Source organism: Numenius arquata, chromosome W (genome assembly GCF_964106895.1).
Source record: "Numenius arquata chromosome W, bNumArq3.hap1.1, whole genome shotgun sequence".
NCBI classification, from domain to species: Eukaryota; Metazoa; Chordata; class Aves; order Charadriiformes; family Scolopacidae; genus Numenius; species Numenius arquata.
Window position 1 is genome coordinate 30,685,493 of NC_133615.1, and position 288,358 is coordinate 30,973,850.

The window sequence follows — 288,358 nt, forward strand, 5'->3', positions numbered from 1 at the left end:
TTTGAGGAGGAAAATGGGGGTAATCTTCCAACGATACAGCTGGCCTGTAGGAGATTCGTCCCCCCCTTGTCCAGGACGCTGTACAGGGTAACTTCCCAGGGATTGAGCGACCTTACCTGAGAGAAAGGGTAAGTGATAAAGAAACATACGTATGGTATATGGCATGCTATTAAGATCGTGATTTGTGCACTCTTTTAAGGTATTAATATCTAGCGCGCTTGTGGTTTGTGTTGTTACTTTTCGGGATCACTTGTAGGTTGCAATAGTGTATTCCGTGAATTGATTTTAAATTGCAATAGTGTAATCGCCATTGTACACATAGAACTCGCAATAGTGACGTATTGGACCTGTGAGTGAAGTCCAAATAAATTGTTAATTTGAACCTCTCAGTGAAGTCCCTTTTCCCGTTTCGTCACAATCTCCATACAGGTATAATGTCCTTAGCCTGTGGGCCATCACTCGAAAATGTCCGTTGAGTTCATTTAATCCATGCCTTTGGGCTCCATCTGTTAGAACAGTCTCTCAGGGCATGCAAGATGGTGTGTGTGGGGCTGGACTGTCGCATGCTGTATTTCTGGGGCTTGCAGCTGATGCATCTGGTGCAGCTCATGTCCATGGTCCATGGGTTGAAGATGTCGATCTCAATTAAGTTGCTGGACGCCAGCTGCTGAGGTCAGTTCTGGTCCCTTCACTGCTGCACTTTACTTGGTTTTTCATCAGAGTCCATCTGTCATTAGTTTGGGTGATTCTTACTATAGTACAACCAATAGCAGTTACAGAAATGAGATGTACAGTGGCAGGGTCATTTAGCAATTAACATCATACAGTTTCATTCACTGGCTATTCTCGCCCAAAATCAGGTCCCCGTGTGGTACACATCGAACTTCCCCATCCTTCCGCATCACCCACCAAGTGCACCCAGGTCCTTGAGCAAAGGCAATCCCACGGATGGGTTTGCCTTTGCCTGAGGCAGGACTAACCCAGACGGTCTTCCCTAACATATTCTTCATGTGCACTACGGGGACTTTATCTCCCTCCACAGTACGTGGAGGTTTTGATTGGGCAGGGCCAGCTTGGTTGGTAGATCCCCTGGTGTTAACTAGCCAGGTAGCCTTTGCTAAATATGTATCCCAATGTTTTAAAGTGCCACCACCCATTGCTCCCAGTGCAGTTTTTAACAGTCCATTGCACCGTTCTGTCTTCCCAGAGGCTGGGAATGTGATAGACACATTCAGTGCCGTGCTCTTTGGCCCAAGTGTCAATGAGGCTGTTTCAGAAATGAGTCCTGTTGTCTGACTCAATTCTCTCTGGGGTGCCATGTCACCACAGGACTTGCTTTTCAAGGCCCAGGATGGTGTTCTGGGTGGTGGCATGGGGCACAGGGTATGTTTCCAGCCATCCGGTGGTTGCTTCCACCATTGTGAGCACATGGCGCTTGCCTTGACGGGTTTGTGGGAGTGTGATATAATCGATCTGCCAGGCCTCCCCATATTTGTATTTCAGCCATCGTCCTCCATACCAAAGAGGCTTTAATCGCTTGGCTTGCTTGATTGCAGCGCATATCTCACATTCATGGATGACCTGTGCAACAGTGTCCATGGTCAAATCCACCCCTCGGTCACGAGCCCGTCTGTATGTGGCGTCTCTTCCTTGATGGCCTGAGGAGTCATGGGCCCATCGAGCTATGAATAATTCACCCTTATGTTGCCAGTCCAAATCCACCTCGGCCACCTCAATCTTAGCAGCCCGATCCACCTGCTGGTTGTTCTGATGTTCCTCAGTGGCCCGGCTCTTGGGTACATGGGCATCTACATGACGTACTTTCACAACCAGATTCTCTACCCGGGCAGCGATATCTTGCCACAATTCAGCAGCCCAGATAGGTTTGCCTCTGTGCTGCCAATTGCTCTGCTTCCACTGCCGTAACCCCCCCCACAAGGCATTTGCCACCATCCATGAATCAGTGTAGAGATAAAGTACCGGCCATTTTTCCCACTCGGCAATGTCCAAAGCCAGCTGAATTGCTTTCACCTTTGCAAACTGGCTTGATTCACCTTGTCCTTCAGTGGCTTCTGCAACTTGTCTTGTAGGACTCCAAACGGCAGCCTTCCACTTTCTATGCTTTCCCACAATCCGGCAGGACCCATCAGTGAACAGGGCATATCTCTTCTCATTTTCTGGTAGTTCATTATACGGTGGAGCCTCTTCTGCACGCATCACCTCCTTCTCTGGTGACATTCCAAAATCCTTGCCTTCTGGCCAGTCCATAATCACCTGCAATCCACTTACTTCATGTAGCATCCGTTGCATGATGTGTGGCAGGGACCCTTTCTTTGAACATCCAACCCAGCACCAGCAGCCGAGGTGCCAAGAGGAGCTGTGCTTCTGTACCAACCACTTCCAAAGCAGCTCGAACCCCTTCATATGCTGCCAGTATCTCCTTTTCTGTTGGAGTATAGCGGGCTTCAGATCCTCTGTATCCCATACTCCAAAACCCTAGGGGTCGACCGCGTGTCTCCCCTGGTGCTTTCTGCCAGAGGCTCCAGGTAGGGTCGTTCGCTCCAGGTAGGGTCGTTCTCTCCATCTGCGGTGTAGAGCACATTTTGAACATCTTGTCCTGCCCGGACTGGCCCCAGAGCTACTGCATGGACTATTTCCTGTTTAATTTGTTCAAAAGCTTGTCGCTGCTCAGGACCCCATTTAAAATCGTTCTTCTTCCGGGTTACTTGATACAGAGGGCTCACAATCAGACTGTAATCTGGGATATGCATCCTCCAAAAACCCACAATGCCCAGGAAAGCTTGTGCTTCCTTTTTACTAGTTGGTGGAGACATAGCTGCGATTTTATTGATCACGTCCATTGGGATCTGACGGCGTCCATCTTGCCATTTTACTCCTAAAAACTGGATCTCCTGTGCAGGTCCCTTGACCTTACTTCGTCTTATGGCAAAACCGGCTTTCAGAAGGATTCGAATTATTTTATTCCCCTTCTCAAAAACTTCTTCTGCTGTGTTGCCCCATACGATGATGTCGTCAATGTACTGCAGATGTTCCGGAGCTTCACCCTGTTCCAGTGCAGTCTGGATCAGTCCATGGCAAATGGTGGGGCTGTGTTTCCACCCCTGGGGCAGTCGTTTCCAGGTGTACTGGACACCTCTCCAAGTGAAAGCAAACTGTGACCTGCACTCTGCTGCCAGAGGGATTGAGAAGAATGCATTAGCGATATCCATTGTGGCATACCACTTGGCTGCCTTGGACTCCAGTTCGTATTGAAGTTCTAGCATGTCTGGCACGGCAGCACTCAGTGGTGGTGTGACTTCATTCAGGCCACGATAGTCTACTGTTAGACGCCAGTCACCATCAGACTTGCGCACTGGCCATATTGGGCTGTTAAAGGGTGAGCGAGTCTTGAATCTCTAGTTGATGAATCAGCTTATGGATAGCGATCAGAGTCTCGGTTAGTTCCATATTGCTGCCGATGCACCGCTGTGGTAGCGATTGGCACCTGTTGTTCTTCGACCCTCAACAACCCCACAACAGAAGGGTCCTCTGAGAGACCAGGCAAGGTAGACAACTGTTTGACTTCTTCCGCCTCCAAGGCAGCTATGCCAAAAGCCCATTGGGACCCTTTTGGGTCCTTGAAATACCCTCTCCTGAGATAACCTATACCAAGGATGCATGGAGCCTCTGGGCCAGTCACAATGGGATGCTTTTGCCACTCATTCCCTGTTAGGGTCACTTCAGCTTCCAGTACAGTCAACTCTTGGGATCCCCCTGTCACTCCAGAAATACAAATGGGTTCTGTCCCTCTATAGCTTGATGGTATTAGGGTACACTGTGCACCTGTGTCCACTAGAGCTTTTTACTACTGTGGCTCTGATGTGCCAGGCCATCGAATCCACACTGTCCAATAAACCCGGTTGTCCCTTTCCCCCACCTGGCTGGAGGCAGGGCCCCTCTAATACTGGTCATAGTATCCGTTACTCACTTCTTGCAGAAATGATTTGGAAGTAAGATCAGGCCTTCTGCTCTGTCTGGGGAACTGCGCACTGGAAAGTGGGGTGGCACTTTTCCTGGAGAGATCCCCTTTTGTGGTTGTTCTTCCTTGCAACTCCTGTACCCATGTCCGTATGATTGAAGTAGGCTGTCCATCCCACTTCCTCATGTCCTCTCCGTAGTCACGCAGGCAGAACCACTGGGTGCTTCATGGGGTGTACCCCCTGTATTCTCTATCTTGAGAAACGTCTGCTCCTAACAGCTGAGATACTGGCTCATACAGGTGGGGAGGACATATTTTCTTCAAGTTGCTGGACCTTCCGGGACAGTTTCTCCACAGCTGAGACGAGGGGAGAAGAGAGATTTTATTCATATTGCCAAAGTCGGGCAGCCACCTCATCCACCGTTGGTCCCTCTTCGCCTTTCCATTCCATCACTGCTAATGAGTTGGCATATGATGATGGGGCGCTCCGTACAAACTTCCACCAACACATGGACCTTGTGCATTGGATCTCATCAGGATCTGTGGGAAACTGTGCATTGTCCAGGTCATGATAAATCATGTCCCGCACGGCTAATTCTCTCAGGTACTGAATACCTCTCTCCATGGTGGTCCACTTGCTCGGATGACATACAACATCTTCACTGAAGGGGTACCTTTCCCTCACGCCTGACAGGAGTCGCCTCCAGAGGCTGAGAGCTTGTGTCTTTCTCCCAATTGCCTTGTCAGTGCCCCCTTCTCTAGACAGAGATCCCAGCTGCCTGGCTTCCCTACCCTCCAATTCCAAGCTACTGGCTCTGTTATCCCAGCATCAGAGCAGCCAGGTGACAAGGTGCTCACCTGGAAGTCGGCTGAAATCTTTTCGCATGTCCCGCAGCTCACTCAGGGGCAGGGATCGAGTGATTATCTCTGGTTCTGCCTCTTCCTCTTGTTCTCGTGACGACCCTGGATCATCGTCATCCTTCACTGAGCGAACTGATTTCTTGGTGTATTTCTTCTTCTGGATAGGGGCAACTGATACAGGCACAGGTTGTTTTTCTGGTTCATTTGCAGTGCCCGCCACTGGGGTTGGAGTAGCCACAGCGCCTGCTGCAGGGGTTGGAGTAGCCGCAGTGTCTGTCGCAGGGGTGGCAGTAGCCACACTGCCTGTCGGCCTGGTTTCCATCTCTTCCTCCTGAGGATGCTGCACAATATTGAGCAATGCTTGGTAGATTCTGGCCAGGGCCCAGCACAATGCGGTGAGTTGTGCCTCTCTGGAATAGCCACAGCATTTTCCTTTCAAATATTCTGTCACTTTATCAGGGTCCTGTAATTGTTCGGTGGTGAGATCCTGTCGCGACGGAGGGAAGACAGGGTCACTCAATATGAGTGATCAGCAAGCTTCGTTTATTGAATAGTACAGCCGTCTTTTATGCTTCGTTATAATTAGCTAATACATATTCTGCAATACATCTTTCTGATTGGCCTGTCCTCCAAACTTCAACCCCGCCCTTAGTTCCTTCTTTACAGTTACTTTCATCCTCTTTTCCCATGCCTGAGCAGTTGCAATCTCCCTGTTATCATACAACAGTTACAGTCAAGGACAGGGTGTCCTTGCCAGCTCAGCAGTTACGGGGGCTGAATCCGATGTTTCTCAAGTTCTTGCTCGGCCAGCTGGATCATGTCTACGCGACCCTTCTCAGCTAGCCAGTCTCCCACAATTCCCCCGTTTTTATTTTGGGCAAGTAATACCTTTTCGGTGACTTGTTCAACTTTCTTAACTACACATCCCAGTATTGCACGTACTGCTATCAAAATCAGTATAATGATACCAACCCAACAAAGACCTTCCTTAATTCCATAATTATTTGTGTGGTTACATTAGATTGCTTAACTGCCCAACAAGCAAGCTTCTTTATGTTAGCTAAAGCATGTGCGGTCCCAACAGCGGGGATGATAGAGGCGACTACGTTAGTTGCTGTCCCCCACAACTCCACATTGTCATTACAATCAGAACCTAGGGTAGAAAGAGATCGTCTATTTCTAGTATGATATCTGAGGGTATGTATATCTGGAGCAAACAGTGTTAGTTGGACCAGATAGCAGGGGCCTCCAAAATCGTCTTCAGGTGTTGTCGCCAGTGCGCTCAACAGCAGGTCTCACCCATCGGCTAGGAACCCAGATGGTACCTGTAGCAGTAGAAACACAGACATAACCACGTCCTACGTAAACCACCTCTGCAGGACCCACCCATTGTCCTGTTAGTCCATCGCAAAAGGGGTGACTTGCGAGCAAGAGTCAATCCCCCTACTCCCGCAACTGTGGCATTGGTCAGGTATGTTGGCCATTGAGCCGGCCATTTCCGTGTACTGATTATAGAAACATCGGCACCAGTATCCAAAAGTGCGACATGTGAGATGGTTTGGTCGCCGTACTGCACCATAACCGATCGTCGTGGCCGTTGGCGCAGGCCGATAGTTAGCAAGGCCATTTGTCCCGTAGATCCAAAACCACCTTGCCCTCGAGGTTGCTCCTGCAGCGGTTGAAGGGCCCCCGCAAGATGTGGCAGGGGAATCAACTGTGCCACCTTAGTGCCTTTAGCTACGAAAAGTGGTGGGAAACAGCGTCTGAGCCATAATTTGAATCTCTCCGTAAAAGTCCTTATCAATCAGTCCCACCAAAACATTAAGTCCCAGCATAGTAGCAGATGAACGCCCTATAAGTAGCGCTCCGACCGCTTGTCCATTAATACAGATTGGTCCCTGTGTGCCGGTAGCAATTCTGACAGGTTTCGAGTCCAGTAGGGTGCAATCTACTGCTGTTGCCAGGTCCAGTCCGAGGCTTCCGCTTGTGGCTGGCCGGAGAGGAAGGGGTTGTGCGCTGCTGGGTAGGCAGTCGCTTTTTGTGTCGGCGCGGGGCGGCTTTTCCCGCTGGGTCGTCCGTTTCTGATCCAGCTCGACGACAGGCAGCTTCGTTGTGAGTGCCTGGTCGACAGTTCTTGCACCACACGGAGTTGGCATTGCAGTCCCGCCTCATGTGTCCGGCGACGCCGCAACGGAAGCACCGCAAACGAGGTGGGCTGCGGGCATTTGACCGCCCAGCGGAGGTTTGCAAAGGAGCAAGGGCTGCTAAAACCTGACTCTGCATAGCCTGCGCGTGTTCCTTTAAACTATTCCCTAGCTCCTTTACTGCCTCAACTAACATTGCCTGTGGCCCCACCGGTACCTGTGCCATTCTTTCTAGTCCTTCCTCGATGGTCCATGTCCCTGGCAATGTAGCCAAGATGTTACACATGGCCGGATTACTATTTTGTATAGCACACTGCTTTAATATAGTGCCTTTGAGATAATCGGGCACCCCGGCCGCCTGTATGGCGTTTGCTACTCGATCGATAAACAAACCAAATGGCTCCTCTCTTCCTTGCTTAATACCCATATATGAAGGGATTCCTTTTTTTTTTTTTCTTTTTTTTTTTTTGAGTGAACAGCCTTTTTTTTTTTTTTTTTTTTTTTTTTTTCAGCTCGGTGTTGCAACAGGGCGTTAGCGACTGCCCGCCACAGCTTTATCAACTTTTTGGCTGTTTTATTATCGCATATAACTTCATCAAACAATTTATCCCCATATTTACACCATTCCTCGTGTTCAAAAACCGTATCTGGATTATCAAAGCAACCTCTCGCTACTCCATACGCTGATAACCCAGGCAACTCCCTTTTACAATCTATACCCTGAACGCTCCACTTTTCTAAAAAGCATTTGAGCAAATCGTACGCCGCTTGTCTATTCATACCTTCGTTATCTATACACTGAATGCTCCGCTTTTCTAAAAAGCATTTGAGCAAATCATACGCCGCTTGTCTATTCATACCTTCGTCAGCGCTGTTGCAGCCTTTGCAAGACCTCGGTGGTGCGTGGCCGGCGGGACCCTCTATAGGTGCTCCCGGGCGCGGGGATTAATCCCTTAATCCCTTTCGCCTCCTGTGCTGCTTTCAGGACCGGTACCCAGGCTCCGTCGACTCGTGGCTCGCAGGTTCAGCCCTCTCTAGGGTCCCTGTTTCGGGCGCCATTTGTCGCGATGGAGGGAAGACAGGGTCACTCAATACGAGTGATCAGGAAGCTTCGTTTATTGAATAGTACAGCCGTCTTTTATGCTTTGTTATAATTAGCTAATACATATTCTGCAATACATCTTTCTGATTGGCCTGTCCTCCAAACTTCAACCCCGCCCTTAGTTCCTTCTTTACAGTTACTTTCATCCTCTTTTCCCATGCCTGAGCAGCTGCAATCTCCCTGTTATCATACAACAATTACAGTCAAGGACAGGGTGTCCTTGCCAGCTCAGTAGTTACGGGGGCTGAATCCAATGTTTCTCAAGTTCTTGCTCGGCCAGCTGGATCATGTCTACGCGACCCTTCTCAGCTAGCCAGTCTCCCACAAGATCCCAGACCACTGGAGGTGAAAACTCTCTAGATAGCTGCCCATGTTCTCCCACATGCCATGCCACCCATGACTCTCCAGCCTTGGGGCAGATCTCGGGGTGGTAGTCTTAAATAGTTGCTTAACCCTAAACAAAAACTGAAACACATTCAGGAGACCTAGCAATAGGACCAAGCTGTTTTGCATGTCCCAAGAGTATTCAAAATTCTCAAAAACTGGCGTACTCAGCACGAAAGAGAAAAGGGAGGTGAAAGAGATGGGGAAAGTATCCCCCCTGCTTCCCCCGTAGACTCAGTGTGTTTATTAGTAAATTCCCCAAGATATGGGCAGGAAAACAGTGCCGAATAAATGCCCCAACATAACCATCTGAACAGCGATGCTATCATATCATAAGTTGATATCACACAGGACAGCAAAATTATAATCCTGATCCCTCTCCCAGAAGTGATAAACATCATCACGGAGAGTACATAGAACACGTAAGAGTTTACATAACACAGCCATGAAAACAAACGAAGCAACATTGTGCCCAGCAACTAATACAATAAATACTGATAACAAATTTGTTTTAACACGCTCTGGTCAGATCTGTTGTTATCTCAACCCTCCGAGTGCCCCATGTTGGGCACCAAAAAAGGACTGTCATGGTTTGGCCTCAGACAGCAACAAAGAACCACGCGGAGCCGCTCGCACAGATCGGGCCCCCACCGCCACCGTGGCCGTGAGGGGAGAATCGGAAGAAAAAGCCAAAAAACTCGTGGGTTGAGACAAAGGCAATTTAACAGAACAGCAAAGGGAACAAGAAACAACAATAACAATAACACTGAAAGAGGAATATACAACCATACAACCACGAGTATGATACCACCACTTGCCTACCGTGCCCCGGGATGCCCCCCCCCCCGACTTCCTGCCCTGGCTATCCCCTGGGCATGGCTCACATGGGATGGAATACCTGTGTCCCTGCTAGGTCCTGGGGAGAATTAACCCTATCCCCACCAGACCCAGGACAGTTGCCTTCCCTGGGAAGACAGTTTAGATTCCTGCTCTAGTTTTTATTTGTTTAGGGAAAGGAGAACATGTCGGCAGTGTACCTCGCTTCAGGAGATATGGTATGTCTTGGGGGTTATGAATTTTCCTGAGAGGCAGGAGATTCTGGGCTCAGCTCACATGGATTTTCCTAGGCATTGGTGAGAGCTCTAGGTATTGAGCTGTTTTGCAAAAGGAGGATGCGCATAACGTGACCTCTAATGACTTCTCATGTTGCTCTGTTATGAATTTGAACTTTGTTTTTCCTTTGCTTTTCTAAAAAGTGTCTGAAATATATTTTAATCCTTTTTCATCAAAGTGTAAGTAAAAATGAAGAAAACGATCATTTTTATTTGATCTGAACACCAGTTCCTCAGTTTAGAATAGAATAGAATAGAATAGAATAGAATAGTTCAGTTGGAACAGACTACAATGATCATGGGAGGTGGTTGAGGCACCATCCCTGGAGGTATTTAAAAGACGGGTTGATATAGTGCTTAGAGACATGGTTTAGTGATGTGGGTGTGTTTTGGTTTTTTTGTTGGTGGGGGTTTTTTTGGGGTTTTTTTTTTTTTTCAGAGTCAGGTTGATGGTTGGACTAGATGATCTTAAAGGTCCTTTCCAACCTAGACAATTCTATGATTCTATCTAGTCCAACTGTCTGACCATGTTATTAAGGGCATTGTCCAAATGCCTCTTAAACACTGACAGGCTTGGGGCATCAACCACCTCTCTAGGTGTCAAAGGGAATAATAATTTGATATATTTATGCTATCTTGATTACTTGCTCTTGCATTAGAAACTTGTACATCTGTGTAGATATGAGGTGTATAAATATTCAGTCATGTATATTTGTTTTCACTCATGATGTAGGAGTACAAAGTCTGCATATATAATCCATAAACTTGTTTCATACCTATCTATAGTTCTTTCACACTTTTTCACATCTGTTTTTTCCCTTCACAAATTTGAATACTACCTCTTTTTTTAGTTAAAACATAGTGCCCAATCTTGCCTGCAATGAACTTTTTCAAGAAATTATATACTATATTCTGGTAAATGAAAATTCGTGTTTGAAGTTGGTTGTCCGATCGCACTGTATCTTTTTACAGTTATACACACAAAGCCTGTTTTTACCTCTCATTATCAGAATGAAATTGTTAGTAGTAGTATGTATGTCAAATACCAGAAATCTTGGTGTCTTATGTGAACTAAGTTGATGGTTCACATAAGAAACATCATAGTCTTGCGTGACTTTTTATTGTCAGAGGTATTCACCTCAAAAAACTATTTGTCACAACTCATTTCACCAAATGACCAAATGAGTTGTAAGGAGACACAGGCCAGTCTCCGCACCAATCCCTATGACTAAGATGTATCAGCTACTGAACAATGTCTTCCCCATAACATCTTCCCCTGCTCCTTCTCTGAAGTAAAGAAAATGGACTTTTCCCCATCAGCAGAGACTTTAAAGATGTCCTGGTTCGGGGTGGAGCAGAGCCAACTTTCTGTTCAGTGAAAGAGGCTCTTGCTTATACTTGTTGCCGTGGCAACTAGCGTCAGCTGACTTGGTTGTTTACCCCTTGGAGGGGTTGCACCTGTGGGGAGGAGTGGACAGGTCAGCTGACCCAAACTGACCAATAGGGTATTTCATCCCATCTGCCATGCTTAGTATAAAAGTTGAGGGATGAAAAGGGTCATATTGGTTCTTCTTCAATGGTTGTTTCTTCAATGGCTTGTTTTCTCTGATGCCTGAGGAAGACCCTGTCAGTCTGTCTACCTTTGATCTCAATCAGAGTGTTCTGGAATTCAGTTCCCATTTGTCACTGAGTCCAGTCTGGAACTTTCCCAGTGCCTGCTGGTGATATCTCCCTGGGAGCTTGATATGGTTTTGTGTATCTTTGTGATTATTGTATCTATTTCATTATATTTCTTTATTATTTTATTATTAATATTACATTGAAGTAGTTTAATTTTTTCTAAACTCAAAAAAAATCTCTTTATCTCTCTCCTTCCTCACCTTGGAGTAAGAAGTGATGTTGTGGTTTTGGCCAGATTGACCAATCAGAATGACAGATGGCCCCTCCCTCCCCTCTTTAGAAAAAAGAGAGGAAGAGATAAAGAGATTTATGAGTTTAGAAAAAAAAACTGAGCTACTTTAATGGAAATATTAATAAATAATGAAATAATAATAATTAGAACTTTAAAAAAAGTATACAGTATGTATAAAACCATATCAAGATCCTAGGATGAGGATTACATCACCAGCAGGCACAGGGAGAAGTCCCAGACTGGACTCAGCAACGGACAGGAGCCTGCTGGTGACATGAATAGCAATGTCAATTGTAACATCCCACTTGGCTGCCTTTGACTCCAGTTCATATTGCAGTTCTAGCATGTCTGGCACAGCAGCACTCAGTGGTGGTGTGACTTCATTCAGGCCACGGTAGTCTACTGTTAGCTGCCAGTCTCCATCAGATTTTCGTAGTGGCCATATCAGGCTGTTAAAGGGTGAGCGAGTCTTGCTGATACCTGCTTGGGTCTTCAGCTTGCTTGATCACGCAGCAAGCTCAGATAGGAAACCCATATCATCCAGGAATTGTAGAAGTGATCACAAACTGGCCCGAAGGCAAAGACTCTGGAATTCCACCAGAGGAAGTGGTGACTCCTGCTGAGAAAGCCCCACCATATAATGAACTCTCAAATAACGGTAAACAGTATGCTCTGTTCACTGATGGATCTTCTTGTATTGTAGGAAAGCATCAAAGGTGGAAAGCTGCTGTGTGGGGTCCTACACGATGAATTGCAGAAGCTGCTGAAGGAGAAGGTGAATCAAGTCAGATGTACCTTTTGCAGAGGTAAAAGCCATTCAGCTGGCCTTAGACATTGTTGAGTGAGAAAAGTGGCCAATACTCTATCTCTATACTGACTCATGGATGGTGGCAAATGCTCTGTGGGGATGGTTAAAACAACGGAAGCAGAGCAACTGGCAGCGCAAGGGTAATCCCATCTGGGCTGCTGAATTGTGGCAAGATATTGCTGACTGGCTAGGGAAACTAGTCGTAAAGGTATGCCATGTAGATGCTCATGTACCCATGAGTCAGGCCACTGAGGAACACTAAAACAATCAGCAAGTGGATCAGGACGCTAAGGTTTTCCAGACAGATTTGGACTGGGAGCATAAAGGTGAGCTACTTTTAGCTTGGTGGGCCCATGACACTTCAGGTCATCAAGGAAGGGATGCAACATACAAATGGGCCTGTGACCGAGGGGTGGATTTAACCATGGACGCTATTGCGCAGGTTATCTACGACTGTGAAACATGCGCCGAAATCAAGCAAGCAAAATGGTTTAAACCTTTAGTATGGGGGATGACGGTTGAAATATAAGTATGGGGAGGCTTGGCAAATCGACTACATCACACTCCCTCAAACCCGCCAGGGTAAGCGTTATGTGCTTAAAATGGTGGAAGGAAGCACCGGATGGTTGGAAACCTATGCCGTGCCCCATGCCACTGCCCAGAATACCATCCTGGGTCTTAAAAGGCAAGTCTTGTGGCGACATGGTCAGACAATGGAACTCATTTCAAAAACAATCTTATAAGAACTGGGCAAAAGAATATGGCATTGAGTGGGTATATCATATCCCCTATCGTGCACCAGCTTCTGGGAAAATTGAGCCATATAATGGATTGTTAAAAACTACCCTGAAAGCAATGGGTTGTGGAAACTTTAAAAACTGGGACAAGCATTTAGCGCAAGCTACCTGACCTGGTTAATTAACACCAGGGGATCCATCAATCAAGGTGGTCCTGCTCAATCAGACCTTTTACATATTGTAGAAGGGGATAAAGTCCCTGTGGTGCATGAAAGGAATATGTTGGGGAAAACTGTTTGGGTTTTTCCTACTTCAGGCAAAAGCAAACCCTTTTGTGGGACTGTTTTTGCTCAAGGACCTGGATGTACTTAGTAGGTGATGGTAGAGAATGGAGAAATTCAATGTATACTTCAAGGAATTGTAACCCTTGGTGAGAATACTCAATCCTGACTCTGCTATAATAGATTAGACACTGCAATTATGAACTAAACGGACTTAACAAACTCTCATGTATAAAGATAAATCATAAATGACTGATCTGTGTATATATATGTAAAGACATACATGTATGTATTTGATGGATAAGAAGTATTAGTGATCTGAGTATGATGCAAATGGTATGGAATAAGGGGTGGAATGTCCTGGTTTGGGGTGGAGCAGAGTCAACTTTCTGTTCAGTGAGAGAGGCTCTTGCTTATACTTGTTGCTGTGGCAACGAGGGTCAGCTGACTTGGTTGTTTACCCTGTGGGAAGGAGTGGACAGGACAGGTGACCGAAACTGACCAATAGGGTATTCCATCCCATCTGCCATGCTCAGTATAAAAGCTGAGGGATCAAAAGGGTCAGGTTGGCTCCTTTTTGATGGTTTTGTTTCTTTGATGACTGATGCCTGAGGAAAATCCTGTCAGTCTGTCTACCTTTGATCCCAATCAGAATGTTCTAGAATCCAGTTCCCCTTTGTCACTGAGTCCAGTCTGGAACTTTCCCAGTGCCTGCTGGTGACATCTCCCTGGGAGCTCTATACAGTTTTGTATATATTGTATCTATTTAATTATTTTCTTTTTTGTATTATTAATTTTTCGTTAGTTTAGTTTTTTCTAAACTCATAACTCTATCCCTCATCTTCTTCTTGGAGCGAGAGGCAGGGGAGGGCATCTGTCGTCATCATTGGCCAACCTGGCCCAAACCACAACAGATTACACTGATAATTGGGAGAATTGGTTAAAAATATCTGTTAAAGAACATTAGCCTTTTTTGGGTTTTCGAGGAAGTGGGGGTTAAATCACATGATGCTTTTTTGAGAAGAAATACAGAAGGCTTCTCCAAATTTAGCCTCTCAGTTTTTACTTAGTATAGAGGCATCCTAAATGTCATGTTTCTAAATCGCACTCTTAAAATTAGTCACTGCAAAATTCTTAATTAATGCAAGTGTTCCGATATGAGATTATTTTGCAGCTGAAATATTTTTGGATCTGTCTCCTTCAAATTTTTTCTCATGCCTGTAAAGTGGTCATTTCGAATTTGAGAATGTGAATGCTTATTTTACAGTTATCTACTGCAGAAATTTGCTAACACTTAAAGAGTATGTGGCAATTTGTGATTGGTTTAAGGGTTGGTAATACTAAATTGAAACAATCTGTTGGAGTACCTACACAAAATGTTGCCTGATAGCGAGAGACTATGGTGTAACAGTTTGAACAGAGGGAGTAAATTTGAGGAAGATATGTTACTCGTGCTGTGAGGCATGTTGATGCAGAAGCACTCTTGATGATCTCAGTACAGGTCATCATAGACAGGTTCAACCTTTTCCCGGAGAAAACTCATTTGTGTGTCCTGACTCTTCATCAGCACTTTTTCCTACCTGGTAGCTATCTGGACAGGAGCACTAGCCTGGGTTTTTTTGTTTGGTGGGGGTTTTTTGTTTGTTTTTTTTTTCCTCTCTGAGGAATGGGGCTGAAGAATGGAATGTATTGAACTCTTCCTGGGGGTGGATGAAGAGAGAGTTGAGAGCTTGTGGGTGAGGATTAAGGGGCAAGCTAATATGAGAGACACTGTTGTGGGTGGTGATGAACAGGAAAAAGAATTCACTAAGAGGTTCAAATTAACAATTTATTTGGACTTCACTCACAGGTCCAATACGCCACTATTGCAGGTTCTATGGGTACAATGGCGATTACACTATTGCAATTTAAAAGCAATTCGCGGAATACACTATTGCAACCTACAAGTAATCCCGAAAAGTAACAACACAAACCACAAGCACGCTAGATATTAATACCTTAAAAGAGTGCACAAATCATGATCTTAATAGCATGCCATATACCATACGTATGTTTCTTTATCGCTTACCCTCTCTCTCAGGTAAGGTCGCTCAATCCCTGGGAAGTTACCCTGTACAGCATCCTGGACAAGGAGGGGACGAATCTCCTACAGGCCAGCTGTATCGTTGGAAGATTCCCCATTTTTCTCCCTGAACTTTACAGTTTATATTTCCTGATTCTGTGGGGGCGCAGGATTATGCCTGAGTGGATTACACTATCTGGGATATTTACCTCTGGTGGTGTGATGGCTCCTAAGTCTCTGTTGCCAATTTTGTGATGTCTAGCACTCAAAGTCATGGGACTAGTGGTGGGATGGGACTCAGGGCATTTTATTTGTTAAGGGAGTTAAGGCTCCATTGGGTTTCGGTTCTTATTGTGATGCAATCTTGAGACAACCCCAGGCTGAGCCGTTTTTGCAGCTCCCCCCAAGTTCTCTCTGCATAGACAAGGCAAGGCGGAGATGAAGCTGAGTCGGATGACAACTCCCTGCATCTCACCTATTGTGCTCTGAAACCGGTTTGGCTGGGTACTCCCATACATTCCACCCCGTGACCTGAGTCACAGATCCACCAAGGATATGTCATCATCACCCAATGTATCTGTATAATTTTCATCTGAGTGTTTAAGTAGATCCAGGTTTTCCCCAGTTTCCAGGTGGACTCTTACCTGAGTACCCATATCCATGGGGAGAGCTGTTATGGGGAGCCCCTGAGTGGGGGTATGTGGTAGAGGCAGACAGGTAGTCACATGAGAAAAATTAAGCATGCAGGCAAAACCTTGTATCATCTTATAGATCACATTATCTGGTTCAGTGTGATTTATAATTGGGGATCCATCAACATGTTGTGCAAAAGCCTGAGGCTGTCTATTCCATATTCTAGATTGCCTACTTATACCAATGATTATTATAGAGCTAATGACTATTATTACAAAAGGCCTTACAAACACAGCCATGATATAGCACCTACAATTAAAACAACCAAAAAATTATTCTTATCAAAACAAATATACAAAGCTCAGAAAAAAAAAAAAAAACAACAACCCAAAAAACAGCCAAGAACTTCTGGTCCACTTTCAAGTTCTGCACAGTTTGTCCATTCCATGCATGCACAGTTCATACTTCAGGTCGACGCATCTTAGGTCTCCACCCTGTCGTACTCCTCATCCCTCCTTTTGTTGGCGCACATCTGCAAGTAAATGGAAAAGTGCTGCTCGACCGTATATATGATCGACAATGAGTCAGTTAAAAATCTGGTATGATCCACCTACTACTTATTCGACATATGCGGTCAGAGTTATCTTTTGCTTCCCATGCATATGATCCCCTTGGATTGGTCAATGTCAGGGGTATAACTCCAGTTTGAGGTAATTTGACCGTTACTGGTTGACCATGATGCAATGGTACAGGGATTTTGTCCATTTTATGTGGTGCCTTGGAGATCATTTCTTTAGTAAGACAAAATGCTTTAATTTTTGCATTTCCATTTTCACCCCATGTTATTAACAGTATATACTGCTTCAGATAGTCTCAGGTTCCAATTTGATTCATGGACCTTTGCAAATCTTTTAATTAATCCATTGATCCGTTCTACCATTCCATTTGCCTGGGGGTAATAAGGGGTATGGAATACCCAGTGAATACCTTCCCCTTTTGCCCATTCCTGGACGATGGCTGCTGTGAAGTCTGAACAATTATCACTTTGGATGGCAGAAGGCATGGGTAAAGTACTAAACCGTTCATTTAGCACTCGAACAGTCCATTCTCCAGACGCTGTTGTGGTTGCGGTGGCTTGGGTCAATCCTGACACCACCTCTACACCTACTAGGATATAGAAATTAATAGGAAGAGGCAACAGGCCAACTCGTGGCTCTGGGACTGGTGTTATCAGCAGGGCTTTGGGTTCTTTGAGCATAGGCAGCTATACGAGACACCTGGCCTGCTGGTGGCAGGTGGGATGCACCTGTCCCAGAGGGGGAAAAGAATTTTGGGGCAGGAGTTAGCAGGGCTCATTGGTAGGGCTTTAAACTAGATATGAGGGGGGAAGGGGAGCTAATTGGGCCTGTCAGGATTAAACCCAAGGGAAGCATGCGAGGGCTTGAAGGATGATGGATTAGTGAGGACTCTCGCTCTGTCATTTCATTTGAGAAAAGGGATAGATGTTTAGAAATTTCTGCTTGCGAACAATGGGAAAACCCTATCCTGAAAGGGGAAAAGGGTACTAGGCCAGGAGTTAACAAAGTTCATGGACAGAGCTTTAAACTAGAGGTGGAGGGGGAAGGGGATAAAACCAGGCCCACTGGTAATGAGCCTGGGGGTAAAGGGCCAAGGATGGGGGTGAAATCGGGAGCCCAGCTCAAGTGCATCTATGCTAATGCACGTAGCATGGGCAACAAACAGGATGAGCTGGAAGCCATTGTGCAGCAGGACAGCTATGACGTAGTCGCCATCACGGAAACGTGGTGGGATGACAGTCACGACTGGAATGCTGCGATGAATGGCTATAAGCTCCTCAGAAGGAACAGGCAAGGAAGGAGAGGTGGGGGTGTGGCTCTGTACATTCGGGAGTGTTTTGACTGTATAGAGCTAGATTCCAGTGACGATGAAGTTGAGTGTTTATGGGTAAGGATGAAGGGGAAGGCTAACAAGGGGGATTTTGTGCTGGGAGTCTGCTATAGACCACCCAACCAGGATGAGCAGGTTGATGAAGTATTCTATAAGCGGCTGGCTGAAGTCTCGCAATCAGCAGCCCTTGTTCTGGTTGAGGACGTCAACCTACCAGACATCTGCTGGAAATATAACACAGCAGAGAGCAGGCAGTCTAGGAGGTTCCTTGAGTGTATGGAAGATAATTTCCTGACACAACTAGTAGGAGAGCCTACCAGGGGAGGCGCCTCGCTAGACCTACTTTTCACAAACAAAGAAGGACTAGTGGGAGATGTGGAGGTCGGAGGCCGTCTTGGTCTTAGCGATCATGAAATGGTCAAGTTTTCAATTCTTAGTGAGGTAAGGAAGGGGGTTAGCAAAACCTCCACCTTGGACTTCCGGTGGGCGGACTTTAGCCTGTTCAGAGCCCTGGTTGGGAGGGTCCCTTGGGAGATAATCCTGCAGGGCAAAGGGGTCCAGGAAGGCTGGACGCTCTTCAAGAAGGAAATCTTAAAGGCCCAGGAGCAGGCTTTCCCTATGAGGCGCAAAATTAAAGGGAGGGGAAAATGGCCAACCTGGATGAACAAAGAGCTTTTGATGGGATTTAGGGGAAAAAAGGAAGGTTTACCACCTTTGGATGAAGGGACAGGCAACTCAGGAGGAGTACAGAGATCTTGTTAGGTTATACAGAGAAAAAATTAGGAAGGCAAAAACCCAGCTGGAACTGAACCTGGCCATTAATATAAGGGACAACAAAAAGAGTTTTTATAAATACGTCAACAAAAAGAGAGTCAGGGAGAATCTCCATCCCTTACTGGATGCAGGGGGAAACATTGCGACCAAGGATGAGGAGAAGGCTGAGATACTTAATGCCTTCTTTGCCTCTGTCTTCAATAGTCGGACCAGCTACCCCCAGGGTGTACAGCCTCCTGGGCTGGAAGATAAGGATGGGGAGCAGAACAACCCCCCCGTAACCCAGGAGGAAGTAGTTAATGATTTGCTTATGCACCTGGACACGCATAAATCTATGGGGCCAGATGGGATTCACCCAAGAGTACTCAGGGAGCTGGCGGGAGAGCTCCCCAAGCCTCTCTCCATCATCTATCAACAATCCTGGTCAACAGGAGAGGTACCAGATGACTGGAGGGTGGCCAATGTGACGCCCATCTACAAGAAGGGCCGGAAGGAGGATCCGGGAAACTATAGGCCTGTCAGTCTGACCTCGGTACCGGGAAAGATCATGGAGAGGATCATCTTGAGTGAGCTCTCACGGCAAGTGCAGGGCAGCCGAGGGATCAGGGCCAGCCAGCATGGGTTTATGAAAGGGAGGTCGTGCTTAACCAACTTGATCTCTTTCTATGACCATGTGACCCACCGCCTGGATGTGGGGAAGGCTGTGGATGTTGTCTACCTGGACTTTGGTAAGGCCTTTGACACCGTCCCCCACAGCGTTCTCCTGGAGAAGCTGGCGAATCATGGCATAGACAAGTGTACTCTTCACTGGGTAAAAAACTGGCTGGATGGCCGTGCCCAGAGAGTTGTGATTAATGGGGTGAAATCCAGTTGGCGGCCGGTCACCAGTGGTGTCCCTCAGGGCTCAGTTTTGGGGCCAGTCTTGTTTAATATCTTTATTGATGATCTGGATAAGGGGATTGAGTGCACCCTCAGTAAGTTTGCAGATGACACCAAGCTAGGTGGGAGTGTTGATCTGCTTGAGGGTCAGAAGGCTCTACAGAGGGACCTGGACAGGTTGGATCGATGGGCCAAGGCCAATGAGTTGAGGTTTAATAAGGCCAAGTGCCGGGTCCTGCATTTTGGTCACAACAACCCCAAGCAACGCTACAGGCTTGGGGAAGAGTGGCTGGAAAGCTGCCCAGCAGAAAAGGACCTGGGGGTGTTGGTGGACAGCCGGCTTAACATGAACCAGCAGTGTGCCCAGGTGGCCAAGAAGGCCAAGGGCATCCTGGCTTGTATCAGGAATAGTGTGGCCAGCAGGAGTAGGGAAGTGATCGTGCCTCTGTACTCGGCACTGGTGAGGCCTCACCTTGAGTACTGTGTTCAGTTCTGGGCCCCTCACTACAGGAAGGACATTGAAGTGCTGGAGTGTGTCCAGAGGAGAGCCACCAAGCTGGTGAGGGGTCTAGAGAACCAGTCATATGAGGAGAGGCTGAGGGAACTGGGCATGTTTAGTTTGGAGAAGAGGAGGCTGAGGGGGGACCTCATTGCCCTCTACAACTACCTGAAAGGAGGTTGTAGAGAGGTGGGTGTTGGCCTCTTCTCCCAAGGGAATAATGACAGGACCAGAGGAAACGGTCTGAAGTTGCGGCAGGGGAGGTTTAGATTAGATATTAGGAAGAATTCCTTTACTGAGAGAGTGGTCAGGCACTGGAGCTGCCTGCCCAGGGAGGTGGTGGAGTCGCCATCCCTGGAGGTATTTAAGAAACGTGTAGACATGGCACTTCAGGGCATGCGCTAGTGCCCGAGATTGTTGGTTTGTGTCTGTTTGTGTGTGGGTGTGGTGTGTGGTTGTGGGTGTTTGTTTTGTGTGGGGGTTTTTTTGTTGTTTTGGTTTTCATTTTGGTGTTGGCTTTTTTTTTTTTTTTTGTGGTTGGACTCGATGATCTCAAAGGTCCCTTCCAACCAAGAGGATTCTGTGATTCTGTGATCTATAATGATTAGACGCTTTAAGTGGCCCAATATAATCAATTTGCCAAGTTTGCCAGAGTGTTTTCCCTGCCCTAATATGTAAAGGTGGGGCCTGATTTGGATGATTCATTTTTAATCATAGGCAACACTGTGGACAGTGTGTTATTGTCCTTTCACAGTCTGCCAGTGTAGCAGGCCACCCTCTGGCTTGACATTCCTTATACAGATCAGCTTTCCCAGTGTGGCCACGCCTTTCATGTAACCATTCCCTTAACCTTACCCACTCCTGTGCATCTGTACTCTCATCCGCTTCTAATGTATGTATGCGGGTGAGATAGTCAACTCTATTGTTCCAGTGGGCAACCTCAGTTATAGCTTTATCATGTGCCTTTACCCAGCCTATTCGCAGTGCCTTTTCCTTTCCCACTTCTAATAGCTGCTTCCAGTCCTCTATTCTCCACACAGGCACTCGATTGACTTGCCAATCATTAGTTTCCCAATGCCCGATCCATTCGGTTGCCCCTTTGAACACTGCATAGGAGTCGGTATATATAGTTTGAGCTCCATGTTTCACAGCTAACAACACAGCCCGTAGCTCCCCTACTTGGGCACTACCCTCTCCTTTCTCAATCTCAGTTTTTCCTGTTTTTATCTCTAGAGCTACCGCTGTGTATTGCCAAATCCGGGTTTTGCGAACTGCAGAAGCATCTGTAAACCATACTCCTGATTGATCTGATTCAGCTGTGAAAGGGGGTGCTTCTAAAATAGGTGATGGTTTGTTAGGTTTGACTAACATAGAAAGGTCTGCGTTAACATCCTTCTGTAATTTAGATATTTTTATCGGCCCTTCAGTAATGGTAACTAACTGACAAATACCTTCCAAATAGGAGTACCATTTCTGGACAGTGGGTTTTTGGGCAATTCCCTCAGGGGGAGGAGTCCCTTTCCTAACTGATTCCAGGAGAAGGAAAGGACCCCAGGGAGTTGCGAGTATTCAGGTCAATTGCCTGTGCAATCTTTTCCTTTAGGTTTTGCACATACATTTTCACAGAATCAGGGAGACCTCTAATCAGTGGTTTAAGGTGGACTGGATCTACCGGAGCGGCAAGGGGAATGCCCTGCTCACCACGCTCATACATGGCTTGTATACAGGCAGCCTTTTGTACGGATTCAGCTAGCGCAGACAGCCCAGCAGTTTTAATAGCTAGTGGCTCGCCCTGCTCTCTAGAATCCATTCCCCCTGCCCAGTGGGCAACTCTAAGTGTTAAGGGTTGATCCCCCACTGGACCCCTATCCAGAAATACGCCAGAACCCCAATAACCTCTAGCTTCCTCCTCACTCAGCAAGATACGATCGCCTCCTTTTAGCGAAACATTCCATAAATATTCAGTTGCACTTTCCCCTGGCTTGCGTGAAAATTGTTCTTGCATTTGGGCAAGCTCGGGTCCGGACCATGGGGTGATACGTGTTGTAGTATATCTCCAATTATTTCTATCATTTGACTGCACCTCCGTTTTAATGAGGGGTCGAACTTCAATATTACTTGTCCCCTCAGGCTCCTCATCTGGGTCACCCCAGATGTCCCCATCCCAAGTATCAGGATCAGCACACATAATTAAGTTCCTGACTTGGGTGGGAGAGGGGGTCGGAGCACTCGACAACAAAAGATCTAATTGCAATTCACAGAGCTTTTTACTACAATTAGTCAGCGGTCTGCTTCTGAGTTAGCTACACCCATTTTCCTAACAGCCTCAGATTTCCGTGCCGCCTCCTGTTCACAGACTAAACATGCTCCAAAAACAGTACACAGAACACCTTTACCTTTTCCGTCCTTTTTCTTTTGTTCCTTCTTACACTGCTCTACCCATTCCACCACTTTCTCCTTACTTTTCCACAACCTCTTAGCCTTCTCCCTGTCTGCGGGAGAGGGTTTACAACCATGTTTCTGCAATAGTTCATCCATTATACACCCTGCTCGCTGCGCCAGGGTGTTTATTACAGGCTACCTGATCAAGATGGGGAAGCTGATGAGACCTTCTACAGACAGCTGAAAGTAGCCTCGCAATCACAGGCCTTGGTTCTCATGGGGGACTTCAATCACCCTGATATCTGCTGGGAAGGCTACACAGCCAGGCATGTACAGTCCAGGAGGTTCCTCCAGTGTATTGATGATAACTTCTTGACTCAGGTGGTGGAGGAGACAACAAGGAGAAGTGTACTACTGGACCTATTACTGATAAACGAAGAGGGACTGGTGGAGGACATTAAGGTTGGGGGCAGCCTTGGCTGCAGTGATCATGAAAAGACACAGTTTAGGATCATGGGTAGTATGCGCAAAAGAACCAGTAGGATTGCAACCTTGGACTTCAGGAGGGCTAACTTCAACCCCTTCAAGAAACTGCTTGGAGAAATCCCATGGGATAGGGCTCTGGAAGGTAGGGGGGCTCAAGAGAGATGGACGATATTCAAATATTGCTCAGGACTGGTGTATCCCTAAGAGCAAGAAATCAGGCAAGGGAAACAGGAGACCTGCGTGGTTGAGCAGGGAGCTTCTGAAAAAGCTCAAGTGGAAGAAGGAAGTTTACAGTGTGTGGAAGAAGGGACTGACTGCTTGGGAAGATTACAAGAATGCCGTCAGATTATGCAGGGATGAAACGAGGAAAGCCAAGGCCTCCTTGGAATTAAACCTGGCAAGGGACATCAAGGTCAACAGGAAGGGTTTTTTCAAGTATATTGGAGGCAAAAGGGAAACTAGAGAAAATGTGGGCCTGCTGTTGAATGAGATGGGTGCCATGGTGACAGAGGATGCAGAGAAGGCGGAGTTGCTGAATGCCGCCTTTGCTTCAGTCTTTACTGCTCAGGCCAGCCCTCAGGAGTCCCACACTTTGGAGGTAACAGAGAAAGCCTGGATAAAGGAAGACTTCCCCTTGGTGGAGGAAGGTCAAGTTAGAGAACAGTTAATTAAACTGGATATCCACAAGTCCTTATGGGATGCACCTGTGAGTGCTGAGGGAGCTAACATAAGTTATTGCTGGGCTGCACTCCATGATCTTTGAAAGGTCTTGGAGAACAGGCAAGGTGCCTGAGGACTGGAGGAAAGGCATTGTCACTCCAGTCTTCAAAATGGCAAGAAGGAAGACCCAGGAAAATACAGGCCGGTCAGCCTCACCTCCATTCCTGGAAAGGTGATGGAATGGCTCATTCTCAAAGCACGTGGAGGAAAAGAAAGCTATCATAGAATCATAGAATGGTCTAGGTTGGAAGGGACCTTTAAGATCATCTAGTTCAACCATCAACCTAACTAAAACCATCACTAAACCATGTCACTAAGCACTATGTCAACCCATCTTTTAAATATCTCCAGGGATGGTGCCTCAACCACTTCCCTGGGCAGTCCATTCCAATGCTTAATAACCCTTTCAGTGTAAAAGGTTTTCCTAATATCCAATCTGAACCTCCCCTGGCACAACTTGAGGCCATTTCCTCTTGTCCTATTGCCTGTGACTTGGGAGAAGAGACTGAGCCCTGCCTCTCTACAACCTCCTTTCAGGTAGTTGTAGAGAGCGATAAAGTCTCCCCTCAGCCTCCTTTTCTCTAGGCTGAACAATCCCAGCTCCCTCAGCCTCTCCTCATAAGACTTGTTCTCCAGACCCCTCACCAGCTTCATTGCCCTTCTCTGGACCTGCCCCAGCACCTCAATGTCTTTTTTGTGGTAAGGGGCCCAAAACTGGACACAGTACTCAAGGTGGGGCCTCACCAGTGCCAAGTACAGGGGGACGATCACCTCTCGAGTCCTACTCACCACACTGTTCCTGATACAGGCCAGGATGCTGTTGGCCTTCTTGGCCACCTGAGCACACTGCTGGCTCATGTTCAGCTGACAGTCGACCAACATCCCCAGGTCCTTTTCTGCCAGGCAGCTCTCCAGCCACTCTGCCCCAAGCTTGTATCACTGCATGGGGCTGTTGTGACCCAAGTGCAGGACCCGGCACTTGGCCTTGTTGAACATCATCCCATTGGCCTCGGCCTATCGATCCAGCCTGTCCAGATCTCTCTGCAAAACCTTTCTACCCACAAGCAGGTCGACACTCCCACCTAACTTGGTGTCATCTGCAAACTTACTGAGGGTGCACTCAATCCCCTCGTCCAGATCATTGATAAAAAATATTAAAGAGAACCAGCCCCAATACCGAGCCCTAGGGGACACCACTTGTGACTGGCCGCCAACTGGATTTAACTCCATTCACCACCACTCTCTGGGCCCGGCTCTCCAGCCAGTTTTTAACCCTGCGGAGAGTACTCCCATCCAAACCATGGGCAGCCAGTTTCTCCAGGAGGATACTGTGGGAGACTGTATCAAAGGCTTTACTAAAGTCCAGGTAAACAACATCCACAGCCTTTCCCTCATCCACCAAGCAGGTCACTGTCATAGCAGGAGATCAGGTTTCTCAAGCAGGATCTGCCTGTCATGAACCCGTGCTGGCTGGGCCTGATCAACTGGGCATCCTTCATGCGCCACATAATGGCACTCTGGATGATCTGTTCCATGACCTTCCCAGGCACCGAGGTCAGACTGACAGGCCTGTAGTTCCCTGGATCATCCTTCCGGCCCTTCTTGTGGATGGGTGTCACATTTACTAGACGGCAGTCAGCTGGGACCTCCCCAGTTTGCCAGGACTGCTGGTAAATGATGGAAAGTGGCTCTGCAAGCACTTCCACCAGCTCCCTCAGTACCCTCAGGTGGATTCCATCTGGCCCCATAGACTTGTCTATATCCAGGTGTTGGAGCAGGTCCCTCACCACCTCCCTTTGGATTATGGGGGCTTCAGTCTGTTCCCTGCCCCTATCTGCTAGCTCAGAAGTAGTAGTAGCTATCAGAAGTAGTCAATATGGATTCACCAAGGGAAAATCATGTCTGACTAATCTGATAGCCTTCTATGATGGCATGACTGGATAGATAGACAAGGGGAGGGAGGGCAGTGGATATCGTCTACTTTGACTTCAGCAAGGCTTTCGACACCATCTCCCACAGCATCCTCATAGGTAAGCTTAGGAAGTGTGGATTAGAAGAATGGACAGTGGGGTGGATTGAAAACTGGCTGAAAGACAGAGCTCAGAGGGTCGTGATTAGTGGTACAGAATCTAGTTGGAGGTCTGTATCAAGTGGTGTTCCCCAGGGGTCAGTACTGGGTCCAGTCCTCTTCAACATATTCATCAATGACCTGGATGAAGGGATAGAGTGTACCTTCAGCAAGTTTGCTGATGAAACAAAACTGGGAGGGGTGGCTGACACACCAGAAGGCTGTGCCGCCATACAGCGAGACCTGGACAGGCTGGAGAGTTGGGCAGAGAGGAACCTAATGAAGTTCAACAAGGGCAAGTGTAGGGTGCTGCACCTGGGGAGGAATAACCCCCTGCACCAGTACAGGTTGGGGGCTGACCTGCTGGAGGGTAGCTCTGAGGAAAAAGGCCTGTGAGTCCTGGTGGACAACAGGATGACCATGACCCAGCAATGTGCTCTTGTGGCCAAGAAGGCCAGTGGCATCCTGGGGTGCATCAGGAAGAACATGGCAAGCAGGTCGAGGGAGGTTATCCTCCCCCTGTACTCTGCCCTGGTGAGGCCCCATCTGGAGTACTGTGTCCAGTTCTGGGCCCCCCAGTTCAAGAAGGACAGGGAACTGCTGGAGAGGGTACAGCAAAGGGCTACAAAGATGATTAGAACATCTGTCTTATGAGGAAAGGCTGAGGGACTTGGGTCTTTTTAGTCTGGAGAAGAGAAGACTGAAGGGGGATCTGATCAATGCTTATAAATACTTAAAGGGTGGGTGTCAGGAGGATGGGGCCGGTCTTTTTTCAGTGATGCCCAGGGATAGGACAAGAGGTTACAGGCACAAACTTGAACATAGGAAGTTCCATCTAAACAGGAGGAGGAACTTCTTTATTTTGAAGGTGACAGAGCACTGGAACATGCTGCTCGGAGAGGTGGTGGAGTCTCCGTCTCTGGAGACATTCAAAACCCACCTGGATGCGTTCCTGTGCAACCTGCTCTAGGTGGACGTGCTTTGGCAGGGGGGTTGGACTAGATGATCTCCAGAGGTCCCTTCCAACCCTTATCATTCTGTGATTCTGTGGCTTCCGACAGACATGGTGGTATTGCCTGCTCCTTTGCTTTTAAAAGGTGGTTCTTAAAAACTGACCAGCACTCATTGACCCCTAAGGCCTCAAAAGCAGATTCCCAGGGTACTTTACTAAATAGCTCCCTCAATAGCTTAAAAGTTTGCTCTTCAGGAATCCAGGGTAGCAACTCTGCTGACCTTTTTTTCCTCATTACACTGAAAATTTTAAACTCAACCATTTCACAATCACTGTGGTCAAGACAGCCACAATCCACCAAGTCTAGGAGGGCATCTTTCCTAGTTGGGTCACTGAGTACTTGTGACAAGAAATTATCTTCCACAAACTTCAGGAATTTCCCAGACTTGCTCCTCACAGCAGTATGGTATTTCCAGTTGATGTCTGGGAAGTTGAAGTCTCCCATAAGGACAAGGACTATTGATCCAGAGATTTCTCTTAATTGCCTATAGAATAACTCATCAGTGCTATCATCCTGGCTGCGTGATTAATAGTAGACACCCACTACGACATCTGCTTTGTTTTCTGTCCCCTAATCCTCACCCAGAGGCTCTCAACCAGATCATCGCTAACTGTAAGGCCTGTGCAGTCAAACCTCTCCCTTACCTTCAGTGAAATTCCTTCATCTCGCCTGCCCTGCCTATCCGTCCTGAACAGCCTGTAGTCCTCCCTCCCAGTACTCCAGTCATGGGACTCCTTCTACCAAGTCTCACTAATGCTAATGACATCGTATCTCTGGGAACAGACCAAGGCTTCCAGTTCATCCTGTTTTTTTCTCAGTACTGCGTGTGTTGGTGTACAAGCTTTTCAGATGTGCTCCTAAGGACTCAGTGCTCCCTGGAGCAGCACAAATGCTGCCATTAGCATTGACATCCTCAGGGGACACCATGCCAACTCTTGGTTTACCTTCGACTCTCCTGATGGTATCCCCTTCTCTCACCAGTTCTAGTTTAAATCCCTCTCACTCAGTCCTGCCAGCTTATGAGTAAAGATGCATTTCCCCCATCAGGACAGGTGGATTGTGGAGGAAGAAGCAGCTGTGGACGCAGACCTGGGGAACAGCACTGATGACATCCTCGCACTGATGGGCAGAAAACCATGGGAAGAGTAAACGGAGCAGCCAGTACACAGCTCCTGAGAGGGACAAGCAGGCGACATCCGCGTGCTGTCTTTGTGTATACCATATATGGAACATGTTGTGAAAACTATGATAAGGTAGTAGGACTGGGAAAGTACCGATGTGTTTGTGAGACTAGGGAATGGAATAATACTAGCTGTGTGTTGAAAGATACATAAAGAGCTTTGTGATGCTAATAAACGTCTTCGCTTTACCCTCCGGCGGAGTCCGTGTCGTCGATTGCCACAGTGGATGCCATCAGGTCCCAGCATACCTTGTGTTTCAAAGACTCTTCAGTGGTTATAAAAACCCAAAGTTCTGGCAGAGACACCAGTCCTGGACCCAGGTATTGATGTCTTTGGGCATGCCTGTTTCTTCCGAAGTCTCTCTCCATTACTAGGAGGATTGAGGAAAACACTACCTGTGCTCTTGCATCTTTTAGCACCCTTCCCAGGGCCCTGAAATCCCTTTGATTGACCTTGGACTAGTTGTTGCAACATCATTAGTACCCACATGAAAGAGCAGGAGTGGGTAAGGCTTTAGTAAGCTTGTCAGTCATCTGGTGACATCCCTGATTTGGGCCCCAGGGAGGCAGCAAACTTCCCCGAAAAGAAGGTCCGGTCTGCAAATGGATCCTCTGTTCTGCTAAGCAGGGAGTCACCTATGACCATAACTCACTGCTGTTTCTTTTCAGCGCTGGTCTTAATGCAGGTCTTGTTGCGAGGTGTTGGTTGGTCTGACCTTGGTGAGAGTACTTGCATAGGTTCCTCCTCTTCTATCTCATCCTGTCCTTTGTCTACTATACCCAGAGCCTCATACCTGTTCTGTAAAGTTATCTGAGAGGGTAAGGAGGGGTTTCTCTTACAGCTCTGTGCAGTAACTTGCTTCAACCCCTCCCTATCCCTTGTAACGCTGCTTTACTCCTGGCACAAAACAGATCCTGGACTGTCCCGGTTTGAGGGACATGGACCTACCTCAGTAGTGGCCATGCTGCATTGGCTTGTGTGTTAACAGAGATGGCAGAGCACAGCTCCATTAGTTATCTCCTTCTCAGATGCTCCTTAGTCCATCCACCTCCTCCTGCAGCTCAGACACCAGCCAGTTCATCCACCTGGTCACACCACCTACAGACTTGCTTACTTGCTATCATCCTCCATCTCCAGGAATATCCCTGCACATATCCCATAGCCAGAAACCTGGGTGGTCACATGCTTTAACAGGAGCTCTGTCTGCATTGATTCTACTAAGTACTAGAAGCTCAGAAGCAGAGAAAACCATTTTTTTTGCTGTGTACCTCCCCACTGGGAAATATATATTCTCATCAGTTGCAATTAGCTGGGCTGATTGTTTTAGCCTGTTTAAATCACCTGTGCTGCTGGTTACAGGCTCCACCTCTTGCTGACTTTTCCAATCATTTGGTCTGGACTCAGTCACTTGGGGAATGCCTCTTGTTCAACTGTAGTCTCTCCTTATCCATGTGTATCCCTTGTGTGTCCCTCTCTGCTGTTTGCCACCACCGCTGGTGCTCCTCACGCTGCTCTGGCGTCCATGTAGTTCTTGCAGTGTCTCCATTAGTAAATAAGGTATTGGTGTTTTTTATGGGGTTGTTCTGGAAACACAGGGGTATTGATACCTTGCATGGAAATGTATTCAAGTCATAGAATCACATACCAGTTGACAGCACGAGGAACCTATGGGAGGTCATCTAGTCTAACCACTTGCACAATGTAGGACTATCGAGTTAGATCAGTTCTCAAGCAGAATAAGAGGTTATGCTTTGGGTTCTGGCTTTCTCAGGTTCAGATTCAGTTTCATTTCTCTTCTTGAACAAGAATAACTTTCTTTGACAATTTAATGTTTAGGATTTATCATAATTTTCTTAAAAACTGTTGGGTATTTATTACCATCCCCTGGAAAGCTTCTATCAGGGTGGATGGATGTTCTATTTTCTATGTAATAGGTAGGTTTATGTACTGTTTCTATAGTAGATACTAAAGTTATGAGTCTGACCTCTACCATCTATATCAAGCATTGTTAGCAGCATTCAGAGGGGAGCCTTTAGATACTTCTGGAATAAAGTAGTGAAATGCAGTATCCGTTTTATACTATGGAAGTTGCAACTGTTATTGTCCAGACTTCTTAGCTAGCTCTGAAAGAAGAAGACTAACAGCTTGTAAAACTGCATGAAAGTTCAATTCAGATTGTAAAAGTGGATGAAGGTTTTGATCTTATCTAATTTTTTTTTTCTATTTTTTGTTTTAGTTCTTTTTTTTTCTCTTCCTATAACTTTATTCCAGCACTGTAATGGTATGAGTATATTTACAAAGAGGTACTTACACTTAATATGTTATCTGTTAGATATTTGGGTTTCCATTTGGACAGAAGCCTTAAAAAAAATCACATTGCTAAAGCACTTGTGATTGGCACCAGACATAGTTTTAGTTATATAAAAACACTAATAGGTTTTGACAGGAGTCTGGAGAAGTCTACCAAGTGCCACATATGCACACCTTTCAGATATGCCATGAAGTGATAAGCCATGGTACTGTCTTTATCCTAGATACATATTCTTGAGAAGGAAAGCACATAATGAAATGTATTAATTACTTTGTCTTCTATACTGACTGTGAATAAATCGAATGAGTTAAAACAATGAGATTTTACTTCGCATTAACAAAATGTTTAAGCATCCTCATATATGTTTTATCTTTATACAAAAGTATAGTATAATTACTAATCTCATTTGGGCAAAACTGACACCGAGTTTTAGTACTGTAATTTTGTTTTGTTTGTATAGAACCAAAAATGTACTTGAGGTGAAGAAACGGCATGATAGAGATCACATTACATCAAATGTTCTGTTTCTTCCTTTTTTTAGGTTTTACTGGGACTTAATCATGCTCATAATGATGGTTGGAAACCTTGTCATTATATCAGTTGGAATCACATTCTTCACAGAACAAACACCACCACCATGGGTTATTTTCAATGTGGCATCAGACACTGTTTTTCTGTTGGACTTGATCATGAATTTTAGAACTGGGACTGTAAATGAAGACAGCTCTGAAATAATACTGGACCCTAAAATCATTAAGATGAATTACTTAAAAAGCTGGTTTGTGGTTGACGTCATCTCATCAATACCAGTGGATTATATCTTTCTCATTGTAGAAAAAGGAATGAATTCAGAGGTTTACAAGACAGCAAGAGCACTTCGTATTGTGAGATTTACAAAAATTCTCAGCCTGTTACGTTTACTACGCCTTTCAAGACTGATTAGATACATACACCAGTGGGAAGAGGTAAGGTATATATGGTTATAACATCATTTGCTAAGATCTTATTCCTACAAAAACCTATTCAGGTCTCTGAATAGCTTCACACAAACCAGAATGGAATAAAGAGTTTTTACTCCCCAGTTAGTGTAATTGCATATAGGTGCTAGTAGAAAAGCCTTGTTGGAAAAAAGCACAAAGGAGTAACCATCTTCTGTCTGCTAACCACAGAGACCAAAAATATGTTTGGGACCATCAGCGCAATGAGCATAGATGGGCTCCTTCTGAGAATATTAGAAATTTTAGCAACCACCTAAACCTGCATTTGAGTTTGGTGACTAGCACTTAGACTTATGAAGTTAATACTCTTGTAATCACAGAGAACTTAAAATACATGTTCATATTTTTCTATTTCAGGAGAAATTGAAGCCATTTATAATTGAGTAGATTCCCTGGAACACTCATTGTTTGAAGGCTGTATGTAGGCTGAATATATTGAATGCTGACTTTCCTCATAAAAATTGGGTAGTTCAAATTTTGAGTCATTTCCTTCTAAACTATCAACTCCACTATTTCCAGACGTGACCTTATGCTGCCTGCCAATTTGGCATGGTGATGTTTCCAGGAAATTATGGCATTCCCTAATTTGTCATACTCATGGCGAGGAAGTGTTTAATGCTTTGGTACATAGCACCATGATTCAATCATTTCATTTCTTGCCTGTCCCCATTTCTGTAGTTCTAAATATCGTAATATGTTTTAAAAGGAAGTGCTAAAAACATAGGAAAAATGACTGCTGTTTTCTAAACTTTTCTTGCAACAAGCGTAATGAGAAATATTTTGTAAAGCATTTTCACAGAAACACTGTTAAAATAGATTTGCATAAATTCATTTACCTATTTTAATAAAGATTTATTTAATTAAATGAATACCAAAGGATTATTTGGTACCATTTATGGTGCTTTTTCTGCTGGTTATCTCCCTTTTAAGGTATTATGTTCACATTCCAGTTTAATAGAAACCTAAATGCAAAGCCATCTCACAAATAACACCAGATTATATTTAAAAATGGCATGATGCTGGATGATACAAAGTACCAAAGTTAATAAATTTAGAGTTGTTTCTCAAAACCCTCCTGAAAGATCCTTATTTTTATTACTGTATTTTGTAAATTCTACTTCTTTTTGCCTCCCTGTAATGCAGTGTAACTAATTTTTGACACAGAAATAGAACACTGCAGTTTTGTACTCAATTTTACTAAGGCAAATGATTAAGCATATCTTGCAATTTTACCATAAAGCTGTGCTTGTTTTTTACAGAGAGGCAACCTTCTGAAATGCGTTCAATTACATTATTTTCTGGCAACTTGAGTTAATAGCTTGCCACTATAAAGCTCTACTAAGCAGAGAAAATAATACTTTTTTTCCCCCTCCTGTCTGTTGTCAAAAATAAATTAGATATTCTAAATGAAAAGTAGTTGAATCGAGCACTAAGTGGGACTAGAAGTGACCAGAAGATGTGATACAAACCAGCAATAGCTGGTGTTTGGCTCATGTAATCTATAGCTAATGGCTGCTGGTGTCTCCAGGTTAAAAGTTCCCTTTTGATTCCACTGGTAAAACTTGCGAAATATTTATTGTATGATACTTTATTTGGCAAGTATTAAAAAATAAGTAGACTCTATCTTTTTGTGTTTGATAACACATTATGGAGCTCCCTGGATGTTCTCAGGAAGGTGAAAGAGGATCTGAAATATTTTTTTTTGGTTTTGAGCCTGCAATAAAGTAGCAAGAAGCTTGTTGGGTGCTTTTAAAAGAGAGTTCTGATGACTGTGAGAACATGTGGGAACAGTGATGAATATGTAAACTGAAACAAATTTTGATAAATCCCAAAATGAAATGCGTGCAAAAAAAATTTTAATCTTTTCTTTAGCATCTTATAGAGATAAGAAATGAAGGTGGTGATGGATTTTCATATTTGGCTTTTGTTATCACAGTAGTTGATTATGATTTTGAATGTAGAGTGTGAAACTTCTGCATGGTGATTCATTACCACTTTGGAGAAATTGTATGTTATAACATTGTAATGTTTTAAAACAACAAAACTGGCTAGGGATGAACTTTGCCGAATTAGGAAACAATAGTTGGATGATCTCATAGGGGTAGTCAGTGAGACCTTTGCTGCTGATATTAATCTTTTCTGTATTGTGTGTGTTTGCACATGCACAACAGGGAGCAATTGTTAACTAATTTTTATGACACAGAATTAGCATCTGTTTGTGTGTGGTTAAAAGGATTTAATACTTTTTGTATATGGGCTGACATGTTGTTTTAAACGTGGTGCAGATAAATCTGAAATACTGTGTATTTGGATCCAGAATAATGACCATTATGTCAAAAATATTGAGAGGACAGTCAGCAAACTCATTCTTCATAAACTGCCAGAGGATACTTCTTGGAAAACTGATTAATGAACAAACCAGGATGTATAATAAGGTTTTTATCCTACTGAGGTATTTATACGTCCTCAAACAGAAAAGACAGGTTGAAATTGTTTGAGCTTTTCCTTTTTTAGTATCCCATACCTGGACTTCAGTTGGTTAGTATCCTGAACTTTAAGATGAGTAGGGAAAAATTTAAAAAGATTTTTATGTGATAGTAATGAAACCTGGTTCATTTTCTTTATTTATTTTCACATCACTTAAATCTATTAAATCAGGATCAAGCTGCTAATAGCCACGTAGAGCAATATCGAGGTAAATAATATATGCATTGTAGAAGCTTTCTCCTTAACTGTTATGAGGGAACAGAGCTATAGCCTGTGGTGCGATATATATGAAATCTGACTGATATATTAATATGTCTGATGTTAATAGTTTATCCAAATGAATGACTCAGTGGAAATGAGAAGAAACATTTTAATAAGGAGACAGGAGATACGTTGGCAGGAATTAATTTACTGAATTTGAAAATTCACATTGTCCTAAAACTGGTTTTAGCTACAATATTTAAAATATGCCAGTCTTTCACAACCCAAATGTTGACAAATAGATCATATACTTATTTAAATAAAATTATATAATATAACATGCAAGGAAAAATTTGTTATTTAAATGGATGATTGCAGAAATTATACTTTTACAATATTTTCTTACAGTGGGTTTGTTTTGGATTTTTTTTTTTTTAGCATGGGTTTCTAAAAATACCAAACAAGAAGAACTGGATCTAATTCTTATTTACTTTAACTTTATTAAATTCAGAGAATACAGTATGGCAGAACCAATAACATATTCCTGACATGATCAGGAAGTGGATATGCAGAGAACTAGACAGTAGTTAACTTCAAACCAAAGCCATAGAAGAAAATATGTTTGCTTGAAATAAAATGATTATAGAATGTTGAATGATCAAATTCATAATTATTTTTTGTAAAATACTTCTAAAAGAGAGTGAGAATGCTTAAGCTGCTGACCCCTGAACATTTTACATAGGTTTGCATGCAACTAGTAAGTTATTCTTAGTTACCAATGCTCATAGTTAACTGAACAATTAGAAATAAAAGATATGAACAATTAGGAATAAATACACTGTTACAATCAACTAATTTACATTCTTAAATATGATTTGTTCTTTGTTTTTTCAGTTAAGAGATGTCAAATGATATGCCACTTTTTTACATTTTCCTATGTATAAATTTACTGATTCTTTCAAATAACAGTTTTTTCCAAAAGCTGCTTAAGAAACAGACTTTAATAGCTTTTCTTAAAGCTATTCTGATCACAGGACAAGATCTAGTAGATGTATGAATAAATAAAAGTTGTACTTTAAAACTGTACCCTGTCTTTCTCATTCTGAGATATCTGATTACTTAGAATTAGAACAAATTTTAAAGTGACTGAGTGGCTTTAAAGTGGCTTTTTTAAAGTGGCTTATTGCAAGATGTGCAAAAAAGGTTATGCTTTGCAAAAAATCATCTAACAAAATATGTAATAATTGTAAATTGCAGCCATGTCTTATTTTGGTTTGACTTGTACTGAAATCTGGTTTTCAATTTGCCAAATTTTTTGCTTTCGTGTTACCAACCCTAATTATCACAGATCACCACTAGGTGTCCTCTCCTTGTTCTGCTCATTGCTAGAAGTACAAAAATACATATTATGTGTATATGATGTTGAGTCATTATTTTTGCCTAAATAAAAATATTATAAAAGAACACTTGAGTTATGTGGACAACAGAAGATGACTCTTACTTCAGTAGTCTGCTGTCCCCTATACAAAATTAAACTACTCTTTCTTTCCCTTGTAGCCTGGTGAGAAGTCAAGGTTTTGTGTCTTTCCTTTTGATTACTGACTGGGGAATTGTGTGGGAAGGGAGAGATTATGAGTTAGGTGGGTACTTGGTAGTGTTGGATAAAAGCACATATTGTTACTGATTATTTTATTTTAACAGGACTGTATCTCTACAAGACATATTTTTTTCCTGTCAATAATGGTGTTATACAGTTTTACTTATTTTTTTAATTAATGGTGCCATGGAAATGGGAGGTGACATAATATTTTTTCTTTCTTTTCATTCAGTTTTAATTCCTGTCCTTCAAGAAGATAGTTTAAAATATATTTTATAGGCCCTATAAAGTTGTGTCAGTTAGTGGAGTACTGCAAATAGAGATACCAGTACAGGTTGAGTGCATTTAAAAAATAAATTAAAGTAGGACACACTTTTTTATTGTCTGTTACAGCTGCATCAATCAAATATGGGTTGTCTAGTTCATAGGGAGTGAGGGGGGGAAATTTGATTAAATAACTGGGGGAAAGAAGACATTGGAGACCCCACCTTCTCTTACTGGCACAAAGTCTGTCAATTCTGCAATAAAGTTTCTGTATTGGTGACTTCTGCCTTCCTACCATTGAGAAGTTTGAAGTAGGAGAAAATTCCTATTTTCTGCCAGTTTCTACAGGAAGGAAACAGAAAATCAAGTTTTATGTTCTTTTGGAAAGTTGTGCTTGGAAATTGCCTCATGTATAATTTGGTGATTTTGTGTCCTCCCACATATAGTCTATGGCTTGGGGCAGGTTATGTGGATTGATGAGGAATATCAAAACCCTGAGCTATTTGGCACTTCCCCCCCCCAAGAAGTGTTCCCTAGCAGGACTAAGTAAATATGCAAACCATAGTGAGTTATTCATGTTGTTTAGTGTGCAGGTACTTGCTTGCATATGTATGTCTTACACAGTTGACTTTCATTTCATGCTGGGCTGTATCTCAGACACCTGCAAGGTTTGCTTGGGACTTTCTCCTTGTTCTGCAGTCTTCCCTACCAGATGAAGCTGTTGTCACATGTGCTTGACATGTACTGACCAGCTCCACCTCTCATGTAATCTAGAGAGAAAAAAAAACCATGCTGTTTGCTTGCAATTTGAATTACAAAATCTAAGAGTACTCCTTGATCAACATAGCTATGGTAGAAGATGAACTGTCTAGCTTCATCATAGCAGGAGGCCCATCCCTATCACGACTGCTGCTTTTATACATTTGGGGTTACGTGGTCTGATATAGAGGTCCCAAATTTTAAAAAGGAAAACATTTGAGAGGCTGGTTTTCAACCCAAGGCTCTACCGTTCTGAAGTATGTACTTTTCCTATAATGTGACAGCAGCAAGTGTTTTAACCTGTTTGTTTCTTTTTTTCTTTTCCAAGCCATGGGAATAATTTGCTGATATTTTACAAAATCAGTACAATCTGTCATATGTAGAGGGAAAACACTCAAAATAACTGATAAATTACTTTAGTTTCTTCGTGTTGGAGGAATTTTCTTATTTTGGATGTAGCTGTTTTATGCATGCTCAAAACCCACGTTTCACCCTGCATTTGATTTGTACATTTCAGTCTTATCTGTGTGGATGTGAACTAGTGCATAGTACTCCATCAGGACTGAGCTATTACAGTGTTCCTACTTCAAGCCATACAAACTGATCATTTGGAAATGTCAAATCACACACAGCAGAAGGTTGCTCAGCCTAGTTCCCCAGAAAGAACATGTTCTTTTTGTGCTTGTGAATTGTGCTGGCTGTCATTTTGTTACTGGGTAGGATTCTCAGTGCTGGTATTCCTCCCTAATTCAATTGGGACACTGGCTAATGGATAGTCTATCTCTATGAAAGCAGTTGAGAGCAAGGTATTTTATCTGCAAACTCTGATCCTATAGAGCCAAAACCCTGAATACTAGCCCTTTTCTTTTTCCACTTAAAATTAGAGAGGCAGTTTCTTTGATACTGTTGAGGCTATTGATACTATGCTTTGATAGTGTAGTTCTAGTTTATTAAATATAATTTGCCTATATGTGTAGAACTGAAATGTTAGAAAAGACACATAAACAATACATAAATTCCAAAATAAAGCATTATAAAATGTGAAAGAACATGTGAATCAAAACATTTTCATAAGAGCAAAAATCAGTCTCATAATATTGATATGCAAGCCTCAGTGCTGTTAAATAAGATTTTTTCTTTGTCATGTAACTTACAAGCCTATTCTCTGTGTTTTTCTAAATAGAATGCCTAATACAGTCTTTACTAAATTGGTAGTGTTCCAAATGGGAAATTATAATGGATCTCATTTTGTGCAAACCTTTTTGTTTATATGGAACTATCCATATTTTAACATTAGATGGGTAAATTGTACTCAGTTGTGCCAGTGCTTTTTCCTTTATTTCAATGAAAGCTATTTATTTGAGAAAAGTATATATCATTGCAGCTAAAGCATACATCCATGAAATATCACTGATGTAGATGATGGAGCATACTCTCGAGTTTTTATTTTTCACTCTTTTAAATTCTGTACAACGGTAGGAACATACACGTAACTGATAGAGACAATAGAAGGCATTATGATCCATGGTCTCCTAATAATAGAATACTAACTGCCAAAAAAGAACAGCACATTTGTAGAGCAGGCAGTTACTGAAATGCAAGCAAGACATAGAGTATTCTGTTTTTTAATTTCCTACTTTCTGATCTATAAGCATAATCACTTTCATGGGAGGAATATTCCATCTCCCTAAAGAGTAAATAGGAAGTGTTATGGGTGTAAAGTTTCTCACCTAATGTTTTTACCCCCCTTTTGAGACTGTGCAAACTGAGCTGCCTTTCCTATGTGCATATGCCAAGAGAGTAATTGTGTGGTGATGATGTTTTCCCTAGGAGATAAACCATGTAGAACATAGCCTGAGATAAATTTCCCTGAACTCAAATGCTGGAAGATAATGTTTTCTTTTTATATGAATGTTTTTCTGGCTTCTATAGTAATGGGCCTGTTGCTGGGAATCTTAGCTGTAGACCCAGTCAATCAGTTTTGAAAATGATCAGAACTGCATCAGCCTGTCTTTGACGCTGAAATGTAACATAGCTTTTTTTGGAAGAATTTTTAAAAGTCTAATTTGTTGTTCATTATTTTTTAAGCTGTTCTGGAGATAATTCCTTGTTTTGCACCTGATAGAGCTTGCACGCATTGCTCCTGCTTGAAGATTTGAAAAAATGCCTCTTCTTCCATCCTAAGCTTTTAACATAAGCAAAAAGTCCCCTTGGCTTTCACAGGGTAATGGCCTGATGGATACATCCCACATCAGGCAGGAGGGGAGGTAGGGGATGTTCAGTTCTCTTGCGAGACAGAGCTGATGGCCACTCACCAAGTTGTCCCACTCCTTCCCTGGAGCTGAAGAGCCATCAGAGAAGGTGATGACGGCCAAAGAGCTGTTTGGGCAGGCCCCAATCTGGATAGTGATTCACCATTCGGACACTGTGATATTGCGGAGTCCTTCCTGTGGTGAGCACACGTTACAAGCTCCCTTTGGTTCTCTGCAGTGATGAGACAGAAGGGAAACTTGTGAATTGGATTTTTCCATTTTTTTTCCACTGTATTTTAACAATAATGACAATTTTAGGTTTTTTCTTTGTAGGCTAAACACAGCCCAGATTTTAATTTGTCTTGGTATTCTCTTTATGTAGCTGCTAGGTCAAGTCATCTTTAGAGATTGTTAGGGATACAATGTGGCCATTTTATGCTGTCTTAAATAGGCTTACTTTTAAAATAAAGTTTTAGAAGACAAATTTGAAGTTGGGTTGCTGGTCTACATAGTAAAATATGCCATGATGGGAGCATAATGGGAGATTTGTAATCCACTGTAATAATATCTAATATTTGTGGGTTTTTTAAAGAAAAAAAAACAAGATGCCTTTACAGGCATTGCTATTTGAAAGTTGAGGGAAAAAATTATAGGAAAAACAAATTATAAAAGTGTACGGGTAGAAGCTGAGTATAAACAACTTTAACTTTTTCCTAACATTTGGCTACAAAGAAGCATTTAATTTCTTAAATTAAGTAGTCATGTATTAAAGGGTGAAAAGATAATTCATTAGATTTCAAGTTGATATAATTCTAAGTTCTACTTTAAGGAGAAAGTTGTCAGTTGCTGTGAACAGCTTTTTAAATAAAAAAACCCACCGATGTATTCTCTCATTCTCTTCTGCAGAGAACAGTGTGCTGGTGGAACTGCAGGTTTTAATTAAGAAATGTGGATTTTGTAGTAGAGCATTGCCTCAGTTATCTCAGAAAGGTTTTAGAGGTAGAAAAAGGAGATATCTGGAGAAGTGCTGCTGGGCTGTGCTGGACAGAGTGTCCGTGTACTGTTGCCTTTATTTATTCTCCCAGTCTGTCATGTTCCTTAGTTCATCTGGGCATTTTACCAAATAAGACCAGGACTGAAATGATACAGAATTCACCACATGTCAATGGGCTGAGGATCATGTTCTGATTTTGATCAAATTTGACTACCTTCTAATACAATAGAATGAGAGAATCATAGAATAGTTTGGGCTGGAAGGGGCCTTTAAAGGTCATCTAGTCCAACCTCCCCTGCAATGAGCAGGGACATCTTCAACAAGGTCAGGTTGCTCAGAGCCCCATCCAACCTGACTTTGAATGTTTCCAGGGATGGGGCATCTACCACCTCTCTGGGCAACCTCTTCCAGTGTTTCACCACCCTCATTGTAAAAAATTTCTTCTTTATATCTAGTCTAAATCTTCCCTCTTTTAGTTTAAAGCCATTAGCCCTTGTCCTGTTGCAATAGGCCCTGATAAAATGTTTGCTCCCATCTTTCCTGTAGGTTGCAATAAGGCCTCCTCAGAGCGTTCTCTTCTCGAGGCTGAACAACCCCAACTCTCTCAGCCTGTCCTCATAGGAGAGGTGTTCCATCCCTCTGATCATTTTTGTGGCCCTCCTCTGGACCCATTCCAAGAGGTCCAAGTCTTTCCTTTCCCCAGAGCTGGGCCCTCCAGGTGGGGTCTCACCAGAGCAGAGTAGAGGGGCAGAATCACCTTCCTCGCCTTGCTGGCCATGCTTCTTTTGATGCAGCTCAGGATACAGTCGGCTTTCTGGGCTGCGAGTGCACATTGTCAGCTCATGTCCAGCTTTTCTTCCACCAACACCTCCAAGTCCTTCTTGACAGGGCTACTCTCATCCCTTCATAGAATCACCTAGGTTGGAAGGGACCTTTAAGATCGAGTCCAACCGTAAAGCTAACACTGTCAAGTTCACCACTAAACCATGTCCCTAAGTACCACATTTACACGTCTTTTAAATACCTCCAGGGATGGTGACTCAACCACTTCCCTGGGCAGGCTGTTCCAATGTTTGATAACCCTTTCTGTGAAGAATTTTTTCCTAATACCCAATCTAAACCTCCCCTGGTGCAACTTGAGGCCTTTTCCTCTTGTCTCATCACTTGTTACTTGAGAGAAGAGAATGACACCCACCTCGCTACAACCTCCTTTCAGGTAGTTGTAGAAAGCAATACGGTCTCCTCTCAGCCTCCTTTTCTCTAGGCTAAACAACTCCAGCTCCCTCAGCTGCTCCTCATGAGACTTGTGCTCTAGACCCCTCACAAGCTTTTTTGCCCTTCTCTGGACACGCTCCAGAATCTCAATGTCTTTCTTGTCAATACTTGGTCCAGTCCTGTTCAACATATTCATCAGCGACCTGGACGAGGGGACCGAGTGTATCCTCAGCAAGTTTGCTGATGATACCAAACTGGGAGGGGTGGCTGACACCCCGGAGGGCCGTGCTGCCATCCAGCGAGACCTGGACAGGCTGGAGAGCTGGGCAAGGAAGAACCTCATGAGGTTCAACAGGCAAAAGTGTAGGGTCCTGCACCTGGGGAACAAGAATGTCAGGCACCAATGCAGGTTAGGCGTGGACCCGCTGGAGCCAAGTTCCGAAGAGAAAGATCTGGGGGTCCTGGTAGACAGCAAAATGACAATGAGCAAGCAGTGTGCTCTTGTGGCCAGGAAGGCCAATGGAATCCTGGGCTGCATAGGGAAGAGTGTGGCTAGTAGGTCGAGGGAAGTCATTCTCCCCCTCTACTCTGCACTGGTGAGGCCACAACTGGAATACTGCATCCAGTTCTGGGCTCCCCAATTCAAGAGGGATAGGGAACTACTGGAAAGAGTCCAGCGAAGGGCAACGAGGATGATTCAAGGATTGGAGCATCTCCCTTATGAAGAAAGGCTGAGAGAGCTGGGACTCTTTAGCCTGGAGAAGAGAAGGCTGAGGGGAGACCTTATCAATGCTTATAAGTATCTAAAGGGTGGGTTGAAGGAGGAGGGAGCCAGACTCTTTTCAGTGGTTGCCAGTGAGAGGACGAGGGGCAACGGGCACAAGCTGGAACATAGGAGGTTCCACTCAAATATGAGAAAAAACTTCTTCACAGTGAGGGTGCCAGAGCCCTGGAACAGGCTGCCCAGGGAGGTTGTGGAGTCCCCTTCTCTGGAGATTTTCAAGACCCGCCTGGATGCAGTCCTGAGTAACATGCTCTGACATGCTCTGGGCAATCCTGCTTCGGCAGGGGAGTTGGACTAGATGATCTTTATGGTCCCTTCCAATTCTAAAAAATCAGTGAAATTCAGTAATCAGCCCTGTAAGTTTTTTATTAAAAGCAAATCCATGAAGAGATAGCTTATTTTTTAAATTATTATTAAATAAATTCTGATAGAACTTTACATGCTTTATTCCTTTTCATTTAACCTTCTCATTGTTATTCCCATGGAAACTAGTGAAAATAAAATTAATGAACACTAAGATTTTTACATATACTATTTTTCTGTTTATTAGCATAATTGATTGACTCACTAGTTCTTGTCAGCTCTTGTTTCTCTCCTCATTTAAAGTTTTGAAACTTATAGTCCCAAATGAGTCATGACCATGGTGCTATGGATTTCCTTCCAGCTTCTCTAAAAGTTTTCTTCTGATGTCAAATGAAATATATCATGGTGGTCTTTAGAAGTTGTGATTATGTAATTCAGAATTGGAAATTTTAGCCCAGTAGTAGATTGTCATCCAAGCAGTGCAAAATAATTCCTCACCAATATAAAACTATAACTTTTTGATAACTCATGAAAGAGCTTGAATTTCAGGATTATTATACGTTTGAGTAGTCTCATTTTCCTTTAGTTCTCCTTTTTTGATCTTTTGACAGTAAGCTTTTTCAAGCAGCAATGCATCTCTAGCTATATGTTCCAGTGCTAAATATACTCAAAAAATGTAATAATATATTAATCATTATGTGTGCTAAATCTAGGGGAGCAGAGAGAAGGTGGGGAAAAAAAGAAAATCTAGCAAGAGAAGGGGCAAGTAAATGCCCACAAATGGATTTTTTTTCTCTGTAACTGTTGCTTCTTGTTAGCTACTGCTGTCTAGAAAACCAATATCAAAAATCTCAGCTGTGATATTTTCCTTGAGTATCAGCTTTTAGTTTAAGCTATGTGAAAATTATACAAGTGATATGGCTGGCAGTAACATAGACCTTTTGAATCGTGTCCACTACCCTGATGTCCAGTTTGTGGCTGGAAGCTGAGAACTCTATTCATTTCTCCCCTGACTGTGTTCTTGTCATTGCAAATACTCAGCAGAATCAGTCTGATGAAAAAGCAGCGTGACTGGTGACGCTCACAAGAAAATGTCTCTCTGAATTCCTAAGAGAGAAAGTATATTCAATGTAACAACTTCTTAATCTGCTATTTATTAATAGCAGATAAATAATAAAATAGCAGATAAATAATCTGCTTTTATTAATTTTATGTGCAAATATTTTTATTTTACTATATTTTAATAATTGTTATTATGGAAAGAATGGCTCATCTTCATGGAAATTATGACTACATTAGGACTATGTCTGGCAGTTTAGGACACTGAGGGAATTTATAATGGAAATCATAATGTCTGATACTTTCTCTCAAGATGGCTTGAAGACTTACTAGCCTTCAGCTAGCCTTAGCTTAGCTTTTTCTCCATTTTCCTTAGCAGCCACCATCTTTTAATCTGTGTTTATGTTTTGGGACTCCAGTTTGACTGGCATCTCAAGGTTTACAGTAATTTTATCATATAATAATTGAATTAATTAGTAAATTACAAAGGAATATTCTTGCTGATCATCGTGCCAGTTCAGTTGTCTTCTTGTAATTCTTGGATGTCCATCAAACTTTGGTGGTCTGGGCTGCTTAGGGCAGTTTGGGACAAGTGTAGAAGCAGATTTCTAGCTACCTAGAGGACTTCAGTAGGGTCAGGCACATGCAGACCCCATCAGGAGTAGGCAGCAGCTGAGCTGGACTGTTGTGAACACTATACTTGGGACTGAAGTGCCTCAGATTCACCCATGTTCTGCTTCCATGGCTCTAGTCCTGTGTTCACTGCAGTATTTGAACCATTTCTCCTCTCCATTTGCATGTATGTAACATTTTGTGTGTGCAGTATTCCAGTTGGTTAGTAGCTACCATTTTGGGGCCTGGCATTGTTCTTTTCACTGGATTTATGCTTGAAAACCTGATATAGGAATACAGAGATACAAATCTGTTAAATATTTTTTTAGCATTTTCACATTTCTTATGTTTTACATGGATAAAGTTTATCAAACTATAGTTTATTTTTAAATTGAGCTACAAATGCACTTGAGTGACCTCCAGCTGTTTTTCACACTAAGAAATATACCCCCAGGCATTTATTTTGCAACATCTTTTCAGTTCCCCACATCTTCCTTTATGTCATGGAAGTGTCTTGGGAAGACAGAAAGCCTGTGCTCTACGCTCGCAGGCAGTGGCTGAGGAGGGTCACAGTCTGTTACTGAGTCATAGCTCTGTTTCCATAGTTGAAGATTCAAAACATGAGAGGTTTTAGTGACAGTTTTTACTTAGGCTAGTACAAATAAGCATATCAAGAAGATATATGTTTCAGTTTCTTTTTTTTTACAGTTTGAAACAGAAGAGAGAAATCCAGTTTTCTAAACTTGTAATATTTGCTGAGTTAAACACAATGCCATCCCAGACAAAAGTTAAAGAATGTAGAGTTGTTACAATCATCAAATTTATTCCCTATTAAACATTTTCCCCAATAGTAGCACTGCATTATTTTACAAAGAGAAACAAACCCAAGAAAGTCCACCATATTGTGCACTAATGACTTGAAGAAAGGAAGGGGAAGACCAGGAATCCCTTCCCTCCCTGGTCTGAAGGGCTTTGGATAGGGTAGGCAGTGGGAGAAGGTTTGCACTGGCACACTGCCCTACCTGTCCCTATGCAATTCCTTTTGCCAGTCTGAGCGCTAATGGAGAGCGTGACTCTGCCCTAATGAAAGGAGCACTCATACTGAAGGAGAGGCAGCATGGGTATACGTGGGTTTTGTGGAATGACTGTTTCATGACACATACAGAAAGGACAATGCCTCAACCATGACATTTCCCATCGACTAGCTGTCAGCAGAGCTATGCTCTCTGTTATGACTCTAAGCAGCACCATCTGAAGTATCCATTTCTCTCCAAAAATTGGGCAAGGAGCCCAGATATCCATTAAGCACTGGAGATAACTGGAGAAACACTTCAAAATATGCTACCTAGGTGCCATAGATTTAGCTACGAGAGATACTCTCAAGCTCCTAACCAGTGACAGTATCAAGAATTTACTTGTATACAGAAGAAATAAGGTGTATGACGTGGAGAGAATGAAAAGATGAAGCTCATTTAGCTTTGCCTTATAACATTTTTTATTCAGTGATCCAGTCTGTTCACCTCAACTGAATTCAGTGGGGCTGCACTGGTGAAAATTAGAGGAGAATTTTCCATGTTACCGATGGAAACTCTGGAGTCTCCTCAAGATTTACCTTGCTGACCTGTTTCATTCATTTGCAAGAGGAAAAATAGATATGTCTGCTGAAAAGTGCTTTTAAATGTGGAACAGAATAACAAATCTAACCTTACTGAACTTTTCTTTTTAAGTTGCTCTTATGTTTAAGTGTATAGCAGGTAACTGGCATAGTTTGTTCCAGTTCTGAGACTGTGACAGAGATTTGCAGTGACACTGCTAGCTTTCAGTTATCTTAGAAGACAGTATCACAGAATCATAGAATCATTTAGGTTGGAAAAGACCCTTAAGATCATCAAGCCCAACCGTAAACCTGACACTGCCAAGTCCACCACTAAACCACGTCCCTAAGTGCCACATCTACGTCTTTTAAATACCTCCAGGGATGGTGACTCAAGTGTGGGAGACTGGCTAGCTGAGAAGGGTCGCGTAGACATGATCCAGCTGGCCGAGCAAGAACTTGAGAAACATCGGATTCAGGCCCCGTAACTGCTGAGCTGGCAAGGACACCCTGTCCTTGACTGTAATTGTTGTATGATAACAGGGAGATTGCAACTGCTCAGGCATGGGAAAAGAGGATGAAAGTAACTGTAAAGAAGGAACTAAGGGCGGGGTTGAAGTTTGGAGGACAGGCCAATCAGAAAGATGTATTGCAGAATATGTATTAGCTAATTATAACGAAGCATAAAAGACGGCTGTACTATTCAATAAACGAAGCTTGCTGATCACTCATATTGAGTGGCCCTGTCTTCCCTCCATCGCGACAAATGGCGCCCGAACAGGGACCCTAGAGAGGGCTGAACCTGCGAGCCACGAGTCGACGGAGCCTGGGTACCGGTCCTGAAAGCAGCACAGGAGGCGAAAGGGATTAAGGGATTGATCCCTGCGCCCGGGAGCACCTATAGAGGGTCCCGCCGGCCACGCGCCGCCGAGGTCTTGCAAAGGCTGCAACAGCGCTGACGAAGGTATGAATAGACAAGCGGCGTACGATTTGCTCAAATGCTTTTTAGAAAAGCGGAGCGTTCAGGGTATAGATTGTAAAAGGGAGTTGCCTGGGTTATTAGCGTATGGAGTAGCGAGAGGTTGCTTTGATAATCCAGATACGGTTTTTGAACACGAGGAATGGCGTAAATATGAGGATAAATTGTTTGACGAAGTTATATGCGATAATAAAACAGCCAAAAAGTTGATAAAGCCGTGGCGGGCAGTCGCTAACGCCCTGTTGCAACACCGAGCTGAGCAAAAAAAAAAAAAAAAAAAAAAAAAAGCAAAAAAAAAAGAGCCGTTCACTCAGAAAAAAAAAAAAAAAAGGAATCCCTTCATATATGGGTATTAAGCAAGGAAGAGAGGAGCCATTTGGTTTGTTTATCGATCGAGTAGCAAACGCCATACAGGCAGCCGGGGTGCCCAATTATCTCAAAGGCACTATACTAAAGCAGTGTGCTATACAAAATAGTAATCCGGCCACGCGTAACATCTTGGCTACATTGCCAGGGACATGGACCATCGAGGAAGGATTAGGAAGAATGGCACAGGTACCGGTGGGGCCACAGGCAATGTTAGTTGAGGCAATAAAGGAGCTAGGGAATAGTTTAAAGGAACACGCGCAGGCTACGCAGAGTCAGGTTTTAGCAGCCCTTGCTCCTTTGCAAACCTCCGCTGGGCGGTCAAATGCCCGCGGCACACCTCGTTTGCGGTGCTTCCGTTGCGGCGTCGCCGGACACGTGAGGCGGGACTGCAATGCCAACTCCGTGTGGTGCAAGAACTGTCGATCAGACACTCACAACGAAGCTGCCTGTCGTCGAGCTGGATCGGGAAACGGACGACCCAGCGGGAAAAGCCGCCCTGCGCCAACACAAAAAGCGGCTGCCTACCCAGCAGCGCACAACCCCTTCCTCTCCAGCCAGCCACAAGCGGAAGCCTCGGAACGGATCCTGCAACGCCAGTGCAGCTTACTGAGCAACAAAGACAAACGCTGCAACAAATAGCTTCTATGGTAACTACGCGTTCCACGCATCGGCGTGTTGAAGGTCTGCCCATTGACTTGACTGTTTTATGTGGTGAGCAGTATCTTATGGCAGCCTTAACTCAGCAAAAAAATAAAAACAGGGGAGAAGCAGGGGTCCACCACTATCGTATTGGAATGGATAGCCCCTCCGCTACAACCACGGCGGACAATACAGGAAAAAATTGCCACGCTAGCAGATCTGATCAGGAAGGGTCGCTGCCGAATCCTACAGGTGGATGGCACCCCGCCAAGCACAATATGGGTGCCAATAAAGCAAATTGACCTGGAATGGTACTTGCAGAATTCCAAGGAGCACGATTGTATGAAAGCGAGGAGCAAAAGACCATAGCAAGGGTGCGCTGGAAGATCACCAGGGAGGTTAACAGAATCCTTGGGCAACAACAATCACAAATCTTGACCAGAGTGTGCGGGGATGGCATTAAGGTCCCCCGCCTGTGGATGGTCAGTCCCCTGGATTGGGGGGAGTTCTGTCGTCGTTTTGCTACTATGCCTCCTCGCCAACGGACCCCACGGCAACGCGGGCGGCGTCGCTGCCGTCAGCCTCCACGAAGTTCAACCAACTAAAAACATGTGGGTCACGTGGGCCAACCAAACAGGGCAGACCTCCTTTTGTCTGTCCCTCGCCTCGGCTACTGATCCCTTTCGAACCTGTTTGTTTGGCGCGCCTATAGGAGACCCTGAGCATCTAGCCACTGTAATGAAAGGGTTCTTTACAGGCAACTGTACTAACCAAGGCAAGGTGTCTGAAACTGCATCATGCAGAATTAATAGCCTTAATGTTACGCTAGGCCCCTGCTATCTGGGCCAACTAACACTGTTTGCTCCAGATATACATACCCTCAGATATCATACTAGAAATAGACGATCTCTTTCTACCCTAGGTTCTGATTGTAATGACAATGTGGAGTTGTGGGGGACAGCAACTAACGTAGTCGCCTCTATCATCCCCGCTGTTGGGACCGCACATGCTTTAGCTAACATAAAGAAGCTTGCTTGTTGGGCAGTTAAGCAATCCAATGTAACCACGCAAATAATTATGGAATTAAGGAAGGTCTTCGTTGGGTTGGTATCATTATACTGATTTTGATAGCAGTACATGCAATACTGGGATGTGTAGTTAAGAAAGTTGAACAAGTCACTGAAAAGGTATTACTTGCCCAAAATAAAAACGGGGGAATTGTGGGAGACTGGCTAGCTGAGAAGGGTCGCATAGACATGATCCAGCTGGCCGAGCAAGAACTTGAGAAACATCGGATTCAGGCCCCGTAACTGCTGAGCTGGCAAGGACACCCTGTCCTTGACTGTAACTGTTGTATGATAACAGGGAGATTGCAACTGCTCAGGCATGGGAAAAGAGGATGAAAGTAACTGTAAAGAAGGAACTAAGGGCGGGGTTGAAGTTTGGAGGACAGGCCAATCAGAAAGATGTATTGCAGAATATGTATTAGCTAATTATAACGAAGCATAAAAGACGGCTGTACTATTCAATAAACGAAGCTTGCTGATCACTCATATTGAGTGTCCCTGTCTTCCCTCCGTCGCGACAGTCAAGCACTTCCCCAGGCAGCCTGTTCCAGTGCTTGATAACCCTTGATGAAGAAATTTTTCCTAATATACAATCTAAACCTCCTCTGGCACAACTTGAGGCCGTTTCCTTGCGTCCTATCAACTGTTACTTGGGAAAAGAGATAGACCCCTACTACGAGGTGCTGGGTACAGGGGGACAATCACTTCCTAGTCCTGCTGCCCACGCTATTTCTGATATAAGCCGGGATGCTATTGGCCTTTTTGGCCACCTGGGCACACTGCTGGCTCATGTTCAGCCGACAGTCGACCAACATGCTGTTGTGGTTTGGCCTCAGATGGCAACAAAGAACCACATGGCAGCCGCTCGCTCAGACCGGACCCCCCACCGCCACTACGGCCATGAGGGGAGAATGGGAAGAAAAAGGTAAAACTCGTGGGTTGAGACAAAGGCAATTTAACAGAACAACAAAGGGAACAAGAAACAACAACAACAATAACACTGAGAGAGGAATATACAACCACGATTACGATACCACCACTTGCCGACTGGACCCGGGATGCCCCAGCCCGCTCGGCTCCCCAGTGGTGACTTCCTCTCCCCCCTCTTCCCCAGCCAGCTCCTGGCTACCCCCTGGGCATGGCTCACATGGGATGGAATACCTGTGTCCCTGCTAGATCCTGGGGAGAATTAACCCTATCCCCGCCAGACCCAGGACACATGCCCAGGTCCTTTTCTGCTGGGCAGCTTTCCAGCCACTCTTCCCCAAACCTATAGCGTTGCATGGGGTTGTTGTGACCCAAGTGCAGGACCTGGCGCTTAGTCTTGTTCATTTTCATGCAGTTGACCATAGTCCATTGATCTAGCCTGTCCAGATTACTCTGTAGATCCATCCTACCCTCCAGCAGATCAACACTCCCGTTCAACTTGGTGTCATCTGCAAACTTCCTGAGGGTGCACTCGATCCCCTCATCCAGACAACTGATAAAGATATTAAAAAGAACTGGCCCCAATACTGAGCCCTGGGGAACACCACTTCTGACTGGATGCCAGCTGGATTTAACTACATTCACCACAACTCTTTGGGCTCAGCCATCGAGGTAGTTTTTTATCTAGCGCAGAGTATGCAGCCAGTACTATAAGTAGCGATTTTAGTAAAGACCCTTTCAACTCTTCTGGGTCGCAATGGGCTGTGGCCAGTAACTTGCCTGAGTTGGGACACTGCTCAGGCTGACCCCTCGAGGTCACGGCAGGAGAAGACCCTTCTCAAGCCTCAAGTATTGCCTGTTGAGAAACACCGATGCATCGTGAGTATTCACCCTAAATCTAAGAAAGGGAAATTTTAACTATAGGTTAGTCTCTCTCTCTCATCCACCTGTCCACCTATATGTTGTGAGATACACATTAGCTTTACAGATGTGGATGCTCTTCTGTCCATCCGTGCACGTGTAGGACCTAAAAGCGGTACCTTTCAGCTCGCTAGCATTGCCCACTATTAAGAAATTCCCAATTGGAGACCTGTATGTATGTGTGTGCATGGGTGCTTATATGCTTTGCTTAGATATATACATATATAAGCATTAATCTGTGATTTGTACCTTTACTCATACGTATATGTATTGATTTGGAATATCTTCTAGTAAGTTAGTGTGAATCTTGCCATCTTTGAATCTGCCATTCAATTATTTTGTTTATTCACCTTGTAAACCCCTAAACTGGTTAATGATTAAGTGCTGCTAAAATTCAACCTCTTAATCTGCCTTATATCATGAATAAATTTTGAATAGCTGCTAAATCATCACCGTGTCAAATATTTTCATCCATGACAGCACTTCCGTGAACTCCCTCAGCACCCTTGGGTAGATCCCATTGGGCCCCATAGACTTGTGTATGTCTAAATGGTGTAGAAGGTTGCTAACCATTTTCCCTTGGATTATGGGAGCTTCATTCTGCTCCCTGTCTCTGTCTTCCAGCTCAGGGGTCACAGAATCACAGAATATTTTTGGTTGGAAGGGACCTTTGAGATCATCGAGTCCAACCAACAAAAAAAAAAAACCAACCAAAAAAAACCCAAACACCAAGCACCAAAACCAAACCAAAACAAACACCCACAACCGCACACCACACCCACACACAATCTCGGGCACTAGCGCATGCCCTGAAGTGCCATGTCTACACGTTTCTTAAATACCTCCAGGGATGGCGACTCCACCACCTCCCTGGGCAGGCTGTTCCAGTGCCTGACCACTCTCTCAGTAAAGTAATTCTTCCTAATATCTAATCTAAACCTCCCCTGCCGCAACTTCAGACCATTTCCTCTGGTCCTGTCATTATTCACTTGGGAGAAGAGGCCAACACCCACCTCTCTACAACCTCCTTTCAGGTAGTTGTAGAGGGCAATGAGGTCCCCCCTCAGCCTCCTCCAAACTAAACATGCCCAGTTCCCTCAGCCTCTCCTCATAGGACTTGTTCTCCAGACCCCTCACCAGCTTGGTGGCTCTCCTCTGGACACACTCCAGCACTTCAATGTCCTTCCTGTAGTGAGGGGACAAGAACTAAACACAGTAGTCGAGGTGAGGCCGCACCAGGGCTGAGTACAGAGGCACGATCACTTCCCTACTCCTGCTGGCCATGCTATTCCTGATACAGGCCAGGATGCCCTTGGCCTTCTTGGCCACCTGGGCACACTGCTGGCTCATGTTAAGCCAGCTGTCCACCAACACCCCCAGGTCCTTTTCTGCTGGGCAGCTTTCCGGCCACTCTTCCCCGAGCCTGTAGCGTTGCCTGGGGTTGTTGTGACCGAGAACAATTGGTACCCGGAGAACAATTGGTCCTACTACTAAAGACTGAGGCAAAGAAGGCATCAAGTACCTCATTCTTTTCCTCATCCTTTTCCTCATCCTTTGTCACAATGTTTCCCCCCACATCCAATAAAGGATGGAGATTCTCCTTAGTCCACCTTTTGTTGTTAATGTGTTTAGAGAAACATGTTTAATGGACTTTTACTGAAGTAGCCAGAATAAGTTCTACTTGGGCTTTGGCCCTTCTAATTTTCTCCCTGTATAACCTCACAACATCTTTGTAGTCCTCCTGAGTTGCCTGCCCCTTCTTCCAAAGGCCATAAACTCTCCTTTTTTTTCCTGAGTTCCAGCCAAAGCTCTCTGTTCAGCCAGGCCAGTCTTCTTCCCTGCCGGTTCTTCTTTCGGCACATAGGAATGGCATGCTCCTGTGCCTTTAAGGCTTCCTTCTTGAAGAATGTCCAGCCTTCCTGGACTCCTTTGCCCTTTAGGACTGCCTCCCAAGGGACTCTGTCAACCAGGCCCCTAAACAGGCCAAAGTCTGCTCTCGGGAAGTCCAAGGTAGCGGTTCTGCTAACCCTCCTCTTTACTTCTCTATCAATTGAAAACTCTATCATTTCGTGATTTCTGTGCCCAAGACAGCCTCCAACCACCACATCATCCACCAGTCCTCTGTTCACAAAGAACAGGTCCAGTGGGGCGCCTTCCCTAGTCGGCTCCCTCACCAGCTGTGTCAGGAAGTTATATCTTCCACGCACTCCAGGAACCTCCTAGACTGTTTCCTCTCCACTGTATTGTATTTCCAGCAGACATCTGGTAAGTTGAAGTCCCCCATGAGAATAAGGGCTAGGGATCGTGAGATTTCTCCCAGATGCTTATAGAATATTTCATCTGCCTCTTCATCCTGGTTGGGTGCTCTATAACAGAATCCCACCATGATATCTGCCTTGTTGGCCTTTTCCCTGATTCTTACACATAAACACTCGACCCTTTCATCACCATCGTGAAGCTCTAGAGAGTCCAAACGCTCCCTAACATAGAGAGCCACCTCACCACCTCTCCTTCCTTGCCTATCCCTTCTGAAGAGCTTATAGCCATCCATTGCAGCACTCCAGTTGCGTGAGTCATCCCACTATGTTTCTGTGACTGCAACTATACCATAGTTTTCCAGCTGCAGAATGGCTTCAGGCTCCTCCTGTTTGTTGCCCATGCTGTGTGCGTTAGTGTAGAAGCACTTCAGTTGGTCCTGCCACCTTTTTGCTGGGAGAAGTCCTAATTCTTACTTGGCCATTCACAGGTGCTTCTGTGGTTTCTAGCACCCTTGTGTGTTTGCTGCTGCATTTTGATGTTTTCAGAATATTTCTAAAGTAGCAGATGAAGAATGATTAAGTAGTATTCTACTTCTTCACAATGTTTTCCATGGCAGATGAAGTATTTGTACTTGAAAAACAGTTATATATTCTGCGTTATTTGCTTTGAAAGAATTACCATAGATTTTTGGATATGAGGAGAAGAGTTCATTAGCTCACTAGTGTTGGCTGATGAACACTACTATGTAGGTACAAAAAAATCAGTTATAACAACTGTTAAATGTATAGAAACATATCAAAATCATCAGCTGATTTGGCCCATTACTAGACTTTTAATCTTCTACTAGCTGGGTCAAGTTTAGAAAAAATATTTCTACCAATGAATGAGGCACATTTTAACAAGCCTTTCTCCTGGTTTGGGGTGGAGCAGAGACAACTTTCTGTTCAGTGAGAGAGGTTCTTGTTTGTACTTGTTGCTGTGGATACCAGGCTCAGCTGACTTGGCTGTTTACCTCATGGAGGGGTTGCACCTGTGGGGAGGAGTGGAAAGGTCACGTGACCCAAAACTGTCCAACAAGTTATTCCATCCCATCTGCCATGCTCAGTATAAAATCTAAGGGATCAAAGGGTCTGGGTGGGGATGTGGGCAGTGGGATTGAGTATACTCTTAACAAGTTTGCCAATGACACCAAGCTGTGTGGTGCAGTTGACATGCTGGAGGGAAGGGATGCCATCCAGAGGGACCTGGACAGGCTTGAGAAGTGGGCCCGTGCAAACCTCAAGAAGTTCAATCAGGACAAGTGCAGGGTCCTGCACCTGGGACATGGCAATCCCAGGCACAAATACAGGTTGGGCGGAGAATGGCTGGAAAGCGGCCCTGAGGAGAGGGACTTTGGGGGTGTTGGTGGATGAGAAGCTCAACATGAGCCGGCAATGTGTATTGGCAGCCCAGAAAGCCAACCGCATCCTGGGCTGCATCAAGAGAAGTGTGGCCAGCAGGTCGCGGGAGGTGATTCTCCCCCTCTACTCTGCACTCGTGAGACCCCACCTGGAATACTGTGTCCAGCTTTGGAGTCCTCAACATAGGAAGGACATGGACCTGTTGGAACGGGTCCAGCGGAGGGCCATGAAGATGATCAGAGGGCTGTAGCACCTCTCCTATGAGGACAGGCTGAGAGAGCTGGGGTTGTTCAGCCTGGAGAAGAGAAGGCTCTGGGGAGACCTTCAAAACCATGTCTTTCCAATTTAGAGACAAGTATGTCATGCGGGACAGTGTCAAATGCTTTGCACAAGTCCAAGTAGATGACATCTGTTGCTCTCCCCTTATCTACCAATGCTGTAGCGCCATCATAGAAGGCCACCATATTTGTCAAGCATGACTTGCCCTTGGTGAAGCCATGTTGGCTGTCACCAATCACCTCCTTATTTTCTATGTGCCTTAGCAGAGTTTCCAGGAGGATGTGCTCCATGATCTTGCCGGGCACAGATCTGAGACTGACCGGCCTGTAGTTCCCTGGGTCTTTCTTTTTTTCTTTTTTGAAAACGGGGGTTACGTTTCCCCTTTTCCAGTCAGCAGGAACTTCACCAGACTGCCACAACTTTTCAAATATAATAGAAAGCGGCTTAGCAGCTTCATCCATCAGCTCCCTCAGGACCCACAGATCGATTTCATCAGGCCCCATGGACTTGTGTACCTTCAAGTTCCTTAGATGGTCTCATACTTGATCTTCTCCTACAGTGGGCAGTGCTTCATTCTCATAGCCCCTGTTTTACCTTCTGCAACTTGGGCGGCGTGGTTAGAGCCCTTGCCAGTGAAGACAGAGGTGAAAAAGTCATTGACTACCTCAGCCTTCTCCATATCCAGGGTGACCAGGTCTCCTGGTTCCTTCTGGAGAGGGCCCACATCTTCCCTAGTCTTGCCTTTATCTCTGACATACTTATAGAAGTTTTTCTTGTTGTCCTTGATGTCCCTTGCCAGATTTATTCTGTCTGGGCTTTAGCTTGCCTAATCTGGTTCCTGGCCACTCGGACAGTGTCTCTGTAATCTTCCCAGTCTACCTGTCCTTGCTTCCACCCTCTGTAGACCTCCTTTTTGCTTTTGACCTTGTCCAGGAGCTACTTGTTCATCCATGCAGGCCTCCTGGATTTTTTGCATGACTTCTTTGTTGGGATGTACCGCTCCTGAGCTTGGAGGTGATCCTTGAAACTAACCAGCCTCCTTGGGCCCCTCTCCCCTCCAGTACTTTTTCTTTACTCTGCCAAGCATATCCCTCAAGAGGCCAAAGTCTGCTCTCCTGAAGTCCAGGGTAGTGAGCTTGCTGCGTACTGTCCTCTCTGCCCTAAGGATCTTGACTTCTACCATCTTGTGATCACCGCAGCCAAGGCTACCCTTGTGTTTGACATTCCCCACCAGCCCCTCCTTGTTGGTAAGGACAATGTCCAGCATGGCTCCTCTCCTTGTTGGCTCCTCTACCACTTGGAGAAGAAAGTTGTCATCGACACATTCCAAGAACTTCCTGGATTTCTTGTACCCTGCTGTGTTTTCCTTCTAACAGATATCAGGGTGGTTGAAGTCCCCCATGAGGACCAGGGTCTGTTAATGCGATGCTGCTCCAATCTTTCTGTAGAGGGCCTCGTCCGCTCCATCATCCCGGTCGGGTGGCCTATAGCAGACCTCTACTGTAACATCACCTGCCCTTGTGTTCCCTTTAATCTTGACCCATAAGCTCTCTGTTGGGTCTTCATCCATCCCCAGGTGGAGCTCCATGCACTCCAGCTGGTCATTGACATAGAGGGCAACATCCCCTCCTCATCTCCCCAGCCTGTCCTTCCTGAAGAGACTGTATCTCTCCATTCCAACACTCCAATCATAAGAGCCATCCCACCATGTCTCTGTGATGCCAATAAGATCATAGCCCTGGAGGTGTGCGCATGTCTCTAACTCCTCTTGCTTGTTTCCCATGCTACATGCATTTGCGTAAAGGCATTTCAGCTGGGTGCCCAGTGGAGCTGACTTACCGGCTGGAGTGGCTGCATTTCCTTCATGCTGCTCTTCAGGTGGCCTTCCTTTGAGGTGTTTTATCTGTGACTCCCCAGTTCCTATTGCCTCAGGAGCCCCCGGCTCATCCCCATAAGACTTCGAGTATGCTGTAGCATACCCAGCACATCTCAGGGCAACAGGTTGAGGGCCTTCGCGAGCGACCCATCCCTCAGACCTTGGAGCATCATCCCTTGGCTTGTCATGAGCAAGCCAGATGATATCCCCTTCCCCCAACAAGCCTAGTTTAAAGCTCGGTCAATGAGCCCTGCTAGCTCATGAGCAAACACCCTCTTCCCCCTTTCAGAAAGATGAATCCCATCCGATGCCAGCAAGCCTGGTGCCGTGTAGGCCACCCCATTGTCAAAAAAACCAAAATTGTGGCAGTGACACCAGCCATGGAGCCATGTATTGACAGACTGTACACATCTGCTTCTTTCAGAGTCACTGCCTATAGCTGGGAGAACAGAAAAAAAGATAACCTGCACCCCAGATTCCCTTATTAACTGTGCCAAGGCCCCAAAGTGTCTTGATTACTCTTGGGCTATGTGTTGCCACCTCATCACCATCCACGTGAAAGAGCAACAGCAGGTAGTAGTCCGAGGGCCGAATCAGGATAGGAAGTTTCCTAGTGATGTCCCTGACCTGGGCCCCAGGGAGGCAGCATACTTCCCTAAGAAGAGGGTCTGCCCGGCATATTGGACCCTCTGTTCCCCTCAGGAGGGAGTCACCTACAACTACAACCCGCCTCTTCTTCCTCATGGAGGTGGTATTTAAACAGGGGGTAGGCCTTGCCAGTCCCAGCAACTCTTCTGGTATAGTCAAACCATCTTCCATATCATCCATGGGCTGGCCTACCTCCTTGAGAGCCTCATACCTATTATACAGAAGCACCTGGTTAGGGGAGGTGGGCAAGGAGGGGGTTCGCTTGCCACCCCTAGCACAGACTTGCCTCCATTCACAGCTCTCCTTTTGGCCACTGCCTTCAGTCTGGCAGGGGGAGGGTACCAGATCTCCTTTAGCTCAGGGCTTTTTGGTGGCTCTTCTGGTTTTTCTCTCAGGGAGGTCAGAACCCGATTCTACCAATCTATTTCTCACGCTCCCTGATGCTCCGCAGCCTTTCTACTTCCTCTTTTAGTTCTGCTACTAGGCTGAGTAGGTCATCTACCTGGTCACACCTCACACAGCTGTCATCCCTTCTACTATCCATTAGCCATGAGAGGTTAAAGCACCCCCTGCAGCCAGAGACCTGGATGGCCGCATGTTTCCATAGGAGCTCTGTCTGTATGGCTATGTCTGCTCTGGCAAGTGCAGAAGATGCAGATTTCTGTGTCTTTCAGGTAGAGACCATGGCTGAACTCCCCTCTTGAGCTTTCCACGCAAACTGCCACACCACACCCTGGTCACCATGCTCCCTAGGGCCGCCTTTTAAGGGGGCGGGGCTGGCCGCTGCTGCTGCAGGCTCTGCCCCTGCTTCGTCAGCTGCCGCTGAGCTGCCGCTGCCATGGCCTTTCCCCGCCTCAGAAAAGCTCGGGAAAAGGCCCTTTTCGCCGCGATAGCCTGGCTCTGCTGCAGACGTGCCTTCACTGGAGCTGTTTATCTTGGCGAGTGATGAGACAATATAATATACTACTTAAATATATAATAGTTATAATATAGTTATGTATAATATATTATATAATGATAAATATATATTATATACAATATATTTATTTTATGTAATTTATATTTATATATTATAACCATATATTCTAATAACATTGTATAATAATAAATATATCTAATTTTATAATAGTTATATATGTAATATAATAGCTCAGTGCTCATCATTTTGGATATGAAGTTAAGGTTGTGTTTGTTTTTTTTAACCTTGTGTGTCACTTTACACTTAAATTGAAATTCTTCTGTCATTTTATTGCTCATTTTTATAATGTCTTTCTGCAGTTCTTCTCAACCAGTCCTTGCCCTTATTACCCTAACTAATTATTAGCAGAAAACGTCATTCCCCCCTTTCCAGGCTGTTCATGAATATGAGGACCAGCAGAGTCCCAGCAGAGGCAGTGGCTCCTCTCCATTGTGAGAACTGAGATTTCTCACAAGAAAGGGCTGGTTTGGTGGGTTAAAGTTAAGCAAATGAAGTATTCAAGGCACTGAAGCAAAAGCTAGGCATGAATGTTAAGCATTGGGTTACTTAGATGTTAAGTTTAGGCTTGATCCTACAAAAACTTGTGGTTTTTTTTTAAATAAAACTGTATAGCACTTTGCAGAACAGAGCCAAATGTTAAAAGCATGGTGTAAATTGCCACCTTGTTTTTCAAACCATTAATCTTTTTTCCTGTTTAAAGAAGTTAGTCATGAAAACTGCAGAAATAAGATGCAGTAGAATTTAGCAAGTACATATTGCTTTGCTTAAGCAGATCCTCAGTGTTGCTTAATTTTGATCTTATCTGTTTAGTGCACATTTAGATTTATCTAATTACAGTTAGAATTAAGTTGTCATTTATCTTCTTTCAACATTGCCTCAGGGTTTATGAAGAACATAATACTGTAATTACACATCTTAATGAGAAGACAAGCTATTAATGGCATACTTATGAAATTTGCTGTGGTTTAAAATGCACTATCTTTACAGGACAATTAAAGAGATTTATTTAATCTGCCCTGTTTTTAAAGTGATATTGCCATGTGCCATAGCGTATTACTGTTGGAGAACTAGATAAACACAGTACAGTAATTAACCTTCCTGGAAAGAGGGAGCTTTTGAAACTTAAACATACTGTTCTAAAAAATAGTCACTGTTGAATTATCAACATCTGCTAGATAAAGACTAATGATCTCATTATAATTTCTTTTAAGAATATTTGACTGATTTCATTTGGAGGCAAGTGAATTGAACTCAAATGAAATCCTTTTTATACTAGGACTGAATTTGGAATGTTTTTTTCCCTCCTATACTTTTTATTTGCTCCATTACAAAGCAATAAGCTGCAAACAACTGAGTGTCAGAATTCAGTCTCAGACCTCTTAGCAAAAGGAGAACATTGAGCAATTGTTTAACATGTGATGTTTCGAGTATGACATTTCTGCTTTTTGATTTAATATAATAATATACCTCTTTATAGCTTTTCTGACTCAAGAGTAGCTTGACATTTTCAAATGACTTCCTGGTCAAAATTTTTATGGCGTCATCATACCACCAGACTAGCTGAAGTCTTAACCATGTTTTACTGTTTTGACATACGATTGCAAAGTATTTAAAATCAATTGCTTTTCTCTGCCCCTTAACTCTATCCCTTCATTCATTTCCCCTTTTTCTAAGACTGAAAATACTTAAACTCTCTTGCTGCCTTTATTATTGTTCTAGTATCACCTATCCCCAAACCGTTTGATTCGAAGCAGCGTTGTTCTTGATGACCATCAAAAGAATAAATATTGTTCTGCATACATATGAGTGTATTTTATTTGGAATGTGACACTGTAACAAGTATTTCAATAATTAGACTGAAGCATAATCTCTCAGTGATTCCTGCTTTTTCTTCTGATCTTTTGAGCGCACTATATTTTACCAGAGAGGTACCAGTCAAACAGAGTTTAAAGTATTCTCTCTCAGCACAGTCTCCGGTTCCTTAGAAAGCTGCTCAGCAGCTGCAGAGACTTTCCAGCTGTAGTATCTCATTAATATAGATCTCCATCAAGGCTAAGTGAAAGTCTGATGAAAACTGAACTTGAAACTTGCTAATGTGACCACACTACTGCTTATCTGGGCGTGAGTGCCACTGTTCTGTTAAAACTGTGCCTGTAAAAACTAGCTGAGTGGGAAGGAACCCTCCAGTGAAAGAAGAGCTCAATATGAGGCATATGATGGACTGATATGATTTTTTTAAAAATTAATATATTACATTTGTGTTTATTAATTCACTTTCAGAGGGTTGTTTGATATTTTTTTACGATGAAGACTAATACCATGACATTATTTTAAGCTTAAGGAGCTGCTCTAGTTTTCACAGAGATGAAATGGAGATTAATAACTTTGTGGACTATTGATAAGCCAGAATGACCTTTTTTGAGCTGTCAGCATAGCAGAACAGCTACATACTTTTTGAAATGCATGAATATTAATTGCTAAAATTGCTAATATTTAATGGAGATATCCTGTGTTTTTTGGTCTTGGAAACACCTGATAAATTGTGTCATCATAAACTTGAAAGTTACCCAGCGTATACACAAACACTCTCTTTCCTTACCCTACATTTAAGTGGAAAATAAAGACTAAAAGGAGTCAATAAATTAAAAAGTGGTAAGTCTTCCATCCCAAATCATATGGCTAAAGACTTTGTTCATATTTTATTTTACATATGCAAATATATTCAAATAGATGAATGAACATTTTAATCATCCTTCATACGCTGCCAAGATTTCTTTCTCAGTTGGGGTATAGTTGGCCTTGGAGACTTTATAGCCTCGACTCCAGAATCCCAGGGGTCGACCTCGAGTCTCCCCTGGTGCTTTCTGCCATAGGCTCCAGGTAGGGCCATTGTCTCTAGCTGCAGTGTACAGCATATTTTTAGTGTCCTGTCCTGTTCGGACTGGTCCAAGTGCTACTGCACGCACAATCTCTTGTTTAATTTGCTCAAAGGCTTGTCGTTGCTCAGGACCCCACGTCCCTTGACCTTACCTCTCTTTACAGCAAAACCTGCTTTCAGAAGAATCTCGATTACTTTCTTACCTTTCTTGAAAACTTCTTTTGCTGTATTACCCCACACAGTGATGTCATCAATGTACTGCAGGTGTTCTGGAGCTCCGCCCTTCTCCAGTGCAGTCTGGATCAGTCCATGGCAAATAGTAGGGCTGTGTTTCCACCCCTGGGGCAGTCGATTCCAGGTATACTGGACACCCCCTCCAGGTGAAAGCAAACTGTGGCCTGCACTCTGCTGCTAAAGGAATAGAGGAAAAGGCATTAGCAATGTCAATTGTAGCATACCACTTGGCTGCCTTCGACTCTAGTTCATATTGCAGTTCTAGCATGTCTGGCACAGCTGCACTCAGTGGTGGTGTGACTTCATTCAGGCCACGATAGTCTACTGTTCATCTCCAGCCTCCATCAGACTTGCGCACTGGCCATATTGGGCTGTTAAAGGGTGTCCCGGTTTGAAGTAAAACCGAACCAATTTTCTGTTCTGTAACTTTACATCCTAGCTAGGCCTCCTCTAACTCTCTGAAATTAACGGCATATTGTGGAGAAAACTGCTCGTTCTCAGAATGATAAGCCCAATGTTTGTGCTCCATGCCAAGGAATGGTATGCAGGGAGGCCCTTGCTTATACTTATTGCTATAACAACCAAGGTCAGGCAATTTCGTTATTTGCCCCCTTAGAGGGTCGGAAACGGAAAAAACGTAGAGGGGTCACATCGGTGGGGAGGAGTGGACAGGACAGGTGACCCAAACCTGACCAACTGGGGTATTCCATCCCATCTGCCCCATGCTCAGTATAAAGGCTGAGGGATCAAAGGGTCAGCCCCCTTCCTGCGATGGCCGACGTCCAGAGAGGACTCTGTCTGTTCATCTGTCTTTGATCCCGATCCGTGTGTTCCTGACTCCAGAGCTGGAATCCAGTTCCCATTCGTCACTGAGTCCAGTCTGGGACTTCCCCAGTGCCTGCCGGTGATGTGACTGTCATCCTGGGAGCTTGATACGGTTTTGTATATATTGTATCTATTTCATTATTTTCTTCTTTATTTTCATTTTTAATATTAATTCTTCATTAAAGTAGTTTAGTTCATTCTAAACTTCTGAATCTCCTTATCTCTTTCTCCTCCTCTCTCCTCTTTTAGGGGGGAGAAGAGGGGGGAAGGGCCATCTGCCGGTCCGGTTTTGGTAAATTCAGCCGAAACCACGACAAAGGGTGAGCGAGTCTTGCTGATCACTCCTTGGGTCTCCAGCCGACGAATCAGGTTCTGAATGGGAATCAGAGAGTCTCGGTTAGTGCGATACTGTCGTCGATGCACCGTGGAAGTAGCAATTGGCACCTGCTGTTCTTTAACCTTCAGCTATCCTACCACAGAAGGGTCATCTGAAAGGCCAGGTAAGGTAGACAGCTGTGTAATACCCTCAGTCTCTACAGCTGCTATACCAAAAGCCCACCGATACCCTTTCGGGTATTTGAAATACCCTCTCTTGAGGTAGTCTATGCCAAGGATGCACGGAGCATCTGGGCCAGTCACAATAGGATGCTTCTCCCACTTATTCCCATTGAGGCTCACTTCGGCCTCCAGTACAGTCAGTTCCTGAGATCCTCCTGTCACTCCTGCAATAGTGACTGATTCTGTCCCTCTATGATTCCATGGCATTAGGGTACACTGTGCACCAGTGTCCACCAGGGCTCTATACTTTCGTGGCCCTAATGTGCCAGGCCATCGAATCCACACAGTCCAATAAACTCGGTTATCCCTCTCCTCCTCCTGGCTGGAGGCAGGGCAACCGTAATGCTGAGGACAGCATCTCCAATTGCAAGGTGAATTCCTGTCTGGACAGGGGCAGTGCATACTCTGAACTGGAGCAGCCATATTCATGTAACCATCCTTTCTTCTGTCCGCTTTACCTTGCAACTCAAGCACTCGTGCCTGTAGGGCTGGGGTAGGTTTTTTATCCCATCTCCTCATGTTCTCTCCGTTATTGCAGAGGCAAAGCCACAGGAAACTTCGGAGTGAGTCCTGTTTCCCTTTGGTTGGTCTCATAGGAGGGCGTTTTTTCTTAATGGCTGCGACTTTGGTCTGAGCTGCAACTTGGGTTTGAGTAGGAATTTGGGTCTGAGCTGGGGAAGAGTAGGATTCATTCCCAATCTCAGAGAGTTTTTCAAGCAGTTTGTGAAAAATTGTCTTGTTTTGCTCAACTATTGCCTTGGTCATTTTCTCCATTGTCTCAGTCATTGTCTGTGGCAATGTTTGATCAGGACAGAATTGTATGCAATAAGCAGAAGCAGAAGCAGCAGCAGAAGCAGAAGCAGCAGCAAAAGCAGAAGCACAAGCACAAGGTCCACACTTTATTCACATACACAGAGCTCTATATATAGAGCTAGTTTCTGAGCTGTTTTCCAAACAGGGTGAGCACTCTCATTCTCATGGAATGTGACTGTTTTCAGCCACATCATTCTACACATACTCCTCCAGGCGGTTTTCCAGCCTGACCTTCACAGACACACACAATGTTTTTTTCTTCTGTCTGGCCAGCTTGAAACAATCTTATTCTTAAAGCAATATAGTCTTATTTCTGATCAAGTTTTGCTTGATCTGCGACATGCTCAGAAGGTTTCCAAAATCAGTCTTAATCGATCTTCCAGATGTTCTACATGGCCCCAACAATGCATGGAGTCCCAGGGGCACCAGTGGGTCTCTGCCCAGGTGGGGACAGGCTGGGCTGTCTCTGGGGCTGGTTTGTCACTCTCCTCCTCCTGGCCAGGTCATGTGGCCCCAACAATTGTCTTAGTTTGATCTTGCTTATGTTCTCTGTTGTCTCAGTCTGTGTCTTATTTTGTTCAGCCATCTTCTCAGTTTGCTCAGCCACTTTCTTAGTCAGGTTTTCTATTGCTGCAACACCGATGGGACGAGAGAGACTATCTTCATACTGTCGTACCCTGTCAGCAACCTCATTTACAGTTGGTGTATCAGTGTCAGATGCTCCCCAGACCATTGTTGACAAAGTGTGGGAATACACTGATGGTGCACTCTGCACAAACTTTCTCAACAAAGGTCGTTGACATGGCATTTCATCAGGATCTATAGTCACTTGCCAATTGCTATAAATCACCTCTCGAACAGCCAGTTCTCTCAGGTACTTAATACCTTTCTCCATGCCGGTCCATTTGCTTGGACGGCATTGGATATCATCCTTAAAGGGATATCTGCTCTTTACGGCTGATAGCAGTCGCCTCCAGAGACTGAGAACGTCTGCCTTATTCCCAATTGCTTTATCAATACCTCCTTCTTTGGCCGGGTTTCCCAGCTGCTTGGCCTCTCTACCATCTAAGTCTAGCTCCATTGTCCCAGCATTGGAGCAACCAAGAGAGAAGTGGCTCCCCATCATGACGAGTAAAATCCTTCCTCATATTTTGCAAATCCTTTATAGAGAAAGATTTAGTAATTACATCTACATCTGAGGCATCATCCTGTATCGAGGCTGGCTGAGAAGGACCCTCTCCCCTATCTACCTGAGAAGGAGCTGCCCAATCTGTTGACTGTGTTGTAAGAGGGTGCTTTCCTTTATCTACACTAGAAGGACCCTGTCCTAGATCTTCATCAGAGGAACCCTCTCCCATGCTCTCTGGCTGGGGCAGGTCGTTGTCGTAAGGGGCAGGGGAAGGAGCTGACTTTCTTTTCTGCTTCCTGGTCACCGGGGCAACTTGTGCCGGTTCTGCTGGCGTTGGAGTACCAGCAGTGCTCGTTCTGGGAGCTGGAGCAGTGACAGTGCTCGCTGTCGGGGCTGGAGCAGCCGGTGCCGCTATGGGCGGGGGAGGGGCTGGTGGTAGAGGTGGGGGGGGTGTAGGCGGCGGAGTCACTTTTACGGCCGGCTGCTGAGTGACCGGTGCCGGGATGGACCGGGCCGGGGCTGGAGCCGGTGTTGTGGCTTTCGCCAGTGTTGGTGGAGGTGCGCGTCTGACCGGTGCCGCAGCCGGTGGGGGGCGGGGCAACCAATCCCATTGGGACCGGTGTCGGCGTGGCCAGGGGCGTGGCTTTCACCGGGGCCGGAGACTTGGCTCGTGCCGGTGTCTGTGGGGGAGCAGCCGATGCCGTTGGCACCGGTGTCGGCGTGATCTTGGCCGGTGCCGCTGGCTTGGCTTGCGCCGGGGGCGGGGCTTGGGCTGGAGCCAGAGCTGGAGCTGGGGCTGGTTTTGTTTGTGTCTGCACTGAGACTCTCGATGGGGCTGGGGGTCAGCTGTTTGTGTCTCTGCTGTGGCTTTCGCTGGGGCCGTTGTCCGAGTTTCTGCTATCTCTGATTCCACCCGTGTCCGAGTAGCAATACTGCAAGTCACATAATGCTCACTCTGATCCTCCTCATATCTAATGATAATTATCCCCTGCAGCACATTCAGTAACATCGACAACAAAATCATGATCACATGACAGAGACAATCATCACAATCATTCTCTAGACAGCCCAAAGGTTTTTCATCCTCTAATTTCCGTTGGTATCACTTTGAAATAATCACTAAAAGGCAAAGTAAACTTTCCCCAGGTAAAACCAAAAGTGTAATTAGTAACAGGATCCATCACATGATGCCCGAAATATGCAGGTAACCTAATAATCATATTTCTCATATTATACATCTGAGCGCTAGTCCACACCAACAAAGCATGCCTGGGCCACCACATCCAAACACAAAACAAAAATGAACTGATCTCAAAACAAGGAATCAATATACTCGACCACTTAAACACCACTGCATCGATTGACTTCATACAAAGCTCTCTAAAAATACCATATAAAATATTGTGTAGGAACGACATGATGTGAGCTGTCTGTTCTCCCTGAGCAAGCTGGAATTCAAACTATTCAGGCAAACTACCAGAGCTCGGGTTGTGCCACAGTCAAGCCCCCCGTTGGGCGCCAATTAAATCTGTCATGGTTTCGGCCAAATTTACCAAAACCAGACTGACAGATGGCCCTTCCCCTCCCCCTGCCCCCCTGCAAAAGAGAGGAGAAAAAGAGATAAAGAGATTTAGAAGTTTAGAATGAACTAAACTACTTTAATGAAGAAATTTAATATTAAAATCAAAAAGAAGAAAATAATGAAATAGATACAATATATACAAAACCTTATCAAGCTCCCAGGATGACGTCACCGGCAGGCACTGGGGAAGTCCCAGACCGGACTCAGCAACGGATGGGAACTAGGTTCCAGATCTGGAGTCAGGAACACACGGATCGGGATCAAAGGCAGATGAACAGACAGAGTCCTCTCTGGACGTCGGCCATCGCAGGAAGGGAGTTGACCTTTTGATCCCTCAGCCTTTATACTGAGCATGGGGCAGATGGGATGGAATACCCCAGTTGGTCAGGTTTGGGTCACCTGTCCTGTCCACTCCTCCCCACAGGTGTGACCTCTTTACGTTTTTTCCGTTTCCGACCCTCTAAGGGGGCAAATAATGAAATTGGCTGACCTTGGTTGCTGTAGCAGTAAGTATAAGCAGGAGCCTCTCTGCATACCATTCCTTGGCATGTAGCACAAACATTGGTCTTATCACTCTGAGAACGAGCAGTTTTCTCCACAATATGCCGTTAATTTCAGAGAGTCAGAAGAGGCCTAGCTAAAATGTAAAATTACTAAACAGAAAGTTGGTTCTGTTTTACTTCAAACCGGGACACTCTGAATCTGTCAAATGAGTGACACCTTAAAATGCAAAATTAATTCAAGAATTTAATTGAAATTATTTCAGTTTTGGCTACATGACTTACATATACAGTAATAATGAGCATGAGGAAGATCCTAACTATGAGCTCGTACGTTTTTCAGCAGATGTCACAGATGTCACAGTTAGACTTAAAGCACAGTCCAGATGGTGATTACAGCTAATTCTTTTTGGCAATGTATTATATATTAGAATGAATATAATGAATATAATATTTGTAGCGTATGAAGGCACGGACCCCAGTCGGAGGTGCAACCAGAATCGTTTATTACAACAAACACGCAGCTTATATAGTACTAAGTATCTTCTTTCCCAGACAACACACCCCTGCAACCCCCAACTGCCAGATGGGCGGAATTCCCCTCAATCAGTAGGGTCGTTAGGCACTGTTTGTGGGTCCTCCCCTGCCAGTGTTCCTGCTGCTTCTATTCCTTCCTCTGGCCTTGCTTCTTCCACAATCCTGTTCACCCACAAATATTAGACTCAGGCTTGACAGGAAAGTATTTAAGGCTTTTGACCTAACATGTAGTACACTCTGTTCTGTCTCTGTTGCCATAGAGAAAATAAACACAAAAAGTAAACATCACTTCAGGCATACTTGGAAGTAGTTTTGTCATTCTTTGCTCAAAAAATATATCCAGAACTTTTTATCTGAGTAAAGGGAGAATGTGGTGTGAGTTTTTCTTGAATATGGGCTCTCTACAACTACCTGAATGGAGGTTGTAGAGAGGCGGGGCTCGGTCTCTTCTCCCAAGTCACAGGCGATAGGACAAGAGGAAATGGCCTCAAGTTGTGCCAGGGGAGGTTCAGATTGGATATTAGGAAAAACTTTTACACTGAAAGGGTTATTAAGCATTGGAATGGACTGCCCAGGGAAGTGGTTGAGTCACCATCACTGGCGGTATTGAAAAGATAGGTAGACATAGTGATAAGGGGAAATAACACTCAAGGGTTAATAGCAGGGCCATTGCTTGGCTTAAACTGTGTATCTATAGCCTAAAGCCATTGCTAAGGTGTTTAGGCAAAGAAAGGATGTGTTGAAACCATAAAGTGGTCACATCAGCCTCGATGGGAGATAAGGGAACAATTGGTATACAGAGCGATCATCTGGTTTCCCAACCCCATGGGTGGAGCAACACATTAACATTAAAAGCGAGAGGTACACAGCAAGGAAGACATGGCCTTCATCCCCGAGACCCCGGCCCCTGACCACCAGGAGACACTGCGCATGTGCGGCTGGGAGGAGTTAAAGGCGGAGACTATGGAAATGATTTCTCGTAACTCATTGTAATAAAGACTGCCTTTTCGGGGAAAGGTTATGGATATGTATAGGCGCTCCTTGAATATGTAAGATCTGATTGTATAAATCCTAAGCTAACTGCCGCGGTGGGTGCGCACGATTTTGGTGGGGCGACCCCCCGTGCTTCCCGGCGCCGAATAAACATGCCTACTTTACAACCCCACAGGTTGTGGAGTCTGCTTTCCACACGTCAGTAGTGCTTGGAGATACGGTTTAGTGATGGCTTTTGTCAGTGTTAGGTTGATTGTTGGACTAGATGATCCGAAAGGTCACTTCCAACCAAGGCAATTCTATGATTCCATGAAAAATGCTTTTCCAAGACCACGTGGAGAGCGACAGTGGCAGCGGTGAGTGCTGCGGCTTTAAATTTGATCTAGATCGAGATGGAGAGGGGGCTTCCCGGAGAGAGCGGAAAGACCCGAAACGAGTCAGGAATCTCGCGAGGGAGCCGAGAGGCTGACGTGGCTGGGGGCGGGCCGGGCGAGCCGCAGCAAATTTAAAAGCGGATAGCCAGACATACTTTCAGCATGAGTGAGGGGGTGGAGTGGGGGCTTGTGCGCAGGACAAAGAGGGAGAGTCTGAGGGCGAATGCTCCGTTCAGGCTCAAGAGAGGAAATGGCAACGAAACGCCCCAAAGCCCCTGTGAAGAAGAATGTGGGAACTCAGACCGAGCTCCCACGCAAAGACGCGGCCGTGCAGGGCCCTGGCTGCACCGAATGCCTGAGCCTGGCTGTGGTACCACAGGGACCCAGAGACACCCATTGTGTGCGATGTGAGCAGATAAACGACCTGCTCAGGCAGGTGGTGGAACTGAGAGAAGAGGTGGAAAGGTTAAGAAGCATTAGAGAATGTGAAAGTGAAATAGATTGGTGGAGCCGTACCCTGAGGCAAAGGCAGCAAGGAGAAGCTCTAATAAAAGTAGATGATCCCCTCCCACCCTGTCACCAGGCAGAGAGAGGGGACTTAATAGAAAGGGGGGAATGGAGGCTGGTCCTTCCTCGGAGAGGCAAGCGGAACCCCCAACAGCCTCCCTCACCTTCCCAGTTACATATGCATAATAGGTTCGGAGTTCTGGATTTTGGGGACGAGGTAAATGGAGAGGACGATCTACCCAGTGAGGCACCCAGGACTAGTCACCCACCCCCATGCCTCAGGACCTCATCAACTAAGAAAAAAAGAAAGGTGATTGTAATAGGTGACTCCCTTCTGAGTGGAACAGAGGGCCCAATCTGTAGACCAGACCCGTCCCACAGGGAAGTCACCTGCCTCCCTGGGGCCAGGATTAAGGATATACAGAGGGAAATTCACTCCCTGGTTCAGCCCTCAGATTATTACCCACTACTGATATTTCAAGTGGGCAATGATGAGGTAGCCACCAGAAGCCTAAAGGCAATGAAAAGGGACTTCAGAGTGCTGGGACGACTGGTCAAGGGATCAGGAGCACAAGTGGTGTTCTCTTCTATCCCACCAGTCACAGGGATGGATGAAGGGATAAATAGGAAGAATCAACAGATCAACTCATGGCTGAAAGACTGGTGTAAATGGCAGGACATTGGATTCTTTGATCACGGGCTGATCTACAGCTCACCAGGCATACTGGCAGCAGGTGGGGGAAGCCTAACCCAAAGGGGAAAAAGGATACTGGGACAAGAATTAGCAGGGCTCATTGAGAGAGCTTTAAACTAGATTTGAAGGGGGACGGGGTTGGAACCAGGGTTACTAAAGTGGTGCCCAGGAGCAGTGTGCTAGTGTGTATAGGTGCCAGTAAGGCCTTGCAGCCTGTTGCAGCAGTTGATGTGGGAGAGAAAGATGTATGTGGCAGTGAAGACATAAGGAGTAGTGATAAGATGGTAACTGCAGAAATGTCTGCACATGGACAGGTGGGAATTAGTGCCTGCCCTCCCAGAAAAATAGTGGGACGATTAGCCCAGCTGAAGTGCATCTACATGAATGCACGCAGCATGGGCAACAAACAGGAGGAGCTGGAGGCCATCGTACAGCAAGAAAACTATGATCTGGTTGCCATCACAGAAACGTGGTGGGAGGACTCGCATAACTGGAGTGCTGTGATTGATGGCTACCAACTTTTCAGAAGGGACAGGCAAGGAAAGAGAGGTGGTGGGGTGGCCCTTTATGTTAAGAGCAGTATTGTATGCCTCGAACTTAGCAATACGCACGATGACAGCGTTGAGTGTCTATGGATAAGAATCAAGGGGAAGACCAATAAGGCAGACATCGTGGTGGGAGTTTGTTACAGACCCCCAAACCAGGATATAAAGGCAGATGAAATATTCTATAAGCAGCTGGCAGAGGCCTCACGATCACTCCCCCTTGTACTCATGGGGGACTTCAACTTCCCAGATATCTGCTGGAAATATAACACAGCAGAGAGGCAACAGTCCTGGAGATTCTTGGAGTGCATGGAAGACAACTTCCTAACGCAGCTGGTGAGGGAACCGACTAGGGAAAGTGCCCTACTGGACCTGCTGATAGTTAACTCAGAAGGTCTTGTGGGGGATGTAAACGTTGGAGGTCGTCTTGGACAGAGTGATCACGAAATTATACAATTTTCAATTCTTGCTGAAGCAAGGCGGGGGGCCAGCAAAACTGCCACCTTGGACTTCCGAAGGGCAGACTTTGGCCTCTTCAGGAGCATGGTTGAAAGTGTCCCTTGGGAGACAGTCCTGAAGGGCAAAGGTGCCCAGGAAGGCTGGTCGTACTTCAAGGAGGCACTCTTAAAAGCCCAGGAAAGAGCCATACCCAAGTCCCAAAAAACAAGCAGGAAGGGAAGAAGACCAGCCTGGCTAAATAGAGAGCTTTGGCTGGAGCTCAGGAACAAAAAGAAGGTTTATGATCTTTGGAAAAGGGGCCTGGCAGGCAAGGAGAAATACCAGGAAGCGGTGAAGATATGCAGGGGGAAAATTAGAAGGGCCAAGGCTCAAGCTGAGCTCATCTCCCTGAAAGATTTCAGGGCTTTGGGACAGCTAGTCAAGGATTCAGGAGCACAAGTTGTGATCTCCTCTGTCCCTCCATTTTTGGGGACCGATGACTGGATAAACAAAAAGATCAGGCAGATCAATGCCTGGCTCTGTAACTGGTGCTACCAGCAGGGCTTTGGGTTCACAGACCATAGCTTGATTTATAGGACACCGGGTCTGCTCGAGCACAATGGTAAAACCCTATCCCGAAAGGGGAAAAGGGTATTAGGCCAAGAGCAAGCAAAGCTCATGGACAGGGCTTTAAACTAGAATCGAAGGGGGAAGGGGACAATACCAGGCCCACTGGTAATGAGCCTGGGGGTAAAGGACCAAGGATGGGGGTGAAATCAGGAGCCCAGCTCAAGTGCATCTACACTAATGCACATAGCATGGGCAACAAACAGGAGGAGCTGGAAGCCATTGTGCAGCATGGCAGCTATGATGTAATCGCCATCACAGAAACATGGTGGGATGATAGTCATAACTGGAATGCTGTGATGGATCTCATAACATCCTCATTGGGAAACTAAGGAAGTGTGGGCTGGATGAGGGGACAGTGAGGTGGACTGAGAACTGGCTGTGTGACAGGACCCAAAGGGTAATGATTAATGGAGCAGGTTCAAGCTGGAGGCCTGTAACCAGTGGTGTCCCCCAGGGGTCCAGGAAGGCTGGACAGGCTGGAGAGCTGGGCAAGGAAGAACCTCATGAGGTTCAACAGGCAAAAGTGTAGGGTCCTGCACCTGGGGAACAAGAATGTCAGGCACCAATGCAGGTTAGGCGTGGACCCGCTGGAGCCAAGTTCCGAAGAGAAAGATCTGGGGGTCCTGGTAGACAGCAAAATGACAATGAGCAAGCAGTGTGCTCTTGTGGCCAGGAAGGCCAATGGAATCCTGGGCTGCATAGGGAAGAGTGTGGCTAGTAGGTCGAGGGAAGTCATTCTCCCCCTCTACTCTGCACTGGTGAGGCCACAACTGGAATACTGCATCCAGTTCTGGGCTCCCCAATTCAAGAGGGATAGGGAACTACTGGAAAGAGTCCAGCGAAGGGCAACGAGGATGATTCAAGGATTGGAGCATCTCCCTTATGAAGAAAGGCTGAGAGAGCTGGGACTCTTTAGCCTGGAGAAGAGAAGGCTGAGGGGAGACCTTATCAATGCTTATAAGTATCTAAAGGGTGGGTTGAAGGAGGAGGGAGCCAGACTCTTTTCAGTGGTTGCCAGTGAGAGGACCCGCCTGGATGCAGTCCTGAGTAACATGCTCTGACATGCTCTGGGCAATCCTGCTTCAGCAGGGGAGTTGGACTAGATGATCTTTATGGTCCCTTCCAACTCTAAAAAATCAGTGAAATTCAGTGAAATTCAGTGAAGTTATTAATAAGCAGTTGCGTGCATTAAAGAAAAGATTTTTAAATTTTTTTTTACTATGATAAAAAAAACCATGTACATCAGACTCAAGTTTCAATAAAGGATATACAACTATAAATAACTGGTTACCTGAGATATAAGATATATGATTTGTCACTTTTGCACACTTCCAGTGTTTGGATACCTTCATAATGTTTCATTTTAATTAGTGGCAAAAGATAACCATTGTAAAGCAATACCTGTAAGATATTTCCACAACAGCAGTTTAGCATTGGTATGCTGAACAGTCAGTACTCCCCCAAACTCAGCTTTTTATACAAGTAGGATTTTGTTTCTGTGGTGATGCCACAGCATTGCTTTTGACTAAAACTAGACCTTTTTTTTTCAGAAATATAAAATTCCTCTTCCCTAACCTAGGAAAGAAATAGCAGAGGAAGTGGCGAGATGATGCACATCTGTTTTCCTTGCCCCCGTTAGTAGTTGCTTCAGAGATTTCTAATTCAGAGTACCTCCCTCCCCATTATTTCCCTCTGTGTTGTAGGGGTATTGGAGATAGGACATCATCCATGAAGAAGCAGCTGATACAGCTTAGGAATTTGTTTGTATGAGCTTAAAATGTCCCCTTGAATTTTCAGGGATGTTCCCAAATAGGTTCTCATGCAATGCACAACAGTCATGGATCTATGTGTCCTTCCAGTTTTTCTTGCTCATTCAGCTTGAAGAAGGTCATTGAATTTGGGGAACTTTTTGTCCTTCATTACTCTTGTAACTTGTATTTCATTTTTTCTTCATGTCACAGATTGTCTTTTCTTGTGTGTAAAATATTGCTCAAGGGAAGAAGAGCTACAGTGTGTGTGAACTAATGCCTGAAGCCCTAGGCTGCATTATCATATTGCTGTTAATATGTCAAAGAATAATTTCACAATCTTAGTAATGCCTGTATATCTTACCACCGCATAGGAATCAGCATTTAAATCTCAAATGCTTATCTTAAATACTAATATACGTATTGGTACTACGTTGTCAAAAATATTGATTTTTTTAAAAATAAGTAATTAATTAACGGTTTGTGTTCAGACTTATTGCTGACGAACTTTACAAGACTACATTCTTTATCTGAACTCTCAAAATGAAATAACCAAGATAACTTATTCCACAAAGAAGAGAAAATAACATACATACAGTGCAGAAAATGTTGAACATTTAACTTATTTTCTTATGATCTTATGACCTCTAAATTTGCATTTCAAGTAAAATTACGTGTAAAATGTCTCATAACTGCAATGCACATTGAAGTTAACAGAAGTTGAATGGTTGATTTCAATGGATACAGAAGCAAACTGTATCCTTAACTGAAGGTTAATAAGAGCAGAAAATCGTTGGCTAGTCTGACAGTAGAACTCCTGCTGCTTCCTTTTTACTTTAACGTTTTCTGTGTAGATCTGTGGAGGAATGGCTGAGTGAAAAAGGGCACGACTTGATTACAATGAGCAACCCAGTCTTTGATAGGGATGAAAGCCTGGAGGAGGCTGTGAACTGTCCTTGAGAAACAGAAGTATGAAGAAGTAGCTACATGATAAGTAAGTGATAAGCGGTACTGCCTCCGGGAGATAGAGAAACATCTGCTGCGCATGGACAAGAGGTCTGCACTAATTGTGTGAGTGCTCTAGGCGCATGAACAGAGACTGTAAGCCAATCGTATAATTGTTGCTAGCGCGTGCTCTGCTTGTCTGTCTTTATATACTCTGTGTGAACTTGAATAAAGGGAGAACGACCATACTCATATTGAGACTCATCGTTACTCCGGGTCCGTCTCCCACTCCGACATAGATCAGATATAAAATAAACGAATTTGAGAAATTTGAATAATCGTGGTATGGAATGACCCCTGCTTGCTATCTGAAACCACAAAAAGCAGAGATAGAAAATTAATCAGGTTAGTGGAGCGAATGGCATATTTTGAAGGAAAATAGATGTATAAAACTATAGATTGCTTTCCCATTTACAGTAACAATTAGTATGTCCAATTAATGCTCGTCCAAAATCTGAGAACTGTAAAAAGTGCTTTATTGTCAATGTAAACAGTTAAAAGAAATTATGCTTTCATTAATATTTTATATTAACACTGAATGATTATGTCTCAAAATTTCCTAATGAATGTAGTGAAAATGATGAAAACTGTACTTCCTTGGTTTTGGGATAAGCTCTGATTGGGTAAAGAACAGTGTCCTGAACTTCTCCTTTAGACGCTTATATGTGTCTCATTGCTATATGTGTAGGTATAAATCTACCCCAGCTGAGATTTTTAATATTGTCCTGGAGTTCAGGATCTAAGTTGTTTCCTTCAAAATGAGACAAGGACTCACTATTTTCTTTTAAATTGAGTCCAGAGGAGACTGTAGTGCCATTACTTTTGAGCAATAGCCTAGTGGTTGGAGATCTCACCTGGAATTGAGAAGATATAACTTAAGGTCTGAGGAGATTCATGTTGATGACTATCACTCCTCAAAACAGTATTCTTATGCCAGTCATTGATAGACCAGGAAGTATGGAGGGGTATCAATTCTGCCTAATGCTCAATTCGACTTATTGTTCTTTAGGTGGTTAACTTGTGGAATTCAAATCTGAAAATAATGACCATCACAATTTCTATGCCTGTCACTCTGCAGGGTAGTATAGGGAAACTGTAAATTTTAGTTATGAAAAAAATATTAACTTCTATGAGACTGCATATGGATTTTTAGATCATCTTCAGTACTTTCTCCCATTTTTGTCTTTTGCTTGTCACTCTTGGAGGTTCCTTGGCACAAGTATTCACAGGAGCTGCTCAAGATGGTAATTTGTAATTGGTATTAATCTTTTTCAAGTTGGTTTGTTGCAAGATGTTTTTCTGCTTTTCAGGCTTCTGCTTCCTCCAAACGGCAACCCTCATCTCTGCACAGAGCCAATTTCTCCCCAGCAGCCTGGAAAGCCTTGTCCCCAGCCATTCTCTCTCATGCTGTTCCCTCTGGCTGGCATGACGCGTGCCCATCATATAAAAGAGCATGCAACTTCCATTTCTTTGGTCAGCAAGCACAACTGTGCTCTTAAATGCATTTCGGCCATATGCCAATGCCCTTTACTTGGCTGCCTGATTCTTTATTGTTTGAATGCTACTTTTTCCACTAGTAGAGCCTTTTTTGAAATAGAAACATCCTGTAGTTATCAGCTATCAAGGATGTCATATAAAAACTTACAAGATCTGAAAGTACAAAATATCACTGAGTATTGGGAATTTTATTTTTTTTTTCCCCTTCAGCTTGAGGGGTGAATGTTTTGTAACAGTCCATTACAAAAAGAAAAAGGCAACAACCTTCATCTGATTTTTGAAAGCTTGACATATGGGGGGGGGGTCTGAAAGGTTTGACTTCATCACTTCCAATTTTTAAATGTGTTGAAAAATTACTTGTTTTCATATATTCATATTTACAATGGTGAGAAAAGAACTTTGCTTTTTTATATAATATCATTTCTCAGGTAATTTAACAGAGTATGGGTATGCATGTGCATGGCACAGAAGAGATTATATTGGGAGGGTTTCACCTAATTACTTGCCTGACTGAGAGTTTTTTTAATTTTCGATCAGGTTTTTATCTGAATTATAACATGCTGCTTAAAATGGAAAGCAGTAAATACATTTTGTATTTAGAAACAAATGTCTTAACAACTAAGGATAATTTTTTCCCCCTTTTCCCTTCCTTATGCAAAACCCTTTCAAAATGAAAAGAAAGTATTCTAGGATATTATTTTTTCTCCTATGGTGGCTCATCTAATTGTGGTAGAGCTGAGAAGGTTGCAATAGGTTGTAACTTCACTAGACTTGTTGTGGTAAGTTAATGTATTTGGTTTTATATGCTGCCTTCTACTGAAGAGTAAACTTGAAGATGACTACTATAGTATATACCATTAAAGTGTCAATCACTGCATCTAGGAGAGTGAAAGCAGGAGCAGACAGAAGTGATCACTTCATAAATTGTCATGGTTTAACCCTACTGTGTGGCGTATGAGGAAATCACGGACTCGCGGATCACGCAGTAAGCAAATCCACTTTACTACTACACAGAGAAACTTATATACACTGAGAAACAAAACCCACTCCCCTAGTAATGCCCAATCATGGACTTACAAAAATATTTTCTACCTTCTACTGATCTTATCACAATAACAGGTATTCTGCTACCAAGACAAGTTTCGGTTCCCAGACTGTGTTCTGTTTTTTGTCAGGATGTGCTTCAGGATGTGAAACTTGTGTTTCTCATTCCTCCCCTGCTCTCAAGGTCACTACTGGCACACACTATTGCTCCAGATGCGCATAGTGCATGTAAATCTTAGCTGTGTGAGTGAACTTTAACTGAACCCACACTACCCAGCCACTAAGCACCACACAGCTGCTTGCTCACTCCCCCCCCACCCCCAGTGGGCTGGGAGAGAATCAGAAGAATAAAAGTGAGACAACTCGTGGGTTGAGATAATTAAAATAAAATAATAATAATAATAAATTGTAATGAAAAGGAAAATAACAAAAAGACAGAGAAATAAAACCCAAGGAAGATGAGTGATGCAAATGAAAAACAGTTGCTCACCACCAACCAACCAATGTCCAGCCTGTCTCTGAGCAGCAGCAGCAGCCACCCCTGGCCAACTTCCCCCTAGTTTATATGCTGAGGATGACATCATATGGTATGGAATATCTCTTTGGCCAGTTTGGGTCAGCTGTCCTGGCTGTGCCCCCTCCCAACTTCTTGTGCACCTCCAGCCTTTTCACTGGCAGAGCACGAGACGCTGAAAAGTCCTTGACTTAGTGTAAGCACTGCTTAGCAACAACTAAAACATCAATGTGTTATCAATATTATTCTCATACTAAATCCAAAACACATCACTATACCAGCTGCTAAGAAGAAAATTAACTCTATCTCAGCCAAAACCAGGACATAAATCCAGAACAGAAATCACACTTCTCAAAGTCTTCACTGGGAACTCCACTATATAATATTCAGCTGCCTTGTATTTTCAATAATAACTCTAAGGGACAAGCTGGACTGCTTTTTGATCAATGTCTGGGGGGGAAGCACATTGACAGAATAGTTACTCAGGGCCATATTCTAGATGGTATTTAACAGTTTCTTTTAAAAAAGAGAAAAAAACCATAATAGTTATAAAGGTATTTTTTAAAGTCCTCTAGTCCCCTCAAATCAATATTGATTCGGAGAATGAATGGTTAAATGTCGTTAGTGTAGATTTAGTACAGCTTGACAAAAAACAGAGCTCGGAGCCCAGCATTCCAAGATAAGGAACTGGCCTTGTGTTGTAAGCACAATGTATAAGATAGTAGGAACAGCCTGCACGCTAAGGAGGAACCCGATTGTCTGGGTGAAGTATCCATCTGGTCAGGACCAGTTCCACGGTTTGGGGTCCAGCCAGCCCAGCATTTTAAGCCAAAGGTAATGTCGTGGTTTCGGCTGAATTTACCAAAACCGGACTGGCAGATGGCCCTTCCCCCCCCTTCCCCCCCCCTAAAAGAGGAGAGAGGAGGAGAAAGAGATAAGGAGATTCAGAAGTTTAGAATGAACTAAACTACTTTAATGAAGAATTAATATTAAAATAAAAATAAAGAAGAAAATAATGAAATAGGTACAATATCTACAAAACCGTATCAAGCTCCCAGGATGACAGTCACATCACCGGCAGGCACTGGGGAAGTCCCAGACTGGACTCAGTGACGAATGGGAACTGGATTCCAGCTCTGGAGTCAGGAACACACGGATCGGGATCAAAGGCAGATGAACAGACAGAGTCCTCTCTGGACGTCGGCCATCGCAGGAAGGGGGCTGACCCTTTGATCCCTCAGCCTTTATACTGAGCATGGGGCAGATGGGATGGAATACCCCAGTTGGTCAGGTTTGGGTCACCTGTCCTGTCCACTCCTCCCCACTGATGTGACCCCTCTACGTTTTTTCCGTTTCCGACCCTCTAAGGGGGCAAATAACGAAATTGGCTGACCTTGGTTGTTATAGCAATAAGTATAAGCAAGGGCCTCCCTGCATATCGTTCCTTGGCATGGAGCACAAACATTGGTCTTATCACTCTGAGAACGAGCAGTTTTCTCCACAATATGCCGTTAATTTCAGAGAGTTAGAGGAGGCCTAGCTAGAATGTAAAGTTACAGAACAGAAAATTGGTTTGGTTTTACTTCAAACCAGGACATTCCACCCCTTATTCCATACCATTTGCATCATGCTTAGATTACAACTACTATCATCCATAAAATCTATACATACATACATATATAGATAGATATATGTAAATCACTCAGTTATAATTTATCTCTATATACAAAAGCTTAAGTCCATTTCACAGCAGATCAGGTTCTCAGGGTAGGAAAGACAGTGTGAAATTCATTGTGGTTCGTGCCCATGGGTAACACGTCCATCTCGGAGAAGTTTTACTAGACGCCACTTGATCAATCCGGCTAGGTTTCATCCTGAAAAACACTTATAGAACACTGTTAGTATTATAAACAACTAACATCATACTCGGAATTAAGTATTCTCACCCAGGGTCAAATTCCCTTGAGGTACACATTGAACTTCTCCATTCTTCAGCATCACCCACCAAGTACATCCAGGTCCTTGAGCAAAAACAGTCCCACGAATGGGTTTGCCTTTGCCCGAGGCAGGAAAAACCCATACAGTTTTCCCTAGTATATTCCTTTCATGCACCACAGGGACTTTATCCCCTTCTACAATATGTAAAAGGTCTGATTGAGCAGGACCACCTCGATTGATGGATCCCCTGGTATTAACTAACCAAGTAGCTTGAGCTAAATGCTTGTCCCAATTTTTAAAGGATCCACCACCCATCGCTTTTAGGGTAGTTTTTAACAATCCATTGTATCGTTCAATTTTTCCAGAAGCTGGTGCATGATAGGGAATATGATATATCCACTCAATACCATGTTCTTTTGCCCAGCTACTTATAAGATTGTTTTTGAAATGAGTTCCATTGTCAGATTCAATTCTTTCTGGAGTACCATGTCACCACAAGACTTGCTTTTCAAGGCCCAGGATGGTATTCCGGGCAGTGGCATGGGGCACCGCATAGGTTTCCAACCATCCGGTGCTTCCTTCCACCATTGTAAGCACGTAACGCTTACCCTGGCGGGTTTGAGGGAGTGTGATATAGTCGATTTGCCAAGCCTCCCCATACTTGTATTTCAACCACCGACCTCCATGCCACAAAGGTTTTAACCTTTTAGCTTGCTTGATTTCGGCACATGTTTCACAGTCGTAGATAACCTGCGCAATAGCGTCCATGGTTAAATCCACCCCTCGGTCACGAGCCCATTTGTACGTTGCATCTCTTCCTTGATGACCTGAAGTGTCATGGGCCCATCGAGCTAAGAACAATTCACCTTTATGTTCCCAGTCTAAATCTGTCTGGAAAATCTTAGCTGCTCGGTCCACTTGCTGATTGTTTTGATGTTCCTCAGTGGCTCGACTCATAGCTACGTGGGCATCTACATGGCGTACTTTCACGACTAGTTTCTCTAGCCGGTCAGCAATATCTTGCCATAATTCAGCAGCCCAAACGGGTTTACCCTTGCGCTGCCAGTTGCTCTGCTTCCATTGTTTTCACCATCCCCACAGAGCATTTGCCACCATCCATGAGTCAGTATAGAGATAGAGTATTGGCCACTTTTCTCGCTCAGCAATGTCTAGGGCCAGCTGGATAGCTTTTACCTCTGCAAATTGACTTGATTCACCTTCTCCTTCAGTAGCTTCTGCAACTCGTCGTGTAGGACTCCATACAGCAGCTTTCCATCTTCGATGCTTTCCTACAATACGACAAGATCCATCAGTGAACAACACATACTGTTTCTCATTATCTGAGAGTTCATTATATGGCGGGGCTTCCTCAGCACGTGTTACCACCTCCTCTGGTGGCATTGTGAAATCTCCGCCTTCGGGCCAGTTTGTGATCACTTCTACAATTCCTGGACGATTTGGATTTCCTATTCGAGCTCGCTGTGTGATTAAGGCAATCCACTTACTCCAGGTAGCATCGGTGGCATGATGAGTAGAAGGAACTTTACCTTTGAACATCCAACCTAACACTGGCAATCGGGGCGCCAGGAGGAGCTGTACTTCAGTACCAATTACTTCCGAAGCAGCTCTCCTTCATACGCTGCCAAGATTTCTTTCTCAGTCGGAGTATAGTTGGCCTCGGAGCCTTTATAGCCTCGACTCCAAAATCCCAGGGGTCGACCCCGAGTCTCCCCTGGTCCTTTCTGCCATAGGCTCCAGGTAGGGCCATTATCTCCAGCTGCAGTATACAGCACATTTTTAATGTCCTGTCCTCTTCGGACTGGTCCAAGTGCTACTGCACGCACAATCTCCTGTTTAATTTGTTCAAAGGCTTGTCGTTGCTCAGGACCCCACACAAACTCATTTTTCTTTCGAGTCACTTCATAGAGAGGTTTCACAATCTGACTGTAACCTGGAATATGCATTCTCCAGAATCCCACAACGCCTAAGAAGGCTTGTGTTTCCTTTTTGTTAGTAGGTGGGGACATAGCTGTTATTTTGTTAATCACCTCCATTGGGATCTGGCGACGACCATCTTGCCATTTAATTCCCAAGAATTGGATGTTTCGTGCAGGTCCCTTGACCTTACCTCTTTTCACAGCAAAACCTGCTTTCAGAAGAATCTCAATTACTTTCTTACCTTTCTTGAAAACTTCTTTTCCTGTATTACCCCATACAATGATGTCATCAATGTATTGCAGGTGTTCTGGAGCTCCACCCTTCTCCAGTGCAGTCTGGATCAGTCCATGGCAAATAGTAGGGCTGTGTTTCCACCCCTGGGGCAGTCGATTCCAGGTATACTGGACACCCCTCCAGGTGAAAGCAAACTGTGGCCTGCACTCTGCTGCTAAAGGAATAGAGAAAAAGGCATTAGCAATGTCAATTGTAGCATACTATTTGGCTGCCTTCGACTCTAGTTCATATTGCAGTTCTAGCATGTCTGGCACAGCAGCACTCAGTGGTGGTGTGACTTCATTCAGGCCACGATAGTCTACTGTTAGACGCCAGTCACCATCAGACTTGCGCACTGGCCATATCAGGCTGTTAAAGGGTGAGCGAGTCTTGCTGGTCACTCCTTGAGTCTCCAGCCGACGAATCAGGTTCTGAATGGGAATCAAAGAATCACGGTTAGTGCGATACTGTCGTCGATGCACCGTGGAAGTAGCAAGTGGTACCTGCTGTTCTTTAACCTTCAGCAATCCTACCACAGAAGGGTCATCTGAAAGGCCAGGTAAGGTAGACAGCTGTGTAACACCCTCAGTCTCTACAGCTGCTATACCAAAAGCCCACCGATACCCTTTCGGGTCTTTGAAATACCCTCTCTTGAGGTAGTCTATGCCAAGGATGCACGGAGCATCTGGGCCAGTCACAATAGGATGCTTTTCCCATTTATTCTTGTTCAAGCTCACTTCGGCCTCCAGTACAGTCAGTTCCTGAGATCCTCCTGTCACTCCTGCAATAGTGACTGATTCTGTCCCTCTATGATTCCATGGCATTAGGGTACACTGTGCACCAGTGTCCACCAGGGCTCTATACTTTCGTGGCCCTAATGTGCCAGGCCATCGAATCCACACAGTCCAATAAACTCGGTTATCCCTCTCCTCCTCCTGGCTGGAGGCAGGGCAACCCTAATGCTGAGGACAGCATCTCCAATTCCAAGGTGAGTTCCTGTCTGGACAGGGGCAGTGCATATTCTGAACTGGAGCAGCCATATTCATGTAACCATCCTTTCTTCTGTTTGCTTTACCTTGCAACTCAAGCACTCGTGCCTGCAGGGCTGAAGTAGGTTTTTTATCCCATCTCCTCATGTCCTCTCCATTATTGCAGAGGCAAAGCCACAGGAAACCTCGAAGCGAGTCCTGTTTCCCTTTGGTTGGTCTCATAGGAGGGCGTTTTTTCTTAATGGCTGCAACTCTGGTCTTAACTGCAGCTTGGGTCTGAGCAGGCACCTCAGTCTGAGCTGCAACTTGGATCTGAGCAGGAGCTTGAGCCTGAGCTGCAACTTGAGCCTGAGCTGCAACTTGAGCCTGAGCTGGAGAAGAGTAAGATTCTCTCCCAATCTCAGCAAGTTTTTCAAGCAGTTTGTGAAAAATTGTGTCGGTTTGCTCAACTATTGCCTTGGTCATTTTCTCTATTGTCTCATTCTGTGTCTTAGCTATATTCTCCATTGTTTCAGTTTGTGTCTTATTCATATTCTCTATGGCCTCAGTCTGTGTTTTATTTTGTTCAGCCATCTTCTCAGTTTGTTCAGACACTTTCTTAGTCAGGTTTTCTATTGCTGCAACACCGATGGGACGAGAGAGACTGTCTTCATACTGTCGCACCCTATCAGCAACCTCATTTACAGTTGGTGTATCAGTATCAGATGCTCCCCAGACCATTGTTGACAAAGTGTGGGAATACACTGATGGTGCACTCTGCACAAACTTTTTCAACAAAGGTCGTTGACATGGCATTTCATCAGGATTTATAGTCACTTGCCAATTACCATAAATCACTTCTCGAATAGCCAGTTCTCTCAGGTATTTAATACCTTTCTCCATGCTGGTCCATTGCCTTGGACGGCATTGGATATCATCCTTAAAGGGATATCTGCTCTTTACAGCTGATAACAGTCGCCTCCAGAGACTGAGAACGTCTGCCTTATTCCCAATCGCTTTATCAATACCTCCCTCTTTGGCCAGATTTCCCAGCTGGCTGGCTTCTCTACCATCTAAGTCTATGGAGTTAGCTCCACTGTCCCAGCATCGGAGCAACCAAGAGAGAAGTGGCTCCCCATCATGACGAGTAAAATCCTTCCTTAGATTTCGCAAATCCTTTAAGGACAAAGAGTTAATAATTACATCTACATCTGAGGCATCATCCTTTATTGAGGCTGGCTGAGAAGGACCCTCTCCCCTATCTACCTGAGAAGGGGCTGCCCAACTGGTTGACTGTGTTGTAAGAGGGTGCTTTCCTTTATCTACACCAGACGGACCCTGTCCTGCATCTTCATCAGAAGAACCCTCTCCCGAGCTCTCTAGCTTGGGCATGTCCTTGTCGTAAGGGGCAGGGGACCGAATCGACCTCTTTTTCTGCTTCCTGGTCACCGGAGCAACTTGTGCCGGTTCTGCTGGCGCTGGGGTAGCGGCAGTGCTCGGGTTGGGAGCTGGAGCAGTGACAGCGCTGGCTGTCGGGGCCGGAGCAGCCGGTGCAGCTGCGGGCGTGGGAGGGGCTGGCGACGGAGATGCGGGGGGTGCGGGCGGCGAAGTCACTTTTACCTCCGGCTGCGGAGTGACCGGGGCCGGGACGGGACGGAGCGCGGCTTGTGCCGAAGCCGGTGCCGGAGCCGGTGGGGGGGCGACCGCTGCCGCTGGGGCCGGTGTCGGCGGGGCCAGGGGCGTGGCTTTCGCCGGGGCCGGAGCCTTGGCTTGTGCCGGTGGCTGTGGGGGAGCAGCCGATGCCGTTGGCGCCGGTGTCGGCGTGGCCTTGGCCGGTGCCTCTGGCTTGGCTTGGGCCGGGGCCGGGGCTGGTTCTGTTTGTGTCTGAGCAGCAATAGTGCATGTCACACAACGCTCACTTCTGCCCTGACATTTCATAGCAAATACTGCCTGCATTACATTCAGTGAAATCGACAGCACTATTACAATTAAGTGACCGTAACAATAATCACAATCATTCTCCAAAGAGCCCACAGGTTTTTCACCCCCTAATTCCGTTGGTATCACTTTGGGATAATCACTAAGAGGCAAGGTAAACTTTCCCCAGCGAAAATCCAAAGTGTGATTAGCAACAGAATCCATCACATGATGCCCAAGATATGCAGGTACCATAGCAATCCAACTGACCACATTATACATCTGGAGGCACATCCACACAAATACAGCACGCTTGACCCACCGCATCCAAACACAAAAAACAAATAAACCTTTCAATATATTCGGCCAGTTTAACACCACTGTGTCAATGAACTTCATACAAAGCTCTCTAAAAATACCATACACAATATTCTGTAGGTACAACATGATGTAAGCTGTCGGTTCTCCCTGAGCAAGCTGGAATTCAAACTATACAGGCAATCTTATCAAACCACAGTCGTCGTGCCCCACGTTGGGCGCCAATGAATCTGTCGTGGTTTCGGCTGAATTTACCAAAACCGGACTGGCAGATGGCCCTTCCCCCCCCTTCCCCCCCCCTAAAAGAGGAGAGAGGAGGAGAAAGAGATAAGGAGATTCAGAAGTTTAGAATGAACTAAACTACTTTAATGAAGAATTAATATTAAAATAAAAATAAAGAAGAAAATAATGAAATAGGTACAATATCTACAAAACCGTATCAAGCTCCCAGGATGACAGTCACATCACCGGCAGGCACTGGGGAAGTCCCAGACTGGACTCAGTGACGAATGGGAACTGGATTCCAGCTCTGGAGTCAGGAACACACGGATCGGGATCAAAGGCAGATGAACAGACAGAGTCCTCTCTGGATGTCGGCCATCGCAGGAAGGGGGCTGACCCTTTGATCCCTCAGCCTTTATACTGAGCATGGGGCAGATGGGATGGAATACTCCAGTTGGTCAGGTTTGGGTCACCTGTCCTGTCCACTCCTCCCCACTGATGTGACCCCTCTACGTTTTTTCCGTTTCCGACCCTCTAAGGGGGCAAATAACGAAATTGGCTGACCTTGGTTGTTATAGCAATAAGTATAAGCAAGGGCCTCCCTGCATATCGTTCCTTGGCATGGAGCACAAACATTGGTCTTATCACTCTGAGAACGAGCAGTTTTCTCCACAATATGCCGTTAATTTCAGAGAGTTAGAGGAGGCCTAGCTAGGATGTAAAGTTACAGAACAGAAAATTGGTTTGGTTTTACTTCAAACCGGGACAAAGTACACGGTGAAGAAGACTATGAGCCTTCCTCCAGAAGACCCCGGCCCACGACCACTGGGCGACAGTACGCATGCGGCAAGGGGAGGAGACTTATGATCATGAGTTCCTAGAAATAATTAGAATAGTAATGCCTTTTCTTAGAACTAATTATAATAACCCAGCCCATATTAATGAATATGTATGCTTTTTATCATAGACGCTTGTTTTACAACCCGGTGTGCAAGTTTGGATTAGCGATCCCCCTTGCACCCGGCGCTGCAATAAACATGCCTGCTTTATAACTCTTTGGGAGTTGTAGAGTCTGTTTCCGCGCCTCAATATAACTTTCTCCATTGTCTTTTTTTGGTTTTTTTTGACAGCCTAATAGCAGCTTTAAGTGGATCTGCCACGTTTACCATGTTTATTCAATACCAGATCATCCTTTACTTCTCTTATGTTATGTTTCCAGTCCCTGGGACTGGAAAAAGGGAAACATCGCACCCATTTTAAAAAAGGGTAGAAAGGAGGATCCTGGGAACTACTGACTTGTCAGCCTCACTTCTGCCTGGGAAGATCATGGAACAGATCCTAGAAGCTATGCTAAGGCACATGGAGGACAGGGAGGCAATTCGAGACAGCCAGCATGGCTTCACCAAGGGCAAGTCCTGCCTGACCAACCTCATGGCCTTCTATGATGGGGTGCCTACATCAGTGGACAAGGGAAGCGCTACAGATGTTGTCTATCTGGATTTCTGTAAGGCCTTTGAAATGGTCGCCAACATCTTTCTCTCTAAATTGGAGAGATATGGATTGTATGGGTGGACTGTTCGGTGTATGAGGAATTCGTTGGATGGTCGCATCCAGAAGGTAGCAGTCAATGGCTCATTGTCCAGATGGAGATCGGAGATGAGTGGTATCCCTCAGGAGTCCATATCAGGACCAGTACTGTTTAATATGTTCATCAGTGACATAGTGGGATCAAGTGCACCCTCAACAAGTTTGCGGACAACACCAAGCTGAGTGATGCAGTTGACACACCTGAGGGATGGGATGCCATCCAGAGGGACCTGGGCAGGGTTGAGAAGTGGGCCCATGTGAACCTCATGAGGTTCAACAAGGCCAAGGGCAGGGTCCTGTACTTGGGTCAGGGCAACCCCTGGTATCAATAGAGGCTGGGGGATGAAGGGATTGAGAGTAGCCCTGCGGAGAAGGACTTGAGCGGATGAAAAGCTGGACATGAGCTGGCAATATGTACTCACAGCCCAGAAAGCCAACTGTATCCTGGGCACCCCTCCTATGAGGAAAGGCTGAGAGAGTTGGGGTTGTTCAGCCTCGAGAAGAGAAGGCTCTGGGGAGACCTTATTGCAGCCTTTCAGTACTTAAATGGGGCCTACGGGAAAGATAGGGACAGACTTTTTATCAGGGCCTGTTGCAACAGGACAAGGGGTAGTTGCTTTAAACTAAAAGAGGGAAGATTTGGACTAGATATAAGGAAGAATTCTTTTACAATAAGGGTGGTGAAACACTGGCACAGGTTGCCCAGAGAGGTGGTAGATGCCCCATCCCTGGAAACATTCAAGGTCAGGTTGGACGGGGCTCTGAGCAACCTGACCTAGTTGAAGATGTCCCTGCTCATTGCAGGGGAGGTTGGACTAGATGACCTTTTAAGGTACCTTCCAAGCCAAACTATTCTATGTTTCTGTGTTCCTTGCCTGAGATTAAATAATATGTCTTGTGTCTTATTTTGAAAGCAGGCTGGCTTTTCTACCCTTAGTACTTTCCAGGATGTTGAGAATGCACATAAATTTTCCTTATTGTTTGTGCAGCACACCATGCATATACTGATTTTTATGAGAACTAAAAATGATCTAACAATTTTGGTTTATTTTTAGATTGTCAGTCTTGCAGACTGTCACTGACACACAAAGCATATTGCTATAGTTTGATTAGAAATTGCTACATTTTCTTTTAATTTAAAATATTTATTAGTCTTTGTGTCATTTGCAGTGATTGTTTTAGATTTGGGCTCTTTTTTCCAGTGGTTATGTATATATGCATATATATGCACATAAAGAAAAAATAACGTTTTCTAGTAACAGCTGTTTATTTGTAACTCATTTTGTTTAAGAATCTCTGCTCTTTATAAAGGCTTCATATTGGGGTTAATGAATTCTTGAACATTTCTTACTCTGTGTTGATAGAATATAATTAACTACATAAAATTCAAGCACTGAATCGCTTGGCATATTCTTTATTATTTTTTTGTTAACATGAAATGGTTACAGTCTAAACTGAAGAATGCTGATGTTTTCCTCCTCACTTGAATGCCTTTATTACAATTCTCACCTCAGTTTTAAATTTGTATTCCTATGGTTAAATTCTGGTCCCGCTGCAGTTAATAGGTATTCTGCCATTGACTTTGATGAAGCCACAATGCAACCTCTTTTCACCTGGGCCTCCCTCAAGCCTCCAAAGCTACAAATGACCTGGTATTAATTACTTTTTACATTCCTTTACACAATGTCAACATAAATCCAGTTGCTTAACATGCAACAGTATTGTATAAAGAATTTTATAACTAAGCATTAACTGAAAACCATTTCTTAACTGATATACACATTTTCATTTTAAGAACACTATGAAAGACAACTTTTTCACTGGTTCTGTATTACTGTGGATGACTTCTATAATCACAACAGTAGCATGTAGTCATGCCATGCCAAGAAATATATCCCTGGTTGACAAATAGTGAGGAAGATAGTCCAGGACCCTCTGACTTTGCAGTGAGCAAATTAAAAACTAGAAATAGAGGATAGAGACTAATATAAATATTTCTGTATGTTGAGCAGCATCTTAAACATTGCTGAAAACACTACTAAAAAAAAAAATTTCAGACAATTCATTTAACTACATTTTCTGACTTAAAGGATACATGACTTGACCATGCTGCTCCCTGCTGATCTGTAATATTGTAGCCAACTTCAGTAGGAAGAAATAAAGCACAAAGAAGAAAAGAAGATAAGAGCTAAAAGAAACAAAGATTATCATCTTAGCCCAATGTTTGTACAACAGTGAAGAGCAGAAGAGACACAGTTGATTAAAAAAAACCAAACCTTTTTGCTGACACAGGGGTCAAAAGTGTGATTTTATGTCTGGCTAAGCTGCGTGCTGATCTATACATTATATTAAAGCTTTTATAGACTTGGGATTCTAGGTCAGCCCAAGTCTCCTGGAGAAAGTGAGCAACACGGAGGATAAAACCACAGAAGATTAAAGGAAGATGAAAGTTTTAAACTTTAATTTCAATCCAATACATCTGTTCACTGCAAGAGAGTCTGACTACTTAAGAAGTCTGAAGTTTCTTTGTTTTTGCTATAGAACAGGACAAACAGTAACTTCTGTGTGTGTAATGCCAGGACAATTATGTAAACATCTTTTTTCTTTTTTTTTTTCTTTTCTCTGCTTTGTTCAAAAAAAGACAGACAGTAAGTCAAGGTTAGTTCAGAAAGCAAGTCACTGTTCCTTCAGTGTGGGGTTATGTATTTGAAACAATCATTTTTTCTGTACATGGTAACAATTTGGCTGAGTATATTCTTCAAATGCTTGTATTTGTCAATTTATAGAAATACTGAGGAATTTGTCAGTATATACGGATGAAAAAGAAATTCCTCCTAAAATCAGTTAGGACACTGAAATGGTAAATTAATTGAACTATGCTTTATATAGCTTGTATACAAAGAGAAATATGTTTGTTTACAAATACTTGGGACCAGCTCAGCTACTTAAATGATGATGTCAAGGAAGTAGATAGATTTCTATAGCTGTGCTTTGTTCTTTCTGCTGACAGTTGTTGACTGTTAAAATGCAAATCAATAAGAACAATGCTATGGAGAGCTGTTAGCATTAAATTCTGGTCTTGAAATGCAAAGATTGCACATTAGAGTTATTAACAGAGGCATGTGTCAAGATGGATAGTTATCCCTTTCTGCTTTTGGCTGGGTAGCATAACAGTGAAAAAAACCCCACCTTGAACCTATGTTCATTTCCTGCTTGTGGGGTAGAGAGAATGATGGGAATACAGTTTTCCTACTAAATGTCTAAATGTCCCACTAAATGTCTTCTGCCTTGAGGCTGGTGAAGGGAAATGCTGTGGGCAGCATCCCTGTTCTTATATCTGTCATGAATCCAAATAATCCAATGTGGATTGTGATTTGGAGACCCTTCTTTATGATAATGATGTTTTGAGTGATCTCTAGGTGTATAGCTCTGATGTGAAATGTAAAAAACTAGTTCATCACTCTTACTTGAGCTAGTAGACTTCTCTTGCAGAGAGACAAATGAACCTGATGAGTGAAGGTGAAGTTCAAGCAAAAAGGAAATAATGGACTTCTAGGGAAAATGTCTGAAGTGATAGGCTGTTCTTGGTAAACTGCTCTAAAGCCAACAGCTTTAGTATCCATGGAAGACAAATGTATTAAGAGGGCTGTGTAATTGTAACTGCAGGTATTTTGTGCACTTTGGAAAGACTGGAGTAAGAGAGGGAGTTAGCTGATTGTTTTTGCCTGCTTACAAAACTAACAAACAGTGTTCACTGGAGTGCTTGGTACAAAATACTTGGAAGCTTTCTAATGCTCAGGACATAGCCATATGGAGAAGTAAAGTGGAAAGTTCATTTACTGATGCAGACTCTTCCATTTCTGGTTTGGTGTCATATATTATAGTCTGTTCTTTTGCAGACATGAGATAGAAAAACTGAGTATTCCTCTTCTGTTTCTTTAAGGTAGACATAAAAAAAAAATAATCCAATTTTAAAACAACACATTTGTTCATTGTTGCTTCTTCTGAGCACTGTTATACATTCTTCATAGAGGTAAAGTGAGAAATAAAGAAAGCAAACGCCATATTTGAAAGTGTGTAGCACAGAATAATGTAGTACAAAAAAGTTTGGTAACATAGCTACATTTATAGACTGGGGAAAAATGATTGCAAATAAACAGGTCCTAAAGCAGGCAGGACAGTTGGATACAATAATGTGAGCCAAGCAGCATCCTAATTTTAGAAGTAGCAACAGCTGGGTACCTTGCCCAAAACTGAAAACATTCAGGGCAGTAATAACTGGTCTGTATTTCACTCTTTCTGTCTTAGATATCTGTCATCGGGGGCCGAGTTTATAAATCCTTCTATACCCCATGAGAGTATCTCATGGAAATCATGGCTCAACATACCAGAAGTATTGCCAGGAGTTATGTCCCTCAAAGATTGTGGTATTTCCCTTAAGAAAAAATGGTTAAGTTTAGATTTTGAGCCTCTGAGACTAGTATTTTTCAAGTTTTTCCTAATCTCGGTAGAAACTGAGACACTAAATATGAGATACAACACTTTCAGGGTATGCCATTGGGATATGAGGCTTAAAAGGGCAGGAATCATTAGACCTATGACTTTGTGACCATAAACTGATGAAGTAGAATGTTAGCATTATTAATAGTCAAATTTAATCTTTGAATTAAAAAAATTCTATCCTCTAGTTAAAACAAAGCCTTTGGTGCTGAAAATCTAGGGTTAGTAAAGTCCAAAAGAAAATATAATTGTCAATAGTTTACATTATAGCAGAGAATCATGCTATCAGAGCAAAAGGAGCGTCCTTTAGCGATCACTCTTAATGTTTCCTCATTACTGAGAGTATTTCAAAACCTGACTGGACACTGCCCTGAGACACCTGCTGCAGGTGATCCTGCTTTGAGCAAGGGGTTGAACTAGGTGATCTCCAGAGGTGCTGTTCCACCTCAGTGATTCTCTGATTAATATGTAACCCAAGAAAACTTTCTCAGAATTTCTCATAAGTCAGAACTTTCTCAGAGCAGAAATTCCTGTCTGAAGAAAACAGGTCTAACTCAATGTTGGACATTGTTCTGAAGAGTTAATTATAAAAGCTGAAAACCAGTCACTATGCAGATTGCAGTGATTATTATCTAGCTGTATTTTCTGTATGAAAATGAGATTATCAAATTTAGGCCTGCGTGACACTAGCCTTCCAAAATACTTCTGTCAATATACTGAGCAGGACTATGCATTTAAGTTAGGACAAAAGTTCATAGATTCATAGATTCATAGATTGGTCCAGGCCGGAAGGGACCTCCAAAGGTCATCTAGTCCGACCTCCCCGCAGTCAGCAGGGACACCCCCAACTAGACCAGGTTGCCCAGGGCCTCGTCGAGCTTCACCTTGAGTATCTCAAGGGAAGGGGCCTCAACCACCTCCCTGGGCAACCCGTTCCAGTGTTCCACCACCCTCATGGTAAAGAACTTTTTCCTAATATCCAATCGAAATCTCCCCTTCTCCAACTTAAAACCATTGCCCCTCGTCCTGTCACTGCAGGCCTTTGTAAACAGACCCTCCCCAGCCTTCCTGTAGGCCCCCCCTCAGGTACTGGAAGGCCGCTATGAGGTCTCCCTGGAGCCTCCTTTTCTCCAAGCTAAACAACCCCAGCTCCCTCAGTCTGTCCTCATAGGAGAGGTGCTCCAGCCCCCTGATCATTTTGGTGGCCCTCCTCTGGACCCGCTCCATCAGGTCCATGTCCTTTCTATATTGAGGGCTCCAGACCTGCACACAGTACTCCAGGTGAGGTCTCACCAGAGCAGAGTAAAGTGGCAGAATCACCTCTCTGGATCTGCTGGCAACACTTCTTTTGATGCAGCCCAGGATGTGATTGGCCTTCTGGGCTGAGAGAGCACATTGCCTGCTCATGTCCAGCTTCTCGTCCATCAGCACCCCCAAGTCCCTTTCCTCAGGGCTGCTTTCTAATACCTCATCCCCCAGTCTGTATTTATACTGAGGATTGTTTCTTCCCAGGTGCAGAATCCTGCACTTGCTTTTGTTGAACTTCATGAGGTTCAACTGGGCCCACCTCTCCAGCCTGTCCAGGTCCCTCTGAATGACACCCCGTCCCTCTGGTGTATCGACAACACCACACAGCTTGGTGTCATCTGCAAACTTGCTGATGGTGCTCTCAATCCCTCTGTCTATGTCTTTGATAAAAATGTTAAACAGTACTGGTCCCAGGACGGACCCTTGAGGGACACCACTTGTCACTGTTCTCCATCTGGACTTAAAGCCTTTGAGTACCACCCTCTGGGTGCGACCATTCAGCCAATTCCTTATCCACCGAACCATCCACCCATCAAATCCGTATCCCTCCAATTTGGCAAGCAGGATGTTGTGAGGAACCGTGTCAAAGGCCTTACAGAAGTCCAGATAGATCACATCCATAGGTCGCCCCTTGTCTACTGACCTAGTCACTTCATCATAGAAGGCCACTAGGTTAGTCAGGCAGGACTTGCCCCTAGTAAAGCCATGTTGGCTGTCCTGAATCATCCCCCTGTCCTCCATGTGCCCAAGCATGGCGTCCAGAAGGATCTGCTCCATGATCTTCCCAGGCACAGGCACACACCTTCCCTATGTTTTGTTAACATAGTTAACAAAAACTGTTCAAGGACATCTTCCTGAATACCCAGAAAGCCATGGATCCACATTTATTCAGACCTGAACTGGTCAGAAAATATCCCAGTCAAAAGGAGATATGAAATCAGTGATACGTGTATATTTCTAATAAGTATGTAAATGAAAGGAAAAAAGGGAAGCAATGAATAAAAATGTCAAGTGAAATAGCTGGGAACTGATAAGGGCTAAAGAAACCAGGGCTAATGGAGCTAAACATATTGAATACACACTGAAAATTAAGAAAAAGAAACTCAATATAACTCAGAAAATTAGCAGGATATTAAAAGAATCTGCTCTTTATCTAGTGCTCCTTTGTGTATTTATCAGTAACTTGAATTAAGATATAAAACTTTTGCTAATAAAACTTGATCTTGAAAGAAAACTAATCAGTGCTATAAAATTCATTTTAATCCATAAGTAAGGAATGTAACGGGCGTGGAGACAAAGAAGGCTGTTAAGGTACTCGAATGTGTCCAGAGGAGGGCAATAAAGCTGGTGAAAGGGCTGGAAGGAATGTCCTATGAGCAGCAGCTGAGGACTCTGGGTTTGTCTAGTTTGAAGAAAAGGAGGCTGAGGGGCAACCGCATTGCTCTCTGCAGCTTCCTGAGGAGAGGAAGTGGAGAAGGAGGTGCTGATCTCTTCTCCCTGGTATCCAGCAATAGGACACATGGGAATGGTTCAAAGCTGCATCAGGGGAGGTTCGGACTTGACATTAGAAAACATTTCTTTACTGAGAGGGTGGTCAAACGCTGGAACAGTCTTCGTAGAGATGTGGTTGATGTCTCAAGCCCATCGGTGTTTAAGAGGCATTTGGACAATGCTGTTAATAATATGCTTTAACTTTTGGTCAGCCCTGAAGTGGTCAGACAGTTGGACTAGATGATTGCTGTAGGTCCCTTCCAACTCAACTATTGTATTGTATTGTATTGTATTCTGTTCTGTTAAATTCTATTCTATTCTATATGTATTCTGTGTTGAATCTGTTTCATATATAGAGATGAGGGCAAGGGACAGACAGCCTTTATGTAAAGGGTATGGGTTATGAGAGGTTATAGGGAGATGTTTGAATAGCTCCAGAAAGTCTAGACCCAAATCTGCCCTCACCTACTGGAAACTGAGCATGCCTACCCATTGCCTTTGAGTGTACCTTTCCAGGGTGAGCTCTTGCATCTTCTCTTCACATGAATCTGAGTTAAATTTATATTTTGTTCCCACCGAAGGTTTCTATCATGCACCAGAAACTTTATTTCTGAACACCTAGAAAAAGCTGTTCAGAACAAATAGAAAACTACCACAAATATTCTTGTCAACATTGTTTTAGCAACATTTAACTGAGTTTAGATTTGTCAGAACTTTTATAGTTCTATCTAATATATAAACTTAAAAGGTTTTAACTATTAAGAAACTATTCACTGTGAGTTCAGAATAATGAGACATCATAAAAAGTGTCTTTTTCAAGTTTTAGAGGGGATTTAGCGCAAGACAACATAAAATATCAGGTGGTGATTGTTCAAGTGAGAGTAATGGTGTATGTGATCTTAAATGTCATATAAGCTTTATAGCAAAATTTAGTGTATTGTACTATTAAAAAAATATCTAAATTCCATTTTCCTGACAGTCTTAATTTCTGTAGATTGGAATGCATATTCTCCTATCCTAGAAATGGACTTTACCCTGTAACTACAACTTTTGATGTAGAAAATTAATAGAGTTCTAAAAAGTAAAAACGTATGTATAAGAATGTCTATAGAATCCCATCTCAAATGAGTTTGCTCCGCTGTGTCAGATGCATATGAATTTGCTTAAAAGCCATTAGCCATTAGGCTATTTTGTAGCATCACAGTTATGAAAGATAAGAAATAGGTCCAAAGGTCATTTTGTGCGCATTGCTGCCTGCAAAGCATTTTCTGGTGTCTTGCAGTCATAGTACATCGTTTGGGAAGACGCAGGCATGCACACACGCCCTGTGTTTTAGGGCATGCCTTGGTATAGCTGCACCCTATAGGCAGAACCATCAATGGGCCAAGGCCAATGGGATGAGGTTTAATAAGGCCAAGTGCCGGGTCCTGCATTTTGGTCACAACAACCCCAAGCAACGCTACAGGCTTGGGGCTGAGTGGCTGGAAAGCTGCCCGGCAGAAAAGGACCTGGGTGTGTTGGTGGACAGCCGGCTTAACATGAACCAGCAGTGTGCCCAGGTGGCCAAGAAGGCCAATAGCATCCTGGCTTGTATCAGGAATAGCGTGGCCAGCAGGAGTAGGGAAGTGATCGTGCCTCTGTACTCGGCACTGGTGAGGCCTCACCTCGAGTACTGTGTTCAGTTCTGGGCCCCTCACTACAGGAAAGACATTGAAGTGCTGGAGTGTGTCCAGAGGAGAGCCACCAAGCTGGTGAGGGGTCTGGAGAACCAGTCCTATGAGGAGAGGCTGAGGGAACTGGGCATGTTTAGTTTGGAAAAGAGGAGGCTGAGGGGGGACCTCATTGCCCTCTACAACTACCTGAAAGGAAACTGTAGAGAGGCGGGGGTTGGCCTCTTCTCCCAAGGGAATAACGACAGGACCAGAGGAAATGGTATGAAGCTGCGGCAAGGGAGGTTTAGATTAGATATTAGGAAGAATTACTTTACTGAAAGAGTGGTCAAGCACTGGAACGGCCTGCCCAGGGAGGTGGTGGAGTCACCATCCCTGGAGGTATTTAAGAAACGTGTAGACATGGCTCTTCAGGGCATGCTCTAGTGCCCGGGATTGTTGGTTGTGGTGGGGTGTTGTGTGTGAGGTTGTGGGTGTGGGGTTTAGTTGGTGGGTGCTTTTTTTTTTTTTTTTTTTTTTTTTAATGTGGTTGGACTCGATGATCTCAAAGGTCCCTTCCAACCACTAAGATTCTGTGAAATCTGTGAACATACATTGTGAGCACAAGTTACCTAACATTTTATGTAGGTCTTTGCTGCCTCCCCCAATTTGCTCTTCTTCCCTCCTTTTGGTTTGTTTGCTCGCAGGAGAACAGTAAACAACACTGCTGCCTGCATGACTTGGGTGGGGATAGATTTGAGGGATTCTCTTGCTGTCACCTATTTCCTTGCACAATAAGAAAATTCCTATATTTATCTCTATTCTCCACTATAAAGATATTATTTGTCTTGTCAAAGGGTAAACCTTCTGGATCAGGAGTTTATTCTGATTAATATATCGCAGTGGGGTTCTGTGATAATACAGATTATAATAGCATCCTATTTCAATGAAACAGACTGGTGATGTCTGTCTTGTCTTGTTTTCTGTATTACCAAAGGGATAGTGAGGAGTGAATGAAGTATGTGATGAGCAAATTAGTAAGGTAATTTAGTATCTTACTGTGTTCTGTGCAAAATGATATGTTTCCAAGTGCAAACTAAAAGTCTATTTGAAAGATTTACGCTGAGGTTACAGTTGAGAAATACCCTTTTTAGCTATGCATCTTGAAGCTGGATTTTTAATTGCTTGGAGTCTACTAATCGGCCCTACTAGTAGACCTGTTGAGAAAACACTGCAGTCGTCCAGGCGAGGCACAAATAAGAAGTGTATGGATTAGATTTTTGAATAATTTTTGGACACAGGCAGTATGAATATGAGAAACGTTTTATAAGCATTGACAAACCAATTTAACTGTAGCAGTAATGAGCTAAGAACTGAAAGAAGTGAATGATTTTTCTTTTCCCATTTATTCTGAGATTTGTACTTTTAATTTGTTAATTTTCTTATACCTTGATAGGAGGAGCATTCAGTACCATCTTCCACCATCTGATATCAGGGATCAGTGTGTGAATTTAGCTGGTTTGTATCATGGGATAGGTTAATCTCTGAGTGTTCATGTGAGTGTCTATGAGACCATTCCATTAAAACCCTCAGGTGACCTACAAGTCCAAATTCAAGTGTCAAAGCTGCATTAGATACTTTATTCAAAATATAATTGATGCCAAAGCATTTGCCCTGGTTTTGAAAATGAAACTGAGAATTGCAGTTCACCATGTATTTCAGATGTGCCAGGGGCTTCTGCATAGGAGCGTGGAGGTGAAATGCTGGTGTGTAGTCCAGTTTCTTCTCCATCTGGGGCTGTTTGAACTGGTGGTGAGAAGAGGGGAGATGGCTTCTGGTGCCTGAGACCGTGCGAAAGGAGGGGACTCCTTTTAGCTTGCCATGGGTGTGCAAAGTCCTTATTCTGCTTTGTGGCTGGCCAGGATCTCTAAATGAGAGAAAAGCAATATTTGGCTGAAACTTGATGCTAAAGCTGTTATTTTGGACAAGAGAATCCTGAAATCGTTACAGCTAGTTCTACAAAATAGCAAAATAGGCCTTTAACCACATATCAAACAACGTGTATCTTTGTGTGCTCTGCCATTATGTCCCAGCAGATCTGGGATGTTGGCTGGTGCTCAGGTGGGACAGCTTGCTCACTAACTCTTTGTGTGCTCTGCAGGAAGAATTAAGAAAACCTGTGTTTATTTTTATCCTCTGATATTCCCTTTCCCAATCAGAAACTGTATTGATATTGCTAGATGCCCGTGCCTACTACCAACAATCCTTGAAAATCTTGTTTAGAGGGGCCTAGCTTGACTCCTCACATATTTTATCCCATCCTGTCTTACTGTACTGATGTTTTTATTAGGCTCTCCACAGTTGTTATTTACAGGCATTCATTGTTTAGTCCATGCTGATTTGCAAGATTCACGTGCTAACTAACTGTTGCATTGCCTCAGTTTGATCTGAGTGTGGATCCCCTCAAGAGTGATAAGGAAAAGTTTATACATAAGAAAGCCCACAAAGCTTATAACTTTTTTTTCTGTTTTTATGCAGAAGGAGAAATTCCATTTGAATTTCTGGTGTGATCAGTGCCATGAGATCTCAGAGTATAGGCACTGAAGACATGTAGACATGTCTTGACATGAAACGTGTAGACATGGCTCTTCAGGGCATGCTCTAGTGCCTGGGATTGTTGGTTTGTGGTGGGGTGTTGTGTGTGAGGTTGTGGGTGTGGGGTTTAGTTGGTGGGTGCTTTTTTTTTTTTTTTGGTGTGGTTTTTTTTTGTTGGTGTGGTTTTTTTGTTTGTTTGCTTGTTTGTTTGTTTTTGTGTGTTGTGGGTTTTTTTTGTTTGTTTGTTTTTTTTTAATGTGGTTGGACTCGATGATCTCAAAGGTCCCTTCCAACCACTAAGATTCTGTGATTCTGTGTGATTCTGAAGAATTAAAATAAATGCATAAAATATTTCAAATAGGGAAGGGGAGGTAGCTAAGAACACTATTTCAGAAACCATTAGTTCAATTACTGTGCTACGTAGCCTTTACAGAACAGAAGAAGGGACAAACAGCATACTAAGCAGATCTACCACAGAACATGGGATTTAACTGGGACCACTGTATAACTTTCTGGGCAGACTGAAAAATATAACAGGTTGGGAATGTGGTGGAGATAGGCTGGCCTAGATTGTCTGACTCATAAAAATTTCATTTTGTGTACATAAAGGCAGTAATTCATAAGGGAAAAAACCAACAACCTTTAAACAGGTTTTTTTAAGAAAGAGAAAGTTAATAAGCAATGTATCAAGGAAAGGTACTCGTTTGTTTTGTATTTTTAGGCCTTTCTGTAATTCAGTGAGGTGAGCTCAACAAACTGTTATCAAACATAATTTCAAATGTAGTTTTCCCTCTGTCACAGTAATTTTAATTGTCCTTAACTGTTCTCTTTCCATGCAGGGGAAAAGTAACCTAAGAGAATACAGCAAAGAGGTGTTATTTCCAAATAGGTGATTAAACCGTTCCACTAGAAAATCAAATTAGATTGGAATGAAATACAGCTATGGAAATGCTATTACTTTGGTGAATTTTATGCGGGGACCCTCATACAAGGGCGTAATAGGATTTGCAGGATCTAGGTGCAGAAGTACTCACTTCAGAGAAGAGAAATAATGTAATTGAGGAGGCTCTCTGGACTGGCAGATGATGTAAAGCAAAGAGTCCTCCACTGGAATGTAACAGAGTAAGCTAAAACCAGGATGGATCTACGTTTTGACAGGTGACAAGATAACTTTCCAGTGATGCCAACCTAACTATACAAAGTTAAAATGCTGGACAGGCCCCTGTTTCATTGGCTGGATTTTTTTCCCACTAAGTCAAGACAACTGCTAATATGCTTAAAATAAGGTACTTGCTAAGTGCTTTCCTGGAAAGAAACCCACCCAGCATTTTGCAGGACTGGTCTCCCATATAGTCTGTGAAAAATCCAATATTTCCAGGGACTATCAGTTTACTAGCCTTTTTTTTTTCTTTTCTTTTTAGCATTATCTTGATTAATAGGATTGCATAAATGTTGTTGTATCATCTAAATGCTTAATAATATAATGTGAAGATTCCACAGTCCACATTTGCATTGACATTAGTACTTTAAGCACTTTAAAGTAAGACTTAAATTCTCTCTCTTGTGCTTATATTTCTAGTTGCTACAGATTTCTAAGGGAAATGTTGAATAACTTATTTGGAAAAATCTAATACACTGTTTCTGAACAGTGCTTTCTAAATAATCCATACAATTTCACAGATTCTTCAAACCTCACAGACATTCTGGTAGCATCTTTGAATTACTTGAGTGTGGAGATGAATGGATTTGCTCAATAGAGAGGAGGAAGCTGATAAAAAAACCAACCTCCTATGTGGAACATGCTAAATGACTTGTCTGGTTTTCTTGTAGTTTGTACTGAATAGACTCTGACACTTCTGCACTTAGATGGTTGGGTTTTTTTAAGGTTGTATCCAGTAGAACAGAATGATCACTATGACACTCATCCAATATGACTGAAAAATCAGGTAGACTGAAAGTCTATGAAAAAATCACTCAATCTTAAAAACAGCCTTTCTTGATCCTGTGGAATTTGTGAAAGTGTTACTGGGATATTTCATAGAGGCGGTGGCAGATTGGACTGAGAGTGGCACTGCCCTGTTGTTTGACAAAGGAGGCAGGGTCTAGAGAGACCAGTAACTGCACATTTCCCAGTGATGCCAAACTAACTATACAAATCTATACAAATTCAAAACAATAGACAGGCCCCTGTTTGGTTGGTTGTTTTGTTTTTTTTCCCAGAGTCAAAACAACTGCTCATGGGCTTAAAAATAAGGTACTTGCTAAGTGCTTTCCTGGATTAGGCAAAAAAGCTCATGCCACATCACCTGCAAATGCATATTTTGTTATCAAACAAGTTAATGTACAAAGTTCTGGCTTGGTGAGGTGCTGGGGTACTGGTTGTGGTACTGTGAGGTGCTGGGGTGAGGTTGTGGGGTGTTGGGGTGAGGTTGTAGAGTGGGTCCATACCATGCTCACAAAAGGTGGTGAGGCATTTCCATTGCTAAGGCAGCCTGATCAAAATGTTTTCGTGAGTGTGGTCAGTTTGGTCATTCTGAGTTTGCAGTGAAAAACAATAGCAAGAATTATTCTTGTGCATATATTATATTTGCTGTAGAATTTTCTATACAAAATCTGCCTGAAACATGAAGCAATCATTATCTGTAACTGGTGATGTATGGTACATTTAAGGCTCCTTTTGGTAACAGTGCACTTTTGATCAGTGAACTGTGTCTGAAAGTAGCCTTAAATAGATTAATCCACTTTTCTATCCACAGGCTTTCCAGAATAACACCAATATATCCCTCATTGACAAAAACTAACAAGCAAGGAGCAAAACAAAACAAAAGAAAATAAAGCAACCCAAGAATTAAAAACTGGAGTAAGTAAATGCTGTGATTGACATCCCCTTCGGGTCCATGCCACTGCCAAGGAATCCTCCCACCTGGCCCATCTTCTGTTGGACTGGAGGAAATGAAATGCAAACTCAAGCGTGTGAAATGGAGTTTAACATATGTGATACAGGCAATTAACATGATTTTTACTTTTCCACTGTTTTCATAAGGTGGGAGTTTTGAGGCAGGAGGAGAAGGGTGCTTTTTTTCCCCAATTATTTATTTCCTTCTAATATACATATTACTTATTTTGTAATTATCTGGGAGAGCCAGTTATTTTAGAGTTAACGGCTGAAACAGAGAAAGAAATTAATTTCATGGTGTTTCTGGAATTAGCATATGCCCTACTGTCAGGCTGGCAAAACTGAATTGCATTAACCTTCTTTAAAACATATTTTTATTCTTAGGAATGCAGTTAGGAAAAATAAACCTAATTCAGAATATTTGAGTTGTCAGAAATTCAAATTCATAAACTTATGAATACCTCTAGGTGGCACTACATGCTTTTTTCGTTCAAAAGTAAATCAAATACTTTGTATGTAAATAAAAGAAAATCTTAACAGCTTAGTACATATGATGATCTCAAAAATGTCAACTGTATAATAGATTCCATATTTTCACTAATAAAGGTGGCTAACAAGTTTTTTTATAACTCATGGAATAAAACAATTCTTGTGTGAGGATTGCCTGATATACTAGTTTATTTAGAATTTTGTTGTGAAAAATACATACAAGGACTTGAGTACAGATTTTTCTTTAAATAAGTATAAACATTTCACTAAAATATGTTTGTATTTTTTAATTTAGATTTTAACATGTTTTAAAACTTCCCTGGTAAAGCCATGTCAACAGTGAGAGAAGAGACAAACAGGAGTGGACTGGAACTGAATGGTTGACCTGTTTGATAAGAATATAGGTTCTTACAATAAAATTCAGATATAGTGAATTGAAAACATTATAAAGAAATGGTGGGTTTTCTACATCAAGTGACAGCCATGTGTCTCAAGATACTAATGAGTTAACACATTCAGCAGGTTTTGAAGAAATGTAGACTTTTTAAAGATAGATAACAGGAGTTATGTAAGACAAGGTTAGTCATACTATATTAAAATCAATAAGAAATAAGAAAACCGTTAAACTATTAATCTAGAATAAATTATCCCAATTTGGTTTTTATTTGCTTATGTATTTGTTTATATCCAGATTTAGGCTTTTTTAGCACATTGTGAGTGGATTAATCCTTTCTGTCACTGTTGGTGACTGGCCAGGGTTGCAAGTATGCTGATAACTATGTTCTTCTTTTTCATCTGTTGACTAGTTTTAATGAGGAACTATCCTAAAATATAAAATATGGGCAAGACTGCCCCGTGGGTTTGTGTGGAGATAGCTGACCCCTGTGAGCCTGTGTCAGCTTTGCATGCAGTGCAAACATAGAGCGATACAGCACCAGGGCATCGCTTTGTGAGTATCCAGACTGGCTCATTACTCACATGTTTGTGGCATAGGGTCTAGGTGTCAAAAGAGTCTGTCAAGGGAACAGAGGAACTACATCTGTTATTTCCTACCCTCTCCATCCCCTGCAACTAGGGAGAATCCCCTTGCAGGTTGGCACAGCCCAAGTGGCGCTCCTTCGGGTCTCACTGCAGGGACAAAGATCCTGCTGGCACTTGGAGAGTGGAGAGCAACAAACTCAACTACTGCAGTAAAATAACCTAGAAAAACTTCAGTAAGGGTATTTAGGTGCTGCTGTAAGGGCATTTAGGTGCTGAGACTAGAATGTGAGTCTTCCCAGGTGTCTTTTAAATTCAATGGAACAGAGAGACTCTTCCAGAGGGAAGTTTCCATCATGCAGGTTTCCTGCTCTAGCAACACGAGAATTTTTCTGTTGTGAGTGCCCAGATGGCTCATTTAATGAGAAAGGCAGGAGGCTTAGGGTTGGTCTGCGTTTGTGATGCAACAAGAAATACAGATGAGAGAAGTCTTCTCTGGTTCTTTCTCTTGGCTTTTTGTACAGAGATGTCCTCCATATGAATAGTCATTATCACTGCACTCTAATTGATAAATGATATATACAGGTATAGGTCTCTATATATTTACATGTAGGCTTTACAGTGTAATCACAAATATCAACTACATTAATAAGCTTCAAAAGGTAAACCATGACAGCTGAGCTGCTAGTGAAACCAAAGAGGAAACTCTGTGGTAGCATTCCTGTCGGAGTGGGAGACGGACCCGGAGTAACGATGAGTCTCAATATGAGTATGGTCGTTCTCACTTTATTCAAGTTCACACAGAGTATATAAAGACAGACAAGCAGAGCACACGCTAGCAACAGCTATACGATTGGCTTACAGTCTCTGTTCACGCGCCTAGAGCGCTCACACAATTAGTGCAGACCTCTTGTCCATGCGCAGCAGATGTTTCTCTATCTCCCGGAGGCAGTACCGCTTATCACTTACTTATCATGTAGCTACTTCTTCATACTTCTGTTTCTCAAGGACAGTTCACAGCCTCCTCCAGGCTCTCATCCCTATCAAAGACTGGGTTGCTCATTGTAATCAAGTCGTGCCCTTTTTCACTCAGCCATTCCTCCACACATTCCTTAGCACTCATTAGTAGTATATCACATATATATTAGTACATTATATCCAGCATCAGAAAACAAATTGTACACTGTTTTCCCATTTTAACAGTTGTACTTGAATGAAGAGAAAAGATCTAACAGTACACTAATGGGATAACATTCTGTTTGTAGCTGACAGGGAAATACTGAGAGAGCAGATAATTGTGCTTCTTCAGAAGGGAAGAATCAATAATCAATGAAATATAAAGGAAAGACAAATCAGTTGAGAGGAAAACTAAAAAGTTTGAAAAGAAAGTGTTGGAGAGACCTGATTGTGATTTAAAGAGGAGATGGTTAGTCATTACTGTACACTTTAGATGTTACCCTGATGGTTAGTTATTAACGTACACTTTAGATGTTACCCTGATGCAATGAACTCCTTTTCTCTTGAAAAAAAAAAAAAAAGCATAATTAATTATTTATGCTCTTTTATATAAGTAATATTTATCACTGTTTCTTAAGGCCTCTTTCAGTTCTCCACATAACAACTGTAATGACACTGAGCACTCATACTCCATAATCTCAGGGGGGGTAAAGGGAATGAGCATTAAATACCAGAAATATACCATCTTCTTGTGCTAGGTGCACAGGAAAGTATGTAGCAACCCCCAGAGTGGTCCTCTGTCTGCTGTGCAGCCACTCTTCATCCAGATAGCCAATAGGGAGCCAGGGACAATCTGTGGTATCCATGTCTCCTGCTTCTCAACAATAAGCAGTTCTGCAATTAGTATTGTAAAGATGCATGAGTGAGAAGAGTAAGGGGAGGTCTTGTGCAGAGCACAATCTGAATATTTTACATGAGGCACATGAAAAAAAAAAAAAGACAACCTCTTTATTTTTAATGTGTTTATTCCAGAAATAGAAGCTAGACAGTAGCCAGTCAGACCATAAAAAAATTCTCAGAATGTTGGAGTTTTTTTTCTTCTTCTTTTTAGTAGTGAAAATTATGACATTTTAATGTCTAGAAAACATGTGGGTGACCCAGGAATGACTACTATTTGTTCTGGGCATCAGACAGGGAAGAAAAAACTGTATTTGGCAGGTTGTTTTATAAAAAAAGGCAGTTGTTTATTGCTGCTTCTGGGGCTGGGAATATTAGAGCCAGAGATGTGAACTGCAGTACCGAGAGCACACAGGATAAACATTTCCAGGATTTAGCCTTCCGGAAACAAAGGTTTTCTGTAATTTAAGTTAGTAAAAGTAGGATGATTGAAATATCTTCGCAAATTTGCAAACTCTTCCAATTTTATTGTAGGCCTTACAGTATTGCTTTTCTTTCTAAGTACCAGTTCCTGGAGCTGTGTGACTTTGTAAACATCTCAGATTTATTACTATTTTCTTTTCTTACAGCTATTTTTAGCCTCCCACCAATTTCTGAGGGAAGTTTGATAGGCATACAAATGTGACCAACCCAAAGCATATTTTTAAATGAATCTCAAGTTTTATGGAGTCACCTAAATCACAATTATATTTGCTTGAAGTTGGCAATATTGCAATGTGGTAGTTGAAATAATAACCTTTTAATGGCAGCCATTGGATACAATCACTCTGAAAAAGGATGGACAGATACTTTCTCTAAATTTGAGAACGTTTTATGTGTGATTTTGGATATAATGTTCACTTTCTCTTGGGACTGTATGAAAAAGAAAAAGGAGAATATGGCACAGGGATGGGGTATAGAAAAATTGAAACATTTGGAATGGATAGACTGAAAACGTACTGCAGGGATATTCTGGGGAACAAGAATAAGAGAAAGCATGGAAACCAGAAGGAAATTCTGGTCTACTTACCGAAAGTATATCCTTTTCCTCCAGATATTTCGAAACAGAGAAATTTACTTTTAAAGTGTGAGTCAAAACCTCAACACCAATTTGGAATTGCTTGTAATCCACAAAGAGAAAGTAAGGGTATGTTTTTCTTCTGAAAAACTCAACATGATTCTGCTTTAGCAGACTCTCTTGTGTTTTAAATGTGAGCTATATATAGAAAGAAAAAAAGGAAAACATCAGGAAGTTAGAGCTATACAAAACAAAGACTAGACAGTATCGTGGTCTGGGCTGGACTGGCCACTGAAACAAACAACAAATGCTCTCTCCCACCTCTCTCTCCAAGGGCGGGGGGGGAAAGAGATTTATGAGTTTAGAAGAAACTAAACTACGTGAATGAAAGTATTAATAAAATAATAAAAAGAAAATAAGGAAATATATACAACATAAACAAAACTGTATTAAGCTCCCAGGATCACGATCGCATCACCAGCAGGCACACGGAAAGTCCCAGACTGGACTCAGTGATGAATGGGAACTGGAATCAGGAATGCATGGATCAGGATCAAAGGCAGAGTCCTCCTCAGATGCCGGCCATTGAAGAAAGAAAACTGACCCTTTGATCCCTCAGCTTTTAGACTGAGCATGGGGCAGATGGGATGGAATACCCTGTTGGTCAGTATTGGGCCACCTGTCCTGTCCGCTCCTCCCTGCAGGTGCGACCCCCTCTATGCTTTTCCGCTTCCGACCCTTCAACTGGGCAAATAGCAAAGTTAGCTGACCTTGGTTGTTATAGCAATAAGTATAAGCAAGGGCCTCTCTGCATACCATTCCTTGGTATCCACTATAAACACAGGTCATATCACTCTGAGACAGAACGGTCTCTATAACATGCTGTTAATTTCAGAGACTTAGGAGAGGCTTAGCTAAGAAGTAAAATTACTGAACAGAAATTTGGTTTTGTTTTACCTCAAACCAGGACAACAGAAACAAACTATTAGAGAAGGAAAGCAATAAAGTGCAACCTGTACTGTAGAAGAACACATTCAAAAGACAACAAGAAAAATCTCCATCTTATAACATCAATGTAAAGCAAATGGAAAATTTGCATGACCTGCTCTTAGGAGCATGGTTGAGAGCGTCCCTTGGGAGACAGTCCTGAAGGGCATAGGTGCCCAGGAAGGCTGGTCATACTTCAAGGAGGAACTCTCAAAAGCACAGGAGAAGGCCATCCCCAGATCCCATAAAACCAGCTGACAGGGAAGAAGACCAACCTGGCTAAATAGAGGGCTTTGGCTGGACCTCAGGGAGAAAAGGAAAGTCTACGATCTCTGGAAAAGGGGGTTCACAGAATCACAGAATCACAGAATCACAGAGGTTGGAAGGGACCTTTTAAGATCATCTAGTCCAACCAATGAAAAAAAAAAAAAAAAAAAAAAAAACAAACCACAACACAAAAAAACAAAAACAAAACCACCACACACGCAACCCACACACACACCACCACACCACCCAACACTAATCCATATTCCCAAGCACTATGTCAACTCCTCTCTTGAATACCTCCAGGGATGGTGCCTCAACCACCTCCCTGGGCAGCCCATTCCAATGCCTGACAACCCTTTCAGTAAAGAAATATTTCCTAATATCTAACCTGAACTTCCCCTGGCGTAACTTGAGGCCATTGCCTCTTGTCCTATCATCTGTAACTTGGGAGAAGAGACCGACCCCCGCCTCTCTACAGCCTCCTTTCAGGTACTTGTAGAGAGCAATAAGGTCTCCCCTCAGCCTCCTCTTCCCCAGACTGAACAGCCCCAGCTCCCTCAGCCTCTAGTTGGTTACTTATGAGCAATACCAAGCTGTAGTGAAGCTGCAGGGGAAAAATTAGAAGAGCAAAAGCCCAAGCAGAACTTAACTTGGCTACCACAGTTAAAGATAACAAGAAGAGTTTTTTTCAGTATATCAATAAAAAAAGGAAGGCTAGGGAAAATGTAGGCCCACTGAAGAATGAGGTGGGTGCCTTGGTGGTGGAAGACACAGAGAAAGCGGAGTTGCTGAATGCCTTCTTTGCTTCGGTCTTCACTGCTAAAACTGTCCCTCATGAATCCCAGACCCTGGGGACAAGGGGGAAGGTCTGGAGAGAGGAAGACTTTCCCTCTGTTGGGGAGGACTGGGTTAGAGACCACTTGGCCAAACTAGACATCCATAAGTCCATGGGCCCTGATGGGATGCACCCATGAGTGCTGAGAGAACTGGCAGATGTTATTGCTGGGCCACTCTCTATCATCTTTGAAAGGTCATGGAGAATAGGAAAGGTGCCTGAGGACTGGAGAAAGGCAAATATCACTCCAGTCTACAAAAAGGGCAAGAAGGAGGACCCAGGAAACTACAGGCCAATTAGTCTCACCTCCGTCCCTGGGAAGGTAATGGAGTGACTCGTTCTAGATGTCATCTCCAAACACATTGAAGATCAAGAAGTTATTGGAAGTGGGCAACATGGGTTTACCAAGGGTAAATCATGTTTGACCAATCTGATAGCCTTCTATGATGTTATAACTGGATGGCTGGATGAGGGGAGAGCAGCAGATGTCATCTACCTTGACTTCAGCAAGGCTTTTGACACAGTCTCCCATAACATCCTCATTAGGAAATTAAGGAAGTGTGGGCTAGATGAGGAGGCAGTGAGGTGGATTGAGAGCTGGCTGTGTGACAGAACTCAGAGGATTGAGATGAATGGAGCAGGGTCAAGTTGGAGGCCTGTAACCAGTGGTGTCCCCCAGGGGTCAATACTTGGTCCAGTTTTGTTCAACATATTCATCAATGACCTGGAGGAGGGGACAGAATGTATCCTCAGCAAGTTTGCTGATGATACCAAACTGGGAGGGCTGGCTGACACTCCAGAGGGCTGTCAATTTGCCAGCGTGACCTGGACAGGCTGGAGAGCTGGGCAGAGAGGAACCTAATGAGGTTCAAGAAGGGCAAGTGTAGGGTCCTGCACCTGGGGAGGAAGAATGCCAGGCACCAATATAGGTTAGGGATGGATCTTCTGGAAAGCACTTCTGAGGACAAGGATCTGGGAGTCCTGGTGGATAGCAAACTTTCCATGAGCCCATGAGCCAGCAATGTGCCCTTGTTGCCAAGAGGGCCAATGGAATCCTGGGCTGCATAGGGAAGAGTATGGCCAGTAGGTCGAGGGAGGTCATTCTCCCCCTCTACTCTGCACTGGTGAGGCCACAACTGGAATACTGCATCCAGTTCTGGGCTCCCCAGTTCAAGAGAGACAGGGAACTACTGGAGAGAGTCCAGCATAGGGCAACAAAGATGATTGAGGGATTAGAGCATCTCCCTTATGAGGAAAGGCTGAGAGAGCTGGGACTCTTTAGCCTGGAGAAGAGAAGGCTGAGGGGAGACCTTATTAATGCTTACAAGTATCTAAAGGGTGGGTTGAAGGAGGATGGAGCCGGACTCTTTTCAGTGGTTGCCAGGGAGAGGACGAGGGGCAACGGGCACAAGCTGGAACATAGAAAGGGCCATTTAAATATGAGGAAAAACGGTGAGGGTGACAGAGCCCTGGAACAGGCTGCCCAGGGAGGTTGTGGAGTCCCCTTCTTTGGAGATTTTCAAGACCCACCTGGATGCAGTCCTGAGTAATGTGATCCAGGCAATCCTGCTTCAGCAGGGGAGTTGGACTAGATGATTTCTAGAGGTCCCTTCCAACTCTGACAATTCCGTGATTCCATAATTCCATGACAGTCCATCCCATTTGCATCATGCTCAGATCACTAATACTTCTTATCCATCAAATATATACATATACACATATATATACACAGATCAGACATTTATGATTTATCTTTATACACAAAAGTTCTTTATGTCCAATTAATTCATAACTGCAGTCTCATCTATTATAGCAGACTCAGGACTGAGTATTCTCATGAAGGGTTACATTTCCTTGAGGTATACATTGAATTTCTCCATTCTCTAGCACCACCCACAAAGTACATCCAGATCCTCAAGCAAAAACGGTCCCACGAATGGGTTTGCCTTTGCCCGAGGCAGGAAAAACACAGTTTTCCTAGCATATTCCTTTCATGCACCACAGGGACTTTATCCCCTTCTACAGTACGTAAAAGGTCTGATTGAGCAGGACCACCTCGATTGATGGATCCCCTGGTGTTAACTAACCAGGTAGCTTGCGCAAAACACTTGTCCCAATTTTTAAAGGATCCACCACCCATCGCTTTCAGGGTAGTTTTTAACAATCCATTGTATTACTCAATTTTCCCTGAAGCTGGTGCATCATACAGGATATGATATATCCACTCAATACCATGTTCTTTTCCCCAGCTACTTATAAGATTGTTTTTGAAATGAGTTCCATTACCTGACTCAATTCTTTCTGGAGTACCATGTTGCCACAAGACTTGCTTTTCAAGGCCCAGGATGGTATTCCAGCCAGTGGCATGGGGCACAGCATAGGTTTCCAACCATCTGGTGATCACTTCCACCATTGTAAGCACGTAACGCTTACCCTGGTGGGTTTGAGGGAGTGTGACATAGTCAATTTGCCAAGACTCCCCATACTTGTATTTCAACCATCATCCCCCATACCACAAAGGTTTTAACCGTTTTGATTGTTTGATTTTGGTGCATGTTTCAGAATCATGGATAACCTGCGCAATAGCGTCCATGGTTAAATCCACCTCTCGGTCACAGGTCCATTTGTATGTTGCATACCTTCCTTGATGACCTGAAGCATCATGCACCCACCAAGCTGAAAGTAGTTCACCCTTACGTTCCCAGTCCAAATCTGTCTGGAAAATCTTGGCGCCCTGATCCACTTGCTGATTAAGTTCAGTGGCCCGACTCATGGGTACATGAGCATCTACATGGCATACCTTTATGACTAGTTTCTCTAGCCAGTCAGCAATATCTTGCCATAATTCAGCAGCCCAAATGGGTTTACCTTTGTGCTGCCAGTTGCTCTGCTTCCACTGTTTTAACCATCCCCACAGAGCATTTGCCACCATCCATGAGTCAGTATAGAGATAGAGTATTGGCCACTTTCCTCACTCAGCAATGTCTAAGGCCAGCTGGATAGCTTTTACCTCTGCAAATTGACTCGATTCACCTTGTCCTTCAGCAACTCATTGTGTAGGATTCCAGCAGCTTTCCACTTTGGATGCTTTCCTACGAAATGCTTCTTCCCTTTGGAAGAAGGGACAGGCAACTCAGGAGGAGTACAGAGATCTTGTTAGGTTATACAGAGAAAAAATTAGGAAGGCAAAAGCCCAGCTGGAACTCAACTTGGCCACTGACATAAGTGACAACAAAAAGTTTTTATAAATACATCAACAATAAGAAGAGAGCCAGGGAGAATCTCCATACCTTACTGGATGCAGGGGGGAACACTGCAACCAAGGACGAGGAGAAGGCTGAGATACTTAATGCCTTCTTTGCCTCCATCTTCAATAGTCGGACCAGCTACCCGCAGGTTGTTCAGCCTCCTGGGCTGGAAGATAAAGATGGAGAGCAGAACAACCCCCCCATAATCCAGGAGGAAGTAGTTAATGATTTGCTTATGCACCTCCTTATGCACCTGGACATGCATAAGTCTATGGGGCCGGATGGGATTCACCCAAGGGTACTCAGGGAGCTGGCGGGAGAGCTCACCAAACCTCTCTCCATCATTTATCAACAATCCTGGTCAACAGGAGAGGTACCAGATGACTGGAGGGTGACCAACGCGATGCCCATCTACAAGAAGGGCCAGAAGGAGGATCCGGGAAACTATAGGCCTGTCAGTCTGACCTCGGTACCAGGAAAGATCATGGAGAGGATCATCTTGAGTGAGCTCTCACGGCAAGTGCAGGGCAGCCAAGGGATCAGGGCCAGCCAGCATGCGTTTATGCTGCTGCAAGGGAGGTCTTGCTTAACCAACTTGATCTCTTTCTATGACCATGTGACCCACCTTCTGGATGGGGGGAAGGCTGTGGACATTGTCTACCTGGACTTTGATAAGGCCTTTAAAACCGTCCCCCACAGCATTCTCCTGGAGAAGCTGGCGAATCGTGGCATAGACAAGTGTACTCTTCACTGGGTAAAAAACTGGCTGGATGGCCGTGCCCAGAGAGTTGTGATTAATGGGGTGAAATCCAGTTGGCAGCCGGTCACCAGTGGTGTCCCTCAGGGCTCAGTTTTGGGGCCAGTCTTGTTTAATATCTTTATTGATGAACTGGATAAGGGGATTGAGTGCACCCTCAGTAAGTTTGCAGATGACACCAAGCTAGGTGGGAGTGTTGATCTGCTTGAGGGTCGGCAGGCTCTACAGAGGGACCTGGACAGGTTGGATCAATGGGCCAAGGCCAATGGGATGAGGTTTAATAAGGCCAAGTGCCGGGTCCTGCATTTCGGTCACAACAACCCCAGGCAACGCTACAGGCTTGGGGAAGAGTGGCCGGAAAGCTGCCCAGCAGAAAAGGACCTGGGGGTGTTGGTGGACAGCTGGCTTAACATGAGCCAGCAGTGTGCCCAGGTGGCCAAGAAGGCCAAGGGCATCCTGGCCTGTATCAGGAATAGCGTGGCCAGCAGGAGTAGGGAAGTGATCGTGCCTCTGTACTCGGCACTGGTGAGGCCTCACCTCGAGTACTGTGTTCAGTTCTGGGCCCCTCACTACAGGAAAGACATTGAGCTGCTGGAGTGTGTCCAGAGGAGAGCCACCAAGCTGGTGAGGGGTCTGGAGAACCAGTCCTATGAGGAGAGGCTGAGGGAACTGGGCATGTTTAGTTTGGAGAAGAGGAGGCTGAGGGGAGACCTCATTGCCCTCTACAACTACCTGAAAGGAGGTTGTAGAGAGGTGAGTGTTGGCCTCTTCTCCCAAGCGAATGATGACAGGACCAGAGGAAATGGTATGAAGCTGCGGTAAGGGAGATTTAGATTAGATATTAGGAAGAATTACTTTACTGAGAGAATGGTCAGGCACTGGAACAGCCTGCCCAGGGAGGTGGTGGAGTCGCCATCCCTGGAGGTATTTAAGAAACATGTAGACATGGAACTTCAGGGCATGCTCTTGTGACCGAGACTGTAAGGGGGTTTTTTTGTGTGTGTATGGTTGGACTCGGTGATCTCAGAGGTCCTTTACAACCATGATGATTCTGTGTGATTCTCTAATATGACAAGACCCATCAGTGAACAAAACATGCTGTTTCTCATTGAGAGTTCATTATATTTTGAGTCTTCCTCAGTACGAGTCACCACCTCCTCTGGTGGCATTCCAGAGTCTCTGCCTTCGGGCCACTTTGTGATCACTTCTACAGTTCCTGGATGATTTGGGTTTCCTATCTGAGCTCGCTGTGTGATTGAGGCAACCCACTTCCTCCAGGTAGCATCGGTGGCATGATGACTAGAAGGAACTTTAGCCTTGAACATCCAGCCTAGTACTGGCAATCGGGGCGCCAGGAGGAGCTGTACTTCAGTACCAATTACTTCTGAAGCAGCTCTAACTCCCTCATATGCTGCCAAGATTTCTTTCTCAGTTGGAGTATAGTTGGCCTTGGAGCCTTTGTAGCCTCAACTCCAGAATCCTAGGAGTCAAACTCGAGTCTCCCCTGGTGCTTTCTGCCATAGGCTCCAAATACAGCCATTGTCCCTGGATGAGGTGTAGAGGACATTTTTAATGCCCCATCCTGTTTGGACTGGTCCAAGGGCTACTGCACGCACAATGTCTTGTTTGATTTGCTCAAAGGCCTGTCGTTGCTTCATGACACCACACAAACTCATTTTTCTTTCGAGTCACTTCATAGAGAGGTTTCACAATCTGACTATAACCTGGACTATGCATTCTCCAGAAACCCACAACGCCTAAGAAGGTTTGTGCTTCCCTTTTATTAATAGGTGGGGACATAGTTGTTATTTTGTTAATCACATCCATTGGGATCTGATGATGCCTGTCTTGACACTTAATTCCCAAGAATTGGATGTTTTGTGCAGGTCCCTTGACCTTACCTCTTTTCACAGCAAAACCTGCTTTCAGAAGAATCTCGATTACTTTCTTACCTTTCTTGAAAACAACTTCTGCTGTATTACCTCACACAGTGATGTCATCAATGTATTGCAGGTGTTCTGGAGCTCCACCCTTCTCCAGTGCAGTCTGGATCAGTCCATGGCAAATAGTAGGGCTGTGTTTCCACCCCTGGGGCAGGTATACTGGACACCCCTCCAGGTGAAAGCAAACTGTGGCCTGCACTCTGCTGCTAAAGGAATAGAGAAAAAGGCATTAGCAATGTCAATTGTAGCATACCATTTGGCTGCCTTTGACTCCAGTTCATATTGGAGTTCTAACATATTTGAGATGGCAGCACTCAATGGTGGTGTGATTTCATTCAATGCACAATAGTCTACTGTTCATCTCCAGTCTTCATCAGACTTTCACACTGGCCATATAGGACTGTTAAAGGGTGAGTGAGTCTTGCCCAACGGGGTCACTAGCTGACGAATGTTCTGTTCAACATATTAATCAGCGACCTGGACGAGGGGACCGAGTGTATCCTCAGCAAGTTTGCTGATGATACCAAACTGGAAGGGGTGGCTGACACCCCGGAGGGCCGTGCTGCCATCCAGCGAGACCTGGACAGGCTGGAGAGCTGGGCAAGGAAGAACCTCATGAGGTTCAACAGGCAAAAGTGTAGGGTCCTGCACCTGGGGAAGAAGAATGTCAGGCACCAATGCAGGTTAGGCGTGGACCTGCTGGAGTCAAGTTCTGAAGAGAAAGATCTGGGGGTCCTGGTAGACAGCAAAATGACAATGAGCAAGCAGTGTGCTCTTGTGGCCAGGAAGGCCAACGGAATCCTGGGCTGCATAGGGAAGAGTGTGGCTAGTAGGTCGAGGGAAGTCATTCTCCCCCTCTACTCTGCACTGGTGAGGCCACAACTGGAATACTGCATCCAGTTCTGGGCTCCCCAATTCAAGAGGGATAGGGAACTACTGGAAAGAGTCCAGTGAAGGGCAACGAGGATGATTCAAGGATTGGAGCATCTCCCTTATGAAGAAAGGCTGACAGAGCTGGGACTCTTTAGCCTGGAGAAGAGAAGGCTGAGGGGAGACCTTATCAATGCTTATAAGTATCTAAAGGGTGGGTTGAAGGAGGAGGGAGCCAGACTCTTTTCAGTGGTTGCCAGTGAGAGGACGAGGGGCAACGGGCACAAGCTGGAACATAGGAGGTTCCACTCAAATATGAGAAGAAACTTCTTCACGGTGAGGGTGCCAGAGCCCTGGAACAGGCTGCCCAGGGAGGTTGTGGAGTCCCCTTCTTTGGAGATTTTCAAGACCTGCCTGGACGCAATCCTGAGTAACATGCTCTGACATGCTCTGGGCAATCCTGCTTCAGCAGGGGAGTTGGACTAGATGATCTTTATGGTCCCTTCCAACTCTAAAAAATCAGTGAAATTCAGTGAGATTCAGTGAATCAGGTTCTGGATGGGAATCAGAGACTCTTGGTTTCTGTGATACTGTTGTCAGTGCACCATGACAGTAGCAATTGGCACCTGCTGTTCTTTAACCTTCAGCAGTCCCACCACAGAAGGGTCATCTGAAGGGCCAGGTAAGGTAGACAGCTGTGTAACACCCTCAGTCTCTACAGCTGCTATACCAAAAGCCCACCGATACCCTTTCGGGTCTTTGAAATACCCTCTCTTGAGGTAGTCTGTGCCAAGGATGCACGGAGCATCTGGGCCAGTCTCAATAGGGTGCTTCTCCCATTTATTCCTAGTTAGGCTCACTTTGGCCTCCAGTACAGTCAGTTCTTGAGACCCGCCTGTCACTCCAGAAATAGTGATGGATTCTGACCCTTTATGATTTGATGGCAATATGGTACACTGTGCACCGGTGTCCACCAGGGCTTTATACTTTTTTGGCTCTAATGTGCCAGGCCATCGAATCCACACAGTCCAATAAACTCTGTTGTCCCTCTCCTCCTGCTGGCTGGAGGCAGGGCAACCCTAATGTTGAGGACAGCATCTACAATTAGCAGATCATTTCCTATTCGGACTGGAGAACCCCTTACCATGGTCTGGAGCAGCCATCCTCCTGCAAAAATTCTTTCTACCATCTGCTTTACCTTGCAACTCAAGTACTCGTGCCTGTAGGACCTGGGTAGGGTTTTTACCCCATTTACTCATGTCTCCATAGCTGCAGGGGCAAAGCCACAAGAAATTTCAGAGCAAGTCCTGTTTCTCCTGAGTCATTCTCATAGGAGGGCATTTTTTAATTAATGACTGCAACATAGGTCCGTTCAGGGGAACAGTGGGTTCCTTTTTCCATCCCGGACAGTTTTTCAAACAGTTTATCATTTTTCTTAGCTATTTCCTCATTTTGCTCAGCTGTTGTCTTGGTGATTTCCTCTGTTTTCTCAGTCATTTTTTCCACTCCTGCCACAGCAAGGGGATGCGAGAGACTGTCTTCATACTGTCATACGCTGTTAGCCACTTCATTTACAGTTGGGGCATCAGCATCAGATCCTCCCCAAACCATTGTTGACCATGTATGTGAATACATCAATGGTGCACTCTGCACAAAGTTCCTCAACAAAGATTGTTTGTGTGACATTTCATCAGGGTCTACATTCACTTGCCAGTCACCATAAATCACCTCTCTCACAGCCATTTCCCTCGGGTACTTGATACCTTTTTCCATGCTGGTCCGTTTACTTGGACAGCAGCAGGTCTATGGTATCAGCCCCTTTGTCCCAACATTGGAGCCACAAGGAGATAAGTGTCTCCCCTTCTTGACCACTGAAGTCCTTCCTCATATTTCACAAATCCTTCATAGATAAAGATATAATCATTGTCTCTGCATCTGAGTTGTTCTGCTGCATTGACAGTGCCCAAGAAGGACCCTCTCCTGGATCTTCATTGTAAGGGAACAAGCTGATTTACTTTTCTGGTAAATAATGAAATAGGGACAATATATATATACAAAATATATACAATATATACAAAACCGTGTCAAGCTCCCAGGGAGACATCACCACCAGGCACTGGGGAAGTTCGCGACTCGACTACTCAGCAACGGATTCCGGAACACAGTGATGGGAATCAAAGGCAGACAAACTGACAGGGTCCTCCTCAGACATCAGTCATTGACAAAAGAGAGCCATTGAAGAAGCCCAACCATTGAAGAATCCCAGACCCTTTGATCCCTCAGCTTTTATACTGAGCATGGCAGATGGGATGGAATACCCTATTGGTCAGTTTTGGGTCACTTGTCCCGTCCACTCCTCCCCACAGATGCAACCTCTCCACAGGGTAAACAACCAAGTCAGCTAACCCTGGTTGCCACAGTAACAAGTATAAGCAAGAGCCTCTCCCACTGAACAAAAAGTTGGCTCTGCTTCACCCCAAACCAGGACACAAGTGTATACTGAATGCACTCAGAGGTCAACAGGTAAATGTGTCCTGTTTGTAAGAAAATGTGAAATGAAAGATTTTTTTGCTTTGCACAGTTGTCACACATGAGTATTGCTCAGTGTTGCGCAGGTGGGAGGAACAGGCTGTACCTGTGATCTCCATACAACGTTGATCACCCTCAGTGAAGCAGTTCCTGTGGGGTCAGGCATTTTGCAGATTAAAAGGACAGTATTGCATAGAGGCAGACATGCAAAGAGAACGCAGAAGACAAAATTAAATCCCCATGTGCAGTCTTGAGTCACAATAATCTTATGAAACTAAAAAAACCCAAATTATTAGGCTTGAAAAGAAGAGGCAGTTATACATCATGGAAAGAGCAAGGGTTATCATTATACAGGAGAGAAGATACAATCAAGCCACTAACCACAGCACTGAATTGTATTCTGTGATGTCAAGGAAGAGGTAATGCTAGCAACAGCCTGCACTGGCTACTGTGTTTGGGAACGCTTTAATTGCTGGTATGGTTGTAACAGGTATAGTCTGGAGATGGGAGTCAGAAAGTAAAAGGAAGTGCTCTTGAGAACAGACAAAATTCTGTCACTTTTGCTTTTGTGAATAATAAAACATAAGAAAGCATAAGAAGGTGACTAATGAATTAGTCTATGTGACTGCAACCTAAATTACTGAGCCTTCAGCAAAGAGGCCTGAGAGTGGGATATCACCCAAAAAAGCTCACTGATGGTCGCCAAACCTATAAGTAAGGCCCTTTTGCAGAACACAGCATGGATTAGCTCTGTGGAGCAACATGCAGTTGAGTTTTTTGATGCACATTTGCATCTGTAGTAAAAGGCTGCAGACAATCCAACAGATAAACCCCTGGCAGTAAATCACTGAAAGATTGCAAGAAATGAGTGCACAGGTGGTTGTTCCTGGTACCAAGTGCAGGATGGAATGAAATACTGCTCTGAAGGAGATCTAGCAAGAGTGTTAGCTAGCAGAAATGTTGATATACTAAATCAAAATACATGAGAAGACAGAGGTATTCCTGGGACAAATAAGGAGGTATATTGTCTACCACAACATGAATGGCCATTGAAGGCATACACAGAAACAGCAGTAATTGTGCAAAAGGTGTATACTTGTATAGTGTTCAATAACAGATCACTCAAGACCCATCAGCCTCATAAAATCTGAATGTAATGATAAAATGTACAGAACAAACTTCTGAGGATAGATAATAGGTGGTCAACTGCAATGACCCCAATTTCAGCAAGAGCTGCAGTAGGGAACCAAAGCCAGACTTTGCAAAGTGCAATCTGGTGGATTTTCTGTACTTAGAAAATGGGGCAAAATATTCTGCAGAAAAGTTTAAGTGATTTATAGCCAAAGGAAAATTTGAGAACAAGACATCTTCATCAGATCATCTAGAAAACAATCAAAAGGCAGTGCTAAGACAGCCAAGAAAGTAAAAGCAAAGAGACAGGTACAGATCCGTACCTGGAAATGCTGGGCCATCACGGTACACCCTCAGCAGGAATAAACCTAATATGGTGATTGCTAGGCTGGGGACAACTTTCCTAGGACTGTCAGTGTGCACAACAGAGATGCTGGACAAGGCTGGTTAGGTAAGCAGCTCGCTCCACAAATGGATTGGGACAAAAAGCATGCAGGAGCACCTCTGTGCTCAGTGATTGAGTGGTATGGAAAGCCACAAAATTAATGCATGGGAGAATGTGAGGCCAGAGGAAGGGCATCGTGTTGGGCTGGCCAGAGGCTCAGTGCACATCCTGCACTTCTTTTACAAGCATGCTGGAAAAAGTGCAAGAATGATGCAAAAGAAAAAAAATGGGGCTAGTGGCGGTGGTGATGTAGGAATATTCATTTAGTGTGAAAAGAAATTAAATGGTATTGCTATTTTTCAGTGGAGCTGGAAAGCTTACCAGGCTTACCACATATTTGTGTAGTTTATGATTTGCTGTTGATGAGTTTTAGTAAATAATTATTCCAGTTATATTACTCACATTTAGTGTCTGTTTCATATTCATAGGTGGACATGTTGTGCCACTTATAAAGCAATTTGTCTTGTTCCATTATTCATATGGCAAGCTATAGCTAGGCATTGTGTTTAACAAGGTACTAGCTAAAAAAAATAAATTATTAAATGTAAACTCTTCTTGGAAAGACTATATAATAGTAAATACTGTGAGAAATACCATAGCTTTACACATTAGGCTTCCTGTGCACTAACAATTTTCTTTTTCAAAATACCTTTCAAAATACCTTTCAAAATTTTACCATAGTAAAATAACCATGTTAAAATATAACTAATTAATTAAGATTAGTTTATTTGTTCAAACAATAACATGAAAAACTCAGTCCAGGCACAATGTCCCCTCATTAGCTCTTCATCGTTATGACTGATAGCATTAAAACGCAAAGTCTAAAACAATTGCATATTGAATCCTGAAAACTTTTACCCATCAGAAGCAAGTATTATTTTAAGTAATATTTTGGAAAGAGGCAAAAAAAAAGAACCCAAATCGGAGCATAGAAGAACACTTTTTTCTTCTTACTGTAGTTCCTCTTTTCTGATATTACTTGTGTGCCTTTTCTGTCTTTTCTTTTTTTCATTCTCTCACTTTTTCATGGACTATCTGTAGAAATCTATAGAGACTTTTGAGTATTCAGAACTGTGTGCAAATTATGTTTGTGGATAGGCAAACATACACTCACTTTTCATGATGATTGTCACGTATTTACCAAATGTTGAACACAGTTACAAAATAGAATAATTTAGCATCTGAAATCTCTGCTCAAGGTAGTTTTATGTACTAAACCAAGTAAGCATAATATTTTACAAGAGAGGGTATTGTATGCAAATCTCCAAAGTAATTTCTTTGAATGGTAATATTTTTCTGACTACATTAATTTTTTAGCAAGCAACTGAATTATTAATGTCTGCTGGAAAACTTTGAGGTGATTATTAAGACTACTATTTTGGCATGTTCTTTCTACCTGCTCAGGTATCAGCGCGTTTATGTATTTAACTTTTAAAACCCCAAAAGAGGTCCTTTATGTGATTTTGAGTGACAGTAAGATTTTAACTGTAGACTTCATTTGCACTTCCCAGAAAAATGTTTTTCATAATGCAGTTCAATTAACCATATAATTTTAAAAATAATTTTTCACTATTGTGAAACATTGACTTAGACCTCAAATCATTGATATGTAATTAGCATAATAATTTATTCATATGCATATACTTTTAGATGTTATTCCTTTGATCTTTTAACTGTGTGTAATTATATGGTTTTATCATGTTTGCCATTACCAAGATTTTCATAGGAATAAATGAATTTTCTGAGTTTTGGGCTTTAAGCATCCAAGTGATGAAGAGTTCTGACTTTCACATAGTATCGTGCACTAATCTTCTGCCTTGACTTGTACTGAACCAAAGTCTTACTTTTTTTATAAGGATTGGCCTATGAACTCTTCTTTTAGATTATTATAAAAAGCAAAATTTCAATTCTATTACAGTATGGAATATTTTATTCCTATGGCTTATATTTAATCTTAAGAACCCAAATATATAAACATTAAAATGTAACAATTGTGCATCATAAAATAAAATTTTGGGATTTTTTTAAAATGAAGGTATCGCATGCTATTAAAAGAAAGCATTCTGAATCAATTTACTTTCAGAATTTTTATTTCATAGGAAATTTAACATAATGACTATTATTTTCAATTCCTTGTCCATTATTTCCATGTTTGGAAGATTAAACTCAACAGCTTCAGTGATACACCAGCTTTAATTCTCCAGGAGAAATATTCCTCATTATTTCAGTTGTTTGCTATTAGATCATTATGTTGCTGTATTATAATTATGACAATTAGCTTGAGGCTCAGATATGCAGCAATATGACTTTGGGGGTGGGCATCATGTAAAAAGAACTGGTGATTTAAGAACATTAATGAACCATCCCCTTAAATCTCAAACTGATTTTTGGGGGGGTTTAGGATGATATAAGAGAAAATTTTCTTTTCTTTTTATTCACGCACTTTCTTTTGCTTCCCAAGCCTGGTTCTGGCTTAGACAAGAGAAGCTCCTTGAAGTATTTGCAGCCTGTCATGACATACAGGAGATCTAGTGAAAAGAAAAAACACTGAGAGAATTGAATTGTTTTACAAAAACAATAGTTTCAGATACATTTTTTATAAACATGCAAACTTTCAAGTTTCTGTGTACATCCATCCAATCTTCTGATGCTTCTCCTACTTTTAGAAAGTATCTGATTTCATTTCATATTCACAGAGTTTGGAAGTTAAAACACGACTACCCTAAAAAAACCCAAAACTAATGAAGTTTAGAAAAATACTGAGGTTGAAAGAAGTTGGTTACATGTGTCCCACGTACCATACTGATTGTAAAAATATATTGTTCTGGGTTATGATGTTACTTTGTATGTATTTCTAAATACTTCCTGCAGTGTTTATTCATTTTTATTGAATTTGGGTACAAATTTACTTTCCTTTACTTGGAGGATTTGAAGGAATTTGAAAGATTTGAAGGAATCTTTACTTTCCTTCAGTTATGGTTGTCCCAGTTAAACCTAAAACCATTTAGATGCTTTATATACCCAAGTCCATACTTGGAAACATCCTGGGATGCATTTAATACTCAAAGCAACCATTGCTCATAGTCACAACAGAAAAAACTAAGAAGTCTGAAAGGAATCACAGGAAATGTTCGTGATCTGTGAATCCGGGAGTCCAGATTGTGTCCTACCTATTTTGATGGCAGATGCAGCCAAGGCACTGCCCCGTTCCTCTCTTTTAAATACGTGGCTTAAAGGAGTGCTATAATCTCCAAAGTTATGTTTTAAAAATGAAAATCAAAATGGTTCAAAGTTTGAGAGACTTGAATGATCAAAAATGGTGTAAAACAAGCATCAGATATGGCACTTTTTGTGAAGACTTCAGTACTTCCTAAGGATATCCATAAATTGTCTCAGTGATTTTGACACATTTTGTGGTAGAGTTCTTTATAAATATGTCTGATATATATTGTTTTATTTCACATTTAATAAGAATGAAAACAGCTTGTGTAAGTATATTAAAACTGGGGAATTTAGGCTTCAGAAGCTCATATTAATTCCTAAAAATGCAATCAGGTATCTGAATTCATGCCCTTATATTTGAAATGTTGTAGGCAGTGATGTTTTTAAGGATTCACATTGCTTGTTCTGCTGCCCTTTTTAGTGCTGCGGGAGTCCCTGACTTGGCCTTTCTGTGGGCAGATGAGTGATGGTGAATAACATTTCTTTTGTCTTGTTGCTACCAGAGTTCATCTGCACATTAATATAAGAAACATTTCCTCTCATTCATCTAGTAAGATAAATGATAGATAATATTTTGGGCCATTTAGAGCCTGACTGTATCTTCAAGCTGCTTTCTTTGTAAGATACAAATAATTATAAAATATAATAAATGAAGTTTTCCTTCTAGTTCAGCTCCACCCACAAAGGTCTCCAGCTTGAGTTCAGTGATGCTGTCACTTGAGATATTTGGCCCATCAAGAAGCTTGAGCTGAAGGTCAGGTGATGTTGATGCTTGAAATAATGCTGAAATGAAAACTGAGCTGTACTTCAAGCTGACAAAAATACAAAAAAGTATTATTTGCCATATGTTCAGTCTCAATTTGGTACTATAACTTAGTTTATAGTTAGTAAAGCTGAAGCTTTAACTTCAGCTAAATTTTGTCATGAAGACAGGCTGATAGCATTGCATGTTTGTGTCTGACAGCTGTGAACTGGGTTTTTTTTGTTTGTTTTTAGTTTGCTTTAGTTAATGAAGGTAAAGGCTTAGTCTAATAAGGTACATTCTACCATCAAAATAAGTGATGAACGAGACCTCCACCTCTGTAAAAACACAGTGAAAATTAGCACTGTATTTTTTTATTTCAGGATCCTGAGGTTTGTTAGTCTTGGTTTGTTTTCTTCATTATAGAACTAAAGTGAATGCTCCTCTCTATTTTAAGGTCAACACAGGTCACACATTAATCATAACAGGATAATATAAACACACATTTTGAAGCCATGCCCTCTGTGTGAGAGGTAATATATTAGCATGGCATTGGCAAATTTACAGTACAAAATATATATTGCAGAATTTATATACAGTAAATAAATTTTGCTTCCTGGTTATATGTGACCTTTCCAAGGCTTGCCTAATTCTTCCTTCAGCAAAGTAGTTTTTTTAATGCTTTCAAGTTTAACCTAGACGTAGTGCACTGCAACATTTATATGTTGTTGTGCTGTTCTTTTTACTCCACAGAAGCTAGCTTCCATTTGCACATGCCTTGAAGTGGAATAAATGGGACTTCTATTATAAAATCTAATGTCAGATTGACTCCATCTAGACAATGACAATTTGTAAAGGTCATATAAAATAGGGCCATTCTCCACTCTTTTTTTCTGAATATGTTTGATTAAAAATAGTTTGCTCTCTTTATTAAATCACTGGTGTCTTACCTTCAGGGGCAACTAAAGCAGAAGCAGATCTTTGCATTTGTCATCAGCTTAAGGTCACAAATGCAACTAAATTAAATAGTGCTATACTACTGAATTGTCAATGATTAATTATTTATGATAAAATTAAGCACACACATCAGGAGTTGAGTGTAAAATGTTACCCTGAGGGCATAGTCAAGCATTTCAGTCAATGGGCATTTACATCTACTTGTGTAGATGTATTTTCAGTGTAGAGTGTAGTAACCTGCAACTCCCAAAGAAATTGGCTTTGGTAGGAGTTGGATCAGACTCAGTGTCCCAAGTGATATTTACAAAAAGAGGCTTTGTGCTCTCCCCTCCTTTTATGTTATTTTATTTCCTGGGGAGCTTTGTTACAACCACTGTCTTAAAAGTGAACATTTAGCTCAGGTAGGAAAATTTGGATCCTACAGTTTATAATCTCTTTCTAGTTGGTGCTCTGAGGGATAAACCTAATAATTCTGGACTGACCCAGAGACTGAACAAAAAAAACCTTGTCATTTTTATAACTGTTATTTTGCCCTGCAGTCTAGCCTGAAGTTCCAGTATTGCTCTTGATATTGCTTTCAGCATGCTTTCCAGAGCTACCATGGATGAGCCACTCTTTCTGTCTCCCCACTGTGGCTATTTAATATTCTCAGACTCCACACAGCTCACTTAGTATGAGTGTCATTTCATATTGCCCAAGGCATGCTGCAAATTCTAATTTGAAGATTAAACCCAAGCTAGTTTCATGATACTGAACACATTTAGTACTTCTAAGGTGTGGGAGAGAAGAGGTATCTGGATGAACTAATTGATGTGAGATTTGAATACATTTTCTAGGAAGTCCTAAGACTTTTTTTCTTTTTTTTTTTCTCCTCCTAAAGGAATTAAATTCTGATTATTTATATAAATCAAATTTTATATAAACTGAACTAAAAATCAAAACTGAACAAATATTACATGCAAATTATCAGAAGGCAGAAGAGGTAACCTATGCATTTCACGACAGCAGTTCAACGGATTTTGTATTCATTTAGTTAAACTATACATTCACTATTAAGTTAATATGACAGCCCTCAAATACTATTAAGCAAGTGGGTTGGTAAGACTAGAACAGTTTTTCTGTCTCAGGCTCAGAAATCAGAGTTATGAAGACCAATTTCAGAATCAGAATCAGAATCAGAATCAGAATCGTAGTGGTTGGAAGGGACCTCAGAGATCATCGAGTCCAACCAACAGTAAAAAAAAAACCAAAAAAAAAACAAAAAAAAAAACACACCACAAACAAAACCACCACCCACCACCTGAACACACAACAACAACAACCAAACCAAAAACCATCACCCACCCACACAGCACCCCACCACAAACCAGTAATCTTGGACACTAGAGCATGCCCTGAAGAACCATGTCTACACGTTTCTTAAATACCTCCAGGGATGGTGACTCCACCACCTCCCTGGGCAGCCCATTCCAATGCCTGATAACCCTTTCAGTAAAGAAATGTTTCCTAATATCCAACCTGAACTTCCCCTGGCGCAACTTGAAGCCATTACCCCTTGTCCTATCATCTGTGACTTGGGAGAAGAGACCGACCCCCGTCTCTCTACAGCCTCCTTTCAGGTACTTGTACAGAACAATAAGGTCTCCCCTCAGTCTCCTCTTCCCCAGACTGAACAACCCCAGCTCCCTCAGCCTCTCCTCGTAAGACTTGTGCTCCAGACCCCTCACCAGCTTCGTTGCCCTTCTCTGGACCCGCTCCAGCACCTCAATGTCCCTCTTGTGGTAGGGGGCCCAAAACTGGACACAGTACTCGAGGTGGGGTCTCACCAGTGCCGAGTACAGGGGGACGATCACCTCTCGGTCCCTACTTGCCACACTGTTCTTGATACAGGCCAGGATGCTGTTGGCCTTCTTAGCCACCTGGGCACACTGCCGGCTCATGTTCAGCCGACAGTCGACCAACACCCCCAGGTCCTTTTCTGCCAGGCAGCTCTCCAGCCACTCTGCCCCCAGCCTATAGCGCTGCCTGGGGTTGTTGTGACCAAAGTGCAGGACCTGGCACTTGGCCTTGTTAAACCTCATCCCGTTGGTCTCGGCCCATCGATCCAGCCTGTCGAGATCTCTCTGCAGAGCCTCTCTACCCTCCAGCAGATCAACACTGCCACCCAGCTTGGTGTCATCTGCGAACTTACTGAGGGTGCACTCGATCCCCTCGTCCAGATCATTGATAAAGATGTTGAAGAGAATTGGCCCCAGTACCGAGCCCTGCGGGACACCACTCGTGACTGGACGCCAGCTGGAAAATGAATAGAAAATGTGGATGGTCAGCATCTCTGAAAGCTAATGCCTAGTAAGAGAAGCAAGTGCTTTTCCTTTTATCAAAGAAGAAATCAAGAAACAAAGATCAAGAAATAAAATACAGAAAAAGAAAAAAACCCCTCAATTTCCTCTGCTTTTCAGAAAATAAGGCTTGCGTGCCTTTTTTTACCATTTATAGTTCTTCTAAGTGTGAAGAACCAACTATGAAGAGGAAAATTCCCAATCAAAGGTGTCATATGGGGGAGAAAAGGAGCTGCTTGTTTTCAGGCTGAAGAGGTAGAGGTTAAGTGACAGTTTGAAAATAGCTGAGGCTCATTCTAGAAAAATCAGCCCGGTGCACTTATTTATCAAGGAAAGGAGTAACAGCAGAGATGCTGATTTCTGCTTCTCTTCAAGAAGTGCTGCGATACTAGCTTTGGTGGAGTTTAACTAGCCTGTTGTCAAAACTAGGTAATAATACGTACTGTTAAAAAAAAAACAAACCCAACAAAAAAAATGTTCTTTGCTTTGGGGTTGCCTGTATCCTATTGCCCTGCAGCAGAAATGGAGCGAAATCAAAGGCGGCTGTAGAGAGTTTTTGACAGGGAGTGAGGCAGTGGTAAAAGGGTGCATCAGTAGTGAAATACCTCCTGCCTGGGTCAAAACAACCTGGAACAACTGTAGTCTCTCCAAATCGATATCCAAGATCATAAGGGATATAAGACTTCAAGTGTGTTGGCCTAAGGAAACAGTAGGAGCTATCAGAGTAGATCTGAGAGGCAGGTGACTAAGACCATGAGCTGGGAGCATGGTGCTGGGCTTGTCTGATGAGGAAAGTGTGGTTAGTTGGGAGGAGAGGACTTCCCATGGGCACATAAGAAGGCTGCAGGTGGGTGCAAGTGCTGGTTCTGTGAGCCCTGCTACACAGGTTCTATCTCCTTGGGTGGTTAATGACACTTCTAATCCTAGGCGGCTCTCTGAGAAAGGCTTGCTGGTCCTAAAGCCCTTTGGGGCTTCCATTAACAGAGACTAGGGAATCAGCTCAGGAGCCTTGGGTAGGACACTCAAGAGATCCAGGAAGATCCAGGAGAAAGGGTAGGGAGCTTCCAGCTTCTTTGCAGTCAGACTGTACATCCAGTTTTCCTTTTCACTGAGGAAACAAGAGGTCATCTGGAGACAGCCTAGGAATCTTCCTAGCAGTGAATTGCTGCCCTGTTCAGGGGTCCAGGATGCTAGACACTTGTTCAAGATGGCCACAGGGTTCCTCTTCCTTTCCCAAGGTCATTGAGAGTATCCTGTAAACCCCTGTTTTATAACTGTCTGGAAAACACAATTTAATTTGCCACGTGGAAAGCAGTAGCTTATTATTGGGATAGGGTAACAGACAGGTGAAGACCAGTTCTATGGTGCGTGAATGTAGAATTATATAAAAATAAGGTTTAAAATAACAACAGGAAGCAAATGAATAGTAGATGTATTGCAATATCTTCCTAGTACAAAAAATATTGTGTACTGCCTGCTGGGAGGGATTTAATTTACTCTATCTAAGCTGAAGCTTTGCAAATTTACCATGGAGGCAACTTTCAATGTAGCAGAAAACTGGTGGGTTTTGCATGAGTCTCTCTGTTTCTTGCTTCGTTTTGAAAAGCTGGCAAAAAGAAAGCAGTCATTATAATTTATAGGTAACAGTATATAGAAAAGCCCATTTGCTGCTACTCCACAAAGTTAAATGGTAATTGTCAGCCATGCTTTTTTTTCTCCAAAATATGAGCCTGTCTGTCTAACCACAGTGTGGCACTAATGGTATAAATGCAGCAGAACACAGATGGAAATTAAACAGCAGCTGGGTAATCATCTTCATTTAAAGCATACGCTTCATTATAAATGTGAGGAAGGAATAGTCTGCTTCCTGCTTCACACGTGGGAATGAAAAGAGTCATTAATAAAGTATTTGTAAAAACTGAGATAAAACATGTGAACTCTGACTTCTTCAGCAATTTCTTATTCTCTGAGAGCAATATTTTGCCAAAATATTAAAAACTGTTTATCTGTGGTTACATTTCAGCCATTGTCAAAAGGCATTGTCAGCTCTTCAGGCAAAAATTTAAGGTTTCCAGGGTATTGAGAAAAGGTTATAAAAATAAGTTTTCAGAAGTGAGTTCATAAATTAAATTTCTTATTAAGCATGGTTTTGAAGTATATGGAAACTATAAAAAATACCAGTATTGTAGCACCCCCCAAAAAACCATGATGATGATGATAAAAAATATCAGGCATAATTGAAATAAAACTGAGTAGTAAGCAACAAGGAGAGATATCTATTAAATATTTCCTATTGTGTCAAATAAAAACATCAAAAGAGTTAGTTCTCAAGGTAATTTTATTTTTTTCTCAGTTGCAGTAATCTCATGTCTGCTAAGTAATGTTTAAATTAGTCAAGGACTTTTTCAGCTTCCCATAGAAGCTGAGAGGGAGCATAGACAGGACAAGCTGGCCAAAGGAATATTCTGTACCATAGACATCATGCTCAGTATATAAATGGGGGTTGGCCAGGGGGCAGGGATCCATGATCACTGCTCGGGATGGGATGGGATGGGCAACCAATCATCGGGTGGTGAGGGCAACTTGTGTTGTGTCACTTTATTTTGTATATTCTTTTACAATTATTAATATTATTATTTTCCTTTGCTGTTACTGTTCTTTATCTTTATCTCTGTCTTTATCTCAACCCTCAGCTTTCATAGAAGTTCAGGATGCTACTTCTTTGTCTTTAACCTGACTGATGAGAAGTAAATGATTTGCGTTTCTGATTTGTATCACGTATATCATGTAATTTTTGCCTACAGATTTTCCACATGACGTACAATCTGGCCAGTGCTGTGGTGAGAATCTTTAATCTGATTGGAATGATGCTGCTGCTGTGCCACTGGGATGGTTGTTTGCAGTTTTTAGTACCATTACTCCAGGATTTCCCACCAGATTGCTGGGTGTCCCTAAACGGTATGGTTGTAAGTATTGTTCATTTTTCATTGTGTTTTCTAAACATTATTTTTCTAAACAGTTAGCTTCAGAGTTAAGTGTAAAAATACATGCCTAGTAATACGCTACCTTGCAATTTATTCAAGGTTACTTTTGGGTTTTGTTGTTTGGCTTGCTAATGAATGAAAGTTTGTTTTGTAGCCTTCGTCGCTGATAACATATTGACTCATTGTCAGTAAAAGAGCTAGAAAATATTTTCAGTTTTAAGATAATTTTAATTTATTAATCCTCCTTCCCTCAAAAAAGCCACCAAAAGAAATTTGGAAACACTAGGTTCACCAGTGCTTTCAATGTAAACTCTAGTTTCAGAATGCTCCTGAAGGTATATTATTTGTGTTTGTTTCACCTAATGTTGTCAGTTTGTTTTGTAAATAACTTCTGGGTCATTTCATGAAGCCCTTTACCAAGTTGTTCCTAACTTAACTGTCAATGTGAGCTTTTTCTAAGTAAAATATGGGAAATTCAGATTTACTTCTGTGATACTTTTGTGTGTGTGAAAAACAGTTCGAGGGTGGAATTTGGCTGTGCCTTATTTATAAGGAAGGGTAATGATATTTTGCTTGCTTGATATGTGCCTTAAAATCAATGGCTGTGAAGAATTAAATAGCTTTTATGAAGTCAGATAATGAGGTAATACACAGAATATTTCATAGGAAATACACTGAAAAAGTTATTGAAATGTGTCTATATAATAAATAATTATATTATAATATATAATATAATGATATAATATAAATGTGCCTATACTCCCCCAAGCAACTGTCTGATTTGCCATCTGAAAACGTATGTCTCTCCAGTTTTTACAGTTTTAGAAACCATAAAATGACTGTAGATGGAAAACTTGCTCAGTCCCATGTATTTCTATTGTAGAAACATAACAGTATTTGTTCCTTTAGGAATGTGATACTGCACATTACTGTGGGAGCTTGTTGACTAAGATTGTCAGTCATACAAACAAGTCATACATACAGTCATCAAGCAACATCTTTAATAATAAGCAGCATGTTTGCTGACACCTCATTGTGCAACTTTCCTAAAAACAAATAGTGACATATCTTCAAAAACGGGATTGCTACAATAAAAGTAGGTCACCAGGATGCTGACTGGCATGTCTTTGCATTCTGCTGCATTCTGGGTTCTGCTTTATAACATCTTTCATTCACATTTAGAAAGGGTACATTTTCTACCTGGATCTGGATGAAAACCTGTTTTCTGTCGGGTTCTCATGGCCAGTTTCTCACATAATCATGCTAGAGAGTGAAAAGAAGCCTTGGATTACACTTTTAGTGTAAAAGTATTTAACTTTTAAAGAACACTGACCTATTAAATTCTCTTTCTTCCACAAGAGCTACATTTAATCTAATGTCGTGGTTTCGGCCGAATTTACCAAAACCAGACTGACAGATGGCCCTTCCCCCCCCTTCTCCTCCCGGCCAAAAGAGAGAGAGAGGAGAGGAAGAGATAAGGCGATTCAGAAGTTTAGAATGAACTAAACTACTTTAATGAAAAATTAATATTAAAATAAAAATAAAGAAGAAAATAATGAAATAGATACAATATATACAAAACCGTATCAAGCTCCCAGGATGACAGTCACATCACCGGCAGGCACTGGGGAAGTCCCAGACTGGACTCAGTGACAAATGGGAACTGGATTCCAGCTCTAAAGTCAGGAACACACGGATCGGGATCAAAGGCAGATGAACAGACAGAGTCCTCTCTGGATGTCGGCCATCGCAGGAAGGGAGCTGACCCTTTGATCCCTCAGCTTTTATACTGAGCATGGGGCAGATGGGATGGAATACCCCAGTTGGTCAGGTTTGGGTCACCTGTCCTGTCCACTCCTCCCCACTGATGTGACCTCTTTACGTTTTTTCCGTTTCCGACCCTCTAAGGGGGCAAATAACGAAATTGGCTGACCTTGGTTGTTATAGCAACAAGTATAAGCAAGGGCTTCTCTGCATACCATTCCTTGGCATGGAGCACAAACATTGGTCTTATCATTCTGAGAACGAGCAGTTTTCTCCACAATATGCTGTTATTTTCAGAGAGTTAGAGGAGGCCTAGCTAGGATGTAAAGGATGTTGGATCACAACAACCCCAGGCAGCGCTACAGGCTTGGGGCAGAGTGGCTGGAGAGCTGCCTGGCAGAAAAGGACCTGGGGGTGTTGGTCGACTGTCGGCTGAACATGAGCCAGCAGTGTGCCCAGGTGGCCAAAAAGGCCAACAGCATCCTGGCCTGTATCAAGAACAGTTTGGTGAGTAGGACCCGAGAGGTGATCGTCCCCCTGTACTCGATACTCCATTGTATCATTCAGTTTTCCCAGAAGCTGGTGCATGATGGGGAATATGATATATCCACTCAATACCATGTTCTTTTGCCCAGCTACTTATAAGATTGTTTTTGAAATGAGTTCCATTACCTGACTCAATTCTTTCTGGAGTACCATGTCGCCACAAGACTTGCTTTTCAAGGCCCAGGATGGTATTCCGGGCAGTGGCATGGGGTACGGCATAGGTTTCCAACCATCCGGTGCTTCTTTCCACCATTGTAAGCACGTAACGCTTACCCTGGCGGGTTTGAGGGAGTGTGATATAGTCAATTTGCCAAGCCTCCCCATACTTGTATTTCAACCACCGACCTCCATGCCACAAACGTTTTAACCTTTTAGCTTGCTTGATTTCGGCGCATGTTTCACAGTCGTGGATAACCTGTGCAATAGCGTCCATGGTTAAATCCACCCCTCAGTCACAAGCCCGTTTATATGTTGCATCTCTTCCTTGATGACCTGAAGTGTCATGGGCCCACCGAACTAAAAATAGTTCACCTTTATGTTCCCAGTCCAAATCTGTCTGGAAAATCTTAGCTGCTTGGTCCACTTGCTGATTGTTTCGATGTTCCTCAATGGCTCGACTCATAGCTACGTGGGCATCTACATGGCGTACTTTCATGACTGGTTTCTCTAGCCGGTCAGCAATATCTTGCCATAATTCATAATTCTTGCCATAATAATGGGTTTACCCTTGCGCTGCCAGTTGCTCTGCTTCCATTGTTTTAACCATCCCCACAGAGCATTTGCCACCATCCATGAGTCAGTATAGAGATAGAGTATTGGCCACTTTTCTCGTTCAGCAATGTCTAGGGCCAGCTGGATAGCTTTTACCTCTGCAAATTGACCCGATTCACCTTCTCCTTCAGTAGCTTCTGCAACTCGTCGTGTAGGACTCCATACAGCAGCTTTCCATCTTCAGTGCTTTCCTACAATACGACAAGATCCATCAGTGAACAACACATACTGTTTCTCATTACCTGAGAGTTCATTATATGGTGGGGCTTCCTCAGCACGTGTTACCACCTCCTCTGGTGGCATTGTGAAATCTCCGCCTTCGGGCCAGTTTGTGATCACTTCTACAATTCCTGGACGATTTGGATTTCCTATTCGAGCTCGCTGTGTGATTAAGGCAACCCACTTACTCCAGGTAGCATCGGTGGCATGATGTGTAGAAGGAACTTTAGCCTTGAACATCCAGCCTAGTACTGGCAATCGGGGCGCCAGGAGGAGTTGTACTTCAGTACCAATTACTTCCGAAGCAGCTCTCCTTCATACGCTGCCAAGATTTCTTTCTCAGTTGGAGTATAGTTGGCCTTGGAGTCTTTATAGCCTCGACTCCAGAATCCCAGGGGTCGACCTCGAGTCTCCCCTGGTCTTTTTTGCCATAGGCTCCAGGTAGGGCCATTATCTCCGGCTGCAGTATAGAGCACATTTTTAATGTCCTGTCCTCTTCGGACTGGTCCAAGTGCTACTGCACGCACAATCACTTGTTTAATTTGCTCAAAGGCCTGTCGTTGCTCAGGACCCCACACAAAATCATTTTTCTTTCGAGTCACTTCATAGAGAGGTTTCACAATCTGACTATAACCTGGACTATGCATTCTCCAGAAACCCACAACGCCTAAGAAGGTTTGTGCTTCCCTTTTATTAATAGGTGGGGACATAGTTGTTATTTTGTTAATCACATCCATTGGGATCTGGCGACAGCCATTTTGCCATTTAATTCCCAAGAATTGGATGTTTTGTGCAGGTCCCTTGACCTTACCTCTTTTCACAGCAAAACCTGCTTTCAGAAGAATCTCGATTACTTTCTTACCTTTCTTGAAAACAACTTCTGCTGTATTACCTCACACAGTGATGTCATCAATGTATTGCAGGTGTTCTGGAGCTCCACCCTTCTCCAGTGCAGTCTGGATCAGTCCATGGCAAATAGTAGGGCTGTGTTTCCACCCCTGGGGCAGTCGATTCCAGGTGTACTGGACACCCCTCCAGGTGAAAGCAAACTGTGGCCTGCACTCTGCTGCTAAAGGAATAGAGGAAAAGGCATTAGCAATGTCAATTGTAGCATACCACTTGGCTGCCTTTGACTCCAGTTCATATTGCAGTTCTAGCATGTCTGGCACAGCAGCACTCAGTGGTGGTGTAACTTCATTCAGGCCACGATAGTCTACTGTTAGACGCCAGTCACCATCAGACTTGCGCACTGGCCATATTGGGCTGTTAAAGGGTGAGCGAGTCTTGCTGATCACTCCTTGGGTCTCCAGCCGACGAATCAGGTTCTGAATGGGAATCAAAGAATCTCGGTTAGTGCGATACTGTCGTCGATGCACCGTGGAAGTAGCAAGTGGTACCTGCTGTTCTTTAACCTTCAGCAATCCTACCACAGAAGGGTCATCTGAAAGGCCAGGTAAGGGAGACAGCTGTGCAATGTCCTCAGTCTCTACAGCTGCTATACCAAAAGCCCACCCATACCCTTTCGGGTCTTTGAAATACCCTCTCTTGAGGTAGTCTATGCCAAGGATGCACGGAGCATCTGGGCCAGTCACAATAGGATGCTTCTCCCACTTATTCCCATTGAGGCTCACTTCGGCCTCCAGTACAGTCAGTTCCTGAGATCCTCCTGTCACTCCTGCAATAGTGACTGATTCTGTCCCTCTATGATTCCATGGCATTAGGGTACACTGTGCACTAGTGTCTACCAGGGCTCTATACTTTCGTGGCCCTAATGTGCCAGGCCATCGAATCCACACAGTCCAATAAACTCGGTTATCCCTCTCCTCCTCCTGGCTGGAGGCAGGGCAACTGTAATGCTGAGGACAGCATCTCCAATTCCAAGGTGAGTTCCTGTCTGGACAGGGGCAGTGCATATTCTGAACTGGAGCAGCCATGTTCATGTAACCATCCTTTCTTCTGTTTGCTTTACCTTGCAACTCAAGCACTCGTGACTGCAGGGCTGAAGTAGGTTTTTTATCCCATCTCCTCATGTCCTCTCCATTATTGCAGAGGCAAAGCCACAGGAAACCTTGGAACGAGTCCTGTTTCCCTTTGGTTGGTCTCATAGGAGGGCGTTTTTTCTTAATGGCTGCAACTCTGGTCTTAACTGCAGCTTGGGTCTGAGCAGGCACCTCAGCCTGAGCTGCAACTTGGGTCTGAGCAGGAACTTGAGCCTGAGCTGCAACTTGGGTCTGAGCTGGAGAAGAGTGAGATTCTCTCCCAATCTCAGCAAGTTTTTCAAGCAGTTTGTGAAAAATTGTCTCATTTTGCTCAACTATTGCCTTGGTCATTTTCTCCATTGTCTCAGTCATTGTCTTAGCTATGTTCTCTATTGTTTCAGTCTGTGTCTTATTTTGTTCAGCCATCTTCTCAGTTTGTTCAGACACTTTCTTAGTCAGGTTTTCTATTGCTGCAACACCGATGGGACGAGAGAGACTATCTTCATACTGTCGTACCCTATCAGCAACCTCATTTACAGTTGGTGTATCGGTGTCAGATGCTCCCCAGACCATTGTTGACAAAGTGTGGGAATACACTGATGGTGCACTCTGCACAAACTTTTTCAACAAAGGTCGTTGACATGGCATTTCATCAGGATTTATAGTCACTTGCCAATCGCCATAAATCACTTCTCGAATAGCCAGTTCTCTCAGGTATTTAATACCTTTCTCCATGCTGGTCCATTGCCTTGGACGGCATTGGATATCATCCTTAAAGGGATATCTGCTCTTTACAGCTGATAACAGTCGCCTCCAGAGACTGAGAACCTCTGCCTTATTCCCAATCGCTTTATCAATACCTCCCTCTTTGGCCAGATTTCCCAGCTGGCTGGCTTCTCTACCATCTAAGTCTATGGAGTTAGCTCCACTGTCCCAGCATCGGAGCAACCAAGAGAGAAGTGGCTCCCCATCATGACGAGTAAAATCCTTCCTCAGATTTCGCAAAACATTTAAGGACAAAGAGTTAATAATTACATCTACATCTGAGGCATCATCCTTTATTGAGGCTGGCTGAGAAGGACCCTCTCCCCTATCTACCTGAGAAGGAGCTGCCCAATTTGTTGACTGTGTTGTAAGAGGGTGTTTTCCTTTATTTACACCAGAAGGACCCTGTCCTGCATCTTCATCAGAGGAACCCTCTCCCTTGCTGTCTGGCTTGGGCACGTCTTTGGCATAAGGGGCAGGGGACCGAGCCGACCTCTTTTTCTGCTTCCTGGTCACCGGAGCAACTTGTGCCGGTTCTGCTGGCGCTGGGGGAGCGGCAGCGCTCGGGTTGGGAGCTGGAGCAGTGACAGCGCTGGCTGTCGGGGCCGGAGCGGCCGGTGCAGCTGCAGGCGTGGGAGGGGCTGGCAATGGAGATGTGGGGGGTGCGAGCGGCGGAGTCACTTTTACCGCCGGCTGCTGAGTGACTGGGGCCGGGACAGGCCGGGGCGCGGCTTGGGACGGAGCCGGAGCCAGAGCCAGTGTTGGTGGAGGTTTGGGCCTGGCCGGAGCCGGAGCCGGTGGAGGGGCAACCGCTGCCGCTGGGGCCGGTGTCGGCGTGGCCAGGGGTGTGGCTTTCGCCGGGGCCGGAGCCTTGGCTTGTGCCGGTGGCTGTGGGGAAGCAGCCGATGCCGTTGGCACTGGTGTCGGCGTGGCCTTGGCCGGTGCCTGTGGCTTGGCTTAGGCCGGTGCCAGGGCTTGGGCTGGAGCCGGAACCGGAGCTGGGGCTGGTTCTGTTTGTGTCTGTACTGAGACTCTCGCTGGGGCTGGGGCAGCAACTGTTGGCATCCCTGCTGTGACTGTCGCTGTGGCTGGGGGAGTAACTGTTTGTGTCTCCACTGTGGCTTTTGCTGGGGCCGTTGTCTGAGTTCCTGCTATCTCTGATTCCACCCGTGTCTTAGTAGCAATACTGCATGTCACACAGCGCTCACTCTGATCCTTCTCATGATTTGGAGAATGAATGGTTAAAGGTCGTTAGTGTAGATTTAGTACAGCTTGGCAAAGAACAGAGCTCGGAGCCCAGGAGCCCAGCATTCCAAGATAAGGAACTGGCCTTGTGTATAAGATAGCAGGAACAGCCTGCATGCTAAGGAGGAACCCAATTGTCTGGGTAAAGTGTCCATCTGGTCGGGACCAGTTTCACGGTTTGGGGTCCAGCCAGCCCAGCATTCTAAGCCAAAGGTAAAAGTACACGGTGAAGAAGACTATGAGCCTTCCTCCAGAAGACCCCGGCCCACAACCACTGGGCGACAGTACGCATGCGGCAAGGGGAGGAGACTTATGATCATGAGTTCCTAGGAATAATTAGAATAGTAATGTCTTTTCTTAGAATTAATTATAATAACCCAGCCCACATTAATGAATATGTATGCTTTTATCATAAATAGATGCTTGTTTTACGAGCCAGTGTGCAAGCTAGGAGGAGAAATCCCCCTTGCACCCGGCGCCGCAATAAACATACCTGCTTTATAACTCTCTGCGAGTTGTAGGGTTTGTTTCCGTGCGTCACTCATATCTAATAATATCTAACCCCTGCAGCACATTCAGTACCATATGCATCAAAATCAAGGCCACATGACAGAGACAATCATCACAATCATTCTCTGAACAGCCCGAAGGTTTTTCACCCCTTAATTCCGTTGGTATCACTTTGAAATAATCACTAACAGGCAAAGTAAACTTTCCCCAGGTAAAATCAAAAGTGTAATTAGCGACAGGATCTATCATATGCCCAAAACATGAAGATATCTTAACAATCGCAGATCTCATATTATACACCTGAACACCAGCCCACACCAACAAAGCACGCCTGGGCCACCGCATCCAAACACAGAACAAATATAAACTGATCTCAAAACAAAAAGTCAATATGCTCGACCAGTTAAGCACCACTACATCAGTCAACTTCATACAAAGCTCTCTAAAAATACCATATGCAATATTCTGTAGGTACGACATGGTGTAAGCTGTCGGTTCTCCTTAAGCAAGCTGGAATTCAAACTATTCAGGCAATCTTATCAGACCACAGTCGTCGAGCCCCATGTTGGGTGCCAATAAATCTGTCGTGGTTTCGGCCGAATTTACCAAAACCAGACTGACAGATGGCCCTTCCCCTCCCCTCTCCCCCCTGGCCAAAAGAGAGAGAGAGGAGAGGAAGAGATAAGGCGATTCAGAAGTTTAGAATGAACTAAACTACTTTAATGAAGAATTAATATTAAAATAAAAATAAAGAAGAAAATAATGAAATAGATACAATATATATACAAAACCATATCAAGCTCCCAGGATGACAGTCACATCACCGGCAGGCACTGGGGAAGTCCCAGACTGGACTCAGTGACAAATGGGAACTGGATTCCAGCTCTGGAGTCAGGAACACACGGATCGGGATCAAAGGCAGATGAACAGACAGAGTCCTCTCTGGATGTCAGCCATCGCAGGAAGGGAGCTGACCCTTTGATCCCTCAGCTTTTATACTGAGCATGGGGCAGATGGGATGGAATACCCCAGTTGGTCAGGTTTGGGTCACCTGTCCTGTCCACTCCTCCCCACTGATGTGACCCCTCTACGTTTTTCCGTTTCCGACCCTCTAAGGGGGCAAATAACGAAATTGGCTGACCTTGGTTGTTATAGCAATAAGTATAAGCAAGGGCCTCCCTGCATACCATTCCTTGGCATGGAGCACAAACATTGGTCTTATCATTCTGGGAATGAGCAGTTTTCTCCACAATATGCCGTTAATTTCAGAGAGTTAGAGGAGGCCTAGCTAGGATGTAAAGTTATAGAACAGAAAATTGGTTCGGTTTTACTTCAAACTGGGACATCTAAGAAGGCTGTGCACACTGTGCACATGCTCAGGAAGACCCTTCTTTCCACCTGCCTACATTCAGTTTTTTTATGGAAACAGTAATCTGTCCTTACAGGCCACATACACTTGGAAAGATCCTTTTTGAAAGTTGCACTTTTTTTTTTTTCTCTGGCAACTGAATCTTTTGCTATTAATGAACATTGTGCATAAATTTGAAAATTGAGAAAGATTATGTTCGCGGCATAGGCAGTCTTTTAGTCCTACAGCAAGAGAAAGAGTTGTAGACTCACAGCCTGGAATCAGGAGCGTATCTAAGGCCACTGTTGGGGGAAACAACTAGACCTTTCTTCTGACCCTGTCATGATGTTATGAGACTTTTCCTGATTGCTTTCCAGGCTCTGGAAGTGAATTGTTTAGCACTAAATACAGACAGAGAACCTGTCAGGGAACATCAGTCCTCTGAAATGATAGAGGGAATAGAAGGATGATGATGATGGTTATATGCTTTGCTGGTGTATTCAGAGTCTAACCAACTGCTAACTTTGGCATTTGGAAAGGCATCAGGTATCATTCCTGATACTACAAGAGCTTTGGGAAGAGGGATATCTTACTCCTAGTATACTGTAGCATGTAACAATTTAATTTGCTCTGAATGTAAACACTTTTGTTACTGAAATGACTGGACCTAGTACTGGAGTTTAGACTCAAATACTGTTGAGATAGAAAGATAAGAATCTTTTTATTTCTTCTGGCCTTAAGTTCTTTATCTGTGAACTGGTAGCAATGGCCATGGCGAAAGGCCAGTATTGTCAGGAAGAGGTGGTCTTTCCCTAACCCCAGCTAATGCACCTTTCTGTCAAAGTATTTCCTTATACTCAGATTTTAGTCAGAGATTTTAGTAGATTAGCAGGTAAAGATAACTCCTTGCACCTGCATACATTTGGAATTTTGTTCAAATTTCTGAGTCTTCTGTAATACAGCTGCTCAAAGAAAGGTAAAATTGCCCCTCTTTGAATTTCAATCTTTTTTTGAGTAGGGGAGGGTTTGTGTGAGCATTTCCTGAGATTCACACTGTGGGTCCAATGTACATTCCTCAAAATTTCATTGTTACAAGGGCTAACCTCAGGCTAATACACCAACTTTGCTTTCAAGTAAAATTTTAACACTTATTCATGTTGATCATTGCCTTGAAGATTTATTCAAGCCAATGTATGCTCAGCCAGAAAAATGTTAGTTTTCCAATATGCAGCACAGCCAGCAGTCAGTTGAAAGCCAGAGCATCTGCAGATAACTTGATACTAAAGGAAGTAAGGATGCCATGAGATGACATGTTGTCTCCTCATTTCACACAGCCCAGTATACTCTTCCAGCCCATAGTTGTCTTCTGTCTTGTACATGAGTTGCTTCAGGCTGCAGGGTTCAAGAACTTCTAAAAGCCTTCTTCTGAAAGCTGTTTCTTCTGTACAATCTGATATGTGAAAGTACTCAAATTCCACAGGCATGCTCATGGTTAAGAAAAATAACATAGGTTAAATTTAATGTCACAAAGCAATAGGATAATGAAACCAGGCTGCAGTTTGCTTACTGCCTCTCTGAACAATGAGACTGAATGCAATTAAAGCAAAACAAATTGATTAGATTTTCGTCTTTGAAAGGATGATAAAAATGTCACAGCGGATCATGAAGTAGGCTATAAAATGAAATGGAAAGCCTCCTGTGTAAAAGGGAATAAGATCACCATTGGCTTATACTGCACCAACCTACAGCCTAAGTAGTTCAACAAAAATGTTCAGATCACATTGGGATATTAATATTAAATGCAGATTTTATTTGTACTCTCAGATTGGCCTTCTTGGATAATTCCTAACATTCACCTTCATGTTGCTATGAAATGAAAGCCAGAACTGGTATCTTCCTTCAATTTTTCTAAATGTGATCCCACTTGCCCACTTTTATACCTTTACTGCCATTTGATTGCACTGACTTCATTAATGCTGAGTTACTATTGACAAGCAGGATCTTGTGCTCTTCCAGAATATCAATGCACTTATTCATAATAAGAAAATCAGTAAATAGTAGCTGGGGTTTTTTCTGCTCACTTTAAGTCATGTTCCAACCAATCCATTACAGACAAAATAACAGTCAATTACATCTGCGAGGGTATATGGCTCTCTGATGTTGTTGTTAGGTTTTTTTAACACTAGGATTGTGAGTTTCATTCCTAAAAAAGGTCTTTTCTGAAGAAGTTTCACAGACTTTTCTAATGATGCTGCCTAATTTCTCCTTGCCTCAGAAAGCCTATTATCCACAGCTCCTTGTATGATTTATTCTCAGCTACCTGATCTGCATTGCTTCAGACTAGTGTATTTCCATGACTCATACACCAAACATCTTTATCATACCTCAGAGTTTGAGCCAATAGTTCTTTAGAAAACTAGGAGTAAAACTATCAGCTGAAATCAAGGGAGGCACAAGAACAGCAAAACACAGTGATCCTCTCATATAGTCAGTCTGTGCAAACCAAGATTCTGCATTTTGTTTCAGCTGCAGTGAATTACAAAAATATAGTGTGTAAGTCCCAACTGATGAACAGTTATAGCCAGATCTTATATGCTACAAAGTTTCTAGGCAAGTAGAGATGAGAGATGACATTTTTGCCACTGATGCCATCTGGCCATCTAAGTATGACTGCCTGCAATAAAGCAGCACTTGCAATAGATTATTTTTTGTTGAATTCAAAGTTTACTCTTGCTTTTCATATCACCTATGGCAAAGTTTCAAAAGCATGTTTTTCTGCTGTAGAGTCTGAAAGTCCTTCCCATTATAAAATTAATGACTTGAATACTTGATAGGGAAATTCAGAAATGCAGATGGTGAGGATTTATATTGCTCTAAGAATTATGCTAAAATATATATAATATGCACAAAAACTATTTAGTAATAATGCAAAACTTTCATTTGAATTCTCAACATTTCTTAGTAATGAACACCATTCTCAAATACAGAAGCACATGTAGACCTCTGCTTTACTCAGTGGAGATCAAGGAATGCATTACAGTCATTTGTTGTGTTATTCAGCATTGGATTTTCTCCTTTTCAATAATGCATCGGCTTAGCACCTTCTTTCCTATAGTTGGCCATTAGGGCAGCTAACTTTTTTATGAGATTTTTCTGCATTTGATCATTATGTGATAATCATCATTTAGTACTTCACAAATGTTTTTGAGTACCTTTTTATTATATAGCAAGATATTGTAGAGCCGTTTTCAAAGCATAGATTCCTCTGACTTTGTTTGCAATGCTAAACAATAAATGCTTATGTAAATCAAATCCCACAATCTTAAAAATGGGTGCTTAGAAAATATGGAACATATGGGAATAATCTGATTACTAGAGACACTGAGAATTTCATGAGGTATACTACTATTCTAACATATTTTATACTCATATATTTATATTTATGTACATCTATTTAGTTATAGCAAACGCTTCTAGGAAGAGACAAAAGATTGAAATTACCTGTCAGAGATGGACTGTGATCAAAATATTAAAGTGGGAATTGCCCAATTCAGATAAGTGCTCGATTTACAACACAATTTGGAAATATGGTAATACCAATAATGACAATATGTGATTGACATTCTTAGGACTAAGGTACCCATATTTTGGGAATATACACTGAATAATAATATCCCTTCTAGTATGTGCAGTTGTTCAGAATTCAGTTGTTGCATGCTCTCGCACGCAGCACTGACCCAGCCACCGAGGTCAGTCCATTTCCCACTGCATCAAGATGATGAAGTAATGACCTGTTTCAGTGAGCTGGGATCAAGTGTTAGGCCTAAAAATATATTAGTTCATGTGATTTGACACTATAAGAAAGTGCAGAGGAAAATTTTGTAAACGTGCAGTGCTAAATGACAAGGTATACTTAATGTAGACTGAGGATTTGTATTAACTGCAATACAAATTTTTATGCCAAGCTAGCAAAGACCAGAGAAATGGGGCAGCTGAGGACACTGTTGATTTAATTCAATGTGTCGTGATCAATGAAGAGGAAAATAAATCAATTTCTCATTTTTGCAACAATTGCTGCGGCTTTAGGAAGACTGCATAGGTTTTGGCTTATGCTCTTTTCTGTTCTCTGACAGGTTAGCAGGTCATCTGCTTTTGCAGGGCTAGAACACCTGTAGAAAAGGAAGTAATAATAACTTTTCCTTCTTTCCTTCTTGCTTTTGGTATAATATTGTATATAATTTTGCTGATGTCTCCTGTAGGTTTGGACTGTGCATTTTAGACAGTAGATTTCCGATGTGCAATTATTAGATTTCCTGTGCCTCATATTTATTGAAAATACCTCATTATTTATATTTTTTGCTGTGTATTGATTTCTGCCAACAGGAAATTGATTCCAAATAATAAGCAAATTCCTGTGATCTAACCTGGCATTTATACAGTATGTTTTAAAAGTTATTTCCACCGTAGCTGCTGTGTCTTGTCCTAAAAATTGTATTAATTTGTTCCAAACTACTTTTTTATGTCTTCTGGTTGAGATGATTGTATTATCTTTCTCTTTCAAGCCACAATAACTGGTACAGGGCAGTGTTTGGTTTTTTTCTTCCAATAATCTGAAATATAACAGAAACTGGTTTAGATTCTGTGAAAGTATGGCCTCCCTGGTTCACTAACCTAAAATGATGATAAATTTACTCATCTTCATGACTTACTACAATTGATGAGTTCTCTGGTTAGCATTTTAAACTCATTGTGCTAATACCATGAGATAATTGAGACGTAGAACCTTCGAACTTGAAACATAAAGGTGCAAAATCATTTAAAGAATGGTTTAAATCTTCCTAAAAGTTTAACATTAGTGAAAGTATTCATGTCATTCATGAATATTTGGATTAAAACTGAGACAAAACTGAAAACAGTCCCTCAAAGGAAGTATTCCCAGTTGTAATATCACAACTCCACCAACCTCGGAAATTGTTTAGCATTATGAACTCAAGCACTATCATAAGCTCTGCTATCTTTACTCTCACTAAAATGCTTTAAACTCAATGTAGCAGTATGATATAATTATTTAATGCTGATGGTGATAGTTATCTCAGTAGGTATTGGTGCTCAGTCCTGCAGACAAAGGATCTAAATTAGGACACCCAAGTTTAGAAGTGTTCATTGTAGCACTGTGATACTGATGTGATAATAGGTGCTAAAGAGGATGACTTCTGTAATGAATTAGTTGACTGCCTTGCGTGCTTCTGTTTCTTTCAGATAGAAAGCTGGTTTTCCTTATATGGGATAAGAATAAGAAAACAATTAGTTGGAGGAGGCATGCAAAAGCAAATTGACGTACCTAATAGATACTAACTTATTTCCACACTTTTTCTTCATTATCGTAAGAGCCAGTAGAAAATAATCAAAACGTGGATACAAGGAGGGATTTGCTCATTTATCATCAAAATTTAATTTCCATTCCCCCCCCCCAACAATCAACCCAACTCATAAATTTTTCTACTGCAATATATTGTGAAGGGATTTCTGGTAAACTGTAAATTACAAAATATTTTATGTAAGCCTTAAACTTGAAAGAATACAAGTAACTGCATGTAATATGGTTAAGTCTAATGTTGTATTTGATAGACATTCTAGGGAAAAACAATAAGCATCATAATGCATGCCTTAAGCCATTTCTTTAATAAAAAAAGTGAAGAAAAGCAGAAATATAAGTTGGACCTGTCATATTTTAAAACCTTGTATCTCCCATTTGCCTTAGAATGTATATTCAGGGGGAGAGTTATACGCACCTCATGGAAAAATACAGCTTCTGTTGTAAAAGAGAGCATTCCCTTTGTTTAGTGGGAGCTGAATCAGACTACTTTGCTCTGTCTCTATAGATTTTACACTAAGTGTTTATCTGCATGTTGTGGCATTCCACGTTGAACAGGGATATTCATGTGGAACGATTATTCTGAACCCTTGGAATATTTATGGCAGAGTAGGTTTCCCAGAATAAATAAGGTAAGGGCTCTAACCACATCACCCAGGTTTCAGTAGACAAAGGCAGGGACCGGGAGAATGAGGAACCGCTCACTGTAAGAGAAGACCAGGTTCAAGACCAGCTGAGGAGCCTGAAGGTGCACAAGTCCATGGGACCTGATGAGATACATCCACGGGTCCTGAGGGAGCTGGCGGATGATGTTGCCAAGCCACTATCCATTATATTTGAGAAGTCGTGGCAGTCTGGTGAAGTTCCCACTGACTGGAAAAGGGGAAACATAACCCCCATTTTTAAAAAGGGAAAAAAGGAGGACCTGCGGAACTACAGGCCGGTCAGTCTCACCTCTGTGCCCAGCAAGATCATGGAGCAGATCCTTCTAGAAATTATGCTAAGGCACATGGAAAATAAGGAGGTGATTGGTGACAGCCAACATGGCTTCACCAAGGTCAAATCATGCCTGAAAAATTTGGTAGCCTTCTACAATGGCATTACAGTGTTGGTAGATAAGGGGAGAGCAACAGACGTCACCTACCTGGACTTGAGCAAAGCATTTGACACTCTCCCGCATGACATCCTTGTCTCTAAATTGGAGAGACATGGATTTGACAGATGGACCACTCGGTGGAAAAGGAACTGGCTGGATGGTCACACTCAAAGAGTTCCAATCAATGGCTTGATGTGGAGACCAGTGATGAGTGGTGTTCATCAGGGGTTGGTACTAGGACCGGTACTATCTAACGTCTTTGTTGGTGACACGGATATTGGGATAGAGTGCACCCTCAGCAAGTTTGCTGACAACATCAAGCTGTGTGGAGTGGTCGACATGCTGGAGGGAAGGGATGCCATCCAGAGGGACCTGGACAGGCTTGAGAGGTAAGCCTGTACAAACCTCATGAAGTTCAGCAAGGCCAAGTGCAGAGTCCTGCATGTTGGTCAGGGCAATCCCAAGCACAAATACAGGCTGGGCAGAGAATGGATTGAAAGCAGCCCTGCCAAGAAGGACTTGGGGGTGTTGGTGGATGAGAAGCTCAACATGAGTCGGCAATGTGCACTTGCAACCAACCGTATCCTGGGCTGCATCATTCTATAAGCAGCTGGGAGAAATCTCAAAATCCTTAGCCCATGTTTCCATGGGGACTTCAACTTGCCAGATGTCTGCAGGAAATAAAATATAGCAGAGAGGAAACAATCTAGGAGGTTCCTGGAGTGTCTGGAAGATAACTAGAGCCAACGAGGGAAGGCACCCCACTGGACCTGTTGTTTGTGAACAGAAAAGGACTTGGGGGGGATGTGAAAGTTGGAAGCTGTCTTGGAGGACCATAAGGAGGGGGGTAGACCCTGGTAACTACTGACCTGTCAGCCTCACCTCTATGCCTGGGAAGATCAGATCCTCCTAGAAGCTATGCTAAGGTACATGGAGGACAGGGAGTTGATTCGAGACAGTCAGCATGGCTTCACCAAGGGCAAGTCCTGCCTGACCAACCTAGTGGCCTTCTATGATGGAGTGACTACATCAGTGGACAAGGGAAGCGCTACAGATGTTGTCTATCTGGACTTCTGTAAGGCCTTTGCCACGGTCCTCCACAATATCCTTCTCTCTAAATTGGAGAGGTATGGATTTGATGGGTAGACTATTCAGTAGATGAAGAATTGGTTCGATGGTCACATCCAGAGGATAGTGGTCAACGGCTCGATGTCCCGATGGAGATCAGGGATGAGTGGTGCCCCTCAGGAGTCCATAGTGGGACCAGTACTGTTTAATATGTTCATCTTTGACACAGTCAAGGGGATCAAGTGCACTCTCAGTAAATTTGCAGATATCACTAAGCTGATTGGTGCAGTTGAGAAGCCTGAGGGATGGGATGCCATCCAGAGGGACCTGGACAAGCTTTAGAAGTGGGCCTATGTGAACCTCATGAGGTTCAACAAGGCCAAAGTGCAATGCCCTGCACCTGGGTCAGGGCAACCCCTAGTATCAACACAGGATGAAGGGGTTGAGAGCAGCCCTGCTGAAATGTATTTGGGGGTACTGGTGGATGAAAAGCTGGACATGAGCTGACAATGTGCACTCGCAGCCCAGAAAGCCAACCGTATCCTGGGCTGCATCAAAAGAAGCATGGCCAGCAGGTCAAGGGAGGTGATTCTGCCCCTCTACTCTGCTCTGGTGAGACCCCACCTGGAATACTGCGTCCAGCTCTGAAGCCCTCACCATAGGAAAGACATGGACCAGTTGGAGTGGGTCCAGAGGAGGGCCACAAAAATGATCATGGAATCACGGAATTGTCAGAGTTGGAAGGGACCTCTAGAGATCATCTAGTCCAACTCCCCTGCTAAAGCAGGATTGCCTAGAGCACATTACTCAGGACTGCATCCAGGCAGGTCTTGAAAATCTCCAGAGAAGGGGACTCCACAACCTCCCTGGGCAGCCTGTTCCAGGGCTCTGGCACCCTCACCGTGAAGAAGTTTCTTCTCATATTTGAGTGGAACCTCCGATGTTCCAGCTTGTGCCCGTTGCCCCTCGTCCTCTCACTGGCAACCACTGAAAAGAGTCTGGCTCCCTCCTCCTTCAACCCACCCTTTAGATACTTGTAAGCATTAATAATGTCTCCCCTCAGCCTTCTCTTCTCCAGGCTAAAGAGCCCCAGCTCTCTCAGCCTTTCCTCATAAGGGAGATGCTCTAATCCCTCAATCATCTTTGTTGCCCTTCGCTGGACTCTTTCCAGTAGTTCCCTGTCTCTCTTGAACTGGGGAGCCCAGAACTGGATGCAGTATTCCAGTTGTGGCCTCACCAGTGCAGAGTAGAGGGGCCTCGACCTACTGGCCACACTCTTCCCTATGCAGCCCAGGATTCCATTGGCCCTCTTGGCGACAAGGGCACATTGCTGGCTCATGGATAGTTTACTATCCACCAGGACCCCCAGATCCTTCTCCTCAGAAGTGCTTTCCAGCAGGTCCACCCCTAACCTATATTGGTGCCTGACATTCTTCCTCCCCAGGTGCAGGACCCTACACTTGCCCTTGTTGAACCTCATTAGGTTCCTCTCTGCCCAGCTCTCCAGCCTGTCCAGGTCACGCTGGATGGCGGCACAGCCCTCTGGAGTGTCAGCCAGCCCTCCCAGTTTGGTATCATCAGCAAACTTGCTGAGGATACACTCCGTCCCCTCATCCAGGTCATTGATGAATATGTTGAACAAGTCTGTCTGGAGCACCTCTCCTATGAAGAAAGGCTGAGAGAGTTGGGGTTGTTCAGCTTGGAGAAGAGAAGGCTCCGGGAAGACCTTATAGTGGCTTTTCAACACTTAATGGGGGCTTATAATAAAAATGGGGACAGACTTTTTAATAGGGCCTGTAGTGGTAGGACAAGGGGTAGTGGTTTTAAACTAAAAGAGGATAGATTTAGACTAGATACAAGGAAGACATTTTTCACAGTGAGGGTGGTGAAACACTGGAACAGGTTGCCCAGAGAGGAAGTAGATGCCCCATCCCTGGGAACATTCAAGGTCAACATTCAGGTTGGATGGGGCTCTGAGTAATCCGATCTAGTTGAAGATGTCCCTGCTCATTACAGGGGATTTGACTAGATGATCTTTAAGGTCCCTTCCAACTCAAACTCTTCTATGATTCTATGATTCTACTCAGCAGGTGGATGTTATAGTTGCTGTGCAGGTTAATTTTGTGGATCTTCCTGTAGTCAAAGCTACACTTGAATTCTTAAGTGCAGATAGAGGTTTTCTTCCTTTTAATGTTATATCTACGAATGTATCCCATATGCTTTCCAAGCATTTCTGTACAGTTAAATGGCATTAGCATTGCTATGTGAATGGAACAGCAGTCTCATGAATACTAACTATAAAGTTGTGAGAAGGCAAGTTGGCTAAAGAAAATTTAGACTCATGAAAAGTTGGTAATTTATACTTTAGTCCTTTTCTGTATTCACTAATCTGTGGAAACAAATTCTAGAACAATTAAGCCTATTTATGATTTGGCCATAGCTCTTTTCAAATTTGACTTATTCAAAGTACATTTTTTCCCTCTTCTTGAGATTATAAACATCTTAGTGGAGGTAGATAATTTAGAACAAATAATATTTTTGAACTGTTGTTTCTCTGATCAGTGACAAAGAATCTGTTTGTTTGAAAATATACATGATAGTAAAGGAAGTTATAACCCACATGTTCACTAAAAAAATATAACGCAGTGAAACAGGATATACAAAAGATTGAACATGAATTAGAATTATGCATCAATGGTTTTAGTGCACCTCACCTCACTTTCAGGTGAAGAGTACAAGAGGGTTTGGGGAAGAGGTAGGAAGGTGGGCAGAGAAAAGAGAAGAATAAGCAGAAGACAAAATAAATCCCCTTTTTCCTCTGCATCCCAGGACTAAGGAAGTGTACTCATACTTGAGATTAACTTCTCTCTCTCTCAAGAGATGCCAAAATTCTGGTGGAAATTCATGGCATGTTTGCTGTAGACTTCATAAAGCACAGCACTTTGCAGATATGCTAAATAGAGCCCTGAATGCAATATAGATATACCTGTATGGCTGCATTCAAGTTCATGATTCAGCTGTTGAGAGTTCATTCACATGGGAATGCAGGTCCAACAGAGTGGCCATGTGAAGTCACTTTGATTCAAAGAGAATGGTGACAGCACTCAGAAAGCTAAATGTCCACTGCCAAAAACATTTCATTTTCATTTGTCATTTTATTTGGGATCAGATGCTTCACTTAATTTCCTGTCTAGTCTGAGTTGTTCACAGAATACAGACATGCAGTTCCTTTTGCTGAGTTCCCTTTTCTAAATTGCTTGCAAATATCTTCTATGACAATGGAGATTCTACCTAACAGTTTTCACTAAAGCAGTATACTGTGGAGTCACAAGTCAGGATTATATCACTTCACTCCTTCAGCTGTCTCCCAGAACTGTACTATATTAAGTACACATTATCATCTGCCTGTTCTTGACTATCAGATAACTACTGTTGAAAATTCAAAGCTTTTCTCAGTGGATGCATTATAAAAGCATTTCATAAATGGTTCGATTCAATGCTTGAGGCTTGTTAAGTAAACAGTATTTTGCATCATATCCAGTTCCTTTCACAAACTGAAAAGAGCAGAGAAAAAGATATGGTGTTTTTAATGCACTCTGAGTTTTTAGCTATCCTAAATAGTGTTATTTCATGAACCTCAGTTTCTCATTGAAAAAGATTTCTTGCAGGATTTGTGTATTTTCTCATTAGACATGCCATTGTTTTGACTCTTTTTTTTTCTTTTCTTATAATAAAATGTTTATCTCTGGGATACATTGTTTGCCCAGCGAAATTATCTTTAATAAAGACCTCTAAATGTACTTATTTGTTGTAATCACTTATTGTGTACATATTGTGATTACAACATATTGTCCCCTTGGCAGACAATGTATGTTTGTTCCAGTTAGTGCCTTTAAAAAATGACAGTAAAGTTTTTTTCAGGATCAAAAACCAGTGGGATTTGAACTTCATCAGGCTTGGAGTGTGCTGTGAGAGAGGAGAACAAAAGCCAAATGTCTTCATCAGATCATTAGATTATTTGATAAATTTCAAAAAAGGGATCTCAGAGAACAAAGATCAGCATAGAATGGTATGGTAATGACTGCCATTTCAATGATAAGGATTTGTAAAAACTTTATTTTTTCTATATATTTTGTGATAACGAAATTACTTTCAAAGGAGGGGAGAAGGAATGCTCTCCAGTGGTAGTAATTGTTACTAAAGATGATGCCACTTAATAAATTTGAAAATAGATGTATACAGAAATAGACACAACTGATAAGCAAAGCTTAGAGCACCCAGATGTCCCCCTTGCAGAAATAGCTCGCATCCTGCGAGAGTGCTTAAAGGAACTGAAACACAAACCTTTTCAAAATGCCAGACTGCTTCACTGCATTCTGATCTCTCTTTTCCTGCAGATGAGCATGAAACAAATTAACAGATACATTTTTGAAAATTACTTCACCAGTATTTGTCCCTTAGTTTATCACTGACTGTTTGACATGGGGGCTGTATTAATACTGGTAGATTAAACATGTCCACGTCTGCTCTCTCCTGGAAGTCAATTGCCTCCACAGCCTGCTTCCATACAACTGGACTTCTTAGTTACCAAGGCAAGGTGGCCTCAAGTGAACTGCTGGACAGGAATAATCTGTGACCTGTGCTAACTCTGAGGCTGTGTTTAGGAATTGTTTTGGAGAGTATTAATTGGCCCTAGCCAAACCCACTGTGTTCTGAAAAATTATAAGTACAGACAATCAAATTCCACGATGTGATAATGTTTCCTAACACTGTTAAATTTTCACATGGGGAAAACAGACATAGTCCGTGCTTTTAAAATTTTATCTGAGCTTTATAAAAGCTTTGTAACAGCTTTGTAAACTGTAATTCCTTAAAAATTCTTATTAAAATAATCCATTGGAATGGAATATTATTTTAAATGGGATTCATGCATTACAAAATTTCTTTAGTCTTCTGGATTCAGTTAAGGGAGCACAGTGACCAGATAAAAGGATGAGTCAGAGCGGGCTGGTTCATAGGCAAAAGAATAGAAAAAGTATTTTTCCCATAAGCTTTAATTTATTATTTTGTGACTTTGTATATACAACTATAAGAAATTATGATTGCATCTCTGATTAGGTACAGATACACAGAACAAAGAGCAGTACTGAGCAGTGTATAGGGAAGCCTCCTCTATGAGATTCTGAGCGTATCTTCTTATGTGAGCCATCCTTCAGAATGCAATGGGCCTATTCACGTGAACATAATAACTCAAATATATGTGAAAGACCAGGCTGTGTGCATAAGCCAAATATTTGCACTTCTGTTGCTGTTTATGAATTGCCACGCTGATTCCACAAAGAAAATTATTGATCCTTACCACAAAAAGGTGATCACAGGGAGATATTCTTCCTGCTTGTTTTTAATAGGGGAATATTCAATTTCATCTGCATCAGGAAAAATAATCAAAAGAAAGATCTGTTACACTGCTGTGTTTTTGTTTGACGGCTAGTGCCAAAGACATAGCACCAAAACATGAATAAACTGTAATGACAGCAAAGTCACTGCACAAATCTGAACAAAGTAAATAATAATATTTAGTCATTGCTCCTCCAGTCAAACCTCTTTTCCTGTGAAATGCAATGCCAAACACTTTCTAAAATTTTTCTGCCCATATTGGTCTCAAAAGCATATGCTGCATCTTTTGCACCGTCTGTATCTGTACACATATCAGCAGAGGGAAATGTTGAGAAGATTCTGAAGATATCTGCTTATTCCACTGAGCTTACCAATTCAGGGTTTTTTCCTTAAATCATATGTATTTACACACTTCCTAAAATATACTCATCTTCCTTACGCTTCTTAAGATTTTTTGAATAACAGCAGAATTTTTAGTCATCCACGTCTGATCTCACGTTGCATTTGTTTACTAGTTTTAGAAAACAACAAGAGATTCTTAGTAATAATAGCTGTGATAAGAAATAGAGGTTTTGTGTGATAGTACATTCACCATTGCATGAGTTTTGAAACAAGAAACATTGCACAACTTTCCCATTGGCCAACTTTGCTGTAATTTGCTGTCTGAGATTTTAACTAATGTGTTGTTCTAAGGAACTGTATGAAGCCAGAGGCAGTAAATTATACAACTGACTGATGAACAAGTATGTAAGCTGTATATCCATATCAAAATGTATATATGGATTGCTGTTGAAATGATAGATTTCTTATAGGGGCCCAATTCTAGTCTGATGTCAGTGTTATATGCATATAATTTAGTTGACACAGGGAAATTACTGCTAATGGATATAACTTGTATTCTGAAATATGAAAGAAGAGCAAGAATTTGAAGATGTGTAGATGCCAAATCCAGAGCATGAGAAAGTTTTGATGTCAATAAAACTTTTATGGAAATTAAAGTGTTACAGTTGGGAAGATTTGGCTATTGAATTTAGATGATGCAGGATTTGGTAAGAAACGTTCTTTTTTCTAGTTCTGTTTGACATATCTATTAGAAGTGTCATAAACATGCAATATCATCTTTTACTGGCATGCCTTTTTGATTAGTTAAATTATATTTAAAATATGTCTTGCAGATAAATATAAACAAATAACTCATATTATGGCTATATAAAACACAAATGCAGTTTAATCAAATTATCCTTGGAAAAGACTGTAATTTTTACAGTAACTTCAACCAGCACTGGCTCATGTCCTTGTTCAGGTTTGAGGTAAAACAGAACCAATTTTCTGTTCAGTAATTTTACTTTGCAGCTAAGCCTATTCTAACTGAACTCTCTGAAATTAACAGCATATTGTGCAGACACTGTTCACTCCCAGAGAGATAAGACCTGATTATTTATAATTTATGTCAAGGAATGGTATGCAGAGAGGCTCTTGCTTATATTTATTGCTATAACAACCAAGGTCAGCTAATTTTGTTATTTTCCCTGTTGGAGGTTTGGAAGTGGTAAGGAGCAGACAGGACAGGTGACCCAAAACTGACTGTCCTGGTTCCAGTGGGGAAAGGGTTAATTCTCCCCAGGATCTAGCAGGGACACAGGTATTCCATACCATGTGAGCCATGCCCAGTCCATAGCCTGGAGCTGGTCGGGGGAGGAGGCATGAAGTCCCCACTTGGGTCAGGTCGGTGAGCGGTGGTACCATAATTGTGTTTGTACATTCCTCTGTCAGTGTTATTGTTGTTGTTTTCCTGTTCCCTTTGCTGTTCTGTTAAACTGCCTTTGTCTCAACCCACGAGTTTTGCCTTTTTCTTCCAATTCTCCTCCACGGCCATGTGTGTGTGTTGAGAGAGCAGCCGAATGGTTCTTTGTTAGCCGTCTGAGGCTAAACCACAACACTGGCCAACAGGGTATTCCATCCCATCTGCATCATGCTCATTATAAAAGCTGAGGGATCAAAGGGTCAGCCCTCTTTCTTCAATGGCCGGCGTCCAAGGAGGACTCTGTCTGTTCATCTGCCTTTGATCCCGATCCGTGTGTTCCTGACTCCAGAGCTGGAACCTAGTTCCCATCTGTCGCTGAGTCCAGTCTGGGACTTCCCCAGTGCCTGCCGGTGATGTGTTCATCATCCTGGGAGCTTGATACGGTTTTGTATATATTGTATATATTTCCTTATTTTCTTTTTATTATTTTATTCATATTTTCATTACTTTAGTTTCTTTTAAACTCATAAGTCTCTCTCTCTCTCTCCCTCCTCTCCTTGGAGAAAGAGGTGAGGGGAGCATCTGTCATTCGTCTCAATGGCCAGTTCGGCCCAAACCACAACAGTCCTCCAGAGTTTAGGCAGATGTTTCCTTGGGGCCACCACTGCATTACACTATGTGCTACCAAGCTAGCAAGGATTCTTTGTGATTTCTTCCACCTGTGAACCCCCACCCTGAACTTTACATTTGTTTTGTGCAATAACTTTCTGTGGCAATGCTAAAACCAGAGGGCTTACAGACTGTCTGGCTGCCTCCATGCTCATAAATTAAAAGTGCCCACTTTTAATGGACGCTGGGGAAGGACTGGGATATGAACTACCTAGTGTGTCCATAGTATTAATCTTGTTTGGGTTTCAGCACAGGACGGGCTCATGCCGGCAGCCTAGAAGGAATGGTTCCCCACCCACACCAGCTCCCAAGTAGAATTGGTATTGCTGGGAGAGTGCTCAGTGGCCAGTGCCACACCAGGGGTATTTCTGACAGTATACCCATGTGAACCAAGTTCCAGAGCTTGGAAGTGCTTTCTGATGTGTTTTAATTTTCTAGTATAGACATGGACATGTCTATATCATGTCAAGATTCATATCCATCTTCTCTCCTTCAAATATCACTTCCTTTCAGGAGAATCCAAAGTCTATGGAGGACATGAATGGATATATGTGACTGATTACAAAGCAAGCTCTTCAGGGTAGGGGCAGGCTACTCCCCCACTCCTACTGCAATTTTGAAAGGAAGAATCAGGAGTGTGAGTTCAAGATCCTTGTCGAAACCATTTCACTTAATTCCTAAGTCAATCTTTGCTCCATGATTGTAAAGCATGCCCTTGCAAACTGAGAGGACCATTTCTGTGACACATGCAGCAACCGTGATGTGATAGGAAAAAGGGACTGAGTAAAAAATTTGGAAACCACTACTGTCTGTGCAATAGTGTGCTTGTTACAAGATTTCTAAATCAATTTATATTTCAGTGCAATGGTACAGCTGAGGGAAGATAAGCTGTGCCTGAGGGAATGATTACAATATGGGAGTGGAATTGATTTGTCTGATGACAACAAAATCTCCTGGTGAAAACCTCCATACATTCCAGTAAAATAGAAACCCTTTCTTAATCCACTGAGAAAAATAATTTGCCTTTTATTGTTGTCTTTTAGAAGGTGCCATGTGACCTTTCTGTGATTTATTTCTCATGAACTGAAAAGTTAGTATTACAAAAAGATATTTGTAGTAGTTTTGTGTGAAATTATGAGACAAAGGATAGCATCCTGCAGTGAAGGAAGAGGCTCGGAAACAGACCTTTAAAAATCAAAAGTGCCCTGTGATGAATGTATTCTTTAGGATAACTGCTAAGTTAATGTATATACTTACAAAACTAATTGCACATGATCAGTGATCATTGCTTTCATAAATGTGAGGATTTCCTAATGTCATCAAGCTAGATTATGTAATCAGTCCTTGGATAAACAGCTTTGGTATTTCTCTTTAATAGTTTTTCGAAATTAATGCCATTTCATTTAAAACATTTTAAACCGATTACTGCTAATCTGGAACCAGTGATCAACCCATTGTCAACTAAGAAATTAAATGCCCTTTTTTACTGATTGGTAGGAGATAGCTCATAGAGATTTGGAGTTTTTTTAAATCTCTACATTAAAACCAGAATACAATCATTTAGGGAAACATTTAACATGTATTTATAGAAATATTAATATTTAACAATTATATTAAAGAAAAGCTGACTTTGTAAACACAGGACTCTTTCATAGGATGGGCTTTTATTAACTCAGGAATATTATCTGTGAATGTGTTATGTAAAAATTGCCTTATGATGAAAGTGCAAAAATGCTTCTTAATTAAAAAAAAAAAATCTGTAGGCTAGTAGCAGAGGAATGGCCACTCCTCACTTTTATACATAAAAGAGCAGCACATTGGAATGGGGTTGTGGAAAATTCCAACCTCTCACGTTGAAACAAAGTTACAGTTGCTCCTGCTAAACCCTTAGGTTATACAATGCAAGTAGAAAAATAATTAAATAATAATTATTATTTCATATAGTAAAGTTGGTATTAGCATACATGATTTATAGAATTTGACATTAGAACCAATGTTCTTTTTAAATGGTTTCTATATTTGGGATAAATCGGTAAACAACAGCATCATTTTAAAAAAAATCCCCATAGAAACTAAAAAGACCAATGTTTGCAACTGATTCTACAAGAACTGATTGATTAATAAGGAAAAATAATGATAAAAAAGCATTGGCAAGTACTTTCAGCAACAAAATCCTCAGACAAATCCAAGTTAAATGTAAATGTTTTGTCAGGCCTTTTCACCACGTCTTTTTCTCCTTCTGCTAAACCCTTTATACCCATCGGAGGACCAGCTCCTTAGGACCATCCATTCACAAACGCCTGAAATGTGCCCAGCCTATAACAAGGTCTATGATATGCTAAATAGTAATAGTAATGCCACTTATATGGCCACAAAATGGCCATTTGAGATGTCCTTGACCTCCAGTCTGGATTCAGATGTAATCATGACTGTTTGAGGTATTGGATCCTACTTTGGCATATATATAGGTAGATATGGTTAAATATATATTTATTTATTTTATACATTTTTAGTTATTTCTCTTCTGTTATTACAGCTCACTTATTCCCTCATGGTACTACTTCTCAAGTAGTTTTTAATTTAGTTTTCATTCATATATTTAGAAAAAAAGCCCTTCTTGTATTTTATTTCTTCTTGCTTCTCCTCACTTCCATTTTCTTATTCTTTCTTAAAGACAATGGTATTTTACTTAAAATTGCAATTCACAGATTTGGAAAGGATCTCAGTTGAAAAACAAAATCAACCAGCTTTTGGATTAACTCGAAGACTTTGATGTAAAAATATAATTTTATTGAAATAATTTTGAGATTTATCACACCTAGGATATGATAGAAAAGGTACATAGACAAGATCAGCTTTTATTTAATATTTATAATAGTTATGCCAAAAAGTACATTTTAAAAGCAAGATCCACTATATGGAATGGAACTGAGGTTTTGATCTTACAACTTCTTGATTACTGTGACTTTAATAATGCTACTTGTAGCCTTAAAGTTCAGATTTATTTTTTTTCCAGCAAGTAGTTTATTGTTTTCACTGAATTCACTGAATTTTTTAGAGTTGGAAGGGACCATAAAGATCATCTAGTCCAACTCCCCTGCTGAAGCAGGATTGCCTAGAGCACGTTAGAGCATGTTACTCAGGACTGCATCCAGGCAGGTCTTGAAAATCTCCAAAGAAGGGGACTCCACAACCTCCCTGGGCAGCCTGTTCCAGGGCTCTGGCACCCTCACCGTGAAGAAGTTTCTTCTCATATTTGAGTGGAACCTCCGATGTTCCAGCTTGTGCCCGTTGCCCCTCGTCCTCTCACTGGCAACCACTGAAAAGAGTCTGGCTCCCTCCTCCTTCAACCCACCCTTTAGATACTTGTAAGCATTGATAAGGTCTCCCCTCAGCCTTCTCTTCTCCAGGCTAAAGAGTCCCAGCTCTCTCAGCCTTTCTTCATAAGGGAGATGCTCCAATCCTTGAATCATCCTCGTTGCCCTTCGCTGGACTCTTTCCAGTAGTTCCCTATCCCTCTTGAATTGGGGAGCCCAGAACTGGATGCAGTATTCCAGTTGTGGCCTCACCAGCGCAGAGTAGAGGGGGAGAATGACTTCCCTCGACCTACTAGCCACACTCTTCCCTATGCAGCCCAGGATTCCGTTGGCCTTCCTGGCCACAAGAGCACACTGCTTGCTCATTGTCATTTTGCTGTCTACCAGGACCCCCAGATCTTTCTCTTCAGAACTTGACTCCAGCAGGTCCACGCCTAATCTGTATTGGTGCCTGACATTCTTGTTCCCCAGGTGCAGGACCCTACACTTTTGCCTGTTGAACCTCATGAGGTTCTTCCTTGCCCAGCTCTCCAGCCTGTCCAGGTCTCGCTGGATGGCAGCACGGCCCTCCGGGGTGTCAGCCACCCCTCCCAGTTTGGTATCATCAGCAAACTTGCTGAGGATACACTCGGTCCCCTCGTCCAGGTCACTGATGAATATGTTGAACAAGTCTGTCTGGAGCACCTCTCCTATGAAGAAAGGCTGAGAGAGTTGGGGTTGTTCAGCTTGGAGAAGAGAAGGCTCTGGGAAGACAGGACTGGACCAAGTATTGACCCCTGGGGGACACCGCTTGTTACAGGCCTCCAGCTTGAACCTGCTCCATTAATCATTACCCTTTGGGTCCTGTCACACAGCCAGTTCTCAATCCACCTCACTGTCCCCTCATCCAGCCCACACTTCCTTAGTTTCCCAATGAGGATGTTATGGGAGACTGTGTCAAAAGCCTCGCTGAAGTCAAGGTAGATGACATCTGCTGCCCTCCCCTCATCCAACCAACCAGTTATAGCATCGTAGAAAGCTATCAGATTGGTCAAACATGATTTACCCTTGGTAAATCCATGTTGCCCACTTCCAATAACCCCCCCCGCTCTTCAACTTGTTTGGAGATGACATCTAGAATGAGTCTCTCCATTACCTTCCCAGGGACGGAGGTGAGACTAACCGGTCTGTAGTTCCCAGGGTCCTCCTTCTTGCCCTTTTTGAAGACTGGAGTGATGTTGGCCTTCCTCCAGTCTTCAGGCACCTCTCCTGTTCTCCATGACCTTTCAGAGATGATAGAGAGTGGCCCAGCGATAACATCTGCCAGCTCTCTCAGCACTCGCGGGTGCATCCCATCAGGGCCCATGGACTTATGGACGTCTAGTTTGGCCAAGTGGTCCCGAACCTGGTCCTCCTCTACTGGAGGAAAAACTTCCTCTCTCCATACCCTCCCCCTTGCCTCCAAGGCCAGAGATTCATGAGGGACAGCCTTAGCAGTGAAGACTGAAGAAAAGAAGGCATTCAGCAACTCTGCTTTCTCCGTGTCTTCCACCACTAGGGTGCCCATCTCATTCCTCAGTGGGCCCACATTATCCCTAATCTTCCTTTTACTGTTTACATACCGAAAAAACCCCTTTTTGTTATTCTTAACTGTAGTGGCCAAGATGAGCTCAGCTTGAGCCTTGGCCCTTCTAATTTTCCCCCTGCGTATCTTCACCACTTCCTGGTATTTCTCCTTGCCTGCCAGGCCCCTTTTCCAAAGATCATAAACCTTCTTTTTGTTCCTGAGCTCCAGCCAAAGCTCTCTATTTAGCCAGGCTGGTCTTTTTCCCTTCCTGCTTGTTTTTTGGGACTTGGGTATGGCTCTTTCCTGGGCTTTTAAGAGTGCCTCCTTGAAGTACGACCAGCCTTCCTGGGCACCTTTGCCCTTCAGGACTGTCTCCCAAGGGACACTTTCAACCATGCTCCTGAAGAGGCCAAAGTCTGCCCTTCGGAAGTCCAAGGTGGCAGTTTTGCTGGCCCCCCCGCCTTGCTTCAGCAAGAATTGAAAATTGTATCATTTTGTGATCACTCTGTCCAAGACGACCTCCAACGTTTACATCCCCCACAAGACCTTCTGAGTTAACTATCAGCAGGTCCAGTAGGGCACTTTCCCTAGTCGGTTCCCTCACCAGCTGCGTTAGGAAGTTGTCTTCCATGCACTCCAAGAATCTCCAGGACTGTTGCCTCTCTGCTGTGTTATATTTCCAGCAGATATCTGGGAAGTTGAAGTCCCCCATGAGTACAAGGGGGAGTGATCGTGAGGCCTCTGCCAGCTGCTTATAGAATATTTCATCTGCCTTTATATCCTGGTTTGGCGGTCTGTAACAAACTCCCACCACGATGTCTGCCTTATTGGTCTTCCCCTTGATTCTTATCCATAGACACTCAACGCTGTCATCGTGCGTATTGCTAAGTTCGAGGCATACAATACTGCTCTTAACATAAAGGGCCACCCCACCACCTCTCTTTCCTTGCCTGTCCCTTCTGAAAAGTTGGTAGCCATCAATCACAGCACTCCAGTTATGCGAGTCCTCCCACCACGTTTCTGTGATGGCAACCAGATCATAGTTTTCTTGCTGTACGATGGCCTCCAGCTCCTCCTGTTTGTTGCCCATGCTGCGTGCATTCATGTAGATGCACTTCAGCTGGGCTAATCGTCCCACTATTTTTCTGGGAGGGCAAGCACTAATTCCCACCTGTCCATGTGCAGACATTTCTGCAGTTACCATCTTATCACTACTCATGTCTTCACTGCCACATACATCTTTCTCTCCCACATCAACTGCTGCAACAGGCTGCAAGGCCTTGCTGGCACCTTTACCTACTAGCACTGGCACGCTATTCCCGGGCACCACTTTAGTAACCCTGGTTCCAACCCCGTCCCCCTTCAAATCTAGTTTAAAGCTCTCTCAATGAGCCCTGCTAATTCTTGTCCCAATATCCTTTTTCCCCTTTGGGTTAGGCTTCCCCCACCTGCTGCCAGTATGCCTGGTGAGCTGTAGATCAGCCCGTGATCAAAGAATCCAATGTCCTGCCATTTACACCAGTCTTTCAGCCATGAGTTGATCTGTTGATTCTTCCTATTTATCCCTTCATCCATCCCTGTGACTGGTGGGATAGAAGAGAACACCACTTGTGCTCCTGATCCCTTGACCAGTCGTCCCAGCACTCTGAAGTCCCTTTTCATTGCCTTTAGGCTTCTGGTGGCTACCTCATCATTGCCCACTTGAAATATCAGTAGTGGGTAATAATCTGAGGGCTGAACCAGGGAGTGAATTTCCCTCTGTATATCCTTAATCCTGGCCCCAGGGAGGCAGGTGACTTCCCTGTGGGACGGGTCTGGTCTACAGATTGGGCCCTCTGTTCCACTCAGAAGGGAGTCACCTATTACAATCACCTTTCTTTTTTTCTTAGTTGATGAGGTCCTGAGGCATGGGGGTGGGTGACTAGTCCTGGGTGCCTCACTGGGTAGATCGTCCTCTCCATTCTCATTTACCTCGTCCCCAAAATCCAGAACTCCGAACCTATTATGCATATGTAACTGGGAAGGTGAGGGAGGCTGTTGGGGGTTCCGCTTGCCTCTCCGAGGAAGGACCAGCCTCCATTCCCCCCTTTCTATTAAGTCCCCTCTCTCTGCCTGGTGACAGGGTGGGAGGGGATCATCTACTTTTATTAGAGCCTCTCCTTGCTGCCTTTGCCTCAGGGTACGGCTTCACCAATCTATTTCACTTTCACATTCTCTAATGCTTCTTAACCTTTCCACCTCTTCTCTCAGTTCCACCACCTGCCTGAGCAGGTCGTTTATCTGCTCACATTGCACACAATGGGTGTCTCTGGGTCCCTGTGGTACCACAGCCAGGCTCAGGCATTCGGTGCAGCCAGGGCCCTGCACGGCCGCGTCTTTGCGTGGGAGCTCGGTCTGAGTTCCCACATTCTTCTTCACAGGGGCTTTGGGGCGTTTCATTGCCATTTCCTCTCTTGAGCCTGAACGGACCATTTGCCCTCAGACTCTCCCTCTTTGTCCTGTGCATGAGCCCCACACGCTCTGCGCACGTGCGCCTGTGCGCTAATGTACTCGCCCTTGCGCTCACGCGTGCCCGGCCCGTGCTCTGAACCTGCTGCGGCTATAGCCGCTTTTAAATTTGCTGCGGCTCGCCCAGCCCGCCCCCAGGCACGTCAGCCTCTCGGCTCCCTCGCGAGATTCCCGACTCGTTTCGGGTCTCTCCGCTCTCCTTCGGCTTCTCCGTCTCCGGGAAGCCCCCTCTCCATCTCGATCTAGATCAAATTTAAATCTGCAGCACTCACCGCTGCCGCTGTCGCTCTCTGCGTGGTCTCACGCGGGTCTCACTCATTGGGTTTTCCCCAATGTAGTCTATACAAAGCTGAAACTGCCAAATAATTTGGTATGCTTCTCTAACAGTTCCCTTATTAATTACTTCCACTCAAAGGAGATTGATACCAGCTGGAAGGAAAGTCCTTCAAAATACACTGAACCTTGATTGATATAAGTTGCTTTCCTGAGAGACAGGGAATTGGATTAAAATATCTGCACCGACCCGCACGGCAAGGAGTTTCTGTGCTCCAGCTGGGTATTTGCATCCTGAACTGGAGATTTTTGAGGGAAGCTTCTTCATTTCTTTCATTTTCTGAGTATTTTTTTAAAGCCTCAAAACAAAAGGAAGCTTACTTCCTTGTTACAGAATCACAGAATCTTCTTGGTTGGAAGGGACCTTTGAGATCATTGAGTCCAACCAACAAAAAAAAAAAAACCACAACACACCAAAACCAAAACAAAACCCACACAAAACAAACACCCACAACCACACACCACACACACCCACAAACAGACACAAACCAACAATCCCAGGCACTAGAGCATGCCCTGAAGTGCCATGTCTACACGTTTCTTAAATACCTCCAGGGATGGCGACTCCACCACCTCCCTGGGCAGGCTGTTCCAGTGCCTGACCACTCTCTCAGTAAAGTAATTCTTCCTAATATCTAATCTAAACCTCCCCTGCCGCAACTTCAGACCATTTCCTCTGGTCCTGTCATTATTCACTTGGGAGAAGAGGCCAACACCCACCTCTCTACACCCTCCTTTCAGGTAGTTGTAGAGGGCAATGAGGTCCCCCTTCAGCCTCCTCTTCTCCAAACTAAACATGCCCAGTTCCCTCAGCCTCTTGAATTAAAGAATAAGGCTAGGTATGACTTGAAGGTGTTGGTTTCACATACGTTATCTGCTGTATTAGAACAAAAAGGGAATCACTGGCTTTCCCCATTGTCCTGGGTCTTGGGGGAAAGGGTTAATTCTCCCCAGGACCTAGCAGGGACACAGGTATTCCATCCCATGTGAACCATGCCCAGGGGGTAACAGGAGCTAGCCGGGGAAGGGGAGGGGCAGGAAGTTCGGGGGGGGGAGGGGGAAGAGGAAGTCATCCCCCAGGGGAGCGGAGCGGTCGGGGGGGCGTCCCGGGTGCGATCGGCAAGCGGTGGTATCGTACTCGTGGCTGTGTATTCCTCTGTCGGTGTTATTATTGTTGTTGTTTCTTGCTCCCCTTGCTGTTCTGTTAAATTGCCTTTGTCTCAACCCACAAGTTTTTTGCCTTTTTCCTCCGATTCTCCCCTCCCGGCCGCACTGGCGGGGGGAGGGCCCGATCTGAGCGAGCGGCTGCCACGTGGTCCTTTGTTGCCGTCTGAGGCTAAACCACGACACCCATCCAGGTTTTTGAAATACCAGGCCATCCTCGTTGAATCGGATGACGTTAAAATTGCAGTGACTAACGTTGTGAACCCAGCTTCTTTCCTTAGTGAGGCAACAACTGAACCACTGACACATGACTGTTTAGAAACAATAGAGACCGTGTACTCCAGCAGACCAGATCTGAAAGAAGAACCCCTGGAGGACGCACAGGATTCCTGGTTTACGGATGGAAGTAGTTTTGTCCGACAAGGTATCCGCAAGGCTGGATATGCAGTGACCACAACAAATAAGGTAATTGAATCCCAACCATTGCCTGCCGGGACGTCAGCTCAAAAGGCCGAGATTATTGCCTTGACTAGGGCTTTGGAATTGGCAAAAGGGAAAAGGATAAATATATGGACAGACTCTAAATATGCCTTTGGAGTTGTTCATGCCCATGGAGCAGTCTGGAAGGAATGAGGATTGCTTACTGTGCAAGGAAAACAAATCAAACACGCAGAAGAGATACTTCGCCTATTGGAGGCAGTACAGTTACCAGCTAGAGTTGCCATCATGCATTGTCGAGGACATCTGAGGGGTAACACTGACCAAGAAAGAGGTAACAGATTGGCTGATTATGCAGCTAAACAGGCAGCAGAAAGAATACAGAAAGAACAAATTCTAGCCTTAATTCCAGACAATAGAGACCTGGATGACCAGGAGGGTATTAAATATTCTAGATTAGATGAGGAGTTCATACAAGAATTAGGAGGACAAGTTCCTTCCAAGGGATGGGCTCATTTAAGTGACGGTAGAATTATCATACCTGCCAAACTAGTGTGGGGACTTGTTAAAGAAGAACATGATAAGACACATTGGGGAGCAGATTCGTTATATAATTTTTTGAGCCAAAAATTGATAGGGAAGAATTTATATACCACTGTTCGACAAGTGACTCAACAGTGTGAAATATGTTTGAGAAACAACCCCAACACAGGTAATCGAGTACAGTTAGGAACTATTGGGAAAGGAAACATACCAGGAGACCATTGGCAAATTGATTTTTCCGAACTCCCAAGAAAAGGGGGGTACAAGTACTTATTAGTGCTTACAGACACCTTTTCTGGATGGCCAGAGGCTTTTCCCTGTAGAACAAACCAGGTGAGAGAAGTGACTAAAGTGTTATTGAACGAGATAATACCTCGATTTGGGGTACCTACAGTCATTTCATCAGATAGAGGTGCTCACTTCTGTGCACAAGTAGTGCAACAAGTTAGCAAACTATTGGGAATTGATTGGCAGTTACACACCCCATATAGGCCGCAGGCCAGTGGGCAAGTAGAAAAAATGAATCACATGATAAAACAGCAGATAGCCAAAATATGTCAAGAAGCGAATTTGTATTGGTATCAAGCATTACCCATAGCTCTGCTTAGACTACGTGTAAAGCCAAGAGCTAAAGAGAACCTAAGCCCTTTTGAAATATTATATGGGAGACCATACCAGAAAAAATATAAAGGAGAAGATTTAAACCAGTTGGGTAATTCCTATTTACAAAAATATGTTATTTCTTTGGGAAAACAATTAGAGAAAATCAATAAGAATGTCCTAGGAAGCAGAGTTAAGGGATTGGACCACCCTATCCATCCCTTTAGTCCTGGAAATTGGGTTTATATCAAGAATTTTTCAGGCAATCCACTGGAAGAGAAGTGGAACGGACCATTCCAAGTGCTACTGACCACCTTCACTGCAATCAAAGTGAAGGAACAGCTGGCCTGGATTCACTACTCTCGAGTGAAAAAAGCTCCAGACAAGCAGTGGACTTCTGAACCTTTAGGACCTTTAAAACTAAGATTACAAAAACGGTTCTGAGGCGTAAGGAAGATCCCCCACTTGAGCAGAAATGGACCTCCGAATGTACTGAACCAGCAAAACTGCGATTCCAGAAATCATTATTGTGATCATCTACATCACAGCTGGACAGACAGAGAACTGCACCACTCATCAAGATCTAGATGATGTCCCTGACCCTGAAGACTGGACCAGGAATGGATACTTAGGCAATGCAGGTCTGAATATCACATATAAAAAGACTAAGGTATACACAGTTTTAAAAATTGATGGCCAGATTAGAAGAGATTGGGGAGATTCACGACAAATACCGTCCTTTGAAATAAGAGAAAACAGCTTGGTTGATATAGCATGTAAATTCGATATGACACAAGTGTACCTAACCACTGTAATAATGGTTGGCATTTATGTATACAATGTAGAAGAGCCGCAACAATGCATATTCTCAGCAGTATGTACGCTTCACCAAGAATACTGTCGAGCAGAGGTTCAGCCTAAAGCTAGTTCAATGATTAGGTGCATAGGAGTTATACATGATGGAAGGAAAATGATAAGATCATACCGACAAGCGGCTTTGATTTCAATGCCAAAGGGTATGACCACCACACATGGTATGGATAAAGCTCAAATGACTAAATCGATTGCTCTCTCTCCCCAACCTATCCCCTTTCCAAAAGTGAAACGTTCAAATACTATTCTCAATTATAATGTACCAATAATATATAAGAAATATGTAATACATGGGGAAAATGTAGCATGCAAAAAGGAGATAAAAACTTTCACCCAACCATTTACCTTTAGGAGTATGGTTACTTGTAATGCATCTGAAAAGGCTGAAAACATCACTCTAAATATAAAATACGATAGCACTCAAAAAGGGAAACTTACCATATGGGAGGTACCAACAGCTACTTTGAAGGTTACATGTCAGCAACCTCAATGTAGCCTTACTATAGTAAATAAAAGGGAAGCAGTTTATAAACTAAATGCGCTATGGAGCTTAGAAAGCCTTTCAGGAACATTCCCCTTTTTGCTTAAAGTGCCTTGGAGAAATATAATTACTCCAAGTCCAACCACCATCCCTCCATTTGAACCAGCTGACTGTGCTGTAAAATACCACAACCTCTCATTCGCAGGCCCTTATGTAGTGAAACAATCCAACGAGCAGAAATTATTTCTGGACCCCACATATTCTTTAAAAAAGGTACAGGTAAGAGTACAAGCTGATATATCTCGGATAAAATCAGAATGCTTACCTTTTATTTCGCAAAGCCTTAAAGGATGGAAGGCATGGTTACATTCCAGAGCTCACCACTCAAGGAAATGGAGAGATTTAACAGGATGGTTTGGATCTGGACTAGGAGTTTTAAACTCGATTGATCAGGAAGTAATGATTAATAAACTGAGCACAGTCACCTCTGATTTAGGAAGGCTAGAAGTACCATTAAGGTCATCTCTAATTACTCTGGCTGAAACTCAGCAATTAACTGTTGATTTTATTTCCCTACTATCTAACCATACTACTGAGGATTTCCAAGCAGTAGCAACTTTTGTACAAGGACTACAAGGAAACATCTCTATTGCCATTCATTGTATACAAACACAACTCTGGATACAATCTGTGGTTTCTGATATAATCAGAGAAGGGATGTCAGGAAACCTACCACAAGAGATTAGAGAAATTATTGCTAAGAACGATACTACCACCCCATTCGAATTAAAACATCAGGCTTGGTGGCAATTAGTTAATTTCACTTATGATGACACAAAAGAACAAATTGAAGCCTATGTGCTCACAATTCAAAAGGCAAAGGTGTGGGATATTTTCCCTATTTTAGCACTAGGGGCAATCCATCAAGATGTAGTGGTCAGACCAATAAACCATAATGTTTGGGCAAAATATAGTGATGATATAAGGAAATGGCAGACCATTAGTACTGAAGCCTGCATTCCAAAGGAACAACTAGGATATGTTTGTGAGAATGCAGTAATTGAAAATGAAGATTTGTGCTTAGACACAGAGGACAGTACATGCACGTTTGAGATGCTTCCCTTGGAACATGCTCAATCACAGGTGTATTATGTAGGAAAAGGATGTGTCTGCATAAGGACTAGTTGTGTTAATGTTAGCATTGATACTTGTGAAGAAGAAACAAATGGAACTAACTTTTGTGTTTGTAATTTTACCAAGATACAAGGTTGTGATTTTAACTATTCTGCTCCTATAACCACTTCTCAGTTGATCTCTGACAGTTTCATGCTGTACAATGATGTACCTAAACTACAGATTGGAATGGACATTAATGTCCTTAAGAAAATGCTTTCCCACCCAGACATTAAAATACTGCTAAAGAAAGCAAAAGAAGCTTCTAAACGAACATTATGGCAAGTCCAGCACGATACTCTGGAAATAAAGAACATCATCGCAGCCATCGAGAAAACTGGTGAACGCCATTGGTGGGACATTTTTCTAAATGCCTCACTTAAATCTCCAACCGCTGCACAGTTTTTCAACTTCCTAGTGCATCCTGTACTGGTGTTGACTTTTGTAGCCCTACTGCTGACTATTCTCAACCTTTGGCTGTGGTGGAAAGTACGGACTGTTGCACAACAAGTACATGTATTATGGACTGTAAACAAAATTATGCAAAAGAATTTGCAATAGCATAAAGAAAAGGGGGGATTGAATTAAAGAATAAGGCTAGGTATGACTTGAAGGTTTGCTTACCTAAGTATGAGTTAGCAAATATAGCTTGGCTGACCACAAACAGGGGCTTACCCCTTTGCAGAGCTACGATAAAGGCATGTATGTATGTGGGCAGCAGTTGTGAGGCCAGCACAATGTTATCTTATCTCTGACAAATGGGGGGCTCCAAGAGGGAAGTAGCATATGGTAATGAATTACTGGAAACTAATGAATATGTTAATTAGTCCTTGTATGAATATGTATGTGTGGTGTGCATATATGTTGTTAAACTGACTCTGTCTGGTACGCACATTTGGAGGAGCGATCCCCTGTGCGTCCAGCGCTGCAATAAAGGATACCTGCTTAATAGTCATCCCAACTATTTCATCCTGATTTCATCTTTCACGGCATCACTCTCCCCATATGACTTGTTCTCCAGACCCCTCACCAGCTTGGTGGCTCTCCTCTGGACATGCTCCAGCAGCTCAATGTCCTTCCTGTAGTGAGGGGACAAGAACTGAACACAGTACTCAAGGTGAGGCCTCACCAGTGCTGAGCACAGAGGCATGATCACTTCCCTGCTCCTGCTGGCCATGCTATTCCTGATACAGGCCAGGATGCCCTTGGCCTTCTTGGCCACCTGGGCACACTGCTGGCTCATGTTAAGCCGGCTGTCCACCAACACCCCCAGGTCCTTTTCTGCTGGGCAGCTTTCCAGCCACTCTTCCCCAAGCCCCAAGTGAAACCCACCTGATTACCAGCAGTATAATTTTAATCTAATATAATGCTTTTTTTTTTTTTAGTACAAACATTGAAAACCTAATCTTAGCAGTATCTACAACACAAAAGTTTCATTTGTAAATACAGAAACAGATCACAAATCTGAAAAGCTTTAACTTAGAAAGTGAAACAAGTGTACATACAAAGGACCATTAATTTGTAAATTATAATATTAGTGAATAAATAGCAATTTTGTCATCTGCAATCCAAGAATTGTTAGCTTATTTTCTTTTACCAGTTATTTTAGCTGATAAGGTCTAGAAAAAGTGTTTGAATGGATGAAAAGCACGAGTAGTTTGTAACCTTGGCATTTAAATGGCAAGAGAGCAAGCCTGAAGCTCTTTGAGAAAAAAGAGTATTTGAGCAAAGCTTGTATGGGTGTTAGAGACGCACAAATATTGATATTTCATATGTAAATTTTACATATAAATGCTACTGCTAATTTGGAGATTTGTTTATGTTAACAGGATTATTATTTTTGGTCCTGTATATTAGAGTCTATACTGGATAACTGCTTATTGTCATTTCTGAAATTATTCTCAGTTCCTTGTGGTAAATACTATGATTTCTCATGTACACTGTGTGCCTCCAAGCACAATTTGTTTTCCTGGGCACTGGATGATCAACAGCTATAAAACTGTTCTCGTTTCATTCCTTTGACAAGGAAAATAGAAAAATTTGACAAGGACTCCCAGGGCTTTTTGGAATGTGTTAAAGTGTCTGCTTTTCTCTGGGAACAACCCCTTTCACTGGCTCTATGTAAAGCTAAAGGGAGGATACTGACAACACCTTTGCAATTTTAAAAGCTTGTGAGTTGATTGGTCTTTCTAATCTCACAGGGAGAATGGGAAGAGGTAGCTACATATCAGAAATGCAGGACTCAGGTATTCACCTTTTATTCTGAGCTGTGTTTCACAGATCATGGCTATGAACATGGGTTTGCTATAATTGCAGAATAAACAGACTTCTTTTGAATTGAGATGTTTCTGGTATAAACAATATTACAAGAAAAACAGGATAAGCATACATTACAACAAATAACACTTTTTCTCTCCTTGGGGAGTGAAACAACTGATAAGATGATGTGTTTGTGTGTTAAAATGGACAACTCTGAAAAGAAAGAAATGGGACCATAGGATATTAATGTATATTATGTTCATGTATATTAAAACAAAATACTACCTTCTTGCGCTTGATAACTCTGTGTGCTCATTTCTTTCTAATCCAACTGCCATTGACGTGTGGAAAGCAGACTCCACAACCTGTGGGGTTGTAAAGTAGGTATGTTTATTCAGCGCCGGGCAGCACGGGGGGTCACCCCACCAAAATCGTGCGCACCCACCACGGCAGTTAGCTTAGGATTTATACAATCAGATCTTACATATTCAAGGGGCGCCTATACATATCCATAACCTTTCCCCGAAAAGGCGGTCTTTATTACAATGAGTTACGAGAAATCATTTCCATAGTCTCCGCCTTTAACTCCCCCCAGCTGCACATGCGCAGTGTTTCCCGGTGGTCGGTGGTCGTGGGCCGGGGTCTCGGGGATGAAGGCCAGGTCTTCCTCGCTGTGTACCTCTCGCTTTTAATGTTAATGTGTTGCTCCAGGCCACGGGGTTGGGAAACCAGAGGATCACTCTGTATACCAATTGTTCCCTTATCTCCCATCGAGGCCGATGTGACCACTTTATGGTTTCAACACATCCTTTCTTTGCCTAAACACCTTGGCAATGGCTTTAGGCTATAGATACACAGCTTAAGCCAAGCAATGGCCCTGCCATTAGTGTTATTTCCTCTTATCAATCCCCCCTTTTCTAAGAGATTAGTAAATTCTTTTACTTATTCCTACAGCATGTTTTCTTTCTCTAAGCATTTCTTAAAATATTTTCCTGACTCGACTTTTTGTCAAGCTGATGCTTCTTCCAAAGTTTGTGATCACTTGTGGTTCTTTTTGCACAGCACATAAAGCATCTAAGTAAAGCGCAAATTGCAATCCCTAAGACTATCATTGTAATTAATAATACAAACAACTGCTTCAACCAAGCAAATTCAGGCAGCCACGAGGTTAATTTTTCCAAAGATCAGAAAAAACCAAGTAAAGCATCATCTTGAGATACTTGGTGTAGTACCCTTGACTGTTGCCAAATTCGAGCAATGTCCGTTCTGGCCAACCTGAAAAGGTATCAGTTAATACTAATAAATATCGATACCCCCCCTTTTCTTGGGAGTTCTGCTGCCATTGTTGCCCAGGCCCGTTGCCCTTCCCAATTTAGCCCATTTCTGGTCCAGGGGTATTTTTGGGATTAGTCTGGAGGCAAAGATCGTACTGCTGAGTCACTTGTCTCACAGTGGAGTATAAATTTCTAGCTACAATTTCTCTAATTAGTTGTTTATATAGTGCCTCTGCCCCCCAATGCCTCTTTCTATGTTCTTCCCTTATCAGAGACCATACTAGATAAGAGGGAACGATTAGTTTCCCTTGTGGGGTGAGAGCCCATCCCTCCTCATTATATGATCCTTCTAGATCTGTGATAAGCTTCTGATCTTCCTTGGTATATTCTGGCTTACCTTCTAGGGAAATTCACCGGTCAGGGATCAAAGCCCCTTCTGTTTTTACCTTTGCTTTGGCTACCTGTTTTGCCTCTCTGTCCGCCAGCTCATTTACTCTTTCCAACTCCAAGTTTACTTTCTGGTGTGCCTTAATGTGCATGACCGCCACTTTCTCAGGGAGTTCGACTACCTCCAGCAGTTTCAGGATCTCCTCTGCATGCTTGATGTTTTTGCCCTGTGAGTTCAATAATCCTCTCTCCTTCCCGATTGCTCCATGAGCATGTATGACTCCAAAGGTGTATTTCGAGTCTGTCAATTATTTCTGCCTTCTGTGCCGAGGTATTCATGGGCAAAAGCCCTGACTCTGTTACTTCCTGACTGGTGGTAATGGCATATCCGGCATGCCTTTTACCGCTTAGGACATAGCTGCTTCCATCCGTGAACCAGTTTTCCATGTTTTCCATAGGACTGTCTCTCAGGTCCGAACGGCTCAAATATGTTGCTGCAATGGCCTCCAGACAGTCGTGATGCACTGGTTCTCCTGTGTTTCCACTGAGGAAAGAGGCTGGATTGACAATGTTAGTGACTACAATCTCCTCATCATCTTGTTCTGCCATTATAGCCTGATATCTCAAGGATCTTTGTGGGGAGAGCCAGTGTCCGCCTTTCACTTCTAATACTGTATGGGACACCAACACAGTCATTTTCTGGCCCAGGGTGAATTTTTGGGCTGCCTGGATGTTTAGTACTACAGCTGCGACCGCTCGCAAGCATGCAGGCCAACCCTTTGCAGTTGCGTCCAAAAGTAGGCAACTGCTCGTCGATACGGGCCCAGATCTTGTGCTAGTATTCCCAGGGCAATCCCCTGCTTCTCGTGACAAAAAAGAAAAAACAGTTTACTCACATCTGGGAGTCCTAAGGCTGGGGGCGACATCAGGGCCTTTTTGCAACTCAAAGGCCTGTCCCTTCAAGGTGTTACAGGGTTTTAGTCGGCACCACCCAGTCATCCCGAGGAAGTTCGTAACTCTTTCACTCTCTCTTTTCAGGCCTGTCCCAAAGTCCTTTGTGCAGCACTGATTTCATAGCCCAGATAAATCACCTTACGCTGCATTACTTGGGCCTTCTTCTTGGATACCCGGTATCCCTGGAGCCCCAAAAAGTTTAGCAGACTCACCGTCCAGGCCATACAAGCGTCCTTTGTCTTGGTGGCAATCAGGATATCGTCCACATATTGTAACAGTTTCCCCTCCTCAGGCAGGGCTTCCCAGGACTCAAGACCTTTTGCGAGTTGGTTACCAAATGTAGTAGGGATGTTTTTGAACCCTTGTGGTAACACCGTCTGAGTTTTACGTCCGCTTCTGGGATTTTCCCATTCAAATGCAAATATTTTCTGGCTGGCTTTATGGAGAGGGAGGCAAAAGAAGGCATCCTTCAGGTCTAAAACAGTAAGCCAGGTTAGTTCAGGTGTCAATACAGTCAGCAAGGTGTATGGATTTGCCACTACCGGATAGAGGTCCTCAGTTATCTTATTTATAGCCCGGAGGTCCTGGACCACCCGGTATGACCCGTCGGGTTTACAGACAGGTAATATTGGAGTGTTAAAATTGGATTCACACTCCTTTAGTAACCCCAGTTGTAAGAATCTTTCTATTACTGGCCGAATTCCCTCCCTGTCCTCCTTCTTCAGGGGATACTGTTTGATTCTTACCGGCTGTCGTCCTTCCTTGAGTCTGACCTCGACAGGTGGAGCATTTTTGCTTTCCTGGGCACATCGGTGGCCCATACCCTGGGGTATACCTGGTTCGTGATTTCTTCGCTGATTTTTCCTTCTGTGGGAACACTAGCTAGGGATAAACTCATTATTTGGATATACTGCTGGTCATTTACCTCCAGAGTAATCACTCCCTTTTTAAATTTAATTATTGCACCCAATTGTTCCAACAAATCTCTCCCCAAAAGTGCTTTCGGGGAGTTGGGCATGTACAGGAATCTGTGGACACCCCATTGTTTTCCCAATTTATATCTCAGAGGTTCACAAAAATATGCCACAACTTTGGCCAGTTGCCCCTTTTGCCATGATATAGTCATTTCCCAGGGGCATCAGAGCTTGGTTTAAAACCGAATACGTTGTCCCTGTATCAACCAGAAATTCCACCTCCTTTTGCTCCTTCCCTAGCTTCATTATAACCAGTGGATCCGCTAGGGTGGATTTCCCAGATCCCCGTCAGTCTTTCTTCTGCAGCTTTTGCAGCTTGTGCCTAGTATCTCCTGTAGACTGACCTAAGAATAAAGAAACTAGTTGTTGTATTCCTACCTCTGACCCAGGATCCAGCGGTGTGTTACGGTGCATTACGTCCCTTAGTCGATCCAAGAATTCGGATGGTGACTCGGAAGGACCTTGTCTAATTGCATATAATGCTGACCAATTTATGGTTTTGGGAATGGCCCTCTCCATTCCTTTTGAAATCCACCCCTGGTATGCCTGCAGTTTTCTATATCCACAGACCTGTTTGCATCCCATTTGAAGGGGGGGTATTCTTTAACATCTCCTCCTGTAGTTTTATAATGATCCTCAGCCAAATCCCCTGCGGTTTTTAAAATTAATTGTAATAACTGTAAAATGTTTGGTTACACTTACCGGATCATTCCTGTAATCCTTGGCAACCCTTTTCCATGCCTCTAAATCGGTGGTGGAAAAAGGTACCTTGATTAGCATCGTCCCGCCATCTGGCCCTACCGCCTCTCGGAGAGGTGCCTGTAAGACTGTTAGGGTAGACTTTTTCTAGTACGGGAGGATACAGGGCTGTCCGGGGGAGTGGAGGTTCCGCCCGAGTCCACATCCTGTTCCTGTGATCGAGGGGGAGGCTTAAGCAAATCAGTTAGATCTTGTTCTGATGCCCGGTGCATTTTATTTACTCTAGTGCACCTTTGTCCAATACTGCATGCCGAGCAACACTGCCTCAGTTTACCTTTAAGTTCTTTGTTATTTTCCCGCTCGAGGGCGAGTACCATAGGGTCCTGTGGCGGCACATTCCACAGTCCCTTTGCCACTCCGGGTGATTTCGGAGCATGAAAAACGTGTCTGCATATGACACTTCATCCCATTTTCCTTCCCTCCTTAAAAACAACATTAATTGCAGGATGGTGTTATAATCGATTGACCCATAAAGTGGCCACTTAACTCCATCTTCCAGCTTATAAATCGGCCACCATTGATTGCAATATTTTATGAGAGTCTTCTTATTCTCTGTACCCCCGGTTCCAGCAATGTCCTTCCAGTGTGCCAATACACAACCGAGGGGGCTTTTCTTTAAAATACCCTTATTCTGAGTGTTACCCATCTCTTTAGATTGTTTCTTGTTAGCTATTGTGCCTTGCTTCGATTTCCACGCAAACCTCTCCTCACAGGTCCTTACAGTCTTCTCCCAATCTTCTTCCCAAACGTCCCAATCTTCTGGGATTAAAGTTTTCTTCCCACAGATAAACTTTACTATTTCGTACTCTTGATGGGCCCTTTCCCAATCATAAAACCGTGGGATTAGAGGAGAGCATTTGGGACACTCAGCTCTCCGCCTCCTAGATAAACAATACCAAATTTTCTCACAAGATTTACATTTCAACAGGACCCAAGCCGAATGCCAATTTTCATGTAATTTGTTAGTAAACCCACACACAAAACAAGCAATCACCCCCACGTGTCTGTCAATTTGGGGGTTTAGAAAGGTATCTGGGACAGGTTGTTCCCAGTCTAGGGCCACTGTCTGCCCGGCAGGTCTTAAATACACTCCTCCTAAATAAATTCGTCCCTCTCCCCTCCTTATCCAGTCCCCTCCTTCATTTAAATATTCCCAAGGTTCGAGCCCAAACCACCGAAGCAGTGACTCTCCCTGTCCGGCCACTTTGATGATCAGCCAGACCCCCGACACTTAGAAGATTGACTAAACACCACAGCAGCCCAACTTACATATATCAAGACATTTACAAATTTTTACAGACGTTTCAGGCGCTTTGTCCGTCTCTGGCCATGTTCCTCGCGGAGTCATGGAACCGCAAATCGGGACTCCCACTCGCTTCACAGCAGTGCTGTCTCTCAAACACACGCATCCACACACAAATGCTCTTAACGTAAAATACCCGGGCATTTACAAATAAAACATACAATCATTACTCCAGTTGGTATCCCTCCAGCAGCTGCAAATATTATTCAAGTACTTGTATCACAACTTTGAGAAGCCCGCTTACCCTTCTCCTGCTTCTTATACAGTCATTAGCAGGTCCTTCCTGGCTCCCGATACTGGGATGCAGCGGTGACCTCGGATTTGCTCGATCTACCCCCAAGATCGCTAGCGGCCGCTCTATCGGTCAGCAAATCCCCTACTTCCATACAGGGTACCCTCCTTCCATACGGGGACTATGCCGCACGCCAGACGTCTCTGCGCGATTTACCGGCGGCCCCGGCCAAGCGTGGGCGTCCCCTACGACTTACTGGCCCCCCTTAAACATACCGTTTATCCGCGGCTTCAGGAGGTTGTTGTCTACTCCCGCGGTGAGCGGCTGGGAGTGGAGGCTCCTCCGAGGAAAGTGCTCGGGGCGCGCCTAGGGGTGTCCGCTCCGCAGTCGATCCCGCAGCCGAGCAGAGTGCCTCCTGGCTGGCTCGCCAAACTGACGTGCGGAAAGCAGACTCCACAACCTGTGGGGTTGTAAAGTAGGTATGTTTATTCAGCGCCGGGCAGCACGGGGGGTCACCCCACCAAAATCGTGCGCACCCACCGCGGCAGTTAGCTTAGGATTTATACAATCAGATCTTACATATTCAAGGGGCGCCTATACATATCCATAACCTTTCCCCGAAAAGGCGGTCTTTATTACAATGAGTTACGAGAAATCATTTCCATAGTCTCCGCCTTTAACTCCTCCCCGTTGCACGTGTGCAGTGTTTCCCGGTGGTCAGTGGTCATGGGCCGGGGTCTCGGGGATGAAGGCCAGGTCTTCCTCGCTGTGTACCTCTCGCTTTTAATGTTAATGTGTTGCTCCAGGCCACGGGGTTGGGAAACCAGATGATCACTCTGTATACCAATTGTTCCCTTATCTCCCATCGAGGCCGATGTGACCACTTTATGGTTTCAACACATCCTTTCTTTGCCTAAACACCTTGGCAATGGCTTTAGGCTATAGATACACAGTTTAAGCCAAGCAATGGCCCTGCCATTAGTGTTATTTCCTCTTATCACCATGGACTGTAAAATAAAATTGACTTTTAGTTTCCTTGTAATTAGGTTAACACCCATGTTTAAGAATACAATCATGTATTAAAAATAGTAAATTTTATTTCATCTCACTGTGCTAAGTACTATCTGGTAGAATCTCTGATGCTTTATCTAACAATTAATTTAGAAGGAACACATGCACAGAGGATACATAACCAAACTGCTCTTTCAGAGCCAGTAATCTATGATCCCACTATACAGGTACAAATGTATTTTTCCCGTCAGCTGCTTGCTGTCTCAGTCACTTGTCTCTTTTCTTGCAGAACGATTCCTGGGGAAAGCAGTACTCGTACGCACTCTTCAAAGCCATGAGCCATATGCTCTGCATTGGTTATGGAGCCCACACCCCTGTCAGCATGTCCGATCTCTGGATAACCATGTTGAGTATGATTGTGGGGGCTACTTGTTATGCCATGTTTGTTGGTCACGCCACTGCCCTCATTCAGTCTCTGGATTCCTCACGGCGACAATATCAAGAAAAGGTAATTTTAATTTAACTTTTTAAGTTTTGAAATAGATTAATTAGATGTTTTATATGTGGAAAAAGCCTTACAATTTTACATGAAATAATGTAATAGACTCTGAACCCTGCAGCAAATTTCACTGAATTCAGAACATGCCATGAGCTAAATATATTCCTGCATGAACCCATATTCCTTACGGTACACATGGTTCTGTGCATCACATATATTGAATTAAATCTTGGATGTGAAACTTGCTTTAAACTCTGTAAAACCTTCTATGGAAACTCCATCCCCTGGTTCAGACTATGTTTATACCCCTGTGCTATATACTCTGTAGGTACTTGATCTAAGTAGCCTGAATGAGGGCCTTATGCTCAGTACCTTGGGTATGTCTATACAATTTCCTGTTACTCCTTTGGATCACAATTTAGATAAAAACTTGAACACGTCAAAAGAATGGCCTTTAAATGAGGACCGGACCCAATCAATTAGTTTTCTTTGGAACTACCTCAGAGAAGTGCTCAGAAGAGGTCTTTGTTTGATTTATAATGGTATTGTTTACACTGTCCTCCATGACCTGTTAGGTCTTCTCCAAGGACAAAAGGAATGGTGGCCAAAGCATAGCAATGTAGAGAGAATTTAGTGGCAGAGTTCTTTATGAAACAGGAAGAAAAAGTTTGTTCAAATCCTTATTAGATTGCTTGTAGGTATGGTTGGAATTAAAAAGGCATAAATAGGTACAGGGTGGGAACTTTCTGAAAGGAGCACAAAAATGCACTAATTAACACTGTCACTTGTATAATAAAAGGCAGAGGCAAATATGGGTGAAGCTATTAAACCAGGTGATGAGGCAAGGAATGGTGGTGTAAGGAAGAAAGGATCAAAATGAACCTCAGCAAGGGACAATAAGGATATGAAGTTACTGAGGTGCTTAAAAGAAGCCAAAATTGGTTATTATAGTAAATGGAGAACTGGAGAGGCCATGCCAGGAGAGAGGTCAGCTGAGCAAGGTAGTGAAGTCAGAGAGTTCAAATCAGCAAATAAAAACCACAGCCTGAGCAATAGTATTTGGCATATGTCCATAAGAAAGTCCAGAAAGGCAAATTAGTCAGAAATTCTGGTGTGATGGAATACAAGCCTGGGGGAGAAACCTGGCAGAGATTAAGTAGAGGAGAGGGTGACCCTGGCATGTGCTGAAGATGAAAAGGAATTGCCTGTTTGCTGGGCAAGAAAAAGGGAAAAGTAAAAAAAAATCTGAGTAGGATGGATTGGAGCGTTTTCTTTGCAGGCAGGCAAAGAGAGAGGAAGACAAGAGTGTGTGGGAGAAAGAGAGTTTACATTCAGTTTTGTCAAGCTCAAGTTGCAAAAAGACCATGGTGTCAATATATGAGAGACAGGGAGAGGTAAAGGATGAGCTACAAGTCTAGCAACAGAAAAATTACCCAGTGGCTGACACATTAATCTCACAGCTGTTTAAAACAAGTTTGAAAGCAAGAAAGTCCATACAATGTTATCTTAAAACATAAGTGAGGATGAGAGGTCAGGATCAACATATACACATAAACAGATGTATGAAATCAGCAGAAGTGTTCGCCATCCACCTGAAATCTTGTCTTAATCATTATCCTCAGACCTTCCTGGATGCAGCATGATATCACAGTGTTTGAGCATCAGAAATATAGTACATGTGTAAAAATATTCATATATTTCAAACTGTGTTAAGTAAAGCCCATTTCATTTGTGGTTTTGGTGTAAATTAAAACCTGGCAGCAGTCAAGTGGCATTGCATTTCTCATGTTTTCACATAACAGCTGTCCCGGTTTGAAGTAAAACCGAACCAATTTTCTGTTCTGTAACTTTACATCCTAGCTAGGCCTCCTCTAACTCTCTGAAGTTAACGGCATATTGTGGAGAAAACTGCTCGTTCTCAGAATGATAAGCCCAATGTTTGTGCTCCATGCCAAGGAATGGTATCCAGGGAGGCCCTTGCTTATACTTATTGCTGTAACAACCAAGGTCAGCCAATTTCGTTATTTGCCCCCTTAGAGGGTCGGAAACGGAAAAAACGTAGAGGGGTCACATCGGTGGGGAGGAGTGGACAGGACAGGTGACCCAAACCTGACCAACTGGGGTATTCCATCCCATCTGCCCCATGCTCAGTATAAAGGCTGAGGGATCAAAGGGTCAGCCCCCTTCCTGCGATGGCCGACGTCCAGAGAGGACTCTGTCTGTTCATCTGCCTTTGATCCCGATCCGTGTGTTCCTGACTCCAGAGCTGGAATCCAGTTCCCATTTGTCACTGAGTCCAGTCTGGGACTTCCCCAGTGCCTGCCGGTGATGTGACTGTCATCCTGGGAGCTTGATACGGTTTTGTATATATTGTATCTATTTCATTATTTTCTTCTTTATTTTTATTTTAATATTAATTTTTCATTAAAGTAGTTTAGTTCATTCTAAACTTCTGAATCTCCTTATCTCTTTCTCCTCCTCTCTCCTCTTTTTGCGGGGGGAGAAGGGGGGGGAAGGGCCATCTGTCAGTCCGGTTTTGGTAAATTCAGCCAAAACCACGACAACAGCAAACAAAGCTTTTCTTGTTTTGTGGGGTTTTTTTTCCTGTTTTTTTATGCACACACTTTATTAAACATTAGTATCGAAGTGTCTGGCATTTTTCACTTCCTGCAGTTCTGAACATTTTCATTCTTCTTTTTGTTTTTACTTCTTATTCGTTTCCTGACATCAGAGGCAAAAGCATAACATGGCATTGACAATCAGGAATTAAAGAAATGAGCCAGAAATTGCATGTTTCTCTGTCTTTCTGACAGCCATTTGTATGCCAGTTATCATGGGCTAGAGCTAAAGGATGTCTTGATTAAAGAATTTCTTCCTACTGATTTCTGAGACCCTGAAATCATATGTATCAGCAATAACAACTATACTGACATGTTTGTATATTCTTGTCCATTGCTTTATCATAGTTTAATCATATATTTTGAAATAAATCTTTGTTTATAGCCTAAGAATTATAAACCATTACTATATACTGCTAATGAATATTGTATATTTTTCTTTATCCTGCAAACTGGATAAATGGGCATTTCAAAGACCAATTTGTGCTATTCATTTTGTCAGCATATTTTCTATATTATTGACAGATAAAAATAGCTTATATTTCACTTAACTGAGACTTGAGAAAAAAAATAAATCAAATCTTCAGCCACAGGTTTCAGAGTTTTAATATATATACTGCTGTCGCGACGGAGGGAAGACAGGGTCACTCAATATGAGTGATCAGCAAGCTTCGTTTATTGAATAGTACAGCCGTCTTTTATGCTTCGTTATAATTAGCTAATACATATTCTGCAATACATCTTTCTGATTGGCCTGTCCTCCAAACTTCAACCCCGCCCTTAGTTCCTTCTTTACAGTTACTTTCATCCTCTTTTCCCATGCCTGAGCAGCTGCAATCTCCCTGTTATCGTACAACAGTTACAGTCAAGGACAGGGTGTCCTTGCCAGCTCAGCAGTTACAGGAGCTGAGTCCGATGTTTCCCAAGCTCCCGCTCAGCCAGCTGGATCATGTCTACGCGATCCTTCTCAGCTAGCCAGTCTCCCACATACTGCAATATCTATTTTTGCCTAGTGCATTGCTTTTTTTTTTTTCTCCTGGAATTCAAAACTTGGAAAAATCAGGAGACTGACTTGTTCGGATTTTTTGGGCTTAAATGCCAGGATGAACTTCTGGTTTTAGTCTTATGTATATAGGATTGTGTAGTTCTTGGCTCCATTGTTTTCTTCATAAGAGATACAGAAAATACTGGAATTAACATGAATTGCTAGGCAACATAGAATGATAGTGGAGCTGAAGAAAGATGTTATGTTCTCCTCTGAGTAACATCATGCCAAAAATCTTATCCTCCTTGTTTTCTGACTGGTTTTCCTGCTGTAGCTAAAATGATATTTCATAAATGTATCTGTGGAATGCAACTAATGGAAGGAGAGTTCTGGTCCTTCTCACACTGAAAGCAGCTAGAAGTGACATAATTGCTGAAATCACCATATCTTCCTCATTTAGATCCTTCCAAAGCTCAGGGTATGCAGAACTAGAACAGGCATAATTCAAAATGGAAGAAATAAACACAGGAAGACAAGAGAGAGTTTTCATTAAGCCAAATATGTCAAACACCGTCTAAGAACTTGACCTCTGCCAAGTATTGCATGCTGAAAGAAATCAAAGTATGGTAAAAAAAATAATATTGTTCCACGAGTTTACTGTTACGGGGCAAAGACATAACTTATCAGAGGAAATTAACAGTGATTATTAGCTGCCAAATGTAGAAGGTGAACAATAAAATTACATACCAAGAATTGCTACAAAAAAAAGGACGCATTGGTACATTCTGGTCACTTTGAGGAACGCTTCAGAGATTTTTCTGCTGAAGTGAATGGAACTCTTCTCAGAGAAAAAAAGACCTCTCAGAATGAATAAATACATCATTGAAACCATTGATGCCAATGCCTGACAGAGGAGAAAGACGTGTCCAAGCCAGGTATACTCAATCCATATTCCCTTTTCAATAAGGAAGTCTGACAGACCATTCTACCTTATAAAAGGACAGAAGTCATCAATGAATCAATAGCATCTTAGCGCTCTTCCTCCCCAGTCTTTGGTATAAGTCCAAGATGAATGCATCAGTTAATAGAAGTCATTTTAAGTGATAACTCCTTTGACATTTTATTATATCTAGGAAGTCACCATATCTCAAAGACATTTGCCTTTGCTAAGGCAACATTTATTTGAAACAACCAGAAATGCACATGCAGAATTTGGTAACAAACTAGCATGAAACAAAAGAGCCAAATGAACAGTCACTTGACAAGGACCTAAAGATCATTAGTAAAATTACTTCTTCCTTTAGATGTTGGCAGTTTTTAATAGGAAGATGTTCACCTAATGCTCTGGATATCATTGAATAAGACTGGTTAATATTTCCACTCTTCCAGTCTGTTGTGGGCATAAAATATCCAGGAACAAAGTCACAACAAACTGATATGCAAGGTTTCAAAAACAGGAAAAAAAGACAAAGCAATTTTACCAGTTGCAAGTATTAGAAAGGCATAATATATATTTAATTCAACTATATGCATATCATAGGAAATGGAAAAAAAAATACAACTCTTTCTATACAGTAGGTGCTGTCCTAGTCCTGGAAAGATATGCTAAATGATTATTAAAGATATGATAGAATTCTGGGCTTGACATTGACTTCAAATGTCCCAAAGGACATCTCCTCCTAGCCCTATACTCTGCTTTTATCTTATCTCTTAATTTATGCACATTTTCAGTTAAATCAGTCTAGTTCAAAGGGAGGAAAGGATCTAAAAGAACTTTTCTACAGAAAAAAACAATAATAGCATATAAAGATTATTTAAAATCAACTTATTAATTGGTGCTGGGTATCTTTACATAGACAGCATTGTGATTTGAAGCAAAGATTGATCATTTTTTATATTCTTTTTAAGTATCCGAAAAAATGTTTACAAATGAATAACAGGGTTAAGGGAGTGTCCCGGTTTGAAGTAAAACCGAACCAATTTTCTGTTCTGTAACTTTACATCCTAGCTAGGCCTCCTCTAACTCTCTGAAATTAACGGCATATTGTGGAGAAAACTGCTCGTTCTCAGAGTGATAAGACCAATGTTTGTGCTCCATGCCAAGGAATGGTATGCAGGGAGGCCCTTGCTTATACTTATTGCTATAACAACCAAGGTCAGCCAATTTTGTTATTTGCCCCCTTAGAGGGTCGGAAACGGAAAAAACGTAGAGGGGTCACATCGGTGGGGAGGAGCGGACAGGAGAGGTGACCCAAACCTGACCAACTAGGGTATTCCATCCCATCTGCCCCATGCTCAGTATAAAGGCTGAGGGATCAAAGGGTCAGCCCCCTTCCTGCGATGGCCGACGTCCAGAGAGGACTCTGTCTGTTCATCTGCCTTTGATCCCGATCCGTGTGTTCCTGACTCCAGGGCTGGAATCCAGTTCCCATTCGTCACCGAGTCCAGTCTGGGACTTCCCCGGTGCCTGCCGGTGATGTAACTGACATCCTGGGAGCTTGATACGGTTTTGTATATATTGTACCTATTTCATTATTTTCTTCTTTATTTTTATTTTAATATTAATTTTTCATTAAAGTAGTTTAGTTCATTCTAAACTTCTGAATCTCCTTATCTCTTTCTCCTCCTCTCTCCTCTTTTAGGGGGGGGAAGGGGGGGGAAGGGCCATCTGCCGGTCCGGTTTTGGTAAATTCAGCCAAAACCACGACAGGGAGGAAGATGGCTTTAGATTTTGCAGCACGAGGTCTTGCACTGGCTTTTCAAATCTGCTTCTCACAGCTCCATTTTGGCTAAAATCATAGAATGGTTAGAACTGGGAGGGACCTTAAAGATCATCTAGTTCCAAATACTCTTCCCTGGGCAGGGACACCTCCCACTAGACCAGGTTGCTCAAAGCCCCATCCAGCCTGGTCTTGAACACCTCCAGGGATGGGGCTTCCACAACTTCTCTAGGCAACCTGTTCCAGTGCCTCACCACCCTCACAATAAAGAATTTCTTTCTAATATTTCATCTAAATATCCCCTCATTCAGTTTAAAACCATTACTCCTTGTCCTATTGCTATACTCTGCGGCGATGTTTGATCAGGACGCAATCGTATGCAATAAGCAGAAGCAGCAGCAAAAGCAGAAGCACAAGCACCACACTTTATTCACATACACAAAGCTATAGATATAGAGCTAGTTTCTGAGCTGTTTTGCCAAACAGGGTGAGCACTCTCATTCTCACAGAATGCAGCTGTTTTCAGCCACATCTCTCTACACATACTCCTCCAGGTAGTTTTCCAGCCTGACCTTCACAGACACACACAATGTTTTTTATTTCTTCTGTCCAGCCAGCTCAAAACAATCTTATTCTTAAAGCAATATAGTCTTATTTCTGATCAAGCTTTGCTTGATCTGCGACATGCTCAGAAGGGCTCCAAAATCAGTCCCGATTGATCTTCCAAATGTTCTGCATGGCCCCAACATTTCCCCCTTTTATGTTTATGAAGATAGGGTTCACAGCGAGGGCGGCGAGTACTTTGACTTCGGTTCTTCAGAGGCCATGCGCCATTCCCCAGATGACACTGATAGCTGCAAGAATAAAAACAGCACAAGTGCAACAAAACCCCACGAAAATCCATATTCTCAGATTAAGGCCTGTAAACCAATTTTTTGGATTTAACCATTTTACACTGTCCGATAACTCATCTAAAACATTTTTCTGTGCCAATTTTTGTAATTCCATCAATTATTGTCCTTGTAAGGCTATGTTTAGATCTTGAACCATCCCGTTAACATTAGTCGAGAAGGCTCCTAGTATATGTTGCTTAATTTGATGCCACTCATAAAAACTTTGATTCCACTGCAGGGGAGTAACACATAAATTCTTCTCTGTATATTCCCAATCACAGTGCAATCATGTGCGTGTGGTTAGAGCACTCTGCCTATCCCCTAACCAAATTACCACCGCTTCTAAACGGGCCAAAATTTGCTGATCAATACTTGTCTGCATAGCAAGATCTCGTGTTACATTGCTTAATGCAGAAGCTACTTCATGAGCAGTCTGTACAGATTTAGTCAATGCTGTGGTTGCTACGGCTGCAGTGGCTAATATAATGATTGCAGATATAATAAAAGCTATAAGCCAACCTATACATCTCTTGCTTCTAGTCTACTGTTGCTTTAAGATGCGTGCTAATTGGCTGAGTCCTGATTCTCCTTCCCAGTCCCGTGTTAAATTTACTGGGAACCATACTTCAGCTCAGCGTCTCATTGGTAATATCACAGATAGATTATACGCAGAAATATTCTCATGAGAAAGACAACTAAAACAGTAAGGCTTAGTCAAGTTTACCTGGAAAGTGTGATTGATTTGTGAAATAGTAACATGTGCTGATGCTACAAATACATAAGGGTGAGAGGTACAAATCATAACAGAGTTATTGTGAATGTGAGTTACACCTAAACTATAAACACAACCTTTTTTACTATATACACCATGAGCCACATGCCTTGTGAAAAAAGGTGCAGCCATGCACTAGATTTTGGTAAAGAAAGGACCGACAGTGTTATTAAATTCATTACTATCAATCCAATCCTTTCCTTTTTCTAAAAAACCTGCTGGTGGAAGCCATGTTCCCCCTATCCATTTGCTGTCGTTATTAGATATCGGAACTTCAGGATCCCACCATGTTATGGGTTTAAACAAAGGGGGATCTACAACATGTGCCCAATAAAGATGCTGAACATTCGCAATGCAGCTTATCAAGTGCAACAACAAAACAACTCTTACTGTACTGTTGCTGCTAATGATAGCTAGGTAGGCCAAAAAGGTGTTACCTGGGGTTGGGGGTGCACCCACAGTTGCCATCATGGTACTTGCATGTTGTTGTAGTTGTTTTAATTTTCCCCATGTGATTGGGTCGTCTCTACAGTCTCTTCCGTTTCTGAGTTCTCTTGTCCTTGTTCAGATCCATCGTCTCCATCTGTGGTATAGGGTTCTCTGTGACGGTTGTCCAGCTCATGATAGGGCTTGACGTGCCGAGCAGGAAGCCAACGTGGCCCTGTTGGAAGAAGAACACACGCATACCCTCTCCCCCACATTATCAATTCCACTGGCCCATTCCAGGAAATAGCAGACAAAGGGTCTCTGTATAGAACTTCTGGGCGTTTTATGAAACCTTCTGGTATTGCAAAATGCCTTTCCATGGCACTCGTCAGTCGCCCCAGAGATGACGACATATTAATAGATTCATAGATTCATAGATTGGTCCAGGCCGGAAGGGACCTCCAAAGGTCATCTAGTCCGACCTCCCCGCAGTCAGCAGGGACACCCCCAAATAGACCAGGTTGCCCAGGGCCTCGTCGAGCTTCACCTTGAATATCTCAAGGGAAGGGGCCTCAACCACCTCCCTGGGCAACCTGTTCCAGTGTTCCACCACCCTCATGGTAAAGAACTTTTTCCTAATATCCAATCTAAATCTCCCCTTCTCCAACTTAAAACCATTGCCCCTCATCCTGTCACTGCAGGCCTTTGTAAACAGACCCTCCCCAGCCTTCCTGTAGGCCCCCCTCAGGTACTGGAAGGCTGCTATTAGGTCTCCCCGGAGCCTCCTTTTCTCCAAGCTGAACAACCCCAGCTCCCTCAGTCTGTCCTCATAGGAGAGGTGCTCCAGCCCCCTGATCATTTTGGTGGCCCTCCTCTGGACCCGCTCCATCAGGTCCATGTCCTTTCTATATTGAGGGCTCCAGACCTGCACACAGTACTCCAGGTGAGGTCTCACCAGAGCAGAGTAAAGTGGCAGAATCACCTCTCTGGATCTGCTGGCAACACTTCTTTTGATGCAGCCCAGGATGTGATTGGCCTTCTGGGCTGAGAGAGCACATTGCCTGCTCATGTCCAGCTTCTCGTCCATCAGCACCCCCAAGTCCCTTTCCTCAGGGCTGCTTTCTAATACCTCATCCCCCAGTCTGTATTTATACTAAGGATTGTTTCTTCCCAGGTGCAGAATCCTGCACTTGCTTTTGTTGAACCTCATGAGGTTCAACTGGGCCCACCTCTCCAGCCTGTCCAGGTCCCTCTGAATGACACCCCGTCCCTCTGGTGTATCGACAACACCACACAGCTTGGTGTCATCTGCAAACTTGCTGATGGTGCTCTCAATCCCTCTGTCTATGTCTTTGATAAAAATGTTAAACAGTACTGGTCCCAGGACGGACCCTTGAGGGACACCACTTGTCACTGTTCTCCATCTGGACTTAAAGCCATTGAGTACCACCCTCTGGGTGCGACCATTCAGCCAATTCCTTATCCACCGAACCATCCACCCATCAAATCCATATCCCTCCAATTTGGCAAGCAGGATGTTGTGAGGAACCGTGTCAAAGGCCTTACAGAAGTCCAGATAGATCACATCCATAGGTCGCCCCTTGTCTACTGACCTAGTCACTTCATCATAGAAGGCCACTAGGTTAGTCAGGCAGGACTTGCCCCTAGTAAAGCCATGTTGGCTGTCCTGAATCATCCCCCTGTCCTCCATGTGCCCAAGCATGGCGTCCAGAAGGATCTGCTCCATGATCTTCCCAGGCACAGAGGTGAGGCTGACAGGTCGGTAGTTCCCAGGGTCCTCCTTTCTTCCCTTTTTAAAAATGGGTGTGATGTTTCCTTTCTTCCAGTCTGCAGGGACTTCACCTGACTGCCATGACTTTTCGAATATCATGGAAAGTGGCTTTGCAACTTCATCAGCCAGTTCCTTCAGGACTCTGGGATGGATTTCATCAGGTCCCATGGACTTGTATATCTTTAGATTCCTTAGGTGATCACGTACCATGCCTTCAGTTATAGTGGGATGGACTTTGTCACCTGGATCCTCAACTTGTGGGCCATCAACACAAGAGCTAGGAGGAGAGGGGTTGCCAGTGAAGACTGAGGCAAAAAAATTATTGAGAACTTCCGCCTTCTCCTCCTCCGTTGATACAAGTTCCCCATTGCTGCTCATTAGGGGGGGGTACATTTTCTTTAACCTTCCTTTTCTGGTTAATGTACCTGTAGAAGCCTTTCTTGTTTTTCTTTATGTCCCTTGCCAAGTCCAATTCTAGCTGTGCCTTGGCCTCCCTGACCTCATCCCTACACAGCCGGGCAACATCCCTATACTCTTCCCAGGTTGCCTGTCCCTTCTTCCATTTCCTGTGTAGCCCCATCTTACCCCTTAGTTTGACCAGCAGGTCCCGGCTCAACCATGGTGGTTTCTTGCCTTCCTTACCCAATTTCCTACATGTTGGGATTGAGATCTTTTGTGCTCTATGGAGAGCATCCTTAAAGATCTGCCAGCTTTGTTCCGCTCCCTTGTCCCTAAGGGCAGTTTCCCATGGGGTCCTATTTACTAACTCCTTGAAGAGTTGGAAGTTCGCTTTCTTAAAATTTAGCATCCTGACGGTGTTCCTCTTGGGCTTCAAACTTCTTAAGAGAGTGAACTGCACTAGAGCATGATCACTGCAGCCCAGACTGCCTTCAACTTTGATATCCCTGATGGCCTCACTTGCATTTGTGACCAACAGGTCCAACAATGCATCTCCTCGAGTAGGGCTGGTGATTTCTTGTCTCAAGAAGTTGTCGTCTAGGCACTCTAGAAGCTTCCTGGAGTGCCTGCAGCCAGCCGTGTTGCTTTTCCAACAGATGTCAGGGTGGTTAAAGTCACCCAGCAGGATGAGAGCCTGTGATCGTGATGCCTCTTCCAGCTGGAGTAAGAAGGCATCGTCGACAGGCTCTGCCTGGTCAGGGGGCCTGTAGTAGACTCCTACCACAAGGTTCCCTTTGTTGTCCTGATCTCTAATTCCTACCCAGAAGCTTTCGACCTGCTCATGGCTATTCTTTAGCAACAACTCTTCACACTCTAGCCATTTCTTCACATAGAGGGCAACACCTCCACCCCTTCTTCCTCTCCTGTTCCTTCTGAATAGTTTGTAGCCATCAATGGCCACACTCCAGTCGTAGGACTCGTCCCACCAAGTTTCCGTAATTGCTACTATGTCGTAGCTTTCCTGTAGCAGTATGGCTTCCAACTCTTCCTGTTTGTTTCCCATGCTGTGTGCATTGGTGTAGAGACACTTTAGTCGGTCTGCTGGCTGTGTCTCCTTCTTAGAGGGGCACTCCACTGATCCCCCAACATGTTTTGTGCCAAATACACTTCTGTCCCCTATTGTCTCAGGGGATCTCGGTCCCTCTCTGCAAGACCATGCCTTTGTTACAGTATTTACAGCATCTCCCACTTCAAGTGAGATGGCAGGCTGAAGGCTCTCCTTAGGCTTATTTCTGCTGGACTTGTGTTTAACCCCTTCCCCCTTCGAGCCTAGTTTAAAGCCCTTTCAACAAGCCCTGCCAATTCACATGCCAGTATCTTTTTCCCCCTCTGAGACAGATGTATTCCATCCGTTGCTAGGAGACCTGGTGCCGTATAAAGTTCCCCAAGATTAAAAAACCCAAAATTTTGTTGGTGGCACCAGTTTCTGAGCCACTTGTTAATCATGCATATTTTTTTTTCCTCTCGGTATTCCTACCTGCGACTAAGGGTACTGACGAGAAAATTATCTGTGCCCCTGATCCCTCAACCAGTTTCCCCAGTGTCTTAAAGTCCTTTTTGATTGTTTTTGAATTTCCAGTGTTGACTTCATCGCTACCCACCTGAATAACTACTAACGGATAGTAGTCAGAGGGCTGTACCAGACTTGGCAGCCTTCTGGTAACGTCTCTGACCCGGGCCCCAGGGAGGCAGCAGACTTCCCTGTGGGAAGGATCCGGCCGACATATGGGACCCTCTGTTCCCTTCAGAAGGGAGTCACCAATAACAATAACCTTCCTCTTTTTTTGTAGTGTAGAGGTTCTGATGCGAGGGGGGGACTGATTTGCTTTAGGTGACTCCCCAGATGGTGCTTCTTCTACCTTCTCATTTGCCTCACCCTCAACCTCCAGTGCCCCATACTTGTTGTGCAGGGGTAAATGGAGAGAAGAGGGGGGCTGTGAGGGTTTTCCCTTGCCTCTTCTAACAGGCACTTGTATCCATTCCTCCTTCTTCCTTGGGTCACCTCCCTCTGCTACAGGGGTCTGCAGTGCCTGATACCACACATCTAGTTCTTGTTTGCATTCCCTTATGGATCTTAGTCTATTGACTTCTTCCCTTAGTTCAGCCACCATGTTAAGCAGGTCGCTGATCTGCTCACACCTAACACAGGTGGTGTCTCTGCCACCCTCTGTTGCAAGGTTCCAGCACTCACTGCAGCCAGTTGCCTGGGTGCCTGCATGTTTGTGTGGGGCCTCAGTTTGGGTACCCACAGTTTTTTTAATAGCCTTTGGCCGAGTTCCAACCATGATTCAAAAAATCTCTTCTGCCAAGTGACTACTTGTGGGAGACTGGCTAGCTGAGAAGGGTCGCGTAGACATGATCCAGCTGGCCGAGCAAGAACTTGAGAAACATCAGATTCAGCCCCCGTAACTGCTGAGCTGGCAAGGACACCCTGTCCTTGACTGTAATTGTTGTATGATAACAGGGAGATTGCAACTGCTCAGGCATGGGAAAAGAGGATGAAAGTAACTGTAAAGAAGGAACTAAGGGCGGGGTTGAAGTTTGGAGGACAGGCCAATCAGAAAGGTATATTGCAGAATATGTATTAGCTAATTATAACGAAGCATAAAAGACGGCTGTACTATTCAATAAACGAAGCTTGCTGATCACTCATATTGAGTGACCCTGTCTTCCCTCCATCGCGACAACTACTTTTTTTTTTTTTCTGTGTGTCGCGCGCCGCCTGCCAGACCGGTCGGCTGCCGCCGCCTCGCCAACCGACCGAGTGTCTGCTCTGACCGCGTTTAAATCCCCGCGGCTGCGCCCACTCCGCGCCTGATTGGCTGATGCGGACTTCCGGGTTCCGGCTGGGGCTCGGGCTGTGAGTGGGGGGTCCCTGAGCTCGGAAACCCCTCCGTACAGCGCGATCCAACCCTCCCTGCGTGCTCACCTCAGTCCTCGTCGCTGGTGCTGCCGGTGCTGCTGCCGCCGCCTCGCCGACCGACCGAGTGTCTGCTCTGACCACGTTTAAATCCCCGCGGCCGTGCCCCCTCCGCGCCTGATTGGCTGATGCGGACTTCCGGGTTCCGGCTGGGGCTCGGGCTGTGAGTGGGGGGTCCCTGAGCTCGGAAACCCCTCCGTACAGTGCGATCCAACCCTCCCCGCGTGCTCACCTCAGTCCTCGTCGCCGGTGCTGCCGGTGCTGCTGCTGCCGCCTCGCCGACCGACAAGGAAATTAAGAAAATTAAGTGTGAAACCAGCATTATCTAATTGTTCCTGGGGTGACATATTCCCCCTTTTTTGTTTTTGAAGCATACATTTTAACAGAGCATGACTACGTTCAACAATGGCCTGTCCTGTGGGATTATGTGGAATGCCAAAATTGTGATCTCTACCCCATTGCTGTAAAAAGGAACGGGTAGTTTGAGAAGTGTACCCGGGGCTGTTATCAGTCTTAATGACCTTGGGCAGTCCCAAAATAGCGAAACGACGAGTCCAATGTCTGCGAATATCACGCCCTTTCTCCTCAGTATGCGCAGAGGCACATAGTGCGCCTGAAAAGGTATCAACAGAAACATGAACATACTGCAAGCACCCAAAAGGAGAATAATGAGTTACATCCGACTGCCATATACCATTAGATCGCAAGCCACAAGGATTAACCCCTGTTTGAGCAGGCAAGAGTGTGAGGCGCTGGCACTCGGGACAGGCACGGATTATGTCTTTTGCCTGTGTTAAAGGAATTTGAAATTGTTTACTCAGGCCTTGTGCATTCTGATGAAAAAAGGAATGCGATGCACGGGCAAAGTCCAATTTAAGTACTGCAGCAGTGAGAGAATCGGCAACTGCGTTACCCTCTGTTAGAGGACCCGGCAGGGTGGTATGCAAACGAATATGTGTAATAAACAAAGGATCTTGTCTACCTTCCAGTATTTGCTTTAGTGCCAAAAACATCTGAAAAAGAACTTTATTATCCACTTCCTTAATAAAGGAAAAGGGAATTCTCATCACTAAGTTTACCACGTATTCAGAACCACAAACAATGTTCAGAGGTTCTTTTGGAAAAATCTGTAAAGCGTGCAGTATCGCCCCAAGCTCCACTAGCTGTGTTGAGCCAGAGAAAGTCATTACAGAATGTTCCCAGTGCATGTCTGTCTTCCAGGCAACGGCAGCTTTTCCAGTTTTCCCTGACCCGTCCACAAATATAGTGCGAGCCCCAGAAATAGGCATGGAAGATATAATTTCCTTGGGACAAAGGGGCAAAGTCTGCAGTTGCCATAGTAACTGCCCACAAAATTGCCAATTTGCCCATAGTAATTGCCCACAAAATCAGCCAATGCTATTTGAAATGGCAGAGAATTTTGAGATAGGAAGGTATATTCTTGTGCTGTAACAGGTAGGTAAAGATCAACAGGACCATGCCCTGTTAGTTCCTGGGTACGAGTTCCACCCTTCATTATCAGCCAGATAAGGAGATCCAAAAAGGTAGAAACAGTCTTTCTCAAGGTATTAGGTAAGAAAAGCCATTCAAGGTAAAAAACCCTAGCATTATCCTCAATCTGTCCAATTAGTCCGACTGGTTGATGAAGTGTATCAAGTATTAGAAGAGACACTGGTGATTCCATATGTTCCAATCCCATGGTAACATAACATAAGCGTTTCCTACTACTTCTAAAATGCCTACTGTAAATGAACTCTGCAGCCCATTTTCATTTATAGATTTTTTAAGTTCCTTGAAAACTTGATAAGGTAATCCTTCGTGAGCGGGAGGGTGATTAGCTTTATATATCACTGGAAATGTGAAAGAGAAATCCCCATTTTTTAAAGCTTCTTCCTTGCACTTTTGCATTGCTGGAAGCTTTTCAGGTTCTGTTTCCAAAAAGGGGTTTGTAGGTGCCGTGGGGGTGATTGGCAAAGGCCGCTTTTCTGACAACGGCATATTCAATTGTCGGGGGGTGGGGGTGGTAATGGTGAATATAAGTTAGGTTCAGTTTCTGGATCGACTGAACCAGGATCGAAGGGATTATCGGGAATTTGATCATTTGAGGAAGTCTCAACATCCTTATAAACATTTTTGCCTTCAGTTTCTTTAGTTACAACAGCCTCACTAGGTTTTAACTGAGCTAGTGCCAAATATAAAAAATGCCAGGTTACTACTGCCGATTCCGGGATATCAAAACCCAGCTCTTTCCTATTTTGTAAATACTTTCCTACATTTTCCCATTGTGAGCTATCAAAGGTACCCTGAGATGGAAACCAATTGCAATGTTCCTTTACTAGTAATAACAATTGAGATAATTGCTTCTCACTAGTATTATAGCCATCAGCGTGCAAAATTTGTTGCAAAACCTTTAAGTATAATTTATGTTCATGCGATGCAGTCTGTCCCATTTCTAACAACAACCCCGTAACTTTCCTGTTCAACAGGTGTTACTGTTCCTTTTTACAAGGAATTGTGGCCATGAAATAAAAAAACTCTGTACTCACCCATCAGGTTGTGTGTCGCCAAAAAAGACGAGCCTCACACAGGGCACCAATTTGTGGCGATGACTGGTCAGGACGCAATTGTATTCTATAAGCAGAAGCAGCAGCAGCAAAAGGAGAAGCAGAAGCCTTTATTCACATACACAAGGCTATATATAGAGAGCTAGTTTCTGAGCTGTCTTGCCAAACAGGGTGAGTGCTCTCATTCTCACAGAATGCGACTGTTTTCAGCCACATCTCTCTACACACACTCCTCCAGGTGGTTTTCCAGCCTGACCTTCACGGATACACACAATGCTTTTTTTTTCTTCTGTCCGGCTAGCTCGAAACAATCTTATTCTTAAAGCAATATAGTCTTATTTCTGATCAAGTTTTGCTTGATCTGCGACATGCTCAGAAGGGCTCCAAAATCAGTCCCGATCGATCTTCCAGATGTTCTGCATGGCCCCAACATGTTGCATTCAGGAAATTTCTTCAGCAGTACGGTTCAGAAGGGAAAACCTAGAGGAAATAGAGGTTGGTCAACTGGCACAAACTTTAAGTACTTATCTGAGTTATCAGGACTTCTCAGGCTTTTGAAATTAGACTGGCTATCTCGCAGTTCAGACTGCCTTTAAACTTTGCCTGTATCTCTGTTCTCATTTTGATGCTTCTCATCCCTTTCCCAGCTGGAAATCAAAATTAAGAGGTGCAGAACATTTCAGAACATTCAAGAAGATAAAAGCTAAATTCCCTTAAAAAAATAGCCCAGTTTAGGCATGGATGGACAGTTGGGTGAATGAAAGGGTCAATAGATAGTGTCTATTTTCTTTCTTTCCTTCCTTCTTTCTTTTGCTCTCGTTTTATCTTCTAAATATAATGGAAGATCCAGAGAGGAGAAGTATGAGAGGCACAGAACTGCTCTCCCTTAAGCTCAACTAAATAAGTTACCCAGCTGGGAAAAGATGGCTATCCTTCATCAGACTAACTTGATTGGAGGTTTGATTGAACCATAGGTTCTTATAAGGATTATCCTGTCTGCATTTGAATTTAAGGCAATAATAATTCTGAAGCCTAAAATTGCATATAAGTAGTTGAATAGAAAATTCTAACCAGCTAGGGAATGATAGAAAATATGCAGAAGGCCAACATTTAATCAACGAAGCCAAGAAAACATAAAATAACCTGCTTCCACTCAGTCCTGGCAGAATCCAAGCAGGGGATTTCATTCAACATTTGTCTGGAAAGCATATTTATTCCTCCCTTCCTTTTGTCTGCCTCCTTTTGCTTGTCTTATCTCACAGCTGGCTGGAAAATTTTCTGTATCTGGGAAACCTCTATGCAGGTATGCTGGAGGTCTTGGGGACCTGAGGGCTTTGAAAGTGTAAATACACAGGCTGTCCATTTGTTTTCAAGGCAACTAGGATCATGTGGACTGTCTTTGCCCTAGAGATCAGAGTTTTATCAAGTTTTGTGCTTTGTCTGTAAGTCAAACTTAGGTTACCTCAGCATTCTTGGGCTTTATAATATATAGCCACGGGGGCTAGAGCAAGGTTTTCTAAAGCCCACACACCCACAATATCCAGCTATGTTAACAGAATGGCAAAATATCAAAGTTCTGATGAAAAGAGAATTATGTTTCCCAATGTAGCTCTAGACATAAATGATGGTATCACCTGCTCAGTAATTTTCCTTTTGTGAGATATTTCTAAGAGAAAAAGTAGCTTTCTTAATAAGGTGATTTCTTCCTTTCAATAGCCATGACATTGATTTAGTTTCTTATCCTTTGAAAACAGAGTGTAAAGAAGGGACACTAAGAAAAAAAAATGCATTGTTAAAGTTATGCACTAGATTTTTACAGTAGTATGTAGACGTGACATAATGAAACTAAACAATTTTTCTATGTAGCCATAAACAGACTTTGGTAGCCTACACATAAGAAGGACACAATTTGTAGATGGAAGTAGTACTTTTTATTAGCTCAATTGGATTAGTGGGAAAAAGCAAACAGATCTTTCCAGAACTTTGTCTGCTTTTTTCTAGCAACAGCTTTTCCCAGTCAATCTAACTAAAAGCACCACCTTTATCTGAAAATCTTCTGGGGAAAAGGTCCTAAAAAACTCTTATAGATGCCATCATAGAAGTAGAACACTGTGGGTCACCGTCATGCCCTGGTCACAGCTAGGACAGCCTTGCAGCTGCCTCTGTAAATGTGACGTCTTGAGATGCATTGGAGCATTTGTCCAGAAATACTGAACCCATGCAAAATTATAATATCTGATGATTTAATATCAATTTGAAAAAATAGCCAGAAGCAGGAGCCAGTGTAATTACCTAACCAATCTCTTGCATAAAGTAGACCATTGCACCTGACACGCGGAAACAAACCCTACAACTCGAATAGAGTTATAAAGCAGGTATGTTTATTGCGGCGCCGGGTGCAAGGGGGATTTCTCCTCCTAGCTTGCACACTGGCTCGTAAAACAAGCATCTATTTATGATAAAAAGCATACATATTCATTAATGTGGGCTGGGTTATTATAATTAATTCTAAGAAAAGGCATTACTATTCTAATTATTCCTAGGAACTCATGATCATAAGTCTCCTCCCCTTGCCACATGCGTACTGTCGCCCAGTGGTTGTGGGCCGGGGTCTTCTGGAGGAAGGCTCATAGTCTTCTTCACCGTGTACTTTTACCTTTGGCTTAGAATGCTGGGCTGGCTGGACCCCAAACCGCGAAACTGGTCCCGACCAGATGGACACTTTACCCAGACAATTGGGTTCCTCCTTAGCATGCAGGCTGTTCCTGCTATCTTATACACAAGGCCAGTTCCTTATCTTGGAATGCTGGGCTCCTGGGCTCCGAGCTCTGTTCTTTGCCAAGCTGTACTAAATCTACACTAACGACCTTTAACCATTCATTCTCCGAATCACACCTCTGACAGTTCTTGTGTAATAGAGGCCAATGCTTGAACTAAATCAACACTTGCTCCGTGTAGGTCTGAATCACTCATGTCCTTTGACTACTTTAGCTATATAATACACTCCTAATCCTTTCCTAAGGTTTCACTTGGCATTTTCTTGGTGTAGAGGTGACACAAAATCATTATCTTTTCTAATTAAGACATCATATTAGGCAACATAATCTGGTTCCAGTCTGGCTCCAAAGAATTAACTAAAAGAAAATATGAGTGAAAGATTTTTCTTTACGTGAAATGTCAACTTTTAATTTGTCAGTTTGTTCTTTTGTTACCTTTATTATTTAAAATACAGAACTATTTCTCCTAGTACTTTGAGTTACATAAAACAACATGAAACACATTCGTAATCTTTACTGTTTCTTTCACCCCAAGATGATATTCAAAGAAATACACAAGAATCTGAAATTGCAGAGCTGCCTGTGATTAAGACTCAGGGAAATGTGTTTTATTGCTCTGAATGATCTCATATTTAAATAAAAGAACACTTTAAAAAAAAAACAACAAAGCACATTTCTTTCTCCCTCAGTAATTTTCCAGCTTTTAATGACTTAAATAAGGAAAATTTTTACTTTAGCATAAACTTTCATGGAAAACTAATCAACAAAATGAGTGCATTGCTAGGATATAACGGCTGAAATTACCACATGTATTGGGTTTATGTGGCAAGGTTTTGGTAGTGGGAGGGCTACAGGGGTGGCTTCTGTGAGAAGATGTCAGAAGCTTCCCCCAGGTCCAACAGAGGCAATGCAAGCCAGATCCAAGACAGACCTGCCGCTGGCCAAAGTTGAGCCAATCAGTAATGGTATGAGTGCTTCTGTGACAAAATATTTTATAAGGGGAAAAAAAAACTGCTGTGGAAAAGCAGCCAGAAGAGAGAAGTAAGAATATGTGAGAGAAATAACTATGCAGACACCAAGGTCAGTGAAGAAGAAGGGGGAGCAGAGATTACCCTGCAGCCTGTGGTGAAGATCATGGTGAATCAGGCTGTCCCCCTGTAGCCCATAGAGGTTAACTGCAGAGCAGTTATCCACCTGTAGCCCATGGAGGACCCCACGCTGGAACACATGGATGCTCCCAAAGGAGGCTGTGACCTGAAGGAGAGCCCACACTGGAGCAGGCTCCTGGCAGGACCTGTGACCCCATGGGAGACTCATGATGAAGCAGTCCGTTCCTGAAGGACTGCATCTCGTGGAAAGGACCATGCTGGAGCAGTTTGTGAAGAATTGTAGCCCATGGGAAGGACTGTCTCCCATGGGACGGACCCCACGCTAGAACAGGGGAAGACAGTAAGGAGGAAGGAGCGGCAAAGACAACGTGATGAACTGACTGCAACCCCCATTTTCCATCCCCCTGTGCCACTTGGCAGGAGGAGGTAGAGAAATTGGGAGTGAAGTTGAGCCTGGGAAGAAGGGAGGGGTGGGGGTAAGGTGTTTTAAGATTTGTTCTTATTTCTCATTATCCTACTTTGATTTGATTGGTAATAAATTAAACTAATTTCCCCAAGTCGAGTCTGTTTTGCCTGTGATGGTAATTGCTGAATGATCTCCCTGTCCTTATCTCGACGCATGAGCCTTTTGTTATATTTTTTCTCTCCTGTCCAGCAGAGGAGGGGGAGTGATAGAGTAGCTTGGTAGAAACCTGGCAGCCAGCCAAGGTGAACCCACCACACCACAGCAGGATGGTTTTGTAGCTATGTTGGTACCTTCATTAGGCAACTCAGGCTGAGCACGTAAGGTGTGTGTATACATGGATATATCCAGATATAGATTATATATCAAGAGAGAAAGGTGGGCAGAAGATGGAGCCATAAGAGGACATGAGGTTCCAAGGGTGCAAATCCTGCAACAAGGGTGTGATTTGTTGGGTTTCCCAAGACAAGATGAGTTCATAGAATCATAGAATCATCTAGGTTGGAAGGGACCTTTAAGATCATTGAGTCCAACCATTAACCTAACAATGCCAAGTCCACCACTAAACCATGTCCCTAAGCGTCACATCTACACGGCTTTTGAATACCTCCAGGGATGATGACTCAACCACTTCCCTGGGGAGGCTGATCCAATGCTTGATAACCCTTTCAGTGAATAAATTTTTCCTAATATCCATCATAAACCTCCCCTGGTACAACTTGAGGCCATTTCCTCTTGTCCTATCACTTGTTACTTGGGAAAAGAGACCGACCCCCACCTCTCTACAACCTCCTTTCAGGTAGTTGTAGAGAGCAATAAGGTCTCACCTGAGCCTCCTTTTCTCCAGGCTAAACAACCCCAGTTCCCTCATCTGCTCCTCATAAGACGTGCTCTAGACCCCTCACCAGTTTCATTGCCCTTCTTTGGATGCACACCAGCACCTGAATGTCTTTCTTGTAGTGAGGGGCCCAAAACTGAACACAGTATTCGAGTTGCGGCCTCACTAGTGCTGAGTACAGCGGGACAATCACTTCCCTACTCCTGCTGGCCACACTATTCCTGATACAGGCCAGGATGCTGTTGGCCGCCTTGGCCACCTGGGCATACTGCTGGCTCATATTCAGCCGGCTGTCAACCAAATTCCTTTCCAGTTGGGCTGGGCTGGCTCTGTGCAGAGGAGTCATGCAGGCCTGAGTTCTCCTCTGTGTCTTTATAATGCTCGCCTATGAAGCTATTAAGATACGTTACTGATCACTTGTCTTTTTTTTTCCAATTTCCTTTTTGTTTACTTCATCTGCCCCACTTCTCAACTTTCATGCCAGACACCTTTTCTCCAGGTTCTCTGCTCCCATGCTCCCACTTTTTCAGGTATTTCAGTTTCTCAATCTGTTTTTGAAAGTCAGCCTTCCTGTCTCCTTTTCCCCCTTTCTTCTAGTTCCTTTGTGTTTCTTTTTTTTTTTTTTCCTCCCATTCTCTTTCTTAATACGCCATCTAGGTCTATTTTTCTCTTCCTGATTGTGACTGGAGTCGAACTTTTCACTCTCCCAGCCTTTTCTGTGCTTCCCCACCAGCCTCTATATAATTTCCAGTCAATTTTTCCTTTCTCTGCCTCCTGGACATGCAAGACAGGGTTATTCACTTTCAGAAACAGAAAACAAGCAACAGTTCTACTGAAAAGTCCCTGAGCAAGGCAAGACAAGTAATAGTTGTTACCAGCTTTCCAGCATCAGCTGAGACTGCAATAACGCAGTCTCATATGGAGCTGAGAATGTAGTCTGGGCCTCCTCGCGTGATGCCACCATACCGCAAGCAGTGGGAGCAGAGAATAACTTTCCTTTGGAAGGGAAGTGGTGGCTGAAGCTTTCCTGAGAAATTAAGTTCCTTGTTACCTATTTAGACGAGAAGGAAAACAGTCTTTTCCTCATCCTTTAGAAAGAAAGTTAGCTGGAATCTCTTTTTTAATATTTATTTTCTCATACAGAATGTACCAGGGTAGCCTGGGATTACTCCTCTTGACTTAATGACTTAGCAGGATTTGCTGATCTTGAATTAGAAACAGGTGAAAATGTAATGAAAAGATTAAAAAATTCAGCACAGAAAGAAACACAGAAAAGTCCAATAAAAGCATAAAGAAGCATTTGTGAAGAAAGTCTTTTCTCAATGCCCATCATAATGTATGTATTTGCTGACCATTATTATCATTATGTTTCCTTCCCATTTAGGAGATTGTCAACTTCAGTTGTCGGAAGCTGGTTGCTACAATGCCTCTTTTTGCTAATGCAGACCCAAATTTTGTGACTGCCATGTTAAGCAAACTGCGATTTGAGGTGTTCCAACCTGACGATTATATTATCCGAGAAGGGGCTGTGGGTAAAAAGATGTATTTCATTCAGCACGGTGTTGCTGGTGTCATCACCAAATCCAGCAAGGAGCTGAAGCTGACAGATGGCTCTTACTTTGGGGGTGAGTAGGAAAAAATTAATTATAACATTGGAGTGAATGCACTAGAATAAAACATGTTCAGATATCAGACACATAGAGACATCAGAATAAGTCTGAGTGTCTTTCGCCTAAACAATTCCAACTGCAGTGAAGAGTGCACAAAATATTTCTGAATAAGACATTCAGAGTCTGCTCACTGTTGCAAGGATAGCTATTGAAGATACAGAATGACGTTCCTGAATTTTCAAGTTATTTTGAATTGAGCACTGTTATTTCACAGAATCACAGAATCACAGAATCTTAGTGGTTGGAAGGGACCTTTGAGATCATCGAGTCCAACCACATTAAAAAAAAAAAAAAAAGAAAAAAAAAACCACACACACAAACCCACACAAAAACAAAAAAAAAACCCAACAACAACAAAAAAAAACCCCACACCAGAAAGAAAAAAAAAAAAAAAAAAAAAAGCACCCACCAACTAAACCCCACACCCACAACCTCACACACAACACCCCACCACAAACCAACAATCCCGGGCACTAGAGCATGCCCTGAAGAGCCATGTCTACACATTTCTTAAATACCTCCAGGGATGGTGACTCCACCACCTCCCTGGGCAGGCCGTTCCAGTGCTTGACCACTCTTTCAGTAAAGTAATTCTTCCTAATATCTAATCTAAACCTCCCTTGCCGCAGCTTCATACCATTTCCTCTGGTCCTGTCGTTATTCCCTTGGGAGAAGAGGCCAACCCCCGCCTCTCTACAGTTTCCTTTCAGGTAGTTGTAGAGGGCAATGAGGTCCCCCCTCAGCCTCCTCTTTTCCAAACTAAACATGCCCAGTTCCCTCAGCCTCTCCTCATAGGACTGGTTCTCTAGACCCCTCACCAGCTTGGTGGCTCTCCTCTGGACACACTCCAGCACTTCAATGTCTTTCCTGTAGTGAGGGGCCCAGAACTGAACACAGTACTCGAGGTGAGGCCTCACCAGTGCCGAGTACAGAGGCACGATGACTTCCCTCCTCCTGCTGGCCACGCTATTCCTGATACATTTAACAGAGTATTTCAATAAAAATATAATAATTTCCATAGTAATTTTATAGCTATTTAAAGGTAAAATAAGTAGGATTCATCTTCTTTAAAAAGGGATACAAATTTTGAGTCATAAATGTAAAGTACTTCTAAAATGTAAAAAAATCACTGTAACAAAAAATTAGACAGTGGATAAAAGACCATTATTTATATGGGATATTTTGGGTTTCTTCAAGAATATTTCAGGCTGTTATTAGTGCTTTTTAACTGAATTTTAGCATACAGCAATGTTTATCCTTCCAGTATATACTATGAGAAACTGGACTCCCTATTTGACTAGATAGCTCTCAAACACATGCATATTAATAAAAAACAGACATAATCCAAATTAAATTCATCTGGTAATCTTAATGAAAAATAAGTTTTTATTTAGATGAAGACATCTGAAGTTTTATATTTGAAATAAACCATTTTTTTTTTTACATATAGTAATTGACTGGTATGAAAATGTTGTTTCTTTGTGATGGTAAATTGTCTTTGTGCAATAGAATTGGTGTCTGCTTCTGTGAGTAGCAGTAAGGCTGGTTTCCAGAAGCTGATTGAACATTTGCATGTACCACTGCTGCCCATGACAGGTACAGTTAGTTGGTTATTAATTTTCTGTTGAATCTTGTGTGAGCTGATGCAGGCAGGACGCAGGAACAACCACAAAACCATGGATTAAGGGCAAAGAACAAATTTAATCTCAATACCTCATGGATCGGGGAACCTCTGAAGCAGCACCTGGGCAGAGGCAGGCAAGCAGGGGACTCAGGCACTGTGCAGCGAGAGTCCTTATTAGCAAGCGAGTCCTTGTTAGCAAGGGAGTGAGAGAGCTCCCACTTGCTGTTTGGGCCTGTATTTCAAGGATTCTGGCAGGCAGAGTTTTCCGCTGTGCTTTGATCTCTTCAACAGCAGGGCAGGAATCTCAGGCGTGTTCGATAAGGTGCCCCTGAGTCCATCCCAGGCCTATGTTATCTAAGTGCAGATGTCCTACTTGTTGAACACACAAAACTAAGCAACAATTAGTGTGATATATGTGTTTTCCAGCACCCCACATGCGAGTCACTTGAGCGTATTTACAGTCCTCCTCGCCAATCTTCCGTTACTTTCCCACATTCCACCCCCTCGCTCAAGAGACCGCTTCTGCTGGGATTGACAAAGCTGGAGATGTTCATTTAGGCTTGCAGGGTGTAGTACAGACTAACTTACAGAGGCATGCAATAAACATATATAGAAAAAGGAATAAACACCTCTCTACAATAATGCTTTGAATCAGGTGTCCTGTTCCTCCTATCCAGGAATTAAACCCCTCAACCAGCCAGGCACCACCAGTAGGTTGTTCCGTTTGATGCATTCAGTCCTGGACAATGTTGAATGTTGTGCTCTGGGCTGGCCGTTTCAGCAGTTACGTTGAAGCAACATGTTTTCAAAGTCAAAGCAGCGTTTCTGGTGTCCAGGGAGGAAATCATCTACCGTCAGTCAATTTGTAATGTTCATTGGCACATAGCCGTTACCTACTCAGAAAAGACAGCAATGAGACATTAATATCAAAGTCACTCAGCACAGTATAATTCTATAATACAGCTGCTGCTGTTGATGCACCACTGAAACAAGTTGTCTACACATCTGCAGCTGTTAATCTTCCCTTAGTATAAAATGCAGACAAGTTAGTTGCAGTAGAGGCTAACCCAATCTAAGTGTTTACATGTTGATTTTGCAGAGATGTATCCAGGGCATGTGCTTGTAGTACCAGACTACAAAGCATGATGAGCCAACCTGTGACAGGGGAGGAAAACAGCAGTGGCATCTCCCTCCGGTGATACATACGTGCTGCTTCAGCTCCTTCGGCTACTATTACTTTCAGTTTGATAACCTGATGTGGGGTAATTGCCCGCACGGATTGTAGAGCTATGGCTTGTGCTTTTTCAGACTGAACTTCAATTCGATGTTGGGTTTGCAACACCAATAACTGTAGGTGGTTAGGGTCAGGCGACCGGAAGATATCGCGCTGTACGGAAAGAGAGGGCCCCTCCTCCAATAGTGTTTAGTTCATGATGTAAGCGGATGGAAGTGACGTCGCAAACCCAAGCTATATAATGCCATGCCACCTATCAATAAACGCCATTTGCCGTCCACCACATTGGTGTCAGCATGCTGATGGACCGAGCGGCCTGGGGTTGGTCGCCGTGCCGTTCCTGAACCAGGTCGCCACGCCTGCAACAGGCAACAAGTGGTGCCGAAACCCGGGAATTGTCGCCTGGATTCGGGTGAACGGCGGCCGGAGCGGCTGGACCAGCCCGGCGAGGAAGGTCGCGGGGGGACGCTCCCGGACCAGGACCAACAAGGAGGATGGAAGCCCTTGTGAGAAACACCGGCTCACACTTAAAATTTTAAAGAGGACGAAGTCACTGGAGCAAAGGTTTATTGTACGAAGCAGCGCTGAATCGGGTGCATCTCAAAGTAGAGGCACACACACATCTTTAGTTTTTTAGATATTTTATACCTTTCTTTCCCGGCCGCCTGAATACCTGTCTCTCTTCTCATTGGCTGAGAAGTTGGAGCTCACATTCTTCCCGACCGCCTAAAGACACAAACCTTTAATTAACAATACATTGTTTCACAGTCTCTGCTAATATCTACTGTCTAATGTTAGTAGTTACAAACATCCTGGTGGTCATCTTCTTGATCTAGTGTCCATATCCTTCTTTTCTTCAGTCACCCCCCAGGTGGCCTTTATCCACTTATCACCTTCCACCGTCCTTTGTTCGCTTATCAGTCTACCATCAATTCGGTTCTCTTTACCTAAATGGCTTCTTGTAAACCAGAGTCTCTGGGCCATTCCAGGGTACTTGTAAGGATTAGTTAGATGCTATAACCGAGCATACAAATAGAAATATACCAAGTAGCTGAAGCAAAATTCAGCTCATTTCTCACACCCTTGTGAAGGTCGTATCCTAATTACATAAGCAGTGGGGAATTGATTGTAAGCCCAAGGATTTTACTCTCGCCGTTGCGAGGCTTTTATATCTTGGGGTCATTGATCAGCCGGTGGATATACTCCACCCAGAAGTGTGGGATGAATGCACTAAAGCACTAGCTGAGGAGACGATGTCTTCGGGTAGTGGGAAATATCTTAAATCATGGGGGAGAGTCGTGCAAGCTTTGCAAAAAGCCACACAAGAGCAGGGGACCTGGAGGGCGGCAAGGGACTGTTTGTCGGTCACCCCGAGGTTGGGAGCCGGGGCAGCCACACAGACTCTGCACCCCCCAGAGGATGGCGATCCCGCTGAGCCTGCAAACTTGTGGGAAGGCGATGCGCCCCCACAGTCCCCGAGTCCCGTCCCGCTCACGGAGGGACAAAATCAAACAAAATCCTTCTGGGGCAAATTAGCCGAGGAGGCCAGGGGTGCCGCGGTGAAATCAGAGTCTGAGGACGTGTGGGCGAGACCACCGCCCTACGCGCCCCAGCACGGCACCGAACAACAAAGGGGGGGGCGGGGTGAGGATGCCCCCGGCAGGAACAGGCGGGAAGCGCCAAATTGAATAAGCGCGCGCAAACAGGAGGGGGAGGAGAACGAGAAGAAGAAAAGCGGCGAGGGCGGCCGGGGAGAAGAGGGGGGCGTGAACGAGGGGCGGAGAGCCAATCAGAGCGGCCGTCTAAAACAATGCCCTTACAGGGCGAACACCCCGCCGAGCGGAAGGCGGGGCGAGCTGAGAGAGAGGGAACGGTCCGCCCGCAAGGGAAGTGGGCGGGGCCAGAGCCCAACAAAAACGCACTGGAACCCGGAAGTGACCGGTCAGTCGAGTTCCGACTCCGAGTCAGACACTTCCTGGGACGAGTGGCTCGCAATCGATTCAAGCTCAGAGGAGGAGGACATAAGGGCGAACAGACACAAAAGCCGAAATATCCCCATTCACAATGAAGAGGAACCACGAAGAGGAAAAACTCCCCTCACGGACTGGAGAAAAATAAAGATCGCGTGTGCCGATTGGGCCCCATCGGCCACACTAGCATTCCCGGTCCGAGTGACGGATGGGGGACAAAGAGTCCACTCCCCTATAAATCCTAAAGATATACAAGCAATTGTTAAAGCAATTGCAGATAAAGGGCATAACTCTGCCATGGTTTCCACCCTCATAGATGGAGTTTTTGGGGGGGACGATATGCTCCTGTTTGACATAAAACAAACTTGTAGATTGATCTTTGATGGGGCAGGGATGATTGTTTTTAAACAAGAATGGGAGGACAACTGCATGAAACAACTAGCCCGAGTAACCGGGGCGGATCATCCGCTACATGGCTCCAGTCTGCAGCGGCTAATGGGTACAGATCCAACGATGATTACCCCCCACGCACAAGCTCAGGGCCTGCGGGCCCATGAAGTTATGACAACTACTCGCGCGGCCAGAGAAGCTATTCGTGTAGCCTCTAGAGTTGTTGCCAAGCCATCGCCATGGTCCACAATAAAGCAAAATGAGAGTGAGAGCTTTACGCAATTTGTAGATCACCTCCAGGCTGCGGTCGACTCCTCGACCCTGCCCGTGGAAGCAAAAGGCCCGGTCGTCACAGACTACCTACGTCAGCAGTGCAATTCGAAAACCAAAGAAATCTTACGATCTCTGCCAGCGGGGTCAAGTATCGCGGACATGATTAAGCATGTCACGAATTAAGAGCATCTAGCCCCGATTCAAGTGGCTGTTAGCACCGCAGTAGATGAGGACCTGGCTAGAATTGAACAATCAACAATTGCATTAGAAAAATCAATTAGATCATTATCTGAGATGGTGCTACAAAATTGAAGAGGATTAGACCTGATGTTCTTACAGCAAGGGGGAGTGTACGCTGCACTAAAAGAAGAGTGTTGTGTATATGCGGACTACACCGGATTAGTGAGAGACACTATGGCCAAACTGCGAGAAGGATTAGAAGAACGGAAAAGGGAACGAGAAGCGCAACAAGGGTGGCTTGAATCATGGTTTAATCATTTGCCGTGGTTAACCACCCTGATATTGGTCGCAATGATCATAATGGTACTGATCTTTGCAACGAAAGGCGGGGGAGTAGGGGCACTGGCCCAGGGCCCCCCAGAAAAAGCTCAACCAATACAATGGATAGTCCTAGGGAAACCGTCACGTGCATTCTCCCCAGGAGTCGAGTGCCTCGGTAACCTTATCATGAAAGGCAGAAAACTCGCCCTAAGACATCTAGGCATTGAACCTGCCAAAATATACCTACCCTTCTGCAAACAACTCCCGACGCAATCAGTGGCAATGTCAGAGTATCTAGCTATAGCCCTTGTCGGATTTAGTGGAGAAGTCCAGTACGCCACAAAGCCCCCCTGGACTCAAATGCTGACAATTGTCGACATCGACCTTCCACAGAAGGTCATGGACCGGCCCCAGTCGGGACCAACGGTCTTCACAGACGCATCCTCAGCGACCTCAACCGCAGCAGCAGTATGGCAATCGGGAGGAGAATGGCACTGCATTAAAATGACCGATTGTGCGCTTTCAGTTCAACAGCTGGAAGCAGCGGCCGTGGTACTAGCGTGTGGACTGTTCCCAGCAGAACATCTCAATATAGTAACTGATTCAATGTTTGTGGCCAAGCTTTGCTTAGCCATGTCAGGGCCCGGCGTGTCAACATCTACAGCAGCCTTAATGCTAGAAGAAGCACTTTTTTCCCGAAAAGGTACCATATCAGTCATCCACGTTAACAGCCACAACCCAATTAAAGGGTTTTTCCAAACCGGTAACGACAAAGCGGACGCCGCTGCAAAAGGATTGTGGACACTAAGAGACACCCGCCAACTACACAAATCCCTCCACATTGGAGCTAAAGCGCTGGCAAAGAGATGTGGGGTTTCAGCCACCGACGCGAAACATATAGTAGCTACGTGTCCCCACTGTCAAAAAGCACCACTGTGGTCCAGTGGAGTCAATCCCAGAGGTCTCAAAGCCTCCGAGGTGTGGCAGACAGATTTTACACTCTGTCAGCTGCTGAAACCTCGAGCGTGGCTAGCGGTAACGGTAGACACATATAGTGGGATGATCGTAGCTATACAACACCTTAAGACTGACTCCAAAGCAACCATCCAACATTGGCTGACAGCCATGGCGTGGCTCAGCATCCCTAATCAGATCAAAACGGACAACGGTCCGAATTTTGTATCTAAATCAGTCCAAGCATTTGCTCTGAAATGGAGTATTACTCTAATACACGGCATCCCGTATAATAGCACGGGACAGGCCATAGTCGAACGAGCAAACCAAACTCTGAAATCTAAATTGGAGGTATTAGCAAAACCAGAAGGCTTTACCAACACTGTTCCCTCAGGAGACCAGGCGCGCTTGCTAGCGATTGCCTTATTAGCATTAAACCAGTTCCCCAGGGGAGAGGAGAGGAATAGCCCAGCCCAAAAACACTGGGCCACTCGAGCGCTAGAAGAAGGCCCGTCGGTCATAGTCAGAAATGAGCTGGGAGACTGGGAACAAGGGTGGAAATTAGTTCTGACAGGGCGAGGGTACGCCGCGGTCAGAAAAGATGGCAAAATCAAATGGTGTCCACTTAAGTCTATTAAACCGGACCTTCAGAATAAAACTAACGAAAACTGTGAGTTTCTGTTTACAGGACCGGATCATCGGACACCCCTGTAACCCGTATACCCCGAGGACGAGAGAAGTCGACAAACCAGCAAGCGTCCTGTCTAAGCCTGGGAGACCCTGCACACTAAACAGGCTCGTGTCGTTTGTCACAAGCCGGCTAGAAAAGGTTAACGTTATGTTGGTAGAACACCAACAGCTGCTTTGAGAATGTGTTTACTCTGTTTACTCCCGGTTATCCCTAGTTACCTCAGGTTACACCCCATTATTCCCCGAATTTCTACCTGTTTATGATACCTCATGTTTTATTTAAGTTTATGATGTATGTTTTCTAAGATTGTTATATGGAGTTAAAACAAGAAAAAGTTTTTGGGAATACTGTACTTTGGCGTGCATAGGGAGGGGGGAAATGTAGGTGGTTAGGGTCAGGCGACCGGAAGATATCACGCTGTACGGAAAGAGAGGGCCCCTCCTCCAATAGTGTTTAGTTCATGATGTAAGCGGACGGAAGTGACGTCGCAAACCCAAGCTATATAATGCCATGCCACCTATCAATAAACGCCATTTGCCGTCCACCACATTGGTGTCAGCGTGCTGATGGACCGAGCGGCCTGGGGTTGGTTGCCGTGCCGTTCCTGAACCAGGTCGCCACGCCTGCAACAGGCAACAAATAACAGCATTCCAATGCTATCTCCTCTAGATAAGGCACAGGTATTCGCTGAAGACACCTGAAATACAAAAACTCGAGAATCTGATATTAACAAAGGATGTAAAATAAGAGAAGTTGGGTTATGATGTTTAGTGGAACCTTGTAATGCCTTGGACCAAAACCCTACAGGTTCTTTCTGATTTTTCATCCCAGTCATCTGCCACAATCCTGAGACTGTATCATCTGGAATTGTTACTAATTCAAATGAATATCCTTGCTCAGGAGTGTATAATTGTGCATGCTCAATCAAAGCATCTTTGTAGGCATCAAAGGCTTCTTGTTGTTGCTTGGTCCCCTGTCAGCCAACTTTCTTCCTAGTTAATTTCTGCCAAAGGCATATTAATATGACCAAATGTGGCATAAAAATTCTCCAATACCCTAAAAGTCCTCCAAAGATCTGTGACTGTTTTACTGTGATTGGTACAGGAAATGGCTGCCTCGTTTGCTGTACCTGATTTGGTATTTTTCTGATCTGTCCATGCCAAACTATTCCCAAAAATTGTACAGTAGCACTTGGGCCCTGTATTTTCTTTGGATTATTTGCCCAACCTCGATCCTGCAAATGAACTTTTAGCAATTCGGCAGCTGCTTCACTTTCTTGTTGTGACTCTGCCATAATCAATTGATCATCAATATAATGATAAACAGTAACTGTACCCGACCACACTGCTAAATCAGCTGCTATCATTAGGTGGCAAATGGAGGGACTGAGTTTGTATCCCTGAGGCAATACTTGTAAAGTATATTGCTTTTGTTGCCGGGCAACATCCTGCACTGAGGTGTCAAGCAGGGTGGAGGGGGGGCGAGGAGTTGGTGGTGGGGCTGGGGGTGGTTGGCTTTTTTGCGTAAACACTAACTTTTGCCACTGGGAAAACATTTCTGATGTTATGATCCCATCTGTCCCTGGTTTTGGGATACAGGCTTGTATAACATAATTCCACATTTGTTTCCTTGTCACCCATGCTGTAACTCCTTTCCATTTTGCTGCCTCTCCTTTACTCACCACCCGCACAGAGGGTCCCAAAATCACAGCCCCAATTTCCCTCAAGGTATTTGCTAGGGCGCTTACATTACCCATAGCATTTGTCACTGCTGGTATAATCACGGGGTTTAGTGAGGCAGGCGCTCCTCTCAAAAACTGCATTTTGATACTTTTTGTCACTGTTCCACTGTCCGGATTGGATCCTGTAACCAACACAAGAGCCATCCTCATCTGCTGCACCAAATTAATACCTTCCTCCATTATACACCAGTTTCTGAGGGACGACACTAATTCAACAGGTTCTCTATATGCTGCTAAAACTGCTGCGCACAACCACTGATACGACATTGGGGCAATAATGTCTCGCCTGTCAGGACCTCTGACATTTTGCAGCTGAGCATATCCTTGTTCTATCTGATCATCAATGGCTCTAGGGCTTAGAAAATCTTTTTCACTCACTGATAAATGGATAGAAGCAGCTCCACTATCCCATGCTTGCAAACTCCATGACAGTATGCCTCCCCCACTCTTTTGCTGATAGATCTCTGAAAATTCCCTTAACTCTTTCAGAGTGTAAGTACTAGTGATCTGCACTCCTCTGTCTGCTTGTTCCTGCTCCCCCCTCATTTGTATGAGGGGTTGTGCTTCCACCACCTCAGTGCTTTTTAAGCCCGGATCAAATTCAAACTCAGTCTCAGAGTCTGAGGATTCACTCCAAATATTTTTATCCCATTCCTCGGGATCCCATGACCCTTTTATAGTGAGAGCACGAACTTGGGAAATTGAAAACTTACTTTTGCCATATTTGTCCCTTTGTTTATTAACAATACATGCTACCAACCGGTCTACATTATCTTGCATCTCATAGCACTGCTCTGCTTGAACCGTAATTACTTCTTGTGCAATCACCTTTGCATCTTGTAAACTCCTGTTTTCCCTTTCCAATTCTCTCACTTTACCATGCAATGCAATAACTTCACGGTCAAGAGCTCTTAGTCTGGTAGCTAACAGCCATCCCAATCTACCCACTAATTTGCGAGAAGAATCTGATGCCACTTTCCACGGCAAGCCATGCATAGCCATTTCAATGCTCTGGGGGGTAATCACCGCCCCGTCATCTATTTCAGGCCATGCCTCCGGTGGAGCCAATTTAGCCAAGAAAGCGGCCACGGGGGTCCAGTGCTAGGTACTGGGCCATCCCGCAATAGGGGGAGTCACCGTAGTGGCCTCCCCAGTCCCCAACTTTTTTATCAGCCATGGCATGGGTGTTCCTGGAGCTGCCGACTACACCAAATGTGTGAGCCGATGCAGGCAGGACGCAGGAACAACCACAAAACCATGGATTAAGGGCAAAGAACAAATTTAATCTCAATACCTCATGGATCGGGGAACCTCTGAAGCAGCACCTGGGCAGAGGCAGGCAAGCAGGGGACTCAGGCACTGTGCAGCGAGAGTCCTTATTAGCAAGCGAGTCCTTGTTAGCAAGGGAGTGAGAGAGCTCCCACTTGCTGTTTGGGCCTGTATTTCAGGGATTCTGGCAGGCAGAGTTTTCCGCTGTGCTTTGATCTCTTCAACAGCAGGGCAGGAATCTCAGGCGTGTTCGATAAGGTGCCCCTGAGTCCATCCCAGGCCTGTGTTATCTAAGTGCAGATGTCCTACTTGTTGAGCACACAAAACTAAGCAACAATTAGTGTGATATATGTGTTTTCCAGCACCCCACATGCGAGTCACTTGAGCGTATTTACAGTCCTCCTCGCCAATCTTCCATTACTTTCCCACAAATCACATGAATTATTCCGGAACTGAGTCAAAAGCCTTTCAGAAAATGTTCAGTTGAAAGGCCAATCAGTCACATTTAGCTGGTATACAGAAGCGGGAAGCTTAGAAAACTGAATTGGGTTCAGTGTTTGAATTGGGCTATAGAGTTACTCAACTAATTCCCTTTTAGAATAATAAGATAAAGCAACTCTTTTTCTGTATAAACATTTTCTATATCTGTCTTTTTCTGTATCAACATTTACTTATATCACAGTAGATAATATTTTAAAGGCTTTGTTGAGTTGTTTTAATGAATTTCACATGGAAATGATGAGAGGCTTGTTCTGAGTAAGTCTCAAAACATCCAAATTAGTAGCATGTTATCACACTGCTTTTCTCAGTGCTGCTATCAAGGAAACGGACTGATAAGAACATGAGTTGTTTCAAGAAATGGGTTTCTTATAGGTAGGTGGTGTAAAAGACAGCTTTGGGTCAAAGTAAAGAAATGCACATACTTAAAAGTATTGTTGACAAACCCTAAATAAATATGAAGAGTTGCTCACCCATTAGCAGACTTTGTTTTTAAAAATAAGTATTCCTCTATAAATCCTATCAAAGTTTGGGTCAATTTAAGTTAGGCAATTTTTTTCTGAAGAATAATTTTTCCCCCAGAAAATTTGTGCTGTCTCCAATTAAATAAATGTACCTCTGCCAAGTAGAAATGCTGTTAGAAAAAAATAAGAATAGAACCTCTCTAATTAGACCACTTATTCTACCAAACATTTCACATATTTACAAAGGTCAAGCATATTTAACAAAGGTTAAGCAAATGAGAGCTTTGGAGGAAGACCTTTAGGGAAAAGAGTAATGAAAAGAAATATAGCAAAAGACCTAATTAGTTTTCACCTGTATTTTAGATCAGGAAAATGGTTATGAAATGCCCATCATGGATACCTGTCTCCAGCTGCTTCAAACTCGTCTGTTTTGAAAGTTCCTTCTTGTTTCAGAGAGGCTTTGGAGACAAAAGTCCCTTTTTCCAAATGTGTCAATTGTGTCCAAAGGGTTAACATTCTGGATGAAAGGGATCAGTATAATACTGTTTGTAGGGGATGCCCTTATCATCTACTTCTTTGTCCTACTGACCAGTTCCTACCTCAAGACGACTAAAAACCCTATTATTACTTATTGACTATTACACTATATCATTATGTCATCCTCAAACATAGAAACAAATATTCTCTTCAGTCTCCGTTTCATTCTCTTCCTGTCTTCATATATATGACATATCTTCATGATGGAGAAATCATCTCAGCCAGTAAGGGTAAAATAAAAAAGTAAATAAATACAGAAGTATGTGTTAAAGCAATCACATTTTTATCATATGAAACAGCTTTTTTGTTTTCAGTATTAGAGATGGTTAAATCAACATGGAACTAGGAAATCACTCCATTTCTGAAGGATTCTCCCTTTTTCAAGAAGCTTACTGATTTATTTTTTTTAATTGCTTGAAGTTTATATATCACTCACATTACCTGTTGTAAAGCTGAGAGCAGTGCACCCCAGGTTGAAGGTTACTGTCCCTTCCTGTGACTGGCACACCAAGAAGGTGCCTGTTAGCTAGTTTCTGGTCAGTGGACAACTTCAGTAGCTTGAAGGAAATCAAGAACTATTGATCTTAGCACCATGCCAGAGAGTTGCTGTTATGAAGTTAGGGAGAATTACCTAAACCTGGTAATTTTGGGAAACGTGCTCTGAAGACTTACAGGACTTGCTATAAAAAGGCACAAAAGCATGGGGGGGATGCAAAGAGCTGTCATACATCTAAGTTCTGTCTATAATAGTTTAGTAACTCATTGCTCTCTATAAAATAAACAATATTCTAATCCACTGTCCCATTCTCATAAAATATTCCCAAATATGTTAGACCAACTGACTCAAGCCTTTGAACTGCTTTGGTTTTCCATCTTTCTGCTGCTGCTGAAAGTAACCAGATGGTTTGAATAGCTGCTTGCCAATATATATGCCTGCTACATAATGAAACAAGTTTCCTGATGAGGAACTAAAGCAAAAGTCACCTTTCCTCAGCTGGAAGGAGTCTTCATTAGATTCTGTAATGTTAAATCTGACAGATGATAGGAAACCTGTTATAGCTTTGGAAGGGGATAGAGCACTTAAACTTCTGTAGTTCACAAATGCATAGAAATTGCTAGCTATTTTTACTTAATTTTAATATGGAGAGCACTATATGGCTAAAATACTAATTAATTAACTTATTCATTACTCAAAAAAATTAATTCCTGCACCTAGTAAAGTGAACTTTTGCTTTCATTCTAGTCTCTGTGTTCTTGCAAAACAAAGCTGTGCATGCAATAATAATTCATTGTATTAATTTTCTGCATATTACTATAGACCATCCTAAGCTAAGAAATATCTTCCATGGAGACAGGACCAGTTTGATATCTTTTAATAAACCAGATAACTATTTGACTCATAACTGTTTCCTTTATCAGCACAGTTTATCTGTTTGTGGACACGTTTTGTCTTCAAGGAAACTTTATATTGTTATTTTGATTTTTGAAGTTTCTCAATCTCTAGTCAAACGTTAATGTGATATAGAAAGTTGAGTAATTACATCTGGAGTATAATTTATATGAAAAATGAACTGACAGTGAATGGATAGGTGCCACAATGTCAGCTAAGCTGTACTGCTTCCCAAAGGAAAAAAAAAGATTTTTCATAGGTCTATATAAATTGGAAACAGGAAATTATTGCTAGGGTAGCCAGTCCATATACCAATCCAGCAAAGACTAAGCAATGCAGCATCACAAATGGTGCTAGAGGTGAACTATTCCCACATCCCCAGATATTTTCTTGAAGAAAAAAACGTTTAGGAATCACATAGCAACAGGGAAGTGGCATATCTATATAGTCTACAAGAACTATGAACATGATCTCAGTTGGTACCAAAACGTTGGCCCTTACAAAAGGCCTAAACCTAATTCTTTAAGAGTCATCCTATGGGTTGTGTCATTCACCTTCACTCATTCAGGTTTTCCTGAAACAAGTCTTCCCTATTGCTGTCATTCAGGTATGTAGAATTTCCTATCCAGAGTGTTTTGTCACACTAATGCAATAATAAAATACGATCTACATGTCTCCTGTTTTACAAGATACAGATATGGGCAAGCTTCTTCAGAAATTCATGGTGTTCCAAAAACTGAACCTGATGTTCCTACTGAAATGCTGCCATGTATGTGTGCAACTGATATATTGTTGATCAGTTTTGATTATTATAATTATAAACTTCAGAACAGGCTTAGCTTCAAACTTATTATTGTGGGTTTTAGTTCAATGTCTTGAAAGCAAAAAGTACATGGTATTCGAGCCCTTTTCAATGTTCTTTTGAGTTGCATTGTTCTGTGAGAAATATCTTATGCTAGCAGAACACAAGTTATGATTTTCACAGATAAATTAATTGCATTTGTATTAAATATGGACTGTAAGAACAAACTAATGTTTTTAGCAATGTTTAGTGCTTTCAAATAGTAATTTTTCGTTAGTGCAGTGATTTACATTTGTTTCAGAATGTTCTAGGGAACAGTTGTCCAAAGGGATTAAATAATTAAAGTAAAACTTGCATTAAGAGTTGAATTACAGGTTCATTGTAGCCTAATACATAATGATCAATTGGAACTGAAGACATTCTTATGTTTGGAAAGGAAAGATAAAGCATTTGACACTTTGAAAGTGTCAGCATGAAGGCGGTGCACCATGCCAGCCGCAGATGGGAATATTAGCGAGTAATATGCTGCTACCGCTTTCTTTTTATGCTAATAAAAACCCTTGTTTGTCCAAGCTATTTGAAAATACTCTGTGCCCTTTGTGTTTCACTACACACTCCTGTGTTATTGATTGTATTTCATAGTCCGTTTAAATCAACTGAACGTCAAGGAGAGCATAATTGTTGAGGGCACCTGGTGTACTTGATGCCACTAAGACTCATTTTAAATATATCATGGATATTTTCATTACTTTGTTCTCTTCATGAAATCTATTGTTTATTTATTTGTAAAAAAATAAATAATTACTTTGATTTATTTAAAAGAATACAAGTGTTTGATGGGAACACATTTTGGCATTCTCTGTTCTTGCTCTCTGGTCCAAGTAAATGAGAATTCATATATTATGTCTTATTATGCTTGAGAGTTTGTTCCAAATAAATAGCTAATAGATGAAATGAACTTAAATGCAGAACACATACAATTAACAAGCACCTTAGTCTTGTGGCCAGAGTACAAATGATTCTATTGATACATATAAAAAAGCAATATAGATGATGTATCAGTGACTATACTAAAACTCTAATCAGTCAAGAAACATTGCTGGAAATGCATTTTATGAGTGTTCATCACATGACACTTTTTCTGTCAGAAGGATGTAGTTCATCTTTTGAATGAGACCATTCAACTGGAGCTAAGAACATGAAGCTTTCCCTGCTTCCTGAGCAGTCAGGCTCCACAGTGGCACTCCCTGATCAGTTTCTAGGCTCATGTCTTTTCTGACCCATTAGTTATTGTCATATCTAACTAGAAGACTATTATATTTATTAAGAGCTTTCCAAAAAGATGCACTTCAACCATAAGTTGTGGACTGACAGGGTTTGCAGAATATGCTGTAAATATATATGTATACACAGTGATCCTTTCCAGTCTCCTTACTTGAGGAGAATAAAGGAAGAGGAAAGAAGGGGAGAAAGTAATGATATTTATTGCAATAATATCCATGAATTCCATGGTCCCATTGTCCTGCGATGAAATCTAGCATTGTTTCTTCCTATCCTTATTGAAGTAATCTAAAACACAATGTTCTAAATCAATAATGTTGAAAACAGTACTTTCTCCATTATTTTTTACACTCTTCAGAATTCTTGGGATCCATAGTCAATGTTTGTTTTGATCATTTTTTAGAATCAAGTATATTTATTTGCAGCAGAAGAGACCTCTGTCCTTAGCATTGTTTGCAGCAATTTTAAGTGAAGAAAGTTGAAAATCAAGAGGTGATCATTAGTCACACAGATTTTCCAGCAAGTTATCTATAAATTCAGCCATGTATTGTAAAACTTAGAAAATGGAGCAGTCATTTGCTCCATTGGACAAAATTTGGTCCCTTTGGACAAAATGTCAGTCTCGCTCCTGTAACCAAAATGCAGTGGGTTCAATCAAAGGAGAAGGGGTCAGGCTGAGCTAGGGGATGGAAGAGGAAAGGACTGACTTCTGTTTGACCTGGCTGGCTATTTAGAGTAAACTGTCATTATTTCATGGGCATCAGGTTTTGTGAAGGACATTAGGTCATGACTCTTACAATGGCATTAGTCTCTATAAATTGTCCCCAAAGCTGTTGGGGTTTAAATACATTCAATACTAGTATTGATCCCACATTAATGTACTTTGATTTTGTATTGGGTTTAATTGGCAAGGTTTTGGTAGTGGGAGGGCTACAGGGGTGGCTTCTATGAGAAGCTTCTAGAAGCTTCCCCTGTGTCTGACAGAGCCAATGCCAGCCGGCTCCAAGATGGACCCGCTGCTGGCCAAGGCTGAGCCAATCAGTGATGATGGTAGTGCCTCTGCGATAACTTACTTATTTAAGAAGGGGGGGGGAGGAACTGCACAGCAGCGACTGGATGAAAGGAGTGAGAATACATGAGAAAAACAACTATGCAGACACCAAGGTCAGTGAAGAAGGACGGGGAGGAGGTGCTCCAGATGCTGGAGCAGATTCCCCTGCAGCCCGTGATGAAGACCATGGTGAGGCAGGTTGTCTCACTGCAGCCCATGGAGGTCGACGGTGGAGCAGATATCCACCTGCAGCCCATGGAGGACCCGAAAACAGAAACAACGTATGATGAACTGACTGCAACCCCCATTCCTCGTCCCCCCGCACCACTCAGGAGGAGAAGGTAGAGAACTTGGGAGTAAAGTTAAGCCCAGGAAGAAGGAAGGGGTGGGAGGAAAGGTATTTTAATGTTTTGGTTTTAGTTCTCATTACCCTTCTCTGATTTTATCGGCAATCAATTAAGTTAATTTCCCCAAGTCGAGTCTGTTTTGCCCATGATGGTAATTGGTGAGTGATCTCTCCCTGTCCTTATCTCAACTCACAAGCCTTTCATTGTATTTTCTCTCCCCTGTCCAGCTGAGGAGGGGGAGTGATAGAGCAGCTTTGGTGGGCACTTGGCATCTAGCCAGGGTCAACCTACCACAGATTTATCCACTATTATTTAAGCATCTTAGCCCCTAAGCCTTCAGGGTTAGGTGGCATGTGGAAATCCTTCAATAAGAAGTATGAGACTGAAAACCATCAAGGTTCTTTACATTCTAGGTTAATAAAAAATGTATTTTGTTAAAGACATACAAAACAAGAAAGAACTATGCTAGCACATTTATACATCTGTAATAAAGCCTTCAGAATTCTTTATTTTTGTTAATGAAGAATTTTTGTATTTCCACACTTCATTGAGAACGATGGTTTGTGATAAACATACAAGCATGGAGATAGTTTCCTAGCCTGCTGCTAGTATTTAAATATGAACAAATATAAAGTCACTGCTCTTAACTGCTAGAACTGGGTAGGGAAACGATATCCTACCCTACCTGAGCCCAAGAACTGTTTCTATTTATAAGTGTGTTCTTATTCCCAAACTTGAAAATGGGATCAACTCAAACACTTCTTTTTGCAGCTGATTTTTAATTTTTTGTATTTTAATATAAATTAACTTGAATGTTAGTTGTGATTTAGAAGAAAACATATTTTATTGTTACTTTTGGGGAAATATGAATAGATAGGTAAGAACAGATACAGAATTTGAAAGATTCCAAATTGTTTTTAATTTTGTAATCTCCTGCAAAGAGCTTCACTTTTAGCTAACTGGAATATATAATGAAAAATAACTCTGACTGTACTTTATGAAATACTGTGTTAAATATTTTTTTTATTTTAAGTAATAATAAGCCTCAGTTGAACTTTTCTAACGTAAATCTTCATTGAAAAGAGGGGTGAAGATGCAGAAAAGAATTATCATATATGCATTTAAAAAGTGGCATATCAGTAATATTTTGAGTTTGACAACTTTACAAACGTATGATGACCTATATAACATGTCTGAATATTGAAGACTTCTATTGGGAAACTTCCCTAAGATGGATTTATGCGTGTCTCTTATTCCACCCCATATGTTTTGCTGTTATAAGCCTCGGTCATTGACTTTGGCCTTTATCCAGTAACCCTCTTCCTGTGGGTTCAAGAATCAGCAGTTGCAGGACTGGGACTGTTTCTTGGGACTCTGCGTATGGCTTAGGTCTCCTCTGTTCCAGAATGATGAATTCCTATTGGAAGCACTTGCAGAGGAAGTCTACTAGACTAATCAAATGGAGTTGACACGGACGGAGTGATTAACTTCACTAGTTGGAGTGAAGTAGTGAAATATTTATTAAGGCGAAACAGTCATTTAACAAAATCAGTAGTAAGTGCGATAAAACCAGTAGTAAATGCGATAGTGTTTTACGAGATTCGATGTCAAGGTACACTCTATTATTTACTGCATAGAGGATAGGGTCAGACAAGCTGTCAGGGAGACCCTCCCGTTGAGTCACGAGGTTCAGAAAGGACCCCCTTGCTTTCTAAACTCCTTCTCAGAGAGGAGTCTAGGTGCAGCTGGATCCAATCCTAGTCCCAGACTTGGTCAATGGTTTATGTCTAAAGGATTATATATATGCACAATCAACCCTTTACATTACTTAGCTAAGATTTCAAAGTTTAGCATGCTCTTAGTCACTTACCGAGAATCTGTTGTGGCAAGGAATCTCTCAACCTCGAGGAGTAGAACCTTAGGCGAGCGTCCTCACAAAAGGGGAGATCCTGGCGTGCAGCCCGCTGCCATACAGGAGAGCTCAAAGGGCTCTTGGGCTGTCCACTATTTATACAGTAAGATAATTGACCTATAGTCATATTCTCATGGGAACAAAATTTCTAGGTCCCCACTCCAGACAGTGTTTTGACTATGTTGCCAACCATCCCCCAAAGTCCAGGTGCAAGTTATCACAACTGATGTTGTGATGGCCATGGTGGCCAAGGCCCGAGCAGGAGCCAGTGGGGGGGAAGCAAAACAGGGAGAGCACACCGCCACAGGAGTAAGCAGAGGTTAAAAGGCTTCTGTTGTTTAGCCCAATGAGGAAAAAAAGTCTAAAATCTTAAGTTAAACAGCAATAGAAAAATTGCTGTTAGCACCAAGCCACTTCCTAGCTTTTAAGTTTCACATGGTTCACTAACTTCTTTGTTTCCTGTGTGTGTCGAATTTTTCTCTCCCCAGAGATTTGCCTTTTGACCAAGGGCTGTCGAACTGCCAGTGTACGAGCAGACACATACTGTCGCCTGTATTCCCTCTTGGTGGACAACTTCAACGAGGTCCTGGAAGAGTACCCCATGATGAGAAGGGCCTTTGAAACGGTGGCAATTGATAGACTTGACAGGATAGGTATTATTTTTTTTTTTCATATTTGGAATTCTTAAAACCTTTCTACCTTTTCTTTTCCTTGAGTTGAAGGATAAAATGCCCAGATTAAATCTTCCTTAAAAGTTTCATTTCTGTTATGCTGCACTAAGTGTTCTGTTGATCTATGAATAAGATGTGCCCAGACAAGAAATTCTGTAAGTTCACTTTTGTATAATAAAAGCCTTTGAATTTTAGAAAGCTCTCATAGTCCTTTGAGGATTATTTTGTATACTTTAATTCTCATTAGCGTTATTTATTAATCCCGTTTATTTCTTTTGCTGCCCTCAGCACTCAAAGGGTTTTCAAGGCTTTTCAAACTCTTAGAATTTGTCTCTCAAGACCCTCTGGAGATTTAGTCTGACTCAAAGTAATATGTGCTTAGATAATATTAGTAGTAAAGTCCAGTCTGCTCTTGGAGGAGTAATCCCATCTGAATTACTGTATTTACAATATAAAATCTACACAGGAGAAAGATAAAATAAGACCTGTTTTATTGAAAAAAAAAAAAAAAGAAACAATTGAGTGCAATTGAATACTTTTTCCACCCTGTTTTTCAGGAAATTACCATGGTTACATTTTCAGAATAATTTTAGTAATAGCAATGCACTATAAGTGAAGAGGCACAGAAAGTTCAGGTGTCTTTGAGAACAATGGTGTTATGAAAACCTGCCGTGCTGGTGCAGAGAGAGGGGGAACTGTGTGTGTGTGGAGGCCATCTGTCAGGAGCTGTGTGTCAGCATGAGTTGCTGTGGTGGCGCCTCGAGAAGCTCAGCACAGCTCCGCTGCAAGGGACAAGCTCTTCGGTCTCTGGCTCCTGGGGAGATTGGTGCAGTGCAGCCTATCACAGTGGGGTCACTGCCAAGCTGTGGCCAGTGCTCAGCCTGGTGTTTGCTCAGGCTTTTACAATGCTGATATAGCCCTCAATGGGTTGAAATGCAAACTCAGTCAGGATTTGCTCCTGCGTGTCAAGCTTGCTAACTCTTCTGCTTCTCTGTAAAGGGAAGAAGAGCTCAATCCTCCTGCAGAAGTTCCAGAAGGACCTCAACACTGGGGTTTTCAACAACCAGGAGAACGAGATCTTGAAGCAGATTGTGAAGCATGACAGAGAGACGGTGCAGACCATTGCCCCAGTGAGCTTGCAGCAGATGCCCGTGCTGAACTCCAGCATTTCCACTGCCACCTCATTGTCACGCATCAGGACAAAGCCCCCTCCTGTTTACACCATGAGCAGCCTTTCATGGAAACCTGCACTCGACCTCACCCAGCACGCAGACGCCCCAGCAAACCATCATCCTCTCGCCCTGCTCCTACACCACTGCCATCTGCAGCCCACCCGTACAGAGCCCTCTGGCTGGCCGAGCTTTCCAGTATGTCTCTCCAACCACCTCGCAGCTCTCCCTCATGCAGCAGCAGCTACAGGCACCCCAGCAGCCGCCTGGTGCCGCACAGAAGAATGAGGTCCACAAGAGCACCCAAGCCCTCTACAACACCAACCTGACTCAGGAGGTGCGGCCCCTCTCTACCTCTCAGCCTTCCCTGCCCCACGAGATCTCCACCCTGATCACCAGGCCTCACCCCACCATTGCCTCCCTCCCGCAGCCTACTTCTGGCCCCAGCATGCCCCTGGCCAGCCGGGCCACAGTCCCCCAGCATGTCTCACTCTTCCGACAGATGTCCTCAGGAGCCATCCCCCCGAACCGGGGGGCCACACCACCCACAGCCCCTCTGCAAAGGGATTCTTCCACAGTCTTAAGCACAGAGCCCGAGGGAGACAAACCACGGTTCACGTCAAACTTATGATCCCTGGTAACTGTGAGCAACAGACTTGTAACAAACTGAGAACCATCCCTGGAACTGTTTTAGCCCATTTCCTAGTCTACCCCAGCAGTCTACTATGATAACTGTTTCAGACAGCTTTGCCCTATATAACGAATGTAAAAATTTTATATCTATATATATAAAAAAAGGGATTAAAAAAACTTGTTTGAATTCATGTCTTCCTTTCTTGCAACCATTAAATTCAGCTGTAATATTATTTATTTTTAACGTGACGACTTTAAAATTAGTCCGACAGATTTCTGTTTATGAGGTCATGAATAATTCAGTTGTTATTTCCCATTGCATTTCATATTTTAGCACTTTCCATTCAGAATTAGATTGGAAAATGAATAAATTACAAACACCTGCAGTCATAAGGCTGGCACTAGCACTCCTCTGAAGTAAGCTCACGACACAGAATCAGAGAATGGTTTGGGTTGGAAGGGACATGTCAACCATTCTGTTGTTTCAGAAAACTGGGTGGACTTCACATTGCTAAAGACTTTTACAAAGACTATAAATATTGCCATTGTAAATAACTTTTTAGACCCAAACAAAAATAGCTGCTGTGTGGTGTACCATTGCAAGGTCTTTGTTTAATAATTTAGGTTCAGCTCCACTTCAAAATTTATAGTTTTAAAATTTGTTAAAGCTAAGTGCAACACAACTGTTGAATTGTAATGCAATGGCTTAAAACCTACAGTGTTACTTTTACATGCAATGTTTTATGCAAAATTGTACACTTGATCCTGCAAACCATTTGTATTTCACCAATGCCATCAATTTTATTCTCCTTGCCCTCAATAGCATCTGAAAATATTTCATTTTGGAAAAAAAAAGACGATGAAAATAGGTTCAGTCAGCCATTTTAGGAAAAGGCTTTACAGTATCTTTGAAAATAATAACCATTCATTAGTTGTGTCTACCTTAAAAATCCTATACTGCTGACTTTGAATCTCTGATTTAAGTCTAGAAGTGAGGTTTTTCATTTAAAGGATTATTTGTAAACCACAGCTTGATTTAGGCTTTCAGATGCTTTCTGTGTCTTCACTGTAGTTTTGTAGCTGACTGTGGTATTAATTTTAAAAAAAATTAAATATAATATAGCATCAAGTCTGGAAATGCACGATTTGCTCTGTGTATTTTGTAATTAAATGGCTAGTATATCCTAAGGCATTGTGAAAAATTGCGAACCTCTCCCGGACCAATCGGATCGGGACCTTACAGGCATGTAGTGCCAAGTATAGCCCATAGGTACGAGGTTTATTATTTTTTATGTCTTCAAAACAGAAAGGAAATGGTGACAGAAAGCAGGGTTAAAGCATACTGTTCTGTGAACATTTTGTTCTGTTTGCTCAAACCTTCACGTTATGTTATCCACAGAAAAAGTTCTTTTGTAATCATTTGTGCTTCATTTGTCACATTAAATAGAGATTGAAACTAAATGTGTCATAATTTAACTCATTGAAAAAATCAGCATTATGAATATGATACAAGCATATATTCTGTTCCTTAAAACCCAGCTGATTCATGTGAAGGAAGTGAATGCAAAGGAGCTCTTTTCCCATTAATGCTGAGTTTAACAATGAATGGAAAAATTTAATAACATCACAAACTACGTAATGCAGTGAATACAGGTGTACTTGAGAGCCAAGTAAATATTCTAAAGCTAACAGAGCTTGAAACCATGCTGCCTGTTACACCTTTGACTAAAGTGGTACATCAAATAAAAATTTTAAAAAAACTTCCAGTTTTTACTGATGCCCACTCACCAGTAAAAATCAATGTAATTAACCCATTAACACGCTGCTGCCATTAATCCAAGTTGCCCAGAGTAATATATGAAGAAGCGATTGTTTAAAAGTGTTTGGAACGTTATGGATATACTGCAAGACCATTTATTTATCAGTACAATACTACTTATATTATTTTAATACTAAGAAATTCTTTCAGTTAATTAAGATCATATACTGATCTTTCAAACTGTTTAAGGTTTACATTTGCTAGGAGAAATGGGGTTAGTAGCAAAATATTTTTATATATACTTTTATTTTATTTTAAGCACTATGAATTATCAGTATCAAAAGTAATATCAATTCACATGGTCTTTCGGTGAAACCATATTAATTTTTAATGATTTTGTAACAGAGTGGACAATATCTAGGATTTCTATGTTAATTCAAAAAAATGGTACAGGGTATAAAATTATATACATATATATATGTATGTATGAATGTATATATACTTAGATTAAGGAACAAATTACCCACATGCCTGTAATATAAAGGTCCATTGCTAGTTTCAGAAGTGACCTATTTTCTCTATACATAAGTAAGCCCATAAGTATGAAATCTCAAATCTGTACAGGATGAAATGTATTAATGAAAAAGGTTGGATTTTACTGCTGCTGGGAAGACTGTAGACCTGGTTCTTAAAATAACTGTATGACCGGGGATGAGTTAGATTATTTTCTTTTGTCTTTGTTTAAAGCCACAAATATATATATATAAAATATTATTAATAAATTGAAGAAAATATATAAACAATAAAACCATGAATATTTTTTGATTACAATACCTTTATAAGTGAGCAAGTTTTGCTTTACCATGAAAGAACTGTTTGCTTTTATCTTTTCTTTGTTCTGAGCCCCAGAAATTATATGCAATAAGTATGGGGAGGTGGGGAAAAAAAAGCCTGAGTGCACAGTAGGAAAAAGAGGGCTTAGAAATTTGAGGATACTACCTGATTTACTCAAGCAATTCCTAAGCAATATTTCCTCTTTAGATTAGAGGAATTCATTGTTCTAAAAAACATTTCCCCCACAAATCTCTCATATAAGCCATTACCACTAAACCTGTAATATTTCTTGAGTACAAATATTTCAAACAAGTTTTAAATATCCTGAGGGAGAATCCCAAATAGTTGTTAGTGTAACTTAAGGAAACTATATTCTATCATATGTTCACTTTATCTTCATATCACTGTATATGATATCTATATGTACCTACACACCAAATTATATATTTTTAAAAGTCTGTCCATTTCTAAAATTGATTTCTACCTCAGTTTAATTTTTATCTTACCTTAATTTTAATTTAAAAAGCAGCAGCAAAACTGGAACTGAAGTAAATTTTATTTTAATCAGCAAACTTTCATGTCTTGATGCATGTCATTAAGATTTAAGCTTAATATTTCTGTTTTCAAAATTTACTCATGTGAGTTCTCACACTGACTTTAGTATGTCTATCCCTGTGAGTTCTTTTCTACTTTATAGGTGACATCATCCAGTGAAGAAAAATGCTTTGTTTTAAAAATAAGATATTGGATTTTTAAACAAACATGCAATTCAACTGCTCTGGGAATACGCAGTGATATTAATAATTTCTGCTGTTCCAAAGTCCTCTGTTCACACAAAAAATGTTACAAAATAGGAACAGAAAGTGTTTGTTTAGAAATCATAGGTCTGAGCTACAAGCATTATCTGGTACATTTTAGGACGCGTTATAAAATTTGGGTGTGCACAATTTATTTGTTTAGCAGATTTGGCCTTTCCCCTTCCATCTTTTTTTTGAGCAGGGAAGAGTAAGAGCATTAAAATTGCCCTAGACCATATCCTCTGAGAAATGTTGTGAATCTTGAATCTACACATTTTTACCAACAATCAGTACCCAGTGCTCCTTTGCATACTTAGCAATTTGAATCACCTACTTGATTGGTATGATGGGTGATAAAGCCAGATGGCTAATTTCTGGTCCATGATTACATTTCCCTCACCTCTGTGAACAGATGCAATATCTTTACGTGTTTCTTAAGAACTTATGGCAGCACCGAATTTTTCAGGTCAAGATATGGTAACATTTAGAAAGAGAAACACAGTGATAGTAGACAAGCAGACTATCCAGCTAAATGAATTGATTTTAAATCTACCTATGTACCTTCCATATATATTTTAAAATACTGCTATGTGTATGTGCATTCAGTTAAAAAAATATATGTTTTGAGGATGAAAACCACATTTACCAACTATATTAGATGATTTAAGATGTACACCATGGCTAAGGTGATCCTTGGCCTATGAACTGAAAGACTCAAGCAAACATTTGAACTGAAACTAAATTTTGCCCCATCCTTGAAACTGTTCCAGATATGTGATGTTATTTCACCTGCTTGCAGAAGATAGATACCGTATTTCTTACTATTCTCCAGTTTTACATGTCAGATTTCTAGTATGATTCCACCTACACTCTGCTTTGAAGACAATATCTGCAGCGCTTAGTTCTTGCTAGGTCAGTGGTAAATTTGGATCAAGTAGAACCACAGACCAAAAGAGAAAGGAAGATGCCAAATGCCAAGTCTACAACCAGTCCAAATTAGCCTGTGCATGAAAGGGAAGCAGGTACTTGACCCATTTCTCTGGAAAGTCTGCAGACACCTTCAAGGATTCTGATACTGAACCATGGGTCTCAACAAACTCAGGGTCCAATCTGAAAATGCATCTTCAATGTCAGGTACTTCTGGACTCCACAGTTACTGAAAAGTTTACATAGACACAGGCAATAGTTCCTATAGCATTAGCAAAGCATCTTATCTGTCTTCTATTTAATGACTACTCTATTCTTTTACATGTTCCATATTGTATGTGACATCACAAAATCTGAGACGTTCTCTGGGTGGTACACTGAGCATAACCATTGCTAATGTGCGGCGATGATTAATCAGGACGCAATTGTATGCAATAAGCAGAAGCAGAAGAAGCAGAAGCAGCAGCACAAGCACAAGCACCACACTATTCACATACACAAAGCTATATATATAGAGCTAGTTTCTGAGCTGTCTTGCCAAACAGGGTGAGCACTCTCATTCTCACAGAATGCGACTGTTTTCAGCCACATCTCTCTACACACATTCCTCCAGGTGATTTTCCAGCCTGACCTTCAGACACACACAATGTTTTTTTTTCTCTGTCCGGCCAGCTCGAAACAATCTTATTCTTAAAGCAATATAGTCTTATTTCTGATCAAGTTTTGCTTGATCTGCGACATGCTCAGAAGGGCTCCAAAATCAGTCTTAATCGATCTTCCAGATGCTCTGCATGGCCCCAACAATGCGTGGGGTCCCAGGGGCACCAGTGGGTCCCTGCCCAGGTGGGGACAGGCTGGGCTGGCTCTGGGGCTGGTTTGTCACTCTCCTCCTCCTGGCCAGGTCGTGTGGCCCCAACACTCATGGATTTACTTTCACCTTTTCTTTAGGGAGCAAAATGTGTGCTGTCTGTGTCCCATTTTGTTGCTGCCGTGTAGGGGGTTTAAATGGAGAGACCTGGTTTTGAAGTAAGAAAAACTCCTGTGTATCAGAGGACAATAACAGCAGATTTTAGTCTTATCTCCCATTTCTTTTTTTGCTTCTGGGCATGAAGCCAGAACATCGCTGTACTGGCGGTGAAAGGCAACAAATCATGGAAGTACAAAACTATGATAAACCTGTCTTTGGCAGCCAGACTATAATCAGAAAAGGTTACTTGTCCTGCAAACATTAGGGGCAGAGGCATGTATTATTTTGAAATCCATCTAGAAGAAAATATCCAGAATATGATTGAATTCTATCTATTTGTACATTAAGTTTTGTTTTAACACTACAGTTGGGGTGTCCTGGGTTGAGAGACACAGAACTAACTTTTCTTCTAATGCTGGGGAAAATTGCACTTTTAGAAGATTCTAGTGTCTGAATTTGTGAAAATATTTACTTTATAGCCAGCCAGGCTCTGTGGGATTCAAGGTTTTAGTGTTTTTGAGCCTTGCCAGGTGCAGGGACAAGGAGGAGCAAGGACTGGGCATTTGACCCAGGCTGGCCAACAGGACTATTTCATACCATGAACATCACATCCAATATAAATTAGAAAAGTTTGCTGCGTAGCGGGCTCTCTCCCTTGATGGCGGCGGTCCAGACAACTCCTTGCCCCGGTGCCGGAGCCCTGAGGCCTTCCCTTCCTCCTGAAGCCATTGCGCTCGCAGTGTCCGATACTTGCTATCCACTGCTGGGAGTGCACAGCTTCCTACTGATAGAATTGGCTGAGTATAATTTCTGTATATCTTATATCAGTATCGGGATTAATACTGGTTCTTTAGTATTATTGTTAATTATTTAGTCTTAGTCTATTAAATCTATTTATACTTCAACCCTTGTGTTTCTTTGTGTTCCCCGATTCCCCTTTCCAGGTGGGGAGGGGTCATCGGGTGATAGAATAATTGTCTAACGACAATAGATTGTTATGGGTTTTCTCAAACCATAACATGGGGGAAGAGGAATTCATTATAGATAGTAACAGCAAGTCTAGGATAAATAAATATAATATCTAGTGACTATGCTTACCACTCTAGAACAAATGAGTATTGGGAGGAAAAGAGGTGTAACTCATTTAACCATTAATATCTAAGAATATCACTCATACAAATTGCATTTTGTGATGGAACATCTTATCCCAATAAACATCATGTAAATTTGTTAAAAGTTCATTGGCTTTAGCACTTTGAAGCTATGCCTGTACAGCAAAATGATGGAAAGCTATTCAGTAATGTATAAAGAAAAAAATGAAACTAAAACAAACATAACAAAACTGAAACATATTCAGTTATCTACATATATCTAAATCTTCTGCATGGGCTTTCATGCAGACAGCAGTGCAGCCCAGCCTTCTACACCTTGAATGCAAAGAATACATATTGGATGTTAACTTTGTTACAACCATCTGTGATCTCCAGCCATTGCTAAGTGGATGCAATACAATTCTCAGTGGCTGACAAGACAGTTTTTCAGCCAGCAGAAGAATGTTGGGAATCAAAACTATTGCTTCCAAACTTTAGGTGAAGGGAAATATTTTAGCCAAAAGTATTTTCTAATCTTAAGCTGTTAGCAGGTATTAAAATATTAAATGTAATACTTTAGACATTTTATTTTAGATTTTTTTCAGCAAGTAGTATCTAGAACCCTCATTTATACCATATGCCAAGATTATACCATATACTAAGATTAAAATTCTATCAGTATGGGTAAGTTTTGATTATTACCTTTATTATATTTCCTGTTGGTACTAGAGAATAGTGTTTAAATGCAACAACCCCCCCAACGCAGCAGAACTGAACAGAGGGTTTTCTTTAAGGGCCAGAGTGAAGAAATTTCACACCCTACCAGGCACTATGAATAACAATTCTTCAGTTCTGCTCCCACAGTCTCACTGCAGTACCAGCCCTTAGCTTTGGTGCATCTGTTCTGCACAGGATTATTCATTTAGTAATTTATCCACTAGCCTTTTTTCTAGTCTTCCCAAGTCCCACTTGAATTTTCACTCTCCTCTTCAGGACAAACACAGGCCATTTACAGTGATTACCTGCCTTTTAAGGCTGTTTAAATGATGCATACACTCATTGCATGGGTTGTGGGACTGGTGCAAAGTCCGCTAGTGGTCAGTAACTAGCAGTGTCCCTCTGGGATCACTACTCGGGCTGATACCCTTTATTATTTTTTGTCTTATTAACAATGGGGATGGTGGGACAGAGTGCAAGTTTTCCAACAGCCCAAATTGACAGGGGAGGATGGGGCAGTGGGAGCTCTTCAATGAGCCCTCAACAAGCTGGAGAATTGGGCTGACATTGATCTTATGAAGGTCAAAAAAAGCAAGTGCAAAGTCTTGTATCTGGCATGTAATAACCCTATTCAACATTACAGGCTGGGGGATGGCTGTGGAGGAAACAGCCTTGCAGAAAAGCTGGGGGACCTGGGAGTCCTGTGAACTACAAGGTGAACATAAGCCAGGGTTGTGCCTTAACAGTAAAGGTGGTAAACAGCATGCCGGGCTGTATTAGCAAGGCAGCAGCCAGCAGGCTGAGGGAAGGGATCCTTCCTCTCAGTTCAGCACTTGTGGGACTGAATCAGGAGTACTGTGTCCAGTTTTGGGCCCCCCCAATACAAGGGAGACATTGACCAACTGGAGTGAGTCCAGCAAAGGATTAGCAAGATATCCAGGGGGCTGAAACAAGCATGGTACAAGGAGAGGCTGAGAGCTGGGCTTGTTTAGCCTTAAGTTGGAGTGCATGAGGGGCTTGCAGAGACCTTATTGCTGTCTATGAACACCTGATCGGAGGATATAGATGAGGTAGAGTCAGACTCTTCTTGCTAGTGCACAGCAATAGCTTGAGAAGTGATGAACATAAGATGGAACATAAAAAAATGCAATTAGATATCAAGGAAAAATGCTTTTTACTAATAGGGTAGACAAACACTGGAACACAAGCTCAGTGAGGCTGTAGGATCTCCATCCTTGAAGGTGTTCAAGACTCAGCTGGGCATGATCCTGAGCAACCTGACCTAAAAATACCTGTTTTCAGCAGGGTGTTGTAATGCATGGGCTTCAGAGGTCACTTCCAACCTAAATTATTCTGTGATTGTATGATTGCGATGTTGCCATCTGTGCCCACCCCTCCTGACAGCCTAGCACCAGCCACTTCATCTGAACAAGCTTGTGTTCTGTGGCCTTGTGACGGAAGGAAAAAGGACTTCACTGAGAGGTTCAAATTAACAATTTATTTGGACTTCACTCACAGGTCCAATACGTCACTATTGCGAGTTCTATGTGTACAATGGCAATTACACTATCGCAATTTAAAATCAATTCGCGGAATACACTATTGCAACCTACAAGTGATCCCGAAAAGTAACAACACAAACCACAAGCGCACTAGATATTAATACCTTAAAAGAGTGCACAAATCACGATCTTAATAGCATGCCATACATATGTTTCTTAATCACTTACCCTCTCTCTCAGGTAAGGTCGCTCAATCCCTGGGAAGTTACCCTGTACAGCGTCCTGGACAAGGAGGGGACGAATCTCCTACAGGCCAGCTGTATCGTTGGAAGATTGCCCCCATTTTCCTCCTCAAACCTTGTGGTTTATATTTCCTGATTTGATGGGGGTGCAGGATTATGCCTGAGTGGATTACACTATCTGGGATATTTACCTCTGGTGGTGTGATGGCTCCTAAGTCTCTGTTGCCAATTTTGTGATGTCTCAAAGTCACAGGAATAGTGGTGGGATGGGATTCAGGGCATTTTGTTTGTTCTCCATTTGGGTTTTGGTTCTTATTGTGATGCAATCTTGAGACAACCCCAGGCTGAGCTGTTTTTGCAGCTCCCCCCAAGTTATCTCTGCATAGACAAGGCAAGGTGGAGACGAAGCTGTCGGATGACAACTCCCTGCATCTCACCTATTGTGCTCTGAAACTGCTTTGGCTGGGTGCTCCCATACAAGCCTATGTCACAAGTTGCAGCCACTGCTTTGTTGTTGTTAATACAGAGCCTTATCCTGGCATAGAGGTTGTAGAGCAGCCCTTGTACAAGGAGCTTTAGGAGAAGTGAAGTTTCATGAAATTGCTCCTCTAGATAAAAGAAAGGGATATAGAGAAGGATGCAAAGGAGTAGGGAAGAGGAAAAGGCAATAGAATGTCTCAGGTAATACAGTGTCCTTCAGGCTGGAAAATGCTTAAGTAAAACTGCCAATTCTTTCTTCAGGCAGTGTTATTTCTGCATGCATGCGAGCCTCTTCCATTCACTCTACTGACAAGTATCTTTACTATCTCTCACACTTAACACTACGGTGCCAGCAGGCTAGGCTGCACTCCATTCTGTCTCCTGCTATAGACCAGAACAAAAACTGTCAGCAAACTTGTGGTTATATAGCCCAAACTCAGTCTTCATTTGTGGAAGCAGTGCAACAGGCAAAATTAAAGCAAATATAAGCACATCTCTTATGCTTCTGTGTGGATTATAGCTCAGCATCCTCATCTGTAATACAGAAACCAGGGTATACTTATTTTGTATGCAGTGTCACTGTTTGCATGCAAGTGGAATGTGGCCCTGCATGTTTACTCTGTATTGAAGGGAATTAACTATTTTGTTCAGCTACAAATTAAATTGATTTTGTGTGTGTGCAATGGTTGTTTGTGGCCCAATAATACTGAAAAATTAAAGGTAAGAAGGAGAGTTAATACCTGTAAACACTGCTATTTGAGGAGAAAAGTCTTCAGCTGGTTGTGTGCTTCTTCCAGACACTGAATTTCACTGAATTTTTTAGAGTTGGAAGGGACCATAAAGATCATCTAGTCGAACTCCCCTGCCGAAGCAGGATTGCCCAGAGCATGTCAGAGCATGTTACTCAGGACTGCATCCAGGCGGGTCTTGAAAATCTCCAAAGAAGGGGACTCCACAACCTCCCTGGGCAGCCTGTTCCAGGGCTCTGGCACCCTCACCGTGAAGAAGTTTCTTCTCATATTTGAGTGGAACCTCCGATGTTCCAGCTTGTGCCCGTTGCCCCTCGTCCTCTCACTGGCAACCACTGAAAAGAGTCTGGCTCCCTCCTCCTTCAACCCACCCTTTAGATACTTATAAGCATTGATAAGGTCTCCCCTCAGCCTTCTCTTCTCCAGGCTAAAGAGTCCCAGCTCTGTCAGCCTTTCTTCATAAGGGAGATGCTCCAATCCTTGAATCATCTTCATTGCCCTTCGCTGGACTCTCTCCAGTAGTTCCCTATCCCTCTTGAATTGGGGAGCCCAGAACTGGATGCAGTATTCCAGTTGTGGCCTCACCAGCGCAGAGTAGAGGGGGAGAATGACTTCCCTCGACCTACTAGCCACACTCTTCCCTATGCAGCCCAGGATTCCGTTGGCCTTCCTGGCCACAAGAGCACACTGCTTGCTCATTGTCATTTTGCTGTCTACCAGGACCCCCAGATCTTTCTCTTCAGAACTTGACTCCAGCAGGTCCACACCTAACCTGTATTGGTGCCTGACATTCTTGTTCCCCAGGTGCAGGACCCTACACTTTTGCCTGTTGAACCTCATGAGGTTCTTCCTTGCCCAGCTCTCCAGCCTGTCCAGGTCTCGCTGGATGGCAGTACGGCCCTCCAGGGTGTCAGCCACCCCACCCAACTTGGTATCATCAGCAAACTTGCTGAGGATACACTCGGTCCCCTCGTCCAGGTCGCTGATGAATATGTTGAACAGGACTGGACCAAGTATTGACCCCTGGGGGACACCGCTGGTTACAGGCCTCCAGCTTGAACCTGCTCCATTAATCATTACCCTTTGGGTCCTGTCACACAGCCAGTTCTCAATCCACCTCACTGTCCCCTCATCCAGCCCACACTTCCTTAGTTTCCCAATGAGGATGTTATGGGAGACTGTGTCAAAAGCCTTGCTGAAGTCAAGGTAGATGACATCTGCTGCCCTCCCCTCATCCAACCAACCAGTTATAGCATCGTAGAAAGCTATCAGATTGGTCAAACATGATTTACCCTTGGTAAACCCATGTTGCCCACTTCCAATAACCCCCCCGCTCTTCAACTTGTTTGGAGATGACATCTAGAATGAGTCTCTCCATTACCTTCCCAGGGACGGAGGTGAGACTAACCGGTCTGTAGTTCCCAGGGTCCTCCTTCTTGCCCTTTTTGAAGACTGGTGTGATGTTGGCCTTCCTCCAGTCTTCAGGCACCTCTCCTGTTCTCCATGACCTTTCAGAGATGATAGAGAGTGGCCCAGCGATAACATCTGCCAGCTCTCTCAGCACTCGCGGGTGCATCCCATCAGGGCCCATGGACTTATGGACGTCTAGTTTGGCCAAGTGGTCCCGAACCTGGTCCTCCTCTACTGGAGGAAAAACTTCCTCTCTCCATACCCTCCCCCTTGCCTCCAAGGCCAGAGATTCATGAGGGACAGCCTTAGCAGTGAAGACTGAAGAGAAGGCGGCATTCAGCAACTCTGCTTTCTCCGTGTCTTCCACCACTAGGGTGCCCATCTCATTCCTCAGTGGGCCCACATTATCCCTAATCTTCCTTTTACTGTTTACATACCGAAAAAAACCCCTTTTTGTTATTCTTAACTGTAGTGGCCAAGATGAGCTCAGCTTGAGCCTTGGCCCTTCTAATTTTCCCCCTGCGTATCTTCACCGCTTCCTGGTATTTCTCCTTGCCTGCCAGGCCCCTTTTCCAAAGATCATAAACCTTCTTTTTGTTCCTGAGCTCCAGCCAAAGCTCTCTATTTAGCCAGGCTGGTCTTTTTCCCTTCCTGCTTGTTTTTTGGGACTTGGGTATGGCTCTTTCCTGGGCTTTTAAGAGTGCCTCCTTGAAGTACGACCAGCCTTCCTGGGCACCTTTGCCCTTCAGGACTGTCTCCCAAGGGACACTTTCAACCATGCTCCTGAAGAGGCCAAAGTCTGCCCTTCGGAAGTCCAAGGTGGCAGTTTTGCTGGCCCCTCGCCTTGCTTCAGCAAGAATTGAAAATTGTATCATTTCGTGATCACTCTGTCCAAGACGACCTCCAACGTTTACATCCCCCACAAGACCTTCTGAGTTAACTATCAGCAGGTCCAGTAGGGCACTTTCCCTAGTCGGTTCCCTCACCAGCTGCGTTAGGAAGTTGTCTTCCATGCACTCCAAGAATCTCCAGGACTGTTGCCTCTTACCATCTTATCACTACTCATGTCTTCACTGCCACATACATCTTTCTCTCCCACATCAACTGCTGCAACAGGCTGCAAGGCCTTGCTGGCACCTTTACCTACTAGCACTGGCACGCTATTCCCGGGCACCACTTTAGTAACCCTGGTTCCAACCCCGTCCCCCTTCAAAACTAGTTTAAAGCTCTCTCAATGAGCCCTGCTAATTCTTGTCCCAATATCCTTTTTCCCCTTTGGGTTAGGCTTCCCCCACCTGCTGCCAGTATGCCTGGTGAGCTGTAGATCAGCCCGTGATCAAAGAATCCAATGTCCTGCCATTTACACCAGTCTTTCAGCCATGAGTTGATCTGTTGATTCTTCCTATTTATCCCCCCATCCATCCCTGTGACTGGTGGGATAGAAGAGAACACCACTTGTGCTCCTGATCCCTTGACCAGTCGTCCCAGCACTCTGAAGTCCCTTTTCATTGCCTTTAGGCTTCTGGTGGCTACCTCATCATTGCCCACTTGAAATATCAGTAGTGGGTAATAATCTGAGGGCTGAACCAGGGAGTGAATTTCCCTCTGTATATCCTTAATCCTGGCCCCAGGGAGGCAGGTGACTTCCCTGTGGGACGGGTCTGGTCTACAGATTGGGCCCTCTGTTCCACTCAGAAGGGAATCACCTATTACAATCACCTTTCTTTTTTTTCTTAGTTGATGAGGTCCTGAGGCATGGGGGTGGGTGACTAGTCCTGGGTGCCTCACTGGGTAGATCGTCCTCTCCATTCTCATTTGCCTCATCCCCAAAAACTAGAACTCCAAACCTATTATGCATATGTAACTGGGAAGGTGAGGGAGGCTGTTGGGGGTTCCGCTTGCCTCTCCGAGGAAGGACCAGCCTCCATTCCCCCCTTTCTATTAAGTCCCCTCTCTCTGCCTGGTGACAGGGTGGGAGGGGATCATCTACTTTTATTAGAGCTTCTCCTTGCTGCCTTTGCCTCAGGGTACGGCTCCACCAATCTATTTCACTTTCACATTCTCTAATGCTTCTTAACCTTTCCACCTCTTCTCTCAGTTCCACCACCTGCCTGAGCAGGTCGTTTATCTGCTCACATTGCACACAATGGGTGTCTCTGGGTCCCTGTGGTACCACAGCCAGGCTCAGGCATTCGGTGCAGCCAGGGCCCTGCACGGCCGCGTCTTTGCGTGGGAGCTCGGTCTGAGTTCCCACATTCTTCTTCACAGGGGCTTTGGGGCGTTTCGTTGCCATTTCCTCTCTTGAGCCTGAACGGACCATTCGCCCTCAGACTCTCCCTCTTTGTCCTGTGCATGAGCCCCACACGATCTGCGCACGTGCGCCTGCGCGCTAATGTACACGCCCTTGCGCTCACGCGTGCCCGGCCCGTGCTCTGAACCTGCTGCGGCTGTAGCCGCTTTTAAATTTGCCGCGGCCCGCCCCCAGGCACGTCAGCCTCTCGGCTCCCTCGCGAGATTCCCGACTCGTTTCGGGTCTCTCCGCTCTCCTTCGGCTTCTCCGTCTCCGGGAAGCCCCCTCTCCATCTCGATCTAGATCAAATTTAAATCCGCAGCACTCACCACTGCCGCTGTCGCTCTCCGCGTGGTCTGGCCATTGTTCTTCATTCAGGCAGTGACTTCAACTAGACTTCAGAAAAGCTAGTTATCAACTTTGTTTCATTTTTGAGGATAAAAGGTGCTTTCTGATTGAAATTTGAGCAGTACATAGTCTAGTAGTTTTAGTTACTGAGATCGTTTTCTCATTTCAGAGGGTGGACTCATGGCAGTTTGAAACATTTCCTCCCAGTCCTCAGATCTTGCAGCCAGAAGCATGTGTGTCCCGGTTTGAAGTAAAACCAAACCAATTTTCTGTTCTCTAACTTTACATCCTAGCTAGGCCTCCTCTAGCTCTCTGAAATTAATGGCATATTGTGGAGAAAACTGCTCATTCCCAGAACGATAAGCCCAATGTTTGTGCTCCATGCCAAGGAATGGTGTGCAGGGAGGCCCTTGCTTATACTTATTGCTATAACAACCAAGATCATCCAATTTCGTTATTTGCCCCCTTAGAGGGTCGGAAACGGAAAAAACGTAGAGGGGTCACATCGGTGGGGAGGAGTGGACAGGACAGGTGACCCAAACCTGACCAACTGGGGTATTCCATCCCATCTGCCCCATGCTCAGTATAAAAGCTGAGGGATCAAAGGGTCAGCCCCCTTCCTGCAATGGCCGACGTCCAGAGAGGACTCTGTCTGTTCATCTGCCTTTGATCCCGATCCGTGTGTTCCTGACTCCAGAGCTGGAATCCAGTTCCCATTCGTCACTGAGTCCAGTCTGGGACTTCCCCAGTGCCTGCCAGTGATGTGACTGTCATCCTGGGAGCTTGATACGGTTTTGTATATATTGTATCTATTTCATTATTTTCTTCTTTATTTTTATTTTAATATTAATTCTTCATTAAAGTAGTTTAGTTCATTCTAAACTTCTGAATCTCCTTATCTCTTTCTCCTCCTCTCTCCTCTTTTTTGGGGGGGAAGAAGGGGGTGGGGGGAGGATCATCTGTCGGTCTGGTTTTGGTAAATTCGGCCGAAACCACGACAATGTGGTAGTTAACATCTGAGCTGGCTAAAAAGAACCCCAGAGAGGAACCACTGCCCAATGCAATTGCAGGTTGCTCTTGGTAGTATCTCATTTAATTAGGAGATTCAATATTCTTTGGTTATTAACATGAATCATAGAATCATAGAATTGTTGGAGTTGGAAGGGACCTTAAAGATCATCGAGTTCCAACCCCCCTGCCATGGGCAGGGACACCTCCACTAGACCAGGTTGCTCAAAGCCCCATCCAGCCTGGCCTTAAACACTTCCAGGGATGGGGCATCCACAACTTCCCTGGGCAACCTGTGCCAGTGCCTCACCACCCTCACAGTAAAGAAATTCTTTCTAGTATCTAATCTAAATCTCCCCTCTTCCAATTTAAAACCATTACCCCTTGTCCTGTCACTATATTTCCTGACAAAGAGTTCCTCTCCGGCTCTTCTGTAGGCTCCCTTCAGATATTGGAAGGCTGCTATGAGGTCTCCCCAGAGCCTTCTCTTCTCCAGGCTGAGCAGTGAAGCAGTGGTATACTTCATAGTGCTGCAAGTTTATTATGTATCTGAAATCTGGTAGTAGATTCTCTACATCAAAGGATGCTTTAGTCATTTTTAAGAGTCAGCTCTGAGTCATTGAGCCATATGTAAAGATTTCTGCAAGTAGTCAGTCTTACAAGAAGCTTCTGCTTCTTTCCTTTTGGCTCACATATCATACTCAGAAATATGAATTCAAATGAGCATTTCTGAGGATGATGCACAAGCCAAAAGAAACACAGAAGTTTCTTATCCCAAGGGAAGCCTTCTGGACATGTTTTTGGAAGAAATAAAAAGAGTTGTGCTTTAAACAAATGTAATTTACAGCCACTGAGAGACATAAGATGCAGAACCTTACACAGCTGAGTATTTACAGCCACTTTCTTAGAGTGGAACTATTTTTTCAAGAATGGTGGTTTTGCCCGGTTAGTTACATCTTGGACTGTGCAGAACCTGTATCTATTAGAGGACATGCAAAATTGCAGAACACTGTGTTACGCTCTCTGGCCCCAGGTAGAAATTCTTCATTTCATAGAACTCATAGTGGTCAGCTTGCTTTATTGTGAGAAATTAAAAAAAAAAAAAAAAAAAAAATCTGAAAATTAAAATACTAACATACGCATCTGCTACTATCTTATTTAAGATTTCTTTTTCCATGCGCCCCTAACCTGTCATCCTTACATTAATTTCTTTCTCCATTTTGTTTGCAATAATGCCCCCTTTTTTTGCCTTTAATTACTTTATTTTGTTGTAAACTTGTGCTATTGGTTATTCAGTTCTTTTTTTTTTAACAACTAATGAATAATTTACTTTATTTAAGGCTAGTCTTACATCTGTAAAGATGATTTGCAAGCCCTTGTAATCAATTAAAGTGTCAGTTCAATCTGTCAATTTTGTTCATTGCCATCAGGTTTACTGATTCTTAAATACATTACCAGAGCCCTGATGCTGAAATAGATATCTTAATAGCTCTATTGGCCCATGTGCAGGCAATCAGAGTCTACACCCAAGTTTAAGAAGAAAAGACAATTGCATTAACTATTGATGTGTGGAAAGCAATTTGTGTTGTGTGCCTGACTTACTTTGCAACTTTTGTTTCTTTAGTTTGCTGTATGTAGCGTGCTGAAGGAAGGCCCTATGGGTTATACTGGTACTATTGGAGGGATGCAGGCTTTTTGGTTTTCCTCTGGTGAAAATGTGATATCATTGTCAGTTCCTAAAACTGAAATAGGTAATAGGAAATGTATGACTAATGCTGCTTTTTTTCCTAATGCAAATATGAGTGCGTGTTGTCTATATCTGTAGTGAAATGTAAATATGGTTTCCCAGATATGTGCTTGAAGTGGGAAAGATGTAGTTTCAGTCTATATAGTCTGTGGAGTGGTCATCCTATGAATGAAATAGACAGCTCTGCTAAAGCTAGAGTTTTGCTAATTGATTTTTTTTGTTTGGGAGGGATCCTGTAGCTTAGGGACTCCATGTATCCCCATTGCAGTTGTGTCAACAGAACCCTGCAGTGCAAGTTCAGGAAACAAATGGCATATGCTACTTTAGTGACTGCATTTGAATTTGCAGAGTTAACCATTTAAACAAACTTCCTAGCAGAAAATATTTCCTGAGTTCATCTATGCTCTAAAGATATATATAGTCTGTTTCCAAAAAAGAGTCAAACTTTATTTTTCTCTGGCCTGGAAATCTTTTTTGTAAGTATCATATACAGCTTTGTGAAGAAAGGAAAATTGTGATGTAAAACAAACTTATGGTGTTTGCAATAGTGGTTGTGTTCATTCTATGTGAAATAGAAGTCAAGCAGTGAATTAATTACGTATCAGACAGTTCATAGGGCTCAGTTTTGGAGCCAGTCTTGTTTAATATCTTTACTGACGATCTGGATAAGGGGATTGAGTGCACCCTCAGTAAGTTTGCAGATGACACCAAGCTAGGTGGGAGTGTTGATCTGCTTGAGGGTCGGAAGGCTCTACAGAGGGGTCTGGACAGGTTGGATCAATGGGCCAAGGCCAATGGGATGAGGTTTAATAAGGCCAAGTGCCAGGTCCTGCATTTCGGTCACAACAACCCCAGGTAACGCTACAGGCTTGGGGAAAGCTGCCCAGCAGAAAAGGACCTGGGTGTGTTGGTGGACAGCCAGCTTAACATGAGCCAGCAGTGTGCCCAGGTGGCCAAGAAGGCCAAGGGCATCCTGGCCTGTATCAGGAATAGTGTGGTCAGCAGGAGGAGGGAAGTGATTGTGCCTCTGTACTCGGCACTGGTGAGGCCTCACCTCGAGTACTGTGTTCAGTTCTGGGCCCCTCACTACAGGAAGGACATTGAAGTGCTGGAGTGTGTCCAGAGGAGAGTCACCAAGCTGGTGAGGGGTCTAGAGAACCAGTCATATGAGGAGAGGCTGAGGGAACTGGGCATGTTTAGTTTGGAGAAGAGGAGGCTGAGGGGGGACCTCATTGCCCTCTACAACTACCTGAAAGGAGGTTGTAGAGAGGTGGGTGTTGGCCTCTTCTCCCAAGGGAATAATGACAGGACCAGAGGAAATGGTGTAAAGTTGCAGCAGGGGAGGTTTAGATTAGGTATTAGGAAGAATTACTTTACTGAGAGAGTGGTCAGGCACTGGAACAGCCTGCCCAGGGAGGTAGTGGAGTCACCATCCCTGGAGGTATTTAAGAAACATGTAGACATGGCACTTCAGGGCATACTCTAGTGCCCGAGATTGTTGGTTTGTGTCTGTTTGTGGGTGTGTGTGGTGTGTGGTTGTGGGTGTTTGTTTTAGTTTGGTGGGGGTTTTTTGGGGTTTCTTTTTTTTGTTGGTTGGACTCAATGATCTCAAAGGTCTCTTCCAACCAAGAAGATTGTGTGATATCTGTGACAGAATAGTTCAGTGTTGAAAAGGTGATGTCAGAAAAGACCTCTTAGTGTAATGGAAACTGAGAAGTTGGGTGTGATTAGCTCAGAAAAGATTGCTTTCCTTTCTATTAATTACACTCTGTGAATTGTAGATGAATCATATCTTCCAAGTTTTTTGTAACATCATTTAAGTCTTATTACAGGAGCAAGAATGGGTACTGGCTTTAGTGATGTGACAGACAATATTTAGATTTGGGGTTTCTAAAACTGAAAAGAGCTGAATTGAAATAAGATATTTTAATTTCTTTTCAGTTCTTAGTAAGCTTTTTTTCTCTGTGAAATAGTAACAGAAGAACGAAGTTGATTAAGATCTCTATATGATTAAAACACATATCTTCTGATATAATTTCCAGCTTGCCTCACCTAAGAAAACTCCAGGAAGTGGTACAAATTTTATTTCATTCATATTGGATTCACTCCTTTTTCACAACATGTGTAACTGTTGCTTTAGAGAGCTTACAGTGGTGCCAAACGTACGTACTGTGGCTTCTAGGAGATGTTTGTTTATGTTGAGAAAATATTTTATTAGCTAATTAGCTTAAAATTAATCGGGGTTCTTTTCAGAGATATATAGTCAGCTGTTATGAGTTAGGTTTTTTGGTTTTGGGGTGTTATTTTGTTTGGGTTTTTTGTTTTTTGTTTTTTTTTTTTTTAATGCACAGAAAAGTAAAGATATGCATTACACAGCCCCAGAAATTTGAGGGGGGAGAGGGCTGATGAGATATGCCCTTTTTTTTTTTTTTTTTAACGTACTAAGGAGGAGTTGAAAGGGATCTTCCTTACCTATCCTTACCTTTTCCTGCTGGATCCCTTTACTAGTTAGAGGATTTTACTCTTAACTCATCCTATTGAAAGAACATTGTAGAGCATCACATATATGATGATTTAAAAAAAAAAAAAAAAAAAACAAACCAAAAACAAACAAACAAACAAAAATCCCCAAACCAAACACTCCATCTAACTTTCATCCCACAGTTCTTTCTAGATAGTTTGTATTTTGTAAATGAAGGAATTTAACTCTATTCCAGCAAAAAACAGTGCAGTCTTATGGATAACATTTAATATTTTCCTAGCTAGTCAACATAACTAACAAAGATATTAATGATCTCTAACCAGTTCTCAGAATAATCTGGGAGACAAGGAAACATCATTATCTTCAATTTACTGATGGGGAACAGAGTAACAGGACTAGAAATCATTGCCAGTCAGGAGTCAAACCATATCTTTGCTTTTAAGAGAGCCTCAACTTCATGCTGCCTCAGACAGTTCATGTGGCTTTTACCGTAAATATTTTGAACCTCCCCTGAACTCAGGCTGTTGTCCAAAACAAAGTCCAAGTGGTGTAAATCCTGAAGGTTAAGGGCTCCTATGAGGAGCACCTAAGGCGTTTGAGCTTGTCTAGTTTGGAGAAAAGGAGGCTGGGGGGTGACCTCGTTGCTCTCTACAGCTTCCTGAGGAGGGGAATCAGAGAGGGAGCTGCTGATCTCTTCTCCTAGGTACGCAGTGATAGGACGTGTGAGAATGAGCCTCCCCTGATGCAGCTTTGAACCAGACTTGACATTAGGAAACATTTCTTTACCGAAAGGGTGGTCAAACACTGGGACAGACTTCCTAGAGAGGTGGTTGATGCCCCATGCCTGTCAGTGTTTAAGAGGCATTTGGACAATGCCCTTAATAATATGCTTTAACTTCTAGTCAGTCTTGAATTGGTCAGGCAGTTGGACTAGGTGATCATCGTAGGTACTTTCCAACTGAAATATTCTATTCTGTTTGTAATAAATAACTAAGGGTAATTTGCTGATCAAACAGGTTAAGCAAGAGGAACGAACCCATTGTAGCAGTCTTGAGAACTTCCTATTTAACCAGAAGATACCCGTCCACAATGTTATCTGGCAACACCAAACATGGGAACACCCTGTTTGACAAGAAAGGCTTAACCACAATGTCATCAGAATGTGTTACCTTGAGCGAATGTTAAACCGTTAATGTCTTGCTAACGTGTGCCATTGTACCAATCAACCCTGAAAAGAATAGATTGTATAAGCTGATTCTGTGACGATATCTTATCGAAATTGCCCCAAGCAAGAAGCCCCTCGGAAGAAGCCGAAGAGGGGCGTACCGAAGATGTTGCAATCGACCTCTGTGAAGATAAAAGGAGTCGTTTAGCTTGCCTGAATTTGCGAGTCTTTGGTGGAGCTGCGACTCCCCGGCCGCCCAGCGCTGCTTTTGCTTTCCTACCTTAATAAATATTTAATAAATCTATTTCGGACTCGATTTGTCTTAAAATTCAACTATAACAAATTTGGTGCCGTGACTCGGATCCAGACAGCCAACTCAGAATTCAACTCTGGGAGGGCGCCCCCATCTTCGGATCGTCCTGGAGGAGATTCCGACTTAGCTCACCTGGATTTTCCGAACTGAGATAGGAAAGCAAAAAGAAAGAGAAAGGAAAACTGCAGTTCCCCGTAATTTTTGTGCACAAAGAGCCGGACGAAGATTCGGGAGTGAGTAAGTATATTGTGGTTCCGTTTGGTCGGGGATTGGGTACCTGGGGTGCGAGTGACTGAGACGTCCACTGGGCTTAGTAGCCCACCGGACGAAGTGAGTGTGGACCTCCTAATAGTGCGGTTCCCATTGTCCGCGAGGGCGTGGGCCACGAACGGAGGGAAGCGAGTGAAACTTGAGTGAGAGAAGGCACTCCCGGAAGATGGGACAGAAGAAAAGTAAGGCTTCTGGTTCCATACAGAAGATACGGGGTGGGGGTGGGCTCCCTGATATACCCCAAGATAGCCCATTAGGCCTAATGATTCGATATTGGGATAGTTCCCCTTCCCTAAAAGGGAAATCCAAGGAGAAATTGGTCTATTATTGTATGGAAATATGGGGAGGAAAACAGATAAGAAAAGATATATATTGGCCAATTCATGGATCCTTAGAGGATTGGATATGCCAACAATTAAACATATACGTTAACAACAAACGACTGTTTAGTAAGGAGGAGAGTGAATATGCCTTTTTATGGATCCTGAGCACGGCTCAGGCCGCTAATTTGTTTCCATTAAAGGAAAAGAAAAATGATAAAAAGAAAAGGTGGGACATAGATGAACCTCCAGTGTCCCCCCCACCCTATGTCCCCCCTCCTCCGCCACCACAAGGTCCTGAGCAAGATCTCCCTCCAACAGCACCTACAGAACCTGAGGAAGAGACGACTCCTTCTAATCGAAGAATAACTAGAAGTCAAATCAGAGAAAGAAGGGAGGAAAATTTATTGTATCCCTTAAGGGAGACTGCTATGGGGGGACCACAACCCGGAGTTGGATTTGTATCTGTACCCCTCAGCTCCGGGGATGTGAGGGAATTTAAGAAAGAAATGGGACACTTGTTAGAGGACCCATTAGGGGTAGCAGAACGTTTTGATCAATTCCTCGGGCCTAACATTTATACTTGGGACGAGATGGAGTCTATTTTAAAGATCTTGTTCACAAACGAAGAACGAGGAATGATCAGAATGGCAGGCATGAGACACTGGGATCAGAGGCATCAGCATGGTCCCGCCGGGGATGTAAAATGGCCCTTACAGAGGCCCAATTGGGACAATCAAGACCCCGCACATAGAAATAACATGGTTGATCTCCGTGATATGATAATTCAGGGGATTAGGGATTCTGTACCTAGAGGGCAAAATATCAATAAGGCCTTTAATGAACAACAGAAGAAAGATGAAACCCCCACCGAATGGCTGGAAAGATTGAGAAAGAGTTTACAGCTATATTCTGGGTTAGACCCCGATAGCCAAGTGGGTCAAGCCCTGCTGAAAACTCAATTTGTAGCTAAATCTTGGACAGATATAAGAAGAAAGTTAGAGAAAGTAGAAGACTGGCAGGAGAGGGGGTTAGATGAGTTACTACGAGAAGCTCAGAAGGTGTATGTGAGAAGGGAAGAAGAAAGTCAGAAGAAACAAGCCAGAATCCTGATGGCTGCTGTAAGGGAAGGGCAAAGTCAGGGAAAGAGAAGAGAAAGTCCCTGGAAGGGCCCAGTAGAACCGAGAAGAAGGAGATTTGGTTCGCAGGACATAGAATGTTTTTATTGTCGCAGGAAGGGACATCTGCAGAGAAATTGTCGGAAAAGAATGCAGGATGAGGAGATTTTTAAGGAAGATTAGGGGGGTCAGGGGCTCTATTTGCTGGGGACCCCTAAGGTTACCGAGCCCTTGATAAAATTGAAATTGGGTCCTCAGCATGAAGTGTTCGAGTTCCTCGTGGACTCGGGTGCCGAAAGATCAACCGTCCAAAAGTTACCATCTGGATGTGTTGAATCAAAGGATAAACTCCAAGTAATTGGTGCAAAAGGGGAACCTTTCAAGGTGCCCCTGATAAGGAATGTAGCAATAGAAGCCCCAAATAAAGATGGGGTGGGAACATTTTTATTGGTCCCAGAAGCTGAATATAACCTTTTGGGACGAGACCTGATGGTGGAATTAGGAATTAATTTGGAAGTAGACCAAGAGATGTTAAAAGTAAAGTTATGCTTATTAACCGCTGAAGATGAAGCCAAGATTAATCCAGAAACTTGGTATAGCCCTGGATTGGTGGGAAAATTAAATATCAAACCGATCACAGTCTCTATAAAAGACCCAGACCAGCCAATTAGGATAAAACAGTATCCCATCTCCAGAGAAGGGAGAGAAGGGTTGCAGCCAGTAATTGAGAGACTTTTGGTCCAAGGACTTTTAGAACCCTGTATGTCTCCTCACAACACTCCCATATTGCCCGTAAAGAAGCCGGATGGGTCTTATCGCTTAGTACAAGATCTGAGAGCCATAAACGAACGAACCATTACCTGGTTCCCTGTGGTGGCTAACCCACACACTATACTTAATCTGTTAAGTCCAGAATATAAATGGTATAGTGTTATAGATTTAAAAGATGCTTTTTGGGCCTGTCCCTTAGAAGAAGAATGTAGAGACTATTTTGCTTTCGAGTGGGAGGACCCCAGAACCCATAGAAAACAACAATTACGGTGGACTGTTTTGCCCCAGGGATTCACAGAATCCCCAAATTTGTTTGGACAAGCTCTGGAACAATTATTGGAATCCTACGAATTAAGTCAGGGATTAATCCTGATACAATACGTAGACGATTTATTGATTGCAGGAAAAACTCAAGAAGAAGTCAGAAATGAGAGCATCAAATTATTAAACTTTTTGGGCCTCAAGGGGTTAAAGGTTTCTAAGTCCAAATTGCAGTTCACTGAAGAAGAGGTAAAATATTTGGGACATTGGCTCACAAAGGGACACAAGAAATTAGATCCCGAAAGAGTGAAAGGAATTTTATCCCTAACAGCGCCCACTAATAAAAGACAGATAAGACAGCTGTTGGGATTGTTAGGGTATTGTCGACAGTGGATAGAAAATTACAGCAGTAAAGTAAAATTCTTGTACGAAAAACTAACTAAAAATGGGTTAGTAAAATGGACCCCTGAAGATGAGAAGCGCTGGGAGAATGTGAAAAGAAACCTGGTGGAAGCACCTGTCCTCAGTTTACCCGATATCCGTAAACCCTTTCAACTTTTTATCAATGTGGATAACGAGACAGCTTATGGGGTTCTGACCCAAGGGTGGGCAGGGCAGAGAAAGCCTGTAGGATATTATTCTAAAATACTAGATCCTGTAAGCCGCGGGTGGCCCACTTGTTTACAAGCAATAGTGGCCACTGCATTATTGGTAGAAGAAGTTGGAAAGGTCACCTTAGGAGGTGAACTAAAGGTATACACCCCCCATAACATTCGAGGAGTATTGCAACAACGAGCTGATAAGTGGCTTACAGACAGTCGATTACTAAAATATGAGGGAATTTTGATTAACTCCCCTAAGTTAGAAATGGAAACCACCTCTGTTCAGAATCCTGCCCAATTTTTATATGGGGAACCTAGGGAAGATTTGACACATAACTGTCTCCAACTAATAAATTTGCAAACTAAGATAAGGGAGGATTTAGAGGAAGATGAATTAGGCGAAGGGGAGAAATTATTTGTGGATGGTTCCTCACGAGTGGTTGAAGGACAACGGAAATCGGGATATGCTATTGTGGACGGGTATACCTTTCAGATAAAAGAGTCAGGACCATTAAATAAAGCTTGGTCCGCACAAGCATGTGAGTTATATGCTATGATGAGAGCATTAAAACTTTTAGAAAATAAAATTGGAACCATTTATACAGATTCAAAGTATGCCTTTGGGGTGGTGCATACCTTTGGAAAAATTTGGGAAGAGAGGGGCTTAATTAACACCCAGGGAAAGGGATTAGTCCATGAAAAACTAATCCAAGAAGTTTTAAAGGCCTTAAGAGGTCCACTAAAGATAGCCATAGTCCATGTAAAAGGACGTCAGAAGGGACTAACCCATACAGTAAGAGGAAACAATCTAGCCGACGCAGAGGCAAAACGGGCTGCCCTGTTAATGGTTCAGACCTTGGGAGAGGAACCTGAAAGGCTAAAAATAGAGAAGACTTTCACTCTCCAAGAATTGGATAAGCTAAAACAAATTGGAGCAAAAAGAGATGGTGATAAATGGCTGCTACCAGATGGTAGGGAAATTCTTCCAAAGGGATTAGCCAGAGGAATACTAAATAAATTACACCATAAAACCCATTGGGGAATTCAGGCTTTAGTGGATCAGTTTGAAACAAAATATGCCTGCATCGGAATATACGGATTAGCCAAAAGGATCTTAGAGGGATGTTTAACCTGTCACAAAGTGAATAAACGACAACTTAGGGAGAAGGTTCAAGGGGGTCGTGAACTGGCTAAAAGGCCCTTTGAGAAAATACAAGTGGATTTTACTGAATTACCGAAGGTTGGGAGATATCAGTATTTATTAGTCTTGGTTGATCACCTTACGCACTTTGTAGAAGCCTTCCCAGTGATAAGGGCTACTGCAAAGACAGTTATTAAAATCCTCTTGGAAGAAATTATTCCGAGGTATGGAACTATTGCGGTAATTGACTCAGACCGAGGCCCACATTTTACATCCAAAATAATTAAAGAAACAACTGAATTGTTCGGTACAAAATGGGAATACCATACTCCCTGGCACCCACAAAGTTCCGGGAAAGTAGAAAGAATGAATGGGGAAATAAAGAAACACCTAACCAAACTTATGGTGGAGACAAAAATGAATTGGACTAAATGTCTACCGCTGGCCTTGCTTTACATTAGAACTCAACCTAGGACAGATACTGGTATATCCCCCTTTGAAATGTTGTATGGGATGCCTTATGACTTTGGATTATTAGTAGAGCACCCAAAGGTCGAGGATAAAATTTTAACAGAATATATTTTAGAACTTACAAGAAGGAGACAGGAACTAAGAAAGAAGGGTTTGGTAGTACAAAGACCTCCCTTGGACATTTCCATACACCAAATCCAGCCTGGAGACCAGGTATTAATCAAAACCTGGAAAGAAACCTCCCTAACACCCCGTTGGGAAGGACCCTTTGTTGTTTTACTTACCACAGATACAGCTGTACGGACAGCAGAAAAAGGATGGACTCATGCCAGCAGAATTAAGGGACCTATCTTCCCAGAAAGGTGGACCGTAACGTCAGAACCAGGAGACCTCCGAATGAAGATAAGGAAAAACGAGACCGGTAAATGAACCACTCCAGAAGGGAAGCAAGAAATAGTTTACATCAATGGTTCCAAATACCACCTGGAAATACCCTACGAAAAGTATATTTTGCACCTTGGAGTGAGGAGAGAATACCTGACCAAACGGGGGGGGCTGGATTATACAAACTGACAGGAACTCCTCAGGTTTTTCCTTTTTGCTGTGAAACTGAGACAGAAATACCTGAATCGCCCAGTATAGGAGATCTCCGTAGAATACCCTGCGTGAAGCACCCCACTTCCGGACATTTATGTTGGGTTGTTTGCCGATGTTTAAATTGCGATAAAGAATGGTCCTGTGTTTCATTTAAGAGACAACCTTATTGTATGAAATGTCGCAATAATTTGACACATACCAGGGAACAACGGGCTCAAGCAGAGATTCGTAAATTATTTTGTGGGTGGGAATTGTCAATACCCGAGCTTTGGGAAATATATGAAACAGACTGGTATAGAGTTTTAAGACAGTGTGTTATAAGATTTGCCTGGAAACGGGCACAACAACCAAACAGGTGGAAATATATTTGAGAGGTAACTAACTCTTTAGACCTTGGAAATTATTGACAGGATAACAGCAAAATCCCCCTGAAGACTACCTGCTGCTGCCGAGAAGATATTAATATCCCGTTGCTCTCCGCAAAAGAGTAGACGAGGAAGGCAGAGAGGTACTGAACAGTGGGGGAAATGAAAGCTGGTATCCTATTAATGGTATTAATTACCACGACTTTAGAAAATGAACATCAACCCTTCAATTGGACCTTAGGTCGATGGGAAGATTCAATAGAAGTTCGGTATAATGTGACAGCCGGACCCCCAGAATTCCAAGTTAAATTGGAAGAATTAGTCTTTTATGAACTAGACCCACCCGGTCGACAAGAAAGAGCAATAAAACCTTTTTATCTCTGCCCCAGTTCGAATCCAGGGAAAAGCTATTGCAATTTCCCTAATCACTATTACTGTGCATATTGGGGATGTGAAACCATAGCTTCAAACTGGGATGTAGCCAGTAAAGATAGATTTTTAAATATAATATGGGGGCCCAGAGGATGCAACCCGCCAGCTTCTAGCTGGGATGGACACATAGAGGGCTCCCATCTTGGCAACTGTAAGCATGTTATATTAGAAATCCTGCAGCCTAATGACCATGGATGGTTATTTGGACGAACCTGGGGAATGCGATATTGGGAATCTGGAACTGATAGAGGAGGACTAATATTCATTCAAAAACGGGAAGTTAAAATACCACAAGCAGTAGGGCCCAATCGAGTCATCACAAAGCCAAAGGGAGGAAACTCCACAGCCTCAGTCACCCCAGGGACATACCTAACCTCTACAAATAAAGTGGAGAAAATACCCAAAGATGATGAACCCTTATGGGCTGTAATGAAGGCAGCCTATCAAGCTCTAAATGCAACAAATCCAAATTTTACCACTTCCTGTTGGTTATGTTATGATGTAAAACCCCCTTTTTATGAAGGGATAGCTGTGCCATCTCCCTTTAATACCTCTGCCGAGGAGAATCCCTCCAGATGTAATTGGAAAGAACGGAAAGCAGGGATTACTCTCCAACAGGTCAGAGGGAGTGGTTGGTGTATAGGAAAGGTGACGAATGGGGAAAGAGCTCTATGTACTAACCAAACTCAAAACTTTACATCTGATATTAAATGGATTCTGCCTAGTCCTGGGGCATGGTGGGTTTGTTCCATAACCAGATTAACACCTTGTTTGTCCACTGCTGTTCTCAAGAAAAATGCCTCAGAATTTTGTGTACAAGTTACTGTGGTACCTAGAATCCTCTTACATGGGGAAGAAACTATGTATTTACATTGGAGCAATTCAGGACATAAAATCAACAAAAGAGAGCCAATATCTGCAATTACTATAGCTACTCTACTTGGTCTAGGGGTCGCCGGGACCGCCACTGGCATAACCTCCTTGGTACAACAACAACAGAGTCTAACATCTCTAAGAGCTGCAGTAGACGAAGATTTGGCCCGAATAGAAAAATCTGTTTCCTATTTAGAGAAATCATTGACCTCATTGTCAGAAGTAGTTTTACAGAATCGAAGAGGATTGGACCTTTTGTTCATGCAAAACGGAGGATTATGCGCTGCCCTAGGTGAAGAATGTTGCTTTTATGCTGACCATACAGGGGTAGTAAGAGATTCATTAGCTAAGCTGAGAGGAGGATTAGAGAAAAGAAAACGGGAACAAGAGGCTCAGTCCTCCTGGTATGAATCTTGGTTTAATCCATCACCATGGCTGACTACTTTAATTTCTACTTTGGCGGGACCCCTCATAATGTTACTATTGGCTCTGACTTTTGGACCCTGTGTCATTAATAAACTTGTAACCTTTTTTAAAGGCAGGTTAGAAAAAGTGCAGCTAATGCTGATGAAGCAATCGGAACTGGAAATGAAAATTATACCAAACGAAAATCCTGAATTAGATGCCGCTTGTGAGGTATTGTCTAGGTTTGATCAGCAAATCACTTATAAATAAAAAAAAGGGGGGATTGTAATAAATAACTAAGGGTAATTTGCTGATCAAACAGGTTAAGCAAGAGGAACGAACCCATTGTAGCAGTCTTGAGAACTTCCTATTTAACCAGAAGATACACGTCCACAATGTTATCTGGCAACACCAAACATGGGAACACCCTGTTTGACAAGAAAGGCTTAACCACAATGTCATCAGAATGTGTTACCTTGAGCGAATGTTAAACCGTTAATGTCGTGCTAACGTGTGCCATTGTACCAATCAACCCTGAAAAGAATAGATTGTATAAGCTGATTCTGTGACGATATCTTATCGAAATTGCCCCAAGCAAGAAGCCCCTCGGAAGAAGCCGAAGAGGGGCGTACCGAAGATGTTGCAATCGACCTCTGTGAAGATAAAAGGAGTCGTTTAGCTTGCCTGAATTTGCGAGTCTTTGGTGGAGCTGCGACTCCCCGGCCGCCCAGCGCTGCTTTTGCTTTCCTACCTTAATAAATATTTAATAAATCTATTTCGGACTCGATTTGTCTTAAAATTCAACTATAACACTGTTCTTCTACCTATTATGATGGTGATATTTTGCATCTCTGAGGATTCATATAAGAATAAAGTTGAAGTCCCAATTAATTCATTTGAGGAGCAAAGAAACTGCTTTGTGAGCTACTTGAATTTGAAGTCACCAGGCTTCAGTATAACTCGGTACAAGGAAGAATAACTCAGTGACTGTGTGTACATTATGAACAGCAATAAAGAAATAAATGTCAGGTGCCTGTTAAGAGCATATCTGCTTAAATGCAACCAGAATTATCTTCATGGATGTGACTGTATGATCCTAATCAAACTGAGGTTCATGTAACTAGACCATTTATGTTAGAAAATTCAGTCTGATGTCAGTTGGGTACAACATGTGCCCTGTATTTCATGGAGTGAGTAATCCTAGGTGGAAGGAATAGCTTTTAATGTGTCTCCTAAAATATATGTGCCTGCTTGAAACAGTAAAACAAACTCCTCGGGCCCAGGTACCCCTCAGGATTTAGATACCTAACTCCAGTCAAAATCGGCTCAAGAGGTAAAAGGTGAAAAAGAAAAGAGAACTAGGAGGTAGTGGTTTATTTTCTATGAAATTAATTTGGCTGCTTGAAGACCAAGATACCTTTTACAGGTATTCCTTGTTAACCAGAGAATATATCAACCAAATTTGAGATCTAGCAACATGAAAGGAAAGTGCACAAGCATAGGGAAAACATCTCCTTGCCTTTCAGCTGCTTGTGTTACTTCACACTAATGCTCTGCCGTGTCACTTGTAAGTTCTGTGTCTCTGCTGTGGTGTTAGGCTACCTACCAAGAGTGTGCAGAGAAAAGAATCACTCATATACACATATATGTACACATATATATACACATGTAGCCGCTCCTTACCTATATCTCTAGACCATTATTCCTTTGGTCCCCTGTGGGTGAACAGGATTGTGGAAGAAGCAAGACCAGAGGAAGGAATAGAAGCAGCAGGAACGCTGGCAGGGGAGGACCCACAAACAGCGCCTAACGACCCTACTGATTGAGGGGAATTCCACCCGTCTGGCAGTTGGGGGTTGCAAGGGGTGTTGGTTGGGAAAGAAGATACTTAGTACTACATAAGATGCGTGTTTGTTGTAATAAACGATTCTGGTTGCACCTCCGACCGGGGTCGGTGCCTTCATACGCTACAGTCCCCCTCAGAAACTACTACTTATTCCTAGAGATAAGCGAGGTAAAGATGTTAAGGAAAAACAGATTTGTTCCCTTAGAGGTTTTTACTGTGTCTTCTGGAAGGGTACAACCATTTCTGTCTCTGCTGTCTGTGGTTTAGTCTATGACTATGTTAGTGTTCAGAACAGTTCAGAACAGTTGTGGCTTTCAAGCGAATTCGCTGTGTTGGTTCTGATTGCAGGAGGATTTAGTTGCCTTTGCAACCTGAGTTCTGGGTCTCAGCACCAGCTGTTTCAATCTACTGATCTGCTCCTATCATAGCAAATTACTTGTTGGTGTAGATACAACCTTTGGGGTGAAAAAGGGTTGGGTGGCCTTTTTTGCCTTTTCAGTCTTTTATCCTTGGACGTATTATATTTGGTCATACTTGGATGAATACCCCTGTTCTTTGGTCTTGGAAGCTAAGTAGTTCAAGACTGTCTAATGGATGTTTAGGATTCTACCTAAGAGTATGAAGGCTTGTAGTGATAAGGGGAAATAACACTCAAGGGTTAGTAGAGCCATTGCTTGGCTTAAGCTGTATATCTATAGCCTTAAGCCATTGCTAAGGTGTTTAGGCAAAGAAAGGAGGTGTTGAAATGATAAAGTGGTCACATCGGCCTCACTGGGAGATAAGGGAACAATTGGTATTCAAAGAAGGAACCCAGTTATCTTGAGAGAGCAATCATCTGGCTGAAACCAGTCCTGTGGCCTGGAGCAGCACATTAACATTAAAGGCGAGAGGTACACAGCGAGGAAGACATACGGCCTTCATCCCCGAGACCCCAGCCCACGACCACCAGGAGGCACTGTGCATGCGCAGCTGGGAGGAGTTAAAGGCGGAGACCATGGAAATCATTTCTCGGAACTCATTGTAATAAAGACCGCCTTTTCGGGGAAAGGTTATGGATATGTATAGGCGCCCCTTGAATATGTAAAGTATGATTGTATAAATCTTAAGCTAACTGCCGCAGTGGGTGCGCATGATTGTGGTGGGGCAACCCCCCGTGCTGCCCGGCGCCGAACCTCACAGGTTGTGGAGTCTGCTTTCCGCACGTCAGTAGGAGTAAGTCAAAGTCACAGAACCCCAGACCACAGAAATCAAAACTTGTGTTGAAAGACTCCGTTTGTCCCCACCAACCAGCTGTATTGATGGATGTGTGTAAAGAAGATTTATATAGTAGAGGACCTGATCAAAGACTAGTTTTTTACCACTTTGCTTTATTCATTTAATACTGTGCCCTTCCTTGAACATGAGATACAGCTTCACTCTAATACTGGAACCAATCCTGTTTAACATCTTCATTAATGACCTGGATGATGAGGCAGAGTGCACCCTCAGCAAGTTCACAGATGATACAAAGTTGGGAGAAGTGGGTGATACACCAGTGATTGTGCTCTATTCAAAAGGATCTTAACAGGCTGGAGATAGGGGCCAACAGGAAACTTATGGAACTCAACAAGAGGAAATGCGAAATCCTACACCTGGGTAGTAATAACCCCAGGCACCAGTAAATGCTTGGGGCCAACTGGCTAGAAAGCAGCTTAGCAGAATAGGATCCTGGGGGTCCTTGTAGACAATGGGGTGACCATGAACCAGCAATAGGCCCTTGTGGCAAAGGCGGCCAATAACATCCTGGGCTGCATTAAGAGAAGTGTTGCCAGCAGGTGGAGTGAGGTGATCCTTCCCCTCTACTCAGTATTGGTGAGAGACATCTGGTGTGCTGTGCCCAGTGTTGGGCTCCCTAGTACAAGATGGACATGGACATACTTGGACAGAGTTCAGCAAAGAGCCACTAAGATGACTGAGGACTTGAAGCATCAGAGGTCCCAGGAGGGACTGAGAGTGCTGACACTGTTTATCCTGGAGAAGAGAAAGCTCGGGAAATCTTATCAATAAAATGTAAATAAATAAATGTAAATAAAGTGTAAATGTCTGAGGATGGGAGCAAGTAAAGATGATGAAGCCACACCCTTCTCAGTTACAGGACAGTAAGCAATGAGCACAAACTGAAATTCCACTTGAACATCTGAAGGATTTTTTGGTTTGGTTTTTTTGGTTTTTTTGGTGCTGTGATGGTGATTGAATGCTGGATCAGGTTGCCCAGAGAGGGGTGTGGTCTTTACACCCTTGGGGATATTCAAAACCTGACTCAACACAGCTCTGAGCAACCTGCTGTAGGTGACCCTGCTCTGAGCAGGGAGGTTGGACTAGATGATCTCCAGTAGTGCTATCCAACTTCAGCTATTCTGTGAGTCTGAAATCTTGGTGTGCAAAAAGGTACTTCAAACTTCCTCTTCTGGTTCTGGAGTGGAGATGCCATCTTATGCTCAAAGGTGTTGATACTTTAATGATTATTTCATCATGAGCAGACATACCAAATCTATCTTCACTTTCAGGCGACATTCTAGTATTGCAGCCATGAGGGAAAAAATATATCTCTGCTCATATCTCACTCAAGATAAATTGAAATTGTTCATCAGCTTTTAATTCCAAAATTGGCCCTGGTAGCAGCCATTTTCTGGCTCAGGGCATCACTCTTTAGTTACAACCTGTGGGAACCACTTTTGCTCAGGGTTACATCTCTGTATATTTACATTCTCCCTGTGATCTGTCGAGAGCCTCAAATTTGAAGTGTCAGCAGCTCTGTGCTAACTTAATCTCACCCTTTGAATTCAAAGGAATGCCCTCCTCTGTGGAAAATGGGAGGCGATCTCTCACCATAGGGTAGAAGCATACTCAAGGACGTTACTGAGACTTTGTCAGTTCACATCTGGTGCCCACTCATGACAAACTGTTTGTGTGCTTGTTTCCCACGTTGCTGCTTGCACTGTGGAGGTGTGCAGCCCAGAGTGTCCTACTTCTTTCCCTCATCTGATCCATTTCTTTGTGTGCATGTGGGCATGCTGTACCAGTTTAACCAAAGAAGCACTTTCTAATATTTGAGTTACATACAGCTTCACATGAAAATACTCTGTACTAGCTAAAACCGTGTCTTTGCCATTAGCATGCCTCAGTAACGTATGGAGTCACAGAAAAGTGTATAAAAAGAAATTGGGGGTAGGCATATCAGTACCTCTGTGTACTGGGATTGCGTGGTAAAGTTTTGGTAGCAGTGGGGGCAACAGGGGTAGCCTCTGCGAGATGTCAGAAGCTCTCCCTATGTCCAATAGAGCCAATGCCAGCTGACTCCAAGATGGATCCGCTGCTGGCCAAGGCCAAGCCAATCAGCGATGGGGGTAGTGCTTCTGTGATAACATATTTAAGAAGGGGAAAAAGTTGCTGGGCAACTGTAGCTGGAGAGAGGAGTGAGAATATGTGACAGGAACAACTATGCAGACACCAAGGTCAGTGAAAAAGGAGGGGGAGGAGGTGCTCCAGGTGCTGGAGCAGAGATTTCCCTGCAGCCTATGGTGAAGACCCTGGTGAGGCAGGTTTTCCCCCTGCAGCCCATGGAGGGAGCAGGTAGATGTGCCAGAAGGAGGCTGTGACCCCATGGGAGGCTTGTGCTGGAGCAGGCTCCTGGCAGGACCTGTGGAGAGAGGAGCCCATGCTGGAGCAGGTTTGCTGACAGGACTTGTGACCCCGTGGGGGACCCATGCTGGAGCATTCCCTTCCTGAAGGGCTACACCCTGTGGAAGCACCCAAGCTGGAACGGTTTGTGAAGACCTGTAGCCAGTGGGAAGGACTCGTATTGGAGAAGTTTATGGAGGACTGTCTCCTGTGGGAGGGACCCCACACTGGAGCAGGGGAAGAATGTGAGGAGTCCTCCCCCTGAGGAGGAAGGAGCGGCAGAAATAACGTGTGATGAATTGACCGAAACCCCCATTCCCCATACCCCTGCACCGCTCAGGGGGAGGAGGTAGAGAAAATTGGGACTAAAGTTGAGCGTGGGAAGAAGGGGGAGGAGAAAGGTGTTTTAAGATTTCATTTTTATTTTTTCATTACCCTTCTCTGATTAGATTGGTAATAAATTAAGCTAATTTTCCCCAAGTCGAGTCTGTTTTGCTTGTGACTCTAATTGGTGAGTCATGTCCCTGTCCTTATCTGAACCCATGAGCCTTTCATTATATTTTCTCTCCCCTGTCTGATAAGGGGAAATAACACTAATGGCAGGGCCATTGCCTGGCTTAAACTGTGTATCTATAGCCTAAAGCCATTGCCAAGGTGTTTAGGCAAAGAAAGGATGTGTTGAAACCATAAAGTGGTCACATCGGCCTCGATGGGAGATAAGGGAACAATTGGTATACAGAGTGATCATCTGGTTTCCCAACCCCGTGGCCTGGAGCAACACATTAACATTAAAAGCGAGAGGTACACAGCGAGGAAGACCTGGCCTTCATCCCCGAGACCCCGGCCCACGACCACCGACCACCGGGAAACACTGCGCACGTGCAGCTGGGGGGAGTTAAAGGCGGAGACTATGGAAATGATTTCTCGTAACTCATTGTAATAAAGACCGCCTTTTCGGGGAAAGGTTATGGATATGTATAGGCGCCCCTTGAATATGTAAGATCTGATTGTATAAATCCTAAGCTAACTGCCGTGGTGGGTGCGCACGATTTTGGTGGGGTGACCCCCCGTGCTGCCCGGCGCTGAATAAACATACCTACTTTACAACCCCACAGGTTGTGGAGTCTGCTTTCCGCACGTCAGTTTGGCGAGCCAGGCAGGAGGCACTCTGCTCGGCTGCGGGATCGACTGCGGAGCGGACGCCCCTAGGCGCGCCCCGAGCACTTTCCTCGGAGGAGCCTCCACTCCCAGCCGCTCACCGCGGGAGTAGACAACAACCTCTTGAAGCCGCGGATAAACGGTATGTTTAAGGGGGGCCAGTAAGTCGTAGGGGGCGCCCACGCTTGGCCGGGGCCGCCGGTAAATCGCGCAGAGACGTCTGGCGTGCGGCATAGTCCCCGTATGGAAGGAGGGTACCCTGTATGGAAGTAGGGGATTTGCTGACCGATAGAGCGGCCGCTAGCGATCTTGGGGGTAGATCGAGCAAATCCGAGGTCACCGCTGCATCCCAGTATCGGGAGCCAGGAAGGACCTGCTAATGACTGTATAAGAAGCAGGAGAAGGGTAAGCGGGCTTCTCAAAGTTGTGATACAAGTACTTGAATAATATTTGCAGCTGCTGGAGGGATACCAACTGGAGTAATGATTGTATGTTTTATTTGTAAATGCCCGGGTATTTTACGTTAAGAGCATTTGTGTGTGGATGCGTGTGTTTGAGAGACAGCACTGCTGTGAAGCGAGTGGGAGTTCTGATTTGCGGTTCCATGACTCCGCGAGGAACATGGCCAGAGACGGACAAAGCGCCTGAAACGTCTGTAAAAATTTGTAAATGTCTTGATATATGTAAGTTGGGCTGCTGTGGTGTTTAGTCAATCTTCTAAGTGTCGGGGGTCTGGCTGATCATCAAAGTGGCCGGACAGGGAGAGTCACTGCTTCGGTGGTTTGGGCTCGAACCTTGGGAATATTTAAATGAAGGAGGGGACTGGATAAGGAGGGGAGAGGGACGAATTTATTTAGGAGGAGTGTATTTAACACCTGCCGGGCAGACAGTGGCCCTAGACTGGGAACAACCTGTCCCAGATACCTTTCTAAACCCCCAAATTGACGGACACGTGGGGGTGATTGCTTGTTTTGTGTGTGGGTTTACTAACAAATTACATGAAAATTGGCATTCGGCTTGGGTCCTGTTGAAATGTAAATCTTGTGAGAAAATTTGGTATTGTTTATCTAGGAGGCGGAGAGCTGAGTGTCCCAAATGCTCTCCTCTAATCCCACAGTTTTATGATTGGGAAAGGGCCCATCAAGAGTACGAAATAGTAAAGTTTATCTGTGGGAAGAAAACTTTAATCCCAGAAGATTGGGACGTTTGGGAAGAAGATTGGGAGAAGACTGTAAGGACCTGTGAGGAGAGGTTTGCGTGGAAATCGAAGCAAGGCACAATAGCTAACAAGAAACAATCTAAAGAGATGGGTAACACTCAGAATAAGGGTATTTTAAAGAAAAGCCCCCTCGGTTGTGTATTGGCACACTGGAAGGACATTGCTGGAACCGGGGGTACAGAGAATAAGAAGACTCTCATAAAATATTGCAATCAATGGTGGCCGATTTATAAGCTGGAAGATGGAGTTAAGTGGCCACTTTATGGGTCAATCGATTATAACACCATCCTGCAATTAATGTTGTTTTTAAGGAGGGAAGGAAAATGGGATGAAGTGTCATATGCAGACACGTTTTTCATGCTCCGAAATCACCCGGAGTGGCAAAGGGACTGTGGAATGTGCCGCCACAGGACCCTATGGTACTCGCCCTCGAGCGGGAAAATAACAAAGAACTTAAAGGTAAACTGAGGCAGTGTTGCTCGGCATGCAGTATTGGACAAAGGTGCACTAGAGTAAATAAAATGCACCGGGCATCAGAACAAGATCTAACTGATTTGCTTAAGCCTCCCCCTCGATCACAGGAACAGGATGTGGACTCGGGCGGAACCTCCACTCCCCCGGACAGCCCTGTATCCTCCCGTACTAGAAAAAGTCTACCCTAACAGTCTTACAGGCACCTCTCCGAGAGGCGGTAGGGCCAGATGGCGGGACGATGCTAATCAAGGTACCTTTTTCCACCACCAATTTAGAGGCATGGAAAAGGGTTGCCAAGGATTACAGGAATGATCCGGTAAGTGTAACCAAACATTTTACAGTTATTACAATTAATTTTAAAAACCGCAGGGGATTTGGCTGAGGATCATTATAAAACTACAGGAGGAGATGTTAAAGAATACCCCCCCTTCAAATGGGATGCAAACAGGTCTGTGGATATAGAAAACTGCAGGCATACCAGGGGTGGATTTCAAAAGGAATGGAGAGGGCCATTCCCAAAACCATAAATTGGTCAGCATTATATGCAATTAGACAAGGTCCTTCCGAGTCACCATCCGAATTCTTGGATCGACTAAGGGACGTAATGCACCGTAACACACCGCTGGATCCTGGGTCAGAGGTAGGAATACAACAACTAGTTTCTTTATTCTTAGGTCAGTCTACAGGAGATACTAGGCACAAGCTGCAAAAGCTGCAGAAGAAAGACTGACGGGGATCTGGGAAATCCACCCTAGCGGATCCACTGGTTATAATGAAGCTAGGGAAGGAGCAAAAGGAGGTGGAATTTCTGGTTGATACAGGGACAACGTATTCGGTTTTAAACCAAGCTCTGATGCCCCTGGGAAATGACTATATCATGGCAAAAGGGGCAACTGGCCAAAGTTGTGGCATATTTTTGTGAACCTCTGAGATATAAATTGGGAAAACAATGGGGTGTCCACAGATTCCTGTACATGCCCAACTCCCCGAAAGCACTTTTGGGGAGAGATTTGTTGGAACAATTGGGTGCAATAATTAAATTTAAAAAGGGAGTGATTACTCTGGAGGTAAATGACCAGCAGTATATCCAAATAATGAGTTTATCCCTAGCTAGTGTTCCCACAGAAGGAAAAATCAGCGAAGAAATCACGAACCAGGTATACCCCAGGGTATGGGCCACCGATGTGCCCAGGAAAGCAAAAATGCTCCACCTGTCGAGGTCAGACTCAAGGAAGGACGACAGCCGGTAAGAATCAAACAGTATCCCCTGAAGAAGGAGGACAGGGAGGGAATTCGGCCAGTAATAGAAAGATTCTTACAACTGGGGTTACTAAAGGAGTGTGAATCCAATTTTAACACTCCAATATTACCTGTCTGTAAACCCGACGGGTCATACCGGGTGGTCCAGGACCTCCGGGCTATAAATAAGATAACTGAGGACCTCTATCCGGTAGTGGCAAATCCATACACCTTGCTGACTGTATTGACACCTGAACTAACCTGGCTTACTGTTTTAGACCTGAAGGATGCCTTCTTTTGCCTCCCTCTCCATAAAGCCAGCCAGAAAATATTTGCATTTGAATGGGAAAATCCCAGAAGCGGACGTAAAACTCAGACGGTGTTACCACAAGGGTTCAAAAACATCCCTACTACATTTGGTAACCAACTCGCAAAAGGTCTTGAGTCCTGGGAAGCCCTGCCTGAGGAGGGGAAACTGTTACAATATGTGGACGATATCCTGATTGCCACCAAGACAAAGGACGCTTGTATGGCCTGGACGGTGAGTCTGCTAAACTTTTTGGGGCTCCAGGGATACCGGGTATCCAAGAAGAAGGCCCAAGTAATGCAGCGTAAGGTGATTTATCTGGGCTATGAAATCAGTGCTGCACAAAGGACTTTGGGACAGGCCTGAAAAGAGAGAGTGAAAGAGTTACGAACTTCCTCGGGATGACTGGGTGGTGCCGACTAAAACCCTGTAACACCTTGAAGGGACAGGCCTTTGAGTTGCAAAAAGGCCCTGATGTCGCCCCCAGCCTTAGGACTCCCAGATGTGAGTAAACTGTTTTTTCTTTTTTGTCACGAGAAGCAGGGGATTGCCCTGGGAATACTAGCACAAGATCTGGGCCCGTATCGACGAGCAGTTGCCTACTTTTGGACGCAACTGCAAAGGGTTGGCCTGCATGCTTGCGAGCGGTCGCAGCTGTAGTACTAAACATCCAGGCAGCCCAAAAATTCACCCTGGGCCAGAAAATGACTGTGTTGGTGTCCCATACAGTATTAGAAGTGAAAGGCGGACACTGGCTCTCCCCACAAAGATCCTTGAGATATCAGGCTATAATGGCAGAACAAGATGATGAGGAGATTGTAGTCACTAACATTGTCAATCCAGCCTCTTTCCTCAGTGGAAACACAGGAGAACCAGTGCATCACGACTGTCTGGAGGCCATTGCAGCAACATATTTGAGCCGTTCGGACCTGAGAGACAGTCCTATGGAAAACATGGAAAACTGGTTCACGGATGGAAGCAGCTATGTCCTAAGCGGTAAAAGGCATGCCGGATATGCCATTACCACCAGTCAGGAAGTAACAGAGTCAGGGCCTTTGCCCATGAATACCTCGGCACAGAAGGCAGAAATAACTGACAGACTCGAAATACACCTTTGGAGTCATACATGCTCATGGAGCAATCGGGAAGGAGAGAGGATTATTGAACTCACAGGGCAAAAACATCAAGCATGCAGAGGAGATCCTGAAACTGCTGGAGGTAGTCGAACTCCCTGAGAAAGTGGCGGTCATGCACATTAAGGCACACCAGAAAGTAAACTTGGAGTTGGAAAGAGTAAATGAGCTGGCGGACAGAGAGGCAAAACAGGTAGCCAAAGCAAAGGTAAAAACAGAAGGGGCTTTGATCCCTGACCGGTGAATTTCCCTAGAAGGTAAGCCAGAATATACCAAGGAAGATCAGAAGCTTATCACAGATCTAGAAGGATCATATAATGAGGAGGGATGGGCTCTCACCCCACAAGGGAAACTAATCGTTCCCTCTTATCTAGTATGGTCTCTGATAAGGGAAGAACATAGAAAGAGGCATTGGGGGGCAGAGGCACTATATAAACAACTAATTAGAGAAATTGTAGCTAGAAATTTATACTCCACTGTGAGACAAGTGACTCAGCAGTACGATCTTTGCCTCCAGACTAATCCCAAAAATACCCCTGGACCAGAAATGGGCTAAATTGGGAAGGGCAACGGGCCTGGGCAACAATGGCAGCAGAACTCCCAAGAAAAGGGGGGTATCGATATTTATTAGTATTAACTGATACCTTTTCAGGTTGGCCAGAACGGACATTGCTCGAATTTGGCAACAGTCAAGGGTACTACACCAAGTACCTCAAGATGATGCTTTACTTGGTTTTTTCTGATCTTTGGAAAAATTAACCTCGTGGCTGCCTGAATTTGCTTGGTTGAAGCAGTTGTTTGTATTATTAATTACAATGATAGTCTTAGGGATTGCAATTTGCGCTTTACTTAGATGCTTTATGTGCTGTGCAAAAAGAACCACAAGTGATCACAAACTTTGGAAGAAGCATCAGCTTTGACAAAAAGTCGAGTCAGGAAAATATTTTAAGAAATGCTTAGAGAAAGAAAACATGCTGTAGGAATACGTAAAAGAATTTACTAATCTCTTAGAAAAGGGGGGATTGATAAGAGGAAATAACACTAATGGCAGGGCCATTGCTTGGCTTAAGCTGTGTATCTATAGCCTAAAGCCATTGCCAAGGTGTTTAGGCAAAGAAAGGATGTGTTGAAACCATAAAGTGGTCACATCGGCCTCGATGGGAGATAAGGGAACAATTGGTATACAGAGTGATCATCTGGTTTCCCAACCCCGTGGCCTGGAGCAACACATTAACATTAAAAGCGAGAGGTACACAGCGAGGAAGACCTGGCCTTCATCCCCGAGACCCCGGCCCACGACCACCGACCACCGGGAAACACTGCGCACGTGCAGCTGGGGGGAGTTAAAGGCGGAGACTATGGAAATGATTTCTCGTAACTCATTGTAATAAAGACCGCCTTTTCGGGGAAAGGTTATGGATATGTATAGGCGCCCCTTGAATATGTAAGATCTGATTGTATAAATCCTAAGCTAACTGCCGTGGTGGGTGCGCACGATTTTGGTGGGGTGACCCCCCGTGCTGCCCAGCGCTGAATAAACATACCTACTTTACAACCCCACAGGTTGTGGAGTCTGCTTTCCGCACGTCATGTCCAGCTGAGGAGGGGGAGTGATAGCGCAGCTTTGGTGGGTACCTGGCATCAGCCGGGGTCAACCTGCCACACTCTTTTCTGTAATTAATATCTAAATGTATATCATGTAATTGCTTAGATTTGGACTTGCTGATCTTAAAGGTCTTTTCTACTGTAAACCTAACACTGCCAAGTCCACCACTAAACCATTTCCTAAACGCCACGTCTACATGTCTTTTAGATACCTCCAGGGACGGAGACTCAACCACTTCCATGGGAAGCCTGTTCCAATGCTTGACAACTCCTTTGCTGAAGCAGTTTTTCCTAATATCTATCCTAAACTTCCCCTGGGGCAACCTGAGGCCATTTCCTCTTGTCCTATCGCTTGCTACTTGGGAGAAGTGACTGAACCCCACCTTGCTACAACCTCCTTTCAGTTAGTTGTAGGTTTCCCCTGAGCCTCCTTTTCTCCAGGCTAAACAAACCCAGTTCCCTCAGCTGCTCCTCTTAATACACGTGCTCTAGACCCTTCACCAGCTTTGCTGCTCTTTAGATGTGCTTTGGAACCTTGGTGTCTTCTTTTAGTGAAGGGCCCAAAACTGGACACAGTACTTGAGGTAGGGCCTCACCAGTGCCGAGTACAGCGGGACAATCACTTCCCTAGTCCTGCTGGCCACACTATTTCTGACCCAAGCCAGGGTCCTATTGGCCTTCTTGGCTACCCAGGCACACTGCTGGCTCATATTCAGCTGGCTCTTGGCCAATATCCCCAGGTCCTTGTCTTGCGGGCAGCTTTTCAACCGCCCCTCCCCAAGCCTGTAGCATTGCATGGGATTGTTGTGACCCAAGTGCTGGACCTGGCACTTATTCTTGTTGACTTTCATACAATTGGCTTCAGCCAATTGACCCAGCCTGTCCAGATCCCTCTGTAGAGCCTTCCTACCCTCAACTGCCCAACTTGGTATCATTTGCAAACTTCCTGAGGGTGCACTCGATCCCCTCATCCAGATCATTGATAAAGATATGGTGTTGCTATAAAATAATTAATATTGAGGCAAATTTAATTTTTGTTACAGACTGTCATATTAACGACAGTTATGGAGCTGTTACCTGTTGCACATTTAGCACCATTTTCTAAAAGCTCAGCATGCTGAGCTCTGAATTACTGAAAAAAAAACTTAGTCAAGTAAATCAAAACCTGAGGTGGTTGCTTTAAAAAAAAAAATAGTCTTTCTTGGGTATTGCAGTAAATTTCTTTGAAAATCTAGCCAGGAAAACTCTGAAAATCTAATTCTTACTATAAAGAGGGCTTTGAGATCTTATTCTAGTATGGTGGATTTATGTATTTAAGGTAGAACAATAAAGGATATATGGATACACTGGGATCCTGAGTAAGACTCTGGTGACTTTGATGCGTATTGGTTTGTATAATATATTACTCAGGTCTACTTTTTTTTATAATACAGGTTCAGTTTTCACTCTAGAAACTATTACTGTTTGATTTCGCTGGTTTTCAACATTGATGGGCTTTATAAGAAAAGAAATATATGCTGGTTAGAGCAGTATTGATTTAATGGAGGAAAGTTGTTAAAGGACAAGCAGTTATTGAAAGTGTTGGTAGTAGGTAGACCTGTGGGATCCAGCAGGGAGTTTTCTGGACAAAAATGAATTGCTGAAGAATATTTTAAAATATAATGCTTTACAGTTGGTGAAATCATAAATAAACTGACAAAATAGAATGGCCTTCTTTAATACTAAGATTGCAAAACTGTAGCAGGCAACACACAGGAGATTGCTTTCAGGCCAGTAATGGAGCGAGGCAGTTGGAAGGTATTAAGTTATCAGCATTCCTGGTGGCCAAGATGATGCTGCTTCCCTTGGGCTTGTGTCCACAGTCAAAGGGAAATTTCCACTGACGTCAATAGACTGCACATCCAGTCCCCTTTTAACAAGCTATTAGGTTTTTTAATTCACCATATAGCTCCTAATAACCAGATATCTACTAATAAAGCTCAGAAATTATAATAGGAATTCAACCACGAAATTAGATGCAACAAGTTAAGCGAGAAGTAGAACAACAATTAACAAAATATTGCTAAATGTATATTACGGAGAATCTTGTAATACCTCTATACATTGCTGAGAGCATAGGATCTTAATTTCTTTTTATTAAATTCCTCTTGTGGTAAACAATTAAACAGCACCAGCAATTCCTTTACTCCAGCTGTTATTCTGATGATATGAATGCTTGGGCAACTGACATCTAATTTCAGTGCCATCCAACTGTAAATAAATTGACACCTTTGTGCCTGTGCGGTAATATATAGTCATATCTATGCAAGCACATATGCAGATTGTGTGAGTCTCACCCCTTTAAAACTAATATTGTTTCAGCCAGACAAAGAGTGTTGCAAAAAATAGCTTGTGAGACATTTGAAATGATTTTTCAGTGTTTCTTTGGCGGGAAGTAATAACAGCTTAGAGTTCTGAGTGTCAGAATGAGAATAATAAAGCTGATTCCTAGCATTCAGGCTTTTTGTTTGCTGCCTTTTTTTCCCCCCATTTCACTCGGCTTGAACAAGGAAAACGGATTGGGCAGCTTTTTCACATGCAAATGTGACACTACAGGTACAAGTAAAATTTTTCTTTATTAATTTCTAATGTCTATTCAAGGTTGCCTATTAATTTTGCATGAGGACTTGTTGAAACTTCCATGGCCTTTGTTCCTTACTCAGCCTTTAATATTCTGTATGTCAGTTAGAATTACGGGTTTTGAATCAAATGTTTGATTTCTGTCACATGTGATTGTTACACTGCTACAACATTGTAGTCTCTTCTGGTCTCAAATTTTCAAATAGTTGCCTACTTAAGAGATTCTGGTATTTTTGGAATTACCTTCTCCCAGAAGTCTAAAAATCATATTTAAAAACCCAACTAAATAAAAGTCTAAGTAATGAAAGTTTATTTACATGAGGTGAATTGCTCAAATTCAGATTGTGTCCCTATTAGAAATATTTCATGTGCATTTTTTAATCAGTTATCCTTATATACACTTCAAAACTATGCCTTGGATAGGCTGAGAAAGTGTGATATTCATTGGCATTCATTTCATTAGCAATGTAAATCAATGTAGATGACTTATTTTGGCAGTATCTCTTGAAAAAATGCTTCTGATTAACTGAGAAAGAAGCAAGAACTGTAGACTACCAAATTTTTAGTCTGTCATTCACAGAATTCACCTTGACTGGGCTCCCTGGTATAATACGTGACGAGTTAGGTGCCTACAAATAGGCTTGTGACTGAGCAGGCAGAGGCCTGACCCAGAAAAAAAAAATCAAGGAGAAAAGAGAGCAAAAGCTCTCCTCGGAGGAAGCAGTGCTAAGCCACGTACTTCTTTCTAGGCCAAAGACAAGCATTTTCCTCCATCCAAGATTCAGAGCTGAGAACTCTCATCTGGTGCCTAAACAAAGCCAGACCTTCATTTCTGGCTGAAAGCTAGGGATTTTTGCCAGATAAGTAAATAAAAAATCATCTGGGATATAAAGGACTGCAGCTCAAATACCCAATCTCTAACTGGACAGTGATGTGACAGAGATATCCTGAGCACCTCTGTCAACAGGGTATTGCATGGGGAGGTTTTCTTAACACTTCCGACTGAAACTGGTCCAGTGTGTTTATCTCGCAGCCTGCCGGATAAGGCATTTTTCCAAGGAGGTACAGAGTCTGGATTAAAATTCCTGTTCATAGCAAGTGCAGAGCTTTGACTGCCCCACATCCCATGTCAGTCTCTGTGCTCAGTGTGGAGGTGAGTATGTGCACAGGGAGCATAAACCTGCCTCCCTTGTAGGAGGAATAGGTGTGGTGGTCACCCGCTTTTTTGGACAGGGATTTGCAGCCACGTTGCAGACCTCTCAGGGCTTTAGTGTGAATTAGATGCACAGCCCAGCTGTTTGGTCACAGTTCATGTTAGGTATTGGCTTTCCCATCACCAGGAATTCATTCATGAGGGAAATATGTAGGTGAAACATAAGAGTCTAGAAACAGTAGGCACCTGTTTAATAGCTGATGGACTAATGGTTTAATAGCAGGGCTGCTGGGAATAACATCAACTTCTATGTGTAGGACCTGGGTACCTATATTCCCCTGGGAGATACAATTGTATCATCTTCAGATACAGCTCAGGTGTTAAAAAGAATTTTAACTCATTGCTTTCCTTCTGCATAAATGTGGTGGGTTGAGCCTGGCTGGATGGCGGGGCCCACCAAAGCTGCTCTATCACTCCCCCTCCTCAGCTGGACAGGGGAGAGAAAATATAATGAAAGGCTCATGGGTTCAGATAAGGACAAGGAGAGAGCACTCAACAATTACTGTCATGGGCAAAACAGACTCGACTTGGGGAAATTAGTTTGATTTATTACCAATCAAATCAGAGTAGAATAATGAGGAAAACAAATCTTAAAACACCTTCCCCTCACTCCTCCCTTCTTCCCAGGCTTAAATTTACTCCCAGGTTCTTTAACTCCTCCCCCTGAGCGGTGCAGGGGATGGGGAATAGGGGTCGTGGTCAATTCATCACACATTATTTCTGCCGCTCCTTCCTCCTCAGGGGGAGGACTCCTCACACTTTTCCCCTGCTCCAGTGTGGGGTCCCTCCCACAGGAGACAGTCCTCCATAAACTTCTCCAATACGAGTCCTTCCCACTGGCTACAGTTCTTCACAAACTGCTCCATTGTGGGTCTTTTCCATGGGGTGCAGTCCTTCAGGAAGAGACTGCTCCAGTATTGGTCACCCATGGAATCACGAGTCCTGCCAGGAGCCTGCTCCAGTGCAGGCTTCCCATGGGGTCACAGTCTTCTTCGTGTACATCCACCTGCTCTGGCATGGAGTCCTCCACAGGCTGCAGGTGGATATCTGCTCCACCATGGACCTCCATGGGCTGCAGGGAGACAGCCTACCTCACCGTGGTCTTCACTATGGAGTGCAGGGGAATCTCTGCTCTGGCACCTGGAGCACCTCCTCCCCTTCCTTCTTCACTGACGTTGATGTCTGCATAGTTGTTCCTCTCACATATTCTCATTCCTCTCTCCAGCTGCGGTTTCCGTTGTGCAGGTTTTTTCCCCCTTCTTAAATATGTTATCACAGAAGCGCTACCCCCATCGCTGATTGGCTTGGCCTTGGCCAGCAGCGTGTCTGTCTTGGAGCCAGCTGGCATTGTCCCTGTCAAACACAGGGGAAGCTTCTGACATCTTCTCACAGAAGCCACCCCTGTAGTCCCCCTGCTACCAAAACCTTGCCACGCAAACTCAATACTCATTATCAGTTCATTACATTTATTCCCTGTTCTTTGTATGGTTTCTGATCAGCCATTGTCCCTCTATATGTTCAGCAATATCTCTTAGTGAATGTCAGACTCTTCAATACCACTTATTTTTTAGTTTTCCATTTTACATGTTCTGTTTTCTATGGCAAGAATGCATTTTATTGTGCTGATGCTGCAAAATACTTAATCAAACGTGCCATTTATCAAAAAACAGGCAATTTTTCTGATTTTAAGGCTTCAAGTAAGTGCATTGAAAATGTTGCCCTCCTTGGCTATGTAACATAATATGCTTGAACAGGGCCTACGCTATTTTTTTATTATCATATAGCTGAGCCAACCACTGCTGGTTGCTTTTGATTTGGGATAATTTACAGATTTCAGTGATGGAAAAGCTATAGCCTCCCTGTTTCATTGTTGTTGTGTTTTTCCTGGTTTTTACTAGTACATGATAATTTCCTGCTGGTTTATGATTTGCTGGATTTTTACATTGCCCCTTTTTTAAAATTTATTTTTGTCAGGCTTTGTGTTCTGCAAGAACAGACTTCGCGTGAAAAGTTTTCCCGGTTTTAATAGCTCTAAATATCCAGTGTTAATGGTTGTTTGCTTTGTGTTATCACATTATTTACAGTTGATACCCTTGAAACTATAAAAGCCAACGTCTTCTTTAAGATATATATATTTCAAATTCATATATAGAAAAATAGCTTGTCTCCCTTTAGTTGTTATTTTGCTGAATGCTGCTGGGTGAAAGTGTTTCTTTCAATTGCACTCATTTAACTATTGCTCAAAATAAGGCAAACTGCAGGAGCGAGCACTTAAATTCTTTCCTTGACTGGTTTGGCAGTTTCTTTTCACCATAGTCAAACCTATTTAAAGCATATGTTTCAATCTTATGACTGCTAATAAGCCATTGAAATTGAAAAAGTTGAATGGGTGAAATGATTCTTTATAATAGGGAATGTTGCTGTTTGTTACAATAAAAGCATACCTACAGAGCAGTGCTTCCCACAAGGCATTTAACACAGCAAGATTTCTAGCTGAAACATAGGCAATGCATATTACTGAATCAGATTTGGAGACTTGCTGCAGATGAGCATCTAAGAGTATGGTGCATAACGTCTTCATCAGTCTGAAGCACCAGTTCCCAAGCAGTAAGACACATTTCACTAATAATGTGTACTAAAATAAGGTACAGTTCAATTAGGCTTATAGCTTGGACTTTATAACAATGCTGAAGCCACTGAGGTTGGAGCAAGGGTGGTCTTGCTTGCTTGAGGCAGCTTTGAGAGTATGAGGACATGACTGCAATGCTACAGAAGACTGTCCAGCACCCAGAAGCCCTGAATGAATGACCTTTGCATAGGCTGGCATAGAGTACTGTGCAGGGAGGCAGAAGCATGCATGCAGCCTTGGCACCCTGGGCTGGCCAGGACCCAGAGTGCAGTGGACGAATGTCAGCTGTACTGACAGGGTGCGTGAGCTTGGGCTAGGAAATTTGTGTGTTAGCCAGTGGTGGTCATTTGCACAGTGCAATTAGCAAGTGTATGGCCCTCATTTGTTTGCAGTGTTCAGTTTATCAGCCTCCACTTCCCAGAGTTTCTAGGGACTGTAGCCCAGGGGCTGGGTTAAGTGTCAGTAAAAGACCTCAAATTCCTTAGAGACAAGCTCTGTTGAAGATGAAATAGTGATCTGACACTCTGTTTTTCTTGCTCCCTTATGTATGCAAACAGTGTATATATATCGTTCAGGGACATTTTCTAAGTTTAGAGGAAGACTTGGCACTTATACAATGCTTCATGGTGTTGATTCTTAAAAACATGTTCTAATTCACATCTATTTTCTGCAGCCCTGAGTTTGTCTTACACATTTTTCATCCTTCCTGCATAAATGTATATCAACTTTTCACTCTCAGATATCTGAAGCTATTTTTAAGACTTTTTTTCCACCATCTTGATAGAACAATTTGTTCAGTAAGAGAAAGAACATACTGTCATATATATACACAAGTCATTTGAATAAAATGACACATTCTTACTGATAATATTTATGACTCATTTTATCTAGCTCTTTCTGGTGTTTTATAAAAAGCTCTTCTATTCGTTACACGTCCACAGAAATTGGGCATGTACTCTTTCTACTGTGTATGCATAAAGCTTTGCAAGATTTTCTTGAAATGTCTATTTCCTTATCTTATAAAATCTTCAATTCTTATATCAGAGAAAAAAAAAAAAACAGATTTAGATGGCAAGTATTTACTAGAAAATAAAAGTAGTCAACAAAGAGACTTTTTTTTTAGTTTCCTTTGAATTTTCCAGAATTTTTCCTGATTCGCTACCAGCAGAACTGATATGACCAGGGGTAGCTTACATAGCTTTAACTCTCTAACAGTTGGTGTCTGTTCTAAATCCACATGAACTTCATGAACTGTAGGTCCTAACACAATTATTAAGTTGACTGAAGAAGTGATGACCACATGAAAAGTCAAGGAGCTACACCTATGCATTTCCTTTCTTCAGATGTAATCTTAGAAATATAACTGCTTTGTTAACACAATTTTCAATTAAGTCAGAATTGTGTCTACCTGAAGCGGGACAGGTTCCAAATACTTCTAGATAAGGGAGTTGTCATGGCAATATTAAAAAAAAAGTCATAATCCTTATTTTCTTACACAGTAGCACTCTACTGTTCACTATTAATGTCAACATAATTAATTGGAACGATGAAAGGAGAAAAAGCAAATGTCACTCCTACCTTCAAACAGGGCAAGAAGGCAGATCCAGGGAACTACAGGCCACTTGGCCTCACCTTGATTTCTGGGAAGGTGATGGAGCAGCTAATCCTGGAAACCATTTCCAGGCACACAAAGGACTATAAAGTTATCATCAGGAGTAATCAACATAGATTCATAAATGTGGGGACCAACCTGAAAATCTTCTACAATGAAATGACTGACTTTGTAGATATGGGGAGAGTAGTAGTCTACCTGAACTCCCAGAGTACCATCACAGGATGAACACATGCTTTCACAGTGTTTTATAACATCAAACTCTTAACAGTAGTTTCAACTACATTTATAAAACCAAGTTACAGTTCATTAGATTCAGATGAAAAGTAAGAATAGAATTTGGTTGTCTTTTCAATAGGAAAAAGACCCCTAGCTTTTAAATTACATTGCTGAACACATGATGGTTCACATACAGTCCTAAAGAAACAAAGGGATTAGTAGTTTTCAGAAAAGTTCCAAGTCAAGAAAGTAACACAATTTATTTTTGAACTTTATTTCAATATATTCATGAGGACTTTGATTATTCGCTATCGGTTATGTCAGTAAAAATTGTACCTCTGTCCTAGTCAACAAGACACCCAAGATAAAATTGCACCTTAAGTAGGATCTAAGTGAAATTAAAACATAATTTTAACATAAAAAGTGAAAGGCCTGAGAATGTCTCTACCATAATTTTTCATTAATCTAGGTAAGGAAAGAGGAACTTTTCAGATCAATGTGCAGTAATACATGTAGTCAACTCCTAAGAAAAATGAGGAAAGACTAAGAAATGGGGAAAACTATGCCTCCACTCAAGCTTTTGTGAGTCTTTGCCATTAATAGTTTTTTTTTTTTTTTTTTCTTCTCAGGAGTGTTCTTTACTAAACATGAATTATGTGTTTCACAGGTTCTGCATTTTTTTGTGTATTAGAATGGTTAGAGTTGGAAGGGACCTTAAAGATCATCTAGTTATTTGTATATAACATATTTAGGCTACTGCAATCTGTCACACTGACAGAAATGGCATAAGATAGGTTTTATTCAATGTGCACAGTAGTTTTTCTTTTGTTCATGAACAAATTCCTTGTCTGTCAACCAAGCTACAGTAAAATCATATACAAAGTAGTTAACAAAATAAAAAGGTTTTATTTCTTCTGCAGGAATCTTCTGCCTGTTAAAATGTCTACTCCTGTTTAGGAATATACATAATAAAGAGAAAACTCTTATCTTAGTACAATCTGAAAATAGAATTTGGTTTCAGTGATTAAATGGTTCTAATGATATAAATAATAGTTTATCTATGTCTGTTTACCTAGTGTTAAATCCAGTTAACAGATTCCAAAACTTATAAGCATTGAAAAAACATAAATTTTGTACTTTAATTATATAATATTTCATTTCCTATGTGTCTCAATATTTCTAAATATTTCCAAGTACCCTATTTCCAAAGATACATCTTTTGATCTTGACATTATTGACTTCCAGTTGCATCTTCTTTTCACTTCTTTGAGTGTAATTTACCCCAGGCAAGGTAAGTTTTAGCATTTGTGCATATCCCTTGATTTAATAGCACAGAACTAGACAAACTGCTCGTTACAGTAGAATCTGTATTTTCTATGTTGTCTAGTGTGCTGTCACTCCAGAGCACAGGCTCCCTGGAGTGCAGGGTAATGCAGACCGAAACTGGCATCTACAGTACTGCACAGTGGGTGCGGTATGCCAGTGCCCAGGACCTGCTGTCTCCAGGCATGCACAAATCTTGAAGAAAACACAATACAGGGCAACTCCTGAGTGCATCAGTATAGGAGAGATTTTACATGGAGGTATGACTGATGTATACACACAAATCTTGCTCACTAGGTAAATCAACATAGGGGCAGGCTAATGGGATCCTAAGTTTTTCCATGTTTGTCTACTGTGTTTACTGGATTTGTGTGCGTTTCCCCCTATTTGCTCTATTAGTCTGCTTCTTACTGTGCAGCTAATCTTTACCTCCAGACATGCTGTGGGGCGAGGTGAGCAGCCTGATGAATCCCTCCTTCAGGAACATGTTTACAAGTGTTCAGCAGCGGTGGAAGCCATTTGGTGATACTGTTATTCTAAGTCCTAATGACCTCCTCTTCCCTCTGCTGTGTTTATTGTATCTCTCCCTTCCAAAGGCTTCAAGAAGCTTTAGGAATTTAGCATATAAGAGAATTAGGACGAACCCGAGCCAAGCACGTGTGTGGGAGAGGAGGGGCAGGGAACAGAAAGTTACTCCAGGGGCTGCTATAACTGGTAAAGATTCCTTCAATTTGTTCTCATTCTTACAAAGACAAGAATTTTTAATGACTAGGGAGTTTGTAAGAGAATGATGCCTAAAAGGCTACATCAAAAATCTGTTCTTTGTCTTTTCGGTTCAGTGTTGCTAAATACATTTTAAATAGACAGACTTAAAAACTGTCTATGGTGAAAGACATAAACAGCTCAGCTGATCTTCAGCTTCACTGAAGATATTCCCATGACATCTGATTTAGCCACACTCAAGTTTTTCTGCTTAAAATAGGACACAAATATAAGAAGTTAATAACTAGTTGTCATTATCCAGGAAGCACTAAGAAACATCAACAATTTCAGTGCAAGTACTTGAGGTTTGGGCTAAACTCACAATTTTTACGTATCAGATGATCTGGCTCAAGAAAGAAGATGAGCTAAAATAGTAACAGTACTGAGGACTAGGTCTGGCTTAGTTATTACTTCTATCTTTATATAAGAATTTACAAGGCCCCTCCATCCCCTACGTTGATGGGCATTAATAAAAAATCTCCAGAGAGCATGTGGCAGCTTTCACAATACAATGCAACCCTCAAATCAGCCACCTAAATAGTCTTTTCCTGAGCATCTGGTTCATCCATAAGATTAGCAAAACAGTTAAATTTGTTTGAATGAATGACTCCATGGAATTTTATTAAAACAACTCAAATTATATATATCTTAAAGAGATTTTGAGCCTTTGCATTTTTCAGCCCTGCAACCTGGGAAGTATTGAAAATGTTTGTACACTTACAAAAAAATTATTGATGATTAAAAAAAGTTATAGGTTAGTTAACAATTTCTTATCCAACTTTTGCATGCACCTGCCTTTGATATTGTACTAAGAGTCAGCAGAAAAAAACTTGCAACACTGCAAATATATTTTATCACATAGAATGACACATCTGGGACAACGCACACCAGTGTAAAGCATCAAATGCTGTGAGACTCCCAAACAGCAGTACTTGCAAAACTAGAAATAGACATAGGCTAAGATCATCAAATAGCAAAATTCTCCTAAAATAGTTACACAGGTAGGGAAACATTATTTTTTGGCTCACTGGGCAGTTATTCATTAGTTTATTATGCTTTTTAAGTACATTCATTAATCTTTCACTAGCATTTATGGGAATGAGTTGTGGTTTTTGTCTCTAAACTGAAGAGTCTACTTATTAGGGAAAAAATAAATCAAAATATGGGGTTGGTGTTTTTTTGCAGTTTGTAAGTCTAAATCATTCCTCTTAAATCTTACTGAGTGCTTTCGCCTTGTATGTATGATCCTGTGCTGGTCACACATATATCCTAGAGGGAATACTCGGTTATTAGGTGGTGTAAATGGCATTGAAAAACATCAAGTCGTCTTACTAGAGGTTGTACTATGTATTTAATCCATGCATAATCCAGATAGCATTAGCACTATTTCTAATTATTTGAAATTAAATGCACAGATGTAAGAAAAGATTCATGATGCTTAAACACATGGTAACACAAATACGCTCATAAATGAGAAAAGCAGTTAGATTAATGAATGCCTTGAATTTTAGAAGGTCATGGCAGACTGTGCCCTCCTCCTCTGTGAATGTCCGAACTAACAAGGAGACAGGATGTATGTGTTTCCACTTCCCTGAATTTGAAGTGTTGTGTGAGGAATGGTTCTATGGTTGCATGAATAAGAGTCCCCTGGCTGGTACAGCATTCTGCTTTGAAGTAAATCCCCATTAAACACAGAGAAAAGAGATAACCAGCTGTACAATCCCTTTTCTTGGAGAGCGCTCATTGTAATCATTGGGACTACAGCAGCAGTAACAGTAGCAAGTTTTTTCATCCTGCAGTCATTTCAGAGGACTAAAAGAAAAAGCATGTGTTTGTGCCTCCCCTTATTTTCTGGTAGTTACATGGGGACCATTCTGCCTTCTGCGTGGAGACTCTGCGTGCCTGATCCTCAATCCAATTTCCAGAAACCTTTCCAGTAGGCTGTTAATACCATATCATCATATACAAGCAAAGACACCCAGCACTCAAAACTCGTAAGTCAAAAATGCCTGGCTTAAAATAAGAGACAGTATGATTATGAGGTTTACAATAGTAAATAACTCCTCTGCCCAGAATCCACAAGCAGTTCTGCAAATTCTCATGAAGGATTACTTACTTGGGCTGCAATGTGCTTACTTGGGCTGCTGGTATTTCAATAGTGTCCTTTTCCACCTGGTCCGAGACTTACTAGCCTACCTGCTTGTGGAAGATGTTTCCTTGAGCTGCACTAGATGGTTTAACTTGGTTAATCTCCCCAAGAAAAATTTTACAAAAGCCTGTAAGTGCCACAAGAAATCCCTTGCAGAGAAGTTCAGCGAATACCTCATCCTTGAGAAGGGGCATAAGCATTGAAGCGGATAGCTTGAATTGAATGAACTAGGTTACTCTCACTGACTTGGACTACCAACATGTAGTACATATAATGGCTCATTCCCAGGTTATGTCTAGACCAGGAAACAGATTATCCATTAAAGTATGTTAGCTCACACATTTTGCAATATGCATTTTTCAAAAGGATTTTATACTGAGTGCATTGAAGAAAACCTATGTAGCTTTTACAATAAACTACATTCAGAGACATTCCTCTTTTACTTGTTGAATAGTACCTCCCTTGCCTGTAGTGCCTTGTTCCCAATTTCATTCTCTCTTACTTGGCCAGAACTTAATTGGTACAGTTGCATTACAGTCCTGCATTGGGGCAAACCCACCAGCAAGTTCATAAAGCAAAAAGGTTATGCTACTGGCATCTTTCCAAATACATTTGTAGGCAGAAAAGCTAAATTTATTACATTTTGTTTGAGCAGAAGTCATTGCAACATTGGTCTTAGGTATTTAGGAAGTCATTTAAGCTCTTTGAAGAGCTGATGAGGCGTGGGCATTGCGACAAGGCAACCACCCCCTGCCTATAAAAAGCAGCCTGGGGAGCGTGAGCAACCAGGAGCATGGCGAACAAAATGGGCAAACAGGGCGTGGTGCAGCAGTTTGTGCAGAAGGACGCATGAGAAGGGTGCTTCTTCAAAGGAGGAGCATTCGACCAATCGACCGCCAGGCACTGTTCTGTGACCATCTCCATGGGTCAAGGGCACTCATCCTACCTGACCCTCAAGGCAGAATGGTGGATGCTCATCTGAGAGCAAAGGCTGCAGCTCGAGCTAGGGGCTCTGCACCATCCACCCCAAGGGTGGCTGATGCCTCCATCTGGACAGAGCTGCTGAAGGCAGAGGCTGCTGTGCAGACCTCAGACTGCAGGAGGTGCCTAGACCTTTCTCCTAGGGCAGGAATAGGCAGCACATCTGCTTGTAAAGGTCTTGTTTGGCCTCCTTTTTTGCAGCGTTTGCAAGGGAATAATATGCGGAAACTGGTTCTGCTCATATTACATGAGGACTGGAAACTGCCTTGGAAAAGGTTGTGCCAAAAAAATCCCAGATTAAGTTTTTAGTGGAAAACTGCTGGAACAAAATATCCTGACACTCTGAATTACCCATATGGAGAAAATAAACAAATGAACAATGGCATTTTAGTTTACTTTAGGAAGAAGAGTTCATATTGAAAAACAAAGTCACTGACTTTCCAACTGTATTCTTAGTGGCCAAGCAAATAAAGCAACACAACATATTCTTGATTACGCTTAAGATTTTGAGGAAAATATAGAAGAGGACCTTATTTTTTTTCTTTCTTTTCCTAATCAAGGTTTCCCCAGTATCAACCCACTGACAATCACAGGGGAGTCTTAAGCTGAGTCAGATGAAAAAAACAAAGATTGAGCTTTTATAAAAATTAAAAAACAGCTAAAGGTTTAAGTGATATAAAAATTTCTCTGAACTAGATAATAGGCTATCTATTGTTTTGTATAACTGGACTGGAAATTCAATACATTACTGCTATTTTTCAGGCACATTGACCTTCATTGGAGATTAGAAGGTTCTTTGAGCCGTGAATGTGTACTCAGTCTTTAGTATCATACGTTTCTGCATCTGTTGTGAACGATACTAAATTTGCCACACACTACACCCTCTAGAAAATGTTGGCTGTGGCGATATTTGGTCTTGCAGGTATGTTAGGAGTAAATATGGATGTGGACATCAGATATTAACACAAAACTGTCTATTTCTTCTAATCTTGCCATTTCCTTTGCTTCTACATTACCCTGCTGGATGTCTTCTACATTACAAAAGTGGAAATAAAATTAGAAGAAAGAAGCAATTAAAGCAAACTGAACTCTAGCTCAAGGCTAAAGGCTTAATACCAAAGCAGAAAGTACATGCAAAGGTAAAGTAAAAATTACTGCTGCCTTCAATGCACCAAAGAGAGTTTATTTTTACGCATGCAAATTTAAGTTGCTGTGTCCAGCTTTAGGGTTATCTGAGGTCCAAGTAGCACATAATTTAAGGAGAATTCACTGTCTTGGCTTCAAACCTAGGTTTACATAACATCACACATAGAAGACTACCCCTTGGTAAGGATTTCAGGACTGGAAAATGTGCATTAAGTATTTGAGTGGGATATTATGAAGGACATCTTAAATTAAGAACAGGCTATTTCTTGTTTTATTCATATGATGAAAATATTCAGGAAGATTCAGTGGGTTTCTTCCCAGATAACACACAAATGCTCTGATCAGTCCAACTGATACCTTAAAAATATCTTAAGCTACCATTTATAAAATAGTCCTTATAAAAGGACCTTTCTACATCTTTTTTTTTTTTTGCATCTTGTTACTACAAACAAGTTAATGTAATTTTAAATGAGGATTTTAGGAAAAGTTTTGCTCTTTGTGAAGAGTCACTGATTTAGACAGAGCACTGAAGTAGATTTGTCTACTATTTTACCTTTTACTGAATGCATTGAAACCACCGATTGCTTTCAGTCTCTTGAAGTCAGACTTTCCTAGTACAGTTATACTAGAAAAAAGGTCACTTTATAAAATGGAGAAAGCTGAGTCTTCCTGGTGAAAAGCTTTATATCAAAAGTCTCAGAACAATTCTCCTCTGCCTGCTGTATGTTCCTTTTCTGTTGATCACAGAATCACAGAATGGTTTAGGTTGGTAGGGACCTTGAATCACCCCCCCGTCATGGGTAGGGAAACCTTCCACTAGACTAGGCTGATCAAAGCCCCATCCAGCCTGGTCTTGAACACTTCCAGGGATGGGGCATCTGCAATTTCCCTGGGCAACCTGTTTCAGTGCCTCACCACTCTCATAGTGAAAAAATTCTTCCTAATATCTAATCTAAATCTACCCTCTTCAATTTAAAAACATTACCCCTCGTCCTATCACTACATGCCCTTGTAAAAAGTCCCTCTCCAGCTATCTTGTAGGCCCCCTTCAGATACTGGAAACCTGCTATAAGATGGAGCCTTCTTTTCCGCAGGCTGAACAACCCCAACTCTCTCAGCCTGTCCTCATAGGAGAGGTGCTCCAGACCTCTGATCATCTTCATGGTCCTCCTCTGGACCTGTTCAAACAGGTCCATGTCCTTCTTGTGCTTAGGACTCCGGAGCTGGACGCAGTATTACAGGTGGGGTCTCACAAGAGCAGAGTAGAGGGGCAGAATCACCTCCCTTGACCTGCTGGCCACACTTCTTTTGATGCAGCCCAGGATATGGTTGTCATCCTGGGCTGCAAGCGTGCATTGCCGGCTCATGTTGAGCTTCTCATCCACCAACACCCCCAAGTCCCTCTCCTCAGGGCTGTTCTCAATCCATTTTCCACCCAGCCTGTATTTGTGCTTGGCTTTGCCCCGACCCAGGTGCAAGACCTTGCATTTGTCCTTGTTGAAATTCATGAAGTTGGCATGGGCCCACTTCTCAAGCTTGTCCAGGTTCCTCTGGATGGCATCCCTTCCCTCCAGCGTGTCGACCGCTCCCCACAGCTTGGTGTCATCGGCAAATGTGCACTCAATCCCAGCATCCATGTCGCCAACAAAGATGTTAAATAGTACTGGTCCCAATACCAGCTCCTGAGGAATGCCACTCATCACTGCTTTCCATCGAGCCGTTGATCACAACTCTTTGAGTGTGACCAGCAAGCCAGTTCCTTATCCACTGAGTGGTCCATCCATCAAATCTGTGTCTCTGTCTTAGAGAGCAGGATGTCATGCGGGACAGTGACAAATGTTTTGCACAAGTCCAGGTAGATGACGTCAGTCGTTCTCCCCTTATCCACCAACACTGTAATCCTATCATAGAAGGTTGCCAAATTAGTCAGGCATGACTTGCCCTTGGTGAAGCCATGATGACTGTCGCAAATCACATCCTTGTTTTCCATGTGCCTTAGCAGAGATTCTAGGAGGATGTGCTCCATAATCTTGCCAGGCACAGAGGTGAGACTGACCAGCCTGTAGTTCCCCAGGTCTTCCTTTTTTCACTTTTTGAAAATGGGGGTTATGTTTCCCCTTTTCCAGTCAGTGGGAACTTCACCAGTCTGCCACGACTTTTCAAATATAATGGAAAGCAGCTTAGCAACTTCATTTGCCAGCTCCCTCAGGACTTTGCAGAAAATCCTGTTGCCAGAGGTAGGTGTTTGCAAAGGAGACAGAGGAGTCCTGGAATGACTTTATTCGAATAAAGGGAGAGTCCACTGGGACATACCCCTGTTGGGTCTCTCAAATAGCCGGAGGATGCAGCCTCCATTTTATCCTAATTCCCCGGCCGCATGTAACCCTCTTCCTTTCCCCATTGGCTGAGGTACTTGGAAGATACAGACTTCCTGATTTGCCTACTAGATATTTTCCTCTGACATGTATCCCCCCTCACATCATACGTTGCATTTATGGTTGCCCATGGCTTGAATGGGAATACTCTCCACTGGGTTAAAAACTGGCTTGAGGGCTGGGCCCAGAGAGTGGTGGTAAATGGAGTTAAATCCAGTTGGCAGCCGGTCACGAGTGGTGTTCCACAGGGCTCTGTATTGGGGCCGTTTCTCTTTAATATCTTTATCAGTGATCTAGACAAGGGGATTGAGTGCACCCTCAGTAAGTTCACAGACAACACCAAGTCGGGTGGGAGTGTCGACCTGCTGGAGGGTAGAAAGGCTTTGCAGAGGGATCTGGACAGGCTGGATCGATGGGCTGAGACCAACGGGATGAGGTTCAATAAGGCCAAGTGCTGGGTCCTGCACTTGGGTCACAACAACCCCATGCAGCGCTACAGGCTTGGAGCAGAGTGGCTGGAGAGCCGCCTGGCAGAAAAGGACCTAGGGGTGTTGGTCGACTGTTGGCTGAACATGAGCCAGCAGTGTGCCCAGGTGGCCAAGAAGGCCAACAGCACCTTGGCCTGTATCAGGAACAGTGTGGTGAGTAGGACTCGGGAGATGATTGCCCCCCTGTACTCGGCACTGGTGAGGCCCCACCTTGAGTACTGTGTCCAGTTTTGGGCCCCTTACCACAAAAAAGACATTGAGGTGCTGGGGCGGGTCCAGAGAAGGGCAACGAAGCTGGTGAGGGGTCTGGAGCACAAGTCTTATGAGGAGAGGCCGAGGGAGCTGGGGTTGTTCAGCCTAGAGAAAAGGAGGCTGAGGGGAGACCTTATCGCTCTCTACAGCTCCCTGAAAGGAGGTTGTAGAGAGGCGGGGGTCGGTCTCTTCTCCCAAGTAACGAGCGATAGGACAAGAGGAAATGGCCTCAAGTTGCACCAGGGGAGGTTCAGGTTGGATATTAGGAAGAATTTTTACACTGAAAGGGTTATCAGACATTGGAATGGGCTGCCCAGGGAAGTGGTTGAGGCACCATCCCTGGAGGTGTTCAAAAGATGGGTTGACATGGTGCTGGGGGACGTAGTGATGGTTTTTTTTATCAGAGTTAGGTTGATGGTTGGACTAGATGATCTTGAAGGTCCCTTCCAACCTAAATGATTCTATGATTCTATGATTCTATGTATCATTACCTCTACCTTTATGCTGCCCAGAGGCAGAGGTTAATATTCATAAACTTATTAAGCATGCACACTAACTCAAAAGGTGAAAAGTTCAGTCTTTGTGGTTTTTCAGTAGTCTAACTTCTGCAGCTTCAGTTAACTCCCCTCTTTTTCAGTTATCTAACTTCTTTAATTTCAGTCAACTCCCCTATTTGTAAAGACACTCCTATCCCTACCTTATCAATCCCTCCTCTTTTTATTTTAATACCTGTCTTTACAAAGTTTAGTCACCATTAATTGGATCTTTTCTTCTTGACTTATTTTTGGTTTTGGAACTATTTTTAGAGACATCATCTTTTGTCCCCTTGTAGCTAATCCTGGGTCAGTGGGCACAGTTACTACTTGCATCCTTCTGACTACATGCTGAATGAGCTGCATAAAACAAGGTATCATACATGGTACAAAAATCAGAGCTGCTACTGCACAAGGAGAGAAAAACAACATGCGTTTAATCCATGGTCCACTAGGCAACCACGAGAACATGTCTAATTCCCATCCTTTCCAGGTTTGAACTGGCACATGAGCTAGTTTTCTCATTCCTTTTGTTATCTGTTTTACTACCTTCCCCTTCTGCTAACGAGTAATCTAGGACCATTTGCTGTTGGAAAACTGCATTCCTCATCTGAGTAGATTGGTCATTTAGGCTGGACACCCACGGCCAATCTTCAGCTCCTCCTGGACTTGCACAGACCCAGCAATTACTGAGGTTAAAAGCTTTGGCTACCTCTTCCCCTAGAGTCAAAAATCGGTTTTCCCATCCCAGACCTCGATTTTGCCAACAGTATAGAAACATGATCATTACTAAAAATTTCATCTTGAGCTTATTATCTTTCTACACTTGATGTGGCAAGTGAATATACAGAAACATTCAGTTAGTGTCTGCCCACCAGTTGTTGGAAGTTCAAAAAAGGGAACTCCTTTCCTTATGGATCTATACCATAGATCCTTTGGGTAAACACATGGAACTCCTCCTGAGGTCTACCCGATGGCTACTGGTCTGATCCACTCTTTGTAAGAGTTAGTTTTAGTTTCCCACACTAGACTAGGACAAACTTAATTTTTTTCACTTTTTCAAATCAAGGTCTGGTATGGCATGTGCTTCCACTGCTCAGCGCCTACTGGGTTGCAGCCAGTAGCAGAGTTCAGAATTTCTTGTTGTGGCAAACATAGAGTCTCGCCCTTGATTTTAACTTATCAAATACTACTAATCGAGTCTTTTTCTATGGAAGGTTAGCTGCAGTTTCTCCTCCTCTTCCTCTAGCTCCGAAGTCCAGTTTTCCGGGGCTGTGGATGTCTTGACTCGAGTATGATGAGTCCACCCATGTTCGGCCATCTTAACTGCTGTTTCTGTGGTTAATAACACTTGGTACGGTCCCTGCCACTTTGCCACCAGTGGTGCTTCTTTCCACTCTTTAATTATGACCCAATCTCCTGGTTGGATGCTATGGACAGCAGAGTCCAAAGGCAGGGTCTGTGCCAGCTGAGCTTCCAGTTGAAGAGATTTTACAAGAGACAGTATTTTGGCCACATATTGTTTCAAGTATACAACACTTATTTCTACCTCCCCACTAGGTTGAGAGGTAGCAGGGTAAGGGATTCCAAACATTAATTCAAAGGGGGATAACTGAATATCTCCTCTGAGTTTGGCCCGTATTCTAGCTAAAGCTAATGGTAGAAGACATATCCATGGCATTTTGGTTTCCAAAACTAATTTTAAAAGATGCTTCTTAATTTCCCCATTCATCTTCTCTACTTTCCCCGAACTCTGAGGATGCCATGTCTCAAACTCACAGAATCACATGGGGTTGGAAGGGACCTCTGGAGATCATCAAGTCCAACCCCCCTGCCAAAGCAGGTCCACCTAGAGCAGGTTGCACAGGAATGCGTCCAGGTGGGTTTTGAATATCTCCAGAGAAAGAGACTCCACCACCTCCCTGGGCAGCCTGTTCCAGTGCTCTGCCACCCTCAAAGTAAAGAAGTTCCTCCTCATGTTTAGGTGGAACTTCTTATATTCAAGTTTGTGCCCATTTCCTCTTGTCCTATCCCTGGGCACCACTGAAAAAAGACCGGCCCCATCCTCTTGACACCCACCCTTTAAGTATTGATAAGCATTGATCAGATCCCCCCTCAGTCTTCTCTTCTCTAGACTAAAAAAACCCAAGTCCCTCAGCCTCTCCTCGTAAGGGAGATGGTCCAGGCCCCTAATCATCTTTGTAGCCCTCTGCTGTACCCTCTCCAGCAGTTCCCTGTCCTTCTTGAACTGGGGAGCCCAGAACTGGACACAGTACTCCAGATGGGGCCTCACCAGGGCAGAGTACAGGGGGAGGATAACCTCCCTCAACATGCTGGTCACACTCTTCCTGATGCACCCCAGGATGCCATTGGCCTTCTTGGCCACAAGGGCACATTGCTGGCTCATGGTCATCCTGTTGTCCGCCAGGACTCCTAGGTCTTTCTCCTCAGAGGTGCTCTCCAGCAAGTCAGCCCCCAACCTGTACTGGTGCAGGGGGTTATTTCTCCCCAGGTGCAGCACCCTACACTTGCCTTTATTGAAGTACATCAGGTTCCTCTCTGCCCAACTCTTCAGCATGTCCACGTCTCGCTGTATGGCAGCACAGCCATCTGGCGTGTCAACAACCCTTCCCAGTTTTCTATCGTCAGCAAACTTGCTGAGGGTACACTCTGTCCCCTCATCCAGGTCATTGATGAATATATTGAAGAGGACTGGACCCAGTACTGACCCCTGGGGAACACCACTTGATACAGACCTCCAACTAGATTCTGTGCCACTAATCACGACCCTCTGAGCTCTGTCTTTAAGCCAGTTTTCAATCCACTTCACTGTCCATTCTTCTAATCCACACTTCCTAAGCTTACCTATGAGGATGCTGTGGGAGACTGTGTCAGAAGCCTTGCTGAAGTCAAGGTAGACAACATCCACCACCCTCCCCTCATCTATCCAACCAGTCATGCCATCATAGAAGGCTATCAGGTTAGTCAGACATGACTTCCCCTTGGTGAATCCCTGTTGACTGCTTCTGGTAGCTTTCTTTTCCTCCATATGCTTTGAGATGACACCCAGAACAAGCTGTTCCATCATCTTTCCAGGGATGGAGGTGAGGCTGACTGGCCTGTAGTTTTCCGGGTCCTCCTTCTTGCCCTTCTTGAAGACTGGGATGACATTGGCTTTCCTCCAGTCCTCAGGAACCTCACCTGTTCTTCAGGACCTTTCAAAGATGATGGAGAGCTGCCCAGCAATGACTTCTGCCAGCTCCCTCAGCACTCACGGGTGCATCCCATCCAGGACCCATGGACTTGTGGCTATCCAGTTTACTGAACTGTTCTCTAACTTGACCTTCCTCCACCAAGGGAAAGGCTTTCTTCGTCCAGACTTTCTCTGATTCTTCCAAATTCTGTGGCTCCTGAGGGCTGGCCTGAAGTATGGCTATGGGGTATGTAAACCCCATTGTATTCCTAAGGTCACCATAAACCCTTGAAGAATTTTTCCAGAAAAATGAGTTCCTCCATCTGAGTCTATTGCTTCTACTATTCCATACCTAGGAATTATTTGTTCTAAAAGTACTTTAATAACTGATCCTGTAGTTGCTGAAGCAACTGGAAATGCTTCTGGCCACCCGGTTAGCTGGCAAACTATTACCAAAAGGTACTTAAGTCTTCCTGCTCAAGGCATTTCAGTGAAATCCACCTGACATTGATGGAATGGGCGTACAGCCCAAGGTCGCCCTCCTCTAGCAGCTTCCCTTGTAACCCGATTCTTGACCTTAGCACAAATTACACAACCCTCAATTGCTCTTTTTGCTAAAACAAAAAGACCCAATGCAGCGTACATTTTGAGGAAGGCTTCCGCTAATGCCCGAGAACCCCAATGACTCCCCTCATGGAGTTGTTTTAATATTTGCAGGGCCAAGGCCTTCGGTACTCATTGTTTACTGTTCTTTGTAAACCAATTACTCTCTCCTTTTTCTGCTCCACTATTTTTAATTATCTCAAACTCCTCAGGTGGAAAACACATTTTCTCTGGCAGTGCTGGAATCACTGGGAGCAAAGGGAGGATCCTAGATACCTCTGGCAGAAGTGCTGCTTTTCGAGCTTCTTCATCTGCCAGTCGATTGCCTATTGCCTCTTCTGAGTATCCTGTCTGATGTCCCCTGACATGTATTATAGCCACTTTCTCTGGTAAATTCACCACCTCCAATAGGCGAGTAATTAAACCTTCATGAGCTAATGTTTTTCCTCTACAGGTTAATAACCCTCTTTCCTCTCATAATTTTCCAAATGCGTGAGCCACCCCGTATGCATATTTTGAATCTGTAAATATGTTTACTGCTTTTCCTTGATACAATTCACAGGCTCTTATTAAGGCATACAATTCTGTGGTCTGTGCTGACCATGTGGAGGGTAGCTCCCCCCCTTCTTGCAGTTCTCTTCCTTTTACCACAGCATATCCTGTAACTCGTTTTCCTTCTATTACCCTTGAGGACCTGTCAATAAATATATTTTCCCCATAAAGGGTATCCCTTAGTTCTTCCCTGTCCTGTGTTTGAAGATCTATAACTTGAACACAGTCATGAATTTCCTCTGGATCTCCTCCCTCGGGGCCAGCTAAACAGGAGGCCAGATCAAACCTTTCTCCGCTTTTTAATTCTAAATCCTCTTGTTCCATTAAACAAGTTGCATACTGTAATAACCTAGCACTGGTCATCCATTTAGAAGCTCTTTCAGTTAACAAAGCTTTAATTGGTGTGGTACTTTAACAACAAGAGCTCCTCCTGCTGTCAGTTTTCAAGCCTTGGTTACCATTAAAGCCGTGGCTGCACAATTTTGTAGACAATGAGGCCACCCCCTGGCCACGGGATCCAACATTTTAGAAAAATAGGCCACTGGTCTTTGACTACCCCCGTGTTCTTGCACTAGAATCCCTTTAGCATGGCTTTGTTTAACATCCACATATAATTCAATTCTTTTTCCTGGTCTGGAAGGGCTAGGGCTGGAGATTTGGTTAACTTATTCTCTAACATTTCAAAGCTCTGCTTCCCTTCTGGTGTCCATACTACAACATTGGGGCTGTCTTGCGTTAAGAGATCATACAGGGGTCTGGCTAAAGCAGAAAAGTCCTCAATCCAGATCCTGCAATATCCTATTAGTCCCAAAAATTGTTGCAGCTCCTTTTTAGTCTTAGGTAATGGCACCTCTAAAACTCCTCAAATTCTTTCTGGATCAATACACCGCAAGCCTTCAGTCAAAATATGTCCCAAATATTTAACTTTCTGTTCCACTAGTTGTGCCTTCTTTTCAGATACTCTAAGCCCTTTCTTAACTAGAAAATTAAGCAATTCCACAGTGGTCTCTTCCACTTCCTCCTCTTGTTTTCCTGTCAGGAGTAAATCATTTACATATTGTAACAACCTAATCCCTAGGAGTGGAGTAAATTCCTTCAGTATTTCTTGTAAAACGTGCCCAAACTGAACTGGTTCTTCTGTGTATCCCTGCGGAAGGACTGTCCATGTCAATTGTTGCTTCACTATTTTCCCTGCTTCTTCTTGTTCCCATTCAAAGGCAAAATATTGTTTACTATCCTCTGTAAGTGGGCATCCCCAAAAAGCATCTTTTAAGTTGAGCACTGAATAATAGTGGTGCGAGGAGGGAATTTGGTTCAGGATAGTATAAGGATCTGGAACCATAGGATGCCTTGGTTTAATAATCTTATTTATTATTCTTGAATCTTGTACCATTCTATAGGTTCCGTCCAGTTTCTTAACTGGCAGGATGGGAGTATTATAGGGAGACATACATGTCTCCAAAAGACCTGCCTTTAGTAAGGACTCAATAATGGGTTGCAGTCCCTTTCTTCCATCTCTTGAAATAGGGTATTGCTTCTTAGAGACCACTTGACCAGGCTGTTTCAAAGTAGCCTGAAGAGGTTCCATATCTAATTTTCCATATTTCCCTGGGACACCTCTGGGTTTATTTTAGCATAAGCTTTATCAGACAATTTGCACAAAGTCACAACAGTACTCACTTCTTCGTCACCCTTTATGATATTAATCTGCATCCCCAATTTAACCATCAGGTCCCTCCCCAATAAATTACAATCACAATTAGGAACAAACAAAAATTCATGCATCTCAAACTTATCTCCTATAGCTATTAATAGTGGATGGATGAAATGTACCTATTCATCCTTTCCACTTGCTCCTTGGATAATTAGAGATTCTCTTGACAACTGTCCTCCCTTAGGCACAAAGTTTAAAGTAGATCGAGAGGCTCCGGTATCCACTAAAAAGTGTACCTCCTCCCGATTTGGACCCACCCGACAGGTTATCAAGGGCTCCAAGGTGGTGGGTCCCTGGAACAATGGGAGCCCCTGACACCCCTAACAATCCATTTCCGTCAACCGATGGACTTCCTCCTCATTAGAATCCACCTGCCTCCGCAGACACTCTCTCTTCCAATGTCCTTCTTTCTTACAAATAGCACACTGATTTCTTCCCAGCCGAGGCCTGGGCTGACCCCTCCCCACCGAGGAAGACACGTTTCTGTTAAATCCTGACAGTTGCCCCCTCCCCTTCGATCCTGGGGGTCCCCGCATTTTTCCCTTTGGAGGCTGTAAAAGCTGTGCCATCACTCTTGCCTTCGTCTTTGCCCTTTCTTCATCTCTTCTTATATACACCTGCTGCGCCTTTCTAACCAACTCGTCCAAAGGCCTGTTTTGCCAATCCTCGTCTTTCTGTATTCTTCTCCTTATGTCAGGCCAGGACTTGGTGACAAATTGCACCCTCAACAGTGTGTCAAAGGCTGGTCCCTCGGGGTCCAACCCTCCCTGTTTTCTTAAGGCATTCCTGGTCCTTTCCAACCAGTGAGAAGGACTCTCATCTCTTTCCTGTTCTAGGGACATAGCCTTTGTCATACTGTTAGTTCTGGGAACTGCTGTCTTAATTGCTCTAATCAAATAGGCTCTGTAATCCCCAAGGCAGATTAGGTTAGCCTGATTGTTTGGATCCCAGTTGGGGTCCACCTGGGGGATTGTGTCATCAACCACGGGCACATTCTGCCCTGCATTCCCTGCTGCCTGTAGGTGTTCATCTTCCCACAACTGACGGGCTTTTTGCAAAATCATTCGTTTTTCCTGAGACCCAAATAAAATTCACAGAAGAAAATCCCAGTCCTTCCAGGTATAATCTGCATTCCCTAGATATTCGTCTATCTTCTCCCCCACCCCTATGGGGTCATCCAGATATGGGGGTAATTCCTTTTTCAACCCCCTTATGTCCTGAGTTGTAAGGGGTACAATTACAAACCCAAATCCCCCTGGCAAAGACCTGGCAAAGAGGCACCTGATGAACGCTTGCCTCCTGGGTTTTAGGCATCCTTGCTGCTTCATATTGTGTCCCCCTTCTAGTTCTAGATGGGGACATAATCTCTTGCCCATCCTCCCCTCCACTGTTGTCCTCTTTAAGAGGGGCTGTAGGGATGGTTTCTCCCTGATTTTCTTGATCTGGGATTTGGGGGTATAAAGGCCCAGCAGCCACTCCTGGGTCCCCTGGGGGACCTGGAGGGGCTAGATGATAAGGCAGGGGAAGACACTGAAGAACATCCCACATCTCCTTCTCTGTCCCCTTCCCCCCCCATTTTCCGACTCTCCCTTATTTCTTCTCCCTCTGACCACATAAATTCCTGTTGGCGGCGCTCTTAACCATATTTCCCCACATGCTTTTTCAGTAAGTCCTTTCTCAGTGTCGTTCAAGTATAAGCATAAACATTGACAAAGACTAACATCATCTGACCCAAGAGGAGGCCATCTAAAACCTTTTTGCAAATTATATTCAAGCCAGGTAAAATAACAAAACTTTACCATTGTTTCCTTAGTTATTTCTGTGTGAATGTGTAGATCTCCCCAAGATCTTAACATTCTCCCCAAGGGACTTTCCAGGGGTATTTCGGGATCGTCATCCCGGTCATCGAGACCCATTCTTGACTTTCCCTTACTGCCCTCCCTGGGCGTCCTCCCTCTTTTACTCCCCGAATTTCCCATAGTACTCACCGGTGAGGTTTCCAATGGTCTCTCCCTGCAGACCTCTTCATGGACCCCTGCGGTCCATCGCTCGTCTGTCTCCTGAACAGTCTCGGGTACCCAAACAGTCGTCCAGTGCCAGCAGCCATCGAAGGGAACTGATCACCAAAATTCTGGCGAGGTGTGCCATCAGCTCTGTCGTCTGCCATCCCTGGAAGGTGGAAGGATCCTGGACGAGCCCCCACTTGTGCAGGTCGATGTTCACAAAGGAGACAGAGGAGTCCTGCAAAGACTTTATTCGAATAAAGGGAGAGTCCACTGGGGCATTCCCCTGTGGGGTCTCTCAAATTGCTGGAGGACGCAGCCTCCATTTTATCCTAATTCCCCAGCCGCATGTAACCCTCTTCCTTTCCCTATTGGCTGAGGTACTTGGAAGGTACAGACTTCTAGATCCACCTATTAGATAAAAGTTTAACTTTTGCGGTTTTATAATTGTCTAACTTTTGCATTTTCAGTTAATTCCCCTATTTTTCAGTTGTCTCAGTCCTGCAGTTTCAATTAACTATCCTATTCTTTTGGCTATCTCACTCCAGCAATTTCAGTTAACTTCCCTGTTTGTGGAGACTCTCTTATCCGTATTTTATCACCTTTTTGTGAAGACACTCTTATCCCTATCTTATCAAACCTTAAACCTCATAGCTCTGTGCCATGATACCCAGAGCTGTGTTAAGAAGGACCTTCAGCTTAGGAGAACTGAAATTAAATCCTCATAGGTCTTTGTCCTTAGGTCTAACATATGCTCCTATTTTCTACTTCACTGCATATAATCTTGTACCAAGATTCACAGCTGATGTAGACCCAGTCACTTTAAGTGATGGTACCCCACCCAGGCTTGCTGCAGTTGCTGCAGACAACAAATGCCAGAAGAGGGACATGGCTCTCCCGTCAGTCTTCACCTGAAAAGCACAGGTCTTCCTTGGATTACCACGTCTACTCCATCACTACTCCATTATATCTATTTCCTGCCATCCTTTCCCATGGGAGGAAAGAAAAATCCCAAAGGGCAATGCACTGTATACCTCCAACCCCAGTTGTACAAGAGTCTGCACTTCCCTATGTCCTCAGCATCCAGCAGCAAGGTAGCTCCATTTGTGGACATGCAGGATTTCTAATGATTATTTTCTTACAAGCTTGAGCTGAGTGTTGCTCATGAACAGAAAAGCACGTATGGCTCCTGAGCCTAAGACTTTGGTGCATCTGTCAGAGCAGAGATAAAAAAAAATTTCAATATTTTGGCTTCACTATACTGCACAAGACTATTTGGTATTGCATTTTCTGAGTTTGTGAGGGCAGGCCTTCAACGTTGTCCTGGTCTGAGGTAAAACAATTTTCTGTTCAGTAATTTTACTTTTCAGTTAAGCCTCTTCTAACTAA

At 43.3% G+C, this 288,358-nt stretch overlaps 1 protein-coding gene and 2 long non-coding RNA genes across 4 annotated transcripts; 1 reads left to right on the forward strand and 2 right to left on the reverse strand.

Moving 5' to 3' along the window:
• Positions 1 to 28,412: 28,412 nt before the first annotated feature.
• Positions 28,413 to 219,506, forward strand: LOC141476819 (potassium/sodium hyperpolarization-activated cyclic nucleotide-gated channel 1-like). Its single transcript, XM_074165608.1, is given in 15 exon segments — positions 28,413 to 28,430; positions 29,631 to 29,695; positions 30,766 to 31,201; positions 127,798 to 127,959; positions 174,891 to 175,109; positions 175,711 to 175,733; positions 176,514 to 176,539; positions 178,275 to 178,319; positions 190,316 to 190,332; positions 191,736 to 191,769; positions 192,104 to 192,108; positions 197,821 to 198,061; positions 217,524 to 217,688; positions 218,706 to 218,940; positions 218,942 to 219,506. Coding segments are annotated over 15 exon segments (2,256 nt in total).
• LOC141476702 (uncharacterized) lies at positions 34,079 to 76,768 on the reverse strand. The gene is made up of 4 exons (XR_012463679.1): positions 76,720 to 76,768; positions 60,780 to 60,987; positions 38,858 to 39,026; positions 34,079 to 36,553 (listed from the first exon to the last, which is right to left on the reverse strand). It is a non-coding gene; the product is annotated as an uncharacterized lncRNA (long non-coding RNA).
• Positions 179,807 to 189,164, reverse strand: LOC141476560 (uncharacterized). 2 transcript variants are annotated; one of them, XR_012463672.1, is made up of 3 exons: positions 188,918 to 189,164; positions 183,526 to 183,749; positions 179,807 to 182,277 (listed from the first exon to the last, which is right to left on the reverse strand). It is a non-coding gene; the product is annotated as an uncharacterized lncRNA (long non-coding RNA). The 2 variants fall into 2 exon arrangements; XR_012463673.1 differs by having other exon boundaries at positions 188,695 to 189,164.
• Positions 219,507 to 288,358: the final 68,852 nt, after the last annotated feature.